The sequence below is a fragment of the Heterocephalus glaber genome, unplaced genomic scaffold, assembly GCF_053883595.1.
Source record: "Heterocephalus glaber isolate CG9 unplaced genomic scaffold, H.glaber_assembly_v1.0 deba00001504, whole genome shotgun sequence".
Classification (NCBI taxonomy): Eukaryota; Metazoa; Chordata; class Mammalia; order Rodentia; family Bathyergidae; genus Heterocephalus; species Heterocephalus glaber.
The window spans coordinates 22,987,026-23,275,383 of NW_028258324.1; the positions used below are offsets into that span (position 1 = coordinate 22,987,026).

Sequence of the window (288,358 nt, forward strand, 5' to 3'; positions counted from 1 at the left end):
GTTCTCAAGATTATCTAAAATATCCATCAAGCCTAATACTGCAGTGAGAGATGAATTTTTTTAGCCATCTCAACAAAAATAAAAAGTACAACAAAGATCATTTCAGAAAAATAGGTTTTAATTTTTATTTTCCATAATGTATAGTATTTTTCTTTTGAGTTCTTTGAATTGTTAACAAGGCAAAAATATTTTATTACATGCTTGTTACATAAACGTTTTATTTAGAATTTTAAGAGAAAAAGTGAGAATATTATATTTGATATTATTTAAGCCTATGTACACATGTATGTTATGAAATGTATATTAGGGGATATGAATATGTTATTACAATGAACTAACAATTTTATTATCTATTAATTAGTATGCCTTCAATAGTCCTACTCTATTGAAACACTGAAAAGAAAACTATACTGGCTGAAATATATTTATGCAATATATTTACTTATAAGTAAATGTTTACTAATAAGTAAATATATTTACTAATAAGTAAACATATTATTCAATATATTTATTAATAAGCTTAATATTTAGGTTTTCTTAGGCTTTCTTATTATTAATGAAAAATTAATACCAAAAGATTTATGTTCATCTTCTCTATAGTTTAAACACTTAACTAAGCATTGGATTCTAGAGCATAAATACCACAAAGAAAACTATATAATTTTGGGAACTGAATGAAACATAGTGACAAATAACAAGTAACAGATTTCACATCATGGAAAGGTAGAAAAGCAAATGTTTAAATTCTTTTGTGATTTAAATAGTTCTCAAAAATAAGAGCTGATCTTAGCAAATGTCAATGAATTTATAGATTAAATGTGAGTCTTGAAACAGGGTATTCTAGAAGTATAAAGTCACACTCAGGAATAGTCCTTCTTATTTATCTAGTCTAGCTTTACACAGTCATTTAAACCCTTTGGACTAGAATTCATAAACTAATACTATGCCTCATGTCAGTTACATATTAAGTATCTAGTGTTGTAAGGTTCAAGATCCTGCCTAATGAAGACCGAAAAGACACATAGTATTCACTTTTCCTGGAGTTAGAGATCAATCCTTCCTCAGAAGGAGTCTTATCCAGGTAAACTAAACACTTTACAGGTGTGTTCATTGTTCATAGTTGCTCGCTCTTTTCTTCTTGCCTGGTTACATTACTTTGAATTTTAAAATATAAGTTAGTGAGGATAAGCTCATACTGGCAATACTATTTCAGAATAAAAGCTAGGAGGCCCTTACTGTACAGAAAGTTTTATGTGCAACAATAGCATAGTATCTCAAGGACTAAAAAGGGTATGTTCTATTATTATATTAATTCCATTCTCTTTTTACCTTTCCCCAACCTCTCCCAGTTCCCCTTCCTGTTTGGACCTTTTCTTCCTATTTCACATTATCTATTATGCCTTTTGATCCTTATAAATGGAAACAAAGCCTTTGTAAATAGGGAGGGGTGGAGGGGATGAAGGAAGGGCAGGGGAATGGGGAAAAAATAAGAACCAAGAAAGATTATGTAAAGGTACAAATTTCCAATGATGAATGTCATTATATTGTATACCTAAAATGTACCAATAAAATTAATTTAAAAATGGTGTGTTCTAAATTCTGGTGCAAAACATTAAGTGGCCCTTGCACCAGTTTAAGCAAATTGCTATGGATCTAATGAGTAAAGTTATCTAACATGCGGATGCCTGCTTTCTTATTTGCTGTTATAATGGTCTTTTGATTTAATCAACCTTAATGTACCTATTCCAAGACATGTCGCTCAGTTTTCGAAATACCTGAGTGTGTCACTTGTTGAATTAATTAGTTAATAAATTTAACATGATAACAAAATTAACATGGTAACCTTTAAATAATGTACTCTAATAATGTCATTAGAAAAAGTTTCAGAAAGATGTCAGGAAAAGTAGAAATTATATGTATGGAGCATCCAAAGGAAAAAGTCTATAATAAAGTCTATGTTGTGCACCAGAGCAATCCTAACTCCTGCAAGAACAAACAAAAATTCAAAATAAAATCTGATTCCTATATCTTTTTTTCTAATTATGTTTCTCTCTTTCGTTTTTTGTTTTTTTCCCCCCTGGAACGGGATCGAACTCAGGCCCTTGTGCTTTCGAGGCAGGCAGCAGCACCACTAAGCTAAATCCCAGGCCCTGCTAATTATGTTATATGAGAATGTTGGAAGGATTGAGACATCGTACAGTACAAAAGTACATCTCTGTTAGTCTTTCTTTGATCCATTTTAATTTTAGTTGAGTACATGGTGAGAGATATTGGTCTAGATTCAGTCTTCTGGGTGTGAATGGACAACCACCTTTCCCAACACCTTAATTTTTTTTTTGGTATCAGGAATTGAACTCAGTACCTTGTGCTTGCCAGACAGGTGTGGCACCACTGAGCTACATCCCTGGCCCCACCCCCATTTATTAAAGGGGCTATCTTTCCTTCAGTGTATGTTTTATGTTTTTTGGCCTTTTTGTCAAAGATTGAATAGTTGAATGTGCTTGGAGCAGTGTCTATTCTGATCCATCAATCCTCATATCTGTTTTTTGTTTTTGTTTTTGTTTTTGTACCGGGGATTGAACTCCTGTCCTTGCACTTGCAGGGCAGGCGGCAGAACCACTGAGCTAAATCCCTGGCCCATCTCATATCTGTTTTTATGCCAGTATCATGCTGTTTTTAATCACTATATGTTTGTAATATAATTTCAAGTCTGGGATTGTGATACCTCTGGCTTTGCTCTTGTTACCGAGGATTGCTTTTGCTATTCAGAGTTTCTTCTAATTTCATATGATTTTTAGGATTGATTTCTCCAGCTCTGTGAAGAATGCTGCTGATATTTTGATTGGAATTGCATGAAATCTCTATATCAGTTTTGGAATTATGGCCATTTTGACTATTGTGGTTCTGCCTATCTGATAAAATGAGTAAAACTCTTGAAGTCCTAGGCATAGGCAAGAACTTTCTGATCAGAACTCTGCTGCACAGGAAATAGAATCAACAAGTGGGATCATATGAAATGAAAAAGCTTCCCCATAGCAAAAGAAACAACCAAGAGTGAAAAGAAAACCTATAGGACAGGAAAAAAATTGCCAGCTATCCTTTAGACAGAGCACTAATATCTAGACTATACAAAGGATTCAAAAACAATCAGATCTCTTAAAATTAAAAAACAATAAAAAATAGGCAAATTATAATACTAGACACTTTACCAAAGAAGAAATACAAATGGCCGATAAATACATGAAGAAATGCTCAACATTGCTGGTCATTAAAGAAATGCAAATAAAACAACACTGAAATTTCATCTTCAGAAAGAATGGCTATCATTAAGAAATCAAATAATAACAAATGCTGGTGAGGCTGCAGGGAAAAGTGGACCTTCTACATTGTTGATGGGCATGTAAACTACCATGGAAATCAGCACGGAAAATTTTCACCATGGAAATCAGTATGGATATTTGTCAAAAAACTAATACTGAAATTCCATTTTACCCAGCTATTCCCATTTTAGATATCTTCTCAAAACTACTAAAGAGATCAGATTACAGTGATATATGCACATTCATGTTTATAATAGCACAATTCATAATAGCTAAGTCTTAGAAGCAGACCATATGTCCATCAAGAGATGAAGGCATAAAGAAAAAATGATATTTACAGACAATGGAGTAATACTGTACCATAAAGAAAGGTAAACTGGAGTCATTTGTAGGAAAATAGATGCACCTTGAGACCATAATGTTAAGGTAATAAATCAAACACTCAAGCATAAATATCATATGATTTGTTATACGAGAAACCTAAATTATAAATAATGAGCAAAATGAAAGATAGATAATATAAGTAGGAAGATAGATTTTTCTCAGGTATGAAGAGGATCAAGTGGTGGAGGGATGAGAGGGAGGAAGGGGAGAAAAAGGGGATGAAAAAAGGAATTAAAATTTATTATGTTCACGCACTAACTCCACACAAAAATGTAAACATTATGTACCGCAAATATGTATTAATAAAAAAATAAAATCATTCTGCCAAAAATATTAAATTCCTGCTGTGGGTTATTTTGTAATTGCAAGACACTCCATCAAAGAGAAAGAAAAGCACTGTGGAAACTTTCAGTTCTGTCTTCACAGCTCACTCTACATTAAAACCTTATCATTCCATCTTTTGAGATCTTGAAATGTCTCTTATTGCTTTCAAAAAATATTTCTGATAAATCATAAGCATAGGATTTATTCATCAGAATCTACTAATTACCTAAGAACAAAAGGCTCCCCACATTTACTCTCTCAAGACATAATATAAACCAAGTCACATTCTTCTCAAGCATCAAGATGTCAATATATGTTCTCCAATACTTCAGCTATTCATTAATGCTTTAAAAACAATCACTAGAATGTTAGGTGTCTAACTTCTTCCAATAAGTGAGATTGAAAAGGGGAGTTGGGAATAGGCCAAGAGGAGAAGGTAACATTTATTGAGATAAGTCACAAATCTAATAATTTCCTTGTACTTCTAATTATCTTTTAGATAAATTGTGTGCATTTAAAGAAGATAGTAAACATTAAAAAAACCTCATGTCCTGATTATGGTTTATGTAATGTCTAAGCAAAACAAAAATGTTTGCATTTATGGAAATGGATGAAGCAAGTAATGTGTGAGCATTGGAGCAGACCCACGGGCAAATCTGTAATGTGAGAGTCAGAAGCACTCTGAGGCTGAATGTAAGGTCAACACACCTTGTAACACGAAGTCTTCTGTGTCGTTCATTTCTATATTTTAGGCTCAAGAAAACAAAACAATTATGCCAAAAACCAACCTGGAAGAGGGTCTTATTTTATACGGCACCTTGAATAAAAATACAGATCATACATCAATTAAAACAAATGATAGAAGTGATCAGGTGTTCCATGAACTAACAATTAAACCAAATAGACAAAAGAAACAAAATTGCTTTTAAAACCATTGCCATTTGATTGTGTCATATTTCTGAAAAGCCTTTCTGGGCAACCCAGTGCTCCTTCACTAATTTGAGTTATTTCATTTTCTCCTTAGAAGTGAGGAAAGTATTTATGGAGGAAAAAAAATGGATTTTGAATGCTGTACAGCTCACTAACTAGCTGAGTTAAGATAATTCATGATTTATATCCTTTTCACTAATGTTCATATTTCACTGGAAAAAACAAAATAAACGACAACTTTGAGTAAAATTGGTTAGAGACAATGTTTATGGTATCCTGCCCTTTACATAAATAGAAAAGTGTTGAATTTCAATTTAATCTTGTGACCACATATTTTTACTATGCCATGTAAGAGTTTTTTCTAAGCATGTATTAAAACTAAATTTGGGGGCTGGGGATTTAGCTCAGTGGTGCTACCACCTGTCTTGCAAGTGCAAGGTCCTCAGTTGAATCCCCGGTACCAAAACCCTCCCCCCCCAAAACCCCAACCCCCCCAAAAGCCCCCTAAATTTGGAAAAAGAAAAACAACAATTGTTAGTACTTATTACGTAAAGTGCTGGCTTTTAAGTTGAGAATTATGTAATGTAGTGCTATTCTACATGTGCATGAACATGTATATACACTAATATAGATATTTTCTATATAAATATTAACTTAATATATTATTTATATAGTTTTCAAGGAGTATTTATTAAAGATACAGAGCATGTAAGGTCAATACCACACTTTGGAGCACTGTGCCAAGGCACTCAGGGAGATAGTTAAAACAATTAAATTGTTTATATAAAATATTCAAGTACTATAAGTCAAAGTCATGATGCTATAAGAAAGGTTATAACGGTAGCAGCATTGTTGAGAAAGTCAGACATGAATCGAAAATGTGTGAAATCAACACCACCACAGAGGACTTGTTATAAGTGCATGTGTGGGGGGAGGTGACATGGGATACAATAGACAAGGGGAACCTCACAGGTAGAAGTCCTGAGGCTGAAAACACTTTTGCTCATTCAAGGAAATAAAAAACCTTTGAGGTTGCAGGGCACAGGAAGGAGGTGAGATGAGAATGGAGAACTGCACATGGGCCAGTTCATACAGCTTTAATGTCTCTTCACCTCTAAGCTAAGCTCTTTTAGAGATGTTCTACTTCTCGCCTATATTATATACCACTTTTCTATCCAACTTTAGAAACTCATTCATCTTTCAATCGTTATTTAATTTCCTTATGTTTTTCAATGGTTCAAAACCCCACAACTGTTGAGAACGGCAGCGTGACATTAAGAGGAAATTCAGGGCCGAGGATTTAGCTCAGTGGTTCCGCCGCCTGCCTCGCAAGCGCAACGATCCGAGTTCGATCTCCGGTACCACCCCCCCCCCCCCAAAAAAAAACCTCCAGAAAATTCAGCTGTTATGAAGATTCAAGGTGGAAAGAGAAGGCCCTAATTTGCTCTACATTTGTCACCTAAATTGCTAAACCAGAAGAAAGGACTGTTCCTGGAACCGGACAGTGGTCACGCCCAGACTGACAAGAATAACAGTTCCTATAAGACCGCAAGGTAAGATAGTGAGCTAGATGCAGCAAACACTTCATTAAACATTTGAAATAATAAAATATAGCTTTCATTAAGTTCTTCTTGTAGTGCTAGGTACTGCTGTAACAACTTAATTAGTACGCTTAAGTCTTAAGTCTTGTATCTCTTGTGTTATACAATTTTAGAGATAAGGCAAGCTGAAGAAAGTAATAGAGGCAAGATTCAAACTCCAGCAGCCTGACTCTGGAACGCATAGTCACTATGCCATCTAGCCACTCTGCCTTTCCTACACCTCTGGTATTCTAGAATGTCAAGCATAGTTTGTGTTCCAGTCATAATTCCAGTTAATATGTAACATTCAATGACAGTTATCAGGGTTTACTAATATTTCCTTCTAATCACCTACTATGCTGGCAGGAACTGGGGGCCCATGATTTGAGGCTGCTCTTTGAGCTTTGAAGCAGTGTAGCTACATGAAAGCAGGACCCTGCATTGGCTCTTCAGGCAGGACACACGTTGTCATTAGAGGGCATATGGGGCCAGGTATTCTGCTAGAGTTCCTTCCTGAGTCCCTACTCCACTTTGGGGATTATTCTCCAGCTCTTAGACCTCTTTCTCAAACCTGCACCACAAATTCTCCACTCCAAGAGAAAACACAATTCACAGACCCTTTCTTACCAGCTGCCAGGATCACCTGGCCTCATCTGGGCAGCCTTGCTGGTCCCACTCCCTTGCCTGGAGAGGAGAACAGAACACTGCTCACCTGTTCCTACTCCTGTTCATGCACAGCCATAGACCTGAGTTCCAGGAATCCTGTCACCTAATGGTAATTGTCCTACCCTGGAACCTGTGGCTAAGGGCAAACTGCCTCAGAAGTTAGAGGAAAGTGATCTTGGGTGACTGGTGCCAAACATCAAGTTTACAATAAGAATAATTCTAAATGAGACAGATTTTAAATTCCCAATTTTTCAGGTCCCATGGTAAAAGAAAAATGGGCATTCGAAAGTCATAACATATTGAACTGAGTCTATCAAGATTGTCTAAGCACTTGTTAAAAGAGAATAATGTACATTACCTAGAGATATTATTAATCCAAAAGAAGAATTCAGTCATCCCTTTTTCTAGTAAAAGATTGCTCAGGTAAATTTTGGGGTAAAAACTAGACATAAATATTTTAGCAGACAACAGCAATATATTTATAAAAAGGCAGCGAGGTACAGGTATATCTCAGTAATACAAATGGATTTTGTTTCACTAAGTGCAAAAGAGCAATGTACGGACTTGACAGAGACTTCTGATCTTGCAATAATTGTCCAAAGTATGTATTCCTCCTACTAATCAACTGATATTTTTTTCTTTTATTCAATTTAGATGGAAATATTCAAAATTGCCATATCACTAGACAGAGGATATGGGTACCCCAAATTGCCCTCCAACCCCCACAAAATAGATTTGTTCACTTTTGTGATAGAAAAGGAATTTCTGGAAACATCAGTAAGAGACATAAACAGATTTATTAGGCAGAGTTAGAAAGTAAGAGAAAATAAGAAAAGGAAATCTATTTATGAATATCTTGAGGAGCTAAAGGAAGAACAACTTTGAAGTAGAGGATCAGACAGGCCTATTAACAACAACAACAACAACAACAAAAGGACTAATTGTGACCTCTTCAAGGTAGGCCAAGGGTAAGTAACTTTCCACTGGGTCATGAGTAGGGCTTTGTGTTTAGGCAAATTCCTCCATATGGGATGCGGATTACTGGCCATTCTCACCCTTGGTGACATATGGACATCCCCTTACCCTGCAGTTACAGTGCATCTGGGTCTTGACATAAAGTAAGGGAATGGATTTGGGCACATTCCATAAATTGTTAGCAAGGAAGAACACAGAAAAAGATATGTTTCCATCTGGAGTGGGTAAGAAGTCATGGGCTATGACTTGAGAATGTGTATCTCTTGGCCCATGAGAACATTTGTTCTATTTCATTCCTTCTTCCATGGAATAGAATTATTGCTCAGAAATGGCTCTCTAGCCAACGTGCATTTTCTTGCAGCTAGATGTGGCCATCTGTCTGAACTACTGCCAGTGTAATTTAAGAAGAAACAAATTTGTTATTTCTAAGCCCAGAGCTTTAAAAAGAATGTGCCTTCACAGTACTATTACCCTCTTGTTACCTTAATGCAGGAGATGAAGAGACTATAAGGGATGGCATCCCTAAAAAATCAGAGGGGTTGGGCCAGGGATTTAGCTCAGTGGTTATGCCCTCTGCCTCACAAGTGCAAGGTCCCAAGTTTGATCCCTGGGACCAAAACAAACAAACAGAATCGGAGGGGTCTCCCCAACCTGAAATACCACACAGGTAAAAGCTGCCAGCAAATCAGAACCCCCCACTGATACACGAAGTGAAAATGGAGCTTTAAAAATTAGGATTTTTCTTGCCTTTTCTTTTACATCTACTGATAGTTATCTCTTTAGGTAGTCATTTTGAAACAGAAACATTGAAAGAGAGCTTTAAAAATAGGATTTTAAAAATTAATCTATTCCTTCAGCTTCTTTATGCTGAAAGTAAAAACTGTCACCCCCATCAGTTCTGGTACCAGAAAAATTTCAAGAATACCAAACTCTCTGGGTCAACAATTCTCTGGGCCTGTTAGTGGGTTCACAGCTTGTTGAATCAATGTATGCGTATTTCCTGGGTTTTGTTCTATCCCCTCCATTAGTTGAAGCTTTTGTGTGTGTCTACCAGCTGCTCTATCAGTTTGGCCAAATTGTGAATAAACCCATTTTTCCTTTTGTTTTATTCATTTCTTCTTACTCTTGACGGTTGGCAGGCACACAAATCCAATGAATTATGTACTCCAGTTATGGAAGCTGAGAAGGGCATAATTTGTTTTCTGCAAGCAGGAGGCCCCCCAAACTTGGTTTCAATCCAAGCCTGGAGCCCAGGCAACCAACAGAGTCAGTGTTCTAGTCCCCAATTGAAGTCTAAATGCCTGAAACCCACAATAACTAATGTAGCATGTGACGGATGCTCAAGCTCAAGCAGAAAGTGACTAGAATGGCCATAATTAAAACAAACAAAAGCAAGTAATAACAAATGCTAGCATAGATGGGAAGAAAAAGTACCCTTCTATATTTACGTGGGAATATAAATTAGCATATCCACTATGGAATAAAGTATAGGGGTTTCACAAAAAACTGAAAAAAGGACTACCATATGAGTCAGTGATCTCATGCCCTGGGTATTTATATAAAGGAAGTAAAGTTAGTATACAAAAGAAATACCTGCACACCCATGTTTGTGTGTGTGTGTGTGTGTGTGTGTGTGAATTTACAAAGTAGGAGAGTTGGAGGACTCATTCAAAAGTCATAGACCTGAAACTCACTGGAAAGTCTTGTGTGTGTTCGTATCAGGAAGCCAAAAGGTCTGCTCTAGAAGGCTAAAAAATCTGTACTGAGAGCCTGGAGATGCATGTCCAAAGGTTATGGCAAAGACTGGAGGTCCTACAAATGAGACTTCCTTCTTCTTTCCCTTTTTATTCTGTCCAAGCTACAAGCCTATTGTTTGGTGCCACCCACATGCTGGTGGGATCTTCATCTTCAGTAAGTCAATCATCTAGACACCCCTAGAACTGTGCTAAACCAATGAGCTAAGTGTTATTCAAGTTGATATCACAATTAGCTATCACACAAAGCATGATGTGTGTATTAATGAAAAGTTCACAGTGAAATCCATTTGTATATTAATATGTGCAATTAATATTGCTCTAGTTAGGCCATCAGTGGATTGGAGAATGCCCAACTGTCTGGTGAGGGACACTGATTCTAATGCCCATGTCTTCTGGAAATACCATTATAATCTGGAGGACTTGAGAAAAGGCAAATTGTTTTTCTTATTCTCACAAACCTCCCTCTACTCACTTTAGAACATTGATAGCAACTGTTGGGTGGTTTTTTCCTTGCATATAACAAGCAATTTTCCATTGTGCACAACTAGGTGTCTTATAACTTAATTCAATTCTGATATTATTTACTTGGAGTTAGTGTTAGATCTTACAAGTTGTAAGCACAGTCCCAGAAGAGTGTGTTCACCTCAGGAGCTATTTACAAGTACGAACTGGTTGTCTACATCATCAACCCAATGTTTCTACTGGTTCCAAATCCACTGAATCAACCAGCAACAGATGAAACATTTGGGAAAACTACATAGTCTTCATGTTGTGCAGGAATCACACCATAGTTTCTATGCTTATGTTTTTGAAATGCTGTATTAAATAAACAGGTTAGATAATTCATTTTATAAACCATACTTAAGTCTTAAATTTTGCACCATGTTGGGACAAAGTCATTGAGAGAGCTTACTTCCAGTGCACATATATGAAAAGGGAAGGAGTGGAAATGGAAGGTAAATTAGAACATCATTTGGGGCCCAGAGAGTCCTTGTTTAGCTCAGCAATAGTTGCTGGAAGTGGAGATAAGTATTAGAGAAGGGGAGAACAAGCCTGAGGACCAGGGCTTCAACTCACAGATGACACAGACCATGGGTGTGCTGTGAGAGCTCTGCACTTTCCAAGGAGCTCATCTGCTTACGGAGGAAACTGATATCTTCCCAATGGAATCCTGGGTTAATTCACACATTGGAACCTCTCCTGTTTGAGAGCCAGGAAGGAACAAGTAGTGGTGGGACTGGTCCACAGAAGGATGTCAGATACAGGCAACCCTCACAAATCCTGTCAGTGCAGACTCCCTTAAATGTCTTTGCTGGAATTAAAACAGGCAATACATAGACTTTTAAGGACTATGCTTGATCTCAGAATCTACCACAGTCAAATGATTGTGAAAAAGTTAAAATACTAATTTAAAAAATTAAATAGATTCCCAATTAGTGATTTAATTAATACTATTTAATTACTATTATCCAAATAGTGATTTAATTAAATAGCTTAATTTCAAACTTCTTTATCTGTAAAAAAGAGATCAATGAGTTTACACAACATCAAAATTTTCTTTCAATAACTTGAAAAATCAAAACAAATCGTAAAAACCTACAGTTATAATCATTAGTATCTGTTAAATGTCAGGGAAAAATAAGTGTTGTCATAGCCTCAGATGCTAAAAGCAAACTGAAACAACTTTATCTTTTTATACTATTCATAATGTAAAAAAATAATACAGACTTTCAGTTTGAAAAGAGAAAAGGAGAAAATATTAAAGACATCTTTTTAAAATAAAAGATAAAAATTAGTGATGTGGAACTTTATATTTCACAATTAAACATATATTACAAAAATACATACACTTTCAGATCTAATAGTATAACTAAAGTGCTATGTAATGTATAGTTTCTGGTCTTTTGAATTACATGATCTCAATAATATAAATCATAAAATATTTTAAAAACTCAGAATATAACTTGTTAAAAAACAAAGTGCTCCTTTCCAGAGAAAACCTAGTTTACAGAAATGTAATTAAACCAAGACAATGTATTTATCTGATAATGTACATTATAAGCATTTAAGTTGAATATGTGAAAGTAGTATAATTTAATAAAAATAAATTTCTCTGCTTGTATAATTTATTTTTTATTCAGTGGAAAAGAACTCTCCAACCAGGTGAAGATGGATTTAACCAATACAGTGTACAAACCAGCAAAGCGTCACTATTCCCTCACATCTAAAAGAAAGATCCTATAGCTCATAAGTCTGCGAAGGGTCATATTCCCCTCACAGCTTTCCTGAAGGAGACATCTACTTGCACCAGGCCCAGAGAAGAAGTGCTCTTGTAGAAAGCTGGACTCTGGGCTGCTGGTCAGCATCTGCAGTGATATGGGACCCCTGATTCTGAACTGGTGATCTTAAGGCTGTATAACACGTAATTTATAGAGGTAATCTAACTCCCAAGGGAAAGTGAGGGCACAGGTAGAATTTTCCATATTATCTTTTTTTTTTTTTTTTTTGGTACCAGGAATAGAACTTGGGACCTTTTGCTTGCAAGGGAGGCGTGACGTCACTGAGCTACATCCCCAGCCCTTTTCCATATTATCTTCATCCAAATGTAAAATGATCGCTTTCTTTGGAAATGCTCTACTGTAACTGAACTATTTCATGTAGTTTTGTGTCATTTTCAAGCTGAAATTGAGTACAAAATATCTGAAGGGTTAAAAGTCAGTGAAAGTGATTAAAAACTATAAAATTGATCTGCAGAGAAGAGCAAAATTAAGTTTTGATTGGTTGCTTCTAAGTTAATGTCTATATCATGAGAACAGACACCCAGCATAACAAGTATTTTAGTATTTGACTGCTGACAATGTTCACATTTTCATTATTCTGAAGAGATACATTTGTAAGCAGCCTGGTTAACTGTCCCACATGAGTGAGAGTGCTATATTTGTGTGGTTATTGTTATGCCTTTATCTATATAAACCTCTTTCTAGAAATATGATGACTATTGAATATATAATGCAGCAGTTTGCTTATAAATTCATATCAGATCTTTTATATTAAAAAATTCAGTTGTATCTTAAACTTTTCAGCCACTTAAATATTCCTGTTTTATTTTTTAGTACTACCTATTTTCAAGTATCAACATTATCAAAATTTCATTATAGTTTACACTAATTTTAATAAAATTAAACTTAGCATATTTTTAATTGAAAAATATATCCATTGAGAATATTTATTATTTAAGGAAGACAAGTTTCTTTTTTTGTATTTTCTTCTGCAAAATGGTTTATTATTCTAGGAGGAGACTCCCCTCTTGGGGCTCACATCCCAACAAATAAAAGCTTGTCAATTAATAAGAGTGGTCCATAAATAATACCCCCTAGCTGAGGGCTAAGGCTTAGGCTTATCTAGAAGGGGTAAGAAACAGCAACAATTGAAGCCACTCCCAATTCCAGTAAAGCTAGTCCTGATTTCCTGAAAGATTCAGCCCGGATCTCCCAGTGAGCAGCAAAGGGTCAGGGAGGGCTTTTTTTCTTTTTGTGGGGGCAGACATGGAGTACAACTTACTTGAGGATTAGCTGCATTCTAACATGCACCCATAGTTCATTCCATTGCTAGCAATGAACACCTAGGCTGTTTCCACATCTTGAATATTGTGAGTGGATTATCAATAAACATAGGTATACAGGTATCCCTATAATATGGTGACTTTAATTGCTTCAGATATACACCAAGGAGTGGTATAGTTGGATCAAATGTAGCTCTGATTTTAGTTTTTTTGAGGAACTTGCATAGTAATTTCTATAGTGACTGTATTAATTTACATTTTCACTTGCAGTATAGAATTGTTTTCCCACCCACCCCCATTCTAGCCAGCATTTATTGTTTTGTACTCTTCATGGTAGCTGTTCTGAGTAGGGCGAGATGAAATCTCAATGTAGTTTTGATTTGCATTTCCCTATAGGCTATAAGATATCGAACTTTTTTTTTCCATACACTAATTGGTCACTTTACTTCTTTTGCGAAGTATCTGTTCAATTCACTTACCTATTTATTGACTCTTAGTGTTAACTTTATTGTTTTCTTTATATATTCTAAATAATAATCATCTGTCACATGGGTAGCTGACAAAGACATTTTTTCCATTCTGTAGGCTTTCTCTTCATTCTGTCGGTTATTTCTCTTGCTGTGCACAAACTTTTTCATTTGATGTAGTCCTATTTGTTAATTCTTACTATTATTGCCTGTGCTATTAGAGTATTATTCAGGAAGTCCTTGTCTGTATCTATGGCTTCAAACTTTTCTCTCTGCTTTATTCTAGCAATATCAAACATTCAGGTCTTATATCCAGATCTTTGATCCAGTTTAAATCAATTTTTTTATATAGGATGAAAGGTAGGGATCTAGTTTCAATCTTCTACAGATAGAGATCTAGTTTTCCTAACACCATTTACAAAAGAGGCTGTCTTATCTAACATATGTTTTTAGCCCCTTTGTCAAAAAATCAGATAGTTGTAGTGTGGGCTTTTGTTTCTGGGTCCTCTATTCTATTCTACTGGTCTGTGTGTCTATTTTTGTTCTAGTATTATGCTCTTTTTGTTATTGTGCCTGTGTAGCATAATTGTGATTCCTCCAGCCTTTCTTTTCTTGCTTAATTTTGCTTTTGTTCTTCTGGATCTTTTGTGTTTCCATAATATTTTAGGATTTTTTTTTTTTTTACTTTTGGAAGAATGTCATTGAATGTTTAATGATGATTACATTGAAAATGTAGATTGCTCTTGGTAATATGACCATTTTAATAATATTAATTTTGCTGATATATGAACATAGATCTTCTACTATATTCTTCAATTTTTTTTTACTGTTCTGTAATTTTCTCTCTCTCTCTCTTTTTTTTTTTTTTTGGTACCGGGAATCAAACTCAGGATCTTATGCTTGTGAGGCAGGCGGCAGAACCACTGAGCTAAATCTCTGGCACTTGTAATTTTCACTGTAGAGGTTTTTCTCCCCTTTGGTTAGGTTGGTTTCTACATTGTTTATATTTTGAAGCTATTTTTAATGGGATTGCATTCCTGATTTTCTACTTAGCTAATTCATTATTGGTATTTAGAAAAACTAGTGATTCTTAATGTTAATTTTGTATATGTCTATTTGCTGAGTTTATCAGCTGTAAATGTCTTTGATGGAGACTGCAGGGTTTTCTAAGTACAGGATCTGACCATCTGCAAAAATGGTTATTTGACTTTTGTTTCCTATTTTATCGTATTTCTTTTTTCTTTTGTCAAATTTCTCTGGCCCAAAATTTCAAGAACTACTTTGAATAGGAATAGTGAGAGTAGATATCCTTGTTCAGTCTTAATTTTAGAGAAAATGCTTCCACTTTTCCCCCATTCATTATGATATTTGCAGTGGGTTTGTCATTTATTTGATTATATGGAGTTATAATCCTTTTATACCTAATTTCTTCAGGGTTATTATCATGAAAGGATGTTGAATTTTGTCTGAAGCTTTTTAAAAATCAATTAAGATAGTTATATTTTTAATCCTTGATTATACTTATGTGGTGTATTATGCTTATCTGTTTTCATATGTCATACACTTGCTTGCCTGGAATGAAATCAACTTGATCATGGTGTATGATTTTTTAATGTGTTGTTAAATTTGGCTTGCAATACTTTATTAAGGATTTTTGCATCTATGTTCCTCAAGGGCTGGTCTTCTACTATTTTCTTTTTTTGTTGTGTCCATGTCTTAGTTTTGTATTAGGGTGAAATTAAGCTTGGAAGCATTCCTTCCTTTTCTATTTCATATTATAGTTTGAGGAGAATTGTTGCTGTTTCTTCTTTAAAGATCTGATAGAATTTAGTAGTGAAAATATCTGGGCCTTGGCTTTTCTTTGTAGAAAGACTTTATTAATGCTTCAGTCTCATTATTGTTTTCGGTACCCAAAATTGAACTCAGGACCTTGCTCTTGCCGGGCAGGTGCAGTGCCACTGGGCTAAATCCCCAGCCCAATCTCATTATTTTTTATTAATCTGTTTATGTTTCTAATATAATCTTGGTTCCATTTTGTGGTTAGTCATGAATTTCTTCAGTTCATGTTTATCTTGAAAGGTTTTTATTTCTCCTTCAGTTTTGAAGGCTTTGATGGATATAGTGATCTATGTTTACATTTATTTTCTTTCAGGATTTAAAATACATTACTGCATGGTCTCCTGGTCCTTAAGATTTCTTCAGAGAAGTCTGTGGGTAAGCAGGTGGGTTTGCCACTGTAGGTGACCTGGCATTTCTCTTTTGCAGCTTTCACTATCTTTTCTTTATTCTGTGCTCTTGAAATTTTAGCTATAATATGATGTGGGGAGGTTCTATTCTAGTGATGCTTATTTGGGGTTCTAAATCTGTTTACCCACAAGTCCATATATGTCCTAAGATTTGGTATATTTTCTGTTATTATTTCACTGAATAGATATTCTAAGCCTGACAGTGTTCACTATTAATGTGAGTAAAATAAAGCCAAATAAATTTTACTTTTTCTGAAATTACTAAAAAATGTACAAAACAATGTATAGGCAATATTAAAGACATTTCTATCCATTTGAAGAACTGTATCTTACAAATCTCAAAATTTTAAGTGCACTGGTTGGTATCATCATTTGTAGTAAGTAACAACTTCTACATATACTGTGACCTTGATTTTTAAACCATGATTCAGAATATTTCTTGGAAAAATATGAATGAGTCAACATTTTTCTACACTGCCCAATTGCATTGTGAGAAATTAATACTGAGACTATCAGAGGGTCAGTTCATTTACTGGCCACTGGTTAGCTATTATGAAATATTTGATTATGTGCTTATAGACATATAAAACATCACATTCCTATTATTCAAGTTCTAACAGAGAACATATGCTAAACTTCACATTGCTGAGGGAAACTATCACTTAGTACTGAAAATTCAGGAAGTTTTTTGTTTCTTGGTAGCACTTGAAAAACTGAATCTTTCAAAGAACAAAGGCAGCATGATAAACATATTTAATTATAAGAAAATTGTTATACACAAAACATGAACTTGATTTTGGTATAAACTACTGAAGCTGAACTGCAAGATTTCTAAATGCTTCATTCAAATATCAAGGAAGTTATTCACTATTGGGAGTAAAGAACAAAGGACTCAGGATCAAGATAGCAAGATTAAAAAGTCAACCTCATTTCCTTAGGGTTTTAACCCTTTTCTGGACCTCAATTTCCTCTTGTGTAAAATAATGATGTTTATGATACCTATACATCACACAGATTTTAAAAAGATAAAGTTAAAATATGTATTATACTTAGAAAAATGCCTAGCTGGGGATTTAGCTCAGTGGTGCCACACCTGCCTCACAAGCACAAGGTCCTGAGTTCCATCTCTGGTACTGAAACAAACAAACAAACAAAAACAAAAGCAAAAAAAAAGCCTAGAAAACAGTACTTAATAAATATTTGTTTTTGACTAGTATAATATATTACATTCAAGATAATCAAAGACACAATTACCTTAGACATTCTTAGTTTGCTTCAAAAAAAATTGAACTGGCTCAGAATTAAGAGTAATTCATTTACAGAACATGTTACTCATCATTTTCAACTTTAATTAATTAAAAAGTTTGCCTAATCACAATTAATCTGATAAGTAAGCTTGAAGAACTGTTTTTCTTATATGTATATTTTATGTATTTGAAATCACCTGACCGAAAGACTCCAACCCAGTGGGCAGTCCAAAGGAGCCCATGCTGGCATCACCTGCAGTGAAGCCTGATGATGGCATGCAGGCTGGTTATGGACAGGATGGCGCCTGCATGAGCAACTGAACAGCTAGAGTCTGGGACTGGGGATCCTGCTTGGAATCCTAGATAAATGCTCTGCTTCTTGGGATAGATAGCCTTGAACCTGGAATAGCTAGATGGGGGCTCTTCTGGCCCCTCAGTTCAATTTTGGTCATTAGATAGTCAGACATTAGGTCGGAGGCCCCAAAACAGGAAGAAGTGAAATAATTTTCAACCTCACAGAAAAATAGAGTGATAATTCCTTTTAGGGTTACCCTACCTATGTATAAACTAACTTTTAAATTCAGTAATCCTTTATCTTTCAAGGTTAAAGCGTGATTTTATTTTTCAGAGACTATTTAATGAAATATTCATGGTCACATCCACTTTCATTTTGAAGGTAAATAGAGGTACCTCACAGGTTTTTCTCTTACAATTCAAATCTCAGATGGAATATGCTCTTTTTTAATACTTGAGAATGTGAAAGAAAGTCAATAAAACTGTCTGGAGTTACCTACATAAAAAATTCTGACATGCCTTCATGACAGATAGACTAGGAAAATAAAAAATAAAGGCTTTGAGGTAGTATTACTAGAGTGTAAACATTTAAAAAAATACTTCCGGAAATATAGCAAATGACATATATATATATATGGGTTTTGTACCTGCAGACGTATTTGACAAAGTCTGGAGTTGTTTATGATTTCTCATTATTTATTTGAAAGAAAGATGATGCCAACATTTGGCAGATAGAAGAGAGGGATGCTGCTATACATCCTAAAATGCCCAAAATAGTTCCCTGAAGACAAAGAATTGTCCAACCCAAAACATTACTGTGCCACCATTGAAAAACCCTCTTTTAGAGGTAAAGGCCTGTCTTTCTTTATAACACATCCCAAATACATGTCTGCATTAGTAGTTTCCTGGGGTTTTGCTCCATAATGTATTCCCTTCCAAAGTTCTTCTCAACATTTTAAAGAAATATCAATTATAATATTTTGGTTAGTAATTTAAATTTCCTAATTTAACACTTTCAATGTTTTGAAATATATTTATTCAAAACAAAGAAGGAAGGAAAAATGTTCTAACAGAAAAAATTCTCAAGTATATATTAAAGTTCTTATTCCATGTAAATCTGTGATTGCAGTGAAGCTTGACAAATGCATCTGGACAGTCCACAGAGTAGCAACTCCACAGGAATGAAATATAATTTCAAGGGACTATGATCTATAGTATTATAGCACTAACAGCCATGTAAAACTTCACACTCAGAATAGGTAATACATTTACATGAAATATGACCATGAAATTCATATATCTTTAAAAATTAAGGCTTAAACAGATTAAAGATCATATCAATGCCTTGTAAATAAAGCTTTTATAATTCATTCTTCTGAAAAAGTGAATATTTACAGATAATCTGTGATGTGGCTCTGTTGTAGAATAAAAGGAACTAGCCCTTGAGATCTAAAAGATGACAAAGGAAAAACATAATTCTGATGAGAAATGTTTGAGGAGGAAGGAAAAGCACAGGTGAAAACTTTGACTTTGTAAATGGACTTGGCATGTTTAGAAATAAACATAAGAGAAGAACAATAAACATAGCTGTCAGGAAAGCAACAGGAAAGAGTTCATCTCAGGAAGCCCTTAGTAACAAGTTTGTATTTTATTACAAGCATGACTTACAGGTATTGGAGGATTTTAAGCAGAAGAGTGAGTTCTAAGATGTCATTTGTATCTTACACAGTTTTTAAAGTCCTAAGCATTACCTAACGGAAAACATAGATACAAATGATATCCTTTCAAAAACTTAAAGAAATGTACATGAAAATGGACAAGTTAACACTAGACAACAAAGAAAATATTTAAGTCAATAATTTTCTGTCATTGTTCATGATATAAATAGTTCTAAAAGAGAAGAACTGATATAAACCTATAACTATAGATTTTTTTTGTTTTTTTTGGCACTGGGGATCGAACTAGGGTCCTTGTGCTTGCGCAGCAGGCGGCGAAACCACTGAGCTAAATCCCCAGCCTGTAACTATAGTTTTACAGGTCCGAACACTTTATGCAGTCACAGTAATAAGATAGCCCTCTTTATTTGTCTAGTGTAGCCTAATCCAGGCATTTAAGCCTTTCAGACTTTGTTCCAAGTGTTATGCTACATTTCTGAGTATTTAAAAGTTCTTGGATGGTCCACGATGGTGGACAATTTATAGTCTTTGGGGAGAGGCCCAATGATGCAGAAATTTGTGAACACTGTGATACTCAGATCTAAATGGCAGCCAAACTAAAATGTTAAGTTCAGCCTTTATTACTTACACATCTAAAGGAATCATGTGGTCCAGTTCCTAGGCTTTGAATTGGAATCTGAGAATGACCCAGTAAGATAGAAAGGTAGAGTAACTCTCACTTCACATCACTGTGGTTATTTCTGCAAATTCTAGGTCCTATGGATTGTTCTGTGCAATGTGAACCCCAAATTAAGAAGGACTGATATAGTCATGCATCCACATCCTTGCCTAATGAGTTCAAACTGAGAATACACCAAGTATTTACTTGTCCTGTGTTCAGAAAGTATTATTCCTTTGTTGCACAGAAATTTGAGGAAAAAAAATTAAACAGACTCTGAGACTGTGATAAATTCTTCATGTTTGCTCTCTTTCATCTTAGTTGGTTATCTTAAGTCTTTAACTACAGTTTGGTGAGGAAGTGTACCTGTTGGCAATCTATTGTAAAATAAAATTTCAGTCCTCATTTTCTTGCAGTTTTTAGCAATTACATAGTATTTCAAGCATTACAAATGGTTTATCATAAGCACTGGTAAAAAATGTTAACTCACCTTTGTATCATACAAGGTGCTTGGCTAAGGAAAAGGGAATGCAGAATAGTGGAAGATAATTACAGATACCAGTTACGATTATGCAGTTAATTGCCAATATAAGTATTCTAGTGTTATGATTATTGTTTCCTTAGTTTTGTATGTATGTTGCATGTGTGTTTTCCTTTTACTCTTAATTTCTTCTTTTGTAACATAAATGTAAGACATAAATTATATGTTTATACAAATATACATATATCTGTTATTTACTTCCTCTAAAGAATTCTAAGTAATAATGCATCTACTCCAAAACAAACAACATAACCCAAGTGGGAAAAAATTGGGCTGTACTGTGCCAGGCATGGGCAACCTTGTGACTTGCCTGGGTCACAATGAGTGGAAGGAAATAATCTTGGGTCACATGTAAACTATATAATATAGTTAATGTTTAAAGTAACAGAAATATCTTTTTGTTACTATAACTTTTTGAAAAGAAGGCAAGTGTCCTACTAAAATTTGCTAATAAATTTAACATGATAGCTAAATGAATGCTTCCAGGGTTCAAACTAAAAATCAAATGCCAGAAAGACTCCAGGGAAAAAGAGCATCATATTGATGCTGCACCAAAAGAGAAAAAGTTTGTAATAAAATCATATTTTGTTGTAGCACTGGAATTACAATTACTCTAACACAAATACAAAAGTTCAAAATCACAAGCTGATTACTATACACATCTTCTTAACTCTCTTTTAAGTGAGCTCCTTGGTGGAAATTGAATCATAAAAGCTTATAAATGTATAAGAACTTCTTTGGTAAAAATCATTCTATCAGAAATTCTAAATTCCCATTGCTGCTCTAGGGTCTTTGATCATAATAAAACTGCCACCAAAGAGAAGGAAAAACAGTGCATGTGACATCCATTTCTGGCTTCGCGATTCATATTACATTTGTTTAGTTAACATCCAAAGAGAAAAACATTTCAACTTTTGAACCCAGTTTGGGTAACTAAGCAGAGTAAGAATATATGTGTCTATGTTAAGGGACAGGGAAAAGAATTGGTGAGGATTAGCATTCACAAACACAGTTACCTATAAAAGGAGAACTGGAAATTCTTGAATGAGGTAGAAGTAACAGGAAATTTTCCTCTAAAAACACACATCTGTATTTTAGACTTAAGAAAACAACAACCAGAAAAAAATATGAATTAGAATCAATTTGGGATAATATCTTACCGTATTTTCTATTTAACCTTGAATTAAAATGTAGATAATACATCAACAAGGACAAGCTGAGACAGTGGTCAAGAGTTCTACAAAACTAAGAAGTAGGACAAAGGCACAAGAGAAACAAAAACTGATCTACAAAGTCAGTTATTCTCATTTGATTGGTTATTCCTAGAAAGATTTTCTGGAAAACACAGTGCTCTCTCACAAAATTGAGTTGTTCCCATCCTTCTTTGTAAATATGTGAATAAGCCTATAAAGATAATATGGTTGATTAATTTTACACTGCTTACTAATTAAATCAACTAAAATGATTCATGATTCTAGAATACTTTCAATTTCCAACATTTGATAAGATTTATTAAAGATTGTCTTAAAGGGATCTTTCCCATGTAAGACTAAAAAGACTTAACTTTCAATTTATTCTTGGAACCATATAGTTTTTTCATGGGAAGACAAACCATTTCTCTAAGGACTTTATAAAAACAAAATTTTGAAAATGAAAAAAATGTGTTATTGCTCATTAACTGAAGCTAATGAAACCCAATAGAGTGTATCTGCACAGTTGGATGTATACACATATATGCACCATACATATTTATATATAAAAATAATTGTACCTCATAAGCTCTGCTTTGGATAAAAATCACACATAGAGAGGTGATCCAGTGAACCTCCTGGATAATTTTAAGATGCTTCAAGCTTATTACCTGATAATCCTCAGATTATCTAAGCAATATTTTAAGAGTTTTTCAATGTAAATATTTATTAAAATTATATATGGAGACGTATTCTCTATAATCTTCAAACTAAATAAAAGAAATGCAGTTATAACTGGTCATTCAAGAGATGCAAATGAGAGGAAGGTCTGTGCATGCCCTACCAAGGTCCTGAGTCACGCGGAAGACACCGAATCACCCCGCTACAGACAGGCAGCCACCTGGTTCCACACTACAAAGACGCAGAGGACACCAGACCACCAGACCAAGGTACTGAGTCCTGATGTTCCCGGCCCAGAGGTAGGGGCTTCTGAGCCGTTGTCCCATTGCTCCTGGTCCAGAGAACGGGGCTTCCCGGTCACCATCCCTCCCGCGGCTCCCAGCCCAGAGGAAAAGGCTTTTGGGCCACCTTCTGTCCCGCTGCTCCTGGCCCAGAGGAAGGGGCTTCTGGGAACCATCCCTCCCACTACTACCGGCCCAGAGGGAGGGGCTTCTGTGCTCCCATCCCACTGCTCCTGGTCCAGAGGAAGGGGCTTCACGGCCACCATCACTCTAGCTGCTCCCAGCCCACAGGAAAGGGCTTTTGGGTCACCAACCCTACCGCTGCTCATGGCCCCTGGCCCACCTCACCCAGCTCAGAGGAGGTAATCCGTGCAGGCACTAACAGCCCCCTGGCCCAGTCGAAATGAGAAAACATGTAAATAATACTCAAAACCAGACTTCCAGATCACCTACAGCAACCCCAAAAGGAAATGAGATGGAACACTCTGATACTCAATCACCTGGACCCACTGAACTGGCAACAAAAGGGGATCTGGAAAAAATGAAATCAGAAATAATTTCTCAGATAACAGGAGAAATTGTGCCCCTAGTGCAAGACATGATTAATAAATCTAGAGAGGAGCTGAGGAACATGATGGAATCCCAACAGAAGAAACAAATGGAATCCATAAAACAGATGCAAATAGATTTCCAGGACATGAAAAACTCCATTGAAAGTCGACACAGCAGAATGAGCCAATGTGAGGACAGAATTTCAGATATAGAAGATAAGATTGCAATTAGTGACCAGGAAAAGAAAAATTGCTTCAAAATTATAAGGGAACATGAGAAATCAATCCAGCAGCTGCTAGATGATGCAAAGAAGAATAACATAAGACTGATTGGGCTCAATGAAGAAACAGGAGAGAGTGGAGATGACATAAAAAAATCTCTTCACAGAAATAATGGCAGAAAACTTCCCAAGCAGGGGAAAACAGCTTGAAATACAGATAAGTGAGGCATATAGGACTCCAAATAGCCTTGATCAAAAAAAATCTACACATAGGCGTATAATTGTTAAGATTCCAGAAACACAACAGAAGATCAAAGTTCTCCAAGCAGTCAGAGAAAAGAAACAAATCACATACAAAGGAAAGCCCATCAGAATCACAGCAGACTTCTCAACACAAACCCTCAAGGCAAGAAGAGCTTGGAGTGACATATTCCAAGCCCTAAAAGAAAACAGCCTCCAGCCCAGATTGATGTACCCTGCAAAACTATCTTTCAAAATGGATGGAGAAATAAGATACTTTCATGACAAAGAGCACCTTAGGAACTTCGTGAATACCAAACCAGCACTCCAAAGAATTTTACACAATATCCTAGGAACAGACAATGAGGACCACAACCCCAGGAAGCAAAGCAGAATGAACCCATCTGGCATGACAAGAAATTAAATGTAAAGGGGGAGAACCCAACAAAAAGAAAAAGTCATGGCAATGACAAGTCAATACGTTTCAGTTATAACCATCAATGTTAATGGTCTCAATTCACCAATCAAAAGAAATAGACTGGCAGAATGGGTCAAGAAGCAAAATCCAACAATATGCTGCATAAAAGAAACGCACTTAATTCAAAAGGAAACTCATAGACTGAAAGTTAAAGGGTGCAAAACAACACTCCATATGACAGGAACCTGAAAAAAAAGCAGGAGTAGCTATCCTCTTTGCAGATCAAGTAGATTTCAAACCAACACTGATTAAGAGAGACGAAGAAGGACACTACATCCTTGTAAAGGGAAGAATCCAAGAGGAAGAGATGACAATCATAAATATCTATGCACCAAACACTAGTGCACCCAACTATATAAAACAAATACTAACGGACATGAAAAGCCATATATGCACTAATACAATTGTAGTGGGGGACCTCAACACCCCACTGTCACAAATAGATAGATCAACTAGACTAACAATAAGTAATGAAATACTAGAACTCAATCAAACTTTTGAACAAATGAACTTAACAGATATTTACAGAGCCTTCCACCCCACAAAATCAGAATACACATTCTTCTCAGCTGCACATGGGTCATTCTCCAAAATAGACCACATACTCACACATAGAACATGTTTAAGTAAGTGCAAAGGAATTGAAGTTATCCCCTGTACATTATCAGACCATAGTGCGATGAAATTGGAGATCCATAGCAAAAGAAACTCAAAAAATTTCATAAACAGATGGAAATTGAACAACACACTTCTGAATAACCAATGAGTCACAGAGGAAATTAAAGAAGAAATCAGACAGTTCCTTCAATTAAATGACCATGACAATACAACATATCAGAATCTATGGGACACAATGAAAGCAGTCTTACGAGGGAAATTCATAGCAGTGAATATGCATATTAAGAAAACTGAATGAGCCCAATTAAACAACCTGATGCTGAACCTCAAGCTTCTAGAAAAGAAGAGCAGGACAACCCCAAAGCTCATACAAGGGAGGAAATTATAAAGATCAGAGGAGAAATCAATGCAATGGAGACTAAGAGAATGATACAAAAAATCAATGAACCCGAGTTGGTTCTTCAAAAGAATCAAAATTGACAAACCTTTATCCAATCTTGTCAGAAAAAGGAAAGAAAAGGCCCAAATCCATGCAATTAGGAATGAAAAGGGTGAAATTACAACAGACCCAGCAGAAATCCAGAGGATCATCAATACCTACTTCCAGAACCTATACACCAATACGATGGACAACACAGAAGAAATGGACAGATTCCTAGACACATATGAATTACCAAAGTTGAATGAAGAAGACCTAAAAATTCTGAACAACCCAATATCAACCAGTGAAATTGAAAATGTAATTAAAAACTTATCAACTAAGAAAAGTCCCGGCCCTGATGGCTTCACTGCTGAATTCTACAAGACATTTAGAGAGGAACTACTGCCACTACTGTTTAAACTCTTCAATGAAATGGAAAGGGAAGCAATACTCCCAAATTCATTCCTGGAAGCAAGCATCACCTTGATCCCCAAAGCAGAGAAAGACCCAACTGAAAAAGAGAACTATAGGCCAATCTCACTAATGAACATAGATGCAAAAATCCTTAATAAGATACTGGCAAACAGAATGCAGAAGATCATCAAGAAGATCATACACCCTGATCAAGTGGGATTCATCCCAGGGATGCAGGGATGGTTCAATATATGAAAATCAATCCATGTAATACACTATATCAATAGAGCCAAGGACAAAAACCATATGATTATCTCCATAGTTGCAGAAAAAGCATTTGACAAAATCCAACATGCATTTATGATAAAAACCCTACAAAAAATTGGAATAGATGGTCTCTACCTCAAACTGATAGAAGCCATCTATGAAAAACCAACAGCCAATATCATACTACATGATCAAAAACTGAAATCCTTCACCCTCAAATCAGGAACAAGACAAGGCTGTCCACTATCACCACTCTTGTTCAATATAGTTCTGGAAACATCACCGCAATTAGACAAGAGAAAGAAAAAAAAGGAATAAAGATAGGTAATGAAGAAGTCTAATTGTCATTATTTGCAGATGACATGATACTCTATATAGAAGACCCCAAGAACTCCACCAAAAGTCTTCTAGACTTAATAACCAAATTCAGTCAAGTAGCTGGTTACAAGGTCAACACACAAAAATCAATAACTTTCCTCTACACAAATGACAGACTCACTGAGAGAGAAATAGGGCAAATAATTCCTTTCACAATAGCATCCAAAAACCTGAAATTCCTAGGAATCAACCTAACGAAAGAAATCAAAGACCTCCTCTCTGGAAACTATGGCACTCTGAAAAGGGAGATTGAAGATGATAACAGAAAATGCACAGACATCCCCTGCTCCTGGGTAGGAAGGATTAATATAGTGAAAATGGCCATACTTCCAAAACTGCTATATAGATTTAATGCAATTCCAATTGAGATCCCAGCAGCATACTTCATAGACCTGGAGAAAACAATCCAAAAATTCATTTGGATCAAGAAGACACCCAGAATAGCAAAAGCAATTCTAGGTAACACAGACATGGCAGGGGGTATCACAATCCCCAACCTGGAACTATATTACAAAGCTACTGTGATAAAAACAGCATGGTACTGGTAAAGAAACAGACCTGAGGACCAGTGGAACAGATTAGATGATGCAGAAACAATGCCAGACACACTTAGCCATCTCATCTTTGACAAAGGAGCCAAACACCCTCACTGCAGGAAAGATAGCCTCTTTAATAAATGGTGCTGGAAAAATTGGGCTTCAACTTGCCAAAGATTAAAACTAGACCTCTATCTCTCACCATGCACTAAACTAAAAGCAAAATGGATTAAAGATCTAAATATTAAAATAGAAACTCGGAACCAGTTGGAACAGAGGTTAGGTAGAACCCTTGAAGACATTGGTGTAGGAAAAGATTTTATGAACAAAACCTCAGTTGCCCATGAACTAGCACAAACAATCAACAAATGGGATCTCTTCTTATTAAAAGGCTTCTGCACAGCAAGAGAAACCACCAGTAGTGTGAAGAGACAACCCACAATGTGGGAAAACATCTTCACCTGCTCTTCCTCAGACAAAGGTCTACTATCTCAAATCTATAAAGAACTTAAAAAGATCAGACCTCCCAAATTTAAAGACTCAATCCAAAAATGGGCAGCTGAAATGAACAGTCATTTCTCAGATAAAGAAGTAGAAATAGCAAATAAATACATGAAAAAATGTTCAACGTCATTGGTCATTCGAGAGATGCAAATGCAAACAATGCTGAGATTCCACTTCACTCCAGAAAGAATGACTGCTATCATGAAATCAACCAATAACAATTGCTGGTGGGGCTGTGGGGAAAGAGGAACCCTGCTCCACTGCTGGTGGGAGTGTAGACTGGTGCAACCACTGTGGAAATCAGTAAGGAGATACCTCAAAGAACTAGGACTAGAAGTCCCATTTGACCCCGCTATTCTACTGCTGGGGATCTTCCCCAAAGAATTAAAAGAATCATACCACAGTGATATATGTGCACCCATGTTCATAGCAGCACAGTTTGTAATAGCTAAAACTTGGAAACAGCCCAAATGCCCATCAACTGGAGACTGGATAAAGAAAATGTGTTTTTTTTATAAAATGGAGTACTACTCAGCCATAAAAAGTGAGAAATTAGAGACATTTATAGCTGAGTGGATGCACATTGAGGCCATACTCTTAAGTGAAATAAATAGGACACACGTGTAAATACCGAATAGTTTCTCTGCTGTGAGAAACTTAAAGTGTAAATAAGGACTAAATGTATAATAGGTAATGTGAAATAGGAAGAAAAGAGGCAAAGGGGAAGGAAGTGGGAGGGCTAGGGGAAAGGATAGAAGACAATGGGATTAATATGAGAAAATGGAAAAATAGGAAAAAAATCTTTGTAAATAGGGAGGAATGGAGGGGTTGAAGGGAGGGCTGGGCAAGGGTGAAAAATAAGAACCAAGAGAGACTATGTAAAGGTGCAAATTTCCAATGAAGAATGCCATTATATTGTATACCTAAAATGTACCAATGATTAGAATGAATAATCGTTAATGTAAAATAGGAGGAAAAGGTCCAAAGGGGTAGGGGTAGTGGGAGGGTCATGGGAAAGGAAAGAAGGGAAAGGAAAAATGATGAGAAATGGAAAAAATGGAAATAAAGCCCTTCAAAATAGGGAAGGGTGGAGGGGGTGAAGGGAGGGCTAGGAATGGGGAAAAAATAAGAACCAAGATGCATTATGTAAAGGTACAATTCCCAATGAGAAATGTAATTGTGTTGTATACCTACAATGTACCAATAAAAGAATTTCATACAAAAAAAAAAAAGAGACATGCAAATAAAAACAATGCTGAGATTCCACTTCACCCCAGTAAGAATGGCTGCTATCATGAAATCAACCAATAACAAATGCTGGCCGGGCTGTGGGGAAAGAGGAACCCTGGTTCACTGCTGGTGGGAGTGTAGACTGGTGCAACCACTGTGGAAATTGGTTTGAAGATAACTCAAAGAACTAGGACTGGAAGTCCCATTTGACCCAGCTATTCCCCTGTTGCGTATCTTCCCTGAAGAATTAAAAAGAATCATACCACAGTGATATATGTTCACCCATGTTCATAGCAGCAAAGTTTGTAATAGCTAAAACTTGGAAACAGCCCAATTGCCCATCAACTGGAGACTGGATAAGAAAATGCAGGGTTTTTAAAAAATAAAATGAAGTACCATGCAGCCATAAAGAATGAGAAATTAGAGACAGTTACAGCTAAATGGATGCACATTGAGGTGATACTCTTTTTTTTTTGTACCGGGGATTGAACTGGGGTCCTTGAGCTTGCGCAGCAGGCGGCGAAACCACTGAGCTAAATCCCTGGCCCAAGGTGATACTCTTAAGTGGAATAAATAGGACACACATGTGTAAATTCAGAATAGTTTCTCTAGTGTGAGAACCTGAAAGTGGAAATAAGGATCAAAAGGTATGATAGATAGTAAGAAGAAGGGGGGCAAAGGGGAAGGGGAAGTGGGAGGGGTAGGGGAAAGGAAAGAAGGGAATGGAGTTAATATGAGAAAGTGGAAAAAAAGGAAACAAAGTCTTTGTAAATAGGGGTGGAGGGTTTGAAGGGAAGGCAGGGGAATGGGGAAAAAAATAAGAACCATGATATGTTATGTAAAGGTACAAATTTCCAGTGATGAATGTCATTATATTGTATACCTAAAATGTACCCATAAAATTTAAACAGAAATGCAATTAAATTGATTGAGTAGGAAAGTATCTGTTAATCTTGTGTAAATCCTAGATATCAAACTAACTGAACTTAGAGAATGATTTTTAGTGTTTGCAACTTATTTACTCTCCAATAAATGTGAAATGTGAAATACACATTCATATTATTCTACTAATATTTCACTCTTATAAATCTCTAGACATAGTAGGTTATAGTAGACATGGTAGGTTATGCCTGAGCATTTCATTCACTCCCGTATCTGTGGGGTCAGCTTTTGGGAAGTTATAAATTTGGGGATGTGTCTTGTTATCTTATGAATCTTGTGTTATTATGCTGAAGTTTGTACATTAGTTTCGACAAAAATCTTAGCCACTATTTTGGAAGTCTCTTTAATGGGTGACTTTCTTCCTTTGATGTGATTATGACTTTCAGTATGTCTCAGCCTGAAAGCTTCCCCTCAACATAGTCAAAGTATGAGATTCAATCTTGAGCACTGCATTGTGAGAACAACTACCAAGTATCAACATCCAAAGAACCACCTTTAAAGTTTTTCTCTACTTTTTTACTTACCCAAGATAAAGCAATAGTAATAATGTAAGTCTAGGAAAACACGGAAAAAAGAAAGAAATTAAGATAAGAAGGAGAAAATGAAACAACAACTGACTCCAGTATGAATACCATCACAAGAAATAATATCATACCTGTACTTTTTTGGTGTTTCTTTTATATCTGTTATATGTATGGGGGTAATGTGTATGTGAATGTTTAGGTGTGCTGATTTTTTCTTTGTTAGTGTCTTAACATGCCAAGTTGTGTTCTTGCACCCTAGGGATTGTTTCATAGGGTTTGCTAAATTTGCTAAATAGTTCATTAACTGGATTCAATCTCCCTATATTTTCCATTGCTTTCCAATTATATTCCTTCCCATCTCTTTTTCTCCTTCTCCTCTCACACCCTCTTGTTTCCCATATCTCCATCTCTTCATCCTTCATTTATTATCATTAAAACTTATTTTTACCTTTCCCTTCTAATGTGTATGTTATGGGCACAGTGTCTCTTTTTATGTATGTTAACTCGAGTTAGTTCTTAAGAACTTTATTGGACACAGTAAGACAATTTGAAAATTTTCTAGGCTTTTAGCTTGGTTTGATTAAAACAGTACCTTTTCTATCCACTGATTTCTAAGCCACAAACAACAAATTACAAAAGAATAAATAAAAGAGAAGAAATATACCATAAAATTGTAAGATTTAATGATCTCACTAATGAAATCTCAGAAGAAATAGACAGTATCTAAACAGGAATAGATTACTATGAAAGACAAAGGTGGCTTCACAAATGAATTTCTCAAATCTTTTAGTGTTTTGCTTATTAGTGTACATTTGTAGTACAAAATAGTGTGTTTGTTTCAGGGAATTAGTGCACAGATATGTCTTGATCATTTTCAATCCCTATACATTACCCCCTCCTCCTTATTCTGGTCCCCATTCTTGTCTCTGGGAGTCTATTTTCTAGTTTTTCTATCACCTCTCATTATCAATTAATTAATTTATTTATATTTTAGGTTTCTCATATAAGACAAACTGGTATTTAATTTAATTTATTTTGCTTAGCACGAGGGTCACAAGTTCCACCTATTTTCTTGAAAATAACATGAATTAATCTTTCTTAATTGACAAATAATATTATATATGTATATATGCATCACATTTTCTTTATCCATTCACTTGTTCATGGGAATCTTGGTTGTCTCCAGAGCTTAGCTATCGTGAATTGTGCTGCTATAAACATAGGTATGCACGTACCGGCATACTGTGATGTCCTTAGATGTTTTGAGAATACTCAGGAGAGTTTTAGCTAGGTCAATTTTTTTTTCTATATTTATGTTTTAGTCTTTTGAGGAATAGTTGTACTGATCTTCATAGTGATTTCACTAGTTTTCATTTCCACCAGTTATGTAGAAGGCATCTTTTTCCCTGCATCCTCACCAGCATTCATTGTCTTGTGTTCTTGATGAAAGCTATTCTGACTTCAGTAAGATGGACTCTCCTTGCTATATACTCATCTCCTCTAGTTCTGGGGGCTTATTTCACAGTCATCCATCCAGCTTAAATTGAGATTATGAGGCAACTACTACCCATGACTCCATGGAGTCCTCAAAATTAGATAATGAAGGGGGTCCTGACACCTAGCAAACCCAAATTCACATGATAGCTCACATCTCAAGATGGTCCCTAGTGGCACCACACAGGAGTTGTAATGATACAAGATCTTTCTCCAAAACAAGGCTACAGTACAGATTTCAAGTTATTTATGTAAGTGACTTGCATGCAGCCTGTGAGGACTGTGAAACTGTCCAGTAGCTAGGATTGCCAGCATCGTGGCTGATAGAGCTGTTGGGACTGTCTTTCACCTTTACCCCTGCGAAGGGCAGGCTCCCCATCCCTGAGGAGTGGAACTAGGGTAGCAGATTCTCTTCGTGTGCCATTATCCCAGGTCTCTTTAATTTTGCAAGATGCCACTGCCTCTTGATTTTGCAGTGTTCTTCAATTGTCACTCCAAAATGCAACTGTACACCTGTTACTTTGTTCTTCTTTGGGGAAGAGAAGTTTGAATGCTGGCCACTTCATTTCAGCCACTCTAAGTTTCCAGAGGATTTATCTATTTTTTAAATTTAGCTCATGTGCATTTGGTCATTTCCAAGATATGTTTCAACATTTTTGATGAATTTTGATTGAATCATTTGGTATAAACTTTTAAATCAGTTATTGATGTTATATATACTTTATATATTTATAAAAATAATATTTAATTATGTATTATATATCTTATCTTGTATTTCAGCTGATTAGTGTCTTCTATAAATAAAGTATTTGAAATTGCAACAGTTTTGTCTGTCCTTCCAAATATCCATGTTTATTAATTTGTTCTTACTTTATTCATTAAAATTTTGAAATTTTTATTGAACAGCATCAGCATTTAGAGATATAGTTCATCCATATTTCATTTTTAACTGTAAAACACTTACATGATTCCAATGTTTTATTAATATGCATAATGCCTTCCTATATTTTTATCATATTTCAAAATTACTTTCTTAGAAATATGATTTAGAAGAGAGGTACTAAATTACCGAATTACAGTTCTGTGAAATAACATGTTTTGATTAGTTTAGATTAAGAGTGGAAAATTCAAGTTATTTCCAGGTCTGAAAACCCCAATTTTTGTCATACTAAAATTTGACTTCAGCAGATATTTATGTGTAGTAAGGAAATTAGGTCCTGAAAAATGAAATTTTACTTATACTCATAAAATTTCTTGGCACTTATTCTTTTTTTTTTGGTACTGGGGATCGAACTTGGGACCTTATGCTTGCGAGGCAGGCAGTGGAACCACTGAGCTAAATCTCTGGTCCTTGGCACTTATTCTTAAAGATAAGCTATTTCCCTTTTCTAATAAAGGATTTCTTTCTCCATATAATTAAGTACATTAATTAAAAGATATTTAAATTAAACCATAAGTAATTAATTATTTCTAATATTATTTGGAAAGAATCTTTAGTTGTGTCTTGTTAAAAAGAATTTAGGACTATTGTCAGAGAACAGTGAATGTCAACTAAGACATTTTTTGATGAAAACATACAGAAACTTGGGAAATTAATTCTATCCACAAAGCAAATTGTGTTTTGATTTACATAGCTTATGTAGGAATTTGAAAAAAGCCAAGAAATATTAATATTAGTTTGTTTGCCTTTGGTTTTATGTAGGAATAGATAATTAGCTCTGTGTCTTCACTTTTTGTTTCATCCATAATGTTACTGCAATTACTTAACTTAGTCCTTAAGGCCTCAAATCCCATACTTTGTGAGCACTTGTTCACATATTAGTTTGTCAGTCTCTCACTTATAATGATGAGAACAATGATATCATCTCTGCGTACCTTGTATCATTTTAGTTCCCAAAATTTGTAACTATAATCCAAACAAATGTGTCCACAGCCATCTCTAATTTTTTCTGGATGTACCTGAAACCCAGAGTTTTCAGATACTGTTACAAGTTTAGCTGCATTGGCATTCTTGGAGATGTATCATCTCTCTTTACATTATACCTGCATGGTTTATGTTTACATTTTATTTTCAACATGATTATTGTCAAAGGCACCAAATCTACCAGTTTATTTTGAACATAAAATATATGAAAGGAGAAAAGTAAAATGAGTTTTAATTTTTCTCACATTGGTACTTCATATTACTTACTCTCTAACAACTTGGTTACATTTGTCATTACTTTCTACCTCCTTCCTTCCTACCTTTTTCCTTCTTCCCAATTCCAGGCATGTGCTGCATTTTGGAAAGCTACTAAAACATTTTAGACATTGTTTCTTACTTCATGGCCAAAAATTTAGACTTTCTGGCCATCTCCAAATCTGCTACTTACCCAAAACCCTGCAGTACATTTATTGTGTGCTTCAATGAAGAATTATGTTACATGGCTCATTATAGAGAATGTAAGTAGATAGATTTCAAACAAATAGTTAGATCAACATATAATGTCTGAAAATCAGGTACTCCATAAATTATATAAATTATGTTGTAATAACCATTTGTTTTAAAAGTTACAGAATTTGATAAGGGGGCAATGGAAGAAAACTAGAGGAGGCCGGGGATTTAGCTCAGTGGTTCCACTGCTTGCCTTGCAAGCACAAGGACCCGGGTTCGATCTCCGGTACCAAAAAAGAAAAAAGGAAAGAAAACTAGAGGAACATTTTCCCATATGCAATCAACCAATTCATTTGAGGAAGCTCACTTTAGAGTAATTTACACAGGATTAAAGTTTGTAGTATAATTACATTATGTAGTATAAATAGTCCTTGGAGCCTCTGGGAAGAAGTATTTCCTTTATCAATAATTATTTGTTCTCACTTTCTCAGTGCTGTGTAGAATCTTGGCATGCCTCATACCATTCCTTATAATATTGAGTAAGTAAATTAATGTAGAAAATGAAGATGTTGTCTAACTCTAATTACTAATCCAAATACACACATGCAACACTATGAAGTACAGTAGCACATTGTCCTACTTGTAGAGGTGATTAGAATGTTTATGGTAGATTAAGAAAGTTGTATTTTTAATGCTCTTACTGCCTTTGTTTAGCCTCTACAAATTAGGAACAATGTGTACAAATTTCGTTAAGGCCTGACTTTTTTCTGTGGTCTTTTCCAGGGTCAGTGACTACATTGTTATTTTTTCTAAAGAATCATAATTTCAACTTACTATACATGTATGTCATAAATATCACCATGCACATGTACTCAACAACACGAAGACATTAATGACTGTGAAGCCTGACTAATTCTAGCCCACAGCTATGGGAAGGGAATTGAGAATGTTCCTTTCTATTTTGCAAACACACGCGGAATATTCATGAATGTGTTTCCAGAGCAGTTTGTCATTTACAGTTCCTACTTTATGTAGATCATCAGTATTCCTATGTAAGAGTCTGGGAAGTCATGCAGCTGGACTTTTTAAGATTGGAATATTTGATCTTACTTTCTGAGTAGAGGCATCTAAGCTGAAAGTTGAATTTAAGAAGCTGAAAATTCTCAAGTTATCATGAAAATTTTCTTACACAGAGAACAACTTATGTCTATTGTTGGTTCTTGTTCAACACCTGAAAGCAATAACAGTAGTGGTAGTTCACATTCATATAGTGTTCATTACTATGTTCCAGGAGCTAAAGTTTTAATATGCAGTGACTTACTTGAACCTTACAATAACCCTATGAAAATATTTAATTATTAAACCAGCTTTATTAGTGACAGAGACTTTAGAGTGATTCAGACTAAGCATATTTCTGCTTCCATATTTCAACACCTAGTTTATCTTCTTGATCCTATGTACTACAGTTTTAGTGAAGGCAGCCTGCCTTCTTTTGTCCTTTTATATTCCATCCAGGCTATAAGCCTTTTGGGGCATCCTTAATCCCAGCATCACACCCTTAATTCCAGCATCATACCTTTAATCCACATTCACACACCCTAATCCAGCCAAACTTCTAAACTCTCCACCTATGATCACATGAGGCTTTGGAGGGACTTCTAGATACAAGGCATAAAAACCACCATACTTTTTTTCACAGAGCACGGTTATTATACTCTTCATCCTTTTAGTTACTAGTTTCCTGATGTCCTCACTTTCTACTATCCTTTAAATTTGAAGTCTATTATCATATTATAGTAACATTTAGGATGAAGGATTATTGACATATTCAGAGGCATAGCTATTACTCCTTATATTTTTTCTATTTATCTTAGACTTAACTTTTTGCATAGTTACTTGAACTTGTAATTAAATAATACTCATGTTTTTCTTTGATATGTAATGTTGACAGACCTCTAGTTTGAAATTTCAAAGGCCATTTATTTTCATTTATTTATGACATGTTATATGTACCTGCTTAAAACTTTCATTTGTCCCATACAAGAAATACTTACAGAAGACAACTATGTGCAAGGCTCAATGCTCTTGGCATCATGTGTGATGGATACAATATCATTCAGAGTTACAGTCTGTTCAGAGTAAGTGCACACTTTAATGAAAAAGATGAATCAGAAACTGAAAGTAAATAGCTGTTAAAGTACAATGGAACACATTGGTTATAGTACATTTATATTTATATTAAATTGAAATGAATAAAATGAAAAAAATCTATTCCACACTTAATGAAAATTACAAAAGAATTTTGAGGGAGAATAAGTTTTGCATTAAAAGATAAAGATAATTTTGAAAGGCAGAAAAAAATGCTTTTGCTGTCTTTTTAAATTAATTATATTGGTATATTTAAGGTATACAATATAATGACATTGATCATGGGAAATTTGAACCTTTACGTGATCCATCTTGGTCCTTATTTTTTCTCCATTCCCCTGCCCTCCCTTCAACCCCTCCACCCTTTTCTATCTACAAAGACTTTGTTTCCAATTTTGTTTTTCTCATATTAATTCCATTCCCTTCTTTCCTTTCCCCTACCCCTCCCACTTCCCCTTTTTCTTTGCCCCTTTTCTTCCTATTTCACATTATCTATTATACCTTTTAGTCCTTATTGACACTTCCAATTTCTCACACTAGAGAAACTATTTGGTATTTACACATGTGTGTCCTATTTATTTCACTTAAGAGTATCACCTCAATGCACATCTATTTAGCTTTAAATGTCTCTAGTTTCCCATTCTTTATGGCTGAGAAATATTCCATTTTATTAAAAAAACATATTTTCTTTATCCAGTCTCCACCTGATGGGCAATTTGTTTGCTTCCAAGTTTTAGCTATCACAAATTGTGCTGCTATGAACATGGGTGCACATATATCACTGTGGTATGATTCTTTTAATTCTTTGGGGAAGATACCCAGCAGGGAAATAGCTGGGTTGAATGGGGCCTCTAGTCCTAGTTCTTTGAGGTATCTCCATACTATTTTCCACAGCAGTTGGACCAGTCTACATTCCCACCAGCAGTAGAGTAGGGCTGCTTTTTCCTCACATCCCCACCAGCTTGTGTTATTGGTGGGATTTCATGATGGCAGCCATTCTTTCTGGGGGTGAGGTGGAATATCAGTGGTGTTGTCTTTTTTATCTCTGTTGAACATTTTTTCATTTCTACTTCTTTGAGAAATGTCTGTTGATTTCAGATGCCCATTTTTGGATTGGGTCTTTAAATTTGGAAGGTCTATTTTTTTAAGTTCTTTATAGATTCTAGATAGTAGACCTTTGTCTGAGGGACAGCTGGTGAAAATTTTTTCCCACATTATGGGTTGTCGCTTCACAATGTTCATTGTTTCTCTTGCTGTGCAGAAACTTTTTAGTAAGAAGAGATCCCACATGTTGATTGTTTGTGCTAATTCACAGGCAACTGAGGTTTTGTTTATAAAATCTTTTCCTACACCAATGTCTTCAAGGTTCTTCCTAACCTCTCTTCCAGCTTGCTCACCATTTCTGTTTTAAAATTTCGATGTTTAATCCATTTCAATTTTACTTTAGTGCATGGTGAGAGATATAGGTCTAATTTTAATCTTTGGCAAGTTGAAACCCAATTTTTCCAGCACTATTTATTAAAGAGGCTATGTTTCCTCCAGTGAGGGTGCTTGGCTCCTTTGTTGAAGATGAGGTGGCTGAGTGCATCTGGAGTTGTTTCTGCATCTTCTATTCTGTTCCACTGGTCCTCAAGTCTGTTTCTTTGCCAGTACCATGCTGTTTTTATCACAGTAGCTTTGAAGTATAGTTTCAAGTTGGAGATTGTGATACCCCCTACCTTGTCTTTATTGCCTGGTGTTGCTTTTGCTATTTGAGGTCTCTTCTTGTTCCAAATGAATTTTTGGATTGTTTTCTCCAGGTCTATGAAGTATGCTGCTGGGATTTCAATTGGGATTGCACTGAATCTATATAGTAGTTTTAGAAGCATGACCATTTTCACTATGTTGATTCTTCCTATCCAGGAGCAAGGGATGTTTTTCCATTTTCTGATATCCTCTTTAATCTCTTTTTTCAGAGTGCTATACTTTTCAGAGAATAGGTCTTTTATTTCTTTTGTTAGGTTGAGTCCTAGATATTTCAATTTTTTGGATGCTATTGTGAAAGGAATTGATTGGCCCATTTCTCTCTCAGTGAGTCTGTTTTTCGTGTACAGAAATGCTATTGATTTTTGCATGTTGACCTTGTATCCAGCAACTTTATTGAATTTGGTTATTAAGTCTAGAAGAGTTTTGGTGGAGGTCTTCGGGTCTTCTTTATAGAGTATCATGTCATCTGCAAATAATGACAATTTGAGTTCTTCATTTCCTACCTTTATTGCTTTTATTTCTTTCTCTTGTCTAATTACCATGGCTAATGTTTCCAAAACTGTATTGAACAGGAGTGGTGATAGTAGACATCCTTGTCTTGTTCCTGATTTTAGTGTGAAGGATTTCAATTTTTGTAGGGTTTTTTAATCATAAATGCATGTTGGATTTTTGTCAAATGCTTTTTCTCCATCTATTGAAATGATGAGATGGTTTTTGTCCTTGGTTCTATTAATGTAGTGTATTACATTGATTGATTTGCATATGTTGAACCATGCCTGCATCCCTGGAATGAATCCCACTGGGTCAGGTAGTATGATCTTCTTGATGATCTTCTGCATTCTATTTGCCAGTATCTTATTAAGGATTTTTGCATCTATGTTCATTAATGAGATTGGCCTATAGTTTTTTTTGGTTTGATCTTTCTCTGCTTTGCGGATCAAGGTGATGGTTGCTTCCAGGAGTGAATTGGGGAATATTGCTTCCCTTTTAATTTCATTGAAGAGTTTAAACAGTAATGGCAGTAGTTCCTCTCTAAATGTCTTACAGAATTCAGCAGTGAAGCCATCAGGGCCTGGCTTTTTTTAGTTGATAAGATTTTAATCACATTTTCAATTTCATTGATTGATATGGGATCATTTAGAATTTTTAGGTCATATTCGTTCAACTTTGGTAATTCACACGTATCTGGGAATGTGCCCATTTCTTCTGTATTTTCCATGTTATTGGAAAATAGGTTTTCAAGGTAGGTATTCACGATCCTCTGGAGTTCTGCTGGGTTTGTTGTAATTTCACCCTTTTCATTCCTAATTGCATGGATTTGGACCTTTTATTGCCTTTTTTAAATAAGATTAACTAAGGATTTGTCAATTTTATTTATTATTTTGAAGAACCAACTCTTGGCTTCATTGATTTTTTTGGTATTGTTCTCTTAGTCTCCATTGCATTGATTTCTATCCTGATCTTTATAATTTCCTCCCATCTATGAGATTTGGGTTTGTCTTGCTCTTCTTTTTCTAGAAGCTTGAGGTTCAACATCAGGTTGTGTAATTGAGATCGCTTTGTTTTTCTAATGTGAGTATTCGCTGCTATGAATTTACTTAGTAAGATTTGTTTCATTGTGTCTGATTGATTCTGATATGTTGTACTGGCATTGTCATTTAATTGTAGGAACTGTCTGATTTCTTCCTTAATTTCCTCTGTGACCCATTCATTATTCAGAAGTGTGTTGTGCAGTTTCCATGTGTTTATGAAATTCTTCCAGTTTCTTTTGCTATTGATCTCCAATTTCATTGCACTGTGGTCTGACAATATACAGGGGATAACTTCAATTCCTTTCCACTTACTTAAACACTTCTATGAGCAAGTACATGGTTTATTTTAGAGAATAACCCATGTGCAGCTGAAAAAATATGTATTCTGATTTTCTGGGGTGAAATACTCTGTTAACATCTGTTAAGTTTATTTGTTCATGTGTTTGATTGAGTTTTAGTATTTCATTGTTTATTTTTTCTCTAGTTGATCTATTTGTGAGAGTGGGGTATTAAGGTCCCCCACTACTATTGTATTAGTGTTTAGTTGATTTTTTATGTCCATTAATATTTGTTTTATATACTGGGGCACAGTAGTGTTTGGTGCATATGTATTAATATTGTCATCTCTTCCTGTTGGATTCTTCCCTTTACAAGGATGTAGTATCCTTCTTTGTCTCTCTTAATCAGTGTTTGTTTGAAATCCACTTGATCTGCAAAGAGGATAGCTACTCCTGCTTTTTTTTTTTTTTTGTTCCTGTTGCATGGAGTATTGTTTTCAACCCTTTAACTTTCAGTCTATGAGTTTCTTTTTGAATTAAGTGTGTTTCTTGTATGCAGCATATTGTTGGATCTCGGTTCTTAACTCATTCTGCCAGTGTATTTCTTTTGATTGGTGAACTGACACCATTAACATTGATGGTTACAATTGATATGGATTGAATTATCTTTGTCATGACTTTTTCTTTTTGTTGGATTCTCCCCCTTTGCATTTAATTTCTTGTTGTGCCTGATGGATTCATTCTGCAGGGCTTCCTGGGGTTGTGATCCTTGTTGTCTTTTCCTAGGACTTTGTTTAAAATTTTTGGTATGCTGGTTTGGTATTCATGAAGTTCCTAAGGTGTTCTTTGTCATGAAAGTATCTTATTTCTCCATCAATTTTGAAAGATAGTTTTGCAGGGTACATCAGTCTGGGTTGGAGGCTGTTTTCCTTTAGGGCTTGAAATATTTTGCTCCATGATCTTCTTGCCTTGTGGGTTTGTTTTGAGAAGTCTGGTGTGATTCTGGTGAGCTTTCTATTGTATGTGATTTGTTTCTTTTCTCTAACCGCTTGTAGAATTTTGTTCTTCTGTTGGGTTTCTGAAATCTTAACTATTATATGCCTATGTGTAGATTTATTTTTTGATCAAGGCTAGTTGGAATCCCATATGCCTCACTTATCTCTATGTCAAGTTCTCTCCCCCTATTTGGAAAGTTTTCTGCCATTACTTCTGTGAACAGTTTTTTTTTTATGTCATCTGCACTCTCTCCTGTTTCTTCCTTGACTCCAATCACTCTGATGTTATTCTTCTTTACATGGTCTAGCAGCTGTTAGATTGATTTCTTGTGATTCCTTACGATTTTTAAGAAATTTTTCTTTTGCTGGTCACTAATTGCAATCCTATCTTCTATATCTGAAATTCTATCCTTGCATTGGCTCATTCTGCTGCATAAACTTTTAGTGAAGTTTTTAATCTCCTGGAAATCTGTTTGCATCTGTTTTATGGATTCAATTTGTTTCCTATGTTGGGATTTAATCATATTCCTCAGCTCCTTTATTTTTTTTATCTGTGTCTGCTCTAGATTTATTAATCAGGTCTTGTGCTATGGGCACAATCTCTGCTGTTACCTGAGAAATATTTTCTGATATCATTTTTTCCAGGTCCCCTTTCATTGCCAGTTCAGGGAGTCCAGGTGGTTGAGTATCAGATTGTTCTATCTTGTTGCTCTTTGGCGTTCCCTTTGGTGATCTGGAAGTCTGGTTTTGGGACTTATTTACATGTCTTCTCATTTCAACAGATGCAGCCTGCAGTGTCTTTGTTGTGTTGATTTTTTTGCTCACCCAGTGGTCTTGATTCTCAGTAAGCCACTGAGCAGCCTTTACTCTGCTGTTCACTAGTACACTAATTTCTGGGTTCAGAGTGTTGGCCTTCTAGATACCTGAGCTGATCTGTTGTCTGGGTGGGCTTCTGGCTGTGGCCTGAGCACACTTGGGATGGTATCTTGGCATGCCTCTTGCTGCGGTCCCTATGTAGCTATTGTCTAGGAGAGCCTTTGGTTGAGGGTTGTGCATCCCAGTTTCTGTTGTCTGCACAGGCTTTGGCCAGGGTCTCCTTGCATTTATCAATGGTACTGAGGCAAGCCTCTGGGTATTGCTTCTGTGCCTGTACAGCTCTTCTCCAGGTGGGTCCATGGTATGGTGAGCCTGTGGCTGAAGCCCTTGTGCCTGTGCAGCCCCTTTTTGAGTGCGTCTTTGGCTTGATCGGGTTTGACCCAGCTTCTGGGGTCGGGGAGGAGCCCCAGCTGGGATCCTCCTACAGCTGCACTGGTCTGGGCCACACAGCTGCTCCCTGGGATCTACACACACTCACCAATAGAATGGTGGGCCTCCAGTGGGAGCCTGCATCTCCATGCCATCCTTTTACTTTCTATAAAGTGCATGTTAGTATCCCTTGTTTTACTAATGATTTTAGTTTTTCTGATGTTTTTTAATGAAAAACTTTTGGTTTTATTAATCTGTCACGACTTTCTCCATTGATTTCTGTCTCTAATCTTTATTAACATTTTCTTCCTTCTGCATGCTTTAGGTTTAGTTCTCTCTTATCTAATATATTAAGATGGAAGAGTGTCTTGATGATTGAAGATTTGCTTCCCCTTTTGAATTTTTTCCATTCTTTTAAAATATTTTTCTATCAAGGAATAAAAGCTGTGCATATTTATGTAGTAGAACATGATAACTCAATATAGGTATACAGTGTATAATAAACCAGTAAATGGTCCATTTCCTCACACATTGTATTCATTTCAGTGTTGACAATTTTTATATTCTTCCTTTTCTGGTTATAGTTAAATATATTATAGATTATTATAGATAATAGCTTCCCTATTGTGCTATAAAAAACATGAATGAGTTCTTTCTATTATCCAACCATTTTGGAGCCACTTATTATTAACCTTTGTCTGTCCTCTTCTTTGAACTTCTCAGGCTCTTTTGACTATTGTTCCACTCAATTCTCCTATGAGATTAACTTTTAGTTTCAACCTATGAGTGAGAACATGTGACATTTGTCTTTCTATGCCTGATTTATTTCACTTAACACATTGGCCTTTATTTATATCCATGTTGATGCAAATGACAGAATTTCATTCTTTTTATCTTGAGTAATATACCAGTATGCATACATTTTATTTTATTTATCTATTTCATCCATCATTAGACATCTGATTTGATCCCATCTCTTGGATATTGTGAATAGTGCAGCAAAAAACATGGAAGTGGAGTTATTTCTTATTCTAATGATTTAATATCTTATTGATATATATCCAGTAATGGGATTTGGGTGTCATATGGTAGATCTGATTTTAATTTTTAAGGAATTTTAAAATTGTTTTCTATAATGGTTATACTAGTTTACATTTCTATGTTTCCCTTTCTCTATATCTTTGCCAGAATTTGTTTTATGTTAGCCACTGAAATTTAAATGGGATGATATGTCATTGTAATTTTGATATGCATTTCCTTGATTGTAACTGATACTGACAATTTTTTCATGTTGGTCACTTGTATGTTTTCTGTTGAGAAATATCTTCTTGAAATATCTACTACTGAGAAACATAGAGGCTGTATTTTATGGATTTATTGTTCTTTTGATTTTTGAATTCTTTATATATTCTAGATCTTAATCTTTATTTTGTGAATAAATTTTTTGATTTATATAATCCCACTTAATTATTCTTACTTTTTCCTGTCTGTATTTTGAGGTCCTATCCAACTATATTTGCCTACACCAATGTCTTAAAATATTTCCCCTTCATTTTCTCACAATAATTTTATAATTTTAGATGTTACACTTAGATCTTTGATCCATTCTCATTTGATTTTGAGTGAGGTGGGAGGTACAGATCTAGCTTCATACTTTTGCGTATGCATATTCAGTTTTGTTAGAATCACTTGTACAAACTGTACTTTCTAGTTTTTCTGTTTTTGGCATGTTTGTCTAAAATCAGATGGCCACACAAAGGTTTTGTATAATTCAGCTTAAAGCCATCAGGTCCTTGACTTTTCTTGATAGAAAACTTTTAACTGCTCTTCAGTCTTATTACTCATTATTGATTTGTGTGGATTTCCTATTTCTTTTTTATTCAGTCTTCATAGGTTGTAAATGTCCAGGAATTCATCCATTTCTTTTCGGTTTTCCAATTTATTATTGCTTTAGTTGCTTTCCTCATCACTGAAGCACAACATTCCACATCCACAATTTAAAGGAGGAAAGGAAAGGTTTATTTTGGTTCATGTGTCTGTCCACTGTAGGCTGTCCCGGAGGCAGGAGAGCACAGCTGAATATTGCTGATCACGACATGGGAGAAAAGAAGCAGAGAGTCAAGGGGGGAGCTGGAGAGGTAGATATACTCTTTCAGGTCATGTCCACAGCAAGTCACCTCTTCAGAACCCAGCTTCAAACTGCAAGTCAGCTATATTGCCACATAATCCCCTACCCAAATCCCTGTCTCAGAGAGCAAGAGGCTCTTGGGGATATCTAGCTATAAACCAGATCACTTTTCAAACAACTGTTTTTTCATAGTAGTTACTTATGATCTTTTGTACTTTTGTGATATAAGTTTTTATGTCTCCTTTGTCTTCATTCATTTTATGTATTTGGATCTTCTGTATTTTTTACTGATTAGCTTAAAATGTATCAATTTTATTTTCAAAAAGAAACCTCATTTTAGTTGTCTAAAACAACACAATATAGCATCTACTCAAGTCCAAAATCTCATATAAATTTTATCAGCAAAATATTCTCAAATCTTTGTATCTAAATCATGCATTGGAAAAAATTCTAGTATGATCAATCCTTCTTTGAAATCTGTCTCATATTGTGGGACAATTGAAAGTAGAAAATAGGGGCCGGGGATTTAGCTCAGTGGCACTGCACCTGCCTTGCAAGCTCAAGGTCCTGAGTTCGATCCCTGGTACAGCAAAAAGGAAAAAAGGAAAAAAACAAATTAGTACACCCAAAACACGGTTGTAGGAGTGGAATAAGTAACTAAACATTCCTTTCCAGAAAGAGAGAAAATAGAAGAAACAAAGACATCAGCATTGCAGCAAATTCTGAAATCCACCAAGACAAACTCCAAGTTTAGAGGCCCTGTAATGTTCTTCTGTGGCTAACAATTCCTCCCTCTGGGCTCAGGCTTCTGCTTTCTGAGAGTGCATCTCTGATTTCATAATCATTTCCCTATTTTTTAAAGGTGAGGAAAAGAGTTTAGTAGTTTTGTTATACAGTTTTCTATTGAAGAATTTTGTGAATTGAGAAAATATCGTTCATTTCATCCTCTCTTTATCTCTTTCCGTTGAGGGTGACTTTGTTTCAGCTGGAATAATATCCTTGAGAAACTTACGATTCAGCCATATATGTTACTGGACTCATTCCATCAAACAGTACATTGTCATGAATAATGGCATGAAAGAGCATATTCACAGATTGGAGAAACAGGATATGCATATCTTTAGGTACAAATCATTCAGCAGCCACATGGTGTTTACTGCAATTGGAAGGTTGTTTGAAAATCATCTGTGGAGCTCAGGACAGTTAGTATTGAATGAACTGAGCTGAAATGCTACAGTTCTTTCTTTTTGAGATTTTCCCATTTTCTTAAGTAAATATTTCTTAGATTGTTAGTAGTGTTTAATTTTCAGATTCTGAAAAGTTTCATTTTGACAATTTTCCATTGTTATAACTGCTATTTTCAAGGCACAGATTTTTTTTACTTGGGATTTTGCGGGTTTTTTTTTTTTTTGCTGTGAAATAATTCTCTCTCTTTCTCAGAAAAGGGATATAAATCAGAGAAGAGAGTTGGATATATTTCATATCTATGGTTATTTATATGTCAGTAGTAAGACAACGTTAAAGGCATTGTTATATCCCAACTATATCTATTTATTCTTTTTTCTCCAGAGAGAAGCATAAATGCCTGCTTCCTACATTGGATAATGTTAATCTAAATAGAAGAATAGAGATTTGTCCTAAATTCAGATTCTTAGATATTATCACCAAATACAAACAAAGTTTTGCTTAGGCCAGTAGTAATGAAACATCAGCAAAGTTATGGAGTTCTTTGCCTGAGGACAATAGTTTCCTAATGCAATGGTCTGAATATTTGTCTCCCTGTACCACACCAAATTTCCTATGCTAAAATCCTACCCCTAAATGTGATAATTACAGAAAGTGAGTTTTTCAGGGATGATTAGTTCATGAGAAAATGGAATTAGTAATGGAATGGAATGGAATTAGTAAGTGCACTTAGAAAATAGACCCCAGTGAGGTCCTTGTACCTTCTGCCATGGGAAGTTACAGAGAAGTCAGAAGTATATGAAGAAGAGGTCACTTTTAGATACCAAATGTATTGGCACCTTGATCTTAGGCCTCCCAGCCTCCAGTCTGTAAGAAAAATTTCTGTTGTTAATGCCATTTATTATGTCAGCTCAAGTCATCTAATATACCTTGTGTGATTTATAAAATCTTCATTAGATAGGCCATTAATAGGATCCTGGGTATAAACAAAGGGGATTAGTCAATTATGAACAACAAACAACATTTGCAGTAAACGGTCTCTAAAAACTACAAGAGGTCACCTCAGAGACCAATTTGAAGAGGTTTGTTCCTCTCTCTAGGTTACAGTTCACAAAACTCTTAGTGTTAAAATTTGGAAGAGTCTAAGCTAGGCAGATCCAAGCAGCCACAATCAATATTTCACTTTGAACATAGAATCTAAGTTGTTCCACAAACACCTGCGGGACATGTAGAGATATGCTGATGATTCTTGTATGGTCTTGGAATGGCAGCAGAAGCACAAGAAAGTTTTCAAGCACAACACAGCCCTTAATCACACAGTTGTCCAAGGTGGAACCTCATCATTATGGAGTTTCTTAAGTCTAAAGGCATTATTTAATGGATAGTAATGAACCTGGAAATGATAAACAATAAAATAATTACAGCTCACAAAATAGTAGAAACACACTTCATGTTGTCCTCTGTTGCACTGGTTTCCTTTTCTTTACTTTGTGTGAAGGGATATTATTGACAAGTCTCCCTCCCAGTCCTTAATGAAGGAGAGACAGACTAACTAGAATATTATTAGAATATAATATTTGGCAAGAGGGTTTGGATAAGAGCAAAGGTAAAAAGAAAATACTTTGGTATCTCAAAAACAAAGAAAAATCTTCAAACAGAAGATGGAGCAATTTCAGTATATTTGGATCAGAGTGTCTGGAAGTAGAATATCTTGTGGAGAGACTCTAGGGAGTTACATTCTTATGTCTACCCTTTTGCCAACTTCAACTACAGACAGTGGGGCAATCTTGAACATTTGTAATCCCTCCTGAACCAAGGAAAAGGATTTGGACTCCTGTGAAAGAATGTAGACATGAAAAGTAATCTCCATTCTGCTCATGTTGTCAATGGAGCTCCCTTGGGGGCATTTCCTGTGAAAGGGGCAGAGGTTTCACACCTCACAGCACCAGCTGCACAAGAGAGGAAAGGTCCAGTGTCATTAGTGAGGGAAAGAGTACAGGATAAAGGCTGCCACTTAGGGAAAATTGAGCTCAATCTATCTGAAAGAAACTATACCTTTCAGGTACTTAATTTCTCTATTGGGAGACAGGTCACAGGCAAAGAGCAATTTCATGAGCCCATCAGTTAAACTAGTATGTTTCCTGTATTACCAGAAATGAGCAAATGAATCTCAGAACTGTGCTCACTTGACCCTCAGTAACCCGAATAATAGTTTCCATGAAACTGACATAGATGTGATTAAAAGGAATACTGAGACAATATGTCTGACTCCTAAGTATGTTTTCCACATTTTTGAGAGGCATATTATCTCATAGGCACCTTCATATAGGAAAGTCTTTTTTATTTCCTTCCTTTCTAGTCACTGAAAGGAGTATGTAGTAGTGCCTCTTTTTACCAGAACAGCGAGTTTATAGAGAAATCATAAAAAATATAATCGTTAAGGACTAATAGTTATACTGTGATCTTTATCATCAACTAATTTAGTGACATTGTGATAGCCTCAGTTTTTCAAATTTTAAATTGCTGTTCTATTTCTGATTATGCTTAGTTTGAAAAATCAACCCACCATATTGTTGTTAGTGGACCTAAAATATAAAAACTGATATTAAACTCTGCCACAATTTAAATGATTTTATTATCAGAGAACTATAAAGAATAATAGTGATGCACAATTATTTTAATTGGAACATTGTCCTGAATTCTTACACAGAATATACATCTTGTGTCATGCTTTAACCACATATAGGGGAAGTTATAATATTTTGGTACACAGATATTAAGTAGAATTAAAATTATGAGTTCATAGTGTAGGACAAACATAAGTAAAATAAAAATTTGCAAATTAAAACTGGAAAACACAAGTGGGGAATATGGATGGTTAAGTAAATAAATATATATATATAATTATTATTTGCATCAAATATCAAAACCTGAAATCAACTCACAAGTATATAGCAGTAAATGAGGGTACTAACTTTCTCAATGGAGAGGATGGTAAGTTAGATGTGTCCAAAATCAACCACTGTGATTCTAAATATTAACCTCCCTGTTAGCACATTGCTTACATCACCTGGAATTCATGAAAAGATGTTCCTAGTGTAAAATAATCTAAGTAAAGCTGAGAAGGGCAGTGCATTAATAATAAAAATAAAAAGAATTATGAAATATGATTATTTCATCTTTAAAAATTCCTACAGAGAGGGAATTACTATCCTAAATTTAGAGATAAGAAAAATCACAGCATTATAAAGGTTTGTTTAAATACCCGATGAAGCCATAATGATTAAGATCAAATCTTAGTCATATTGGAACTTCAGAAGCAAAAATGATATACTATTATTTATTTCTCATATTTAACATTATTTTTGTCCTCAATTATCTACCATTTATCCTTAATTCCCTATGGATAGATGAAATCAAAGCATCGTTAAGGATCATTTGGCTAATCATTACCAGATACTATTTAGATGCATGGAAATGAATTTGGTATTTATTTATTTTGGCATTTATTTCTTTAGTTGAAAAAGCTAGATCAGTTTTAAACTTCATATGTGAAGGTTTGTAACCTATACAAGAAACTAGGTCAGTGCTACAAACCAAGAAGGAACCAAATAATGGCCAATCTTTAAATAAATACAATTTAACAGGTCTAAATGTCTTTAAACCTGAGAAACTGTAGTACTGAGTGGTACCACGTGACCTGGGAAAACGGACAGAATTTCAGAGTATTTTCTTTCACAATTTGATCACCTAAAGTCTATATTACTTAATGTTATGGGACACATAAAACATTAATACAGAGTGATAAAAATCATTTCATTCTCTGAAGAGGAGGATTGTTTCAATAGTATGCATCTATATTTTCAATAAGATAGGGAGATGTAATCAAAACTGTATTTGTATAAATGTGTTTCTATTTCTTGATATATTGCAAGGCCCTCCATATTTATAAAAGAAATGAATATTGGTTTCAAAAACACAATGTATAGTGAAGTTAGAAAATTGTTACCCTGGGTATGAATACCTACCTAGGAAATTCACAGTTGAAGCAAGGTCAAATAAATTTTTCCATGTTATCTTGTATTACTTTTAACTTATATACAACTGTATGTAAGAAATTTATTTACAACATGTAAACCCCTTACTGCTTTCATTACTCTTCTTATGTCTTAAAGGCTTTATTACCAATGCAAATAATACTTATTAAAAATTCAATAACGCAAACCTTAACATGTATACATTGATAAAATGAATACCACATATACATAAAAGAAACCTCTCAGAAGAATCTCATCCACATGCACGTAAGTCACATGTCTGGAAGCAGTAGGGTTTGTATTTACTTTTTAGTTGTATTTATTCTTTTATTTTATCATGAAAGTGATATTGAGCACCAAGTAATCCAAATAAGCAAAATAGTCCAAATGAGGAAAATATAACTTCCAACCCACTAGATATCTAAAACTTGAGATCCTATTCTCTAAAATCAAAGATTGAATTCTAGGAACAATGGAGGTTAAGAGTAGGAAGAACTTATTGAAAGATAGCTCCTGTCTAAGAGAGACAGAGGGGGGACTGGAAAGTGGGTTGCCTGCCCATCTCATTTCCCAAAAGTGTTTTATTGAGCAAAACCATGAGGTGAGGTGGGTATAAGGTGGGAAAAAACTATGGTCAACTAATAAGATCCAAAAGAAAATTACAAGGTGGGCATAATGGGGGGACAGAACTATGATTAACTGATAAGATTACAAGCATAGTCAGCCAGGTAATATTGATTAAATTGAGAACAAGTGGGAAAAAAAATCATGTAGCAAGCGTACACAGAATGAACAAGGAATTTCCAGAAAGGAAATGGACTAGGGAGATTTGGGTCCCCATTAAAGGTGATTGATGTCTATTTAGAATATCAGTCACCACTATTCATCTCTAGGGGAAGTATATGGGTGTAGTAGTTTCTCTCTTTTTATAATGCTGACTTTTAGTGAAGTCTTTTGAGCAATTGACCTACTCATTTTTTGTTTTTTTGGTACTGGAGATTGAACTTGGGTCCTTGTGTTTGCGCAGCAGGTGGCGAAACCACTGAGCTAAATCCCCGGCCCCTTGACCTGCTCATTGAAGGAAGTCTTGGCCAGGGCTGCTCAGTGGCAAATCAATTTCTGGCTCTTTGAGGAATGGAACACTTGGTATTTCTCTAGATGAGACAGTTAATGAAAAAGATCCAGATGACTTGCTGTGGATCTTTGTCTGTGAGTCATCCACAGAGCTTGTGGCCAAAATCACAGGAGAGGAGTGCAGAGATATTCCAGGGTTGACATTCAAGAGAATTAGCCTGTTCCGCACTCATCAGGTGTTCAATGGCTATCACTCAGAAACATTGTCCAGTATATGAAGAAACTAGAAAAAAAGACATTTCCCTTGTTCACAGCATGATTTCACTGGGATCTTGCACCATGAAATGCAATAGCTCATCTGAACTCATACCCATCACATAGAAAGAATTTGCAAACATTCACCCCTTTGTGCCTTTGGACCAAGCTCAAGAATACCAGCAGCTCTTCGAAGAGTTCGAGAAGGATATGTGTGAACTCACAGGTTATGATCAAGTCTCTTTCCAGACCAACAGCGGAGCCCAGGGAGTATGCTGGCCTGGCCACCATTCGAGCCTACTTAGACCATAAAGGAAAAAGGCACAGAATGGTTTGCCTCATTCCAAAATCAGCACATGGGATCAATCCAGCAAGTGCCCACATGGCAGACACGAAGATTCAGCCTAAGGAGGTAGATAAATAATGGAAATATCGATGCAGCTCATCTCAAGGCCATGGTATTCACCTTGCCTTAACAGATGGGAGAGGTCTGGGTTGAGAAGAGGTGATGAGGAACCAGGGACCAGATGGGCTGTGTAAATGTTATCTTCATTCTAATGAAGAGACTACAGTTCTTCCTTTGAGTAGGTCTGCGGAAAAAAATGGTACAAGATTGGAAAACCTAACAAACTATAAGAAAAAAATAAAAAACAACAGTCATATTTTGGTAGCAATAAAACTGACCATGCCTACTCTAAAAAAAAATTGAGCAATTGTCTTTTGTATTGACTCTTCCAAGGCCAGCCCTATCTGCCTATGAGATATCTAATTAACTTAGCTGTCTACAACAGAAGTAGGGACAAAGAATGGGTATAGAGCAAATATTCAGGAAGCTGTCCTACCCTAAATGAACAATGATCTTGTATAGATCTCTTATATAAGTATTATAGACTGCTAAGTTAGATAGAAATTAATATATAGGCAGAGAAGGATTAGGCCCTCAAGGAAGTCAGCACAAAAAAATAAAGACATCAGAATCATGGCTGGAGCAAATCTGAAGAGAGCCAGGCCTTAGGATAGAGATGCAATAGCCAGGCCTGCAAGATAAACAGCAATTTGAGATTATACTGTAATTAGCATCACCTGGTCCAAGGGGCAAAGCTAAGCCTCAGATAAATAAGTGGATGACCAGGACATCCAGACCTACACTTCCCTCCTTTTCCAAACATGCCTTCAATCTTTCCATGTACCCTTGCTACATTACTCCTGACTTGTTTGCCCATTGAGTCAAATATTAGCTAAGTAACTATACTTGTTATCCTATAGGTTGATTGTAGTCTGATCCACGTTGTATTCACCTCGTGATTTTTCTGTAAAAATTACCCCTGACAAAGGATCTTGGTGGTCATGCATTTGGGACCCCTCCTGGAAATCCAGGAGGTATTTTTCTTCCCCTTATTTCCAATAAAACTTCTAACTTTCACCTTTGGTTAGAGACTTCATTCCTCAATATTGTGAGACCATAAACTCAGCACATTTGACATCCACAGATTAGGAGTTACATTGTTCCAATATCATAAGGAAAGGAGGGTCACTAGTAGTTTTGAGAAAGTAGAAATTCCATGTTTATAAGGTGAAATAAGGCAATATAAGCTGAAATATGACTTGAATGTTAAAATCATAAATAAATATGCTACAGATTCCTTAATAAGTCTTATCTTTTAAATTTAGTAACAGTAATTTTAATACATATTAAATTATATATGTGTATGTGAGTGCATACATGTATATGATACAGAGAAAGGGATGTATCTTTATCATTTTAAGACTTCTTTCTCCAACAAACATTAGATCCCATTTGGTAAAACAGTGATTCTTTCCTCTGGTCTCCATAATGGTAGCATCCATATCGTATTATTGTTACAGCAAAATGCAACAGCTCACTATTACAGCCAAGTGCTACAGCTCTGTGTTATGGCTAAGTGTTATGGCTATCTGAAGCTCTCTGTTTGTAAAGAAGTTGAGCAGCACTCAGAGAGATAGATGGATTCTTTATTATACCAGTGGACCCAGAGGAGTTTGTACTCCAAAGCCTGAGCCCTGAATAGCAATGCAAGCAGCTTTAAAGATCTTTGTGTGTGGGGGGGGCTACCTACCGATCAAGCATGATCATTGAGGTGGATGGGTGGAGTTAACAGAACATTTTTCAAACCTTAAGAATAAACATCCTGCAGTACAAAGAGTTACATTGCTTGAACAGAAAATTTTGACAAATTGGGCAGGCACATTGTGCAGTACAGTTACAATGTTTGAACAGAACATCCTAGGGCAAAAAACATGGAGGGGGTCTTGGCAACAGACAAAGCCCTGCCCTGTTGTGCATTATTTTTTTTTATCATTACAAAGTGTCAAAATGCCATTATTCAGGAAGCATGTTAGATTTATTGAGTCAGAAATTGTATGGATGAGCTCAGCAACCTATATCTTTCGAAGCTCTCAAGACTGTTTTAATATATATGTTAAAGTTTAATCACAATCACTGAGCTAAAAATCCTTAGTGAATTAGGGGTAGTGGTTATATCTACCCTGACATTGAACTAGAAATTACATTTCAAAACATTTTTAAGATAAATGATTTAATTTCAGGAAAACTGAATTTTGCAAGTATCTTAGTCAATCACATAGAGCAAGTTACAAACAGATTATCATTTAAAAGAGAAAAAGTCAATAGGTTAAAATATGTAACAATATTGGGGTGTTTTCTATCAACATGGCAGGCATAGTTCTAAGAATGTTTTGTTTTATAAAATATCTTACTTAATTTTCATAAATGTCTATCTAGATGCATTGAGAGTATTTAAATGCATAGCCACATGTGGACAGTTTACCTCTGGTAATATGCTCATTTTATAGATGGGGACACAGAAGCAGAGAAAAGTTAAATAACTTATCCAAAGGACAGACCTGCTGAAAAGAAATAAGCACAGAGCTGAACAGTGGAAGAGCTGGGACAATAACTTGGCCTACAAATTTCTACATCTCCACCTTCATTAGGAAATTCTGATAAGAAATCCTTGTAATTATGTAAATTTTACTCATAAATCATTTGCTTCTGAAAAGTAGCTCATGCCTGTGACATCACACTTTGTAGGTGAGTGTAAATGAGAATCTCTGGCTCTGATTAGGCCAGCTTATGGGTTGAAGGTTTGAAAAACAAGGTAATTTGCTTGCTTTTGACTGGAGAGACATGGCCTGAGGCTACACTGTGAGAAACGCCCCTGCCCCATTCCCCTGCTTTCTGGAGCACCTGCCTCATTATGCATTCATCTTCTTTGCCAGGCCCTAGCACCAGCTGAGTCATGAGCTCTGGTTAGCTGCTTCAGTCCACTGGTCAAAATGAGTTTTGCAACAAAGCTCTCAAGACACAGAAGCACACAGATGGGAAATTTCTCTTGTGTTCTTTCTCAAGGTTCCTTTGTTCAGGCCTGGCTCCTACCCACATGGATTCTTCTCTCTGTGGAAACTACACCTTTCTTCTTAGGAGTTAAATGTGTAATGTGGCTTGAATAGCAGCTAACATGAAAAGAAACAGGTATTAACAGAAGTTGCTTGGGAACTTGGGTCTCAATGGGGAACGTTCCTTTCTATTTAAATCACAGACTAAAGAATGAGTCAGTGAAAATAGCTGACGCAAATCTCATGCAAGATGTTTTTAGCTTTCTTTCATATTTAATGACCTAATTGATCTGTGACACCTGACACTCCCTGTTATGCACTTAATCCACCCTACATGTGGCCATAAACTCCTGGTAAATAGAAAGGACAGGAAACATGGTTTAATAGAAGCCTGATGTGACTACTGTTATTGTGGGCCTACTTACACATATTATCAGGAAATAACCTTCCACAGTTCCCATCCTGGTTTTCCTGTCCAGTGGAGCAGGTTACATGCTTTATGAACCACATTGATTCTGACTTGAGTCAGCAGAGTAAATAAAAGGCCTGAGATACTTAGAAACTCTGTTGAGAGTGAAGGTACAAGTACTTGATACATCTCAAATTCAATCTTTCAAGTGAGGAATTGTGATGCCCTGCCTTGCCTTTGTTTTCTAGAATTATTTTACTATTCTAGGTTTCTTCTGGTTCCAAATAAATTTTAGGAATATTTTCTCTAGTTCTGTGAGGTATGATAATGGAATTTTGATTGGGATTGCATTAAATCTGTATAACAGTTTTGTGGGTATGGCCATTTTCAGTATGTTGGCTTTTCCTACTGAAGAGCAAGGAGTATCTTTCCATTTTTTGATAACTGCTTCAATCTCCTTTTTCAGAGTACTGTAATTTTCAATATTTAGGTCCTTTTTTCCTTTGTTAGATTGATTCTTAAGTATTTCACTTTTTTGACATTATTTTGTGAAAGTTGTTTGTATATGGAATGCTATTAATTTTTGAGTGTTGACTTTGTATCCAGTTACACTATTGCATTTGGTTATTAAATCTAGTTTTTGAGGTCTTCTATGTTGAGAATCATGTCATCTGCAAATGCTGATAATTTAACTTCTTTCTTTCCTACCTTTACTTCTTTTATTTCTTTTCCTTATCTAATTGCTCTGGCTAATGTTTCCAGAACTATGTTGAATAGGAGTGGTGACAGTGGAATCCTTGTCTTGTTCTTAATTTTAGAGTGAAAACTTTTGATTTTTGACCATTTAGTATTATGTTGGCTATTAATTTGTCATAGATGGCTTTTATTGGACAGAGGCAAAGACCATCTATTCCAGTTTTCTGTAGGTTTTTTTCTTTATCATGAATTGGTGTTGAAAAATGCTTTGTCTCTGTCTATTGAGATGATTATGGATTTTTGTCTTTGACTCTGTTGATATGGTGTATTACATTTATTAATTTGCATGTATTGAACCATCTCTACATTCCTAGGATGAATCCTACTTGGTCATGATGTATAATCTTCTTGATGATTTGCTGTATTCTGTTTGCCAGTATCTTGTTGAGGAATTTTGCATCTATGTTCATTAGGGAGATTGGGCTATAGTTTTCTTTTTTGATTGGGTCCTTCTCTGGGTTTGGTATCAGGGTAATACTTCTGGGAATGATTCTGGGAGTATTGCTTCCCTTTCTATTTCATTAAAGAAGTGGCAATAGATATCTAAATTTCTTGTAGAATTTACTAGTAAAGCCATTAGAACCTGGGCTTTTCTTTGTTGGTTAGTTTTAAATTACATTTTCAATTTCATTGGCTAATACTGGGTTGTTAGAATTTTTATATCTTCTTGATTCAGCTTTAGTAACTCATATGTATCTAGGAATCTGTCCATTTCTTCTGTGTTTTCCATTTTATTAGAGTATAAGTTCTTGAAGTAGGTACTGATGATCTTCTGGATTTCCAAAGGATCTGTTGTGATTTCACCCTTTTCATTCCTAATTGCATGAATTTGAGTCTTTTATTTCCTTGTTTTTTAAAGGTTGGCTAAGGGTTTATCAACTTTATTTAATCTTTCAAAGAACCAACTCCTTAATTCATTGTTTTTTGTATTGTTTTCTTAGTCTCAATTGCATTAATTTCTGCTCTGATCTTTAAATTTCCTCCCTGTGCAAGCTTTGGGCTTGACTTCTTCTTTTTCTAGAAATTTGAGATTCAACATTAGGTCCTTTATTTGAACTCACTCTGTGTTCCTGATGTGAGAGTTCATTGCTATAAATTTTCCTCTTAGTACTGCTTTCATTGCATCCCATAGGTTGCAGTATGTTGTGTTGGCATTATCTTTTAATTGCAGATACTGTTTAATTTCTTCTTTAATTTCATCTGTGAACCATTGGTTGTTCAGCAGGGTGTTATTTAATTTCCATATATTTATGGAGTGTTTGTGGTTTCTTTTGCCATTGATTTCCATTTTCATTGCACTATAGTCAGATTAAATGCATGGGATAATTTCAATTCCTTTGCATTTGCTTAAGTATGTTCTAAAGGGTAGTATGTGGTCTATTTTGGAGAATGTCCCATGTGCAGCTAAGAAAAATGTGTGTTATGATGTTTTGGGGTGGAAAACTCTGTAGACATCTATTAAGTCCATTTGTTCACAAGTTTGCTTCAGTTCTGATATTTCCTTGTTGATATTTTTGTTTATATTATCTATTTGTGACAATGAGGTATTAAGTTCCCCCATTACAACTGTGCTCATGCTTATTAGATTTCTCTTGTCTGTTAATATTTACTTTATATAGTTGGTTGCACCAATATTTGGTGCATAAATATTTATAATTATTATCTCTTCTTCTTGTAGTTTTCCCTTAAGAAGTATGTAGTGACCTTCTTTATTTCTTTTGTTCAGTCTTGGGCTAAAGTTCACAATGTCTGCAAATAGAATAGCTACCTCTGCTTTTTTCTGGGTTCCTGCTGCAAAGAATTTGAAGCATCATACCACCGTATATGGGCACCCATGTTTATAGTGACACAGTTTGTAATAGCTAAATCGTGGAAACAACCCAAATGCCCATCAACCAATGAGTGGATAAAAAAGATGTGTTTTCTTATGCAACGGAGTACTACTCAGCCAAAGAAAGCCAAACTTTAGACATTTATAGCTAACTGGATGCACCCTGAGACTATACTTTTAAATGAAATAAATTAGACATGCATGTGTAAATATCATATTGTCTCTCTGGTGTGAGAAACTGAAAAGGTAAATAAGGACCAAAATGTAAGATAGATAATGTGAAATAGGAACAAATTGTTCAAAAAGAAAGGGAAACTGTGAAGAGGGGATGGGAGAAAAAGGAAGAGAAAAGAAAAAATGAGAAAAGAAGGAAAAAAATGGAAACAAAGCTTTTGTAAATAAGTGAGGGAGGGGGTGGAAATGAGGGGAGGGATTGGGAGAAAAAGAGGAATCAAGATATACCATATAGGGGCAGGGATTTAGCTCAGTGGTTCCACCGCCTGCGTCGAAAGCACAAGGACCTGAGTTCAATCCCTGGTACCAAAAAAATAAATAAATAAAATAAGATACACCATATACAGGTACAAATTCCCTTTGGTGCATATACTTGTTATGAATATTTAAATTGTACCACTAAAATTAATTTAAAAATTCAGTCTTTTCTCTATCCCTTGATTTTTGTCACACATTTGTCCCAAACCCTTCCCCAGTGGTACATCAAAACGTGCACAAGTGTCCGTACCTCTAAATTCTTTGATACACATAGTTTTTTTCTTATTAAAATGCCAGGACTGGGGAAGTGGGTGTCCCATTTCCAGGGGCTGTAGGAGTGGGGCTTGCATAGATTCAGCGTGTCTGAGGCTTACACAGAGAAGGGTGAGGATCCCACTGCATTTTACCTTCCTGCACTGTGACAGGTGCAAGAAGTCAAACTTTGAAGTTCTATTTACTTTCTCTTTGTCTACATTCTTTTAAATAATTTACTTAGTAGGAACTTGATCTTAATCTTCATTTAATTAAACTTAGTTGAATTTACTTGGAAATACAACTTGCCCTACTTTTACATAATAGGATCTTTTCTACTTACATCAATTTTATCTATAAATTAACCATAACCTTTTAAAGCTCCACTCATATTATGTTTCTGTAAAAAAAATTTATCTATGCCTCATATAAATGTATATATTATACTATATAAAATATAAAATGATGATTCACATTAAAGGAAAGATGAACATCTAAGAAGCAAAAATATGATAAACCTCAGTAGAAATCTCAGAAATGGAAATAAAAATGAAAATAAGATTCTTTATTAAAATGTCAGGGACAAAACCTGACAACACCAAAATTTGATGGAGATGGACAGCAGTAGGATTATTGAGATGAAATGAATTTATTTTACATGCAAGAAGGGTATGAATGGAGGGGAGGAGAAGAATAAAAGGTTATGGTCTGAAGGGTTATTTTCTACTAAAAATGTATAGGTTGGAGCCCTAACTCCAAAGTGAAGGCCTTGTATGTGAGGCCTTTGGAAGTTAAGCATGCTTCTGTAGGTGGATGAATATCCTTTTAAGAAGACAAAAAGAGACAAGAACTCATTGTTCTTCTGCTAAGTGATGACATGGCGATAACATGGCCTTCTATAATATAGGAAGAAGGTCCTTATAAGGAATCAAACAGCTGGCCCCCTGATCTTAAACATCTCAGCTTCCAGAACTATACAAATTAAATGTTGTTTAAGACAGTTTATGATATTTCATTATAGTAGCCCACGCTGACTAAGAGAAGACTATATGAAGAAATGTGATGTTGATGTCAAGGATTCTGCTGATGAGTAATTAAAAGGAAGGAAGGAGGAGCATGGTAGAGAAAATAGGTAACATATTAGAGAATATCTATGTTATTGTGAAGAGATCAATGGCAGAAATGTAGAGTAAAAGGCACTGCAGAAGTCTCAAAAGAATAGGAAGAAAATGTTACTGGAAACTGCAACAAAGGGTGTATTTTTCATATACCATTAGATAACTGAATTTTGTCCTACAATAACTGAGGTGTATCTATTTTATTCTCTTTATATTAGTAAGTATCATATGGTGAGCTACTTTGGAACTTGTAGCCATAGTCTTCAAAATTTCAATCACTATTTTTATAACCATTAGTGTTTCCTTCCTGGAATCACATTATGCAATGATGATTAGCAAAGGATGATTTTGTGATTCCATCATTTTTTTCTAAATGTTTACTTGATTTCTTCAAATGAAAACATCTTTTCTCCTTCCCTTCCTCTTTTTTATGTCATATTTCTGCATATTTGATTGATGGTCCACTATCATTTTTGTAATCAGAGCATAATTATTTTAAAATGTAAGGATAGATGCTTATTTCCACTTACTGAACTCACTGGGTTTACATTCCCTATTCTTTCTGTAAATCTTAATCACATACATGTCACCAGCATATTAAGAGATTATTTACTGATAGTGGTACATCAGTGTGTCCATCAGCTTTTTTAGTTCTCTGGATAAAATACCATATGCTTGTAATTTAACACAGAATAGGATTAATTTGACGCATGAATTCAGAGGGTGCAGCCTATGATTAGCTGGTTTCATGGCAGAAGCATCATGGCTGACAGGCATTGTGGGGCAAAGCTGCTCATTTCAGATTGGCTAGGAAGCAGAGCAGGGGAACTGTGATACAGGGGAAGAAGCTGAGGAACAGGTATAGTACCCCAAATCATGCCTCCATGAACCACTCAGACACACCTGGATACATGTTTTACTAATATCCTAGGTGGCCCTAAAGTCAATAAAGTTAACAGTGCAGCTTAACTGCCACATTCCAACCCTTGTCAAATCAAAACTCAAATAAATCTTCTTAAACCTCATTTAATCTCCAAATAAGCAAAAGATCGTGATTAATTTTAACATGACATAGCTATTCTACAAATAATGAAAAGTGCACCACTGCCATCCCAAAGTCTGGATAGTTACAGGGTATTTCAAAAGTCCAAGTAAAATTTCCTCTGAGAAACTAGGCAAGTTCTTAGCCATGAATCCCTGTAAAATTCAAAAAGCAAGTTATTTAATCTCATGATGTAATGACACAGGATAAACATTCCCATTCCAAAAGGGAGGAACATGACTATAGAAAGGAGATGGACAAAAGTTAGATCAAATCCAGTAGGGTGAATATTAAGTCCTGGAGCTACATCTCTGGCTTTGGGGGCATATGGAGTGAAGTTTGCGTTCTGAAGGGTTTGGGAAGCCCTACAGCCATATATATTTACTGTTTGCAGCCCACATGGCCTCTCTATTGGACTGTTCCACTAGCTGCCTACAGCTCTTCTTTGCAGAACAGTCACATATCTGGCATCTCTGACTTCCTGGGGTCTCCCCTACTCCTTCAGCTTCATTCACACAGCTTCATACATGCCCAGAGACACATACATTCTCAGAGACACTTTGCTTGGCCTCCCAGGCCTTCCTTTGAAATCTGCATGGAAATCTCCATGATACCATAGATCTTGTATTCTGCATGCTAGTAAAACCAGCATTGTATGGATGACATCAAGATATTCCACCATTATGAGTGGTAGACAAGTTCCCTTAGGGTGTGGCTGCAGCTGTCTCTGAATGCCTGGTTGGCTAAGCATACTGAAATGAATCTCTGGGAACCAATCCCCTAGGTGGTTCTTCTTCAGTCAGAGGCCTACAGGCTCTATCTCAAATCAAAGGTTTATACATTTGCACATTTCTGCTTGAGAAAAGGAGTGTCTTACTGACTCCTGGAATGCCCTCAAAGTATTCGTATTCTTCAAAGTACTTGTTATTATTTTAGTGGTAAACTCTTCAGCAATCATGCTCTCCTTGACCCAAAGTTTATACATGCTTCTTTTCTGTCCAAACTGCAAATTTTCAAGTCCTTTGGCTGTTCCTTTTGTTCCTGATTCTCTGTAGATCTGGCTGAAAACAGCCAGTAGAACACATGCAATAACTTAAATGCTGAGCTGGCTTGAAATTTCTTGCAGTTTACTTAGTCTAATACCTGTAAATTCATCATCGTATAAAGTCTTAGTACATGGGAAAATATAGACAACTTCTTTGCTAAAGTATAACTAAATGATATCTAGTCTAATTCCCAATAGATTTCTGGTTCCCATATGAAACCTCATGAGCTGGCCTTCATTGTCCCATTTTGGTCTTTTGATCTCCAACCAGATTTCCCTACTAAATTCCATTTACAGCATTCTGGGACTTCTCCAGTACCCATCATTCCAAACTCCTCCCACAAACCAGTTCCAAATGCTTCTGAATTACATTGTCAGATATAGTCATAGTGATTGTCCCACTTTTCAGTATTAATGTTCTTGTACTAGTCAGCTTTCTCATTGTTGGTACTAAATGTTTAATCCCTGCAACTTAAATGAAGAGAGGTTCAATTTGGCTCATGGGTTTAGAGGGTTCAGTCTATGATCAGCTGACTCCAGGGAAGAAGCATCATGGAGGAAGGATGTGATAGAGTAAAGCTGCTCACTTCTTGGTGTCAGGGAAGCAGATCAGGAAAACAGCACCAGAGAGGAAGGTGCTAGGGACCATATATAGTTCTCATGGTCATGCCTCTGTGACCTAAAGACACACATCCAGTATGCTTTACTAATCCTCTAGGTGGGTTTCAAACCAATGAATTTGACAATCTAACTTAACTGTCATAATTAGTGCTCACAATTTCTCTACCAAATAAAAATAACCTTTATTCTCAATATATTATAAACAATGTATACATCTTTTTTTAAAAGAAGAGTCATAAGTCATTAGGTGATCTATGGGTCATTGGGTGATACTTAGACAATACAAAAGCTTCTGCTCTAAATATTGCAACTGCAATCCTGATTTATGAGACATTTGGCCGTAACAACAAGTGATATTCCATTCCTGTTCTTAAAATCCTCTACTATTGCTCTCATAATACAACCTGAACTTCTGAATGAGACTACCAAGACACAGCATAACCTATTATTCTTTCATTGAACTCACTCTTCGCTGTCCTTCACTCACATGAACACAAAGGAACTGGCATGGGAACTAGATGGTAGCCATCTAAAAAACATGGAAAGACTTTGGAACTGGATAATAAGTACAGGCTAGAGTGCAGTATTGTTTCAGTTGTGGAATGCTGTAGGGAAATTTTAATTTTGTTGACTACTTAAGTGTTTATGATCACTATAGTGGAATATGGATGGTAAAGGTAATTTTTGATGAGATCAAAGACAAAAATGAGAAATAGGAAAGTAGAAGAAAGGTCTTCTCTTTGTTGCAAAGTGATAAAGAAATTGGCTGAATTGTGTTTGTGTCATGTGTATGGAAGAAAGAATTTAAGAATGAACTAAGAAACCAAGAGAGACTATGTAAAGGTGCAAATTTCCAATGATGAATGTCATTATATTGTATACCTAAAATGTATGAATGATTAGAATGAATAATCGATAATGTAAAATAGGAATAAAAGGTTCAAAGGGGTAGGGGTAGTGGGAGGCACAGGGGAAAGAAAGAAGGGAAAGGAAAAAATGATGAGAAATGGAAAAAATGGAAATAAAGTCTTTGTAAATAGGGAAGGGTGGAGGGGGTGAAGGGAGGGCTGGGAATGGGGAAAAAATAAGAACCAAGATGCATTATATAAAGGTACAATTCCCAATGAGAAATGTAATTGTGTTGTATACCTACAATGTACCAATAAAAGAATTTAATAGGAAAAAAAAAACTATTCAAGTATTTTAGAAATAAAGTATTTTTTTTGGACATAAAAAAAAAATGAACTAAGACATTTAGTGGATAAAAAATCTAAGCAGTGCTTCCTCTGGCTAGCTCCACCAGCTTGCCACCAGGACAGGGTAAGGAGGACTCCCCCCAGGCATGCCCACCAGCTGATGGCTTGGCCTCATGGGCACCTCCAACAACAGCCCCACCCCCACCCGGGCCTCTGGCCTTTTGGCTGTGCAACTACTTGGTTACACACTGCACAGGCACAGGGGGACATAAAAGCCATTGTCCTGAGCAGCAGAAGTGAACAACAGAGAGAGGGCCTGCCTCAGGCTCCCTGATGAAAACAAGCCCACCGGAAAAGTGAAGGGAATCTCTGCATTAAAGGCACACCAGACCACCATGATTGGTAAGCTGGAGGAACAGGGAGCTCAACTTATCACCAGCCTCCATCAGAACCTGGAATCTGCCTTAATCTCACAGGTCTGGGACTAGCTTACTAAGGCTCATTGACTTATAACTGCACACTGCTGCCCACATTGTCTACTGTGGCAGCAGAGACATACCCTGAAGGAGACCCTTCATTTTTAAAGGTGATAGATTAATAACTGCCACAAATTGTCATTCTCTAAGATGCATTTGATGCTATGGTGTTGCTGATTGTATCACTTGGGCTAAGGTATTGTGATTGATCTAAACAGTTGTCATTCCTAGTATAATGAAAATGAGATAGCCTCAGAGTCATTAGAGACTCAAAACCTAAAGACCAGCTATATCTAGAAGACACCTCTGAGAAGCAATCATTCCATAAGGGTTTTAAATACATCAACAAAGATACTTACAATAAACAACTTCAAAATATCAACCCAGGAACTAAACCAAGGACAGTACCAAAAACAAAAATGAGAAGACATCTAAGCAAGTCACAAACCCAGACTTCCACCCCACAAAAGGCAAATTCTGGGGGAAATGAGGCAGAAAAGTCTGATAATAATCAACCACCTGGACACCCTGAACTGATAGCACAGGAAGTAACAAAACAGATGAATGAGGCTCTAGAAAAATTCAAAGCAGAAATAATCTCCCAGATAACTGCAGAGATGGTGAGCAGAGTGAGAGACATGATTAGAGGTTCTAGAACAGAAACTGATAAAAAAAAAATAGATGAGCTCAGAATCATGCTGGAAGCCATGAATGCCCAGCATAAGAAAGAAATGGAAAACATGATCATCCAACATAAGAAAGAAATGGAATCCATGAAACAGATTCAAACAGATATTCAGGACATTAAAAACTCCATTGAAAGCATGCAGAGCAGATTAAGAGAATCTGAAGATAAAATATCAGATATAGAAGACAGGATTGCGGTGAAGGACCATGAAAACAGATTTCTTAAAAATAGTAAGGGACCATGAGAAATCAATTCAGCAGCTGCTAGATGATGCAAAGAAGAATAACATAAGACTGATAGGAGTCCATGAAAAAACAGGAGAAAGTACAATTGACATAAAAAACTGTTCACAGAAGTAATAGTAGAAAATTTCCCAGACAGAGGTGGAGAATTGGACATACAGATAAGTGAGGCATATAGAACTCCACTGAGCCACGATAAAAAAAATCTATACCTAGACGTATAATAGTCAAAATCCCAGAAACCCAACAGAAGAACAAAATCCTACAGGCAGTTAGAGAAAAGAAACAAATCAGCTATAAAGGAAAGCCCATCAGAATCATGGCAGACTTTTCAACACAAACCCTCAAATCAAGGAGAGCCTGGAGTGAAATATTTCAAGCCCCAAAAGAAAATAATTTCCAACCTAGACTGTTGTATCTGGCAAAACTATCTTTCAAAATTGATGGGGAAATTAAATACTTCCATGACAAAGAACACCTGAGAAATTTCATGAACACCAGACCAGCACTCCAAACAATCCCAAACAATATCCTAGAAAAAGACAATGAAGGTCACAACTCCATGAGGCTTAACAGAGGGAAGCCACCAGGCAAGGTAAGAAATTAAAGGGAAAGGGGGAAAAAGAAATAAGAGCCAACAACAGTAAAACATCATGACAAGGATGAGTCAATATCTCTCAATTATAACTATCAACGTTAATGGCCTCAATTTACCAATCAAAAGAAGTAGACTGAAAGAATGGATTAAGAAGCAAAATCCAGCAATATTCTGTGTACAAGAAACACACCTAACTCAAAAAAAATTCATAGACTGAAAGTAAAAGGATGGAAAATGGCTCTCCACGTGACAGGAACCCAGAAAAAAGCAGGGGGAGCAATCTTATTTGCAGACAAAGTAGATTTCAAACCAAAACTAATTAAGAGAGACAAAGATGATCACTACATCCTTGTGAAGGGAACAATCCAAGAGGAAGAGATGACAATCCTAAATATATATGCACCAAATATGAATGCCCCCAACTATACAAAACAAATATTAATGGACACGAAAAACCAAACAAGCACTAATACAATTGTAGTGGGGGACCTCAAGAACCCACTATCACAGATAGATCATCGACACATAAAATTAACAACAAAATTCAAGAACTGAACCAAGCTACTGAACAAATGGACTTAATAGATATCTACAGAGTGTTCCACCCCACAAAATCAGAATATACATTCTTTTCAGCTGCACATGGGTCATTCTCCAAAATAGACCACATGCTAGCTCACAGGACATGTCTAAGTCAGTGTAAAAGAATTGAAATTACCCCCTGTATATTGTCAGGCCATAGTGCAATAAAATTGGAGATCAGTAACATGAGAAACTGCAAAACTCCCACAAACACCTGGAAATTGAATAACACCCTTCTGAACAACCAATGGGTCACAGAGAAAATTAAAGAAGAAATTAGACAGTTTCTACAAGTAAATGATAATGCCAGTACAACATATAGGAATCTATGGGACACAATGAAAGCAGTTCTACATGGGAAATTCATAGCAGTGAATGCCCATATTGGGAAAACAGAGAGAACTCAGATAAATAACCTAACACAAAACCTCAAACTCCTAGAAAAAGAAGAGAATAATAAACCAAAAGCTCACACAAGAGAGGAAATTATAAAGATCAGAGCAGAAATCAATGCAATGGAGACTAAGAGAATGATACAAAAAAATTAATGAATCAAAGAGTTGGTTGTTCTTTTTTTGATACCAGGGATTGAACTCGGGTCCCTGGACTTGCGCAGTAGGTGATGAAACCACTGAGCCAAATTCCCAGCCTGAGAGTTGATTTTTTGAAAGAATAAATAAAATCAATAAAACTTTAGCCAACCTTATCAAAAAAGGAAAGAAAAGGCTCAAATCCATGCAATTAAGAATGAAAAAGGGGACGTCACAACAGAACCAGCAGAAATTCAGAGGATTATCAATACCTACTTCGAGAAACTGTACTCTAATAAAATGGAAAACACAGAAGAAATGGACAGATTCCTAGATACATATGAATTGCCAAAGTTAAATGAAGAAGATATAGAAATTCTAAACACCCCGAAAATGTAATAAAATATTTACCAACAAAGAAAAGCCCAGGTCCTGATGGCTTCACAGCTGAATTCTACAAGATATTTAAAGAAGAACTAATGCCATTACTCTTTAAACTCATCAAGGAAATTGAAAGAGAGGCAAGGCTTCCAAACTCATTCCTGGAAGCAAGTGTTACTTTGATTCCAAAACCAGGGAAAGACCGAACCCAAAAAGAGAACTACAGACCAATCTCCCTAATGAACATAGATGCAAAAATCCCCAACAAGATACTGATAAACAGAATATAGAGTGTCATCAAGAAGATCATACACCCTGACCAAGATTGGTTTTTTCCCAGGGATGCAAAGATGGTTCAACATTCGTAAATCAATAAATGTAATACACCATATTAACAGAGTCAAGGACAAAAGCCATATGATCATCTCAATAGATGCAGAAAAGGCATTTGACAAAATCCAGCACCCATTCATGATAAAAATGCTACTGAAAATTGAAATAGAATGTCTTTATCTCAACCTGATTAAGGCTATCTATGAAAAACCAACAGCCAATATCATACTAAATGGTCAAAAACTGAAAACTTTCATGCTAAAATCAAGAACAAGACAAGGATGCTCACTATCACCACTCTTGTTCAATATAGTTCTGGAAACATTAGCCACAGGAATTAGAAAAGAGAAAGAAATAAAAGGAATAAAGATAGGAAAGGAAGAAGTGAAACTGTCATTATTTGCTAATGATATGATACTTTACATAGAAGGCCCAAAAAACTCAGCCAAAAGACATCTAGACTTAATTGACAGATTCAATAGAGTAGCTGGATATAAGGTCAACATTCAAAAAACAATAGCCTTCTTATACGCAAATAGCAGACTCACTGAGAGAGAAATTAGGGAAATAATTCCTTTTACAATAGCATCCAAAAAAATGAAATATCGAGGAATCAATCTAACAAAGGAAGCAAAAGACCTCTACACTGAAAACTACAACACCCTGAAAAAGGAGATTGAGGAGGATATAAGAAAATGGAAAGACATTCCTTGTTCCTGGGTAGGAAGGATCAACATAGTGAAAACGGCCATACTTCCAAAACTGCTATATAGATTTAATGCAATGCTGATTGAAATTCCAACAACATAATTCACAGAACTAGACAAAGCAATCCAAAACTTCATTTGGAACCAGAAGAGGCCTAGAATAGCAAAAGCAATTCTGGGCAACAGAGACATGGCTGGGGGTATCACAATACCCAACTTGAAGCTATACTTCAAAGCTACTGTGATTAAAAACAGCATGGTACTGGGAAAGAAACAGAGCTGAGGATCAATGGAATAGATTAGAAGATGCAGAAACAACTTCAGACATACTCAGCCACCTCATCTTTGACAAAGGAACCAACCACCATCATTGGAAGAAAGATAGCCTATTTAATAAATGGTATTGGAAAAAGTGGATTTCAACCTGCCAAAGATTAAAACTAGACCCATACCTATCACCATACACTAAACTGAGATAGAAGTGGATTAAAGATCTAAATATTAAGACAGAAACACTAAACTTGCTGGAAGATAAGTTAGATAGAACTCCTGAAGATATTGGCATAGGAAAAGACTTTATGAACAAAACCTCAGTAGCTCACGAACTAGCAGAAAGAACAACTGGGATTTCATCTTATTAAAAAGCTTCTGCACTGCAAGAGAAACCACCAACAGAGCTAACAGACAACCTACATTGTCAGAAAAAAATTTTAGCAGCTGTAACTCAGACAAAGGGCTACTATCTAGAATATATAAAGAACTGAAAAAAATCTGACCTTCCAAATTCAAAGACCCAATTCAAAAATGGGCATCTGAAATGAACAGATATTTCTCAGACAAAGAAGTAAAAGTAGCAAAGAAACATGTGAAAAAATGTTCAACATCACTGGTCATTCGAGAGATGTGGATGAAAACAAAACTGAGATTCCACCTCACCTCAGAAAGAGTGGCTCCTATCAAGAGATCAACCAATAACAGATGCTGGCGGGTGTGTGGAGAAAAAGGAACCCTTCTCCATTGTTGGTGGGAGTGCAGACTGGTGCAACCACAATGGAAATCAGTGTGGAGATACCTCAAAGAACTAGGGCTGGAGGTCCCATTTGACCCAGCTATTCCCCTACTGGGTATCTTCCCCAAAGAATTAAAAGAATCATACCATAGCAATATATATGTACCCATGTTTATAGCGGCACGGATTGTAATAGCTAAAACTTGGAAACAGCCCAAATGCCCATCAACTGGAAACTGGATAAAGAAGATGTGGTATTTTTTATAAAATGGAGTACTACTCAGCCATAAAGAATGAGAAAGAAGTCATTTATAGCTAAATGGATGCGTATTGAGGCCATACTCTTAAGTGAAATAAATAAGACACACATGTAAATACCGAATAGTTTCTCTAGTTTGCGAAACTGAGAGTGTAAATAAGGATTGAACGGACTAACAACTAACAATTGATACTTTGAAATAGGAAAAGGTACAAAGAGGTAGGGGTGGTGGGAGAAGATGGGGAAAGGGAAGAATGGAAAGGAAAAATTATGAGAAAAGAAAAAAAATGGAAATGAAATATGTAAATAGGGAAGCGTGGAGGGGTGAAGGGCGCACAGGTAATGGGGGAAAAATAAGAAACAAGTTACATCATGTACAGGTACAAGCACCCAATGATAAATGTAAACATATTGTATACCTAAAATGTACTAATAAAAGAATTTAAGCAAAAAAAAAAAAATCTAAGCACAGCTTTGAGGTTGCAGCATGGCTTCTCTATACTGATTATAGTAAAAATACGTGAAGAGAGAAACAAATCAAAGCTGGGATTTATAAGCAAAAAGGAGGCAACACTTTAGAGTTGGAATATTTGCAGCATGAAAAAAATGTGAAATTGTATAATTTAAAAGAACACTAAGTCAAAAGAATGTTTAATAAAATTAGTATGAATAGAAGGAAGCAGATGCCATTCACAAAGACATTGTGACCTAAATAGTCATTTCAGAGAGCTCTGTGGCTTTCACTTCCATAACAGGCCCAGAGTGCCAAGTCTTTTAGGGTAAAACATTTTCAAGAAAAAGGCCCACAATGCCTATGGTAACATGGAGCTTTTTGCCTAGCAGTACTCCCTGGCTGCCCCATCTCTGGTTTATGTGGGCTCATGTGAGACTTGGGCTTTTCCTCCTAAAGGTATAGCCATAAACTATGCTAACTCCACAGGTGTGCACAGTCCATAGCTGTGGAGTTATGGCTAATACTTCTATTTAGATTTTTAAGGGGGCTTGGCAAACCTCAGGGCCCAGGAAGTCAACTGCAACTGGGAATGGATCACCCAGACTCCCAATTGTGAAAATGCTGAGGATCTAGGGAGTTGGGACTACCACAGAGAAATACATCCCTGAGATATGGGCTACTTCTAAGATTTCCAGTGTAGAGCCACTAGCATGGATCTCTCAGTAGGGACAACCACAGGAAAAAAAATGGAAATCTGTGTGAATGGTAATATGGCCTACTCCCAGGAAATTGTGTGTACAGGTTTGCCTGGATCCTTGGAGGCCCATCGCCTGCTCATGTGTCCAACAGACAGGATATGAAGCCAAAGAAGATTATTCTCAAATCTCAATATTTAATGTTTGCTTTGCTGGAATTTGGACTAATGTATAACCTGTTACTCCCTCTATTGTTTCTTATTTCTCCCTTTTAAAATAGAAATGCATATCTTCTCTTATGACTGTATGTTTGAAACACTTAACTGGTATGATTTCACAGGGTTACATTTGGAGGGGAAATTATCACAGCACGAATCATACCTCAAGTCTTATCATATCTAATTTAGATGATATGTAGATGAGACTTTGCACTTAGATTTTAAAGTTGATGCTGGAGTGAGTTGAGATGTTCATAACTATAGGGATGCAATTAATATATTTTCTATGTGAGAAAGACATAAATTTTGAGAAGCCTGGGCAACTTGCTACAATATAAATAACTGTGCCCTATATTTACATATTGAAATCTAAAATCCATTACCAAATTATGAAGAGGTAGAAGCTCATGAATGGAATTAGTGCTTTCGTAAGTATCCCAGGGAACTAATTAGACCCCTTTAGACTTCTATCCTCTCTACCATGGGATGATAGAGTACCAATCATGATAGTGGAGACTAGGACATCATCAGACACTGAACTTATCAGTGCCTTGATTTTAGACTTCAGGGCTCAAATTGTAAGAACTAGTTTTCTGTTCTTTTTAAATTACTAGTTTAAGGAAATTTTTATAGATGTAGAAACTGAAACAATTGGTACACAGTAGACTAAGAATGAATTTACTTTATATAGTCACCTAAGAGAGACGTTCTCTGGGTTATTTCTAGCTGGTGACAGTCTACTGACAATACTTGATTAAAATTGAAATATATTGTAGCAACACATTCTCAAAGAAACTTCTAATGCCAAAAGAAAGAGATCATTATTTGCTTTCTGTCCCTGTGAGACAGAAGAAATTCAGTGTCCTAATGCTAGAAAACTAGAATCCAGTCAGAAACAAATTTCCATTTTTAGGCAAGTTGGCTTAACTTTAAGCATGTTTTCTAAATCTAGACAGGTTCCAAAGTAGGTAGAATTTTAAGCTACAGTTTAGCACTACTAAGACATTTATGACCATATAAACATTAAAAGTAGATTGAAAATTAACCTTAATCTGTATTGGAGAGGAGGTAACTTCAGAGCTTTCTGGCCAGTGAGCTCTGTGGATGACTATCCTATGGCTCTCTCTGAATAAAACTTGAGATTGAATTCAAGCCCCATATTATTTAGTCTAATTTCATGGTCCAGATTTTTGCTGCCCTTCTTCTGTGCCTTGTTGCAATTTGAACATAGAAGGCTAAAAACAGAAAATCACTGTTACTGTACCCAGATGTATTCCAAACTTCTGTAAGATTAGAATGAACTCCCAGTTTGCCGGTTTGATTTCCTTATCCCTAAGGGAGAATCAGTCCTCATTTAAGAGTTGAGAAGGAATTTTATATACCATGCAAAATCACAGTACAGAAATCTAAGGTTGCCAAATTTTCTACTTTGTTGTGAGCCACTTCCCTGAATTTGGGAACCACCAATCATTTTCCATCCACGGTTGTTGTTTTTTCCTACTATGATTCTACTGAAGGAAATGGCTCATGTCCATTGGCCTGGATTAGATCACAAACTTCACGACAATCTTGCAAGTTTTGTGCTATTCTCAACTGGAACTATTACTACCAACAAATGAGGAAATTAAAGTACATATAAGGGTAGGACCTGAAAGAGACAAGGTCAAGTACAAGAATGTACTCCTAGGAAAGTCAAGCAGTCAGGTCATCGTGTGCAGGGCAAGGACAGTAGTTGAGTAGGATGTTGAGACAATATCTGTGGATCCTTTCAGCACTTTGGAGCATCAGAAATACTTAACTGTGCCCTGAAGCATTTTCAATCATATTTTCCCAATTTATGATAAGATTTATTAATTTTGTTTGTTATTTTTGTTTTTGTGGGCACATCCAGTTAAAACCTTAATATCTTGGTGTCAGTTATTTTTCTTGTTGCTGAGAAAAAAATATCCAATACCCAGTTAAAGGAGGAAAGGTTTATTTAGCTCACAGTTTGAAGGCGTTTTAGTCCACAATCAGCTGGCTCCAAGGCAGGCTGGCATGCAGACAAGCATTGCAAAGGTGAAAGAGTTCATGGTGGTCAGCAGGTAGCAAAACAAACAAGGGACTACCACAGTTCTTTCTATTCCTTATATCTTATCCAGGCTACTTAGGGCAGGTAACACTCACACCCTTCATTCTAGTGCCCTTGAGTCTAGCAGTGCACCAATTTCACACTCCAAATCCAGCCATCTCTAAAAAAGCCCTGCCTATGCCTGCATGAGGCTTTGGGGGGACATCTAGACACAAGCCATAACACTTGGTTGCAGAGAGCAGCTAACTAACTGGATGCCAGAAACCAGAAAATGATTTTCTGGCCAATTTAACTTCTTGTGTGTGTGTGTTTTTTTCTTTCCTCTGCCAACCTTGTCTCCATTTCCACTAATCCTTCCCCCATATCATAGCCTCTTCTCAGAGGTTCTAATGACAAGCACTAGCTTCTTGGTACTCTATGTCTCTTTGCTCCTTGTTTGTACCCTTAACTATAGATAACCTGCACTTAACTTCTTCCTCAAAGGTTAAAAAATGGTTCAGATAAGCATGGTGGTATACTTTGTATTCAAATCTCTCTTGCTAAGCTGAAGAAGGAGAGAAGGAAAGGTATAGATCTGTGACAACTTTACTTTGTTTAACAGAGTTCCACAATTCTATGTAGAGGAGAGAGAAGAAATGAAAAGTAATACAACAAACAAGCTGTTTTCACAAAATATGGCAAATATATAAATTTTTTTATAGCAAAAGATACATGGGCATTAATTTCACTCAAAATATTTCCTGTAGTTCCAAACACACTTAGCTTTTAATTTGTGCCACTTTTTTGAAGCAGATCTGGAAGTCTTTTTTTATATCTTTGTGAAGACTGACCAAAAATGCTGATGTTGATTGCCATCAAACTGAAAGACAAGCTCTGAAAACATTACGGTGTGTCCTCATCCAATCTATTTACATCTTGCCCCATGAATCACCTGGCTCTTCTCCAAAGCCAAGCACCACAAAAAAAGTAAATATTTTGAGTTGATTCAGGACATTGAGGCACCCGCAACAATGCAACTTGACACAGAACAGGACTTCCAGAACTGATTCAGAAAACGGGAAGACTGATGGAATAAATGTGTTCTAATCAAGAGGAAGTATTCTGATAAGGATTAGTGACAATGTGTCTTTTACTGTAATATTTTTTAAACTTAATCATTCACCATATTTTTTAGCCACACCTTGTGGTTATCACAGAGATGTCCTTGCTTTAAGTGTTTGGGGTTGGTTTTGCCACCTAACAGCCATCTTGGAAAGCCTCTCCTTCTGTAGCTGGCATCAGAATGACCTGGGATCCAGTTATTTATGAGGCTGTGCTTTACTTGGCATGCTGCCTATATAAGCTAGAGGCCAGTGCCATGGTTCCATTACATCTTTACAATTAGGCATCTGGGAAGTTGTTCAGGCTGTTGAGAGGTCACTGCACTGCCAGAGTTCTCAATTTCCTTTTGGAGACACTGGGGTTGTAGAATGCTGCTGGCATTCACAGGTTTTGTGTGGAGAGCAGCCCTCGGTGCAGTTTTGCTGAGGATGAAAGGGCATCTCCCATGGTTTATTTCCTAAACTTATTTCGCCTTAGAATGAGGGAGAATATGGACTGTCCATCTCCTTTCTCATTCCCATCTTCCCTACAAAACAGATTATAAATTTCTTTAATTTCTGACACAGAGAAATCCCAGTCTCTTGCACTGGTAGGGATTTTACTTGAAGGCATCTTATGCCTGCAGTCTTGCTAAAGGTGGTATTGAATGGAAAGAGTAGTAAAATGGTCCTCATTTAACTGAATCAGGGTTCAGAGGTCCACAAAATTGACCACATTTTGATTGCAAAGCAAATGTGCAAATAATATATCAATAAGCTTTTATTTCAGATATTTGCTTATTGCTATAACCTGATTAACAAATGTTGAAATTCATAGTCTGAACAAATATATTTCTTTGACACAAAACTGACATCTGAGAATTTCATCATTACCATGTTCTAGGATTATTAGAATACAGGAGCTAAATATTTCATGTGTAAATAAAAACTTCAAAGATTATATCAATAATATGGTCTTAGAGAAAATGAGTCATTTTAAAATTTATTAGTACATGTTTGCAGCACATATGATTACATTTATCATGGGGAGTTGGTACGTGTACACAATACATCTTTAAAAAACAATCTCCTGCCTGTCTCCTCCATCCCTGCTTGGTTCCCTTCACATTTTCAAAGCCTCTATTTTCATCATCACTTTTTCCCTTCAATCTTTTCCACCTCTTTTCCCTCCATTCCCTCCCCCTCCCTCCAGCTCTTGCCTACATCATCCATTTGAAAACAATCTCCCTACTTCAAGAGAAAATGAGTCTTCAAAGTGTTTCTTTGACAGTGAATCATGTCTTTGTTCACTGAAAATTGCTTAAAATAAGGTATTTATTGTTTTTCTTTAGGAAAATTATACTTGCAGTTGTAGATTAGTTAATAGGAATATTTAAATGTACTGTGATTTTTCTAAAGAGAAAAACACGTTTTACTTTTCCTTAATAATATCCATATTGAATCATATTAGACAATAATAGCAAGGACATAGAAATTGGTTTTGTGCAACTTTTTGAATAGATACTATTGTTTAATATAACATTTTATCTTTTGCATGAAATAAATTTTAACCAATAAAATCAGTCATTTACTTTTTTATTAAAGTTTAATAAACATTTGATTGTGATGTAAAATAAAAAAATAAGACAGTGATCTCCTATACCCTTTATCCCAGATTCACAGTGAATATTTAAAAATGTATAAATATATAATATTTATATGACAGATACAGAAAGCAGACTGTAATTGGAAAGTGAAATCATACAACTAGATCAATAGATATCACACCCTAAGTCTTACAGATAACAGTGATACCAATACAGAAAAAAAAAATTTTACTTTTAGAGCCTCACTCAACATGCACACTTCAGATTTTCTAAGGACACTTTCATGAATCCACTACCATACTCCTGATTTTTGTTGCTGGTTGTCAGTACTTTCAAAAAACATGAAGTCCTGGATAAAAACAAAAGTACAGAAATACGTTTTAACATTAAAATAGAGAACAATTCTCAGATGCAGAAAGGAAAGAACAGATGACACAAAGTTACACACACAAAATAAATATAATATGTAAATCTGGGAAAAGTTTATATCTATGTAAGCTCTGCTTTGCCTTTTCATTTTAATAAATTAAATTCTAAAATTCTTTAATTTTATGAATTTAATCAATTACCTGGCAATTTCTCTAATAACACTTTTTGATATACCTTGAAATCTTTCTCTTTCATTCTTTTTTCCTCAAATTTTTGTGGTCCCTCTCTAGTCATACAACTTCTTTAGTGACAGGAGTTCCATGTACAGCTTTGGGTTATTTTTCAGGATAATGACACCCAGAGAACTTTTTGGTTCAGGATCATCCCTTCTTTTACAAACCTATCAACTGTATCCTTGTGTGTTTCACTTTATCACTATGCAACTAGACTCTGTCTTCCCTCTGTGACATCAGGAAAATCCTATGGATTTTATTTCTTTCACATTTATTATGTTATCATATCTCTTCAACAATAATAATTTAATGCCTTTTGCCAATCACTTGGATTATACTATTGTAATTAAACCTTTCTCCAATATATTTCCCACATTCTCACCAGATTTAGCTTACTAAAATTTGGATTTACACTTATTTTATTTTACCTAGTTTTAAATCAACCAATTAAATGTTTTTCAATGAGTTAATGTGTCTAAAAAACATGTATAATATTTAAACATTCTTTAAAAATTTTTACCTTAACTGACACATGAAAATTATATGCATTTATGCATTGCCATGTGATGTTTTCATACATACACACATTGTGCAATGTTTGAATCAGTTTAAACCTATTTATTACCTCAAATATTTATCTTTTCTTTAAGGTAAATTTGTGGGTAAATACGTATAAACTTTTTTCTGGTTTTTTAATAATGCACACTACATTATCAGTATATACAGTTACTCCACTGTGCAATAGCACATCAGAACCCAGTTTTCCCCACTATTTATTTTGTATAATTGTATTCATTTATATATTTCTCCTCTAACTGTATCTTTATTCTTTAAAGAAGACCATAACCATAGCCTCTTTTTCTTTCACCTGCATTTTTCATCGATCTATACATTCCAGATGGCTTTCTTCCCTTAAGCATACAGTATCTTTTACATACCTAGACTTTGTTCAAACAGTTTCCTAATGTTTATGGTTAAATTTACTCTTTAGGTAAAAATAATACTTACCAAAGGTCCAATTTTAACCTACAATTCTGGATATATTTAAACTTATAGACAGCATTAACCATACACCAATTTAAAATAATAGCATAAAAACCCAGTTTCTTTTCATGCAGCTTCAGTTATTATTAATGTAACCAACCTTACTTCTATTACTTCTTTCACTAGATCCCGCTGCCTTCATCCTCATTATTTACAAGTAAATCCCTAAAATCATCATATAGTGAAACACCTCAGTATGTGTCTCTAATATAGATTCTCTTTTTTTTTATAATATGATCAGTATACCATTAATCATTCCTTTATCTCATTAAACAGCCAAAATTCAAATTTCTCTGAATGTCATAAATATCTTTGCAAATACCCTTGTTTGACTGGTATATAAACATGATTTATGAACTGTGGTATCTCTTAAGACTTTCATTTTATCTTTGCTTTTTATTTTCTTTGCCACTTAGTGAAGGAACAAGGGTGGGTCCTTATTTCCTGTGTACTCTTACTTTTTCTGACTATATACACAAATCAATATTTAACATATTTCTCTAGTGTTTCAGACCTTGGCTGAACAATGTAAGCAATCATCTATGATTTCTGCATGGATTTAAGGTTGGGTCCCCAAAGTAGAGATTCTGATGTAATTGATTTGCGTGCAAAGCAGACAGGGAAAGCATGAAGAGTTCTGCAGGTATTTCTATTGTGCAGCTAATGTCAAAGACCACTGCTGTTCCTATTCTCAAATGTTGCTGAATAATACCAGCTCAGGTGACATACAAATTTCCAGTTGAGTTTCCGGCTTAGTTAAACTGGGGAATGGGTTGGTACTCAGGGTTTTATTTTTCTTATTAGTGCATCTTAATTATAAAAACTTGTAGGTTTCATTTTGGTATATTTGCACACTCATAAAACATTCTTTGGTCATTTTTTGTTTCACTATCTCTTCTATCTCTTGTCCCTTTCCTTCTCCCTCTCCCATTTCCTTCCTTTTCTGCAAGTCTCCCTTCTGTTTTGTTATCTCTATCACCCATACTTCTTTCCCTCTCCCTACTCCTATATTCTTCATGAGAGGAAATATGTGATATTTGACATTCTGAGTCTACCCTATTTCACTTAATATTATGGTCTCCAACGTTTTTTCCATTTTTCTGCAAATTATATGATTTTGTTCTTCTTTGGTACTTGGAATTTTAAGAGTGTAGAATCCCTGCTCTCTTTTACTATTTCCTATAAACTGATAGACCCAAAGGCTTGATAGATGTATTACAGTTTTAATCCTACACTAGATGATTTAATAGTAGAACAAAATTTCCTTCTTTCACTGACATTTTTTCCACTTACACTCAGATTCGACATCTTACCCAAAGCACTAATTCTGTGTTTTAAAATAAATATTCCAAGATAAACATGATATATAAAGTCCTTTTCCTGTGAAAATAAATATTCTTCAGAGAGAAACTGGTCACCTGTATATCTAATGTCAGAATCAAATGGAATTTCAGAATTAGGATCAAAAGGGAATGTTTCTAGAAAATCTATGAAGAAGGTCATTTTGCAATACACAATCTGTTGAATCATTTCAGAATGGTAAGATAGACACAATATATAACCAATATAAGTAAGAAAGGACTTACAACGAGGAAACATGCACCAAGCATCACAGTTTTTATTTTCACATCCAGGTCTAAAGGAAACTGGATCCCGAAGTTGTCGGCATCTGTGAATGCCTCTCTTACAAGCCCAGACCACTGTTTGGAAATCTTGCCAACCACAGATTGTTCATCAAGAGATTTAATCTACATTCCAAAAATAATCATAAAGGTTTGTAGAAAACATACAGCAAAGCTACTTTCAAAGTTGATGTGAAACAAACATTGTATTCAATTATGCCCATATGTATCTATGACAAATAATCCTCTCTCTGTATATGTATATAGATCCAAAACTGCTTCATTGGATACATAAGTGATAGAAATTAGTTTTGCTGAGATATTTAACATTTTCTATTTTTCAGTGACAGTAATAAATTATTTGAATTGATTCAAAACAAAATTTAAGAAGAGGTAGAAATTACTTTCTGCTTAAAGAGCAGTACAGATAGTTTATACAGGTTACAGGTTTAAACATGGTGGAAGGCACATATCCACCCACTGAGGGAAGGGAAACAGGAAATCCTAACAGCCTGGAAAAGAAAATTGTCAGTATTGAGTGAAGGAAGTGACCAAGAAGGAACTATTGAAAGCAATTTTTTTTAACTTCTCTGAATCTATGATAGGAATACCATTCTCTACATGAAAAATTACTATGCATACCCTCATATAAAGTGTAGGTATGCATACATCTCTACATCACATGTATTTTTACAAGATTTCCAATTTCTGTCATTAGAATATGAGTTCTATAAGAAGAGGATTCATGTTCATACTAGAACCTACATAGAATTTGAAACCCATATGACAGGAAAGCAGGTAAATAATCTAACAGAATGAAGCTAAATAGCTGTTAACATGGCCATAACATGGCTATAAGGGGTAGCCCTTTTTGGCTGTAGGATACTCTTGTCCTGTGGAAAGGTGGACCCGGTTTACCATATTTTCTGATTTTACAGGAGAAATCAAGAATTAAAGATTAATTTGTAGCCGGGGATTTAGCTCAGTGGTTCCGCCACCTGCCTCGCAAGACCAAGGTCCTGTGTTTGATCCCTGGTACACCCCTCCAAAAAAAGATTAATTTGTAAAATTTCTCCATCTTTAAATATTTGTGACTAAAGAAATTGGGTTATGTGTTGAGGCTAGTGATAGTGAACCTTTTAGAGAAGAATGTCCAAACTGCAACCCCAAACCCACTTATTTATCGCAACGTGCCAATACTGCAATTAAACCTGAATACTGAGGTTTTAGTTTAAAAAAAAAAACCCTCATACACTAACATCTTAAAATAACACACGTGCCATAGGTTAGCCACCATTGGTCTGGCATCTATTGTAATGAAATTATCCCATGTATTAAATACACAGATATATTACAGCTTCGAGTGACTTAATTTAATACAAGGATGAAACAGAGATGACAGAGATGCATAATTGAGCATTATGTGTTATATAGTAGTCCCTTAGTCTGTGGGGAGTCCAGGGGGGTTTGAAGCCAAAGACACTACTGAATTGTAAGCTTTTTCCCTCTATATCCATGCCTATGATAAAGTGTAATCTATAAATTAAGGACAGGAAGAGATTAGCAACAATTAGTAACCATTAAATAGAAAAAAATCAATAAACTATAATAAAAGTTGTGTGAATGTGGAATTTCTTCCCTCTCTCAAAATATCCTATTTTACTATATATATCCATTTTGAGACAATGTGAGATGACACACTGGTAGCCTGTGTGATGAGGTGAAGAAAGGTAACTGATGTAGGCAAGGGAACATAGGGTAAGTTTGCTATATATGGGTTACTTGAACACTAGCAGTAAAATATCAAGACAATCCATCTACAAACTGACTACTATTAAGGATGCTACTAAGTGATTAAACTAATGGGCAGGTATTTTATACAGTGACAATACTTTTTTTTCCTGGTACTTGGGATTGAACTTGGGACCTTGTGCTTGCGAGGCAGACCACTGAGTTAAATTCCAGGCCCCACAATGACAATACTGTAGAAAGAGGGATGACTCACATTTAGGCTGTATGGAGTAGGGTGGGTTACTCAGAATGGCATGAAAATTAAACTTATAAATTGTTTAATGCTGAAAAAATCCATTTAATATTTTCAGGAATATGAATATGGTTAATTAAAGCTATGAAAAGTGAAGTTGTGGAACAGAAAGTACTTTTATATTAACCTTATTAAAACTATCTTTGTGTAATTTTCTCTTTGTGGGAATTAAAGCAACCAGGCCTTCTGAACATGGTCTAGACCACTGCCTATGATGCAGATTTAGGAAGGATCCATGAGATTGGGCAATCAGATTTAGATGACAAAGCTAGCATTCTATGTTGTTTGTTTGTTTTAAAATTATTATTATTATTAGACTCTTGGTTGTAGCCCAGGCCAGCCTTTTACTTGTGATCCTCCGGCTTCAATGTCCTGAATGCTGACAATATGTAGTGTCAGTAGAAGTCACTAGGTTTAAATTCTAGATACTTTGTATTTTTATCTGTGACTATATATCATTTAGCATAATCAACACTAAACTTTAATCATATTAGTGAGCACAAAATTGACTAAAGTTAAATACTTGAACACACTATCTTTCTTTGAGATATTAATGAAAAGTACTTAGTATATTTGTAACACCCTATAATGTTATATTGGACAATAAGAAAGCAAATCTTATAAACATTATGACATTTCTTACCTCAAAATCAATGTCTGAACAACAACTGCACACAATACATGGACCAATTATTTTTAGTACATCCTCTCTCCTCTCATTTTGAACAGTAAACTTAGGCAGACATGGGTGCCACTTCTGAGTAACATAACCAATTGGAACACCAGGAGGAGCCTGGATTTCTATCTACAATAGCAAAAGAATATAAGAAATTTAACAATAATTACAATGTTTACGTTCAACAAAGGGTGAAAGTTCTTCCTGAACTTCTTTACAAAGAGCCATGGTAATTGCACACTGACCTCCTGAAGGCAGCAAGGGAAACAGCAGCTGGTACATCTCAGTGGTCTCTCCATAGTTATGACTTCTCGGCCCAAATTATCAAGAATCTTCAATGTAAAAGGCCTAGATGCTCCACAGCAATTTCGAGTGCAGCAATCATTATCTTCCACTGCAAAGTAAACCCTCTGTCCAAGGCTGTTCTTAATTTCATATTTATTATTAGTTTCAAAGCCTGTTAAGACTAAAAACATAAAAAGGGAATCTATCATCACCTTTTTGTTCCATTTTGTTAAGAATAATGAATCTCTATGATATCATAACATCTAGCTATACCAGCTTTGGATGGTACTCCAAACATCACAAGCAAGAGGAAAATAGAAAATCTGTTTTAGGAAGTGATAGAGATTGGGAAAAAAGTCAAAAGGAAATAAGGAGAGGATATTCTGGTAAAAATAAGTTATGTCTCTTAATTCCACAGACTGCTGCAAAGGGGAACATTTCTGCACAGGACTGTATAATGGTGTAGGTGGACAGAGTGGTGCCTAGTGAATGGATAAAATTTCCATTTTTCTGGTACAATTTTCATATGTTATAAAGGAGTTATGGGGTATAGCAATATTGTATTAAATAAATTGCCTTGAGACATTTTAGAAATTCCACTTAGTCTTATTTTTGGCACCATGTTTGAGCAAAGGTAATGAGGGTTTACTCCGAATGTATACATGTGAAGGAAGAGAGTGAAAATGGAAGGGTAATTGATTTAGAGCATCATATTGTTCCCAGGGCACTCATTTTTAGCTCATCACTAGTTGAAAGTGGGAGATGGGTATTAGACAAGGTGGGAACAAACATTTGGTAATCATGGTTTTAACTCATAGGCTGCACAGACCATGAGAATACAAAGAGATTTCTTCACCTTCTAGGGGCTCATCTCTTCATGAAGAAAATGGAGTGATGTTAAGTGCTGACATATAAATGGTGTATTACTAAGGGCCTTCCATAGGAATCAACACCTTAGAAAAGTCTCCATCCTTAGAGGCAGAAAGGAGCAATTAAGGCTCTCATTTATCCATAGCCTTCAGATACTGGGGTCATAGTATGTTTAAAAGAAATATATGGAGAGAAGCATGCCATTCCATCTGTAATTGCATGCAGATCCTGGGGAGCAGCTGTGTGGCCCAGACTGGCTCAGCTGCAGCTGGATCTCAGCCAGGGCTCCGCCCTGACCCCAGAAGATCCTGCATACCCGCCCAGGCCAAAGACTCACCCAGAAAAGAGCTGCACAGGCACACAAGCAATATCCAGAGGCTCACTGTGCTACCTTTGATAAGTGTGAGGAGACCCTAGTCAAAGCCTGTGCAGACAACAGGAACTGGGGTACACAGTCCCCAGCCAAAGGCCCTCCAGAACAACAGCTACAGAGGGACCCCAGCAAGAGGCATGCCTAGATACCATCCCAAGTGTGCACAGGCCCCAGCCAGAAGCCTGCCCAGACAACAGGTCAGCTCAGGGTTCCAGAAGGCTACCACTCTGAACCCAGGAATTGGTGTGCTGGTGAGTAGCAGAGTAAAGGCTGCTTGGTGGCTTGCTGAGAATTCAAGACCACTGGGTGAGCAAAAAGTTGCCTCAAAAACAGCACAGCAGGGTGCAACTGTTGAAATGAGAAGACACATAAATACATTTCAAAACCAGACTTCCAGATCACCTAAGGCAACCCCAAAAGGCAACGACATGGAACTGATACTCAACCACCTGGACTCCCTGAACTGGCAATGAAAGAGGATCTGGAAAAAACAAAATCAGAAATAATTTCTCAGATAACAGCAGAGATTGTGCCCATAGTACAAGACATGATTAATAAATCTAGAGAGAACACAGATAAAAAAATAGAAGAGCTGAGGAACATGATGGAATCCCAACATAGGAAACAAATGGAATCCATAAAACAGATGCAAACAGATTTCCAGGAGATTAAAAACTCCACTGAAATTTTATGCAGCAGAATGAGCCAATGCAAGGATAGAATTTCAGATATAGAAGATAGGATTGCAATTAATGACCAGGAAAAGAAAAATTTCTTAAAAATAGTAAAAGACCACAAGAAATCAATCCAGCAGCTGCTAGATGATGTAAAGAAGAATAACACCAGAGTGATTGGAGTCAAGGAAGAAACAAGAGAGAGTGCAGATGATATAAAACAAATGTTCACAGAAGTAATGCCGAAAACTTCCCAAATAGGGGAAGAGAATTTAATATAGAGATAAGGGAGGCATATAAGACTCCAACTAGCTATGATTAAAAAGAAAATTTACACATAGGCATATAATAGTTAAGATTCCAGAAACCCAAAAGAAAAACAAAATTCTACAAGCAGTTAGAGAAAAGAAACAAATTACATACAATAGAAAGCCCACCAGAATCACAGCAGACTTCTTGAAACAAACCTACAAGGCAAGAAGAGCATGGAGCAAAGCCCTAAAGGGAAACAACCTCCAACCAAGATTGATGTGCCCTGCAAAACTATCTTTCAAAATTGATGGAGAAATAAGATACTTTCATGACAAAGAGCACCTTAGGAACTTCATGAATACCAAACCAGCATGCCAAAATTTTTAAACAATATCCTAGGAAAAGACAACAAAGATCACAACCCAGGAAGCCTTGCAGAATGAATCCATCAGGCACAACAAGAAATTAAATGCAAAGGGGGAGAATCCAGCAAAAAGAAAAAGTCATGACAAGGGTAAGTCAATACGTATCAGTTATAACTATCAATGTTAATGGTCTCAGTTCACCAATCAAAAGAAATAGACTGGAAGAATGAGTCAAGAAGCAAGATCCAAAACTATGCTGCATAGAAGAAACACACTTAAGTCAAAAAGAAACTTATGGACTGAAAGTTAAAGGGTGGAAACAATACTCCATGGTACAGGAACCCAAAAAAAAGCAGGAGCAGCTATCCTCTTTGCAGATCAAGAGGATTTCAAACTAACACTGATTAAAAGAGACAAAGAAGGACACTACATCCTTGTAAAGGGAAAAATCCAAGAGGAAGAGATGACAATCATTAATATATATGCACCAAACACTACTGTGTCCAAGTATATAAAACAAATACTAATGGACATGAAAAATCATATAAGCACTAATACAATAGTAGGGGGGATCTTAATACCCTACTGTCACAAATAGATAGATCAACCAGACAAAAAATAAACAATGAAATAGTAGAACTCAATCAAACTATTGAAAAAATGAATTTAACAGATGTTTAAAGAGTGTTCCACCTCAACAAATCAGAATACATAATGTTTTCAGCTACACCTGGGTTGTTCTCTAAAATAGACCACATACTTGCTCATAGAACATATTTAAGTAAGTGGAAAGGAATTGAAGTTATACCCTGTATATTATCAGACCACAGTGCAATGAAATGGGAGATCAATAGCAAAAGAAACTGCAAGAATTTCATAAACACATGGAAACTGCGCAACACACTTCTGAATAACCAATGTGTCACAGAGGAAATTGAAGAAATCAGACAGTTCTTACAACTAAATGACAATGCCAATATAACATATTGGAATCTATGGCACACAATGAAAGCAGTCTTATGCAGTAAATTTGTAGCAGTGAATACACACATTAGAAAAAAAGAGTGAGCTCAATTACACAACCTGCTGCTGAACTTCAAGCTTCTAGCAAGACAAACCCAAAGCTCATAGAAGGGAGGAAATTATGAAGATCAGGGCAGAAATCAATGCAATGGAGACTAAGAGAACAATACAAAAAAACAATGAAGCCAAGAGATCTTCGAAAGAATAAACAAAATTGACAAAGCCTTAGCCAACCTTATCAAAACAAGGCAAAAAAAAGGCCCAAATCCATGCAATTAGGAATGAAAAGGGTGAAATTACAAGACCCAGAAGAAATCCAGAGGATCATCAAAACCTACTTCCAGAACCTATACACCAATAAGATGGAAAATACAGAAGAAATGGGCACATTTCCAGATACATGTGAATTACCAAAGTTGAATAAAGGTGACCCCCAAAATTCTAAATGACCCAATATCAATCAATGAAATTGAAAACATAATTAAAAACTTACCAACCAAGAAAAGCCTGGGCCCTGATGGCTTCACTGCTGAATTCTACAAGACATTTAGAGAGGAACTGCTGCCACTCCTGTTTCAACTCTTCAGTGAAACTGAAAGGGAAGCAATACTCCCAAATTCATTCCTGGAAGCAAGCATCACCTTGATCCCCAAAGCAGAGAAAGACTCAACTGAAAAAGAGAACTATAGGCCAATCTCACTAATGAACATAGATGCAAAAATACTTAATAAGATACTGGCAAATAGAATGCAGAAGATCATTAAGAAGATCATCCACCCTGACCAAGTGGGATTCATTCCAGGGATGCAGGCATGGTTCAACATATGCAAATCAATAAATGGAATATGCTATGTTAATAGAGCCAAGGAAAAAAACCATATGATCATCTCAATAGATGCAGAAAAAGCATTTTGACAAAACCAACATGCATTTGTGATAAAAACTCTCCCAAAAATTGGAATAGATGGTCTCTACCTCTATCTGATAAAAGCCACTTATGAAAAACCAAGAGCTAATATCATACTAAATGGTCAAAAACTGAAATCCTTTACACTAAAATCAGGAACAAGACAAGGATGTCCACTATCACCACTCCTGTTCAATACAGATTTGCAAACAGCCACAGCAATTAGACAAGAGAAAGAAATAAAAGGAATAAAGATAGGAAACAAAGAATTCAACTTGTCATTATTTGCAGATGACATGGTACTCTATATAGAAGATCCTAAGAATGCCACAAAAAGTTTTCTAGACTTAATAACCAAATTCAGTAAAGCAGCTGTATACAAAGTCAACACACAAAATCAATAGCTTTTCTGTACATGAAAAACAGACTCACTGAGAGAGAAATTGGACAATCAATTCCTTTCACAATAGCATCCAAAAAATTAAAATATCTAGGAATCAACCTAACAAAAGAAATCAAAGACCTCTTCTCTGAAAATTATAGCACTCTGAAAAAAGAGACTGACGATGATATCAGAAAATGGAAAAACATCCCTTGCTCCTGGGTAGGAAGAATCAACATAGTGAAAATGGCCATACTTCTGAAGTTGCTATGTAGATTCAATGCAATTCCAATTGAAATCCCAGCAGTATATTTCACAGACCTAGAGAAAACAATCCAAAAATTCATTTGGAACAAGAAGAGACCTCAAATAGCAAAAGCAATACTAGGCAATAAAGACAAGGTAAGGGGTATCACAATCCCCAATTTGAAACGATACTACAAAACGACTGTGATAAAAACAGCATGGTACTGGCAAAGAAACAGACCTGAAGACCAGTAGAACAGATTAGAAGATGCAGAAACAACTCCAGACACACTCAGCCATCTCATCTTTGATAAAGGAGCCAAACACCCTCACTGCAGGAAACATAGCTTCTTTAATAAATAGTGTTGGAAAAATTGGGTTTCAACTTGCCAAAGATTAAAACTAGACCTATATCTCTCACCATGCACTAAAGTAAAATTGAAATGGATTAAACATCTAAATATTAAAATAGAATCGCTGAGCCAGCTGGAAGAGAGGTTAGGAAGAACCCTTGAAGACATTGGTGTAGGAAAAGATTTTATGAACAAAACCTCAGTTGCCTGTGAACTAGCACAAATAATCAACAAGTGGGATCTCTTCTTAATAAAAAGCTTCTGCACAGCAAGAGAAACCACCAACAGTGTAAAGAGACAACCCAGAATATGGGAAAAAATTTTCACCAGCTGTCCCTCAGACAAAGGTCCACTATCTAGAATATATAAAGAACTTAAAAAAATCAGACCTCCCAAATTTAAAGACCCAATCCAAAAATGGGCATCTGAAGTGAACAGACATTTTTCAGACAAAGAAGTAGAAATAGCAAATGAACATATGAAAAAATGTTCAAAATCACTGGTCATTGGAGAGATGCAAATGAAAATAACAGTGAGATTCCCCCTCACCCCAGAAAGAATGGCTGCTATCATGAAATCAACTAATAACAAATGCTGACAGGGCTGTGGGGAACAAAGAACCCTAATCCACTCTGGTGGGTGTGTTTACTGGTCCAACCACTGTGGAAATCATTATGCAGATACCTCAAAGAACTAGGACTGGAAGTCCCATTTAACCTAGCTATTTCCCTGCTGGCTATCTTCCCCAAAGAATTAAAAGAATCATACCACAGGGATATATGTGCACCCATGTTCATAGCAGCACAATTCATGATAGCTTAAACTTGGAAACAACCCAATTGCCCATCAACTGGAGACTGGATAAAGAAAATGTGTTTTTTTTTTTTTTAATAAAATGGAGTATTACTCAGCCATAATGAGAAACTAGAGACATTTAAAGCTAAATGGATGCACATTGAGGTGATACTCTTAAGTGAAATAAATAGGACATACATGTGTAAATACCAAATAGTTTCTCTAGTGTGAGAAACTGAAAGTGTAAACAAGGACTAAAAGGTATAATAGATAATGTGAATTAGGAAGAAAAGGTGCAAAAGGGAAGGGGAAGTAGGAGGGAAAGAAGGGAATGGAAGTAATATGACAAAAAGAAAAACTGGAAACAAAGTCTTTGTAGCTAGGGAGGGGTGGAGAGTTTGAAGGGAGGGCAGGGGAATGGGGAAAAAATAAAAACCAAGATGGATTATGTAAAGGTGCAAATTTCCAATGATGAATGTCATTATATTGTATAACTTAAATATACCAATAAAATTAATTAAAAAAAAAGAAATATATGGAGGCTCAAATTACTCACTAATGTGTGTTTGTGGGAGGAATTTTAGAGTGGTATAATTGTCTTTCAGGAGTCTTATCAACATGTATTCCCTTCAGCGTCTTTGGTAGGATTCAGATAGACCCTCTGCATAGATGGAGGATGACCCTTGACCTTAACATCTGTTACTGTCAAAAGTTTAGTGAGAAAAAATTTAAACTGGTGCTGAGAGTGTATTTATTATCCAACAAATTGTTTCATTAAGTATCATAATCTCAGAAAATTTCACCTGTTTAATTTAAAAACAATATGGCTTTATATAAGCTGTTTCTGGTTACTTGAAAAGATGCAAATAAAACAAGAGTCTCATGTTTAAGTTTTTAGGACTGTTAAGCTTTGAATTGAGAAAAATGTCAGTGCTTGCTATTGCATAGATAGTGTAAGAACTGAGTAATCTTCATCTTCCTTATACTGTTCATAACATGAAATAATAATATAGGCTTTCAATTTGAGGAAAAAAGGACATTTAGGACATCTTTTTTAAAAACTTCAAAATTAAATAGTATTAAATTTGAAAATTACTAGATATTTCACAATCAAGTTATATATTTCACAAATAGTTGTAATTCTATGTATCTAAATATATTTCTCTATAAATCTACAAAGATACACAATATGTTACAATATATTGCATCTGGCTATTTGGATTTTATAAAATAAATAGCATATACCACAGAATAAACTATATTTAAAAATGCAGAATGCAAATAACCATGCAATGAGCTGTATTCCAGAAAAATGTTAGTTTAGAGACACTGAACAAAATCAACACTATATATATATAATATATATAAAACAATTTGCATTACAAATAATTTAAATGTAAAAGTTGACAATTATATAATTTAATAAAATTCAATTTCTACACTTACAAATTCATGTTCTAATTTGTACCAGTTGAAAGGATTTTTGCAAATACGTAAAGATGGATTCAACATATGTAGTCTACAAGCCAGCAGAGTTTTCACTGCACTCTTACATTAAAAAGGAAGACACTATGGTTCATAAGTCTACCTAGGTTTCACTCCCTAGCAGCTTCCTGAAGCATCTACTGGTTTCCTAAATCTGTTCTTGCACCTGGGAAGCACTGACCCTAGGGAGACATCTGGTCTCATTAGGGCCACGCAGAGGCGCAGGAGTGCTCTTGTAGGAAGGAAGCCTCCAGCCTGCTGGTCAGCATCCTGCAACACTACAGGGCCTGTGCATCTGATACAGGGTTCATCTGAGGTCCCAGGGGAAACTAGGCAAAAACAATAATTTTCCAGTGCATTCATTCAAATTAAGAAAGATCCATTTCAATAGAAATTTACTAAGATGGCTAAAATTTTTCATGCAGTTCTGTGCTATTTCCAAGGTGATGACAAATGACAAGTCCACATCTAAAGTGGTAAGAATCAGTTATAATATAACTTGATTTGTAGAGTGAGAGGAAATGAGAAGTTTTTATTGTCTTCCTTCTAATCTAATGTTGGTATCATGAATATAGATGCTCAGTAAAATAAGTATTTCAGCATTTGACTCCTAATTTTCAAAAATAAATTGCTGATAAGGTTTACATTTTTATTCTTGTGAAGACAGACATTTTTAAGTAACCCGGTTAACTGTTCCAAATAAGTTACAGTGCTATATTTGTGGTGACTGATGCCTTTGTTTGCATAAACCTCTTCTCACTCTAGATATACAGTCAATACAGTGAATACATACCTTCCAGAAGTTCAATTTGCTGGTGAACCAGAATCTGATCTATCTATTAAAAGAAAAAGAAAATTAAGCACTTATAATTAATCATCAATATTTAATGTTATTAATATTTAATATATATTGTAGCGTACAACTAAGTTTAATGTTTTTAATAGGTAAAATATTTGTTGACATTTTCCACTTATATAAAAAAAACCTTACACTAGAATTGCTAAAACAAAGTTCTTTCTAGAAGAGACTAGAATTGCTCACAACAACTTTTTTTATTCAAATTTAAGATTTCTATCTTATACAAGTTTTAAATTTTAAGTGTACTTGGCATCAGCAGTTGTAGTAGGTGATAATTTCCTCTAAATATTTTACGAGATCTAGATCTTGAAAATGTGTATTTCAGAGTATTTCTAGAATTACTTATTTATGACTAAAATTTGTATGATATGTCCTGCTTGAGTGCATTGCGGAAAAATAAGTTAGTAGACTGCCACAGACACACCTAATATGCTGGTTGGATACGGTAAGGACTTTTGTTTACAGAACTTCATACTCCTATTTTACCTATCTGATTTTTTCACACCAAGTAAATGTTAAACCTTATATGCCAAAATTCATTATCCCATAGTAGAGCAAATTACTGCTCTCTTTTTCCTTTCTCTTATAACTATACTTATAAAACTGGATCTTCTAAGGGACAAAAACAACATCATAAATAGTTTTATTGGTATAAAAAGGTGAGTCATTATACACAATATATTAACACTTTATTTGGTTCCTATTATTGAAACTAAGGAATAAACTTTATTCAAAGTTCTTTTCCAGTTCCCAAGAAACTGTTCAGTGTTGGGATAAAAGGGTACTGAATTCAGTACAAAGGTCCAGATTAAAAAGGAACTCTTATTGTCTTAGGATTCTAATTCTGACCAAGGTAGGTAACTTCTCCTGACCTCAGTTTCCTCTTTTGAAAAATGATAATTGTACAAAGAGTATATCATTGATTTTTTGGTAAAGATTAAGTGAGATAATACATATATTATGCTCACAACAAAGACTGGAAAATAGTGCTTAATGAATATTTCCTATGAATAGTGCTATGAATATTTGGTTATTAACTCAAGTTTTAGTCATGATCACAGAAAACATAATTATCACGTACATTTGCATTTTGCTTAAAAAGTGAAACTGATCTAGAAGAATTAGAGTAATCTATTAGCAGAAAACACTGTCTTATCATTTCAGACTTTCTTAAATTATTTCTTTGTTTAAGTAAACTGGGAGCCCAGCTGTACCTTTTATAAATTTGTATGTATTTGAAATTACCTGACTTAAGTATTCCAGTCCAGGTGGGCAGTTCAATGGAGGTGGTGGTGCTGGCATCCATGGTGCCCCTGCAGGTCCCCCCGGCTGACTATATCCTGGCTGACTCTGAACAGGAAACCCAGGTTGGCCAGCACCTGCAAAGCTGCCTGGTGGGATTGGGGAGCCAACTGGGGGACCTTGATAAGCACTGTAGGGCCCAGGATAGCCAGCCTTGGGACCTAAATAGGTACCCTGGGGCCCAGAGTAGCCAGTTTGTCCTGGAGGTCCTGAAATAGGAACAAGTGAAATAACATAACTGCACAAGGTATGAATCATCAACCCATCTAGAATTACCACAGCCAACCTCAAACTGACCTCTTTATTTAGAAAACCTGTACCTGTGACATTTAATGTACCTTTTATTTTTCAGATTTTAATGCAGCATCCGTTCACAAACACTTCTATTTTGAGGGTGATAGCTGTGAATAGAGATAGCACACAGCCCTCTTTTTTTTCACAACTCAGAGGGAAAATATATGGTTTCATAACTAAGAAAGTTCACCTGGCATCAGTAATATAAACACTTGGCCATGACTTCATTAAAAAAAAAAGAAGAGACATGGCATTGTGTAGAAGATCCAAAATAAAGGCTTTGAGCCAGTATTTCAAAGACCAAAACATCCCACTCATGATGATTTGGGGATTGTAACAAATGACACTCCCTATGTATGTAGACTTGGAAGTGGTTTTTTCCTTCTCTCCCCAAGGGATATTTAGAGAGATCTGGAGATGGTTTTTATTCATCAGAACTGTGAAAATGGATGGTACTGGAATTTAGTAGGTGGAAGCCAGGGATACTGCTAAACATCCTAGAATGCCCAAAATAGTAACCTGAAAAGAAGGAATTTTCAAGCCTCAAATATTACAGTGTTACTGTTGAGAAAACCTGACATAGAAGTAAAGACATGTCATTTCTTCTTGAACATTTCAAGTACTTATCTGGATTAATAATTTGCCTGGACCTTTTTTCTTTTCTGTTCTCTTCTTTTCATAGTATTGAGAATTGAACCTAGGAATACTCTATCACTGAGCTTTACCCTCAGTACTTTTCATTTTTTATTTTGAGATAGGGTCTTATTGTTTCCCAGGCTGACTTTGAACTCTGATCTTTCTGCCTCAGTTTCCTGAGTAGTTGGTATTACATGTGTAAACCACTGCACCAGGCTTGCCTAGAGTTTTAATCCATGCTGTGTTACTCTTCTACACCGCTAATCCATTAAAAAACAAACTGATATTTAGGTTAGAAATTTAAACTTCACAGCTGGGTGTTGTGGTGCACACCTGTAATACCAGCACTCAGGAAGCTGAGGTAGGAGGATTACAGTAAGTTCGAGCCCAGCCTGGGCTACATAGTGAGTTCAAGGCGAGCCTGAACTACATAGTGAAGCCCTGTCTCAGAAAAACAAAAAACAAAGAAACAAAGAAACAAACAAACAAACAATTTAAACTTCACAATGGAGCACCCTATACTCTCTGTAAAACACAGTTTGAGGAACAAGGAAAGCAAAAGTTGAAAGAAGTTAACTAGTTAATAAGCAGAGTAAAGGATAAATTTAATAAATGGGTAGTGTATATTCTCTGTGAGTGTGTGATTAAAATAACACTTTATAAGTTTACCGAATAGTAACTCCATATGACTGAAATATATTTAAAGGACTACATTCAAAAATATTTCAACATTAAAAACCATGAAATACTTACATTTATAATAGGCTATTTAGAAATACTTTGAAAGGTAACATTTCTGACAAAATTCATAACCACTGAAAAATAAGGCTAACAGCAGACTAAACTTCATAAAAAGGCTTTTAAATATAGTTTTTACACTTTATTCCTTGCACAATGAATACATATTTATAGGTCATAAATATGTCTGTGGCTCTTCTGTAGAATCAGGGGGTACAGCTTTCACTGAGGAACCTGCTCTCAGTGGCTTAGGATCAACTGGGAAATAAAAAAACAAAAGATTTTATATTAATGCAATGAAGAAAATGCATGGGGGAGATGACAGGATACACAGCAGTCATTTTGGATAGATATAACTGAAACTGAATTCTAAAAGATGACAAGGAAAAACTTCATGTTAAATCTAGTGAGAAGTGCTGCAGAAAGAAGGAAGAGAAAATGTGAAAACCCTGACTTTAGGAATTAACTGGCATGTTAAGAAACGGGACCATCACAAGCGAGGAAGAACAGGAATGGCTGTTAGCAAAGCAAGGAGAAACAGTTCATCTCTGTAGGTCCCTAGTAAGGAGTTTGCATTTTATGGAGAGGGGAAAGTGTTGGAGTATCCTGAGCAGAAGAGTGAGGTCTGTGATGTCACTTATATCTCACAAAGTTTTTAGAAGTTCTGAGCATTGGGATTTACAATGAGAAACACAGAGGCAATCCCAGTGCTCATTACCTAGCAGGAGAGAGAACTTTATGTTCATCTTTATTCTAGGGAGGTACATATCAATCAGTGAGATTTATTAAGTACATTGAGAGACAAATGCTTTGAAGTAAGGGACCAAAGTTTTATGAAGGGATGTTGCCAAAGGTAGCTACTGACATGGGGAGAGGGAAAGTATCACAGTTGGATAGAAAATGTCCCCCAGGAGGCTCCGATGCTCATGGGGAGGTGATCAGATCATGAAGGTACTAACCACATCAATGAATTAAGCCATTCATTCATTCACAGCTGAATGGGTGGTTATAAGTTGGGGCCTAGTTGTAGGAAGTAGGTCATTGGAGATGTAACTTGACAGGACATGCTTTGTCCTGTGCCCTTGACTTTCTTTACTTCCTGGCTACTGTGATGTGCATGACTCTCTGCCATGGTTCTGCTGCTGTGATGTTTTAGCCTCCTTCAGGCCTGAAGTAATGGAGCCAGTAACCAAAGTCTAAAATTGTGAGCCAAAATAAATATTTCCTACTGTAAGTTGACCTTCTTAGGTTTTTCATCACAGGGACTGAATGCTGACTAACATATGAAGGGAAAAGGAAGTAGGAAGAGCTTCCCGGAGGTATTACCTTTCATCTAAGATTCATAAGAATTAAACAGGGTAAGGGAAAAGAACATTTAAGGAAAAGTTCTGGGTTAATAACAAACTGCAGTGTTTACATATCTTAAAAATAGCCAGTGGAGATTAATGGTAGAGAGCCAGCCTTAAGAAGCACCACACAACTATTAAGAACAGAATGGAGGCTTCACAAGCACAAGATCCTGAGTTTGATTCCTGATACCCCCCCCCCCCCAAAAAGAACAGAAGGGAGAACTGGAAACCACATCCAAATTCTCTATGCCTCAGTTTTCCCAGATGAACAAGAGGGTAATTAATAGTATAATGGTTCTCCACACCTATGGAGGGTTGGTTCACAACCTGTATACATATCTTCCCTGTATACTTTTAATCATTTCTAGATGACGTATAATAACTGATACAATGTAAATGCTATGTAAATAGCTGAATAATGGCAAGGAAATTATCCATATGCATTCATTATAGATGCAATTTAATATTTGAATATTTTCCTTATACAGTTGGTTGATTACAAGTACAGATATATGGAGGACTGACAATATTTACTTCCTAAGAAGGGTCTGAGATTAATTAAGCTAACCTACATGAACTTCACATTTAGAATAATGCCTATGGCACAGTAAGCTCTCATTTTTCAGCTGTAATTATTTTTATCATTGTCATCTCAAGATTTGTAATATATATAGCCTTGGTCTTGAGAATTAAAACAAAGCTATTGTTCTAACAAACTCTCAAGTTCGGTTATATCTGAATTTGTTTATTTATACCTAATTTTAGCTAGGTATGTGGTGGATTAAATCATTCTGTGAATGCCTTGGATAAATATCTTAAGTCTTGTTAATAATTCTCCAAACATAAAGCCTGTAAAAATTTATGGCTGAAGTTCTTAATCTTGGCTTCACATTACAATCACTTGAGATATTAAAAATTATCAGTCCTTGAGTTCAGAGGTCTGGTTTAATTTTCCTGGGATGGTGCTCTGGTATTAGTATTTTCAAGTGTCTCTGAATGATACTTAAGAGAAACCATGGTTGAGAACTACTACCTTAGAGCCCTAGTGCTTATCTAGCTCATACCTTTTTATTTGCAAACATCTGGATAAGATCTAGGACCCACTTGGAGATTTTTAAGGATGATGAAACAGGTCATTCATCTACCAAGAAAATTTGTTTGCTCAAAGAAGAGAATAAAATGGGTACATCTATGCAAACTAGATCACCTTTGATTCTAAGACTGCTGGATGTCGTTCAAGATGTGGGTATTCTGTATACTTGTAAATCTGCATACACTATGAACTTTGCCATTTCTAAATTAGTAGTGGTAACTGCATCCATCTAAATGATAATCTCTGAATTCTTTTATGCATTTGTTCAAAAGAAAATATGTACTCCCTACTATGTAGTGATGTAACTCAATTATTTTTCTTAAAAATGCAAAACATGAATCAACAAGTAGAAATAAAGTTTTCATATTTGTTACAAAACAAAAATGTGAATTATTCCAAGGTAGCTAACATTTTTCTCTCTCTCCTTACCCCTCCCCTTCCTCTTCCCCTCCCCCTGCTCCTCTCTCTCTCCTTTTTTTTGAAACAGTGTCTGGCTCTGTAGTTCAGATTGGCCTGGAACTCATGGCTATACTACTGCCTCAGCCTCCCGAGGGCTGGGATCAGAAGCATGTGCCACCGCACCCAGCATGGCTAACATTTCTTCTGATTGCATTGTAGCTTCTAGTTTTAAGTAGTCTGATCATCGTACTTTTACACTAATTAAACAAAACAAATCCCAAATACTGCATGATTCAAAAACACACAGGGATAAATCTCCTAAATGTCATTACATGATCAGGATTTTCAGAAAAGAGAAATGATCGCTAACGGTATTTTATTTATTTTCTGTATTTTAGGCTTTAATTTATTTGTAGCCTTGTATTTCATTTGCTAATATAAATTCACTATTGATTTTACTAGTTCTCCTTTACACTTTTTCCTGTCTTCCTTGAATAAAAAATTACCTCTATGGAAAATACATACTCCAAAAGAAAACTAGGAATAGCTAGACTGCCAAAATTTCTTTAATGAAACATTAAGAAAAGAAACTACCAACATGAAGGTACATATTCCCTTCCTCTTCATTTCCTTCTCTCCCTTGAGAATATCAACTGATCAATATTATTTCTACTTTTTAATCATATTTTACCTTGGAATGCTGCTGGTGGAAACTGTGGGTTATATGCAGGTGGAAAATTTGCTCCTCGGTGAGGAGGATCCATTTGGCAGTCTGTCAATAAAGGAAAGGTAAATTTATGTCTGCTTAAATAAAATATACATTAGAATGAAAAATGTAAATTATTTTCACTTGGTCTTATGCTGTACTGAAACAGGAAAGTAAATTCATTCAATGTAAGTTTTGCCTATTATCAGAGCCAATTTTCATTAGAATCCTGTTTCAAATAATCATGTTTCCCTTTTAGATAACATATTGCAGCCTCAGAAGTTACTGAGGCTGAATTTCTAATTTTTCAAATACACTTATGTGTGGTCAATTACAGCTTCGATTTTATGATATTCAAATAAGATACCATTAAAAACACATATAGCTGGGTTTGCTGGTGCATACCTGCAATCCCAGCACTCAGCAGGCTGAGAGAGGAGGATCGTCATGAGTTTGATGGGCTATATAGTGAGTTCAAGGCCAGCCTGAACTATATAGCAAGACCCTGTCTCAAAAAACAAACAAACAAACAAACAGACAATATACATATAGACCTTGAAGAAAGCAATAAATTAAGTTTAGATGTGGTGATGGCCACAGAAGGATTATCGATGATTTTAAAGACATCGACAATGATTGGTGTAAGCATTATTATTATTATTATTATTATTATTATTATTATTATTGTACTGGGGATCAAACTCAGGAATTTGTGCTTTTAACATTTAAAATAATACATGTACTTCAGTATTCATCTTTCAATCTGACATTTTTGGTATGTGTCTCTGGTACAAACTTTCAAAGACCATTCAATCCATTTAATCAGGTGGGTTTATTAGAAAAGCTGGTTTGCAGCCCCCCTCTCTTCCACCAATCAGTTTTATAGTAACATCATCAGAATGTAGTCCACACAAACTGTAGAAATTCAGGCAACAAAGAATTCCTCTTTCTAAAATATGAGATCTTTTCCTTGGACAGACACTACAAAATAGCCCAAATTATTACAAATCTCTGAAATTCCAAAGGTTACTCCATCCAAATCATTCTGATCTATTTCTCAGCTTCAGATGAGCAGCCTAGCTTGCTCTAGATGTCTAGATGTTAACGTCTCTCCTGAGGTCAAATTCCCAAGCAGAGCTGCAAAAAATAGGATTAGACTCAGAAGAGATTCAAGGAAACATATTTCAAGTGTGACTTAAAGCTCTACCCTTAACTGACATGTGAGCACTGGCAGCACAATTGGGGCTGGGAGACTACTCCTTCTCCATCCAACTGAATTTAGGTCAATTTTCATTCTATTGCTCTAAGAAAAGCAAAACTAAAATAACAAACTTAGGAAATCTCTAAAGTTTTAGGCCAGAGCACATGTGTGTTAGATCTTGTGGTGTTCAGTAACCTTTTCCCCACTTAAACCTTGTTCAGGACTGCATCTCATGGATATAACTTAATCAGAGTGGATTCTGGAACAGGCACAGTGTGTTAAAGACACTGAGATGACTCAATACCCTGTCAAACATTCTTCTCAATCTTATCCAGAGTCTCATTGAGAGTTACCCAGGAAGGGGTACACATAGTTTAAAATCTGAAAGCCTGATTTATCTGTGTGCTTTTTATTTTCCTGTCATCCTGATACCACTTTTCTGTTTGTGCCACATTCTTGTTTCTGTTGACATGGACCTTCCCTGAGCACATCTTCCCATTATCTTCAATAAATGTAGCTGGTTTTTCTTTTACCACTGGATGTGCACTTGCAATTCTTTGCTCATCATACACAAGGGGCTAGAATCTATCAGTTGGATCCACCATGTTGTGTCAACATCACTTTCTGGCACATCTTAACAGGTACCAACATTTCACTAATTTAAAACACATATATATTTAGGGACAGATCCAAGAAATTGGCATCTCATAATCTAGGTTTGGGTATCAGAGCAATGATCCTACTTTCAGGAATTATAGGGGGAATTCATGCAAAGAAGAAATAAATGAACAAAGAACATACTAATTTATTATTCAATCTCTATTTTTAAAATGCAAATTACAATAGCTTAGAAAAAGCACAGCACTATCACTAATGTTAAATATACACAATTTTTACTTTTTTATATACATGAATAAAACTAAGTATATCTTATGTATATTTATTTACATATATACACACATTTTATTAATGTATATGCACACATATATACACATATAATTATATATCTATGAAACTGAAAAGTTAAAAGGTGAATATGAACATGACCACATAAATCCTACTAAATTGAGTTGAAGTGTCTGAAAGATTCTAGCACATAAAACAGCTTACTTCTACATAAATTTACCATTGAAAAGCTTTGAGCTTTAAAATAAAATCAAGTCAATGCAGTGTTCATTAAGGTCACAAAACAATGTGTAGAAAGTAAGTGGGATACACAAGCTTAAATATTGCATGATTTTTCTTATATGAGAAATCCAAAGCATAAATAATTTAAAGACCAAAATAAAAGATGAAAAATAAAAAAACAGGGAAATAGATGTCTTGCAAATGTGGCGGGGACCAAAAGATGGGTGGAGGTGAGAGTGAGAGGTGGGACAGGAGAAGTACAAAGAATTCGGTTATGTTATGTGCCTGTATGTACCATCTCCCCACAATGAATGTAGTCATTTTGTACAGCAAAATATACACTAACAAAAATTAAATTTCAAAAAAAAAAAGAAAAGCAGGGGTCTAGTCCTGGAAATTATCCAAGATAGTGGCCAAGGCTGACACTTTAATGAGAGATGAATTGTTTTAGGAGTATTGCCACAAAGATAAAAGATTTATTCAGAAATACAGTATTTGGTTTTTGGTATTTTCCTTGACATTTATTATTCTTCTCTTTGGAGCCTTAAATGTTTAATAAGGCAAAATCTTTTATTACATGTTTGATAAATACCCACGTTATTTATAACTTTCAAAGAAAAAGTGAGAATATTTTGATTGCCTATGCACACACGTGTGTGGTATAGAATATGTGTTAGGTAATATAGCTGAAGAATTTATTTCAATGAATTGGCATATTTAATTTATTGTGTGTTAATTAATGTGACTTGAATAGCCCTTATTATATATTATGCACAATGAAATCAGAAAAATGCTCTGGCTGAAATATAGTAAACACTATATGATATATTTGCCAGTAAGCCTAATGCTTAGCTTTCCCTACACGTTTTTTATTATTAATTTAAAAAATTAGTGCAATGGATATTTGTGTACATATTCTCTATATATTTGAATCACTGAATTTGGCATTGGATTCTGGAGCATAAACAACACAAAATAAACTACTTAATTTCACTGAGTGAATAAAATATTGCAGCAAATAACAAACATATTCAACGTTTTAGGGAAGAAAATTAAATTTGTTTTTTCTGGAATCCACTCTCAAGGTTGTCATGGCTGTGGCAACTTTGACAATCTAAGTGCACTTTTGCATTTCACTATTTCTACAGAAACATGAATAGCAACAAAACATCCTATTCAGTACCTTTGCCTTCTGGTACTTTGATCCTATCTAAGTTTCAGTCACTACACTTTTCCTACTATAAATCTCAATCCATTTTGTGTATATATATATATTTTTTGGTACCGGGGATTGAACTCAAATTTTGTGTATATTAATTACAATTGATGCTGCCCAACAGTTTTATCTTGGGTCCACAGACAACTCAATCAGCCCCACCCTAATGTTGAGAGCCCTTTTACTAACTCCTTCTACTTAATCCTAAGTGCAAGGACACATATAACCAAAATATAGTTTCCAAGAAGAAAGCAGTTCCTTCTTCTCAATTTCAAAATTATTATTTATCATTATCAATTTTGCACATAAAGTTTCATACATAATCTAGTAAAAGGAAGGTTTTCACAATCTTAGTTGATCTATCCAAAGGAATATAAGACTCAGTTTTGGAAATAACTGAATACATCCCTTGTTGTACCAATTAGTTAATAATTTTTTTTTTTTTTTGGTACTGGGGATCAAACTCAGGGCCTTGCGGTTGTGTGTCAGGCATCAGAACCACTGAGCTAAATCCCCGGGCCCTATTAGTTAATAAATTTAACGTGATAACTTTTTTAAAAGTTCCAGAAAGACTTCACTTGGAAAACAGGAAATCACAGATATCATGACCCAAAGAAAAAGAAAATGTCTATAATATACTCATACTATATATTGTACCATGGGACTCATGAAACTGGAAAATATGATCTCATTCATACATCTTTCTTCCTGTGTTACATAAGAACTTTGGAGAAAATTGAAGCATTGTATATTATAAAAGTACATCTCTGTTACAGTTACTCTGAAAAAACCCTAAATTGCCAACATGGGCTATTTAATAATTCCAAAATACTCTTATTAGGTGAAAAATAGTGTGACAATTTCATGCTACATCTTTAATATTCAAACTATAGTAAAAACTTTTTGATCCATCTCTCAACATAATGAAATTTCACTTATTGCTTTCAAAAGGTATTTTTTGAAACTTACTATGCTATATGTAAAAGAAGCATTACCTATATCTGTGTTATTTATGAGAATTTATTTAGTAATTTCCTAAGAACAAATCTCTCCCCCTTACTTACTAATCCAAAACAAAAGACCAGTTCACATTCTTCACAAGCCCCAAAATGGAAATATATGTTCTGAACTATTTTAGCAACACACTGCTTTAGAAACAATCTCCAGAATGCCAGGTCTCTAACTTCCTACCAGTAAGTAAAATGAGACACTATGGAAGAGAAAGAGAATTTTGAATAAGTCAGGAGGTGAAGACATGTGTTAAGTCACAAACCAAATAATTTTCATGTATTTCCAATTATCTTTTTAGGTAAATTGTGTACACTTAAAAAGATTTATTTATTATCTAAAAAAAGAATATTTCATCTTTGATTGTGGTTTCTGTAACAATCAAGCCCAGCAAAAATATTTGCATTTATACAAATGGATGCAGCAAAGAGTGGGTGAGCATTTGAGCCGACCAGCGTGCACACCTGTAATATGAGTCCCAAGTGCTCTGAGGCTGAATAGAAGGGCAATGTATCTTTTAACAGGAAGTCTTCTTTTATCACAGACTTCTTTCTGTATTTTAGGCTCAAGAAAACAAAACAAATGTGCTTAGATCCAACTTGGGATGGGATAGTGAACCTTGAATAAAAGTAAAGATCATACATCAACTAGAATAAACTGAAATAGTAGTGCTTAAGTGTTCCACAAAACTAATAATAAACCAAAAAGCCTAAAGTAGGAAAACTGATCTTTGAATTTAGTTGTTATTTGATTGATGTCCCATACCAGAAAAGCCTTTATGGACAACCCAATGCTCCTTCACCACTTTGAGCTGTTTCATTTTCTGCTAATAAATGAGGAAAGTACTGATAGACATAAAATGGCTATTTAATACTACAAAAGGTCACTAACTAGCTGAATTAAGATGATTCACAATTTCTATCTTTTATATTCATGTCCCTATTTCACTGGAAAAGATACTAAAAACTTTCAGAAAAATTTACTAGAGGCAATCTTTATGGTATCTGCCTTATGTAAAACAGAAAAGCGTTTAATTTCAATTTATTCTCTGACCACGTAAGTTTTTACTAAGACAGGTAGGACTTTTCTAAGCGTTTATTAAGACAAAACTTGGAAAATTAAAAGAACAACTGTTACTACAGATATCTCTCATTTAACGACCCACCTGTTTAATGACTGTTTGGACTTAGGACCCACTGCTCAGACTTACCACCGCTCATTTTTTGGTACAATTCCGTACGTCTTCTTTATAAAGCCTCAATCTTTTTTTTGTACGGTAATCTTGTTTGTATAGTACAGTAGTGGAGTTTCATGTTTATACATTAATGTTTATACATTACAGTACTTCATGTAAGGAACTACACAAATAAAAGTCATCAAGTTGGACTGTCCTTGGACCATGTCTTTGTTCTGAATATTTTAATGTACATACTATGTACAATTCTTCATTTAGTGACCAATTCACTTAATGACCGCATCAGCAAATAGAACTCAGCAGTTAAATGAGAAATGTCTGTACTTAGCTAAAGTGCTGCCTTTTAATTTGAGAACTATTCAGCATAGAACTAGAGTGTAAGTGTGTGTGCACATTTATGTAAATATTTCATGTGTAAATATTTACTTAGTATAACACATGTGGCTTTTAAGAAGTGAAGATAGGGTGCACACAAGGCTTTACATCACACACTGCAGCATTATACTGTACAAGATACTCCAGGAGACCAACAACACAATGAAATATGTTATTGAAAATATGCTTAAGCGGTATGAATAAAAATAATTATATAATAAGAAAGGGCTTTGTGAACACTGATTTAGACTGTACGGGCAGTGGTATTGTCATGATATTGATATCTGAATTGAAAAATGTGTAAAGTCAGCAAGACCAAAGTTCTTGGTGTACATAATGTGGGGCCTGTGAAGAGCAATGTGAAGGGGAAACTCACAGGTAGAAGTCCTGAGGCTAGAAATACCTTGATTCAGTCAGGAAAATGAAAGATCTGGAGATGACAGAGCACAGGTAGGAGATCCTTAGAGATAAAGATGGAAAGATGTATGCAGCCAGTTCACACATCTTAATGTCTCTCCACATCTAAGTTAAGCTCCTTTACAGTGTCTTTTACAACCCATCCATTTTACATGCCCCTTTTCTATGAAATCCACTCAATTTGTTGTTCAGTAATTTTTAAACTTCCTTGTGATCTTTCTTTGTTCAAATCCTACAACTATTTGAATACCAGGGGTGGCATGAAGAGAATGCTGTGCTGTTAGGGAAGTTCAGGAAAGACAAATAGCACCCCAAGAGGCCTAACCCTTCTCACAGTGTAAGTGTCACCTGTGCTCAGCAAGGATCTCCACCTGCTAAACCAGAAGCAAAACCCGACTGCTTGTCCTGAAACTGGGAGATTCCTTGTCCACAGTATCAGGAACAACAGTACAGATAAAACCACACAATAACCAAATAGTGGGCTAGAAGCAGCAAGGAAGCCCTCAGATATTTGAAAAAATAAAATTTAACTTTAAATAAGTAATTTTTTTCTTGTCATGTTACTACTATAGCAACTTATATTAATATATACAAGCCTTAACTTCTGTATCTCTTGTAATAATTATAATATAGGGTGTATAAGACTTCCAAATAATCCAAATAATGTAAGGGAAATATTATAACGCCTAACCTGCTAGATACATGAAATGCCAAGTTCATGTTCTCTAAAATCAAAGAATGAAATCTAGGAACAACAGAGGTTTAAGAACAGGAAAAAGTTATTGAGAAAAAGATGACCTCTGTCCAAGAGAGACAGAAGAGGGACTGGAAAGTGGGTTGCCCACCCAGCCTGCTTCTTAAAAGTGTTTTTATTGAGCAAAGCCACAAGATTAGGCAGGTTCCAGAAGAGACAAAACTATGATCAACCAATAAGATTACAAGTACAGTTGCCCAGGTAATATTGATTAAATGGGGATCAAATGGGGAGGGTAGTCAAATAACATGCATACATAAAATGAGTAAGGATTTTCCAGAAAGGAAACGGGGCTGGTAGAGTATTGGCCCTCAATTAAGGTGATGGATAGCTATTTAAAATATCAGTTCATCCCAGGGGAAGTATGTGGGTGTGGTTGTTTCTCTTTTTTCTTGAAGCCTAGCCTTCAGTGAAAGATCTTCAGACCACAATTGTCTTCTGTGCTCCGGGCCTGGCCTTGCCTAATTGCCTTATAATATTTTCTAACTTGGTTAGCTGACTACAATAATTACACAATTTCTGAGACAAGGCAAGCTGAAGAAACAGAAAGACACTAGGTCAGAGTCCAGGGAAGGGAAGTAGTGGAGGCAGAGCTCAAATTCAGGCAGCCTGACTCCGGAGCTAATCAATCACTACGCCATCGCCCCCCTCTGCCTGTCCTGTAACCCTGGTATTCTAGAATATCAAGCGTAGTTTGCATTCCAGTCACAATTCCAATTAATATTTAACATTCAAAGACGTCTAGCAGTCTTTATTACTTGTTCCTCCTAATACCTTACTATGCTGGCAGAAAGTGGAGAGCTCAGCTTCCGTCCATCATTTGGGGCTGTTCTTTGAGCTGAGAAGCAGTGCAGCTAAGTAGAAGCAGAGTTCTGCCAGATCTCTCCAGGCAGCACACACCTTATCCCTAGAATGGTTTCCAGGTGGGCCAGGTGTCCCGCTCAAGAGTCAGGTAAGGCCTCGCTGAGTCCACGCTTCACACCCGGATTTCCCCAGGTCTCTAGGACTTCAGTCCCAATCTCCACCACACATCACACCCCCAAAGCAAACATGACCCCCAGGCTCCCGCTCGGAAGCTGCCCGCACACCCAGCTTCCTTCTGGGGAGCCAGGAAGGCTTAAGTTTTTTCTGGGAGAGGAGAGAACGCAGCTCGCTCACCTGCTGCTGCCGCTGTTCCTGCGCTGCCCCCCGGGACTTGAGGTCGGGGAATCCAATCGCCCGGCGGTGGCTCTGCTCCTGGATCCCCTGGGGGAGGCGCAGAGATTCCAGAATCCCGCCCTCAAGCTAGCGGGAAGGCGCCTCGGAGGGACTGGAGCCAACACCAAAGGCTTAGGTTTTTGTTTCCTGGATCCCGCGTGTACAACACAACTTCCTTCCCTGCCCCCGCGCTGGGGCCTGGGGCCTCCGTCGCCGTCGCCGTTGATTGTGGCCAAGCTGGCGAGGAGCTGCTGCCCTGCCTACTTTCCTGCTCCTTGAGAGGCCTGAAAACGTTTGTCCTGTGGTGAGATGGATTGAGATGCCCGTGTCTCCACCTGGACCTGGGAAGTCATAAACTAGGGAGTGTCCCTTTAAGGAATTCTAACTCTGACTTTGACCTCCATCCCTCAGACTCATGTGACGTAGATAATAAATGACTAAGTTTCGAGGTAGTTTTTTTTTTTTTTTTTTTTTTTTTAACAAAAGTAACAGATGATCTGCCAGGCAATACATCCATGTACGCTGAAAAGAAGTGAAATCTACTCTTTCCACTTCCTGGTTTTCTCCCCATTGCCCTGTTCACCAAGGTAAACAGACATGTAAAAGTGTACTGAGACAGTTGAAGGATGGGGATACAGATTAAAGGGAGTGGGAAAGGACTGAGGTGGAAAGAGAAATGGAGTAAATAAAGAATAAACAGACCAAAATCAAGCCTGCTAGTTTTGAATCCTTTCTCTTTAATACACCATCTCTGTGACCTCTGAAAGTAACACAACGATCTCTGTAGGTCTTTTCTTTTCTTTTCTTACTTTAAATGAAAGTGGTAATAGTATCCACTCGTGTGGTTTTTATAAAGTTTAAGGAAATGGAAATGAATCATGGGTTTAGTATGTGCTTGCCTAACCATGAACTTTTGCTTCAGGTTTTGACTTCCTCTGTGTCGTCTGTGTCAGAAGAAGCAGAAGACTAGAAATCCAGTAGCCTTCTTTTTCAATTGTCAAAGTTGTTTTACAACCTCCCCTTCCTGAATGTTGTTTTTGTTTTTTTTTAATCCAAAAACTTTTCTGGTAATTTTTACATAGAAGAAATCTCCCATCCCTTTCTTAGGGTGGTTCTGAGACAGAGAGCTAGGTTACAGGTAGGAATATTATAGGCTGTCAGACAGGGCTGGGCCCTCAAGGGAGTCAGTGCAGAGGATGAGAACACATGAACCTATGGGTGGAGGTGGATCTAAAGGGGGTTAAAGTTACAATGGCCAGATTTGCATACTTCCCTAAGGGATGAACAGAAGCTTGAGATTATTTGTATCACCCTTTAGGGATTTCCCCTGTAGATGGACCACTGTCTCATTTAGGGTGGGCCATCTTCTCCCACCTACTAAGACCAAGACCACTAAAACTAAGAAGACTAAGACCATAGATTATCCACCAAGGTTGATGATATCATCCATATACTCTTGTTACTATTGGATCAATATTACTTAAGCAACCATACTTGTCATCTTATTGGCTGATTGTTGTTTTTACCCATGTTGTACCCAACTCTCTTGAGTTTGCTCTATAAAACTACCTTTGAGAAATGGTTCCTTTGTAACCCATTCGGGACCCCTCCTGTCTCTCAGGAGCTATTCTTATTCCCTATTCCTATTCCCCATTCCTGTTCCCCAATACATTTTCCTACTCTTAACTTGTTGTTCCTTAGAATTCATTGTTCAACTTCAAGGAACACAAACTTGGCATATCTGACATCTCTCATGTTGGGAGTTACATTTTTTTCCCTTATATTATCCCTATATCAGTTCCACATCCTCCCCATGGAGGTAGTGACTGAAGGTGAGTGCATTGGCTTCTGCGTGTGGATCTTCAATTATTCTACATTTTAACACCTATATTTGACATGACAAAATTCCTATTCTCCTTGAAGTTTCTGGAACATATGTTGGATTCCTTAATGTGATATTCCACTTTACACACTTCCTGTGTGTTGCAAAATCAGTTCACATCTGCCTCTTCTTCCATTTTCTCAAATTTGTTGAAATCTTATTTCGTGCACAGTACATTCTCATCTTTGCCTTGTCTTTGAGATTTTTTTACAGCTTTTATTTGTTATTATCTTACTTGTTTACACTTTAATTTTATTATGTTCTGGAAAAAGTACTATCTGTACTTAGAAAATATCTAGGTGTGGTATAAACCCTTGCTTGCCTACCACAAACTCAGGATCTGCTTTTATATAGTCAAGTAGTAGCTCTCAAATTCCAGTATGCTCAACAAGCACTTAGTGTCTTAGTTGCTTTTCTCATTGCTGAGCCAAAATATCAGGCTCCCAAAGTTAAAGGAAGAAAGGTTTATTTGGCTCATAGTTTATAGAGGTTTCAATCCACAGTCAACTGGCTCTAAGGCAGGGTGGCATGGCAGAGGGGTATGGCAGAGGAGAAACGGTCCATGGCAAGCAGGCAGATGATAGCACATCAGCCCTCTTTCTGTCCTTTATATTTTTATGCAGGCTACCTGCCCTAGGGCACTCACACCCTTAATCCTAGCCAGAATTATGTCAAACCAATCAGTGGACTGATTTAGTAATCATACAGCCCTTGATCCCAGCACCACACACTGTAGATCCAGCCACCTCTGAACTCCCTCTCCCCATGTCATGACTACATGAGGCATTGAGGGGACATCTAGAAAAAGCCATGGCACCTAGAAATCCAGCTAAAACTGAATTTGCAGAGCTCAGCTTTCAAAGTTTCTGCTTTAGTGTGTCTTCTAATGTAACACATGATGTTTTGCCTGCATATATTGTATATGTTATCTATTATATATGTGTGTATATGTGCTTCCTTCTCTTTTGTATAAGGCAGTGGTAAATGAAATTAGGAAAGCTATCTTGAGATCATGAAACAAATCTCGAGGATACTAGAGTCTAAATGCGAGAAGAACCCAAGAATATGATGCAGAACTCTAGAACATGAGGCACTACACTGAACCTTACTGATGTTATGGCTTGTATCTAGATGTCTCCCTCAAAGTCTCATGTGATCATAGGTGGGACTTTTAAGAAGTGGCTGAGTCTAGGACTTTTGATGCTGGGACAAAGTGTGTGATGCTGGGACAAAGTGTGTGATGCTGGAATTAAGGATGCCCCACATTGGGTATGGGCAGCAGCAATAAAAAGACATATAACCTGAATGGGATAAAAGGAAGGGGTGGGCCAGTGATTTAGCTCAGTGGTTCTGCTGCTTGCCTCAAAAGCACAAGGTCCCAAGTTTGAGCCCAGTGCCAAAAAAAAAAAAAAGGAAGAGGCAAGTATGCTGCTGCTGCTTCTTCTACTTCCCTACTTTGCTACCTTCTGTCTGCCAAGAACTGTTTCTCCTTTGCAGTGCCTCTCTGCCATGTTACTGTCTTAGAGCCAGCCAACTATGAATTGAAACCTTTCCAAACTGTGAGCTACAGTAAACCTCCTTTAACTTTGGGCATGGGGTATTTTGTCTCAGCAATGAGAAAATTAAACAACACAACCAAATTCCAGATGATTTGTTGCCTGAAGATTGGTTTTTTGTTGTAAATTCTAAAGATATTTACATTGATCCTCACATGATCTTATAGTCAGTGAATGGAAACTTAATGGTTGCTGTCCTTTGTTGGGTGGTTGGGTTCGTTTCTTTTTAACTCATACTATGGTAATAGCTATTTGCAATTCTGGCTTTTTGTTTAAATTCTTGAAGATTATTTGTAGTTAAAAGCTTTACACCTCTGAGGATATTCAATATGCTCCTTCTCAGATTTTCCTTACTGCTCGTATCTCTCTTTTCTTGTCTAAGCTAACTGCTGTAACCAATAGGTCAGAGACACTCAGAGTATCAAGGGGAAATGCAGATAACAGATTCATTGGAAGCAGCAGTAGAAGGATGATTTATTTCACTTTACATTATTGAAACAGAAATCTCAGTATCTGTGGTTCACTTAACTTAGGGTAAAGTTTTCTATTTTGAAAACTTGTTAGCAAAAGATTTTAATTTTCTGGGGATGGTGAAAATGATCATAGTATATTCCATGTATGTGCAAATATGCCAAAATGAAACCTACTAATCTGTGTAACTAATATACACTAATAATAATAATAATGATAATAGAGAAATCTTCATACTATTTTTGGAGACTCCTTTTGAAGATAAAAACAAAACAAAAACAAGTTGTATAATCATAACTATAAAATCTTAATTCCTCTTTGTCAATAAAAATATTTCCAGAAGTTTGTAATAAGGGTCATTCTGAGACAGATTTTTTTTTTTTTTTTTTTTTGGTGGTGCTGGGAATCAAACTCAGGACTTTGCGCTTTGGAGGCAGGCGCAGTGTCACTGAGCTAAATCCTCAGCCCTCAGACAGATTTTTAATACCCAGGATTTTCATGTCCCATTGCAAAAAAGAAAATAGACATTTTTAAGAAATAATGCATAGATCTGAGCCTACCAAGATTTTCTAGAGATGGTATTAATCTAAAAAGAAGAGTTTAGTGATATATTTCCACAGAAAATATTGCAGTCTAGCTTTGAAAGTAGAGTAGAAGTTACACGTGAACAGGAGACAGCAACATATGCAAAGGGAGGTAGTGGTACAACTCACCAATATAAATATTTAGGTGCAAGAGTGAACGAGGGATGGAATTGAGAGATTCCCGATCCTGACTTAGAGATAATTAATTCTAACCAAAATTTGAGTTCCCTCTTTCATATTGTCTTAGTTACTTTTCTCATTGCTGAAGCAAAATACCCAATACTCACAAGTTAAGGGAGGACAAGTTTATTTATCTCACAGTTTGTAGAGGTTTCAATCCATAATTGACCTGCTCCAAGGTAGGGTGGCATGGTAGACAAGCATAGAAGATGAGAAATAGTTCATGGCGGGCAAAAGGTACTAAAGCAACCAAACAAGGAAGTTTAACTGCATCTTTCTGCCCCTTTTATATTGTATCTAGGCTACCAGGATTAGGGGCATGCCAAACCAATTAGTGGACTGATTTAATAATCACACACCCTTAATCCCAGCATCACACACTCTAGATCCAGGGGCCTCTGAAAAAAACCCCACCAATGACTGCATGAGACTTTTCAGGGAATATCTAAACATAAGCCATAACATTCTATGCCTGCTCCCCAAAGACTCATACATATTCCTTTATGCAAAAATGATTTAGTCCATCTCCAAGGGTTGCAAAAGTCCTAACAGTTTGAGCATTGGTGAAAAGTCCAAGTCCAAGGTCTCCTCTGAGATTTAAAGCAAACTTTTAGCTGGGAGCCCCTGTACAAATAAAAAGAAAGTCAAACACTTCCAACATATACTGGCACAAGATTCCAAAAAGATACAAGTAGGGAGAAACAATGGAATAGGACCAAAGCAAGGACAAAATCCAGCAGGGCAATTTTAATTCTTGTAATTCCATGTGCAGCATCTGAGGCCATCTGTGGCAAGATGTGAACTCCAAAAGGCCTGGGTTGCTCCATGCCTATGGCACTTCAAGTAGTGGCAGCTCCCATAGGTCCTCTGTTGCGTGGGCTCTGCTCATTCCTTGCAGTTTTCCTCAGATGATCCATGTCCCTGGCATCTCCAAACTTCTGGGGTCTCCACTGCACATTCAGCTTCACACACTGCCCTCTCAGGGGCACATTGCTTAGGCTCCCAGGCCTTCTTCTTAAACCTGGGTGGAAGTCTTTCTGATCCTACAAGCTTTGCGTTGCGCATGTACCTAAAACCAGGACAATGTGGATGATGCCAAGGTCTACTGCCAGATAGGGCAGTAACCAGCCTTCCTTCTCTCTTAGCTGTAGGGGTTGAGCGCCTGAATTACTGAGCACTCTGAATTCAATTCCAAGGAATAAATTCCCTGGGCTGCTGTCATTCTGGAACATGGTGCTCTGGGGCTTTCTTCTCAAAGAAAAATCTTTTGCCTTTGCAACTCTTAGTCTGCAAAGGCTGGAGACCTGCTGGTTCTTGTGCTTTCCTCAGGCCATCTTTTCTGTTGTCTTCTGAAAATCTCGGCCTTTTCTTGCTAGTCATTTCAGTGACCAATTTTTCCTCTGTTCCACCTTTTTAAGTCACAACTTTACTGGAGCTTCCTTCCTGGCCAAATTCACAATGTTTTGAAGCATTCTGCATGGCACTTTGCTCTTGACTCTCAACATATGTCCAGCTAAAATTCCCCAATAGTAGCCATGCCACTGCCTCAACCTTAAACTGCCTTGAAATTTCTTCTGCAAGATCAGTCTGCCTCCCTTAATCTCAGTCTCAGGCAAAATCTCTGGACACAAGCAAAATTCAGACAAACTCTCTGCCATGCCATCACACATATTGCCTGGAGTCCAACAGTCAAGCAATTCTCCCAAGCAGAAACCTCTTAAGACTGGTCTTTACCAGCAGGATTTCTATCAGCCTTCTTGTCTTCTGAGCTCTGACCAGAATCTCCCATCAAGTACAGCCTAAGGTGTTCCAGTTCTACTTTTTCTGCTGGCATCTCCAAACCTTTCCTAACTCTTCCCCTTCCCACAAGCCAGTTCCAAAGTCTCCTAAACCCCATTGTCAGGTATAGTCACAGAAATGACCCCACTGCTCTTGTACCAAATTCTTAGTTATTTTTCTCATTGCTGAGACAAAATACCCAATACCCACAAGTTAAGGGTTGAAAGGTTTATTTAGCTTACAGTTTGTAGAGGTTTCAGTCCATAATCAACTGGCTCCAAGATAGGGTAGCATGGCAGAGGGGCATCACAGAGGAGATATAGTTCATGGCAGGGAGAAAGTAGCAAAGTAAGCAAACAAGGGACCCTAACAGCATCTTTCTGCCCCCTTTATTTTGTATCTAGGCTCCTGGGATTAGGATGGTGCCAAACTAATCAGTGGACTGATTCAATAATTACACACCCTTCATCCCAGCATGACACACTCTTGATCCAGCCACCTCTGAAAAAGCCCCACCTATGCCTTCATGAAGCTTTGGGCAGACATTTAGACACAAGCCATAGCACATGTTGACAAGTAGCTCTATGGTCTAGAACTACATTTCCTTGTATCAAAGTGTAGCCATGTGATTGAATTATAGTCATTGGAATTTAAGAAGAAACAAATAAGTTCCTTCCAAGCCAAGGTTTCTGAAAAAGTAGGTGAGCCTTCACTGTGCTATTTTCCTCCCATTGGTTTTGTGCAGATGAAGAGACTTTAATGGATGACAGAGATAAAGACAGAAGCATCTGTCCACTTTGAAATACCACATGGATAAAAGTTGTCTGGGCTGGGAATTTTGCTCAGCAGCACAGCACCTGCCTGGAAAGTGCAAGGTCCAGAGTTCTATCCCCAGTGCGAAAAAAAAAAAAGTTGTCTACTAATCAGAAGTGGACAACTGAAACAGAATTTGAAATGGTATTCTATGAATTAGGATTTGTAAAGTTAACTATTTATCTAGCTTCCTAATGCTGAGAGCAAAATTCCCACCTTTAGCCCTGGTAACAAAAAAACTTCAACAATTTTCCTGGGGTTGATATAGGCCCACAGTGTGCACAGTCTGGCTTGATTTACGTACACTTACAATAAAATCTTGGATTGTGAATATCTTGTTCTGTGAATGTTCTCCAATACAAGTAAATATTTCTAATAAATTTTAACTTGGTGAATGAGCAGTGTCATGCAGTACAAGTAGTATGTGATGCTGAATGTTGCATGATCATAACTGAGCCAACGGTTCTCTTTCCCTCCCTCTATCACCTCTTTCTTTCACTTTCAGACTGTGGGTGATTGTCTCCCAACAGCAACAGGTTATGGAGATCTCCTCTGCAAATGAGAAGGAAAAGACAGAGGAATCCTTCACTTCAAATGAGATTATGGAGGTATGTAAAATGTGAGAAACAGTGCAAAATTTTGTAGAAATCACCATCTGGATAAGGCTGTAGTAGTGCAAACAATGAATATGTTTAATGACAAAGCAATGTCACTTTTCTGGAAAATCCTCAAGTGTCATTGGAGAGGTTCCTTGTTAAAAGTTTCAGATAAATAAAAAGATTCCACTGAGCTAATAGGTAGCAGTTATTCCATTAATGATAGTGAAAATTGTTCAATACTGCCAGGTTTGGGCCAGCAAACCTGAACAGAAGAATGAATGAAAATGTGAGAGACAGAGAACTCTGTGAAGGGTCAGGGACTTCATAGATATGAAGTGTCAAACTGACTCAAACCCCTGAGGAACGCAAAGCCAGAGCGTTCTGCTGAGCACAGAAGTTAGCAAGGCACGGTGACAGTTTGGCTGAATCATTCTTTTATCTGATTGTCCTTCAGGGAGCTTCCTTGTTTTTCCCATAAGGTTTATCTCTTTTTGAGCTGGAAAAACATCCTGTCTTCAAAATGTTTCATCTCCTCAGAGTTAGCAGTCTTTTGCTCCCCCCCCAAGACAATCTGAGCACACATTGAGTGTCGCAAGGAACTCCACACTGTACAATAACCCTGCTGTTTCTTGTCTCCCTCATAGCAGCCATGAAGGTTTTCAATGGTAAGTGCAGGTTAATTTGTTTATTTTTCTTTGTTTTATGTGTTTTCTTTATTATTTTATATTACAGCATTATAATCATTTTTATATGAATATTTTTGTGTTGTAGAATAAATCATCTTTGTTTTTTTAATGGGGAAATTCACTTTGATATACAAGTTCTTTTGATTACAAGCATATTTCTGGAATGAATTATGCTTGCAAACCAAAGTTTTACTGTATTCTTGCTTTTGTTGTACCTCTCCTATAAATTAAAGTGCTTCTGTGCATTGGAGAGGGATACACTATATACTCTCCTTATTTGGCCAAGTTTTTAATACACTTATTTTCCTATTTTTATGGGCTTTTCTCCTCCTCATGATAGGCAAGTAAAGAAATACAGATAGACAAGGCCCAGATTCAGGCCTCTGGTCAGGTCCCTAGCAACACCACCTAGAGAATCAATATAAGGCAAACATAATGCTCTATTGGGAAATATGTTACAGGAACTAGTATTACCCAACCTGATCACCTAGAATGATTGAAAAACAGTTATTGGTACAAGGCCATACACCATGAAAGAGACATTGGTTTTATAATGGAGGATGAAATAATGTAAGATATAATGTGAAGTATGTGAAAAACACTATGAGGTTCTCATTTTAGAGAGACTAAATTAGTGATAATATAAAAAGTGAGTTGTAGGATTGGAGAAACAGGCAAAGAAATTATTTTAGTGACAATTCAAGATTGAAATAATGTAATCTTCAAGTAACATACTGTGATAATGTTTAGTAAAATTAGAGAGGAGTTTTTTCCAAAGATTTTAAACAAATGTGTTAGGCAGTGTTTGATGACTAAATAGACTCTAGAGGGAAGAAAAGAATGGGATTATTTTAATAATATTTCTGCTTTGGGCTATTGATAGTTGAATTAAGCACTTTCCCTGTTGCTGAGACAAAATAGCCAATACCCACAACTTAAAGGAGGAAGGGTCCATTTAGGTCATGGTTTCTGTGGGTTCAGGCCATGGCTGGCTGGATGCAACATGATGGAAGACATCTGCTCACCTCCTTGCAGCTAGAAAGTAGAAAGAAAAGGAAGGAACAGGGGATAAGACTATATCCTTCCAGGTCACATCCCCAGTGACCTACTTCTAACCAGACCCAACCTCCTAACTGTACATTCAGCTATGAACTCACCAATGGATTAATCCACTGCTAAGTATAGTGCTCTCATGATCCAGTTAACTTCAAAAAGCCCCACCTCTGAACACAGCTAAGCAAGGAGATAGGGGGAATTAGGTAGACAGGGCCAAGTCCTGAATAAAAAAGTAAAAGTGAAAGTAAACTAAGTTGGGACTTACATGAGTTAACATACAAGAGGGCCCAAATAGTTAAGCAAACTCACTATTAGGACCTAAAGGAATACAACGGACAAAGAAAGGTCCCTACAGAGAAATAGGAGAGACATTGGAAAAAGTGAAATGCAAATGAAGCACCTTGCATTCAGACATCAAAAGCCTACCTATAACCAGGAGTATCCCTGCATTCTGTCAGGTACATGGATATCAAAAACTGTATAAAAAGCCTTTGGCCTTAAATATCTATGGTATCTGCCTGATGGAACGCCTCCCTGCAAAGTGGGAAGCTCTTCCTTTTGTTTTTTCTTTTAAACATGCACTCAGTCATTCCCCACCGCTTGTTCTGTGCTGTTTTGTTGGCTTCAATCTTTGTTGCCGCAAAACAAGAACCAGAAAGCTAGATGGAAGTTTTTACAACAGGAGACTTGGGGGGGGGGGGTTAAGTCTAAGTCATAACAATAGTGCATGCCTTTGGAAGGAAATTTGGGATGCGGTTACATTAATTGAGTTTGAGATACTGTCAGACTTCAAAGTGGGAACAACTAATGAGATTCTTAAGATTGTCCTGCCCACATCTTAAAAGTAAACCAGCAATATGCATAGTATGTACTTGAACCCATAGTGACAGGTCTGCACTATTGAAATGTCACAGTATGAGGTCTAGGTTAAATATGGAAACTTGAGCACACCCATGTTTAAAGAGCATGGATTCTTTATCTTTTGCTTAAAGTACACAGAAAAGGAGGACAAAGAGGTGTACAAAACAACCCCACAATTTTTTGGTGGCAACTAAAGTGTGAGAGATTTTTAATGAGGAAGTGGTCAGTGAGGTTTCAAGCTACAGGGAAGTTCAAGGGTTTGTGACTGATAACCATATGCTGCTTTTCAGGTCACGGTGTCACAGGCTTTTGCTTGTACCTAATAATGAAAGAGGCCTCATGGTACCCTACTGTTAGACACACTGTTCAATTTACTGTGCTCTCCCCTTTTAGTTCTATGAAGGGAAAGTGGTTAATCAGAAGACGTACTGCACAATTTGAAGCATAGTGGGTTGGATGATATTGAATGGAAAGAAGTTAGAATCCCATTGTGTGGTTTCAGGTCCCACTAACATAGTTCTCATTTTTTCCTCAGGCAGGAGAAGAATGAGAGGATTTGTTTCAATAGCAGATGAAGGTGGGATTCTGCTCCATGAGGTTACTCTAGAAGGCACAGAGCAGAATCTTTTTAGGCCAACTAGATGTAGCTCTAGTCTTATCAGGTGCCATTAGAACAGTTAGAAACAATGGAGCTGTTTACATTTGAACAGCACTCTAGGGTCATTCTGCCTTCTACTGTCCTAAGGTGGGTAGAAAATAAAGTAACAAAAGCTCTGGAGATCACTGTTACTCTCTAGGTAAGAGCAAGCGCACTTTGGATCTCCTGGCCTAACCTTCAGTGACCTTCACCCCACTCCATCTTCATTACAAGTTCATAAATATACACTACATTAAGAGCAGAGTGAATCCTGGGATGAGTATACATGTTGAGAGCCCCTAAGATAACAACAGTAACCTCTCAATTATTTCCCTCAATCACACTTAGAGATGCAAGAAGAGGTACCTAAGCTGGGGTGCCTGTCTTTTCAATTCCAAAAGCCTGATCTATTCATGTGTTGCGGCTGTTTCTGCCATATGCTGAGCCTTTTCTGTTACTCTGGAAACTTTTCTGTCTGTGCCATATCTTTTATTGCCATGGGCTTGCCCTGAGTACAACTTTCCATGATCTGCAGTAAATGTAGCTGCTGTTTGCTTACCATTTGGACTGTATGCTTAAAATTCTTTGCTTGTCATACAGAAGAACATGGATTGCATTGGCCTATTCCATATCAACATCATCTGATGAGCTTGGCTATTTTAGTTCTTCACTTTACACAAGTCAAACAATTTAGGTTATTCCAAATTCAAATGAACAGAGCCAAACACAATGGATAGATTTAAGGTGTAATGGTTTGATTTATTTGAAGAATTGTCAAATTGTTACCAGAGGCCTTAATGGTGGCTCCAACTAATTATATTCATTTGTATTCATACCATCAAGAAGAGAAGAACAAAACAAAACAAAATGGAAGAGTAAGTTTGTTTACAATTTGGCCAACTTGAGAAGAAAACCAGTCTACCTCCAGAAACACACAGAAATGTTTAACTTAATAACAGAGATAGGAAAAAAAAGCCAGAAAATGTTCACATTCACCACCAAGCCCAGAAAAAATGTTGAGAATCTGATTCTGTTGAAATATTCTGGCTGCAAGGCTTGAAGAACCATTTAAGTTTCCTTCTCACTAAGCTTGAGGAAGATGGAGAAATAGCTGACTTTTAAAATGTAAAGCTCCTGTTCAATTTCCCTGTTTCAAAATGACTACCTAAAGAGATAATTATCAGTAGGTTTAAGAGAAAAAGCCAGAAAATTTAAGCATGGAAAAGATTAAATGATTCTTTCCATTCAATAATTAAAAATTTTTTTTTGCTGTACTGATGCTAGGCAAGAACTCTAATGCAGATCTGCACCCTCTGTGCTTTTAAACATATTATCTTGAGACAGGGGCTTGATAAGACCTCAAACTTGAAATCCTCTTTGCTCAAAATCCAATGTAACTGGGATTAAATTGTGTGCACTGTGCTGGACTTCTATTCAAAATATTAAAGTTTTCATGGACTCTAAAAGTTATAAGGCCTTTATTAATCTTAGGAAGGATAATTTTATTAGAATGGAAAGGGGATTTATATTTCAGTGGTTTGCAGGGTAAAGGGGATGAAATGAAATAAGGCAATGAGTGCAGAATTTGTTTTTAAAAAATGTTAGGGCTTGTGTCTAGATGTCTGACCAAAGCCTCATGCAGTCATAGGTGGGGCTTTTTCAGAGGTGGCTGAATCTAGAGTGTGTGATGCTAGGATGAAGGTTGTGTGATTACTAAATCAGTCCACTGATTGGTTTGGCACCACTCTCATACTGGTAGCCTAGTTACAATATAAAAGGGGCTGAAAGATGCTGATTTCGTCCCTTTCTTGTTCACTTTTGCCATCTTTGCCTACCATAAACTGTTTCTCCTCTGTAATGCCCTTCTAACAAGCCACCATGCTTTGGATACAGCCAATTGTGGACTGAAACTTCTATAAACTGTGAGCTAAATAGACCTTTCCCCTTTTAACTTTGGGTGTTGAGTATTTTGTCTTAGCAATGAGAAAAGTAACAAGAATTTGGTACCAGAGAAATGGGGTCATTGCTGAGACTGTACCTGACCATGTGGTCAGGAACCTTAGGTACTATTTTGTGGGAAAAGTTTAGAAAGGTTCAGAGATGTAGCTGAAAGAGTAGAGCTGGAATGCCCCAGGTTATACTTGATGGGAGATTCTGGTCAGAGCTCAGAAGATAAGAAGGCTGATAGAAATCCTGCTGGTAAAGACCAGGTTCAAGAGGTTTCTGCTCAGAAGAAGGACTACATTGGCTGTTGGACTCCAGGCAATATGTGTGATGGCATGGCATAGAGTTTGTCTGAGTTTTACTTGTGTCCAGAAACTTTGCCTGGGACTGAGATGAAGGGTGGCAGACAAATTGATCTTGCAGAAAAAATTTCAAGGCAGTCTAAGGTTGAGGCAGTGGCATGGCTATTATTGGGGGCTTTTAGCCAGATTTATGTTGAGAATCAAGAGCAAAGTGTCCTGCAGAATGATTCGAAACATTGTGAATTTGGCCAGGAAGGGAGCTCCAGTAAAGTTGTGGCTTGAAAAGATGGAACAGAGGAGAAATTGGTCACTGAAAAGACTAGCAAGAAAAAGCCAAGATTTCCAGAAAAATACAACAGAAAAGATGGCCTGAGGACAGTACAAAACCCAGCAGATATCCAGCCTTTACAGCCTCAGACTCCAAGACTTTTCTTTGAGGAGGGAGCCTCTGTGCACCATGTTCCTGAATGACAATGGTCTAGGGAAGTTATTCCTCTGATTTGGTTTATAGGCACTCAACTCCTACAGCCAAGAGACAAGGAAGCCTGGCTGGTGCTCCAGCTGGCAGCAGACCTTGGCATCATCCACATGGTCCTGATTTTAGGTGCATGCAGAATGCAAGACTTGTGGAGTCAGAAAGATTTCCACTCAGATTTCAGAAGAAGGCCTGGGAGGTCAGGTAATCTGCCCCTGATGGGCAGTGTATGAAGATGTGAATGTAAAGTTGAAGGCTCTTAATGACCCCAGAAGTTTGGAGAAGCCAGGAGTGTGGATTTTTCTGGGGAAAACTGCAAGAAATGAGCAGAGCCTGCCCAAGAGAAGACCAGTGGGAGCTACCACCACCTGAAGTGCTATAGGGGTGGAGCCACCCAAGCTCTTTGGAATTCAAATTTTGCCACAGATTGCTTTGGATGCTGCACATGGAACTACAGGACTTAATATTTGGCCTCCTGGATTTTAGCTTTGCTTTGGTTCCATTCCTTTGTATCCTTCTATTTATATCTTTTGGAATGATAATGTCTATCTTGTGCCATTGAATGTTGAAAATGTTTAACTTTTTAAAATTTGTACAGGGCCTCCCAGCTAAGAGTTTGCCTTAAGTCTCAAAGGAGATTTTGGACTTGGGCTTTTCAGCAATGCTGAAATTGTTAGGATTTTGACAACTCTTAGAGATGGACTGAACGTCTTTTCTATAAAGGGTTGTGCATGAGTCTTTTGAGGTGCCAGGGGTGGAATATTATGGCTTGTGTTTAGACATCCCCCCAAAGCCTCATGCAGTTATAGGTGGGGCTTTTTCAGAGGTGGTTGGATCTAGAGAGTGATGCTGGGATTAAGGGTGTGTGATTACTAAATCAGTCCACTCATTCATTTTTCATTGCCCTAATCCTGGTAGCCTAGATGCAGTATTAAAGAGGAGAAATATTGTTTTAAGGCCCTTTGCTTGCTTGCTGTTACTGTCTTCTGCCTGCCATGATCTGTTCTCCTTTGGAGTGCCTTTCTGCAAAGCACCCTGCCTTGGAACCAGCCGATTATGGACTGAAACTTCTACAAAGTGTGAGCTAAATAAATCTTTCCCCTTTTAACTTTGGGTGTTGAATATTTTGTCTTAGCAATGAGAAAAGTATCAAAGACAAAAACTAATCACAATTACTGCTAACCAAGCTTATTTAAAATAATTATAACTAAATATTAAGATCATTAGCCATGAAGATATAATGAAAACCCAAAAAGTATTATAACTTTATCACAAATTCTTTTAATTAAACATTTGTTAATTGGAAATATAAACTTTTCTAGAAATATCACTGTGAAAACGAGAAAATATATCACGTTAAGCAAAACAAGTCAGACACAATTGGGTGGGTCATGGAGGTATGACCACGGTGTCTATATCTGTCCCTAACCCTTTTCCTGATCTCTGCCTGTGCTTCCTGAGCTCCATGAACTGAGCAGCTTTGCTGCACCATATCATCTTCTGTGATGTTCCTGCATTGGAGCTAGCCAATCATGGACTGAAACTTCTAAAAACATGAACCAAATAAAGCTTTCTCTTTTGAAGTTGTGCATGGCAGGTACTCTGCCCTAGCCAAAGCAATACTGATCATTTCAGTAGCTATGTGACTGGGGTGTGATCAAATCTCAATAAAATTTTGATTTGCCTTTGTCTGATAGTTAAAGATATTGAGCCCTTTTTCTTACATTTGTTGGCTATGTTTTTCTCTTACAAGATTTATCTGTTCAGATCACTTACCTATTTATTAATTGGATTGTATAAGTTTTTTGAGTTCTTTATATATTCTGGATATCAGTCCTGTATCAGATGAATGACTATCAAATTCTTTCATTCCATAGGATGGTTGTTCTGTTGATTTTTATGTAATTCAACATTTCTTTGTGATGAAAGCCCTGAAGCAACTAGCTACATAAGAGTAATGCCTCATTATAATAAAGACTATATAGGACAAACCCACAGGAAATATACCAAATGTAGAAAAACTAAAAATATTTTCTCTAAAATCAGAAACAAGACAAAGGTGTCCACTCTCCACTATTGTTTAATATAGTAGTTAGAGCAAACAGGCAAGATAAAGAAATAAAAGGAATACAAATAGAAAGGAAGAAGGCAAATTATCCCTATTTACTCCTGTAGAAAATAGTTTACTTAGCTTATGAGTAAGATAGATAGGGGTAAGGGCAAGATAGAGTTGGTTAGTCAGCCATGCTAATGGAAATTTAAATATATAGAGAGAACTAGGACTTTAGGCCAAGAATAAACATTTCTCAGGCAACATGGACTATAGTCCCTCCCTCCTAAAAGGGATATTATGGCCACCCATAAGTTTATGAGTTCTGAGAAAATTATAATGAAAAATAACTAGTTGTTTCTAAGGTCTCAGTTTACTGGGAAGAACAGAAATAGTGAGCCTAAGTTCCAGTTGGTCATATCTTTAACTTCACAGGGTCACACATAAAAGGTGACTACAAAACTTTTAAGCAATTCCTGGGCCCTACTATACCTATAGGTGTTTCCAGAATGCTTGCCAATGCAGCCACCCCATTCAGGATTCTTCCTAAAAATCCAGGAACTATTCTTCTCCTTATTTCCAGTAAAAACTCTCTTAGCTTGCTTCTTTGTTTTGAGAAACCATGAGCCTAGTACTAGTGATATCACTTAGAATATGTTTTTACACTTAGAGAACTCTAAAGACTGCACAAGTGACTCCTTGAAAAGTTAAACAAATTTGTCAAAATAGCATAGTAAGAAATTAACATAGAAAAGTCAAATCTTATACACTAATAATGAACTCTGAGGCAAAAAAGTCACCAGAGATTTCATTCATAATACCTTCAAACAAGCAAACAAAAACACAAAAAATAGGAATAAACTTATTCATAAAGTTGAAAGCGTTCTTCAATGGAAATTATAAAGCACTCAAGAAAGAAATAAAATACAATAGCAAATGAAAAAATCACCAACATTCATGGATAAGGAGAATAAATACTGTTAAAAAGGGTTGCACGGAAGACCCCAAGTCGCTCAGAAGACGCCGAGTCAGCAGGCTGCAGACAGGCAGGTCTGTGTACGCCTTACGGAGATTCCGAGTCAACCGGAAGACGCAAAATCACCCCGCTGCAGACAGGCAGCCACCTGGTTCCACACTACAAAGACGCAGAGGACACCAGACCACCAGACCATGGTACTGAGTCCCGCTGCTCCTGGTCCAGAGGAAGGGGCTTCTTGGTCACCATCCCTCCTGCTGCTCCCAGCCCAGAGGAAAGGGCTTTTGGGCCACCTTCTGTCCCACTGCTCCTGGCCAAGAGGAAGGGGCTTCTGGGCCACCATCCCTCCCACTGCTCCAGGCCAAGAGGTAGGGGCTTCTGAGCCGCCATCCTACTGCTCCTGGTTCAGAGGAAGGGGCTTCCCAGCCACCATCCCTCCCGCTGCTCCCAGCCCATAGGAAAGAGCTTTTGGGCCACCATCCCTACCGCTGCTCCTGGCCCCTGTCTCACCTCTCCCAGCTCAGAGGAGGTAATCCGTGCAGGCACTAACAGCTCCCCGCCCCAGTCAAAATGAGAAAACACGTAAGTAAGTCTCAAAACTAGACTTCTAGATCACCTACAGCAACCCCAAAGGGAAATGAGATGGAACACTCTGATACTCAACCACCTGGACCCACTGAACTGCCAACAAAAGGGGATCTGGAAAAAATGAAATCAGAAATAATTTCTCAGTTAACAGGAGAAATTGTGCCCCTAGTGTAAGACATGATTAATAAATCTAGAGAGGAGCTGAGGAACAGATGGAATACCAACATAGGAAACAAATGGAATCCATAAAACAGATGCAAATAGATTTCCAGGACATGAAAAACTCGATTGAAAGTCGACACAGCAGAATGAGCCAATGTGAGGACAGAATTTCAGATATAGAAGATAAGATTGCAATTAGTGACCAGGAAAAGAAAAATTGCTTCAAAATTATAAGGGAACATGAGAAATCAATCCAGCAGCTGCTAGATGATGTAAAGAAGAATAACATAAGACTGATTGGGCTCAATGAAGAAATAGGAGAGAGTGGAGATGACATAACAAATCTCTTCACAGAAATAATGGCAGAAAACTTCCCAAGCAGGGGAAAAGAGCTTGACATACAGATAAGTGAGGCATATAGGACTCCAAATAGCCTTGATAAAAAAAAAATCTGCACATAGGCATATAATTGTTAAGATTCCAGAAACACAACAGAAGATCAAAGTTCTACAAGCAGTTAGAGAAAAGAAACAAATCACATACAAAGGAAAGCCCATCAGAATCACAGCAGATTTCTCAACACAAACCATCAAGGCAAGAAGAGCTTGGAGTGACATATTCCAAGCCCTAAAAGAAAACGGTTTCCAACCCAGATTGATGTACCCTGAAAAACTATCTTGCAAAATTGATGGAGAAATAAGATACTTTCATGACAAAGAGCACCTTAGGAACTTCGTGAATACCAAACCAGCACTCCAAAGAATTTTACACAATATCCTAGGAACAGACATTGAGGATCACAACCCCAGGAGGCAAAGCAGAATGAACCCATCTGGCATGACAAGAAATTAAATGGAAAGTGGGAGAACCCAGCAAAAAGAAAAAGTCATGGCAATGACAAGTCGATACATTTCAGTTATAACCATCAATGTTAATGGTCTCAATTCACCAATCAAAAGAAATAGACTGGCAGAATGGGTCAAGAAGCAAAATCCAACAATATACTGCATACAAAAAACACACTTAATTCAAAAGGAAACTCATAGACTGAAAGTTAAAAGGTGGAAAACAATACTCGATGCAACAGGAACCTGAAAAAAAGCAGGAGTAGCTATCCTCTTTGCAGACCAAGTAGATTTCAAATCAAGACTGATTAAGAGAGATAAAGAAGGACACTGCATCCTTGTAAAGGGAAGAATCCAAGAGAAAGAGATGACAATTATAAATATCTATGCACCAAACACTAATGCACCCAACTATATAAAACAAATACTAACAGACATGAAAAGTCATATATGCACTAACACAATAGTAGTGGGGGACCTCAACACCCCACTGTCACAAATAGATAGATCAACTAGACTAACAATAAGTAATGAAATACTAGAACTCAATTGAAGTCTTGAACAAATGAACTTAACAGATGTTCACAGAGTCTTCCACCCCAAAATATCAGAATACACATTCTTCTCAGCTGCACATGGGTCATTCTCCAAAATAGACCACATACTCACACATAGAACATGTTTAAGTAAGTGCAAAGGAATTGAAGTTATCCCCTGTATATTATCAGACCATAGTGCGATGAAATTGGAGATCCATAGCAAAAGAAACTCAAAAAATTTCATAAACACGTGGAAATTGTACAACACACTTCTGAATAACCAATGGGTCACAGAGGAAATTGAAGAAATCAGACAGTTCCTTCAATTAAATGACAATGACAATACAACATATCGAATCTATGGGACACAATGAAAGCAGGCTTATGAGGGAAATTCATAGCAGTGAATACGCATATTAGGAAAACAGAATGAGCCCAATTAAACAACCTGATGCTGAACCTCAAGCTTCTAGAAAAAGAAGAGCAGGACAACCCCAAAGCTCATACAAGGGAGGAAATTATAAAGATCAGAGGAGAAATCAATGCAATGGAGACTAAGAGAACAATACCAAAAAAATCAATGAAGCCAAGACTTTGTTCTTCTAAAGAATCAACAAAATTGACAAACCCTTAGCCAGCCTTGTCAGAAAAAGGAAAGAAAAGGCCCAAATCCATGCAATTGGGAATGAAAAGGGTGAAATTACAACAGACCCAGCAGAAACCCAGATGATCATCAATACCTACTTCCAGAACCTATATGCCAATAAGATGGACAACACAGAAGAAATGGACAGATTCCTAGATACATATGAATTAACAAAGTTGAATGAAGAAGACCTAAAAATTCTGAACAACCCAATATCAACCAATGAAATTGAAAATGTAATTAAAAACTTATCAACTAAGGAAAGCCCAGGCCCTGATGGCTTCACTGCTGAATTCTACAAGACATTTAGAGAGGAACTACTGCCACTACTGTTTAAACTCTTCAGTGAAATTGAAAGGGAAGCGATACTCCCAAATTCCTTCCTGGAAGCAAGCATCACCTTGATCTCCAAAGCAGAGAAAGACCCAACTGAAAAAGAGAACTATAGGCCAATCTCACTAATGAACATAGATGCAAAAATCCTTAATAAGATAATGGCAAACAGAATGCAGAAGATCATCAAGAAGATCATACACCCTGATCAAGTGGGATTCATCCCAGGGATGCAGGGATGGTTCAATATATGAAAATCAATCCATGTAATACACTATATCAATAGAGCCAAGGACAAAAAACATATGATTATCTCCATAGTTGCAGAAAAAGCATTTGACAAAATCCAACATGCATTTATGATAAAAACCCTACAAAAAATTGGAATAGATGGTCTCTACCTCAAACTGATAGAAGCCATCTATGAAAAATCAACAGCCAATATCATACTAAATGGTCAAAACCTGAAATCCTTCACACTCAAATCAGGAACAAGACAAGGATATCCACTATCACCACTCTTGTTCAATACAGTTCTGGAAACATTAGCCACGGCAATTGGACAAGAGAAAGAAAAAAAAGGAATAAAGATAGGAAATGAAGAAGTCAAATTGTCATTATTTGCAGATGGCATGATACTCTACATAGAAGACCCCAAGAACTCCACCAAAAGTCTTCTAGACTTAATAACCAAATTCAGTCAAGTAGCTGGTTACAAGGTCAACACACAAAAATCAATAACTTTCCTCTACATGAATGACAGACTCACTGAGAGAGAAATAGGGCAAATAATTCCTTTCACAATAGCATCCAAAAAACTGAAATACCTAGAAAGCATCCTAACTAAGGAAATCAAAGACCTCTTCTCTGAAAACTATGGCACTCTGAAAAGAGAGATTGAAGATGATATCAGAAAATGGACAGACATCCCCTGCTCCTGGGTAGGAAGGATTAATAGAGTGAAAATGGCCATACTTCCAAAACTGCTATATAGATTTAATGCAATTGCAATTGAGATCCCAGCAGCATACTTCATGGACCTTGAGAAAACAATCCAAAAATTCATTTGGAACAAGAAGAGACCCAGAATAGCAAAAGGCATTCTAGGTAACAGAGACATGGCAGGGGGTATCACAATCCCCAACCTGCAACTCTACTACAAAGCTACTGTGATAAAAACAGCATGGTACTGGTAAAGAAACAGACCTGAGAACCAGTTGAACAGATTAGTACATGCAGAAACAATGCCAGATACACTCAGCTATCTCATCTTCAATAAAGGAGCCAAACACCCTCACTGGAGGAAAGATAGCCTCTTTAATAAATGGTGCTGGAAAAATTGGGCTTCAACTTGCCAAAGATTAAAACTAGACCTCTATCTCTCACCATGCACTAAACTAAAAGCAAAATGGATTAAAGATCTACATATTAAAATAGAAAGTCTGAACCAGTTGGAACGGAGATTAGGTAGAACCCTTGAAGACATCGGTGTAGGAAAAGATTGTATGAACAAAACCTCAGTTGCCCGTGAACTAGCACAAACAGTCAACAAGTGGGATCTCTTCTTATTAAAAGGCTTCTGCACAGCAAGAGAAACCACCAGCAGTGTGAAGAGACAACCCACAATGTGGGAAAACATCTTCACCTGCTCTTCCTCAGACAAAGGTCTACTATCTCAAATCTATAAAGAACTTAAAAAGATCAGACCTCCCAAATTTAAAGACCAAATCCAAAAACGGGCATCTGAAATGAACAGACATTTCTCAGACAAAGAAGTAGAAATAGCAAATAAATACATGAAAAAGTGTTCAACATCACTGGTCATTGGAGAGATGCAAAGGAAAACAACGCTAAGATTCCACTTCACTCCAGAAAGAATGGCTGTTATCATGAAATCAACCAATAACAAATGCTGGTGGGGCTGTGGGGAAAGAGGAACCCTGCTCCACTGCTGGTGGGAGTGTAGACTGGTGCAAGCACTGTGGAAATCAGTATGGAGATACCTCAAAGAACTAGGACTGGAAGTCCCATTTGACCCCGCTATTCCACTGCTGGGGATCTTCCCCAAAGAATTAAAAGAATCATACCACAGTGATATATGTGCACCCATGTTCATAGCAGTGCAGTTTGTAATAGCTAAAACTTGGAAACAGCCCAAATGCCCATTAACTGGAGACTGGATAAAGAAAATGTGTTTTTTAAAAAATAAAACGGAGTACTACTCAGCCATAAAAAATCAGAAATTAGAGATATTTATAGCTAAGTGGATGCACATTGAGGTGATACTCTTAAGTGAAATAAATAGGACACACATGTATGAATACCAAATAGTTTCTCTGGTGTGAGAAACTGAAAGTGTAAGTAAGGACTAAATGTATAATAGGTAATGTGAAATAGGAAGAAAAGAGGCAAAGGGGAAGGAAGTGGGAAGGCTAGGGGAAAGGATAGAAGGGAATGGGATTAATATGAGAAAATGGAAAAATAGGAACAAAATCTTTGTAAATAGGGAGGACTGGAGGGGTTGAAGGAAAGGCTGGGCAAGGGTGAAAAATAAGAACCAAGAGAAACTATGTAAAGGTGTAAATTTCCATTGATGAATGTCATTATATTGTATACCTAAAATGTACCAAAGATTATGATGAATAATCAATAATGCAAAATAGGAAGAAAAGTTCCAAAGGCGTAGGGGTAGTGGGAGGGGCAGGGGATAGGAAAGAAGGGAAAGGAAAAATGATGAGAAATGGAAAAAATGGAAATAAAGTCTCTGTAAATAGGGAAGGGTGGAGGGCATGTAGGGTTGGCTAGGAATGGGTAAAAAACAAGAACCAAGATGCATTATGTAAAAGTACAATTCCCAATGAGAAATGTAATTGTGTTGTATACCTACAATGTACCAATAATACAATTTAATAAAAAAAAGTTATTGAATTTGGTTATTAAAAAAATACTGTTAAAATGGCCATACTAATACAGGAATTCCCCGAGTTACAAACATGTGAGTTGAGAACCCTCGCAGGTATGAATGGACCTCCCATTACAAGGAACATTTGTGGATGTGAACAAATCATGGAAGTAGCTCACGTGTCTGGTGTACATTGTTACAGTTGCGCTTCTGTGTGCTTACTGTACAGTGTGATAGTATACAGTAGTACAGTGCTCAGAGCTCAGGATATCCAGAAGCAAGAGGAAAAGCAGTGAAGGAGACAAATATATACTGAATATTTTGTCAAAGGTCACTCTGTTGGACTGATGAATGAATCCGACTTACAAACTTTCTCCTAGAACAGAACTCATTTGTAAGTCAGAGACTTATTGTACAGAGTGGATATTGAGGGCTGAGGAATTCACTCCCCTCCACCCACTTGAGCTTGGACACCACCTCAGAAGCATTCCGAATAACCTCACACCAAACCATTCACTTATTTTCTCCTTTTCCCTCTCTTGTTCTTGAGCCCAAGAGATTGCTTTATTTGCATGCCATGCAGTGTGGCTTTTTGTCATCCCAGCACCATTTCTCTGTTCATGGCCTTCAACAAATGTAGCTGCTTTTCTCTCACCATTGAGTGTATGCTTTGCAATTCTTTGCTTGCTGTACACAAGAACTTGGAATCTGATAGATCTAAAACATAATGACAGTACTATAAAAATTGAGCTACAGATTCAATGCAATCTGCATCAAAATACCAGTGACATTTTTCACAGAACCAGAAAGATTTTTATATTGACCTGAAACATATGTAAAACTTCACATTATGTTAAGATGAATGCTGAGTTGCTTGCATAATTTTGAGTTAAGTAGATTATAATTCATTTTATAGCTGAATGACATTATACCATAGACTGAATGATTTTATAGGTGTCAGTAATTTTAAAATTCCCATACCACCTTCTGGGGATATTTTTGAAATATTTATAAAGACCTCATAACATATATGGGAAGGCAAAGATCAAGGAGAAAATCTGCAATCTCTTATCTCTCTAATACCATATTGCCCTCTAGACAGAAATTGATCCAGTGAAATCTCTTTGAGAACATGTGAAAGACATATATGCCAAACAAATCGATAATACTTGCTAGTAAAAAAGTCATTATCTATGCTATGCTTACAAGAGGGTAGAATAACTTATTTAGTATTTGTAATGTAAAGCAAGAAGCTATGAATTTATGTGGCTTAGCTCCTTGGAAAATGTTCATAAGGCCATTCTGTTCTCTGGGTATAAAATAGAAGTGTTTCATGAGCATATAAACACATTTCCTCCATAATCTTGGGTTGTGTAGCCACATACTCCTACATTAGTTTGCAACTTCTATTTTCAATTTGGGCCACAATGTGTCTCAAAGTGAAAAGAAAGATCTGCTGAGATTTTCTTCTTTTACCTTTATGTTGAAACTAGACTACTTGCATCTTGAAAAGTATTAGTAAAGTTTGACACTTGTACTATCTCCCATTTGTGTGAATCTAGTTTTACAAGATACTTTGTGTTATCTGATTTGAATATCATCAGTAAATACAGTCACCCCTCTGTACTGACAAGTTCTGCATTTGTGGATTCAACCAACTATGGATTTGTGGATTAAAAGAAAAGTGTTTTAAAAAAATTGCAACTGTACTGATTATGTAAACACCTTGTTCTTTGATATTATTTTGTTAAACACTACAATGTAACAACTACTGTGTAGTATTTGCATTTTATTAGGTATTACAAGAAATCTACAGATGGTTTAAAACATATAAAAAGATGTATACTATTTTGTAGAAGGACTAGAGGATCTGCAGATTTTGGTACCTATGGGATCCTGGAGCCAATCCCCCACAGCTTCCTACTTTTGACTGTATAATTTATTGGGTAGGCTTACAGGTTCATATGCAGGAGACTTCACAATGGTAGTCTGCACAGTGGAGGGCCAAAGGATCCAGTAGCTGCTCACTCCAAGAAGCTAGAGGCTTCAGAAAAAGAGTGAAGTCCTGGAAGATGCCTGGAGTGTCTCTGGTTATAAATCTGTGTTGAGGGGCACAGTGATGTTCTCAGGTAACAGGAGAAGGGATGTACCCGCTCAAGCATACTGGTGCTTTCCAACAAAGCAGCAAGCTTCCACTTTCTTTCCCTTTCATTCTACTTCTCCACAACTCACCTTATGATGCTACCCACAATCAGGGTGGGTCTTCTCCTCTCAGTTAGCCAGGCTTCATGCCAGTCTTCTCTAGGAACACCTCACAGACACTCCCAGAAGTGTGCTTTACTAATCTACTAGGCCTTTCTTTCTCTCTCTCTCTCTCTTTCTCTTTCTCCTTCTTTCTTTCTTTCTTTCTTTCTTTCTTTCTTTCTTTCTTTCTTTCTTTCTTTCTTTCTTTCTTTCTTTCTTTCTTTCCTTCCTTCCTTCCTTCCTTTCTTTTTCTTTCTTTCTTTTTTCTTTCTCTCTTTTTGGTAATGGGCATGGCACTCAGGACCTTGTGCTTGCGAGGCAGGCGGCAGCACCACTGAGCTAAATCCCTGGCCCTACTAGACATTTCTTAACTCAGGGAAGTTGGCATATCATGATTAATGGTCACATTCATATTCTTTTTTTTATTAAATTCTTTTATTGGTACATTGTAGGTATACAACACAATTACATTTCTCATTGGGAATTGTACCTTTACATAATGCAACTTGGTTCTTGTTTTTTCCCCATTCCTAGCCCTCCCTTCACCCCCTCCACCCTTCCCTATTTACAAAGACTTTATTTCCATTTTTTCCATTTCTCATCATTTTTCCTTTCCCTTCTTTCCTTTCCCCTGACCCTCCCACTACCCCTACCGCTTTGGACATTTTCTTCCTATTTTACATTATCAATTATTCATTCTAATCAATGGTACATTTTAGATATACAGTATAATGACATTCATCATTGGAAATTTGCACCTTTACATAGTCTCTCTTGGTTCTTATTTTTCACCCTTACCCAGCCCTCCCTTCAACCCCTCCATTCTTCCCTATTTACAAAGATATTGTAAAGCCAAGTTTTGACAAATTATCAGCATACATACAACAGCAAAAATCACATTAATTGTGTAAAAGCACACCAAATGGAAACTTTTACCTTTCAACAAAAACTGTTTTTATAAGCTCTGTGTCATGGCTTGTGTCTAGATGTTTCCCCAAAGCCTCATGTAGTCATAAGTGGGGCTATTTGAAGGTGGCTGGATCTAGAATGTGTGATGGTGGGATCAAGGGTGTGTGATTACTAAATTAGTTCACTGATTGGGTTGGCATAGTTCTGGGAGTGGATGTTGGAAAGGCCCTCCTGGATAGAATATAAGGGACAGAAAGAGGGCAGCTATGGTCCCTTGTGGTTACTGCTTTGTTTGTTGTGTCACTTGCTGCTTTCTACTTTACTGCTTTGCTGCCTTCCTGCCTTCTGCCCACCGTGAATTCTTTCTCTTCTCTGATGCCCCTCTGCCATGCCACTCTGCCTTGGAGCCAGCCAACCATGGACTGAAATCTCTACAAAATGTGAGCCAAACTAAACCTTTCCTCTTTTAACTTTGGGTGTTACAGTATTTTGTCTAAGCAATGAGAAAAGTAACTAAGACACTTTGTTACTGTATTTTACTTTTAAGACAAAAGATGTTAATATATGAGTTGTCTATTCTAGACTAAAACCTCAGTATTCAGGTTTAATTGCAGTGTTGTCACTTTGCAATAAATAAGTGGGTTTTGTGTTGCAGTTTGAGTACTCAATATTTAAAAGGTTTGCCATCTTTGCCCTAAAGTGCAGGGTGGGCTATTGGGAAGGGACATGATACTACATGTTTAATGATGACTTTCATTTCCCACCCCAACCTCACATCCAGGCCATCCTATAAAAAACCTGCTCCAGTTCTCATGACAAGTCCATGTTCAGGGCTTTGAGAACCTTTCCTCCTGCCTCAAACTCCCAAATGCTGGACTCATTTATTTTTAAAATTAGATTTTTACACATAAATTGTGAACTTTGTATAAAAAAAACCAAACCAAACTTGATAATTTAATAAAATCATCATATGCTGAGAATTTTGAATAATGAATTAATTTCCTTAGGCATTTGGAGATATAATTCAGAGATAGATTGCTTGGCCAGCCTATGTGGAGCCTTGGGTTTGATCCCAAGCACTGCAAATAAATAAATCTTTAGCAGTAATGTCAAATTTGTATGTATATAGATAAATAAAACATGGAAGAAAACAGGTGGTAGAAAAGTGAAACTGTTAAGATTTTCAGAATGTGACTGAGTCCAGGCTTTTCTCTAAAAGCACAGCAGTAAATGTCTATTATCATAATTACAGGAAAGATCTGAAAGAAGGGAATGGTACAAGTCTGTCCTATCTCAGTCTGTTTTTCAGAAATGGAAGGGTTAGGCAATAGGAATATATTTTCTATAAACTAGCCCACTACGGTCTAGATGAGGGAAACCTCACTCCTTCCACTACTGATTTCAGTTTTCATGAGGGAAGTACAAATTAGACCAAGATCAGAGTTTCTTCTTCCAATTTTAGGACTCTATATTTGCCAAGGATTGTCTTTTGCAAGTCTGAATTGGAGTGAGAAGCAGTAAGGGACAGTTCTGTGCTTATGAGGCAAACATTTGACAGCGCATTAGCTAGAGTGGTCAAAAGAAGGTCAGAATTGCTTTTGCTAAATGGAGTGATGAACAACAATCTGGTGGTTTTGCCAAGGATGGAAATGGCTGTGAGTCAGAGAGCTGAAACTAGTTGGCCAGGAAGGGTTGGGATTTATTGCTGAAACATCCCAGATATGAAGGATCACTATAAAGTCATTCCACTTCCTCATTGATTGCATGAAGGAAATATACTGAGTTTGCTGAAAACTTCAACAATTAGATTACAAGAATATTGGATGGCCCAGAACAAATTGAGGGTTATAAATTGAGGAACATTGTGTTGCTGATGGGATTTCACAAGCCAGACCTATTTGAGTCATCAGTTGTCAACAGGAATATATGATAGGCTGACATTCTAGGAAAAGTCTGTTTGAGGAAGCTTTACCAAAGCTATTTCCATCTGGCCTGCTGTAACCAGTCCTGATTGCAACCAAAAGCAGGGTTGCCATTCTTTTGTTTGGTACCAGGGATCAAACTCAGGACCTTGCACTTACGAGGCAGGTGGCGGCACCACTAAACTAAATCCCCAGCCCAGGGTTGCCATTCTTGCTGGCAGTGAGGATGCTTTTGCTGATTTTGTGTTTGCTCCCATTTGACTTCTTTTTAGGGCCGCCGCTGGAGCTGCAGATGATGCTGTTGTAGCATTTTCCTGGGAGTCTGGCAAGGAGCGGAGGGGTGAAAGGGGAGGGGAGAGGTGGACAGGTAGATATTGATGAGATCTGGCCCTGTCTTAAGAAAATATCTTCATTGAGGTTCTACAGAGAACATTTATAAAGACTGTCAGTAGAGCTTTCAGGTTTTTGAAGTGACACAGAAATCCAGTTGGAGTCTTTTTTACCCTCTCAGCTTTTTGTGTTGTCTACTTCAGTGATGGGGAAACTTTTAGAGCTTTCAATGATACAAATAGCCCACTGCAGCACTCATGCCATAGGGTCAACACCACTGGCCCTAGTTCTTGACTATTTGAGAGGAATTTGTTCTAGGGCAACTAGTAATTAATTTATTTGTACCTTTACTTCTCTGGGACTTTCATGATTTGGATCCACTTGTCAATGAAATTTGAAAGAGAAATTGTGGTTGGTAAGTTTCTACATTATGTATTTTCCAATGTGGGAGAGTACATGGTACTTCTAAAGAACTGGATTTTAAATCTGTTAGGATTTCTGTCTTAACATTTGAAAGTTTTGTTTTGTTTTTTTTGGCTTTACTTGAGCCTGAAATAAATGTGAAAGTTGTCATAATCAAAATGGGTTCACCAACTGAATAAAGCCAGAAAGTTATGAAGAAAGGGTTCACAGGCATGCTTATCACAAAAGACTCTGACAAAATCACAAACTGGTATGGAGGTTGCCATAAACTTTTATAAGGTATTTTCAAAAGTATTCCTGCAAGCACATCTGCCCAACTCTTCAGCCTTGGACTGATGCAACTCTGGCTATTAATCTCTAGGGCCAAGAATCACTGTTGCAAAATATCTACTTTATTCCTCCTTCATTTTGTCCTTAACTTCTGTTGGGCTCAACTTCTTTGACTACATGCATAGTTTGCTATAGCATGCTTATTCCCAATGCAGTGCCCTACTCTTCAGATCACAATGCTCTTCACAGATAAATGTCAGTGTTCCTTGGAGACTCTTGCTCTGTTTTTAAAATTTGGATTGACCAGACACTTTATTTTCATGCTCTTCAGGGATGGCTTGTTTTTCCTTATGCTCCTCTGTATCCTCTTTGCACAATATTTCTGTGTAAGGTCTTAGGTGGAGTTCTTGCTGTCAGGCATAGTATTTTAGCCCAGCTACCTGGGCTTTCTTTTTCCTTTCTTTTTTACCTCTTATTTCTTAGGTGTTTTAACATTGCAGCCAGGAGCTTTTCCTTTTCACTTCTGGAGGTTTCAAGGTCATTCAGGCCAGTTTCTGCAGCCTGGTGAAGGCCTCCATGGCAGATAGCATCGAAGTGACCAAATTAACTGCAAGAGAGATCACTTGGTGTGGCAGGGAGCTAGACTGTAAATTGAAAATTTTTTCTAGTGTATTTATTGATTAAAATTTTCCATTTGTTTCAGAAATAGTAACATTAATATGTTAGGAAAGAATGAGCAGTTTGTCAGTTGTTTAGCATAGATTTGTGGAACATTTATGTGGATTACACATTTGTGGTTTTCTTTTATTGTATATACAAATTTGGCTCCCACTTCGTGCCCAAAGTGCAAAGTGCACGGTAAAGTTACTAAGCTTATGTCTGCAAAACAGTCACCAAGTGTTTATGTAATTTGTTTTTGTCTAATTTACAAGGATTTTCTCACTTTTTTCTTATTTTTTGATAGTGATATCTCTATTACAAATATTTGCCTCCATCTAAGAATTGAAAGTTAATATTTAAAATTTGTTAACTATTCTACTTATTATTAAATTATTTTCTAGAAAGGAAGATAAAGAATTAAAGAAGATAAAGAAGATAATGATTCTGAGCTCAAATAAAAAATCAAATTTTCTCTTGGTTATGACACCAAACCATTGTTGTTCCAGAAGTGTAGTCTGTTTTGTCTTTCTTCTTCATAGCTTCCTTTTTTTCCTTAAAGTTTACATTAATTTTTCAGTTTTCTTAATTCTACAGTGGAATTTGTTCATAATGTTATCTTCTGTTCCCTAGCTTGCATTTGTTTCTTCTTTGGTCAGCTACTTTTTGGTGGCTTTTTTTTTTCTTCTCTTCGTATATGTAGTGTTCCTTAGTTTACACATATGTAAGAGTGGTAGACTGGTGAAGTTGTCAGCTTTCTCTGCTGTGTATGTCCATCTGTTTCTTAGGTCTCTCCTAATAATAGGACCGGGAGCAGAAGATCAAGTATGAAGTTTGTCACCTTTCCAGTGAGCAGATGGGGAAACTATTTTCCAAGGTGGAGCGTTTTTATTTTGCTTTTGTTTGTTTGTTTGAAACAGAGTCTTGCTCTATAGCTCAGGCTGGCCTTAAATTCACTATGTAGCCCAGGCTGGCCTCAAGCTCACAGAGATTCTCCTGCCTCAGCATCTAGAGTGCTGACATTACAGATGTGCACTATCATACCTGGCTGGTAAGGTAGAGCTTTATTCAGTTTATACAGGAAGAATTCCACAATGTCACTTAATTCTCCTCACGTAATTAATTAAAACTGTTTAAGAATTTAATTGTCAATATTTATATCTACTTCTATATTAATTAAATAGACTTATTGTTCAAATAAAAATATAAAAATTAAAAAATACAGAATATAGAAAATAGTTTATATATACATATCTATTTGTGTATCTATCAAGTATATTTATTGTTTAAATTTTGAAAATAGGCACATAAAGTAGTAAAAATGTATACAGTATTACAAAATAGTGTCCTACATTATGACTGATCCTACTTTGGAATAGTCACTATTCAAATTTTCATGTGTAGTCTTCCAGATTTTTAAATTAAGAATAGCCTTTTTACTGTATATGTAATTATTTTTGTTTTCTAAAGAATCATCATAGTTTGCATGCTTTAAAAAAGTACCTTGCTTTTCATTTATGTATAATATAAATATAATATATAATTTTGTCAATTTTTGTATTTGCTTTTTCCTTCTTGACCCTCAATTATTTGGCTATCTTAACTTAAAAAGAGAGAATTCCATTCTTTTAAAAAAATTTATGTCAGGATGGTTTTATTTTTTAATTCTAATGTTATTGCTGCATTTTAGATATACATAATGATCATATTCATTATAGGGAATTTGTACCTATACATGATATATCTTGAGTCCTCTTTTTTTTTTTTTCCTATTTTCCCCCTGCCTTCAACCCCTATTCCTCTCCCTATTTATAAAAGCTCTGTTTCTATTTGGGAGGGATAAAGGAAGGCAGAGAGAAAAAAAATAAGAAAAGGAGAATTCCATTCTTTATATGAACAATTATCAATAATTCACAATTGATGAACATTTTGATTCTCCATATATTTTACTGTGAATATTAAAACAATGGTGCAACAAGCACCCTGAACATACATCTTTGGAAGCTTTAGCTTGTGTCTACAGGATAAATTCCAAGAAACAAAATTGTTTGCTCGACATTTACATATAATAGATTTTCTTTTACACTTAAAGACAATTTCTTTCCTGGTTAATTATAGGAATTTATCCTTCTTCCAAGAGTTTATAGACAGCATTGCTTTCTTAAAGCTTCTGATGAAAATAATTCAGGCTTTTGAAACTTTTCTATTGTATTACTTTAGTAACTTTAACATATTTTATTTTTACTGCCTATTCACTCTTTATTTTTAGTGAAATTTTTGTTCATGTATGCTGTATGTTTTCTTTTAAAAGAGTTATCCTGTATATTTGTGAAAGGTCTTTCCTCATTATGCATAATCCCAGTGTCTTATTTCATGTTCCATCATTTTTTGCCCAATTGTCTTAGTTCATGTTATGTTTTGAATAAGAAAAAATGTTGATTTTCTTGAGTATTATGGTCTTATTTATATATTTTGTGTCTATTTGTGGTTTGAAATCATTTTAATTTTAAAAATGATTTTATTAAGTAGCAATATTTTCTCATGTTACTATTTTCACCCGATCACTGGCATTTTAAGAAGTAAAATAATTAATGATCACAGTAAAGAATACTGGAGATAGATAGCTCACAGCTGGTAAAACTTCTCCATCATGTCATCACAGGCCCATTTTCCTTTTCCTATTTGTGAGTTGCCATTTTCAGTCTATTGGCTTGTTGTTAAATCATTGCTATTTTTCCATGTAGCAAATTATATTGCCAGGAAGAAGTGGGCAGAAAGAAAGATCCAGCAACATTTTCATTTTTTTTCAGATAAGTAAATGTTTTATGGGATGCCCCGGTAGATTAAAGGTTATGTTTTATTGACAAGACATGACTTACTTGGGGCCCTGTAAATGCAACATAGTTGTGAAAGCAGTTAGTTTTAGAATAGACTTAGGCCTATTGAGTAGACCTATATTCTAGCTGTCAATCTTATAAATATGTATCTAAAAATGTTTTATATAGCTAGTAGATGACTGGTTTCCTGTTTCTGCTATCACAAATGGGAAATTTAAACTTTTCATATTTTTCTCTTTTGTTTTTCCTCTCTGTAACATAGAGACTACACATTTAGCCCATGTGTGGATAATATTGGCAGCGGGTGGTTTGGAAATGTAAGTGCCAAATAAAAGTAACTTGCCCATATTGCCTAACATTTTCCTTATCAGAGTTTATTAAATTAACTACTCAATCAATAAATATTTACTTATTCATTAACATGTTGCTTTGAAAATGCCCTTTTATCAAAAACTAACTTTCCATACGTAATAAGCATCACTGTATCTCTGGACTTTACCCTCCAGAGTTTGTTTCTTTTAATTGCTATTGAGAACTAAAATGTATTAGTTCTTCCAGTTCTTTTATATGCATTCTGAGAAGCTATGAAGCCAATAGTTCACCTGTGGTACTGGAACTTGGTTGCTAAGAATCATGAAGAAACATATCCTTATACTTCATTGTATGTCTATCTTTTCACTGTGTTTTGTAGACTAGACTCCCTGGCTATATTGTAGGGCCACCTGATTAAGAAATTCAGGAAGTGCCCCAGGGAAGAGGTTTTTTTCCCTCAGAAGAAATATGTAAATTCTACCCCAAATTGGTGTCAGTCATATGGTTTCCTCAGAGTTAGATTTAGAAACTTCATATCTCTCAAATATTTTAAATTCCACTGTGAAGCACATACATTAACACCTGCTTGTGAAAGTATACTTTATGTATTTAAAATAGTTTAAAGTTGACCCATAACCTGCTGTCATACTTCTAAATGGATATCCAAATAAAACTAATATGACTTCTAGGTGATTTGCATACTTGTGCTTCTGCTATAGCAAATGAGAAGTTAGCCTTTTCTAGTTGTCTCACTTTCTCTCTGTCTCTCTGTCTCTCTCTCACATACACACATGTGGCATGTAATTTTTGATTTACAAGTGGATCATAGTTCTGAACACTTATGCAAATTCATTTGGTTTTCTTTTACAGGTATTAAATCTTTTAACTTGTCTGTTTTTCTATTCTATATGCTGTCTGACTGACCATCTTATTTTAAGAAAAGAGAATTCTATTTTCTAGGTGAACCATAATTTATTAGACAATTTGCCATTGCCAAACATTTTATATACATATATAAAGTCTTTTTATAGAAACTCTTGTAGAGTACAAAAACTCTGTGGAGATAGAGTAAATCATGTAATTTGTATATTTCTTATTTTCTAACCCTTCAGTACATGGGGGCTGTACCTAATCATCTCCAATGTTAGGGATAACTGAAACCCTCTTTTCTTATGAGGGCTAACTTAGCTTATTAGAGTTTATGTAAATGTTTTGATGTACTCTGAAGAATTCTAAAAATAGAAGACAATGTCACTATTATCATTGTCTATTTGCAATCATTTAGTTCATTTGAAACATAGGCTAAAGATAATAAATTAGAGATATACACACAGATCTCAGAGTGACATAAAACTACTATAAAAAGCTCAGGGTATTGGAAAGATTACACAAATAAGAGCTCAATTATTGAAGGTTTAGAATGCAAAATTTGGGATGTAAACTTAATAATAAAATATATGTCATTTTGCCAACATTAGAAAAGAAGTTGTTAATGACATTGCTTGTACATTAGAATTATTAGGCAAATTTTTTATAGGCAATTTTTAAATAAAGTATACAGGAGCCCAAGAACCAGGTCTAAAGATTTTGAGTTATTTGGTTTGGAATGAATCTTGGAAATTCATATTAAAAATATTTACCCATAGGGCCGAGAATTTAGCTCAGTGGTTCCACCACCTGCCTCTCAAGCTCAAGGTCCCGAGTTCAATCCCCGGTATAAAAAAAAAAAAAAAAAAAAAAAAAATTAATCTATATTGAGAATCACCTACTCAGGAAAAAGTTGATTTCTCTGCTTTTATACTGCTAATCCTTTTCTCTCACCCTGTACCATAATTCTGTACATCATTTAAAAATTATTTTTGGTACCAGGGATCAAACTCGGGACTTTGCGGTTGCAAGGCAGGCTGCAGAACCACTGAGCTAAATACCCGGCCCATAATTCTGCATAGACTAGTCATCGTGATTTTGTGTTCTTAAAATATTATTATCTTGAAAGCCTATTTAAAAATGGTGAGGGATTTATATTCATGGTCAGACCTGCTCAGCCTTGCTTGACGACCTTAAATCACCAAAACGAGAAGAGATCTGATGTTAATCTGAACATCAGCTTAGTGATCAAGATCTGACACACTAACGAACAAAGTGAAGAGATTTTCTGCATAGTTTTAAATAACTTTTGATTTTATGTGAAGATTGTTTAGTTCTTAAGTGAGAAATAGAAAATCAGTTTTGGGAATCGGTTTTCAGTGATATTCTTGATTTTTAAAATTGCTTTCGTTTTGCTAACGGTTAAGCCAGTGTTACTTGGCTTTCATGGAAAAATAATATATGCATGCAGTAAATTGATTGAAATTACGTTATATCTACTCATTAAAAAGTAATTACTAAACTTTTTCTGGTGTGCAGCGATAAAAATAGTCTGTTTCTTGATTGATAAGAAGAATGACACAAATATTTCCTATGCATAAAATTAGTATATTTTCTTTCCTAAATTACAGAGAGGACAAAGTGAATACTCAATAGAAATTTTATTTTCGTGTATCGCTTGGTATGAATATGCAGTGCTGGTCATAATGTGAAGTGTTGCTGCCATCTGCAGCATGGAAAGCTTATTAAAAGCACATATGACAGATACAACACTGGATTTTAAACAACTCCCTTATGTAAAAAAGTAAGAACTGTTTAATATTTTCTATGTAGTTGCTAATGCTATCCTTCAACATACGTATATGATATATTTTAAAACATTCAAAAAACTTGGAAATATGATCTAAATGCTGAAATCCTGATATTATATTTATTGACTATTTGGTTATGCTAAAATTAATTTTTGAAAAGACAATAAAATGGTAGACTAAAATTGCCTTTATTACTTCCAGAGTCAGGAAATATTTTCCAAATTTCTTTTGTTTGACTACATTTTAAAAAGTTTATCCTTATATAACTTAAGCTTTTTCAAAGAGAATTTTTCAGGTTTACATATTACCTGGCAAAGCCCAACCGACCTCCAAGGCTGCTTGACAAAGTTCCAGCTGGGGGAAAAGAAGGGTGGAACACATCGTACCCTCATGTTTTATTTTTTTCACGCCATAATGTTTAAAATTGTTACTCTGGTCACAGGAGTCATTGTGTTTGTGACTATCAACAAACTCTCCATGAGGCAAATTGGCAATGATGTATTGAAATCTGATCTGGCTCAAAAGTCCCCAAATTCCAGTTTCTCTTACTTCTATTGCCACATCCACTCCTAAAGAAACCTCTCCTGAAACTCCCTCTGTTTTCCCACTACTATAACTCCCCCCTCTTATTGCTGACCTTCTTATTACTAAAGGGGTCTTATGAAGAGGTTGAAAGGACAGACTTTTGATGTAAGAAATAGTGGGAAATAAGAAATAGAGAGAAAGTTGGGACAGGTAAATGCATTAAGGAGGCGAGTTATTCAATATTTCTCACAGTGCTGAAAATATCTCCTGCTCATGAACTAGGAAACCAAATGACACTTAGGTAAGATAAATAGAGGTATAGGAAAGTAGAGAGCTAATAGCAAACTATATTAACTGTTGTGCAGTTTCTCAAGGGCCAGCTGGTGACCACAAGTTTGACATTTAATTAGTTAAATCTTGCTTGTACCCCCGCTGCTATAGAGATTCTAATTAAGTTACCCTCTGGAGATTTTGATTAAGTTACATTTTGTTCTACCTAGGTATGGGAAAATAAGGGGACAATTGTGATTTTTAAGAAATGTATTCATGATGTTCAATGATATGAATCAGCTTAGAAAAATATATTGTTTAGTAAAAATAACCTTACCTCACTAGATGTTGCTAAGGCAACCTAAAATGTAAACATATTCTGCCCAATGCCTCTTAGTTATTGCTTAAAGATATAAAAATAAATCAAACCCTGAGACTTCTCAGAGGGAACCTGCACATTGCTTGCGAAGGTTCTTTTCTCACTTGCCGGCCTGAGACCTCTCCCCTTCCTACCCTGCATCGACTGCAGCTGGTCTGCGGCAATTACCTGCTACTTGAATAATTGCAAAGACCTTCATAGAAATAATACTATAGATAAACACTGTCCGAAGAAAGATTTTAAATTGTTGGATACGTGTTGCTTTTGGAATAGTACGTAATATTGATGAGAAGGCTAACCTCTTCAGGTCTCAAAGTTGTGAAGACAAGACATCTCTTGCCTAGGTCTTCATATTCTCATTCTACGGATTTTAAAGTTCTTGTCTCTCTTCCATTGCCTGCCCAGTCATATTCTTATGCTTGAAGGTAGACAAAAAAACCCTAACAATCTCTTGCAAAACCAGGCAGATTGCATGGTCTTTTTGAGCTCTAATTTTTTGCTCCATGCTTTGGGCCTTATAAAAATTATTTTGAGTGTTACTGTCTCAGTTACTTTCTTCTCGCTGAGACACAGTACCCAACATCCACAACTGAAAGGAGCAAATTTTTATTATGGCTTACAGTTCATAGAGGTTTCAGTCCATAGTTGGCTGGCTTCAACTCAGGGCAGCATGGAAGAGGGGCAGAGCAGAGGAGGCTTGCTCATGGCACGGTAGGCAAGATGCAGAGAGAGTGATCAAGGGAAGAGGAAAAGAGATGGACCCTTCCAGGTCACACCCCCGGTGACCCACCTGCTCCAACCAGGATTCACCTCCCAAATCACATTTAGCTATAAACTCAAGTGGACTAATCCGCTGATAAGTGTCACACTCCCATAATCCAATAACCTCACCAATGAGCACATGAGGCTTTTGAAAGATATCCAAGTATGGACTGTAACAGTTACATTAAAATTAGATGAGAAATGTGCAAAACAAGCCTAGCCTGGAGTCTCATGATATTCATTAATGCTAGCTTTTGTATACTCATAAAACAAATAATTTCATTATGTTTTAGTTTTGCTTCAAGAAAAACATCAATTTTTAATAGTCATCATCTTTTATAGTTCCATTGTAATTGATGTTTAAAATCCAGGTATCTGCAATTAGATGGAAAATTCTGAGAAAATACATTTTAATGTTATTATGATGATGATACTAGTACGTGGAAGCTAGTCATACAATAGTGTCTCCATCGGGAAACCCAAATTTATCTTTTTCCTTTAACAAGATGTTAATTGATTTATTTTTTCTTTAAAAATATGTAGACTGTGTAAATATTTCAATTTTAGTTATTTAAATCTGTAACTTCTATGTCTAATCTAGTCAGGAGAAATCCCAATACATGTCATTACATACACTCTTCACTTGGTTTTAATGATAAAAACATTATAGAATATAAAATATACTAAGATTCCATTTGAATTTGTCTGAGAATTTTTATTAAAAGGGATTTTTTCAGAATTAAGCCACAGATTCCAAAGCAAGATATAGTGAGAAAGGATAAAAGTCAAAATTTATGGAAAAGAAAAAATTGTTTAGCATGAGAAGTAAAAATATAGTGAAGATATTTTCATTCCCACTTACTTTTATCAAAGACATTATGGCTTAGAAGTACAAAAAAGGAACAAATTTAAGTTGTGAAGATAATCAAAGATTATGTGATTTTTTATTCTCATTTTGATAATGAAATATAACAAACCTAAAAATGTATGCACGTAAATCGTGAGTCAGAGTTTGAGTGAACTGCTATATATTCTGTGTGGGCTATCATTTGATTCTTCTGACCTCCTATAAAAATCTATATAGGAAATATTGGTGATTTAACTAATATAGTTTAGCTTCTTTCAAGATATTATAGATTGGGAAGGACATTTAATTTCACCTCCCCCAATACTTGTTGGTACACTCACATTCACTTTCTAATTTTTAAGCCAGTTTCTAAATTTCCGAAGACTCCAGAGGATGTTTGGTGAGGTACAGACAAAGCACATAAATCCAGAAGATTATTATTTGATTCAAGAGGTGACACTGTTAAATTTAGCATACTGGAAACACAGCTGAGTGGGAAGGTATATTCTCCAATTGTATGGTTTCCTTGGTCAAGAAGAGAGCCTAATCTCTAAGTATTTTTTAATGTCATGGAGCCTCCATATTTTTGGTGCTAACTACTGTTTTTCTTACTTCCTTGCCTTTATTTCTGCTGTGCTCTTGAGGTGGAATATTTCCCCAGACACATTTTTCACAGCTTTGATCCTACCTGCCCTAAAAGACACATTCAACTCATATGCTGTTGACCTACTCCATAAGGCTTCTAAAATCTCATTCTACATGGCATTGAATGCTTCCTCTTTTGTGCTTTTGTGTTATATTTTTAAGTATAGTACCTGTAATAAAGACCTGTTTTGCATCTGACACTGCAATCTATCAATGCACCTCTTTGGTGAGTGGCATGGCTACAACTTCAGTTTCCCACAACACATACTAGGACTGGATAGAAACTGGGCTTTATCTTTGAATTTTTAGTATCCCTTATGTACCACTCTCAACCAAGTGCCAGATTTTGCATCTTTTTCCTTAATTTCCCTTGGAGGACTATGTGATCTGGCTCCTGATGCCTTTCTTACTGTAGTGTTTCTCTCTCCCTCTTGTTTTGTTTTGGTTTTTTGGTACTGGGGATCTAACTCGTGTCCTTGCTCTTGCAGGGCAGGCAGTGGAACCACTGAGCTAAATCCCCAGCCTCCCTCTCTCCCTCTTGTTTACTATATTACAGTCACACAAGCTTCCTGTGTTTCTGATGTTTCTCAAACTTGTCCAGCATGCTCTTTACTCAGACTTTGACCTTGCTTTTCCAATTGCCTAGAATACTTTTTTCCCAAATATTTTTTATGTCTTGCTTACTTCTCTTTTTCGGTTTATGCTTAAATGTAACAACAACTCTGTTTTTCTCTGTTTCTTTATCCTGCATGATTTTTCTTCATGTGTTGGGGAATATAAAATTCTTATCCTCCTAGAAGAGACCTAATTGTTAACTCATTGTAATAATTAAACTTCTCTAATTAATGATTGTTTACATGAACACATACATTTTTGAAAGATAACCAGCAACATCTTTTTCACAATTATTTTTTCTGAAAATTGGATAATCTGCAACAGCTTCAGTGCAATGAACAGATTTCTGAGAGTTGGCCAACCAGCAACAGTCTTACTCTGTAAAACATGTTTACATAGCTGAAGTCTGCCAAAGTCTACACTCTGGCTTATAAATTTCACATTTTTCCAAAACACTCTGTATGTTCTCACAAGCCCAGCTCTCGTTTGCTTGAGAAAGCAATAGATTCAGCTCAAGTGTGAGATGCTTTATCAGCATTTATGCTCATATATGATTACATTATATTGGTCTGTTGTTTTATTTTCTATCTTTATCAGATAGATATAAATTCCATAAAGTCAAGTGTCTGTTGTTTTTGTTTACTAATGTGACCTAATGTTCACATTGGTAAGTGGCACATTGCTTGCTTTCCACAAATGTTTGTTGAATCATTAGAAATTAACATCATTAAAATGTTTGCAGATGGCAGTGTCTCAGACTGGAATATCCTTCCCTCCATTCCTACTTATTCTAAATATATTAAGCCCAACAGCATTCCCTCCTTTCATGAATAGGTCAACTCTACATACCTTGTCCATCTCCTTTAAGTACATCTCATGCTTGAAATTTAACCTTTGTTTGTGTCATTGGATTACAAGCTATCTTTTTTTTTGTACCGAGGATCAAACTCATGACCTTGCACTTGAGAGGCAGGTGCCACTGAGCTCAATTCCTGGCCCTACAAGCTATCGTTTCAGTTAGACTATTCACACCATAAGAGGAAGAATCATATTTTTGGCATATAGGAACTAGCCAACAAGTATTTATCAAATAAATGAAAGAATGCATAAATGAAAGAGAAGTGTTTGGATCTTGTTGATCTTTCCCAGTATATCTCACATTAAACAGTGCTAGAGCCTGTGTTCTAAGAGCATCATGGGCCAAGGAATGGTAACAAACCAGGAAAGAGTGATGCATACAGAATGTACTTTATTCTACATCTGCATGCTTTTCACTGAAAATCAGAGGTCATACTAGTGTCTCATGGACTTGTGTTTGATGGAAAAGATAAAAGAGGAACACAGAAGAAACAAAGATTAATTTCATCTTTAGTAAGAAGGGAAAGAAAGGATGGGACTCATTGTATTGTAAATACTATAATTTTTAGGAAGTTTTATTTATTTTTTTTAAATTTTATTTTACTGGTACATTTTAGGTATACAATATAATGACATTAATCATTGGAAATTTGCACCTTTACATAGTCTCTCTTGGTTCTTATTTTTCACCCTTGCCCAGCCTTCCCTTCAACCCCTCCATCCTTCCCTATTTACAAAGACTTTGTTTCAGTTTTTTCATTTTCTCATATTGATTCCATTCCCTTCTTTCTTTTTCCCTATGCCTCCCACTTCCCCCTCCCCTTTGCCCCTTTTCTTCCTATTTCACATTATCTATTATACCTTTTAGTTCTTATTGACACTTTTAGTTTCTCATTCTAGAGAAACTATTCGGTATTTACACATACATCCTATTTATTTCACTTAAGAATATCACCTCAACGTGCATCTATTTAGCTATAAATGTCTCTAATTTTTCATTTTTTATGGCTGAGTAGTACTTCATTTTGTAAAAAAACCACATTTTTTTTATCCAGTCTCCAGTTAATGGGCATTTGGGCTGTTTCCAAGTTTTAGCTATTACAAACTTTGCTGCTATGAACATGGGTGCATAAATATCACTGTGGTATGATTCTTGTCATTCTTTGGGGAAGATACCCAGCAGGGGAATAGCTGGGTCAAATGTAACTTCCAGTCCTACTTCTATGAGATATCTCCATACTGATTTCCACAGTTGTTGCACCAGTCTACACTCCCACCAGCAGTGGAACAATCTTCCTCTTTCCCCACAGACTCGCCAGCATTTGTTATTGGTTGATTTCATGACAGCAGCCATTCTTTCTGGGGTGAGGTGGAATCTCAGTGTTGTTTTCATTTGCATCTCTCAAATGACCAGTGATATTGAACATTTTTTCATATGTTTATTTGTTATTTCTATTTCTTTGAGAAATGTCTGTTCATTTCAGATGCCCATTTTTGGATTGGTCATTAAATTTTGGAGGTCTGATTTTTAAAAATTCTTTATATATTCTAGATAGTATACCTTTGTCTGAAGAATAGCAGGTGAAAATTTTTTCCCGCATTGTGGGTTGTCTCTTCACTCTTGGTGGTTTCTCTTGCTGTGCAGAAGCTTTATATTAAGAAGAGATCCCACTTGTTGATTGTTTGTGCTAGTTCACAGGTAACTGAATTTTTGTTTATAAAATCTTTTCCTACACCAATGTCTTCAAGAGTTCTACCTAACCTCTCTTCCAGCTAGTTCAGTGTTTCTGTTTTAATATTTAGATCTTTGATCCATTTTGATTTTAGTTTAGTGCATGGCGAGAGATATAGGTGTAGTTTTAATCTTTGGCAAGTTGAAATCCAATTTTTCCAGCACCATTTATTAAAGAGGCTATGTTTCCTCCAGTGAGGGTGTTAGGCTCCTTAATTGAAGATGAGGTGGCTGAGTGCATCTGGAGTTGTTTCTGCATCTTCTAATCTGTTCCTCTGGTTCTCAGGTCTGTTTCTTTGACAGTACCATACTGTTTTTATCACAATAGTTTTGTAGTATAGGTTCAAGTTGGGGGTTGTAATACCCCCTGCAAAATCTCTGTTACCTAGAATAGCGTTTGCTATTCTCGGTCTCTTGTTACAAATGAAATTTTGAATTGTTTTCTCCAGGTCTGTGGAGTATGCTGCTGGGATTTCAATTGGGATTGCATTGAATCTATATAGCAGTTTTGGAAGTTTGGCCATTTTCACTATGTTGATCCTTCCTACCTGGGAGCAGGGGATGTTTTTCCATTTTCTGATATCATCTTCAATCTCTCTTTTTGGAGTACTATAGTTTTCAGAGAAGAGGTCTTTGATTACTTAAGTTAGGTTGATTCCTAGGTATTTCAGTTTTTTGGATGCTGTTGTGAAAGGAATTGTTTGCTCTATTTCTCTCTCAGTGAATCTGTTTGTTGTTCATGTAGAGGAAAACTATTGATTTTTGTGTGTTGACCTTGTAGCCAGCTACTTTACTGAATTTGATTTTTTTTATTAAATTCTTTTATTGGTACATTGTAGGTATACAACACAATTACATTTCTCATTGGGAATTGTACCTTTACATAATGCATCTTGGTTCTTATTTTTTCCCCATTCCTAGCCCTCCCTTCACCCTCTCCACCCTTTCCTATTTACAAAGACTTTATTTCCATTTTTTCCATTTCTCATCATTTTTTTCTTTCCCTTCTTTCCTTTCCCCTGTGCCTCCCACTACCCCTACCCCTTTGGACCTTTTCTTCCTATTTTGCTTTACCGATTATTCATTCTAATCAATGGTACATTTTAGGTATACAATATAATGACATTCATCATTGGAGATTTACACCTTTACATAGTCTCTCTTGGTTCTTATTTTTCACCCTTGCCCAGCCCTCCCTTCTACCCCTCCAGTCCTCCCTATTTACAAAGATTTTGTTCCTATTTTTCCATTTTCTCATATTAATCCTATTCCCTTCTATCCTTTCCCCTAGCCCTCCCACTTCCTTCCCCTTTGCCCCTTTTCTTCCTATTTCACGTTACCTGTTATACAATTAGTTCTTATTTACACTTTCAGTTTCTCACACCAGAGAAACTATTTGTTATTTATTCACGTGTGTCCTATTTATTTCAGTTAAGAGTATGGCCTCAATGTGCATCCACTCAGCTATAAATGTCTCTAATTTCTGATTTTTTATGGCTGAGTAGTACTCCATTTTATAAAAAAAACACATTTTCTTTATCCAGTCTCCAGTTGATGGGCATTTGGGCTGTTTGCAAGTTTTAGCTATTACAAACTGTGCTGCTATGAACATGGGCACACATATATTGCTGTGGTATGATTGTTTTAATTCTTTGGGGAAGATCCCCAGCAATGGAATAGTGGAGTCAAATGGGACTTCCAGTCCTAGTTCTTTGAGGTATCTCCATACTGATTTCCACGTTGCTTGCACCAGTCTACACTCCCACCAGCAGTGGAGCAGGATTCCTCCTTCCCCACAGCCCCGCCAGCATTTGTTATTGGTTGATTTCATGATAGCAACCATTCTTTCTGGAGTGAAGTGGAATCTTAGCATTGTTTTCCTTTGTATCTCTCGAATGACCAGTGATGTTGAACATTTTTTCATGTATTTATTTGCTATTTCTACTTCTTTGTCTGAGAAATGTCTGTTCATTTCAGATGCCCATTTTTGGATTGGGTCTTTAAATTTGGGAGGTCTGATCTTTTTAAGTTCTTTATAGATTCAAGATAGTAGACCTTTGTCTGAGGAAGAGCAGGTGAAGATTTTTTCCCACATTGTGGGTTGTCTGTACACACTGCTGGTCGTTTCTCTTGCTGTGCAGAAGCCTTTTAATAAGAAGAGATCCCACTTATTGACTGTTTGTGCTAGTTTATGGGCAACTGAGGTTTTCTTCATAAAATCTTTTCCTACACCAATGTCTTCAAGGGTTCTACCTAACCTCTGTTCCAACTGGTTCTGAGTTTCTATTTTAATATTTAGCTCTTTAATCCATTTTGCTTTTAGTTTAGTGCATGGTGAGAGATAGAGGTCTAGTTTTAATCTTTGGCAAGTTGAAGCCCAATTTTTCCAGCACCATTTATTAAAGAGGCTATCTTTCCTCCAGTGAGGGTGTTTGGCTCCTTTATCAAAGATGAGATGGCTGAGTGTGTCTGGCATTGTTTCTGCATCTTCTAATTTGTTCCTCTGGCCCTCAAGTCTATTTCTTTGCCAGTACCATGCTGTTTTTAAGCACAGTAGCTTTGTAGTATAGTAGCAGGTTGAGGATTGTGATACCCCCTGCCATGCCTCTGTTACCTAGAATTGCTTTTGCTATTCTGGGTCTCTTCTTATTCCAAATGAATTTTTGGATTGTTTTCTCAAGGTCTATGAAGTATGCTGCTGGGATCTCACTTGGAATTGCACTAAATCTATATAGCAGTTTTGGAAGTATGGCCATTTTCACTATATTGATCCTTCCTACCCAGGAGCAGGGGATGTCTGTCCATTTTCTGGTATCATCTTCAATCTCTCTTTTCAGAGTGCCATAGTTTTCAGAGAAGAGGTCTTTGATTTCCTTAGTTAGGATGCTTCCTAGGTATTTCAGTTTTTTGGATGCTATTGTGAAAGGAATTATTTGCCCTGTTTCCTCTCTCAGTGAGTCTGTCATTCGTGTAGAGGAAAGCTATTGATTTTTGTGTGTTGACCTTGTAACCAGCTACTTGACTGAATTTGGTTATTAAGTCTAGAAGACTTTTGGTGGAGTTCTTGGGGTCTTCTATATAGAATATCATGTCATCTGCAAATAATGACAATTTGACTTCGTCCTTTCCTATATTTATTCCTTTTATTTCTTTCTCTTGTCTGCTTGCCGTGGCTAATGTTTCTAGAACTATATTGAACAAGAGTGGTGATAGTGGACATCCTTGTCTTGTTCCTGATTTGAGTGTGAAGGATTTCAGTTTTTGACCATTTAGTATGATATTGGCTGTTGATTTTTCATAGATGGCTTCTATCAGTTTGAGGTAGAGACCATCTATTCCAATTTTTTGTAGGGTTTTTATCATAAATGCATGTTGGATTTTGTCAAATGCTTTTTCTGCGTCTATGGAGATAATCACATGGTTTTTGTCCTTGGCTCTATTGATATAGTGTATTACATTGATTGATTTGTGTATATTGAACCATCCCTGCATCCCTGGGATGAATCCCACTTGATCAGGGTGTATCATTTTCTTGATGATCTTCTGCATTCTGTTTGCCATTATCTTATTAAGGATTTTTGCATCTATGTTCATTAGCGAGATTGGCCTATAGTTCTCTTTTTCAGTTGGGTCTTTCTCTGCTTTGGGGATCAAGGTGATGCTTGCTTCCAGGAATGAATTTGGGAGTATTGCTTCTCTTTCAATTTCACTGAAGAGTTTAAACAGTGGCGTCAGCAGTTCCTCTCTAAATGTCTTGTAGAATTCAGCAGTGAAGCCATCAGGGCCCGGGCTTTTCTTAGTTGATAAGTTTTAACTACATTTTCAATTTCATTGGTTGATATTGGGTTGTTCAGAATTTTTAGGTCTTCTTCATTCAACTTTGGTAATTCATATGTATCTAGGAATCTGTCCATTTCTTCTGTGTTGTCCATCTTATTGGTGTATAGATTCTGGAAGTAGGTATTGATGAACCTCTGGATTTCTGCTGGGTCTGTTGTAATTTCACCCTTTTCATTCCCAATTGCATGGATTTGGGCCTTTTCTTTCCTTCATCTGATAAGGTTGGCTCAAGGTTTGTCAAATGTGTTGATTCTTTCGAAGAACCAACCCTTGACTTCATTGATTTTTTTGTATCATTCTCTTAGTCTCCGTTGCATTGATTTCTCCTCTGATCTTCATAATTTCCTCCCTTGTATGAGCTTTGGGGTTGTCCTGTTCTTCTTTTTCTAGAAGCTTGAGGTTCAGCATCAGGTTGTTTAATTGAGCTCATTCTGTTTTCCTAATATGCGTATTCACTGCTATGAATTTCCCTCATAAGACTGCTTTCATTGTGTCCCATAGATTCGATATGTTGTATTGTCATTGTCATTTAATTGAAGGAACTGTCTGATTTCTTCAATTTCCTCTGTGACCCATTGGTTATTCAGAAGTGTGTTGTACAATTTCCACTTGTTTATGAAATTTTTTGAGTTTCTTTTGCTATGGATCTCCAATTTCATCGCACTATGGTCTGATAATATACAGGGGATAACTTCAATTACTTTGCACTTACTTAAACATGTTCTATGTGTGAGTATGTGGTCTATTTTGGAGAATGACCCATGTGCAGCTGAGAAGAATGTGTATTCTGATTTTGTGGGGTGGAAGACTCTGTAAACATCTGTTAAGTTCATTTGTTCAAGACTTCGATTGTGTTCTAGTATTTCATTACTTATTGTTAGTCTAGTTGATCTATCTATTTGTGAGAGTGGGGTGTTGAGGTCCCCCACTACAATTGTGTTAGTGCATATATGACTTTTCATGTCCGTTAGTATTTGTTTTATATAGTTGGGTGCATTAGTGTTTGGTGCATAGATATTTATGATTGTCATCTCTTCCTCTTGGATTCTTCCCTTTACAAGGATGTAGTGTCCTTCTTCATCTCTCTTAATCAGTGTTGGTTTGAAATCTACTTGATCTGCAAAAAGGATAGCTACTCCTCCTTTTTTTTGTGTTCCTGTCACATGGAGTGTTGTTTTCCACTCTTTAACTTTCAGTCTATGAGTTTCCTTTTGAATTAAGTGTGTTTTTTGTATGCAGCGTATTGTTGGATTTTGCTTCTTGACCCATTCTGCCAGTCTATTTCTTTTGATTGGTGAATTGAGACCATTAGCATTGATGGTTATAACTGAAATGTATTGACTTGTCATTGCCATGAATTTTTCTTTTTGTTAGGTTCTCCCCCTTTACATTTAATTTCTTGTCATGCCAGATGGGTTCATTCTGCTTTGCTTCCTGAGGTTGTGATCCTCAATGTCTGTTCCTAGGCTATTGTGTAAAATTCTTTGGAGTGCTGGTTTGGTTTTCATGAAGTTCCTAAGGTGCTCTTTGTCATGAAAGTATCTTATTTCTCCATCCATTTTGAAAGATAGTTTTGCAGGCTACATCTATCTGGATTGGAGGCTGTTTTCTTTTAGGGCTTGGAATATGTCACTCCAAGCTCTTCTTGCCTTGATGGTTTGTGTTGAGAAGTCTGCTGTGATTCTGATGGGCTTTCCTTTGTATGTGATTTGTTTCTTTTCTCTGACTGCTTGGAGAACTTTGTTCTTCTATTGTGTTTCTGGAATCTTAACAGTTATATGCCTATGTGTAGATTTTTTTTGATCAAGGCTATTTGGAGTCCTCTATGCCTCACTTATCTGTATGTCAAGCTCTTTTCCCCTGCTTGGGAAGTTTTCTGCCATTATTTCTGTGAAGAGATTTTTTATGTCATCTCCACTCTCTCCTATTTCTTCATTGAGTCCAATCAGTCTTATGTTATTCTTCTTTGCATCATCTAGCAGCTGCTGGATTGATTTCTCATGTTCCCTTATAATTTTGAAGCAGTTTTTCTTTTCCTGGTCACTAAATGCAATCTTATCTTCTATATCTGAAATTCTGTCCTCACATTGGCTCATTCTGCTGTGTCGACTTTCAATCGAGTTTTTCATGTCCTGGAAATCTATTTGTATCTGTTTTATGGATTCCATTTGTTTCTTCTGTTGGGATTCCATCATGTTCCTCAGCTCCTCTCTAGATTTATTAATCATGTCTTGCACTAGGGGCACAATTTCTCCTGTTATCTGAGAAATTATTTCTGATTTCATTTTTTCCAGATCCCCTTTTGTTGGCAGTTCAGTGGGTCCAGGTGGTTGAGTATCAGAGTGTTCCATCCCATTTCCGTTTGGGGTTGCTGTAGGTGATCTGGAAGTCTGGTTTTGAGACTTATTTACATGTTTTCTCATTTTGACTGGGGCAGGGAGCTGTTAGTGCCTGCACGGATTACCTCCTCTGAGCTGGGAGAGGTGAGACAGGGGCCAGGAGCAGTGGTAGGGATGGTGGCCCAAAAGCCCTTTCCTGTTCGTTGGGAGCAGTGGGAGGGATGATGGCCGGGAAGCCCCGTCTTCTGGACCAGGAGCAGTGGGATGGCAGCTCAGAAGCTCCTACCTCTGGGCTCGGAGTGGTGGGAGGGATGGTGGCCCAGAAGCCCCTTCCTCTGGGCCAGGAGCAGTGGGACAGAAGATGGCCCAAAAGCCCTTTCCTCTGGGCTGGGAGCAGTGGGAGGGATGGTGACTGGGACGCCCCTTCCTCTGGACCAGGAACAGTGGGACAGCGGCTCAGAAGCCCCTACCTGTGGGCCATGAGCAGCAGGACTCAGTACCTTGGTCTGGTGGTCTGGTGTCCTCTGCGTCTTTGTAGTGTGGAACTAGGTGGCTGCCTGTCTGCAGCGGGCTGATTCAGCATCTTCTGTGTGACTTGGGACCTCGGTAGGGTGTGCACAGACCTGCCTGTCTGCAGCAGGCTGACTCGGCATGTTCCATGTGACTCAGGACCTTGGTAGGGCCCTGAATTTGATTATTAAGTCTAGAAGACTTTTGGTGGAGTTCTTGGGGTCTTCTATATACGGTATCATGTCATCTGCAAATAATGACAATTTGACTTCTTCATTTTCTATCTTTATTCCTTTTATTTCTTTCTCTTGTCTAATTGCTGTGGGTAATATTTCCAAAACTATACTGAACAGGAGTGGTGATAGTGGACATCCTTGTCTTGTTCCTGATTTTAGTGTGAAGGATTTCTGTTTTTGACCATTTAGTGTGATATTGGCTGTTGGTTTTTCATAGATAGAACCAACATATTTGCACAGGAGTCTTATAAGAAGGACTGGTATCTTTAATGATTCTCCACTAGATGTATGTATTGAATAGTCCTTTCTGATAGCTCATTTCAATATTTTTAAAAGCTCCAAAGTCATTGTCATGTTAAAATGAACATTTATAAATGGTGTGTTGTTTTTCTTATTCTTGCTCAACGGTGAATGTTCAAACTAATTTGGGGGAGGTGAGACAAGGTCTCAGAATGTAGTCCAGGCTGGCCTTGAACTCACTTATGTAACCTAGGCTGGCCTTGAACTCATGGCAATCCTCCTGCCTCAGCCTCCCGAATCCTGGTATTATAGGTGTGCACTACCATGCCTGGATGTTCAAGCTAATCTTAATAGTCAACTCAACTATATTAAAAGATTCCTGGAGAAGTGATAGGATCATGGGTTGTTACACTCACTGTGACTTAATCCATTGATGTTCCTATCTAAATGTGTCATTGAGAGAAGGGCTCAGGTGGAGGTGGGTCTCAAGGTTCTTGTCTTTGGCAGGTACGTCTCACACTGACCCTCCTATGCTCTGTTTCCTAGCTGCCATGAGATGAGCAGCTTTGCTCTACAATGCCTATCCATCACAGTGTTTCTGCCTTGGAACAAGCCAACCATAAACTGAAAGCTCTGAAAGTATGAGCCAAATCAAGCCACTCCTCCTTTAAGTTGTGACTGTCAAGTATTTTGTGCCAGCAATGGGAAAACTTAGTTAATACAAAACACTTGTACCAGAGAAGCGGGGTCATTTCCATGACTGCATTTAACCAAATTGTTTAGAAGCAAGTGGAACTGGTTCTACAAGGGTAACCTGAAAACCTCTGGGAAAATTTTCTGGAAAAAGCCTAGGAAGCTGTAAGCAGAGCTTGTTGGGTGACTCTGGTAGGAGCTCAGAAGATCAGAAAGTTGATAGGAATGAGAATAGTTAAAACTGTTCTCATGAGATTTCTGGGAACAAAGACTCTTTTGGGAATTGGACTAGAGGTGTGAATGTAACACTCTGGAAAAAGTTATCTAAATGTTTTCCATGTCCTAAAACTTTGTGTGAGGCTGAATTTAAAAGTAGTAGACTAATCTAGTGGAGGAAATTTCAAGACTTAATATTCTGGGCATGGGCATTGCTGTCTGCTTTCAGTTAGATTTATAGTGAGAATCATGTACAAAAAAAAGTGGATCAGAAGGTTTTGAAAAAAGTTTTAGTTAGAATAGAAGCATGTGAAGTATTTGAGCAAAAAGAGATGAGGTTGCTAAAGAGATTAACTACATTAAAAAGTGTTATAGTTTGGGTGTAGATGTCCTCCCAAAGCCTCATGTGGTCATAGGCTTGATCTACAGTGTGTGAAGCTGGAATTGATTCATGATGCAATGCTAAGCTCAAGGGCACTAGGATTAAGGATGTGAATACTATCTTCCCTAAATAGTCTGAATAAGATGAAAAAGGCTGAAAGGCGCTGTTAAACTCCCTTGTTATCTTTGCTGCTTTGTGCGTGCTCTGACATGCCTGCTTGTTATCCCTGCCTTGGAGTCAGCCAATTATGGACTGAAACTTTTATGAACTGTGAGCCAAATAAACCCCTTCCCCTCCAACTTTGGGTGTCCAGTATTTTGTTTCAGCAATGAGAGAAAAGTAACACAGAAATTTGATATTGGGAGTGGGGCATGTAGACATCCCTTCTAAAGTAAAAGATAAGTTGTTTCATCTGGCTCCCCCTACAACCAAAAAAGAGGCACAACACTTAGTGGGCCTATTTGGATTTTGGAGGCAACATATTCCTCATTTAGGTGCCTTACTTGTGCCCACTTACCGAGTGACTCAGAAAGCTATTAGTTTTGAATGAGGTCCAGAACAAGAAAAAGATTTGCAGCAGGTCCAGGCTGCTGTTCAGGCTGCTCTGCCACTGGGGCCATATGATCCAACAGATCCAATGATACTTGAAGTGTCAGCAACAGGTAGAGGTGCTGTTTGGAGTCTCTGGCAGGCCCCCATAGGTGAATTGCAGTGGATGCCTTCAGGATTTTGGAGCAACGCCCTGTCATCATCTGCAGATAATTACTCTCCCTTTGAAAAACAACTCTTGGCTTGCTCCTGGGCCCTAGTGGAAACTGAGTGCTTGACTATGGGACACCAGGTTATCATGCAACCTGAACTGCCTATCATGACCTGGGTATTAGCTGATCCACCAAGTCATAAATTTGGATGTGCACAGTAACAGTCTATCATTAAATGGAAATGGTATATACGTGATAGAGCCAGGGAAATTCCAGGGGGTACAAGTAAATTACATGAGGATGCTCAGATGCCTATGGCCCCTATGCCTGCTATATTACCTTCTGTTTCCCAGCATGTACCTGTCCTCATGGGGTGTACCATATGATCAGCTGTCAGAGGAAGAGAAGGTTTATGGATGGCTTTATATGTTATACAGGTACTACTCTAAGGTGGACAGCTGCAGCATTACAGCCCCTTTCTGGGACATCCCTGAAGGACAGTGGTGAAGGGAAATCATCACAGTGCTCAGAACTTCGGGCAGTGCACCTGGTATTACATTTTGCCTGGAAGGAGAAACGGCCAGATGTGCAATTGTATACTGATTCATGGGCTGCAGCCGATGATCTGGCCAGATGGTCAGGAACTTGAAAGGAACATAACTGGAAAATTGGTGACAAGGATATTTGGGGTAGAGGCATGTGGATAGACCTCTCCATATGGGCAAAGGATGTAAAAATATTTGTTTCCTATGTGAATGCTCACCAAAAGGTGACCTCAGCAGAAGAAGACTTTAACAGTCAAGTGGATAAGGAGACTTATTCTGTGGATAGTGGCCAACCTCCTTCTTCAGCCACCCCTGTTATTGCCCAATGGGTCCATGAATAGAGTGGCCATGGAGGCAGAGATGGAGGTTATGCGTGGGTTCAGCAACATGGATTCCCACTTACCAAGGCTGATCTGGCTAGAGCTGCTACTAAATGCCCAATATGCCAACAGCAGAGACTTACACTGAGTCCTCAATATGGCACCACTCCCTGGGGTGATCAACCTGTGACCCAGTGAAATGTTGATTATACTGGACCACTTTCATCATGGAAAGGACTGTTCTTTGTTCTCACTGGCATAGACATGTATTCTGGATATGGATTTTCCTTCCCTGCATGTAATGCTTTTGCCAAAACAACCATCTGTGGACTCACAGAATGCCTTATCCACCATCATGGAATTCCACATAGCATTGCTTCTGATCAAGGAATGAATTTGACAGTCAAAGAAGTGAGGCAATGGGCTCATGCTCGTGGAATTCACTGGTCTTACCATGTTTCTCACCATCAGGAAGTGGCTGGATTAATAGAAAGGTGGAATGGTCTTTTTAAGACACAGTTACTATGCTAGTTAGGTGGAAATAGCTTGCAGGGATGGGGAAAGGTTCTTCAAAAGGCTCTATATGTTTTGAATCAGCATCCACTATATGGTACTCTGTCTTCCATAACCAGGATTCATGGGTCCTGGAATCAAGAGGTGGAAATGGGAATGGTACCACTTACTATTACCCCCAGTGAACTATTAGCAAAATTTTTGCTTTCTGTTCCCAAAATGTTCCAGAAGGGGGAAAGCTTGTACCAGGAAGCACAACAATGATACCATTGAACTGGAAACTAAGACTTCCCTCTGATCATTTTGGTCTCCTCATGTCTCTGAGGTAACAAGCTAAAAAGGGAGTCACAGTGTTGTCAGAGATGATTGACCGAGACTATCAAGGTGAAATTGGACTCCACAAAGAAGGAAAGGAAGAATATACTTGGAATGTAGGAGACTCCTTAGGGTGCCTCTTAGTATTACCATGTCCTGTTGTTAAAGTCAATGGAAAACTATAACAATCTAATCCAGGAAAAATGATAAATGTTTCAGACCCTTCAGGAATGAAGGTATGGGTCACTCCACCAGGGAAAGAACCAAGACTTGCAGAGGTGCTTGCTGAAGGCCAAGGGAATACAGAATGGGTAGTAGAAGAAGGTAGTTCTAAATACCAGCTATGACCCCGTGATCAACTACAGAAGTAAGGCCTGTAATTGTACTATTTTTCTTCTAATATTCATTCTTAAGGATTGTTAAACCTGTTATAATGTTGAAGTTATGAAATGTTAGGAGTAAGCATTACCCAAAGAAATGTACCTTCCATTCTGGGGAGGGAATTAGTGTATTTCCATTTGTACACAGGATATTTATAGCATATTAGGCATAATTGTATCTGGAGACTGTTTTAAAGAAATATATCTGGTTGCAAAATTGGCAAGGGGTGGATTGTGATGGTTGAGCAATTGTGTCAACTTGAGAAGTTTGGCTAAGGGAAGCTAAGCTAAATTGGTTCAGCATTTCCACACCTTAGGGCATGGGAGATGCACCCTAGGGCTGCTCCTTGCCTGATTCTTAAAAAGGGGAAATAAGGAAAGAGGCAGCCGCTTCGGTTCCTTTGGAGGAACTCCAGTCTTTGCCTTGGATATCATCTCCTTCTGCTGCAGACTCTTCAGCCTTCCATCATAGATTCTTTAGCCTTCCAGTACAGACTCTTCAGCTATACATTGCAGACCCATTGGCCTCCTGTACAGACCCCCATAGGACACTGCAGTGAGCTCTAGACCTGAATCCTTTGGTCTCTAGTATGCAGACAGACCCTCTGGACTCTTCCTCATCTGACCCTATGGGTGGCTATTATAAGCCAATCGTGTAAATTCTCATATATATCTATATATCTTGTATTATATCTATTTCTCTAGTAAATACTGACTGATACAAAAAGTAACCAACACTTTAAACTGAGACAAAAAGAAAGATGCCTTGAGGGCATCTCAGGAATCAGTAAACTCCCACTATCATAGGCCTCAAGGGAGCAAATGTGTCAACACTTCATTTGAGAAGAGAGAGCTTTAACCCCTTTGCTTAAGGAGGACCACCTAGAAATTGGTTCACTGGGATTCATTTCACCACACTTAGACATCCAAGAATTCAAAGGCCACTGGAGCCATAGCCCTTGTGAGCCTGGCTTCTGCTCATGATGGTAGCAGGACTTGGCATTGTTCACATCCTAGTTACGCATGCAGGAAGAATGCAAGAGTTGCAGAGTCAGCTGGGTGAGTTGGTGCATGACTATAGTCTCAGCATTCTCAGAGGCTGAGGCTGTAGGATTATAAGTTCAAGCCCAGCCTGGGCAAATAAGCAACTTAGCAAGAGCCTGTCTTAATGTAAAGTAAAATGAAATAATAAAATAAAGTGGATCGTAATTGTAGCTTAGTACAAATGGCCTGGCTTCAATCCCCAGTAGCACGGGTGCACACACACACACAAACACACACACACGCGCGCGCACACACACACACAAGAAATAAGGTCAAAGGAAGGGCAGTGTTCCCCAAGAGGAAAATGCATGAAGGTACGGTAATGAAGCCAAAGGTACAATGGAGACCCGAGGAATTCAGAGGTCCCTGGAACCTGGAACATGTGCATGGCTGCAGGCTATGAGCAGAGCCAGCCCCAAGAGAGGCTGCTTGAATCACTACTGGCAACGCCATAGGGATGAGGTAGTCCAAGCCCTCTGGAATTCACACCTTATGAACATGTGCCCTGATGCTGGATATGGAGCTACAGGACTTAATGTTCTGCCCTGCTGGGTTTTTGTCTCCTATTGGTTTGATTCTTTTTTTAATCCCCCTATTTCTCTCTTTTGAAATAGAGATGTTTATATTGTGCTATTATATCTGGGAAATTTGTAACAAGTTTTGATTTTTATAGGTCATGGAGCTTAGAGTTTGTCACTAGTCTCAGGGCAGACTTTGATTTAGAATTCTGAGCAATGCTTAACTGTTGAGACTTTTGGGAAGGTATCATCATATTTTTTGGTTGTATTCAGGATAGTGATGCTATTTTAGGTGGAATTATGACCTAGTTATTGTGTTTATTTCATAGTCTAGTATGGTTTAACAAGATATGATTAGGTGTCAAGTTGTCAAGGGATGAACTTGTGTCAATTAATCTTAATTGCCAACTTGATAGGAATAAGAGACCCTAGAAAAATGATTTGACTATGGGGCACTATACATATCAGTGGATTAATGTGATATTAAGAAGTAAGGCCTAACTGGAGGTGGGTCACTGGGGATGTGCATCTCTCACAGGCACTATTTTCTTGTGCTCTGCTTTCTTGCTGCCATAAAGTGAATTTGCTCCAGCCTGCCTTTCCATCATGATATTCCTGCCATGGAGTCAAACCTCTGAACCTGTCAGCCAAATTAAACCTCTTCTTTAAATTACGGATGTCAAGATTTTTTTTTTCCAGTAATGGGAAAGCTGACTATAGTGAAAGTCTAAGCTGCAGCTGTTGTGACCTTGGTTACATGAATCTTTCATGTTAGAAATCAAAAATAAAACACAATCAGAAGATATGAAAGCAGAATCAACTTTAGGAAGAAAATTTGGAACATGGAGCAGGGGTAGAGTGAATAGAGGAAAATATAGGTTCCCAGGTAGTCTTCAATTGAGTGCCTAATTTTCCTTTATCATTTCATTTTTCTATTCTACCAGGAGTTTCTATAAAGCATGGTGTCTGGAATGTACTAAGTTCTCAGGAAAAGTTAGTTATTGTCTCAATTTGTTTTTGCTTATACAGCAAAACACCCAAGAATGGGAAATTCATAAAGAATAGAAATTTATTTCTCACTGTTTTGCAGGCTAGGAAGTCCAAGAGCAAGGCGCAGCAGTATTGGTACCTGATAAGGAGCAGATCTCCACTTCCAAGATGGTGCTTTAGGTACTGATACTCTTTTTTTATTTTTTTTTTGGTACTAGGGATTGAACACAAGACCTTGCACTTGCGAGGGAGGCAGTGGGACCACTGAGCTAAATTCCCAGCCCCAGTACTGCATACTCTTGAGAGGAGAATTGTAGAAAAGTGGAAAGGGTGAGAAATATTATTTAAGGTTTTAAATCTGCTCCCAAGAGGAGCTCAATGATCAAATCATTTGTAAAATTTCTACCTCTTAATACTGTTGCTTTGGTTATTAAGTTTAGCATGAGTTTTGAAAGGAACCACAACTCAAAATATAGTGACTTTTTCTCCATCTTATTAGTCAATAAGCATCAGCTTTAAAATGTCATTTCCTTAAATAGTTGCAAATGAGTTTAAACCATACACCCTTTCTTTGAAATAAACTAAAGGAAAAGGGAAAAAATGCTGAGCTCCCCTACAACAGATAGAATGGGAATCCTGAGCAGATTCTGAAAGACTGTAAGTTTAAGGTTGCAGTATCTCAAGGGGGTATCTATTGCACACAGGGCTTATGTTCCTTATTGCTCCCTGATTGCTCTCAGCATGCAGATCACTGGGGGGATCATAATATGACTTGGAGATAACTTGTGTGTTATGTGTAACATTATTTTTCGTGGCTAGTACCTAAACAGTTTTGCCTAAGTAAAAGTTCTTTTATGGTTGACTGAGGTCACTCATATTTTCTACATGTCAGTGAATGAGGTTATCAGAAAATGTGAAGGCATAAAGTATAAACAAAGAATGTTTAAGAAAGTGAACCAGAAAATAGGAAAGAGGCTCTGTTCTGTTTCACCTTATACAACATAAGGCCCTTACATAAGAACCCAGAAGTAAGCTGATTTTGTGGACTACTTGAGGTAAGATAACTACCACATGTAATATTTCCAGGATATGATTAGTTCCTAATTTCAAACAATTGACTTGCAGAGCCTAAATGACTACAGGGTGCCTTGCTTAAAAGAAATAGTTTACCTAATTTTGAAAAAGGAAAGAATTATTTTCATTATGAAAAAGAATCTTCATCTTGTGTGAACTTTGGAAACATGTAGACATCTAGGGTATAGTAACTGGGAGCACTCCAAAAACAGTAAGAAGTAGAAAGAATTAATTTAATTTATTGTGCTTTTTTATTTCCACACTTGTCTCAGATTCAGGTTTTTGATTGGTTCTTTTTAAGGCCTAGAATTTTTCAGTTTTTCATCTTCAGAGTCTTAGATACCTTACTGAGCTAAAATTTCATTATGACTAGATAAATTTCTTGGTAAATAACACTGATTTTATTAATTTAGAAGTCTGTATGTTTATTGAAATATCTGGCATAAGTGGATATTTAAGTGCACTTTTCTTTGTAAATATTAATTAACTCGTAGACTATAACTCTGCTTCCTGCCACTGAAATGAATTGAAAACATCAATCGTTACTCTCCTAAACATACTATTTACTCTATATTTAACTTTTCTAATATAAAGTAAAACATCTCACTACAATAAGAAAATTAATAAACAAATTCAGAAGGGATTGCTTTTGAAAAAATATTTTAGAAATTCAGTCCTCTTGATTAGTAACCACCCTTATTACCAGAAAAATTTCAAAGTCTTCTATAAACATTGAATTTTCATTAGTGATACTGTAAGCCTTAGTTCTCATCTTTCATCCTTACCATTGCAATAACTTCAAAAGGATAAAATGAAAGATGGTAATCTCTCAAAGAAACCTTGTGTTCAGGCTGGTAATTGTGTATTTAGCTATCATGCATTCACAACTAGATAATTGCCTCATTAGATTATGGTTTAATAAATATTATAATTAACATTTATAACAAAAAACAAATACTCAAACCATTCAGAAATGAAATCCACAGCCCAAGGGATGTCTAGAAGAAAATGAAAAGGAATTAGACAGTGTCAAATGTAGACATCTTCAAAGGGAAAGAGATCATTTAAACTTGCCTTTTACTTACTGAAATATGTTCTGCATATTTTATTGTTTTGTCATCTTGCTTGTTATAATCCAGCTAGTGAATGTTCAAAGAATATAAAATCCTACAAATAAATAAACTGAATATGAGTGAATTTACAAAAAGGGAGCAATTAGGATCAAGAGTCTGACATGTAAGCTTTGATTATATAAAGTAATTAAATTTCCCAGTGGTGTTCCAGCAACATCTCATCAGTAGAAGAAAAAGTGAAAAATTTCAAGATTTATGACACTTATGTGTTAAATTTCTCAGTGTTAGTAACTTAGAAACCTTACCTTAGTCAGGCCATAGTTATTAGTCAAAATCTGGGGTGATCAAAACTGCAGAATTAGATTATAGACATTCAAGATCAGTATATGAAGTTATAATAGAGAATAAATTATGAAATTTATGTATATACATAGCAAGTAAATTTTCTTGAAAATGCATGTGAGAAATTGTTACAAAATTACGTTGGAAAAAAAGTGCAATTTTTTAATATTATGATTTTTAAAGAAAGAAGTGTATGTTTGTCACTAACTACTCTCAGTGTATATGTTTCTCCTTTAGGTCCCGAAGTTTAAAACTCATCTCAAATTTATATGGCATGGAGGAGTCAGTCAGGCCTCTTGTTCACAAACTGGCTGTGATGCATCTAGGCTGGTGTCTGAGGTTTTGCCTTTGAACGAGATTCCAAGCTACTTTACACCACATTCTGAGCAGAATCTAGATCAACATTTATTAAACATACATTTTGTCAATCTTTCAAAAATTATGAATGAAGAGTAGGGAAATAGACTTGTTCAAGAGAATCAGTTTTAGAAATCTTCGATAAAGTCAGTAAATTTAGTAAATCTTAAAACTTACTACAAAAGAAAATAAGTAAGGTTTGAGATAGAGCAAATGTAGTACTATTTTTGAGAGCATATATTTGTGATCTGTTACAAAAAGTAGGTGAATAGATCACATCATACATGATCTGTTTTTAACAATTTTTTTTGAGACAAGATCTCCCTCTGTAGTTCAGACTGGCCTTGAACTCACTCTATAGTCCAGATTGGCTTCAAATTCTCAGTGATCCTCCTTCCCCAGGCTCACAAGTGCTGGGATTACAGGCATGGCCCACTATGCCTGAGTAATTTTTAATATGAAAATTAAATGTGAGCATTAATCAGAAAGGTCTAATTAAGGTCTTGGAAAAGCTGTGTGTGTGTGTGTGTGTGTGTGTGTGTGTGTGTATTTGGAGAGGTTGGTGTTAAAGTGCAGAATGATCAAAAATGAGAAGAGTAAACAGGAAGTGATAAAGGACTTTCATATGGATAGAGAAAATGAGAAAGAGGACAAGTATTTGGTGACAGGTAAGGTGACTGGTTTTATTTATAAATTGGCTTTATTTATAAATGAAAATGGAAATTTAGTTTAAGTGACTAAATAATACGTGTAAAAATACAGCACTTTTTGGATTCACGTATTAATTCTACCTTCTACTAATGATAGGGAATCAGGAAGTTAAATTAATTCCTCTAAAGCACTGAAGAAATAATTATAGTAGATACATATCTCTATTTCTGTACTGAACTCTGAATGTTCGTCAGTGATATGATTAGGGTATTATTTTTAATTAATATATTTTTCCACTGAGTCTTTAGAAGAGACTCAGTCAGCAGGTCTGACTTTGTTCAACAGCAGAACACATCACATAACTGTAAGTCTTAAGACCCTGGAACCCTGAAGAGTAAAATAGGAAGAAGAATGTGCATTTATTTAATAATTACATGAGTTTTTGTGAATATATTTAAAAAAGAAATGTTGTGGGGATTACGAACAGGACGTAGCCAAGTATTTTTACACAAGTTTTTTGTTTTTTGTTTTTACTTTTTTCACCAGTCTCCAGATACCAAAAGATATTTTGAACAAAATTATAAGTTGGAAAGAAAGGAAGGGATGTGTTTTTGTAACAATGGCAACTGGAAGCTATTAACTTATCTGTGACATCTAATGTATCAGTGTTCAGTGTAGAAGGGCAAGAAAGTTGTACTCTCCATATTCTGAATATAACCTGGCTCACTATTAAGCAATGAAATAGTCCTGAACTTTACTCAAGGTGAATCATGTAATATTAATGTTTATATATTTTTTAGGTAAAGTGTCACTATGCCCCAAACCTAAATTGACAATGAAAGGGAAGCAAAACTCAGTTTTTGAGAAAATAATGAGAAGGATGTCATGGGGCCTCAGTCCTTGAAAGGGGCTGCCTATTAGAAATGTAGAGGTTTTTTGGGTTTTGTTTTTTGCTGTGCTTGGGTTGCAACCCGGCTTTTTGAACTCAGCCTAAGCTCTTTTATATTTTTTCTTGAGATAGGGTTGTGCTAATTTACTAAATTGCCCAGCCTGGTCTCAAACGTTCAATCCTACTGCTTCAGCCCCCCAGAGTGATGGCATTAAAGCCTTCTGTCACCTTCCCTGGGAGAGAAATGTAGGTTTCTAAATTCTGATTTCTGAAGAATAGAAACAGAAACAGATTAGTCCTAAACTAGCCTTCTATGCAAAAAAACGTACTTTGTGGGTCAAAAGTCGGATCCATACCGGGACTGGCTCTATAGCAACTGACAAATGAGAAGTAGAAAAGTCACTCATACTCACTAAGACCATACTTACAAAAAGAAAACAAGCACCAATCATCGCTGCTTTAATTGTCACATCGAGATCTGCAGGAATATGGATTCCAAAGTTGTCAGCATTTGTGAAAACATTATTTACAAATCCAGACCAGTACTTTGAAATCTTCCCAACTGTGAGCTTTTCATTAATGGTTTTCACCTTTGAAATGAAAACAAGAGCTATTAAATCCGAAGGTAAAAAGAGATGGTTTTACATTTCTTGGTATGTTTACTTCACAAGAGAAATGAATTATTTTATCAACACTAAGTAACAATTCTATGTTACTCATTCTTTTAAGCATAAGTTTGTAAATTTAACTTTCCAGTCCACTCTCCAAGAATTATGATTTTATGGTAGTTTTCTAATCCACCATAAGCCGCTCTTTTTTCTTTTTTTTTTATGCAGATTGAGAATATAATGACAATAAATAATTCCAAGCAACCACAAGATGGCAGCAGGTACACAGTTCAATTACACAGTCTAAGCAAGAAGGAATTCTTTTACTTGAGATCTAGATTTTAAAGCTGACTTCTCCAGTTATATGTATATATCAACTAACACTATATAATTATTAAATCATTAAACAACATCAGAGATTGTTAAATAGCTTTTTTATGTTATGCTGAAGACATTTGTCAAGTCATTTCTTTTTAAGCTTTAGTCCTATTTTGATGTTAAAAAATGTTCTGAGCTAATGGACACTATAGAAAATTCAGACCAATCTGACATCAAAGTCTGTCAGTCTTTTTCAGGAGTTTTATCAACTATGCATTTTCTTACCCTGTTTCATGATGACAGTTATTTAATATAAATTTTAACTTTTCATGTAGTAGTAAAATATAGAAATTAGAAAAAAGTAATTTAGGATATTTCAATACTATAAACACTAAAACTTTTAAGATTAAGTTTTACTTAATCATACTGCTCTTAAAATATTATGCCATATTCTTTTGGAATAGTTAAAATTAGTACATCTAACACTCCAAAATTTGTAATGTATTCTCTGTAAATTATTTACCTTGAAGTCTCTGGAATGTCCTAGGTGGGATATATATAAGTGAATGAATAAAAACTAAGTGTATGCTTTAAACTAGGCTGCCTCTTCTGCCTAAAATGTATGTCTGAGGAAATCTATTTAGATACTTCGTATTATTACAGACTGAAATTGCAACTATTTATTTTAACATCTAATTATAGAAAACTGAAATGAGACCTGGAGTAGGCTATGTGACCACCAGGTTTACTGGAAATAAAATACATAATTTGAGGACCTAAACTATACAAATACATTTGCTTTTTACAATGTGCATTTATCATTCTACTTAAATCAAACCATCAGAAACCACTATTTTTTGAAAATTTTTTTGGTTATCTGAAAAAGCCAAAATTATATGTATTTGAAAATTTTGGTTTTCAAAGGCTTGGATTTTAAAATAATGAGACATTTGTTATTTTAAGTAAGAAACTATAGTTTTATCCATTGTAGTTAGCTCTCTCTCTCTCTCTCTCTCTCTCTCTATATATATATATATATATATATATACACATTTTTTTTTTGTACAGGGGAATGAACTGAGGACCTTGAACTTGCGAGGAAGGGAGCAGAACCACTAAGCTAAATCCCTTACCCAGCTAAATATATTTTTAAGAAATATTTTTTATAGCCACCATTAATTTTAATTTTTTAAATATTACTTTGAATAAAACTTGTAGTCTACAACAGATATCTTTGCTAATGGTAGTACATTTTTATAGTATATTTTTAAATTCTTAAATTTAACATCTGGAATTACAAATTCATATTAATGGGCACAAAATAATGAGCTTACTAGATTATTTTACTGTTATTTTCTAAATTTATTTCAGGGATATTTTATGATTTGAATTTTGTAAAAATTGAATTATGTTGCAAAAAAACAAAATCTAAATGACAACTTCCTTCATTTTGTCAATCATACCTTAAAATCCACATCGCCAAAACAGCCACATGTTACACAGGGACCAACAATTTTCAAAATATCTTCTTTGTTTGCATTTTGGATTGTGAATTTAGGCTGAAAGGGGTCCCACTTCTGTGCAACATAAGCAACTATAGTACCAGGAGGGGCTTGTATTTCTAACTGCAAGATGAGATAAGAATAAAACAAGATTTTCTAAAGTTATTATATTGTAATTGCTTTATAATGAAAATTTACATCCAAATAGCACTCCGTCAGGTTTGTACAAGTTATTCTAAATATCTACATCTTACAATTATAAAGCAGTGTCTTTTTGACATTTATATAACACCTTTGTCATAGACACCAAAAAAATTCACTGTACAGATATGTTTTACACCATGCATAAGAGTTTATTTTTCACTTCCTTTAAGAGAACTGCCTCATGACTATCATTTGGTCCTGGGACACTACAAGTAGCTTCTTTGCCATTTTATTCCAAGTACAACCCTTGGTCAACCATAGCTATCCCCATGTGGTAACTCATGATACTTCCTCTGAGATGCAGCCACAACATACATTTATCTATTTAGGCCCCTTTTACCAATTATTAAATGTTCCATCTTTTTTTTTCCTCTTCAGATTGTCAACTTTCAGATTCTTTGCATTTAATTTTAAAAAACACTTTTTACAGCGTTGCAGTTATTAAACACCAATTTGATTGTTGGTTCACATCTTTTAAAGTATTAAAACTAGAAGTTTGACTTTTTTTTCATTTTTAGGCACAACTTTAGTATTTGATCCTATTACTTATATATTTATATAATCCAAGTCAAATCATTTAGTAAAGTAATCAGCATGGGTACAAACAAAATATAGTGTTTGCTTTTAAACCTAGACAGCTCCTCATCATCTAAGCTTCTTTTCACTTTTCTTACCAAGTTCACAGTCATATGTTCATGTCTGTAGTGTACTTGGATGAACAGAGGTGAGTTTACTTGACTGCTTAGAGTTATACATATTTGTTCTGAGATGTCTAAAGAAACTGGTTTGATCAAGAGATTAAAAAATTAGTGGCTATTAAGATACATCTTATGTTTTTATTTATATGACACTAAGCTATTTTGTAGATATAAAATATTGATTACCAGAAATTTAAAAATTGATGTATACTTATTATTGTTTACACTAGTTTTGGAGTATATTAATATTACATATATGCTCAGTAGGAGGATGAAAAGTCAGGCTTCATGACTGAGTACTTGAGTCATTTTATCACTTAATCAAGTGCTTACCTATAAATAGAGAACTAACTTCAATAGATATTGTTAGACACTTACTCAAATAGTCACCTTTGATATTAATATTTATTGTCACTGTCCTAAGGACATCACTTATACACAGATCTTCAACAGAGAAGCTTGGGGTTAAATTAGCACATCTAGATCAATGGCATTTTCTGAATGTGATCATAGGCAAGCCACTTCTTCTGGTTGCCTTGATTGCAAGATGTGGAGCATAACACCAGCTCTCTCTACCTCATAGAGATGTCATATCAAAGTAAGCAAAATAAATAAAAGTTGTGTGTCAATTTAACAAGATAATTGCTTATGTTCATGAGAATTATTTAATAGCTTTATTGCATAATGTGAAAATCTATTTTAAATAAGCTAATTTATTATTGCCTCTTGAACCATAACATTGCCTTTGGTAATCTCTACTTAGAATTTGTCATAAATGGGCAAGTGGAGTGTGAAATCCCATGTTAAGTAACACTTGATGAAGAGAACACCTTAGAACACCTTGGACTTTACTACTGTTCAGGAAGCCAAAGGTAGTTTTGCTGAATGGTGGAACTTACAGACATTAAAATTCTGCGGCTAATACAAAGATTAAAGAGGATATGTCTCATTTACATGATGCTTGAGCTGTCTTCATCAATTAGCATCACAGAATCCACCACAGTTTTTGGTCGGAAAGGAATAAATTTTAGTGACTCACCAAATACTCAAGCTGTTCTGATATTAAAACACAACATACAAATTCAAACAATTGAAAAATTAATTGCCTCATAGCTTCAGACAAAAATCTTAAAGAAATAATGTCTAACCTTAAAAAAAATAAATAAAAGACACTGAGAGCCTGTAACTCACCTCTTGTAGGTAACAAGGGCACCAGCAGCTGTTACACCTTAAGGGCCGGTTTACTGTAATCACCTCTCGGCCTGAGTTATCTGTGATCTTCAGGGTGCAGGATCGCAGTGTGGAACAGAACGTTCGATTAAAGCAGATGCTTTCCTCCACTGCAAAGTAGATTCTTTGTCCCAAGCTGTTTTTAATCTCATATTTGTTGGAGGTCTCAGTGCCAAGAATCACTAACAGAGAAAGAACATTTTACAAAACAATGCATTAGCTAGTATCAACACTTAAATAAGTAAAGGGGAGGTGTTAGTCAATGGAAATAGAGTAACAGATCAATTATTAATTTTATTTATTTATTTATTTAATTTATTTTAATTTTATACAAATCTAATTTCATGCTTTAAATTTTGTGGACTTAGCCATAAAAATCTGGTAAACTCTTGAGATAAAGCTATATAATCAATTTATTTTGATTCAGAAATATGATCACAAATATAGTATCATTCTTCAACTAAAGAACTAATACTGTAAAGAAGAATCTACTACTCAAAACTGATTCTATCATGGTTATGCAAGTTATTGGTACAATATATAGTCATGATAATGATTGTATCTAAAATCTCTGGTAATATATTTGTAGCTGTGTACTATCCAAATATATATTTAAGTTTTGACATGTCTTAGAAATAATGTAGATTATTATAAACAGAAAATATCTAAGTAAATTGAAATCAGTCATTCTCATAAATTTGTATATGGATAAATAATATGCCTATTTGGTTAATCACTGATGAAATGATAAGACAGTGGCATTTTGTTTGAATGGGTTTTTGTTATTTAATCTCATCTTTGATTTCTGAAACTATTAAGAAATTTAAATACTAACTTCCATGAGAATGATGAAGTACCTTCAGTTATTTTAGGAACAAATATAATTTTAGAATTTGGCCTGCAATAACACAAAGACTTAGAGAGTTCTGTAGTTTTAGTTTTATTTAAATCATAGTAATTATTTGATTTTCAGTTTTTACTAATAAGTCAAATGCTATTTTTAATCTAATTTTACTCTACACGGTTAATGTTATTGTTTATAATGTATTTAGAAGTTAAGAAACTTCTGAAAACTAAAGCATTTTCAACAATTTTAATAAATGGAGAATATAATATACTTACTTCCAAGAAGCTCCACTTGCTGGTGTATAATTATCAGGTCTAACTGTTAGAGGATGACATAAAGAAGATAAAATGTATTATATCATAATACACCATAAACCCCTGGAGATATTGCCATAAACCTACTTCTGATGCTATATGAAATTAGATGATTTTCATGTTCTGTACTAAACTGTTTGAAAAGGTCTTATATTTCATGATGCAAACAAGGATAAAATGTGTATTACTCAAGTAAAAATGTGCACTAACTCTTGAAAATTCCAAGGTGAAATTACCAAGAATAATGCTTGTGGTTTAATTTTGTGCTTGTGTGTGTGTGAAAATGGGAAAAAAGAGGCCATGGAAACAAGTCTAAGATGTTTTAAATTTCCCACAATTTATTTTAAAAGAAATAAAGAGGGCTAGGAATTTAGCTCAGTGGTACTGATGCCCTGCCTTGAAAGCGCAAGGACCAGAGTTCAATCCCCGGTACCAAAAAAAAAAAAAAAAAAAAAGAAAGAAATTTAATATTGTCTTGAATGAATGTCTAGCCACCTCTCATATTCCCTAACTTAGTGTCAATCTGCAAACCTGTAACTCATTCCCATCAGAGTTCAAACAGTTTTGTTTAAACTGAAAAGGTTTATTTAAAAAAGTATTTCCCAGTCATAGTTTCCTTTGGGCTAGAAAAAAAATCTGTAGATGCCAACAAAATATCAATATAAGCAAAATAAGATTTCTGCTACTGAGTATGTGACATTTATCTTCTGTATTTGAAAATAAGATTGATTTGCAGAGATTGTGTCTATAGATAGTCCAAAATGACTATGAAAATATGCACTGCAAATTGATTTTTAAAAGGAAATATAAAGCATGTGTTCTTAGAATAACTTTGTGTATATTTTGTTTTTTAAAATTAATTGAGTCTATTGGTACAACTTAGATATACAAAATGATCACATTCATCATAGGGAATTTGTATCTGTACATGATTTCTCTTGATTCTTATTTTTTTCCCATTCCCCTCCCCACCCTGCAACCCTTCTTCCCCTCTTTACTTACAAAAAGTTTGTTTCCATTTTATTTATTTTTCTGTTTTTTTTCCTTTTCCCTTCTTTCCTTTACCCCTCTCTCCTCCCTTGTGCCCCTGCCCATTTGAACATTTTTTTTTCTTATTTCACAATATCTAGTATACATTTTTGGTCTTTATTTACACTTTCAGTTTCTCATACCAGAGAAACAATGTGATATTTCTTTGTGTATAATTTGAATTTGATCTTCACTACTTGAAGATTCACTAAAGCAAAACCCTGAACACTGTTACAACTGTTGATATTTCTAATGCTTTACTTTTTATTTCACCTTAAAATTTCATTCACTTTATTCTCTTTATATTAATACACTCATCAGGAATCATTAAACCTAGCAAATCATTACTAAAATTTGACATTGGTTGGATACCACAAACCCATAAAACTTGAAGGTACATTATTTCCCTCATGCTCCTTGAATATATTGATATAAGAGTAAGACTAATATTATTTCCTCTTTTTAAAATGTTGGTATTGGTAAAAGAATACATGTCACCTCTTTTTTTCAGATTCACAATTTTTTTCTTCAAAATTTTCAGATATTTGATCCAAGATATGCTAAATTCATATTAATAATTATGACAAAACACTTTTTAAAAATTAGAATAAGTTTTTTACAATGCATGGCTTTAGTTCTGACCTCTTTTGAGGACATGGGGAGTTGTGGGTAAAGAAGAGCTGAACCTCACAGAGGCTCACGTGATTATTTAGCAGAAGTCTCTATTAGAAGTAACTCAGGAATGGAGAAATAAGGAGTCAAGACTGTGGTATTTGAGTTTAGGAGCTCTGAATATTGGTGTTACAAAACTAATTTTAGTCTTAAAATTTTGAAATTATTAATTGATCTCAATAATGAAAAGAGAAGTTGTGCTTCTCTAATTTTCAAAAATAGCTGTTTATCTAGTGACTACCGTCACTGTGCTGCATATTTTAACACAATGTCTGGTATAATCCTCACAAAAATTCAGAGAGGTGGATATTAATTTTACATGTAAGGAAACTCCTGGAGATTAAGGAATTTATCAAGGTTATAAGGCACGTAAATCACTGCCAATTCTGATATGATTTCTAAATTGTCATGTTACTGATATTATTCAACTTAGAAATTAGACGAAATAATTCTTAAGTGACACTATGAAGCATGAATGCCTTTATTTCCTATTTCCTTTAATCCTTACCTCATACTCTGTAATCAGATTGGATATGATTTCTCCTTGTGGGAAAATCTCCTGGTTTTGGGGGTCTTGATTTTTGTTGTTCTTGTAGTTTCCTTTAAGTAGCCTTGAGCCACTAATAAACCAAGGTCCAAACAGACCCTTTCCATTCTTTTCTATTGGTTGATGGACTACGAATTGATGGAAATTTTAAACAGAATGAATTATATATTCAGATGTCAGGACAAGTAAAGTATTGCTTAAGCATGAAAGCTTTAGAAATGAAAATACAATGACAGCCTTGGATATACAGCTTAAGAATCCTTTTTTAAAAATCTGATTTATGAGTATCATTGATTCCATTAGTACTGTTTACGTATTTCAAAATAATATAAATATTTACATGTGACTTTAACTTCTCATGCCTATAGGTGACTAAATTTTAATGATTCATTATTGCATAATTATCATTAGCTATAGTTATTATAATTCATTTTCTATATTCATATTATAAGATAAAATGTTATTAATTATGAATATGTAAATCCAATCTAAAAAGAATCTATTAACTTTATCGTTAGATTTAACTTATATTACATATGTATATATTTCTTTTCAAATTGTTTATGAAAACAGTTTTCTCAGAAATCATTGGACAGACTTCATAATGTTGTAAAATTTTAAATAATTGCCTGACTTTTTATATAAGAAGATTTTTACTGTATGATTTTATGAGTACTTATTGCAGAATGTACTATTTTCAAATGTTCATAATGTAATTTAAGTTTTAGTTCAAAGTTAATCCTAAAAATTTATTTAAAGACTCATGGTATAACATTTTAGAAATGCTCATGCATCCTTTTATATGTATGTACACTGGTTCAAAGTAAATAAATGTTCTTTTAGTATAAAGTGACTAAGTTATTACCTTCAGAAGTAAAATGTTCAACAATTTGAGGCATAGTTTGTTTTCTGAAGAAGATTCAGGAAAGTATATTTTTGGAAAACGTACTAAATTTGTTCATGTGTTCATATTTCTATTTATTGGATGTTAAAAAAATGTATACATGTCAAGCATCTGGCTCCGGGTGTGTCATCATTCATGGATGGAAGAAGAATATGTGATGACCATATGTGATCATCAAACCTCAGCCCTCTGGCACTGGTATATCACTTTTATACTTGGCAAAACCTTGTCTGACAACATTCCCAAACAGCTTGCAGCAGTTAATCAACTCTAGTCAGCTATTACAGCTGATCCTTCCTGCAGATGGAAGATGGTAAGTTAGCGTTTCCAGCTCTTTTACATATCTCCCTGAGCTTGCCAGTCTCTAAAGTACATTTGTCTGCCAGTGGGTTTCTGTAGAAGGCATCTGCAATTATAAACATTTTCCCAGGAACATATGCTGCATGCAGTTTAAACCCTATCAGGCATAACAGAAATCTCATGTACCTTAAGGGAATTAACACAGAGATTTGATTTTGATAAAGGAGATAGACTTTATAGTTTGAAAGAATGCCAAACAAGCTGAAAATTGCAGCAGATGTGCTGACATCTCAATATTAGTGTAAGCATGTTTCCAATCTTTGTAGAACAAATTACAAAAATAACAATTTTATATATATATGTATAAACACTGCAATTGCTGTATATTTGCGATATAATTCAGATGATGATCTTTGTTAACTGAATTTTCTTTTAGATTAAGAATAGGAAGCGGTTACTGAGAGAAAGAAAGCTTCTAAGAGAGACAGAAGCGGGTCTGGAGAGCGGGTTGCCCTTGTTATCTGAATTATTACAAGGCTTGAGTTACTGCTTACTCTGCAATGACTAGAATAGTGACTGCACCTAGCAGCAATTATCCTTCAGGAAAACTGACCTGAAGATGCACTAGTATCAGAAGACAAAATCTTGCTTTCCCTTGGATTTTCATCTTCCTTCTTGATATGGTTGAACTCTCAGCTCATTGCAAAAGTCTGCCTGAGTGTTTTAGGCTTTAACAACCTTTGTCTCTTTATACCTGCATATGTTAGAATTTGTGTTTACTTGGTTTTTTAGGGGGAAGAGAGGGATCGAACCTTGGGCTTTCACATGCTAGGCAACCACTCTAGCATGTGAGGCTACGTCGTGAGCCATTTTTAAAATTTTAGTTTGAGATAGGGTCTTGCTAGGTTGCCTAGGCTGATATCCGACTTGTGAACTTGTGATCCTCTGGCCTGTGTCTTCCAAGAAGTTGGGATTACAGACATGTTCCACTGCATGTAGCAACCTGGCTTTTGTATGAATACTTTCATCTTTAATCAACAATTTTTATTTTGCCAATTTGGTTGTAAGAAGTTTGGGTGAGAGAGGCTGTTTCATATATTTTATGTCCCTTGAGTATACCAAGTACACAATAAATATTCTTTTAAATAAATAGTTGTAGGTGATTAAGACATATTAGACAATTCCTCAGGATAAGTTTGCCAATGCCTGAACGGCAAACAGAAGGTAGATAAATGTGCTAAATAGCTCTATCAAAAATATTTAGTTTCTTCACTCTGTCAAGTAAATGAGGAAGATATAATTAGCAATAAAAGAAAACAGATTCTTCCTAAATAAAATCAAAAGTTTATATTTCATGATTTTTAAAGTCTATTTTGCTTCAGTAAATTATTGAAGTCTTTCAACATTGACTGAAAAACAAGAAACTAAGCTTGTATTAATTTTAAGGGGAAAACATTTATGGAAATAAAAAGGTATAAACACCTGGCTTAAATACTCTAGACCAGGAGGGACACTGACTGTTGTCAGGAAGCTGCTTGGTGGGTGGGGTCCCGGCTGCCAGACTTGGTTCCCTGGATGGGAAGAAGAGATGATACAACTTCGGCCTGGGTCCGGAACTCCAGGAAGAAAATGAGGTAGCCCTCTACCTTTTTGGTTGTGTGTATCTGCAAGAGAATGAAAATCTCAACACATATTTAAATTCAGGCAATTTCATATAATCCTTCTAAAATATTTGTCAATTCTTAATTTAGATGGTGGATTATCTTCTTCTACCTCTTATTTTAGGGTCTTTTCCTTTATTTGTATACTCATGGCCACCATCATTTGATCCTTAATTCAGAGAAAAATAAATGATGAAGACTACTGTTAGCAATTTGAGAAAAAGTTAAATAATTTGACTGAAGTAATGAGGTGTGTATGGCATGGGATCACCATAATACTTGTGGTACATCATTGTCTACAGTGCTAGTATATGGTGCTTGACTTTAATTTAAGACAAATGAGTGGGAGAGACAAGTAAACTGGATCTAGAGTCACACAATTTATAACAGCTACACAAATATTTGATTAAATACTCTCATTATACATATAGAAAGATTGGAGTGGCACATACATCATTAATAATAGATTACAGCAGTTTCACTTCAACTTTGACACACAGTTCATGAAAGTTTGTGCAAGGGGAATTTTACTGTATCTTTTAAATCTGGGAAAATGTTAATTGACAATACAGTTTCATGGGGTAAAATAATCATAGAATTATAAATTATATCTTTGAATATACTTGAAGAAAACTATCCTAAAAATGTTTTAGATAAATAATGATGATAATTAGACTTGTCTCCTCAAACAAGAGTGCTAATTCCAAAGGTAGCCACATTGTCACTTCAACTTAGTAGCATAGGATCTGTAACAGATACTTTATCCACAGCATATGGTAAGTATTGTGAGTACACCTCAGAAGGAGTGTTAATTTTCCACCTAAAGTTTTTCCTCTAAGTTTAGTCTTAAGTTCTCATCATTACTGAATATCACTGCCTTTTTGGTAGATTAATCATAGTTTGAACATAATATTGCTTTCTAGTCACAAGTTTCTTCAAAGACCCAGACCACCAGATGAAGAAGGAACTCCTTTGAATTTCTATCTGGCTTTGAATTTCTATCTACTCTTTTAAAAATGTATAACTAGCTTATAAATATTTTACACACTCTGCAACTCTTTACCTTACAGGCTACTGTGTTGCTATAACTCTTATTTTATAAAGTGATGAAGCATTTTGGACTAAGTGCTAGTGTCAAATAAATGAAAGAAAATACTTGTCAAGATTTTTGTTTGTTATCAAATATAAAATGTGAACATATTATAATTCATGATTTTCTTACTTCTTGTGTATATCAAATCTGTAAGTTTTCCCAGTGAATCTCAGACTTGGCTACATTAAATGTTGATTAAAAAAAAGATAACCTCATTTGTTTAATAGTAAATAGTGTTTAAAGTGAGGTTTGATAAATAATTCTTTTAGTGGCTCATCAGTTTGATTTAGAATACTGTAAATTTGTGAAATCATCCTCATAATTAGATTAAAAAGTTTCTGCAAATTATACAAATCATAATTTTTATACTAAACTTTTTATTATACTCTAGTGTATAAAGTTTTTTTCTGATAATGGAATAGCAACGTGTAATAATTTCATTTTTATGCAAGTATCACAAGTATTTTTAGTGAGAATGTAACTTTTTATGCTTAAAAAGCACATCTCTTGCCTTTTAAAACTTCTTTAAATTAAGAGCAGTAATGATATTTCTGTAGGGTTAGGTATTTAGGGGAAATTTTATCAAGTCCCTCTCCCTTCAAGTCCCTAATTGATCTGCTTGCTGAAATAGATATTTTTGTTTGAATTCTTATATTTAATTTACTGTCAAAAACTTTTGAAAGATTTTTTATTTATCAGCCAGAAACATTTATTTGTAATCCTTCAAATTTAAGGTCTAACATTAACATATGTTGCATTATTTATAACAGGTTGATGTATAACACAGTTTGAACAATGGATGAGAAATTAAGTCATGTGAATTATTCTAAAATACTTTCAAATATATATGTGAAAAGTGTTCTTTAGATCTCTTTGAATTTGTGATTTTTGTCTTGTCCTTGTGTTTGACATTAAATATTACCATTCTTATTTGGCTATACAGCTTTTATTATTAATGCACTAGGTTCATATCCATTACAACTAAAATATGTTTTTTACATCTGAACTTTTACATTCTCTCAGATAGAGAGAGAGAGAGAGAGAGAGAGAGAGAGAGAGAGAGAGTTTATTAATGCAACATTCTCCTTGGAGTTAAAAATTTTAAATTCCAATGTTCAAAAGAAATAAATGATGGCTTTTAAAGTATTAATGTCACTGATTATAACTCAACAACTGTATACTTTTAGTCATAATTTAAGGTAACATTTATTAGCTGGCCATAGTTTTTCTTACCTTTAGAGGCCATGAAGGTGTCGGAGTCACTTCTTCAAAGGGAACCAGGTTAAAAGAAAAGGCTTTTCTTGCTGCAGCACAGAGAGAAAACAGCATGCATAAAACTTCAGAAGGTGTCTGTTTGCCTCATCTCATGTCAGCTTACAAATAACAGGGGAAAGATGTGCCTCACTGTCTCTGGAGTGCTGGATTTTATCTGTTTGGACAACAGGGGCAGATGAAGTTATCATGAGTGGTAAACACTACTAGGGAACCATCATGTCACTTGGTGGCTGAAGGAACTGTTTAAAAATAACATAAGTCAGAAAGAAAAGCATGTAACACTTATTTTAAGCGTCTTATTTGCACTTGGTTATTTATATGTCTAGGAATATACATGCTTGTATTCACCCTTACATTGGAAATAGTTTGTTTTTGATTTCTAGAAGTCGTCTGTGCCAGAAGCTCGGATTTTAAAAACTACTGTAATATGTAAGATTGTCACAGTTGTAAATACATTTCTTTACTTATTAAAAATGTTTGAACAAAATTATTATTTTTTCTATTGAAAAAGTCCATACTTCACCCCCCCAAAAAAAACCCCAAAAGAGAATGTATTCCCTACCCTTTTCCATATAAATAAATCTTTATTTTCATTTAAAAATGAAATTTGATTAATCAGAGGAATTGGGAAACAAACATTCAGTAACCTCCTGAACATTATCAAAACATAAAGATATCTAACTGCACTGAGGAGTAAAAAAAATCACCATACCCTTGACCAGACCTCTGGGATTTCTAAATGTAGCTGCCAATGGAAATTTTGCTAACTGTCAATTGCCCTGGATGGCTTGTTTTGCAGAAGCTGGTCTTGCAGGTCATATTGTGTTATCAGAAACACTGTTTTCTTGGAAAAATAGTTAAGTGGCCTTAGAAAGTCTAGCAGTGAAAAACTAAATGTCAGCCTCATAGATTATAAATTGTCAAAAACTTGTATTTATTTGCCAAAGAGACTTTTTTAAATTCACGCTGTCATCATATAAGTCGTCATTATGTGAAAAAGATATGACCACACAATTTGTATTTTTAAATTAAATTCTTACTGTTTTCCATAGGCATTTGCAAAAAGTTTAATACAGAGCAATTAAATTACTTATCTATCAAGCAAGATATTTTAGGCTGTCCTCATAATTGACAACTTAGATTTGACAGTTCTGCAGAGTAACAACTAACTTTGAAATGAAAATAAAAAATCTAAGTAAATTAAGCATTTGACCTATATAAGGTAGACAACTATATCTCTAGACATGGCTATGTGACTGACACGTGGGATCTTCAACTATTTTATTTGCGGTGGAGACTTTCCAGGCCACTCTGTAATGACATTGATCAGATGTAGTTATTGCAAATTTCTACTCTTGTGCATTCTTCCTTTCTTCCCTGCTACAGACAGCCCCAACATTGCTTTCTTAATTTTGTCTTTTTAAAGGCTTAGCATTTGCTTACTTGAGGTCTCCCTTCTCTCTATTCCTTTCCATTTTTAGGCTTTCTCAAAAAGAGATTCAGAGACACTTCTTAATGAAGCTCAAAAATGTTTCAGGGCTCCTAACCCTGCACGCCCACACAGACAGGTGATGCTGCTCCGTACTGCACAAGCCTGCCACACCTTCTGTCCTGCTGCTGTCGCCACTGCCATCTCACTTCACCTTCACAATACTCGGCACTCACAGAGTACTACCAGCTGCCTCCACAGAACCATTGATAACAGGAAATGATACTGGAGATAAAATATGAAATATTATGTCTTCCAACCTGTTAGCTGTTGGGTACTCTGAGCTCATGTTCTCTAAAAATCAAAGAATGAATTCTAGGAACAACTGAGATTAAGAGTAGGAAGATATTTATTGATAGGATACTTCTGAGAGGCAAGAGGGGACTCAAATGGGTAGCTAAGGACCACACTTTACAGGGGAGTTTTGTAGAGCTAAACCCATGTGGTACAACTTGGGCCACAACCATGATCAACCAATAAGGTTATGAGTATAGTCATTTAGGTAATAGTGATCCAATTGGGAAACAAGTCATGTAACCAGTGTGAATGGAAAGAACAAAGGCTTCTTCTAGGAAATAGTGGGTCCTGAGGTCTTGGTCACCCACTGAGGTGACTGATGTCTATCTAGTCTTTATTAGGGCCAGTGTTTGTCCTTTGAGGAAGTACACAGGTTTTCCTAGTATCCTTCTTCCATTCCATGAAATCAAGTCAATATAAGGTAGGAATGATATAGTTGGCATAATTCAAAACTTTAAAATCTCACAATGGGATTGCAGTACAAAGACAAGAAACTTGAATGTTAGAAAACTGAGGGTCAATGATCTTGTCTATTTCCAGGAAACTCCTCATTGGCCACTTTTCTCTCCCTAGCCTCTGATCTGCTGCTTTGCTGAGCATGGCCGCAGGATGTTCTCTCTTGTCCTTGGCCAGTGACACAAGCCTGTAATCACAGCACTGACAGGAGGATCACAGAGAGTTCAAGGCCAGCCTGAACTACATAGGGAGACACTGTCTCAAAAAAAAAAAAAAAAAAAAAAGAGCTTCTTGGACACCCTTGTCCTCAGCACTAGCCAAAAGAAATGGAAATAAATTGCAATACAATTCCCTGAACAATTATTCTCTACTGATGGCATTTTTACAGAGCATAACTTAGCTGTTTCTGAAGATCAGTTTTCTCAGCTGTCCATTCATTATTTTACCATTGTGCCAAATTTTACCCATTACTTTATATTTAAGTATTTGAGTTACATTTTCATGGCACAGATGCTCATCAAAATAGATTCTTTCAGTAGTAGGGGAGAGACTGTCAATTTATTTAAATCTACATAGTAATAGAAAAGAGATGGTGCCTTTTTCAAAACAAAATGAAACCAACCCAAAACAAAAAACAGCAGCATGCTCCAGATAACATCCTGGGAAATAGATGGGGTGGAGTAAGATATAAGCCTATAGGCCTGAAGCAGAAGAAGGACTGGAATAGCTGGATTTAGGAACACTTCACAAGGTTTATGGGTTTTGTACCTCTGGTTCTACTATACAAATTATGTGACCATAAAATTATATACATATATACAGATACATTTATGAACATTCATATATATATATATATTTGCAAATATATATGAAGTGAAAGAGAATTATTTTTCTTTATATAATAGTATTTTGGATGAAATTCTAAAACACATCTTATTCACTTAAATTATATTTCTTAAAAATTCATAATAATTCATAAAATCACATTTATTTTCAAACATTGCATGTTGTTCCATTTTATAAAAATAATAAACACAAGCATTGGCCATTTTAATGGGCAGTTATACCATTTTATGTAAGGTAATGTTTCTTATGCACATGTGGAGATGCCCTTTGAAGCTGCATATCCAGACATGAAATTCCTGGTTTATGGAGTATGAAGATCTTCCTCCTTACTAGCTATCACTAAGTTGATTTCCAATACAATTGTACCAATTTACATTCTCCATAATAGTGTATGAAATTTCTCATTTCCACTACATTTGGTCAGTGTATTAGGGAATTAACTAAGGGGCTCTTAAACATAAATTAATGAGGAGGCAGCATTCAGAGATCTTAATTACATAATAATTTGAGTGCTGTATACACCTTGTTGTACATTTATCTTTTAAACTATTCTTATTACACTGTTTCATGCAATAATAATTACAACAAATTTTATGAATAGCCAACTATAAAAGTGACTACTAGAGATCGAAAACTCAAAGTAAATGGACTATCTTTCAGTGATAAAATAGCACCTCTCACTCATGCCTTGATCTTTTAAAATATGAATCCACCTAAGAATCCAATCATGTACCACCTAAGGCATGTATTTCTGTGCATACGCCTTATCCCTTTACTTACAGTTTCTCATATTAAAACTCACTGTAAGACCTAGGATTTAGATTAGTGGCACCATACCTGCCCTCGCAAGCACAAGGTCTAGAGTTTGATCCCCAGTACAATAAAAAAAAAAATCCAAAGTAAAACCAAAAAACAAAAACTTCACTGTGAAATAATACAGGGTGTGTAAATAAATATAGAAAGGAAGGAAAACAAAAATATTTAGAGAAATATAATTATTATTGATTTTTTTAGAGTCAAATCATATGTTACCTTATTAAATATGAAAAATTCAATATTTTAATGTAAATGGAAGTGTTTATTCAATTATTCCATTCACCATTTATTTACACACATGAATAAGCCTTGTATCCAGGTGTGTTTTTTTACTACCTTATTCAAACCTGCTCTTTTCATATGTTGCTTCATTAATTTATAAACAGTTCAATATGTTCATAGCATCAGTGAGCATACTGAGAGGTAATGACATGGCCTCCACTCGTGGAAGCATGTATACTCTAGTGGAGTAACACAACATAAGATTCAATATTCTATTTCTTTTTTTTTAATTGTAAGACCTCCTGAAAATAAAATAAATAAAATGACACAATTTATCTTCTCTTTGAGAAGCAAAACTAATTAGAATCAATAATGTGGCATTCAACTGACTGTTCATTTCTTTCACTTATACAGTACATGTTAAAATTTTCCTCTCTCTGTTACTTTAAAACAGGTAAGTGATGACTTGAGATATCCATTCTTGAGTAATAAGGAGAGTAAATCAGGTTACACTTCTTGGTTGATAGTAAGAAATACATTTGGTATCTCCTCTCTTTTTGTCTAGGCAAAAAAAGGCATCAATTGAAAGGATCAGAAAGGAGATTACTGAATCCACAGTAGAATCCATCTGAAATTGAGAGACATAGACATAGTTCTAGAGCAAATATATCTAGAAGGTCACCATTCGCCAAAATGATATGGAAAAAGACTTAATTTGGAGTTCTATGCACAAATATTTCATGGGACAAAAGGTATTCTATAATCAGAAGATTGTGAAGCCCAAGGTAGAGGCAAAAATTTAGCTGGTATGTATAAATTCTTTTCACATTTTCTTCAAGTAAGGCTAAGTTAAAACAGTATCTGTTTTCAAATAATCTTTGTCTTCTGTGATTTACCTGGTATGCTATGAACAATTAAAACTTTTAATAGTTTCTAATGGTATTTCCCTGTAAAGACTCTAAAAAAAGAGAGAATGAATATTGTGAGTAGTTCTCATTTATGTAAATATTATGTATATTCATTTATATGAATGAGAGCAAGAGAGACATATGGAGGCAGAGAAACAACAAGCAGGAAACTGCACTCTACAGAAAATGACATGTTAAAATTATTTATTTAAATATCTCTTAGGGTGTGTGTTTATGTATGTGTTTGATAGAGATGAAAGGAAGGAAAGAAAAGACATAGAATTAAAATAGAGAGAGATAGAGAGAGAGAGAAGGAGGAAGAATTTGGAACTATTAAGATGAAGGAGAATTAAAAGAAAAACACTAATCTTCAGAGACTACAAAACACCCCCAAAAGAACTTCTTTTACCATTTTACCATTTTGGAAATTTCTTTATTTCTACTGCTATTTAAATAATATTTACCTTGTGCCTTGTTCAGTGTGGTCACCTTTCCCTCCCAACATCTGCCTGCATCTTCAGATCGGTATCACCAAAATACAGCAATGAGCTTTTCAGTAGCTGCAGCCGCCAGCCCAGCAGTGTTCTGCACACAACTGCCTTTCTTAATAGCAGCCATATCGTGCATGGCCAATGCAGCAATTCAGTGTCAGCTAGAGTACACCAATTGTTTTCTGCAGCACTCTTTCCTCACATTTCCAGCTCTGAAAATAAGCTTCCCTGAGCTTCCATTCCCCCAGAGCAAAGTCCTCAAGAAATTGAGATAATTACTATAATAAATATACATTAAATAAAAGTAGGCAAAATGCTTTAGAGTTAATATATACTTACTAGTGCATACTTAGGGTTTACTTCTGATACTATTTACAGGCTAACTCATTGAAAAAAATGTTAGTACAGTTGAAGGAATGGTTTGTTAAATACTGGTTAAAAGAAAGATGAATCCTATGTACCACATAGAATGGTGCTTCACTGAACAAGAGGCTAAAGTTCAGTGGAAAAGCAAAATGCATTTCTGCAGTTTGTGTATATTCCTTTTCTTCTTATTGTTGTTTCCTAAAAAAATAAACAAAACAAAACAGAAAACTAATGCAGCTATTGACCTGTTAATCTGACTTCATGAAATGTTCAGTGAAAGAATGATGAAGCAGCGAACTAAATAGCTATATTCACAAATACTTTTAACATAATTATGATGCAAAGCACGATGTGAAAAAGCCCTTTAATTAAAGTATGCTTACAATAAAGAACATGTTATATAAAGAAGACAGTAATAATTCCCACTGATATTGATGAAACATTGTGCCTTGTTTCTAAAATGCTAAAATTGGTTTGTAAACAATAAACGAAATTACAGGGTAAATGAATAGCATTGCTAAGAAATATGGATTCCTTAAACAACCCTGCGATTCTTATACTTTGGACCTTTCCACTATTCTCTTCCTCTGGAATGCCAGTGTGGAAGTTATTTGTAGTTTAATTCCTTCATCTAAGATTTTTGCCTAAACATCACCATTTAAATGAGGTCTATCCTATCCACTTTATTTAATGCTCACATACAACACTCTCTTAGGCCCTTTTAGGGATTTCCTTGATCCTTCTTATCCTACTCAATTTTTCTTTCTTTTATTATTCTCTATCACCGTGTAACACACTATATTCTTACTTTATTTATATGTTGGGTCTCTTCCTTCTCAAGAATGTCAGATCCTGCAAAGCAGGAATTTTTATTTTTTTTATTCATTGATATATCCTAAGCATCTAAACAGTACCTGACTCTTAGCTAGGAACTCAAATATTTACTGACTGAAAAATATGTGGAATAATATTATTTAATGCGTCACTTAAAGCACATTATAACACAGCTCTAAAGGTTTTTCAAGATAAATATGTATCAAGCATATTAGCCTAAATCAATATATGTGTAAACTTGATGGGTCTGATAGTGTTAAACTAGTTTGTGATGATATCAACTGTCCAAAACTGTTAAAAAATGGACTTGTGTTGGGGAAGCTCTGTGGCGGTGAGTCCTCAGCAGCAGGCAGCGATGGACCTCGCGGCGACAGTGGAACTGGGCGCCAGCAGCCCGCACCTGGAAGTCCGCGATGAGGTGGCCCAGAAATGGTAGAAACTGTTGCTGGACTTCTTGGAGGAGTTCCAGAACAGCGATGGTGAAATCAAGTACTTGCAATTAGCAGAGGAGCTAATTTGTCATGAGAGAAACACATTGGTTGTGAGTTTTGCAGACCTGGAACAATATAACCAGCAACTTTCCACCACCATTCAAGAAGAGTTCTACAAAAAAAAAAAAAAAAAAAAAAAGAGTTCTATAGAGTCTACCCTTACCTGTGTCAGGCCTTGAAGACCTTTGTCAAAGACCGAAAAGAGATCCCTCCTGCCAAAGATTTTTATGTTGCATTCCAAGACTTACACACTAGACACAAGATTCTAGAATTCACATCATCCAGGATTGGTTTGCTCACTTGCATTAGTGTGCAGGTGGTGGACTCACCCAGTTCACCCTGAGCTGGTGAGCGGAACTTTCCTGTGCTTGGACTGTCAGATGCTGATAAAGGATGTAGAGTAGCAGTTCAAATACACACAGCCAAACATCTGCCAAAATCCAGTTTGTGCCAATAGTAGTAGATTCTTGCTGGATACAAATAAATCAAGATTTGTTAATTTTCAAAAGGTTTGTATTCAAGACTCAAGCTGAGCTTCCCCAAGGAAGTATTCCCCGCAGTTTAGAAGTAATCTTGAGGGCTGAAGCTGTGGAGTCAGCTCAAGCTGGTGACAAGTGTGACTTTACAGGGGCACTAATTGTTGTACCTGATGTCTCTAAGCTTAATACCCCAGGAGCACATGAGGAAACTAATTCCCGTGTCAGTGGTATTGATGGATATGAGATAGAAGGCATTTGAGGACTCTGAGCCCTTGGTGTTAGGGATCTTTCTTACAGGCTGGCCTTCTTGCCTGTTATGTTGCACCAACCAACCCACAGTTTGGAGGGACAAAGCTCAGAGATGAAGAACAGAGATAGCCAAGAGCATTAAGAACCAAATGATTGTGAAAGAGTGGGAGAAAGTATTTGAAATGAGTCAAGATAAAAATTTCTACCACAATCTTTGTACCAGCCTGTTTCCTACCATATATGGCAATGATGAAGTAAAACAGTACCCTGCTGATGCTCTTTGGTGGTGTCCCAAAGACAACAGAAGAAGTGACCTCTCTTCGAGGAGATATAAATGTTTGTATTGTTAGTGACCCAAGTATGGTTAAGAGTCAGTTTCTCAAGCACATAGAAGAGTTCAGCCCCAGAGCTGTCTACACCAGTGGCAAAGTATCCAGTGCTGCTGGCTTAACAGCAGCTGTTGTGAGAGATGAAGAATCTCATGAGTTTGTTACTAAGGCTGGAGCTTTGATGCTGGCTGATAACGGTGTGTATTGTATTGATGAATTTGATAAAATGAATGTGTGGGTTCAAGTTGCTATTCATGAAGCTATGGAGCAGCAGACCATTTCTAGTACTAAAGTAGGAGTGAAGGCTACTCTGAATGCCAGGACGTCTATTTTGGCAGCAGCAAACCCAATCAGTGGACACTATGACAGGTAAAAGTCATTGAAACAGAACATAAACTTGACTGGTCCCATTATATCCCGATTTGATCTCTTCTTTATCGTAGTGGATGAACGTAATGAGGTTATAGATTATGCTATTGCCAGGTGAATAGTAGATTTGCATTCAAGAATTGAGGAATCGATTGATCATGTCTATTCCCTTGATGACATCAGGAGGTATCTTCTCTTTGCAAGACAGCTTAAACCCAAGATTTCCAAGGAGTTAGAGGACTTTACTGTGGAACAGTATAAACATCTTTGCCAGAGGGATGGTTCTGGGGTAACCAACTCTTCGTGAAGGATTACAGTGCAACAGCTTGAGAGCATGATCTGTCTCTCAGAAGTCTCTCTGAAGCTATGGCCTGCATGCATTGCTGTGATAAAGTCAGACAAAACATATGAAGGAAGCTTTTCAGTTACTAAATAAGTCAATCATCTGGGTGGAAACTTCTGATGTCAATCTAGATCAAGAGGAGGAGACCCAGATGGAGGGTGATGAGGAGCCAGATGGTATTAATGGTCATGCTGACAGCCCTGACCTTGTGAATGGAATGAGTGACTACAGTGAAGACATAAATAAAGATCCTGTTTTCAAAGCCTCCTTAAGTCTGGGTTTCTCTGAGTACTGCTGAATCTCTAACCTTATTGTGCTTCACCTCAGAAAGATGGAAGAGGAGGATGAGTCAGCATTAAAGAGGAGTGAACTTGTTAACTGGTACTTGAAGGAAGTCAAATCAGAAATAGACTCTGAAGAGGAACTAATAAATAAAAAGAGAATCATAGAGAAAATCATTCATCGACTCACACACTATGATCATGTTCTCATTGAACTCACCCAACCTGGGTTGAAAGGCTCCACAGAAGGAAGTGAGAGCTATGCAGATCTTACCTAGTAGTTAACCCTAACTACTTGCTTGAAGACTGAGATATGGAAAGTAACCGACAAGAGCTAGTGAACTGTGGAAAAGGACCTCATGACTTGGAGTCTGGATGTAATTCTGCCAGAGAAAAGTGTTTATTTTATTTTGTTTTCAATTGCTATTTCGTTTATTCATCAAAATAAAGTAACTTGTTCCAAAAATGTTAAAAAATGAGTATGGCTCATTCTAAATCACCCACTGTGGTTTGGATATAGTTCATGTGCTAGAAGTTTGGTCTGTAGTGTAACAGTGTTAATTGGTGATGGGTTGCAAAGGAAGGTACTTAGGTTACCAAAACCCGTTGGTTCTCATACGAGAGTTGTGATGAAAGAACAAACTTTGGGCCTCTTTGGCTTCTGGTTTAGCAATGAAATCTCTTCCTCTTGCATCAGATCCCAACATTGTGATGCCATAAGCCACAAGGTATTCACTAGAGCTCATCTAATGTCAATGCTATGCCCTTGACATTCTAAAACTGTGAGCTAAATAAACCTCTTTTCTTTTTTTTTTTTGTATTAAATTCTTTTATTGGTACATTGTAGGTATACAACACAATTACCTTTATATAATGCATCTTGGTTCTTATTTTTTCCCCATTCCTAGCCCTCCCTTCACACCCTCCACCCTTTCCTATTTACAAAGACTTTATTTCCATTTTTTCCATTTCTCATCATTTTTTCCTTTCCCTTCTTTCCTTTCCCCTGTGCCTCCCACTACCCCTACCCCTTTGGACCTTTTCTTCCTATTTTACATTATAGATTATTCATTCTAATCATTGGTACATTTTAGGTATACAATATAATGACATTCATCATTGGAAATTTGCACCTTTACATAGGCTCTCTTGGTTCTTATTTTTCACCCTTGCCCAGCCCTCCCTTCAACTCCTCCATTCCTCCCTATTTACAAAGATTTTGGTCCTATTTTTCCATTTTCTCATATTAATCCCATTCCCTTCTATCCCTTCCCTTAGCCCTCCCACTTCCTTCCCTTTCGCCCCTTTTCTTCCTATTTCACATCACCTATTATACATTTTGTCCTTATTTACACTTTCAGTTTCTCACACCAGAGAAACTATTCGATAAACCTCTTTTCTTTATAATGGCCTAGCCTAAGGTATTTCATTAAAGTAACATGAAGTGGACTAATACACAATCTGCTGATAATATCTGTATTTCTCTAAGCTTTTGCTTTATATTAGATTTTCTGTTTATATGAGTTTATTTTTACTATCTTATTTCATGCATCATTTATGATTTTTCTGCTTTTTTACAGTTAATTTTGTCTGTTACTAAATGTATAAAGATTTTCATTTTTTTCTCCTTAATTTCTTTTCCTTTCTTGGCCTAGAACAGACACTATTTCTATTCTTGTGGAGACCAACTATGTATATTGAGCATGCTTATAACTCTGAAGTTATTTTTTTTCTGAAGTTATTTTCTATAACCATGCATATTAACAACATTGCAATACTTAATATTGGCTTTTTAATAAGAACTTCACCATGTCATGGGTTGTAATAATGTTTTGTTTTCCAAAAAGGCTCATCAGCTCATGTTTCTTTAATTCAGGCCCAGCATATCTAAAAGTTTTGTCATCTTCATACTTGCTGGACACATTAGCTGGGTATAATATTCCTGGGTTACATTTCATTTTCTTTCAGATCTCAGTAAACCCTGATTCTCTTGTCTTTGAGTATTAAGTGGATTTCTCAAGAAAACAGGCATTTTCCACTTCATAAAGGTCTTTCTTTCCTTGCTTATATGGTTGAAGAAGTCTTTATCCCTTGTAACTCAAGAAGTTTACTATAATATAAATGATTGATTGTTTGTAAAGGAATTTATGTTTATGTAAAGCAATTTTCCTTTAATATTTTTTCTATTAGTTGTATCCTAGATGCTATTTGTAGGGTTCTTTGTCACATAGTCATGAATTCATCCAGTCTACCTCCCTTTCTTCTAAACTGATTTGTGTTGTTATTTTTTCATTTCTTTATCTTCAATTGCTTTGCCTTTCAGGTGGAAACAGTTAACTGAGAAATTTTTCATTCCTTCCTTTAAGCATCCTTCCTTCTAGAAAAATCTAAATGAAGAGTCATTGGTTTTTCTTTTACTATTTTTTCCCTCTTTTGAGACTTACATTAGGTAGAAGATTACTATCTTGAGTATTTTGCAAATTTTTCTAGCCTGCTTGTACATCTTTTTAGTTTACTTCATATCTGGGAAAAACATTTTAAACTCACAGAATTCAAGACATAAAAAGAGATCCTTAAATTCATGTGTAATAGGTCTTTCTCACTTAGGAAATTTTAAGTTATGATTTTTAACTTATTGATAGGGAGAAAATGATAAGCATCCAATAGATTTAAAAAAATAAGATTCAATATGATTTTTCCTGGGCTTATGATATGTGTATTGTATTCATTTGAGATATTGGGCCATAGCAGCAAACCCACTGCAGCCACTGCATCTCCTATTAGGCTATGTGATCATGAGGATAAACACCTGATTCTCTGCTGTGTTGCTAAGCTATGGCATTTGGTAGGTTTAGTGGGTTAAATTATTTTCAACTTATGCTAGGTTTTATCCATTGTAAGTCAAGGAACATCTAATACCCTATGTAGGTATTCAGATTCTGACCAATAATTTAGGTCAATGGTGGTGAACCTGTGGCACTGTCTGCCACAGCACGCATGCAGACCCCTCTCTACTGGCACACAAGCCAAGTGTATGAGCTGTTCTTTCTAAATTAAAACACCGGTATTCAGCTTTAATTGCAGTGTTGGCACTTTGAAATAAATAATTGTGTTTGGGGTTGTAGTTTGGTCACTTGGTCTCCAAAAGGTTTGTCATCACTGGCTTAGGTAGTTATTCAGATTCTGACCAGTAACTTAGGTAGTTATTAGAAAAGCAAGTAGCAAATAAATGATATTCTTGAGCTAATAGCAGCAACTATGGAGATATCCTGACTCCAGAATTCGTATTGCCCTTCTTACTACATTTTCCACTTTACCATATTTCCCTCTCCTAAAAATCCCACAAAGCAATACAGATGCATCAAAAAAATTTATTTTTGGTTTTTAGTTTCCTCACAATTTAAGACAAATAATGGATTTTTAAGCTAATCTTTAGGAGTACATTATAAATAATTTCATATACTTAGTCTAGTTAATCAGGAGCAGGGATTTTAGTCTGCAGATTCATGCTGTTATAAATTGAGGTATTCTATCTGTTAGACCCAGTGAGAGAGAACCAACCAGAGACCAATATGAAATCCACCCAGGAGTTTATTGCCAGCTGGGACCAGAGCCCAGCATTGGACTTGAGCCCCGACTAGGGGGGAGACAAACATGTTTTATACACCTTTAAGGCCAACAGTTTCTAGGACCCCCTATGGGATAGAACTAGTAAAGCAAGAAAAAGGTACAGAAGCAGAACGTCCTGCTGTTAGAACATTTGTAAAACAATAGTTGATTAATTGTTATTTCTAAAGGGACCTTTTAAGGAGAGGAGGTTTCTAAGCTTCCTCCTTCTGAGTTCATCTAAAGGACAGGCAGGTGGGTCAAGCAGCAATATGGAGTCTGTCTTGCTAACTAGGGTCCTTCACTACCCGATTTTTTTGTGAAGGAAAAAAGGGAGGTTTCAATGAATTTCAAAGGCCTGTCCTGTGTCCAACCATCAATGGGCGATTATTACACTTAATGTCTCATTCCTCATGAGGGAAATCTTTCTCTTTTTTAAAATCTCTTGTCACTTTCCAAATCATCATTTTTGAGAATCTACCAATCAAAGAAAATTGTCATTCTTTGAGCCTCTCAGTTGTACTCTTTATAACCATGGAAACCAAGCCAAACTGTTACCAAGGTTATGTTCTTGAAGCCATCATTTCCGTCTCATTATCAGTTTTTCCTAGGATTAATAAATTCATTGAAATAATAAAAAATAATGTTATATTTATATATAATTTATAGATTCATGTAATTTTAAAACTTCTGTCCCATATAAAATTATGTATAACCACATATACAATTCAAGATGAAGAAAGAAGCACAGTCATGTTATAATATTTTGAATAACTGATTGTCTGACAGGGGAGTTAATTAGATCTTTAATGCATATTTGGTAGCTTACGTTTACTTATTTTCCTTTTGTGTGTATGTGTGTTTTTCCTTTACATTACTTCATTCTTCAATATTGTATGCCATAATATTATAATGGCACTATCAGCCTTCAGTTTTTGTAAACAACCTATGGGTAGAACAAAGAGGACTTGGTTTTAGATGAATAATAGAAGGTAGATTATAGAAGCCATGAAAATATAAAAGCAATTGTATATCTTCATATATTTTAAAGTATGATAAAAGGAAATGTGATTTTATTAAATAGTTAATATAACATTGAGTGTTAAAATATACTGTTTAGAGCAATAAATCAGGAATCTGAAGTATACTTTAGAGTGACTTCAGTATTTTCAGATATTTAGAATATATAAGTACTTTAATGTTTTAAAAATATCTTCTGGTATCCAAAGGAGGAAGATGTAAATTATTAAAAAAGACAATGGAACCAGGGGTAGGAGATTGGGATATAAGATTCATATTTTATAGCTTTGTATGATTTGACATTTATATTTTGAGTACTAAGCTCTTGAAACAAACTTTAAATCAATATTGTTGTTATGTGAAGCAATGTTTTTCACAGAAAGTGAATGTGTAACAATTTCTTTCTCTCCTGGTTGAAGAAAAACATAAGCTCATGTGACAGATTTTCTGAGAGGATTCTATTCCCTATAAATGTTTCTTTTCATATTGTCCTTAGTGTCCTTCTTCCCATTAGGGAGGCACAAACATATCAGTGAGACAGAGGCCCTTAGTGTGGAGCCTGAGCACAGAGAGAGGAGACAGTTACTGTGTGTGAATAAGGTGTGGCCTCGTACCAATAAAAACCAGAAAACACCTTCAAAGAGAAGATAAAGAATGTTATTTGCAAAGGGATTGCTTATAAATTTGTTAGTGTGAGGTCTAAGATGAACACTCTTGGTCTACTGTAGTAGTCAGCCTCACAGAGACAAATATGTGAATTACAATAGGGAACCAGAAGTAGAGAGAGAATGTCACAGAGACTGGCTTCTTTGAGAGGGTAAAACAGAGAAATAGCTTCTATGAGCTCACTCTGCTCCTAACCTCCCATTTTCCAGGTCCTCAGTGGTTAACCTCCATCAGGAAGCCAAAGAAACTGGTTTCTCTTGTAGAAGAAAGAAGTCAGCTACTCTGGGCAGAGAGCAGGGTAAGGATATGTGGGGATGGGAGAACGGTGGATGTTTAGGAACAAAAGGAAGGCTGTTTTATGATTTTGTTAGAACTGTAGTATTTCATCTGCCAGGAAAATTGTAGCTAATACACTAATCTGCCATGTTTACAATGTGAGTGGCCTCCTCCAAGCTGTGGCAAAACTGTGTACTGCACAACCTGCAATGCCATGCCTTATATGTGAGCAAAAAACTCAGAATGAGGAAACTTGCTGGACCCCATATGGCTTGTCTTCTAGTGAAAATGCCATGCTAACTAGGAAGATGAAGTTGCTGTGAATTTAAATTTCCTTGTATCAAAGCGGCACCCTGATAGCATTCAGAAAGGTGGGGAACTAACCACATAAAGGTGCTGCAGGTCTAATTCTACCATTGGAGAATTCCTTTGAATTACTTTTTTTTTTTTTTTTTTGGTACCGAGGATCGAACTCAGAACCTTGTGCTTGTGAGGCAGGAGGCGGAACCACTGAGCTAAATCCCCGGCCCAGTTGTTTTTTTTGTTTTGTTTTGTTTTTTGTTTCTTGTTTTTTGGTACCAGGGATCGAACTTGGGACGGAATTGCTTTTTTTTACAGCGACCTTATTTAGGTTACATAGATCTCTGGCTTGTGCAACACAAAAATCAGGAGTTCTAAATACGAGATTAGTGATTGTTCAAGACTTTTTTCTTTAAAAAAAGAGCTTGAAGGCAGCTGTAGAGGCCTTGTTTCATGTTAGAAAGGAGGTGCTTGAAGAAGAAAAGAAAATTCACAATGTACTTAATATCTTTTCCATCAGATGCTGCATTATATATTAGATATACAGACATTTAATTTAATTTAGTTTATCGATCAGTTAATCAAATTAGTTAGTAAATGGCCAAAATGAGTGACCTTTTCTTTGTTTTATAAATGTGGTGCAGTTTTCGGCAAAATTGGCTTCAATTAAGTTTGTTGATTGCTCCTCAGTTGAAGGTGATTATGAGCCATAAAATAACACAAGTTAGGAGAGAAAAGAAATGTAAGAAAGTAATAGACTTGATCAGTGAATTTGAAAATGTGTTTTGAGAAATCCCGATGTTGCAAGGAAGGCCCCAGAGGCCTCTGTGGGATAACAGGCTGAGCAGGGCTGGCGCCCAAAAGAGCCTGAGTATATGAGACCACGGTAGGGACTCTTCCCTCTCTTTAAACACAGAAACTTTCATTTTATCTGCTTTCAACGTTTTCTTTAAAATAAAAACCAGCATAAAAAGCCTAAAACTCATATGGTTGATTTCTTCATATTCACTTCAAGTTTCCTCTAACGTATCAGTGGCACAAAGCTGTCAAATGATATTAAAGTTAAGTAGAAATGGAGCAATAATCACCTTGCTGCTCACATAAAACCTAGTATTGCCTATTTTGTGCCACAGAGGTTCATTAACTCATGTAAAGCCAGACAGTTCATTAAACAAAGGTGATCTGATACAAACAGTTCTTTTAGAAAGTGAAAGTGAGGAAAAAGTACAATGTGGCCTCCCGGGCTAAAAATTATTTTTATGTTCCTTCTTAAGACCCAGCACTTGTCTATTCTTTTGAAGCTCTCGTGTTGATTGCTCTATTACATTTTTCAAGAGAACAGTGTTGAGAAATTTATTGAATTAATAAGCAACCATAATCTCTCCATGGATTGTATGAGTACTGCATTTTGAAACTGGTGCTGCATTTAGAAGCAATCTATAGTTTTAGCCAAGCAGGTAGAAGCGAGAAACCTGCCTGTCCATTTATACAAAGTGCCTTGTGACTCTGCCACCAAGACACTTTGATGAAGGAGTAAAGGGACAATAATTTGAAACAATTTTATCTTTTGTTTATAATAAAATGTGATTATCAAAGTAGGAGGCCCCAAGATCTCACAGAAGCCAACCATATTCCTCCTTTTATCAGTGCTAGAGATAAAGGAAGTATCAGATAGGTCAGTAAAGTAAACAAAAATCTATACTTGAGAGTTTTTGATTATTAAAATTATATATATTAAATAATTACATATCTATTTAAAATTATATAATTATATATAAAATTATATAAATATATTTAAAATTATATATAATTATATATAGGAAATACCATCATTTAATCTTATTTATTTTGTTGTTTTAATTTATTTGCATATCTTAGTGTACAAGAGAACTCATAGAAAGATATCTTTTTTAATATCAAGTAGAAACAAAACAACAGCAAGGAAAAAAATGTGAAAACTGTAGTTGATATTTGTTGCATGTATTTCTAGATGCAGCAGATGGGATAAAGGTTTGTATATTATCTGTGCTTAGTATTTTCCCACATATTTTATTTTCCCGATGACCAGAAAGAATCTGTAAAATACTGCCCTGGCTTTTTTAAATTGTCCCTCACAAGGCTAATTGAAATAGAAAAAGACCCAAATGACAGTGCTACAGGACTGTAAGGGAGCTCTCCAGTGTCTGTGCTTTATCTCATTACCCTCAAGCCTGTTTAACAAATAATTTGAACAGATGAACCTAGAGAGAAGGTGATTCCACAAACCATTTCTAGTAATCATTATAATATTTAATTGACCTCCTCTTAATGGCAGGACGTTCTTAAATCTGTGTGAAATGCTTTTTTTCAGGAATTTAAATACCATATGAAAGAAAACATGAAGCAATATTTCTTTCACATCCTTGTCAGTTGTAATGCAGACCCTTTGTCTGTTCCATTTGAATAGAAACTGCCTAAAATATGTCAATATTTGCCCCCTCAACTTCCTTTCTCTACTCTCCCCCTCTCCCCCTCACTCCTTAAAACAAATATAATCTGGCTTTCACTCCCTAATTCAAGGGCCTGTCACTTCTCAAAAACTACTGTTTCCAAGGTAACATATGGCTTTTGGTGCCAAAACGATATATACTTTGGAAGCCCCTGACCTCTCTTGGCACTTTACTGATGACAACTCCTTTGTTTCAAAACACTTTGGAAACACTTGTTTTATTTGACCTTATTTCCTCAGGTTTTTCATTAGGATCCCAATGGCTCTCTTGACTTTTAAGTTTGGTGTTACCTATGCTATGACCTTGATGTTTAAAACTTTGACATAATATACAGTAATACTTTGGTTCATGAACACTTCCATGGGTGAAAAATTCAATTGGAGAACAGAAATATTTGGCAAAAGTTTGCTTCCATTTATGAAGGGGTGACGAACAGGATCTCGGCAGTCTTCTCCAGAATCGAGAAACAAATTAAGTTCATGAACTGAGACTCCACTGCATTATCTCCCTGTACAATCTTATCTTTGTATTGGCTCAGAATTTGGTCAACTCCAAAATTCATAATATTAATCTGTTTTTCTTCTGGTCTTCAAATTTGTATAAAAATTTAAAATTAAAATGTATATAATATTCATACTCAACTCAAAAAATTACACATCACTATCAACAAACACAAAAATAATTCCATGATTAATTGTATTTTCAACAACATTAAATTTTGGTTACAATGAAAGGTAACAATACTGCACATGGAACCAAATGAAGTATATGTGTGATCTTCCAGGAGCTTGAAGTCCAGAGGCTCAGCTCTCTTTCAGAACCCCGTCAGGGACTACTATGCCATCTTGTCCTTCTCCATCATTGCTTCACCAAGTTACAGTCTAACTGCCTATTTCCTATGTGCTTCTGTTACACAGAATATTAAAGTAACAAGAACTACTTTTATTCTGTTTATGTCTCATTCTAACTCAATATTCACTTAATGAATGGATTTTCCCCAAGTAACATATAGTCACAGTTTTAGTTTGATTTATTATTAAAAATATCTTAAGCTTGGTAGTTTGTAAACAACAGAAATTTACATATCAAAGTTCTGGATCCTTAGAAGTCCAAGACCAAGCAAGGCCTTGGAAGATCTGATGAGTGGTTAGAGTCTGCTTTCTTGTTCATAGATAGTATTTTCTCTCTGGAGCCGAAAATAGGAACATGGTGGAAAGGGCCAGGGGTCTCTAGGTCCTTTTAGATAAGGGTACTAATTACATTCATGAGGGCTCAATCCTCATGACCTAATTATGGTACACAGTTCCTCTTCATACCATCTCTTTCACTGTTAGGGGTTCAACATATGAATTTTAGCATATGAATTCATAGTATAGCACCCACTTATTAAATACATTTGACGTGAAAGGAAAATTATTTTCTCCCTGAGTTTTATTTTTGCATTTCTGCAATTGTTTTTCTAGAAGATTAAAAACATTTTATGTGGTCATTCAAAGTATGGCTATATAATGGAAGTATGGCTACATGTGGAAGTATTGAAGAACTGGTGTAAAATACAAGTGTCTTTAGTAAATGTATGGCTTATATGATCAAAGACCTAAAAATATGTCTTCTTTGTTAAAAAAAAAAACAACTACCAACTTTGAAAACGCCTGGAATAATTTGTATATATGTGTTGCCATTCCAACTAAAACATGAAAGAAATGACATAGAATTTATTAACTCTTTCATTTTAAGAATTCTTGCCATGAAGGTCCTGAGTTCAATCTCTGGTACTGGGGCGAGGGGAAAGTAAAAGAAAAAGAAAAAGAAGGCTGGGGATTTAGCTCAGTGGTTCTGGCGCCTGCCTCACAAGCACAAGGTCCCAAGTTTGATCCCTGGTACCAAAATAAAAAGAAAAGAAAAAAATTCTTGCCACGTACTTTTATTGGGCAAGTATTACAATGAAAAAACTTGCTTCGTGATATTATCCATCTTTTATTTTACATTTTCACAGTGAAAATATTGATCATATTTCACATCACTTTTACTTATACTAGACTGTTATTCTGTGTAGTGTCTGAAATATGGTGAGGGTATCCAAGTTAATCTTATAGAAGAAGCTCTGTAGCTCATATTAAATTTTGAGAGAGACCTGTTTTCTTCAAGTGTTAGTGACAGTACTATTTGCTCTTATTAGATTTTAAAATATTACTGAAGAAGAAAAATTTTCAAGAAAGATGCCACATAAATACCTTAAGCCTCCCCCCAATTTTTTTTTTTTTTTTGAAATTTATACTACACAGACATGCGAGCTTTCTGGATGCTGACCTCACAAGGGCATTTCTATTTGTATTTGAATAGACTCATTTCCAAATTTGGAGGGCAGCCCATGTTCCATTATCATGTAGCCCACAACATGCTTGATATTGTTAAGTAGGGTGCAAACTGTGGTGGCATTTCTGGTGACCTGGACATGTGTTCAATAGAAACAGAAATGAGCCCCTCAACTCATTTCACATAGGCCAGAAAACATCTGCCAGGTGGCTATAGCTTTCAGTAACTATTAAACTGGATGGCATTTGAACAAATGCCTTAGATATATAGTGTTTAAAGCTTATTGTGGAAATTCTAACACATCCATGGAGATTAGTCTTAATGAAAAGCTACATTAATCTACTTCATGCATTGTGATTAGCCTAAAATGGATAATTCTCTCACACTTTTGCCAAAGTCAAGGTAAAAATGCCTTTATCCACTTAATATAATGGTGACAATACATCTGGGAGATTTATTGATACAAGGGTATCTATTAGAACATCAAAATTAATTTCAATTCCTTGAGGTATCTTATTTTAATTAACAAATCAATGATCCTGTTCTATTAATTAGCATGCTAAAGGAATAAGTTTCAGATGAATTTAATTCTAAAAAAGCATTTATCTCCTACCATAATAAAAAGAGCATTAACAATCACAATCTAATTTATTTTATACATTTAATAAGTCTTGAAATTCCATTCAGAAGAGTAATGTATAATATTCATTATTTTTAATTTAAAGGTCTATTTTAGCTGTGCAGATTTTTTAAAAAGTCTCATTATTAGTAATACTATAGTTTTAACACTGTATCTTTTAAAGATTATTAATGTGAGCATGAGTTCCCTTAGTATATTATGTTATTGAACTGTCTGATGCACTGCTTTGTAAAACTAGGAAGCTTACACAGATAAAATTTGCAAATAAGTCCCTGCTCTGTTCAGATATGTAATTTCTTCATAGCCATATATTTTTTTTGTAGATTGCTATTTTGAAGCTTATATTGAATGTAGCTTAAATATTCTTAGGCAACGACATAATTAATGGACTAGATTAACAGATTAGATACACCGAAAGTACTAGTATAGCAGAAAATAGTGAGCCATTTCAAACAATTTTGTCTTGTATCTAACCACAAATGATGGTTTTAGAGAGTTTACAATTTAGGGGAACTGGGTTATGAAGAACTAAATAGTAGGCCTGAAAGTCCTCTTAGAACTTTTGTACTTGTATATTGATTAGTGTCAGCATGTTTGTATTCAAATGTATCATAAAATTAATCTCAAATAGATCTCTGATATTTAATCAATATAAAATACAAAAAATCAAGATATTGTGTATGGTTTGAGTTTTTAAATCTGTTATAATGATAACTGATGCTGTATATTATTATAGATAAATAATTGGGCAGTAAATATCTTGGCTTTGAGGGTCAAGAGGCAGAATCAAATTTTATGGAGTTCATTATGTTATTAGGTCAGAAAGCAGACTTCTAAAAATATTATTGATATAATATTAAGATATTAATAATTTCAAATTATTTTGATAATACTAATAATGTTAATCTACTAATAAGAATGAAATTCTCATTAGAATTAACATTTACCTAATTGAGGCTCCCTGTCATCAAAATCAATTGTAAGTGTTCATTCTTCAATGCTGACCTGTAATAAGATTTTATCTGTTTTATCTTTGAAGATACAATTTCACAAATAGATACTGCCAATTATTGATATGAACTCATGAACATATGGAAGGCACTTAGAGAATTCTGTTAGTTTTCAGAAGTTTGCCTTTTATTTTAGCATGTCATTGCATTTCAGATTATTTGCTTTTAATTGAAGGTTAAACAAAATTCTTGCTGTTATAAAATTTCAATCTTAGGCCCCCCACCTTAAAAAAATTCTAGATGGTGTCACAGCTAACATTTAGAAGTGCTGTGTATTACAGAAAATCAGAGTGTTTGGCTGATTTTCTAACACAGATTCACAGAACTGATGATGATTTCATCCATAAAAGCCATTGAAGATTACAGTGGAGTAATAATCTTTAGTAGTGATTTATTGAATATAAAGTCATTATTCTTGTTGCACTTAATGACAGTAAGTCATCCAGGTCTTCCAAGAGGCAGACCCCATGATGGAATCAGAAGTGAAAAAATATCTTGGAAATCATCTGAAAGGGACAAAGTGAGAAGGAGCTGGAGGATTGGGAAGAACCTTCAGACTAAAATGCAGTTTCGACCCCTGTGAAAGACAGAAAGAAGGGTCTTGTAATGTCATCTTTTCTTTCCCCCATTACTGAAGATTGGACCCAGATCTTTGTGTATGGTAGGCAAGCCCTGTACCACTGAGCCACACCCCTACCCTTTTTATTTTATTTTTGAGTCAGGCCTATTCAGTTGCCCAGGATGGCATCAAACTTGTGATCCTCCTTCCTCAGTCTCCTGAGTAGCTGAGATTATAGTCCTGTGCTACCAATCAAGCACAAATGGAATGAAGTATTACTTTTTATTTTTTATTGATGCAGGAAAACTTGTGCATCTGATATCTTAATACAGCTTGAAGAAAGTTTCAGTCAAATCAATTGGGAGGTCTTAAACCAGTCACCCATTAGAGAAGTCCCTGCTGTCCTCAAATGTGGCTGCAGCACTATCATGCTAGTAGGTTTGTGTGCAAAAGCTTGGCTCATCCATCAATTATACACTCCTCAGCAAGATATATGAATGGGTTTTTTCATGGTTGCTACAGTTTACCACTTCCTCCAAATACTTATTTATCCACCTTGGATTGGGGAGAAGCTTCTCCATAGTTCTTATAGGCCTTTTTACTTGAGAGGAAATTCAGAAAAGAAAAATATATGGAATGAACTATAACCCCAGGCACTGCAGTTGACCTCAGGCTGCTATGAGTATTCATCATTTTCCTCCTACACAACCCATCTGAAACACCTTATGTTCACCTGTCACCTTAGAACACCCCTCTATTGTTACCTGACAGTGTGACACAATCTTTTTTTCTGGGGATCTGATTGCTTGATGATAACACACTTCTGAGGCCTGAGTTGCTGCAAATAATTGTTCAACAAGGCAAGGGAGTATGGGGTGGGGTGGGGGGCGAGGGGGGCGGGGAGTGTCCACTTGGGTTATTTGTGAAAGCATCCCTACCTTCTCTTGCTTCACAGTATAAATTATCCCTGTTGCCATGGTGGTTCATATTCCTTTCTCCTGGTCCCTGGACACAGAGAGCCCTGATAGACAAGGTGCTCTGATGGCAGCTATATTTTATAATTGAATAGAGTCATTGTTGTTCTGCTTGGAAAGAGCATACCTTTTTGGGTTTCAGCACCTCCATTCCTGCATAGCCCATACTTGTGCAAGAATCCCCCAGTGGGTCATTTGGAGGAATGGTAAGTATGCTCACTCTTACTTCTGCCCCTTCATTCTAAATTATGCATTTTTACTACTGAGGACACCATGTTATACCGAGGACTCTGATTTAATAGTTGTAATACATACCAAAAATGGTATGTCATCCTTTAACATAATTATCCTGATTCTGAAGCTGTGTAAATCTGTTTCAACACTGCATGAAGTTAGATACTTTTGGACAGTTTGTATGTAATTTAGCTAGTGGATTCTGTGGTCATAAGGCCACTCCCAAACCTTTTACGCTGAAAAAACTGTGACCTTTGTTCAGAGGCTATGTTGCATGAAATTCTTGCTTTGGATTAGGAATTTTATAAACCTTTATAAAGCAGTGCTAATTGAAGCTATGCACTTAAGAATAGCAAAACCATACACCCCAAATAAGCATCTATCCTTTTAAAAATATGTACTGATGGTCTTTCCAGTATGGAAAGGGCCAAAGTTGGCATCCTTCCTCTAAGTGGTCAGGCGATCTTAACTAATATTGCCATATTAATGTCAATAATTGTGAAGGATATAACATTCTACCTTACTTGAAATCTAATAAATTCACCTGTCATTTCCGTATGATTTGGCAGATGATAGGAGGTGCTCAGATTTGCGACAATGAGGATTTATTACTTACTGCAATAGTAGTAGCCAGAATGTCTTCATTTTATCAAAGTTATTTTTAGTAGACAAACCATAATTGTGTTACATTTACGAAGTACAATGTGATATTTTGGGGTATGTATACCTTGGGGAATGGTTAAACCTAGGTAATGAACATATTCTTCATCTCACTTAACACTTATGTGGTGATACATTGAAATTACTCTCTTAGTTACCTTGAAATATACAATATCTTATTGTATTCATCCAGTTGTGTAATGAATTTTGAAACAATCTTCTTGTCTAATTGAAATTGTACATCCTTTGAGCAGTAGTGCCCCCTTCCTTTGCTCCCTTCTGTTTCTTTTCTCACTACAACCATTGTCATCATTGTTCTACTCTCTACTTCTTAGCACATTAATGTTTTTGCTCTGCTTTCCTTATCCTCAATTTTCATTGAGGTTTATGAAAAATACTCAGTAGTTAATTAAGTTACAGGATTATCTTACATTGTAGAACCCAGATATTTAATAATGGGACATAAACTTTTATCATTCCTCTGAGGTTGGTGTCATCATTATTACACTAAACATAAACAAACCTGAGCTTTGTTCCAATAGAAGATAAAATGTTCTAAGAGTTTGCTATTAAACCACCTAAAAACGGGCTGGGGATTCAGCTCAGTGGTTCCACTGTCTGCCCTGCAAAGACAAGGACCCCGAGTTCGATCCCCAGTACCAAAAAAATCCACCTGAAAAAGAAAATCCTAAATAAAAGTGACCAGTGCCTCTGCTAGTGAAATGTTCAGACAGGTGAGAATTCTTTTTCAATTATCAATGCACAGTTGGTTTCTATTGTTGAACAAGTTACATGTTCAGAAGCAAGAGTAGCATCTAGAACTTGCTAAGTGGGAGCCTCTCCTCATGGAGTCATATAGCAGTTTCATCTCTACAAATGTGACTATTCCTTTAGTGTGCTTTCTATGCTAGATCTAGAGTTGCAGATGATGACATTTACTAATAGCAATTGGTCAAATAATTCTTTCTATTGTCCAGTTTTTTTTTCATGATGTATGCTTTCTGATGGATATTAAAATGGATTCAAAAGCATACACAGATTCTCTCCATCCCATATATCCAAATTATGACTATGCAACTTTTTTTTGCCTCAGATCTTTCAATCTCTTCCCTCCTGGCCTTCAGAAGGGAAGACCAGGCAGTTGGCCACTGCCAAGGAATCTGTACATATTGTTACCCTTGGCTACTTCTCCTGAGGCAGGAGATGAAGGTGTGGCAAGACTGACTGGAAAAGTAGGTATGACCTGTTAATTACAAAATTCCAGCATGTATGTGCAGCACAGTTACCAAAGCCTTGCACATGGACTTCTTGTAAAATCTCCAGCAGGCTTTTTATAGGATGGCCTAGAGCTGATGGCAGCCCCATCAAGTCCTTGCTACTGTGTTCTTAGAGCAGCCCACTCACTCCTGTAGAGTGTACTTATTTTCCTGCTTTAAATTGGCCCAAACTCACTCTGCAGAGCTTGCTTATTATGGCTTGTGTCTAGATGTCCCCTCAAAGCCCCATGAAATCGTAGGTGGGGCTTTTTCAGTGGTGGCTGAATCTAGAGTGTGTGATGCTAGAATTGATTTATGGTGCTATGCTAGGCTCAAGGGCACTAGGATTAAGTATTAGTACTACTTGTTCTAAGGACCCTGCATAAGATGTAAGGGATAGACAGAGCTGTGGTTGTCCCTTATTGCTTTGATACCTTCTGCCCAGAATGAACTGTTTTTCCTCTGCGATGCCACCCTGCCTTGGAGCCAGCCAATTATAGACTGAAACCTCTACAAACTGGAGCCAAATAAACTTTTCCTCCTTTAACTTTGAGTGTCAGCAACAAGAAAAGTAACTAAGACACTGCTTCTTTTTCTACCTTTAATAAATGCAAAACTGCTACCATTTGCACTTATCCTGACCAGTTCTTTGTTCAAGACAGAAAGAACCTGGAAACCACCTCTAGAAGAAGAATCTGGTACCCCAAAACCCAGTATACTTCAACACAAAATAGACGGTCAAGTGCATGTTTGTAGCTCAGTCCATTGGAAATATTTTTCTGCTGTAATGTCTTTCAAGGTCACTTACAAATGTGCCTACAATATAGTTACTCTCCATTTTCAATTTACATTGACCTCCTGACCTACACATTATTAAACCAAGTTCCTGTTCTTTCTTCGCTCTTAGGATAATCTGTGGAACCTTTCTTATGAGACATTCACAGGCATCATAGACTATGACACTAGCCACAGTGGCTGCTAAACATTAGTGGAAAGGTAAAATCTCAACTGAATCTTATAGGTCAAAAAGGCAACATGGGGATTTAGCAAGCAGAGTATGACCTAGACTATCTCAGGGCAATCTGTGTTTTTTCTTTTTTTTTATTGGTACATGTTTAGGTATACAATGTAATGACATTCATCATTGGCAATTTGTACCTTTACATAATATATCTTGATTCTTATTTTTTTCCCCATTTCCCTGCCCTCCCTTCAACCCCTCTACCCTCTCAATCTCTGTTTCTACATGCTGCAATATAACGTTTCCTTCAGGTGGATTCAGTAATAGGTAATACCACCAAAGCTTATATCCTTTGGCCTTGATATAATTTTGGAATAGAATTCCTGTAATCTGTCAAATGAAGATCCTTCAGTAATTCAAAATAGTAAAGCTAAAGGAAAAAAAAGGAATAGTTACAACTACCCATGTCTTCTAACTGGTATAAATGAGTACAACAACAATAACAAAGAAACTGCTTATCTTATATTTTCACTCCAGGTGCACATTTGGATATTGACATTGTTCTTGTTATCTTCAAAGAAGGAATGGATGAAAGCACTGGCAGCAGTTTTATGGGTTCACAGACATTAGAATGAAAGCCACAGGTAATAGTGGATAAAGGGGCATAGCAGGGTTGATCAGGGTGAATTAGATGATCAGGGTGAGTATAAGAAAGCAACAGTTGCTGAGTGACTCATGCCTGCAATCACAGGTTTCTGGGAGGGTTAGACTTGATCATAATTTTGAGGCTATTGTGGACAACGTAGTAAGACCCTGTCTCAAAATAGAAGGAAAAAGAAAGGTGCAGGGGAGGGAAGAAAGGAAGGAAGGAAAAAAAAAGAAAGGGAGAAATAAAACAGTGCCCATTGTGATAAACAAAAGCAGTGGATTCGTAATTTCAGTGTTGCAGAGATCAGGAGAGCAGTAAGGAGCACATTCTATACCTCAGCACAGGTCACTCCAAGTGCTTGTGAACACGAGGTAGCATAGCTTAAGTTTATCAATCTTCTGATCTTTAAGAGTGGGTAGAAATAAATTTTAAAATAATAATACCAATCTTTAACTATTAGAAGTTAATTTAATTTATACATATATAACAAAAGAAATTAAACTTGGTTACTACACTCTACTATAGACTGCTAATTTGTATCTTCTTCAGTTAGCCAAACCTGGGTTTGAGCCCTAGTTTGTTAAGTAGCTGTGTGATTCTTGGGCAAGTTTTCAACCTGTTAAAACATATATTTTTATGTCTATAAGATGGCATTAACAAAAAAGTCTTCTCAGAGTTCTTTTAATGATTATGAAAACACCTTTGTACAGTGAAGTTTCTGGCTTATGGTAAGGGTTCAACACAAATAGCTATTAATAGTGGTAGATCTAGTGTAAATTTTTATTTAAGATTATTTATTTGTAGCTAGATTGGCAAAATGTAACTGCTTCAGTTGGAGAAACAGAATGTGTACATTTTTCCAAAGTAAATAAGAAGTAAAACAAATATGAAAAGAATAAATTTTAAAATCATCTGTATTAATAAGGATAATAGTAAAACAACCTGAGTCTTCCACTGAAACACCACAGATAGGTATTTTCTTTTAAAATAATAGATCTTTTTATGAAATTTAGAATTTCCTTCTTTGATTATCAATCTTGTAATTACTAAAACAGAGGACTTGGATTTATTGCTAATTGGATGCTGCAATGTGAGCTCATCTGATTGCAAATATATTAGTTGACTATATACATCCTAAAAGAAGACAGTCTAGGAGATGACACACTGTTTACCTCTAAGTCATAATTAAGTTATCTCTAACGTGAAGTTGAGTTACACATTTAGAGAGCTAATGATGTGGTTTTGAAAAACTTTGCAGATTCTGAAAAACTAAATGATTTTCAGGATTCTCGTTAATCACAAGACCATTATACTATTCTGTCTTTTTAAATATATAAAAATCATTACATTTTCCTAAGTAACTTATAATTTGGATGTTTTGATACCTTCTAAAGATATTAAATATGTGCATTTGGACTGGCACTGTACTGTGGAAATCTATTTTCAGCTTTTATTCATAGAAACCCATTCTGGAGTATCTTGCTAACTCTAATTGACTGTATCAGTCTGTTCTAGGAAATTACTTTAAATTTTAGTCTTCAGAGGAAGCAAAAGACATACTTCATAAGTACAAATGATCTTCCTAAGTACAAAAGATATGGTGGTACCATGGTTCATGAACGTAATTTGTTCCATGATTCTGGGGAAGATGGATGTGGTCATATTCATCACCAGACGCAAAGTTCAGGAAAGTAAGTAAAATTTTGTGGAACACTTCTGTTCATGAACCGAACTTTTTGCAAACAGAAGTGTTCATGAGCTGAGATATTACTGCACCTGCTTTTGCAATTCATGCAATAACCACCTCTCTAGACCTTTCTTCTTTAGTTTTCCCAGTCTTAGATAAATCCAAATTTACATTGTGTCAATTTTCTGCTTGAAACTCTTTAATGGTTTATGAATGCCCTTACAAAAAATGTTCAAGCTCCTTACTCTGGCCTTCAAAGCCTTACAGGTTTTATTCACTGCCTAGCTCCCAGACTCAACTCATACCCTTCTCTTCATCTCCATCTAAAGTCTTGTCACCGTTTGTCAAGTCAGAAAGCTGGATATAACCAAGTATTTATTAAAGGAATTGTCTGGATAAATAACTTGTCTGTACAGTGTGTACCTACACACACATTGAACACATATACATATTGTAGTTTATATCTAGATGTACCTGCAAAACCTCATGGGCTCATAGGCTGAACTTTTGAGAGTAGATTGGATCAAGGGGGACCAGTGGATTATTCCACTCATGAGTTTATAGAAAAATGTGATGTTAGGAGGTGGGACCTGGTTAGAAGAGATGTGTCACTGTGGCTGTGGCCTGGAAGGATATATCTTCCTCCACAGCTCCTCCCTTTACTCTGCTTCTTGTCTGTCAAGAAGTGAATAGTTTCCTCTGCTCAGTCCCTTCCACTGAACAGTTTGACTTTCATTCTGTTGGATCCTTATTGCAAACAACTTCAGTTGGGGAACCTCCTGTGTCAACGTGGCCTACAGGAAACACATTAAATGCTTGCTCACACCCCCATCATTCATATAACAAGATGATTTCTGCTGGATTTTTAACTTTCACACACTTCCAATTAAGAATCAGACATAGGCTCCAGAACTCTGTGAACTCCAGAAATCCTAGGTCAAGTTTTTCACATGTCAGGTTGGATCCCTCCCACTTGTTTTTATGTGAGTGGGAAGAAATTTTCTTTGGCCCAAAGTTTGGGAGTTCGTGTGGCTCTCTGACTTGTTTTTATGTGAGTGGGCAGAAATTTTCTTTGGCCCAAAGTTTGGGAGTTCGTGTGGCTCTCTGACAATTCTCTCCAAAAATCTGTTTTCTCAGTCATTCTTGAATCATTCACTTCATTGCCCCTTAACACCTTTTGGTGGGTGGTGGATTAAGGCAGCTGCTCCCAAGCTTTCTGGCATTATGGTCTGGTTTAGTGGAAATAGTTTCTTATGGGCTGGGGGTGGGGGAAGAGGTGGGGGTGAGTGGGTAATGCTTTCAGGATTAGATTTTCATTAGAGACACACAGCCTAGATCTCTGGACAGTTTCAGCAAGGTTCATGCTCCTGTGGGACTCTAATACCACAGCGGATCTGACAGGAGGTGGATTCCAGGTGGTGATGTAGCAATGAGGAGTGGCTAGGAATGGAGATGGAAGTTAACTTGCTGGCCAAGTGCTCATCTCCCCCAGTGAGGCCCAGTACCTAAAAGGGCAGGACTTGTGGGCTTGGGGACCCCTGAGCTAAGGCATCTGACTATTTTTGTCTCATCATTTAGCAAGTTTAGCTCAGCTTTTGATTTCTTTTTTAAAGACAGGAATACTTTTTTTTTTTATGTTCTCAGATTTGGAGATTTGATTGAAAGTAAATGTTACATGTGCAATAATTGAGTGACCCCGGACAAATTTCTTTCACTCATAGCAGACTAGATTATAGACCTATGCCAAACTTCCAGATGGCCAGCATTGGGCTACTCAGACACATGTAAGGCATACATGAAAAAGAACTTCTAGAACTGCTTCAGAAAGTGGCAAAATCAATGGGATAAGTATATTTGAAGAGAGGGGGAGTTTTTAAAGGAGATTAATGGCAAAGTATCTTTTACTGTAATAGAGTTTTAAAAAATTTAAATATTCAACTTATTTTTCTGTTATACCTCATAAAAGTGTGTTTCATAAATCCTATTTATACAGTGAAATAACTATAAATATTTATAATTTAAAAATTAAGAAGAGAAATTTTTATAGCAGAGCTACCTAGTGAGGATAAAGTGCTATGGAAACAAAAATTTATTGTTTTCGTATGTAAGATATTTATGAAAGAATATTTAAGACTCAAGTGATAATTATTAACTTTGAATGATTTCATCTACTCTCATTAAATAAAAGATGAAAAATATAAATACATTATTATTTGAATATGTATATATTGTAGAAGTAAGTGATGTGACTACTAATGTTTATGTGTGCATGCTTTTTACTGCTAAGGAATAAAATTTCCCTGTACAAATTTTGCTGTACAAAATTTCCTTTACAATGATACTTCTTCTCTCTTCTCTCTGAAATGGAACACAAGAGCAAAATTTAATCCTTAGGTTTTCAAACCTCAGTTGTCCAAAATAAAAATTTTCTGATATTTCAACAGATCCTTGATCTATGAAACAGCACTGGGCCAGCATCCTAAAAGTTCTGTGTTGGTGATAAATTAAAATGAAATTATTAACCCAAATTTTCCTTATGAAATAAATTTTTAAAGAAATATTCTGCTACAAAATTGGGTCAAAATAATAACTTTATTTCATAAATATACTCAGTGGCCTTTTAATATGATTGAATTCCTGCACTATTTTTTCCATCTGCCTTTAGGGCATAGCAGGTTCCAGGATTTTGAGTACAAACAGAAATGTTTAAGAATAATTCACTATGTTTTCTTTCATCTTTGCTCTGTAATTTCAACTATGCATATGTAGACACGTGCACATGAACAAAAACATTCTTGAATTCACAGTAACTTAGAGTCATAAATATTTTATGTAGAGTTGATTTCTTTGAAGAGTTTATTATTGCTATCTTTTTGAGCCATTACTAACCTGTCATGCAAATGGTTTTATATATATATATAATCACTTATATTATATATAATATCACTTGTGTTTGAGTAATATGACATGCGTGTTTGAACTAAAATGTTGCTATTGCTCAATTTTTGAAATGCAGCATTTGGATTATTCTTTCAGTAGTGCTGGGTTTGTACAGACATTAGTATTTTTCTTGCTTGACTCTTTCTCACAAACCCACTTGTTAGAGGCTAGGGACCCTGTCCTCTGATCATGGAATGCCTTAGCAATGTTAGGTAATTTCTAAGGCAATAGCATGTTTGATCTCATCTATGTGATAATGAATACAGAGGTTCCACCAGCATCACTTTATAAATATGTGAACGAATTATTAATACATGTATTAGGAAACTTCAGTAAACTTCATTGGAGGTCTTTTAGCCTCCAATACAGGTACAGTTAAAGATCTGACATTTGTATCTACTCTGCAGAAAAGCATTTTGCTTATTTTTATCTTCATCACAGTAAATGGTCAAATTTAACTCTTGATTAGTATAAATGGTGTGGATTTAATTGTTTCATTGTCAACAATACCATAAATAATTGAAGATTTTCTTAGGAAAGCACTTTGGGTCCAGCTGTCAGGAGAACCTGGAATGTCTTATTTCCCTACTTCAGGCACATCTACAAGAGCATAATCAGATTTTCTCCAACCCTTCAACCTCTAGCTATCTGCAATTTTGATGCCAGGAACAGCTGTGGAATCCAGAAAGTGTTCAGGATTTTCCCACCAGGAAGGGGATTCAGGGAGTGGTACAGTGGGGAGTCGGGTGGAGTGGGGGGCAACGGTTTGGAATATGTTTGAGAGAGAGCACAGCTCTACAACACAGTGCTCAATAATTCCTAAGTGTTCAAGGAGTCAGCAAATCCCTCATCCACTGAAGTTTAAATTTAATAGACTACTATAAAAGATTAAAATAAGATATTGCACAAAACTACAGCATATATGGAAATTGACATTCTTGGCCACAAAATAAAATTGAAAACGAGAGTATATTTTTTCATACTAAAGTGTTGGAATTTAGGCCATATTTTCTTTACTGTAGAAAGTAGGTCTTTATTTCATATGTTAAGCACTGTCTTGGGACTTCCATTCTAAATACTGGGTTATTTGCATTTCTGTGGTGAAATGTTGCCATCATGTGGCCATTTATTCTATCACAACTTCTCATTTTCTCTGGGAGAGACTATTTTTGCCTGTTTTTAGATGGGTTGAGTGTTTAGAGCAGGTCTGGTGTCCATTGGGGGGGTCATTATTTAATGAAATGACAAGTATTTAAGCATATTAATTAAAAATAGATATGAAAATAAATTTACCACTATTGTACTGACTGGATTTTAATCTTTATCTTCTGGAGCTCTTAGAATTTCTCCTTTTTATGGTCAAATTATTCAAGTTACAAATCTTAAAACTTTTTTGAAATGTTCTCTTTAAGAGACTAAGACTTAAAAATGTTTAAATCTGTTCTGAATGTCACAGTAAATTACCAAATTTCCTTTTATTTATATGCAATTTGGAAATTATTTTAATGCATACCTTGTTTTAAACAATAGGGGGCATTGTGATGTCATGTTTTGGGTTTTCTCTGAAGAGTTATTTCATAGTAAAAACTTAATTTTTGTTCTTGATAAAAATACTTCTCTGAGAATACTTATCTAAAGCGTAAGTGTTATATTTAGCAGCACTGGCAATATATATAAACCTCTTTGTATAATCTTGGTAGATTTAATTTCTTAGGAGAAAAACAATGTTTACAGCTATTTTAAAATGTGTACATATTCCTAATTTGATAAAAAATCCAAAAAACTATAATTAATTCTGAGATATTATTTTCAAATTATAACTTGACTTGTGTCCTCACTAAACTGAGGAATTTTTTCCCATTCCCAAGTATTTTTAAATCAATCTCAATCTTTTTATTATATATTACCATGAATACCAAGTACTTAACCTTTAAGATAAAAAGTCACAAAATTATATGCTTAGTGTAATGAGAGTATAAAATCTTTAGATAACTATGGTACAAATTTTTAAATCAAATGTGTTTTCATATTTACTTGATTTTCTGAATATAGTGTTCTTTCATGTATGGTGTACAAATATTTTATATGAAATTTAAAATTCAGATAAATTATAGGGTGAAACAATTTAATAAATTAAATACTTGAGTTAAAAATTAAAAGTTTTAAATGACAATAGACTATATTACAATGGGACACATCTTTTTTGTAGTTCTTCAAGCAGATACAAGGAACTAGAGATTAAGCCAATTCTGAGTTTAAAAACATGGTCTCTCTTCCCATATACAATAGTGCAAAAATTGTTAGTGCATTCAAGTTTTTTTGAAATGATTTTCATCCACCCATCCCTATGGGGAAGTATTGCATTACTAAACCAACCCTTTGTAAAAATTTAAATATTAAAAAATAATCTAAAGTCAACTTTTAATTTGCTTTCCAAATCTCAGTCCCCTCTTGTCAGATATTGTACATTTAGAACTTTTTAGGATTTATGTAAAGTTGACTGATTATCACATGTCTTTTAAGCATATTTCTAGTCAATAAGATCTACATTTAGCAGGTAATTTTTATATCTATATTTTAAAAAAATCAGCTTGGTAGCTTGAAATTAGCCATGATAGGAGCATTTTCATCACAGAAATTGGCAAACTCTATAAATCTGAGCAGTATTTTCTTATTCCAGAAATAAGTAACATACTTATCACCACTTTATTGGTGTTTCTTTCTTGACACAACACTACTGATGTTTTCTCTGGGAAAAGTTTTCTTATGCAAGGTTTTCCCATGCATTACAAGATGTGTAGCATCCCTGGAACCTGACCATTAAAGACCAATAGGAAACCCTCATTGCAAAATCCAATAAGGACTGGCCCACAGATACACAATTTGCCTAGGCAGATATTTGCGAACGATATCTACTCCTACACAGGTGACAAAGCAATATGTAGCTGCGTAGTAATTCTAACTTCTAGGTTGTGTCAGACCTTGGAGACAGAAATATTATGATGAGTTAGTTTTAAAAGATCAATGAGACAAATCAATAAACGGATTTAAATTATTGTCTACATTCTAAAACTTATTTGTCATATTGTTGGCCTGTTTATTGATATGGCTAGAGTATTGAAAGACAAAAACAGCAACCCAATTAGGACTGTGTCTGCTATTTGTCAACCAATAGCATTTATGTTCTGAATGATAACATTACATTTCAGGTGCCCTCTGTACTCCAGAGTTGTGCCACCCAGTATGAAATCCACTAGGCACATATGACACTGAACAGTTGAATTAAGGCCAGTACAATTGAGGAACTGGATTTTTAAATAAATTAGGAGATGCTGGAAAAGTAAAACATGCACTAGACCTCCAAATTTAAAGAAAAATAAAGAATATCAACAATGATCTATTTTAATATAATATTGAAATTAAAATATTTAGATAAATTGGGTTACATAAAATATATGACAATATATTAATTTCCATATGTTTGTTATTTAGGTCAGCTAGTAAAATAATTAAAATTACACATTCAGCTCACATTATAGTTCCACTAGACAGTGTTTTCTATTAAAAAAATCTCTTTTTTTAATTCCAAGCCCTTGAAGTTCTAGTATTCTTGATGCCATTGCAGGTCTTAGGTAGTCAGTGATTGGAACATGGTTAATTGGGAGACTGTGTCATCATTTCAGTGAAGGTACATGACCCAGTTTCAATGGAAGAGAGTGAGACAGAGGATTTTAGTTTAAATACTTGGGAAAGAATATCTCTCTCTTTTGTTGGCTTTTAAATTGTAAATTAGATACCTATAATTCGTAGCAGTCATGTTACAGCTTTGAAGATACTACCAGTCTGAAAATGAAGCCAACAAAAGAATTCAGAGCCAAGAGGTAAAGAGAAATGGACTCATAAAGTCAGATCTATGTTTAGGTGCTTTACTTACCTTGGGAGGTAGAGACTTTGGAGGCTCAGACATGTTGGAGTTAGATTTTCTTCTACTTAGCCAGGTATGGTACTGTGCCTGTCATCCCAGCAACTCAGGAGGCCGAGGCAGGAAGAGTGCAAGTTCAAGGTTAGCCTGATCAGTTTAGCAAGAATCTGTTTGAAACTACAAAATAAAAAGAGCTGGGGAAGTACCTTAGTGGTAGAAAATCCCTGGGTTCAATTCCTGGTACTGCAAGAAAGAAAGGAAGGAAGGAAGCAAGGAATGGGGCAGAAAAGGGGAAAATTTTCCACTATTTAAAAGTAAAAACACTTTTTTTGGGACAGGGGCTATGATATTAAAAAAGGCATGAGATAATTGAAGTTTAGGGCTAAGGGAGTGACATTGGAACTTAAGAATATGAAACTCTAAGGCCATATCCCAATGAATATGGCCCTGCTTGAACTTGAAGAATGTAAGTAAAAACACAAAAGGTTAATTTTTACCTAAAATTTATGAATGATTTCTTATTAACAAATAATAGTTATTAATATTTATATAAGTACCATTAAGCCTTGATTGAGCAAGTCTGAAGGAGTTTGGAGCAGGTTGGTAGACTTTTAAATTATATTGTACAATGTAAATGATAATGAAAGTCAGACAGACATTGATGGAAATTCCATCTTGTCCAATAATTATTTATTTGATTGGTGGTCATTACTTAGGGTCCCTGAACCACAGTGTCTTCCTCTGAAAAGTAAGGGTACAAAATATTCATATTATTTGGTTATTATGGAAATTAAGCTACTGAGGAAGAGAATTTTAAAATTACTGTAATGATTCAATCATATTTTAAAAGAAAGGTACTATTAAATTCTGAGAAGAATTTTAAAGTTCCCAGTCCTAAATCTACAGCATTCTTCTCTGAAATACGAGTGACTTATAATAAAGAAGCATCATTTTGAAGTATATTTTCATAGGGTTTATTATTTTTCCAGATTAAGAAATTAAAAGTTTGAGATTTTCAATGTTTTTGAAATTATTTTTCTATCAATATATGTAAAAATCAATGTAGTAATTTCAATGAAAATGTTATCATGAAGAGAGAAACCTATTGCAATGGAAAAATTTATTTTTAAACTTTTGTATGCCAGTTTTAATTTTATGTTTCCTTCCTATGTTCTAAGAACTGTAGGAAGCATTAATGATGTTGTCTAACTGATGTCATCTGATCATAACTGAATATATGGATGATGAACACAAGTTTTATAATCATGTGATAATGAACATGTTTTGAAATTTACTTTTTCTAATAATATATTAAATACAAATTCCTCAAAACCTAGTCAGCATTTCAAAATGACTCTTCCTAGTTTTTTATGTGACACTTGAATAGTCTTTACCTAGCATTGGTGAGTACATTCTATGTATAATTAGTGAAATTAGGAATTACATATGTATTTTAGGATCTAAACTGGAAATATATTGAGAGCAGTTAAAACATGTGCCAGTGTTGCTGAAGTCTGCTTTCTATAAACAACCAGCTACGCAACTCTCCTCCTCTTATAAAGAGGCTCATTTATGGCTCAGTCTCTATGTGGAACTCTTATCAAGTCACTTTGAGCCAAAAAGTATGTATCTTTTCAGTTAAGTGCCTTTATATATAGGTAAATGTTTACTAGTTCTTAAGTTTTTATTTTTGAAAATTCATAGCTTAGTTTGGATAATCTAAGTCTCTATTAAATATCCATTCCTCAGTATTCTTGAAATACTTCCATTTTTAATGGTTTATGAACCCCTAGATTTTAAAAATCTATTTTTAAATTGTAAAAGTAACACAGAAAAAATATTTAGGGATAGTGCTTTAGTATTTTCTTCTGTCCTCTGATCTACTTATGATATTGAAAGTTTTCCGAAATGTTTGGTCGTCTCCCTCTCCCATATTGATAGCGTCCAACAGCATCCATTACTATGAAGGAGACAGAAGTTGAATTTCCTTTTATAAGAGTTAACTGGAATAAGACCAGCTTTCTCACTATGATAAAAATTTCTCACAGGACACAAAAACTGATGTTGAAAAAAATGAGTTCTCTGTAACGTACTAGCTGTGTTCAAGGCAGACACAAGTGATTGAACAAGTAGAGATAGTTCCGTGCTCTTGACACCAACAAAAACATTATCTAGTGGAAAAAAGAAAGATAGGCCCTTCTAATTGTATAATAGTGGAAGGATACTTGCATAATTACAGGGCTACAGTGACAGCTGCGTACAATGTCCGCTATCGTGCACTGCAGGCGGTAATTTACCCATGTGCCTCCCATTCATTTGAATGGAAAACAGTGGGGGGTGGCCCTTCCAAGTCCTATATAATTGCAGACATTTTAAGCAACTATCATTGAAGATTTCTCATTTTAATATTGTGTAAAAATATGGCTTTTTTAATACTGGACTTTCCTATCCAACAGAGCTTTTAAGTACTAAGCTTATATTACTTGTCTTTTTACTTTTCTTCTGAAAATATTCCTTTATTGTTTTCATATTACAAGGCATATGTCAGGGGTAACAACCACAAAATCTCCTTGGATATTTTGGCTAATAAAAATATTGGTTAAAATCTTGTTTTTTTTGTTAATATTCCCAAATTTAGTAAATACAGTTGCATCAAAAAGCTAAATGTTAAATATAATTTGAGCTTAATCATGATGTTGTAATACTGATGTTGGTATTCATTTTATTTAAAAACATTTTCCAAATGCTTTTGGCACTTGTTTGCTTACCTGGAAGTCCCTGGCTCTTTAGTTTCAGCCTGAGGACTGAGGAGAGGACAGGGGAGTTGATGAAGTGGCCCCTACACCACAGTAGCTGCTGGCTGCCCATCTCTAGGTCAAGTTTGCACAGTCTTCAGGATAAGGCCTAGTTTGTGATCAGAGGTGCACTTGTCTTATTTAGTTCACCATTCTTAAAGACAAACATAAAATAGCAACTTTATTTCTTAATGTAGAGGCAATTCAAAACATCAAAGATAAAAGGACTATGCAAGAGGAAGTGTTTATTTTTGTCATGTAACAACTCAACCCGTATTTCAACTGCTTTCTACAGGCTACCCAAATTTTCAGAGTTGGAATTCACCTCATCTTCTGGTGGCCCAGAACATATTTTACAAATGAATGCACATGATGATCAGTACTGAGATTAGAAATATTTAATAACTGCCACTCCTGTTAGTGAAGGGCAGGAGCAAAGGCTTGGAGCTCCTCACCTGTGGTTCCACTGACTATATAGTTGCTGGATTTGGGGGAAATTTTGGGCATTCCAGTTTCTTGGCTGCTGGGGTGACTGGGAAATGCTCAGAGAACAAGGACAGAACTTGTTTCATTGCATAATCTCAACAACCAGTAAGGCTGTATGATGTTAAGGCTAAATGGGCTTAGTTTTAATTCACCTTAGCATCAGTACCAGGCAAGTTGTTGGAAACTCAGTAAGTAGTCTTTGGATTTAGTGTATTTTTTTAAGCAGAGAACTTTGCAATGATTTAAATTCATATCAGTGTATATTTTACTTAAAGTTCTGAGTCTATAAATTTCAGAAAGTTGGAGAAAAAGGGCAATTCCAAAATAGACAAGGTGGAGAGGAGAACATTATAACCAGAGGGCTTGGTTTGGCTAAACAACTGGATTACCTTCTGTTTCTTAGGCAAAGTAGAAGTGAACTGATAAGGGTAAAATCCATTATTTTAACAGATGTGATGTCCTGTTATGAATTCAATAAAACAAGGACACTTTAGAATGTTTTAGGGTCATGTTTTCTTTGAATCACAATCAGTTTTCTTTTCATTTACCCCTTGTCTCCTTGCCAGTGGGTGTCCTATTTAATTGGAGAAATGAATGAAAGTTTGTGGAAGAATTTAAGAGCTGAGTGAGGAAAAAAATTCAATTATAATAAAGTCTACAGAATATTAAAAGTTTTTGCTTATTTTTATTTGTAATTTATAATCCATTCAGTTAATAATTTCCAAATAAGACAGGCTATTTATAATATCATACAATAGGAATTATTGGGTATAGTTTTTCAAGAAACTGAATTATACCATGAGGTATTATTTGTATTTTAGAGTTGAAAGTGAGGAATATATGGAAAATTATTTGAATTGCAATTGTGGTAGGTAAGATTCTTTTCTTTTTTTATTGGTATGTGTTTTAGTATATAATGATTATATTCATCATGGGGAGTTGGTACATGTACGTGCATTCTCTTTTATTTTTTATTTATTAATTTTTCCTTAAATTCTTTTATTGGTACATTTTAGGTAAACAATACGTTTACATTTATCATTGAGTGCTTGTACCTGTACATGATGTATCTTGGTTCTTCTTTTTTTCCCCCATTACCTGTGCGCCCTTCACCCCCTCCACCCTTCCCGTTAATTCTCTTTTAAATCCCTTTCCTCCCCCCTCTCCCTTTCTCTGAATCTCTTAGACCCCTCACAGGGACTTGTTGCATGTGCACAACATTTCAAATTCCCCCCTTTTAAAATTTAGTTTTTATTTTTTAAGCTAATGAAGTTGGTGGGGAGAGCTCAAATCATCAGATACTTTCCAATTCATTAAAAAATGCTGAGTTCATTGAGGTGAATTTCTACTGAACTTTCCTTAAAGCACAAACACAGCTTATTTCTATCAACCCCATTTTCTGTCTGCCATGTAAATGATTATGTCAACACAGAAGGAGCCTGAAGCAGAAGTATCACAAGTTTGAGTCCCACTTGGGCAACTTACCAAGACCCTGACTAAAAAAAAATAAATAAAAATAAAAAGGACTGGAATGCTGCTTAGTGAGAAGACCTTGAGTTCAATCCCCAGTACCACAAAAAGGAAAATGAAGAATTACAGTGAGTAAAGTAATTTGGAATTTTGTTATTTTTATTCCTAATCTAATTCAGAGTTGATTGCCTTTTAGAAAATTATGAAATTTTCCTTCAATCCTTCTACACTTCCTTTCTGTATCTCTTATTTCCTTTTATTAATTTCTTCTTCCATTCTTTCTTTCCATAGCTTTCTCAAGGCCTAACTGACATACACAAGATAATACATAATTATTGTTTAACATATATATAAAATGAACATATCCGTCACTCCAAAAAGTTTCCTGGTGTCCTTGTATGATTTCTCACTCACACCTTTCCCAAATCCCATCTCAATTAATCACTGGTCTATGAAATTTTACATATTTTGAAAAGTCAGTATTGTACAGCCTGACTTTTATGAAAAGATTTGAATATTTGAAGTTTAATTTTCATATATTTAGTGTGCAGGTAGGTTGCCTTTGCACAGTACACAGCATAAATATAGTTCTACCAAATATATAAGCTAAAAAGGCAAAATAAAATAAAATAAAAATATTCCTCTCACTTTATAATCATGGTGACTGATGGTTTATCTTGCATTTCTTTAGTCAGAAACGTAGAGTTTGGCACATTTCATTTTTCCAATTAAATAGGCTATTAATAAAACCAGAATTATTAGTCTTACATTAAGGTATTTATTTGTAGACCATGGCACAATGATTAGAAAAGCTAAAGGAAGTATTAATCTTCTGAAATTTGAATGTGAATTTGTTGCTGTTAAATAAATATTAAAGTATTCCAATGGGTGGTTTAGATTATCTGTGTTTTTTTGCATTCTTTTGTTTTCTCTCTTTTTCATTTGTGGTGTGCGTGTGTGTGTCTGTGTGTGTGTGTGTGTGTGTGTGTGTGATTTACTAGGGATTGCACCAAACCCTCTTTAATTTTTTATTTTGAAACAGTGTCTCACTAAATTGCTGAATTGTGCAGGCTGGGTTTGAACTTGTGATTATCCTACCTCTGTCTCCCAGAGCTCTGGGATTACAGGGCTGCATCACCAAACATGGCTTACTTTGTGATGTGGGCCAAATGTGAAAACTGTACATTAATTTATGGTGTGTGTTTCAGTTATTGCACTACATGTTGCATACTTCCCGTGAAGAGCGAGAAAGTAGAGCAGTTTCTGTTCCAGGCATGGGAGTGTGAAAACCAGGATTTGTTTATGCTTCTGTGTGCATGTGTTTCTGAGGAAATATAATCAAAATAGGAATAAAATTTCACTGCTTGACATCTTCTGTTTTTATATCTATAAAATTAAAATAATAATTACATATTTATATTAATGAGAACAAGAGTAAAGGGACTTGGCCTAGAAAATGAGACACTTAGAATGCTGGTTATTATTATTAGTATAAAACATTTGTATTTTAATGATTTTTGAATAGAAATGTACAGATATCTCCCGCCCCAATTCTACTTGTCCTTTAGAAAATAGATATTGATTTTTTGAACTCTGGAAACTAGAGCTGTATCTGGTCAAGAAAATCTCCAGGATCGGCAGGTTATTGAGTTAGCTGCCTGGAAGCAGCCCGGAGAGGGTCACTTCTGATTAGAACTGACATCTAATACTTTTGAAAATGAGTTTCTTCTCAGTCTGCTCATGTACTCCACTTTATTGTTTATAGAATTGCAAACCCTGTTACTTAAAATAGCACAGACACTACATTCACTTTCTGCTGACAATCAATGCAATTAAGAATAATTAAAAGTTCAAGCCCTACTAATTTCCTTGTGAAGCACCCTGGAAGCTGATGGAATTAAAAGGATTTAAAATAATGCTAATTTCATATGGTCTGGTACTGGTGCACCCCATCCTTGATGTGACTTCCATGAGAAGATAAGAACAGATTAGGCATCATGACATGAGAGTGCGTGAGCTCATCTTTAACAAGGGTATTGCTCTGGTGGGGACAGAAAGGGAGACCGTCTGTTCATGACTGATTTCTGAAGCACTAATTTCACAAGTAGTCTTTGCGCATAAGCAGGTGGCGGTTTATATGGGTTCTGATTTCTTGAGACCCTAATTCCTCCCATATCTGTCCCCAAGCACCTGTCCTAAAATCTGATCTTATCATTACGATTTCATTCCTTAGGGTTTTAGGCTTCAAAAGGATCAAAATTTAAGATTTTTTACAGTAGTGTGAATATTTCCAATAAGGAAGTAATTAGGTAACATTTGTTGAACAACCAGTATCTGATTCTTTACATTTATTGTTGCATTTATTTTATAATTTTGCAACATGTTAGCTTGACGCCTCTAAAGATTTTAGTTACCCTGAAGGCCACTTAGAGGTGGAGTGAGCAAATGTTAGCAGAGAATACATAGGTCCTGAGTGAGTGTGTGTGTGTGTGTGTGTGTGTGTGTGTGTGTTTTGGGTGGGGGTTAGTTAGAGAATTCCAAATCAAAACTGAAGTAGCTTCCTGGGTTTGTCCTGCGTGTAACTCCCCAGAGGTTCTGTCTATTTGAGCACATTGAGTTCCCTTGGGACAGTGATATATAATTTCTGTATCTTTTTGCAGGTTCCCTAGTCCACAAACCTGATGGGAGAAGCCCAAGTGATTCTAATCCAGCACCTCTGTGGAGGGAGGTGAGCGTCTCCTCACTGATCCTCACCGGTTGTTCACGGGGTAAAGCTTTGCATCATGGTTTACTTGGGGATATTTTCATTTCCTGCATGTTTTAGTCAGCGAATTCTATGTGGAAATGTACTGAACTCACAGAATAGCAAAGGAAGTAATGTATTCTAACGAGCTATTTTTGTTCAAATATTACATTACTTCCTATTTTCTCTTGAGAATGTTTTCTTGATGTTTGAAGCAGAATTTTGAGATGAACAGAGAAAACAAACACAACCTCATGATTCTCTAAATAGGGATTTCTTTCAGTAGAATTTTAATTTAAAATTTCTTTTTCATGAATATAGACTGCACAGCTAGATCAGAGCATTCTTTTAAATTTTATTTCTCACTGATTTTTAATTATAGTACTGTTGGGTTGACTTTGCTAGGAATATTTTAATAACTTAATAATAAGTGGAAACTGTGGTACAAGGTTCGAGTCATCTGACTCAGGATCAGAATGAAAGTTACCTGATTGCAGATATTGATGTCCATGTTCTGTGAAGTTTCATGTATTGCATGAGCTGCTGAGGTCTTCACTGACTAGCATAGACCAGGTGGCATGTTCTCAATACATGGATTTATTGCTGTTTATTCTCTCCGATAAAGAGTTAAAATTGTATTTTACACATCTACTGGGGAATGTGCCTTTAACTGAAGTTTTTCTTTGGAAGAAAAATGTTAAGACCCCAAGCTACTGGATTGAGTAAAGCATTCAGCTTTTGAAAAATAGCCTTTCATGAAGGTAATTTGTATCCAGTCCTGATACTTGTGCTGGTGCATCCTGAACTCATTCAAATTTGGAAGTAAAGAAACAAGCTCTCTTTGGGATACAGGACCTTTGGTCATGGAGTCATAGACTCTTCTGAATCTGTATGAAACTTCTAAAGTACAGAGATAAAACTGTATGCATTAAGTTGAAATTGAATTTTCTCTAGTTAAAATTGTAATAAGTTTAATGAGTGAGAGTACCTTAACAAAGAAAAACTTTAAAGCACTCATAATTTAAAGTGATTATTTAAAAATTTTTTATAAATATTAAAGTCCCTTAATTATTTTTACTTTAATTTTTTTTGTTGTGCAGTACTGGGAATTGAACCCAGGACCATTGCACCAGGTTTTATCTCCATCCCTTTGTCCCTTTTTATCTTTTATTTTTTAGTCAGGATCTACTAAGTTGTTAAGCTTCCAGGAGGGGCTCAAACTTGGGATCCTCCTGCCCCAGTCTTCTGGAGTTGTGGCACAACAAGCAGGCACCATCATGCCCAGATGCTTTAAATTCTTGAACATAGGCATTATTTTATATACTTCTCCTTTCTTTCGTTCTGATCCTTTTAAAAAAGGAGATTTGTGTATAAAATTTGTGGACCATTTACGAATGCAGATGCTAGGCTAAGCTGAAATATTATGATTTCTTAGCCCTCACAATATTGGTGCAAGGAAAAGAAGCTTCTCTTCTTGAGGTACTGGCTGAAGAATTTTAAACATATTGTATTTACCTCTATGAATTAGCTAATATTTCCTATTGTCCTAACTCAATTTATCATCTACCTATCAACTAACTGCCACTACATTTGGCATCAGATGGGTAAATGCGCTCTGGTGTATACACAGCTGACCCTTATTCCTCAGCTTCCTTACCATTAGGTGTGACCAGATGTCTGAATTCTGGATGAGGGAACAGATACTGTGCTATTTCTGCACAAAGGCTTTTAAAAGTGGACATGACCACTCCTTCACTGTTTGCCAATAAGGTGTAGATTGCAATAAGCCCTTTGGAGATCCTGAAGCTATAGGAAGGAAGATTTTTTACTGAATTCACATATGGAGAAAACCTCTTAGAAATCCAAGAACTACAGTAATGGGGTAAATGCATGGGCTAGAGACATATTTCCATTGTGTTCGAAATGTATCATTTTATGTTTGTGTCTAGTATGACACAAATGTATACTTATTTTCAACCTTTTCTTTCCCCAAATGCTATAACATATTCTATTAATGGCACATCATTCTCTTCTTACTGGTATAACTTACAAGTCATAGGTTTTTATTTGCTGTAATAGTAGACATTAAGAGGTTGATCACATTATTTTCCTCCCACTAACCTTTACGTAATTTCTGGAACACACTCATACTGACTACGAAATAGTGGTAATTTTGTGTTTGTCAACATGTTGTAAAAAGAGACTAATAGTTATACTTTTTAAAAGTTATATGAAAATGGTAAAGTTGCTATTAGTCTTTTCAGAGCATGTCATTAAAAATGCTAAATAAAGATTAAGACTAACATATATTATAAAAATACTGAGTATCTATATGGTTAATCTAGTATTTGATGTTTTAGACAAAATGTAATGACTTTTACAGGCTTCAAAGATGTGGAAAACACATCACACATCAGCGAGGAAACTGAGGGTTTGTGACACTAGCTATGTGCACTTGACAAAACCACTTCATTTCTGTGGGACTTGCTTTCAAATACATGAAGACAACTAGCAAGATTTACTTAGTGTTTCCTCTGCATCAAGAAATTGGCTAAGATTTTCTCTACATATTAATTAATTCTCACAGTGCTATGAAATAATAGATGTCTTGCTCCATTTTCAAGAAGAACAATGTTAATGTGACTTGACTAATGTCACTCAACTAAGAAAGTTGAATTTTGAGCTGTCAGTCTAGCTCTAGCAAAGCTGTTAACCATTTCCTAGTGACTCTCAAACTAAAGAGTATAACAGAATCACCTCAAAAGATTGTTGACACACAGATTTCAGGCCCCATCCCAGAGTTTCTGATGTGTAAGTTTGAGATGTTGCTTGAGAAGTTGCTGTCTCAGTGCTACTCATACTGCTGGTGCAGGGAGTATATGGTGCAAACCACTGCACTGTTATCTACTGCCTTTTTTTTCTAGGATTTTGATAATCTATGAATTCCTTTAGAAGTGTGTTCATTCAAGTTAATTCAATCACATCACCCCCAAATGTTTCAACATTCAAACTTCTTATTTCAAAAATATAGGTTTAATTCTATTAAAATGAATTTCTGTCTTTTGCTTTAGATTTTATAAATGACGGAATTGTCTTATTGGAGACAAAGATTCAGGAATTATGTGATAATTCATTTTCATACCAATCTGATTTGCATTATTTGATTCACACACTAGCACTTTCATATTTCATGTTTCTCTTTGGAACATTTTAGTTCCCAGTTTATATGCTAATTTATGTGGTCAGATTTTAATATTTTTTATCTTTTTCTATGTTTCAGTTTAATTTCCTTACACAAAAGCAAATGATTTTTTCCCTCACTACAAATTCTGCCCAAGAACTTGATAAGAAGCTCTATTTCTATTGTCAGAATTATATTTTTTGGGGTGTGCTTAATTTTCCTTGACCATCCTTTAAAAATTGAAAGAAATATATTTGGATTGTTAAAAGAGACTTAAACATGGAGATAGTGATCATAAAAACGTGAGAAAATATGAAAATATAAATTGAGAACAAAAGCTATAGAAAATAAAGGGAAAAATTCTAAAAATAAGTACAAATTTACATATTTAAAATTCTTCCTGAATTGGGTGTGTATGTCAATTTAGAGCACAATGTTTCCACATGCTCAGGATTTATAAGTTGTAGATTGTCTTAGAGTATTTTACTTAGATTCCATTATAAATTTCAGCTAATTTGTGAGACATTTTGATCCAGATAGCTTCAAAATATAAGTAAATGGCCCTAAATACAAATGAGAGAAATGGAGAAAATAGTATTTTATTTTAGTTGATGTTAATTTGTTTTTCTGTCTTGAGGATCCAGTAGGAATATTTCCCTCAGATTATTTGGTTTCTAAAGCATCTGGAAATTTGGAATCATGATCAGGAACAGAGATTCTGAAATACAAGAAGGATGTATGTTGGAATGGAATGGTCAAATAAGGAAAAAAGAATTAAAAAGTGAAATACATGAAGAAAAATATCCTAATTAAAACCACTTTTCTGTCTTTAAGAACCCCAAAATGCTCATAGATGAAAGCAGGGTGCTTGTTTTATTAGTTGCCTAACCAATCAATACCATCCTGGAAGCAACAACTGTGTAAACACGAACCCTCCAGCAAACCCTTTGTAGAGCCACCTGCACTCTGATCTAAAGTGAACCAGAGTGACATTTCAAACATTCTCATGAGAAGTTTTCTACTTTCTCAGGACACAGCATTCCACATTGTCTGTAAGATGATTCGAGTATGTTCAGCAGCCTTTCTTTTTCCAGTGTGTGCAGTAGAATGATTTTGAACCATAGTTAGAAAATATGTTCATCCTTGATTTTGAGCAAATAAAGCTCTGATGTAATGCTATTCCTATTTCAAAAGAATACTAAAGGAATTACAATGTATTCCTGATAATTATTATTGTATGTGTTCCTGGTCCATATTATTTTTTTCCTTTCTTTCCAAATTAGAGTTGACTCACAAAGTTGTATTCTGTTACAAAGTTTAGTTTTTGTGTATAACCAGAGCCATGAAAATGGTCACATCTTTATATAAATCCAAGCCAAAATGTGCTTGAAATAATTAGTCCAAATTGGAAGTAGATTTACTCTTTGCAACAAAACAAAGGCATTATCTATTTCTTACTGCCAAGTAGCTTAGCCTGATTGGAATTTTTAATTGGCTATGCTTTATAAGAAGTTTTAAAATAAAAATAACTACCAATTATGAAATACTGTATCCTATTTTGCTATTTGTCTATTGATTTAGATAATGTCCCCTGATCCAATGTGGGGTAATTGCTGTCACAATTTCGTGAGGAAGAGTAAAAATTAGGAAAATTGTGCAACTTTTTCCAAACAATATGTGTCTAAGCATGAACTTGAACCCAATTCTAATTCCAAGGCTTGAGCTCAAAGAATATTTTTTCCAACACACTGTTTTCTTCAATAGCCAATACTAACAATTGAGTAGATTACCTGTTTACTGAATTTTTGTCTTTTTTGCATAAGTTGAATTATGTGGTGGTAATATCTATCTACAGAAGTAAATAACTCCATGGTCATTAACTAAAACAAAATCCACGTGTGAATTATATTGTGGTAATTCAGAACTCTAAGTTATTATCCACATTGGGCCGGGGATCTAGCTCCGTGGTTTCGCCGCCTGCCTCACAAGCGGAAGGACCTGAGTTTGATCCCCAGTACCAAGAAAAAAAGAAAGTTAAGTTATCATCCACATATATAGACTTTCATATGAGATCTCTAAAATTTTATCAAATATAAAATAAATGCCTGAATTACTTTAAAGTTACATTTTATTTAAAATTTTAATTTTTAAGTGTAGTTTTAAATCCATATTAGCGGAGTGGTTGTACTTTAAAATAATAGTTATGTATTTGAACTTACTGGGTGTAGATAGTGATTCATCAGTCCTTTAATAATGAATAAAATATAATAAAGTTTATGTAAGAGTGAGAAGGGATAGAAAAAGAATGGAGACTACACTTGATCTTAGCCAAAAGGCTGAGAAGCAATAGAAATGGAGACTAAAGATTTTTTTTCTTTTTTTTTTTGGTACCAGGGATCGAACTCCAGACCTTGTGCTTGCGAGGCAGGCTGAAGAACCACTGAGTTAAATCCCCACCCCCTAAAGATGGTTTTGAAAAAGGAATTCTGCCAGATGAGCATGACCTAGGGCACCATACATTCTCTGTAACACAGAAATCAACAAATATTTTTATTCTTAACAATTCTTTAGCAATGTAAGGCTAGGAAGAACAGCTATTTTTAACTTATCCTAGAAGAGTAGAGTAGCATTTCATTATACAAATATATCCAATATGTTTTTCAATTCTATTATCACTAATTATAATTTTTAGATTATGACAATTTCATGCTTCTATGATGATTCTTGTACATTTTGTGCACCTAAAATGCCTTACTCATGGATTATATGTACCTATATATGAAATTGCTAACTAGTTGAACTGAATAGTCAAATTTAATAAAAAATGCCCAAAACATTTTAAAAGTGGCTCTACCAATTTGTATTCATACCAGAATGCACAAAAGTTCAAATATTGCTTCATTAAGCATTGTATTTTTAAAATTTATTTTTTATTTTTATTACAGCTTGTTTATAGTACATAATATATACATTCATTGTGAGGAGTTAGTACATGTACGTAACACATTCTTTTTTTTTATAAAATAGAGTACTACTCAGCCATCAAAAATGAGAAATTAGAGACATTTATTGCTAAATGGATGCACATTGACACATATTCTTTTTATGACCCTTTCTTCTCCCTCCACTATTCTTCTCTTCTTCCATCTCTTCATTCCTTTCAAATGCAAAAGGCCTATCTCCCTGTTTCATATTATCTGTATTTTATTTTACTTTTCAGATTACTTACTTAAGAGAAAACATGCAATATTTTAGCTTGTGTGGCTGATTAATTTCACTTAATATTATTGTCTCAAGGTGCATCCATTTTTTTTTTTGGTACCAGGGATCGAACTCAGGACCTTGTGCTTGCCATGTAGGCACGGTGTCACTGAGTTAAATTCCCGGCCCAAGGTGTATCCATTTTCTTATAAGTGACTCAAATTTATCCTTTATGGCAGAGTAGTGCTCCATAGTATATAAATATTACATATTCTTTATTTATTCATCTATTGATAAACATATAGACCACTTCCAAGGGTTAGCTACTATGAGTTCTGGTGCTGTAAACATGGGTATGCTTGTATCAGTACAATGTCTTTAACATCATGTCTTTAACACTTTTGAGAAGATACCTAGCAAAGGGATAGTTGGGTTGAATTTAATTTTTATTTAAAATTTTTGAAGACTGTTTATATTGATTTCACTAGTGGTTGTACTTGTTTACATTTCTACCACAATGTAGAAGTGTTCCTTTTTTTTTTTTTTTTTTTTTTTTTGGTGCTGGGGATCAAACTCGGAACCTTGCAGTTGCAAGGCAGGTGCTGAAACCACTGAGCTAAATCCCCGGCCCGAGAAGTATTCCTTTTCCCCAGCAGTCTCTCCAGCATCTATTATTGATTTCTTGAAGATGGCCATTCTTTCTGGAGTAAGATGGTATTTCAGTGTTATTTTTTTTTCCTGGATTTATGGGCCATTTGTACTTCTTCTAAGAAGTGTCTGTTTCAGTTGCTCATTGTTTTGATTGAGTAGGCTATTTTTGGTGGTCTATGTTTTTGACTTCCTGGTATAATATAGATATAAGTCTTCTGATCAAGGGATAGCTGAAAAAAATTTTTTGCAATTCTGTATGATGTCTCTTCATTCTACTGGTTGTATCCTTTGTTGTGCAGAAGATTTTTAGTTTGGTAAAATCCAATTTATTGATTCTTGATGTTATTTTTTGTGCAAATTGGGATTCTGTTGAGAAAGTCCTTTGCCTATTTCTGTGGTTATATCTTCACAAGTTTTATCTATTTTATCTTCCAGTAGATTAAATGTTTTGATTTGAATATTTAGATGTTTGATCCATTTTTATTTTAATTTAATACATGGTAGAAAATGTGCATCTAGCTTCACTCTTCTGTATGTGCATATCCAGGTTTTCTAGCACTATTTGTTAAAGTCTATCTTTCTTCCAGTGTGTTTTTTGTTTTGTTTTTTTGTTTGTTTGTTTTCTTTCTCCCCCCCCCATTCAAATGCTGAATATGCTGGGCTTGTTGCTGTATCCTCTATTCTGTTCCATTGATCCACATGTATGATTCTGTGCCACTATGTTTCCATGCCACTACCTTACTGTTCTCACTGTAGCTTTATAATATAACTTGACATATAGTATTATGATGCCTTCTCCTTTGCTCTTGTTGCCCAAAATTGCTTTTAGTATTCTGAAACTCTTATGGTTCCATATAATTTTAATACTTTTTTCTGGTTTTGTAAGAAGTGCTGTTGGCATTTTAATTGGAATTGCATTAAAACTAGGTATCAGTCTTGTTAGTATGGATATTTTGATAATATTGGTTCTACCTATTAAGGAACAAGGGATATCTTTCCATTTTCTAATATTTTCTTTGGTCTTTTTCAGAGTACTGTAGTTTTTGTTATAAAGGTCTTTTGTTTCCTTTTTAGGTTAATTTCTATGTATTTAATTTTTTTCAAAACTATTGTGAATGGTATTGTTTTGCTAATTTCTTTCACAGCAATCTCACTATTGGTAGAATGCTATTTATATTTGTGAATTGATTTTGTGTCCTGCTATGTTACTAAAATTGTTTGTTAGTTCTAGGAGTCTGATGTAATTTTTTGGTTTTCTATGTAAGCATCATGTCATCTACAAATAAAGATATTTAGACTTCTTCTTTTTCTATATGTATCCATTTTAATTATTTCTCTTGTCTGATTGCTTTGGTGAAAGATTTGAGTACTACACTGAACAGTAGTAGAGAGAGTGGAATTTTGATCTTGTTCCTGATTATAGAAGAAAACCTTTTAGCTTTTCCCCATTTAGTATGATATTGGCAGTGGGTTTGTCATAAATGGCTTTTATCAGATTGAGATAAGATTCTTTTACACTTACTTTGTTTAATCTTTATAAAGAACAGAATTGGATTTTTTTCAAAGGTTTTGACTATGTCTATTAAAATGACCATGTTTTTGTCCTTGCTACTATTCATGAGGTATATTACATTTATGGTTTTGTGTATGTGAACCATACTTGCATCCCTGGGATCAAGACTATTTGGTCATGATAAGTGATATTTTTAATGATTTGTTATATTCTGTTTGTCAATATCTTCTTGAGGATCTTTGCATCTATGTTTGTTAAAGAGATTATCTGCAGTTTTCTTTTTAAAATTGACTCTTTGTCTGGTTTTAGAATCAAGGTAATATTAGCTTTCAAGAATTAGTTTGAGAATAGCCCTTTCCTTTCAATTTCATTAAAGACTTTCATTAAAGAGATCATTAGATCTTTCATTAGCTCTTTCCTGAAATTTTTGTAGACTTTGGTGATGAATCCACTGAGTCATGGCCTGTTTTTAGTTGGTAGTTGTTGTTGTCATTTTGGTTTTATTTTTAATTTTTTTTTTTTGAGATGGCATCTCACTATGTAGTTCAGGTTGGTTCTGAACTCACTAAGTAGACCAGTCAGGCCTCAAACTCAAGGTCATCCTCCTGCCTTAGCCTCTCATGTGGTGGGATTACAGGCATGCGCCACCACACCCAGCATTTTAAAAAATTACTGCTTCAGTTTCATTGCTTATTATTGCACAATTCAGGGTTTTTATGTCTTATTGGCTTAGTTTTTGTAATTCATAAGTGTCCAGAAATCTATCCATTATTTATAGATTCTCCAATTTATTTCAGTATATGTTTTTGAAGTAATTACTAAAATCTTATGGATTTCAGCAGCATTCTTTGTGATCTTGCTTATTTCACTTCTAATAGCATTGATACGGGTCTTTTCATTCTTTTGGAAAGTTTCCTGGAGGGTTTATCTATTTTGTTTATTCTTTTGAAGAATCACTTTTTGGTTAATCAATTTTGTTTTTGGTCTCAATTTCATTAATTTCTTCTCTAATCTTTATAAGTTCCTTCTTTATATTAGATTTTGATTTGGATTGTTCTTGTTTTTCTAATACCAAGAGGTCTGTCATTAGGTTATTTATTTGGACTCAAGTAATGCTAAGTGAGCATTCATAGCATTCATAGCTATAAACTTCCCTCTTAGGATTGCTTTCACTGTGTCCCTTAGGTTCTGATATGTTCTACTGGCACTTTATTTTGATTCTAGGAACCATCTAATATCTTCCTTGATTTCTTCTGTGATCCACTGATTATTTGAGAGTGTATTGTTTAATTTCCATATTTTTGTATAATTTCTATGGTTTCTTTTGCCATTGATTTCTGGTTTCATTATGCTATGATGTGGTAATTTGTGTGAGATAATTCAATTCTTTTGTATTTTTAAAGTATGCTTTATAGGTTAACATGTGGTCTATTTTGGAGAAACTTCCATGTGCTGTGGAAAAGAATTCATATTCTGTTGTAGATGGAAAACTTTGTAGATATCTGTTAAGTTCATTTGTTGAAACTTTGGTTCAACTTTATATTTCTTTGCTGAGTTTTTTTGTCTAGTAAATCTATTTTTGTATTGGTGTATTGAAATCCCCCAATATAATTTCCTTGGTGTTTATCCAATCTTTTGTGTCCACTAGTGTTTGTTTGTTGAAGTTGTGTGAACTGGTGAACATATATTTATTTTTGCTATTTCTTCCTGTTGAATTGTTCCCTTAGCCAATATGTTGTGACCTTCTTTCCTTCTTCTACTCAGTTTTGGCTTCAAGTGCACTTTCTTTGAAAAGAAGATATGCATTTCTGTTTGCTTTCAGGCTTCTGTTGTATGGAATGTTATTTTCCACCCTTTGAATTTTCTTTGTGAATTTCTTTTTGGATTAAATATATTTTTTTGTATGGAGCATACTGTTGTGTTTTCTTTTTGGATCCATTTTGCCAAACTGTGTCTTTTGTTTGGGGAGTTGAGATCATTTACCTTGAGCATTATTACTGAAAGATATGGATGTGTTTTTGTTATTACATTACGTTACTATTATTCATTCCTTCTTTCCCTTCTTTCACTTAACTGCACACCCTGCATAATATATTCATTCTACTATACTTTTTGGTGCTGTTGACTTCATTTTCTTTCTCTAAGATACTGTTGAGAATGTTTTGGAAAGAAAGGTAAGAGGAATATTAATTTAAGTGGTTCATTTGTATTGTATAAATTAATCATATTTGATAGAATACTCAAAATTATAGTTGAAGAAATAAATAGATATGCCAACATTCAATGTAGCTTTAGTGCAAAAAGTGGGAAACATCACCAATGAGGTTCCCAGTTAATGAGATGAAAATTTTTGTAGATATATCAATTATAGGGATAGTATCAGATATTAGATTTTATTGATCTGAATGATATGTATGCCAACAGACATACAAAGAATTCCATGCAGTACTATCATGGTTTTGTTTGTTTTGACAATTTTGAACTGTTTACATTTCTCTGGCAATACCACATGCCAAAATGAGGATTCCTTGAATAAATCTAGAAGAATCATGGAAGAAATGATTAGTACATTCAAGCAGACAATAAATCCTGAAAAAATGTAATGATAGAAGAAACTATGATTTTATGGTGAGGATGTCTTATTTTTGCCAATAAATCAAAGAAAAATGGTACAAATATGGGCTAAAATTACATAAATTATGTTTGCCTAATTGTTACATCTATGATTTCCATGTCTATGCCAGAAAAAGTGCAAACTCTTCAACCTATGGCATTCTTATGGTGTTATTTTGAAATTCATGAATGGTTTATTATTTGAACAATGCACATTATATGCAGACAGTTACTATTCAAGTATACAACTACCATAAGAAGTTTTACAAGAGAAATTATTTTTGCAGCACAGTAGAGCTAAATAGAAAATTTTTATCAGTACAAGCAAAGACAAAGAAAACCCACAGTGGAATCATAAACTTTAAATATCATTCTGTTGTAAAATTTGTTAAATGTACTGATAAAACAATTGTTTGTATGTTATCAACTTGTAAAATCATACATGTACATTGATCAAAGGAAAACTTGGAAACATAAAACTTGATCTTGTCTTTGATTACAATAATGCAAAGAAAGATGTTGTTTTAGGAAACCAGATGTCATCATATTGCAGTTCCTTAAGGAAAATATTAAAAAGTATAAAATATTCTAGAACAGCCAATTTGAGGTGCAGCAATTATAAACGCATATTACAGTAGTCCCTTGGTTCACAAACACTTCTGTTTGCAAACAATTCAGTTTCCAAACAAAGGTGTCTGGCAAAATTTTGCTTTCATTTGCAAACTGCATTGGGTGACAAAAGATCATGGTCATCTTCCCCACACAAACCAACTGCAGCCATCTACCCTAAAATTGTAAAAAAAAAATGAAGTTCATAAACTGAGGTATCACTGTACATACACCAGCAATGGGGTACTTGTATGATTTCCATGTTAAAATTTGGAGGATTTGTTATTGATAAATTGTTAACCTGTGAACAAATGTCATGGGTGCAAATTACTCAAACAAATATTCACATTATAGAAGCTTATTTAGAATCCACAAGCAATGTATAGAGTGTTACAAAAAATGATCTGAAAAATAGATATTGCTATGGCTGTAAAAAGAAGCCAAACATGTTATGACATTTTGTACAGTCTGCAGAAATCAGCCATCTTTTTGTATAAAATGTTTTAAAGAGGTTCATCAATATAAATAAATTTCTTTTAACATTTTCCCACTGGTTTGTGCATGTCATCAGGCAGCTTGTACTACTAGGGGTACAAATTGATCTAATTACTTTTACTGGTCATTTTACTAATAATGACAAAAAGCTAACTGATGGGGCAATCATGTATATACTACCAGTGACTCAAATCACCTGGCAGCAAGGGATGAACTACAACCACATTGTGAGCATATTACTTTAATGAAATAAACAAATTTGTTTATTATTGAAATTTTTAATTGGTATGAATAGTATTAATATTTATATTTGTGCAGTAATTATTTAAATTCAAGCAACTAACTAGATTTGGTCCATTTATAGACTTTTTATTAATTTTATTAGTAAAAAGAACAATAAAAGTAATTAGGTCAGTTTGTATCACCAGTGGGACAAGCCGCCTCATGGGACAATCATGCATGGACTACTGGTAGTCCAAGCTGAACTTGTTAAAGCACTGGTAAATTCTTATTCTCCTTTGCACATATACTGATACCAGATGAAAGGAATAATAGGAGAAAGAGAAGATAAAGTGATAAGAAAGAATAAGAGAGAAGAAAGAAGAGGAAAAAGGAAAAAGAAAAAAACAGCCCCAAATCAAAAACCCACACAGTTGGTAGAACACAAAATCTAAGTGACCTCACAGTCCCAGTTATGTTTTAGTATGCATTTAACTGCAGGTCTTTGAACTGGTCACCACCCCTATGATTTGTTCAATTACCTGCCAAGGAGCAAGGAAGCTTGTCAGTCCAGATAGTCCTCTGGTCATGCCTCTTGACTGCAAGCCATGCTCTCAGCATGGCTAATTATAGGCCTTTCTCTTTATCCCAAGATCTGACTACTTCAGTTAATATGGGGAGAAGCGAGTACAGTGAAATTGGCCTAGCACCTAGTTCTTGGGAACAAACAACAGCAATAGTGATAACACAAAGACAAACCAGATATTGGCATACAGTAAAAACCAAATAATAATAACTGTGGTATCACTGGAAATGGCAAAAAATCAGTAACAATAATAGAGTTAAATATAAATTGTATATTGACATATAAGAACCAATAAAAACTACCAACTGTACCACTCTTAATAATAGAAAAGAGATTTACTATAATAATATGGACACAAAGACAAACCAAATGTTGATATATAGCAAACATCTACTAAATGCAACAACTGTACCACCATTAACCATAGAAAAGAATTCAACAATAAGACTCTAGAGTCAACTAAATATATAAAAACTAATATAGCTTTATAGTAATCCTAAATGCACGGAGAGGGAACTAAAAAATTAAATAATATTTGAAAAATAAAAGGAAGGAAAATGAGTAGGAGGGGTGAAAAGTGAGATAAACTACCCAATAAAAGAATAAGAGAAAAATAATAGAATTAGATGAAAGCAAGGGAAAAGATCAAAAGAGAAAATAAAAATAATACCAAAAGAGTAAAACAAAGGAAAACAAGAAAAAAAACCCTCAGAACCCTCCAAAACCAACAAAGAAAATGAATCCAAAATATTCCCCTGTGTATTTGAATGAGCAGTTTCTTTCTGGGTCCTGCAGTACTGGAATCCAGCAGACACAGTGGGGGAATAGTGAACTATTCACTTTTAAGTCCTATTTGGTTTCTACATTTACTTTTTTTTTTATTCATTAAGTTTATTGGTACATTTTAGATATACAAGATAATGACATTCATCATTGGGAATTCGTACCTTTACATGACATATCTTGGTTCTTATTTTTTCCCCATTCCCCTGCCCTCCCTTCACCCCCCCTACCCTTCTTTATTTACAAAGACTTGTTTCTGTTTTTTCCTTTTCTCATATTTATTCCTTTTCCTTGTTTCCTTTCCCTACCCCTTTCACTTCCCCTTCCCCTTTGAACCTTTCTTCCTATTTCACCTTATCTATTATACATTTATTTTTTAATATACAAATGGTGAGACCCAATAAATGGTATGGTGTTTGCTTTAGGGTTATATTTACTCCAGCTGCTCCCAGTGTCCATGCTCCTCTGTGCACTCCAAGTCACTGCTGTCTCTGCCAAGCTTTACAACCTGTGGGATTTTGAGGTATCCTTGTACACCTTAGGCTATGGCAATAATTCAAGCTGACGTGTATCCTTCGGCATATTGGCAGATAGGAAAGCAAACAGATCACTGAGCTCTGTGTTAGACATAGGCATCAGGGCAGGGGAGCACTTTCAGACTCAACTGCCTCTAAAAGCCAGCCTGGCTTTTCACTACAAAGAGCAGGATTAGTATGTCCTTGTTGGCCTGAGCTCACCACTGTTTAAACTGCTCAGGACATCTATGACAAAACTTCTCTCATTCCATGAGAGCTCTCTGTGGCCATCCACCTTCCAGTTTCTGTGGTAGACTGTCCCCAGGAATCCTAAAGTCAGTTTCTTTCCTTCTGATTCCTTGAGTAGTTTTGTCTTAAACAACCCCTTCCCCAAATGGCTTCTGATATCATTCTCAGAGTAAAACTTTCAGAGTAAAATTCCATACTGTATAGGCTGTTTATAACCATGGGCTTTTCTCAGCACTGGTGCTGCCAGCCAGGCCCATTTTTCCTCTCTGCGGCTGCAAACTCCGGGTTTATCTTGTGGAACAGGTGCTCCACCCCAGGAGCCAGGGTTAGCTGTACATCCTATTTCCTTGTTTTCCCTTTATATTGTCTTCAGTTTCTCTGTGATTTCTAGTTTTCCAACTAGGTTTGCTTTGTCTTACCCTGATATGGTAGTTGTTTCCTAACTGTTAGTATTCCAAGGAAACAGGCATATACTTACATTTCATGATCTAGCTTCATAAGTCACACAAAATCCTAACTTGTACAGTCATAAATCCACTCAAATTCAAAGGAGGGACTACACTTCTGAATGAAAGGAGTATTTAAATTATATTGGAGGAAGGACATGTGGTATGATTGTGTTTCAGCCATTTAAAAAAAATCTTTCCTTACATCCTTTTACTATTTTTTTCAATTCAAGTAAAATATGCAGTGATTGCTGATTTTTCTCTATAAAAATTTCATATGTTAATGTACCATATAACTACATTTTTGTTTGTTTTTTTCTTTTTTGATCACATTTTCCTAGAAGCTAATTACTTTCATTAGCATTGTCAAAGAAATGGCTTCAAACTTTTTTTGCTACTGACTTCTCTACAAGCTCACTGATGCTTTGTTTAACCACATTAGCTTCCTGGCCATATTTCATACATGCCAGATATATTCCTATTTAGAGGGTATATGGGCTCTTCTATATGCTTTGAGTAATGTTTTCAAGATATTAATATACCTTAACTTTTCACTTCAACTCTTTGCTCAAATGTCACATTCTCAAAGAAAGCTGCACTTACACCACTCTCTGTGAAAGAAAAAAACCTGCTTCTCAGTCCCTGGGTTCTCAATTCTCCTTTCTCTTATTTTTTTATTTTTCTTATAACTCATTATTTTCTATCCTAACATAATTTACTTGAGAATTACATTTATTGCTTTTTGGATGCTGTACTGAGGGTTGAACCCAACACCTTCATATTGAATTATATCCCTAGCCCCGTTTTAATGTTCTATTTTGTTACACGTTCTCACTAAGAAGCTAAATTGCCAAGGATTGGTTCAAATGTGCAAGTCTCCTGACAGTCTCCCAAATTCCTGGGATTATAGATATGCACCATCACACTGTGCTTGTTTATTACTTCTTTTATGATGATTCTTTGCTGCAGCTTAAACTCTGTAAGTGAAAATTTGCATATTATAGCTACTGTGTAGTCCATGTACCTATCTCCAAGTAACTGCTCAATTAGTACTTGTTGAATACCTGATTAAATTCTCTGCATATTCTTTTTTTGGTACTGGGGATCAAACTCGGGACTTTGCACTTGTGAGGCAAGTGGCAGCACCACTGAGCTGAATCCCTGTCCCTCTTTGTATATTCTTGAAACTCATATTTTTACACTTTAAGTCATTGTAAAATTCTCCAAGCTGTTATTGTCAAAGAAGATCTTAGAGCTGATAGGCCAGAGTGATTTACAACATGCTGAATTCCAATGTAACTGCATGATGTAACTTCATATTGACTTCATGGACTACTCAAGGTTGGAATTTTCTGCTTCTCTAAACTTATGCAACATAGTCAAAATCACTCAGTTGAACAAGGGATTTCTTTCTGTTATTTTTTGCATGATGTATTAGTTAGAGTTTAGTGAGGAAAACAGAAGAAATTAGTTTTCAAAAATCCATCGATCAAGTTGCATTTTTAAAGAGTTCAACAAAAGGGAATTATTATCCCAGAGCTCTCTGAGCAGGCGTCTTAGACCATCTTAGCCAACAGGACCAGTGCTGGTGAATCTCAAGAAGCTCATCTAGAAGCTTCTTTGAAACTCACATCATCCTCTTTATTTACCACTGCATCCAAAGACTAATGACTGTTTTCTCCTTCCAAATCTTATCCATGTCTCACTAGAGGCTGCTAACTCTGAACCGTCTGAGGAAAGAGACACTGGATTGTGATACCCCCAGCCATGTCTCTGTTGCCTAGAATTGCTTTTGCTATTCTAGGTTTCTTCTGCTTCCAAATGAATTTTTGGATTGTTTTTTCTAGTTTTGTGAAGTATATTGTTGGAATTTCAATTGGTATTTTATTAAATCTATATAGTAGTTTTGGAAGTATGGCCAGTTTCACTATATTGATTCTTCCTACCCAGGCACAAGGGATATCTTTCCATTTTCTTATATCCTCTTCGATCTCATTTTTCAGAGTGCTGTAGTTTTCAGTGTAGAGTTCTTTTGCTTCCTTTGTTAGGTTGATTCCTAGATATTTCATTTTTTTAGATGTCATTGTAAAAGGAATTATTTCCCTAATTTCTCTCTCAATAGGTCTGCTATTTGCGTATAAGAAGGCTATTGTTTTTTTAGTGTTGATCTTATATCCAGCTACTCTATTGAATCTGTCAATTAGATCTAGAAGACTTTTGACCAAATTTTTTGAGTCTTCTATGTAAAGTATCATATCATCAGCAAATAATGACTGTTTCACTTCTTCCTTTCCTATCTTTATTCCTTTTATTTCTTTTTCTTTTCTAATTGCTATGGCTAATGTTTCCAGAACAATATTGAACGGGAGTGGTGATAGTGGGCATCCTTGTCTTGTTCCTGATTTTAGCATGAAAGTTTTCAGTTTTTGACCATTTAGTATGATGTTGTCTGTTGGTTTTTCATAGATAGCCTTAATCAGGTTGAGGTAAAGACCTTCTATTCTAAATTTCTGTAGCGTTTTTATCATGAATGGGTGCTGGATTTTGTCAAATGCCTTTTCTGCATCTACTGAGATGATCATATGGCTTTTGTCCTTGACTCTGTTAATATAGTGTATTACATTTATTGATTTCCAGATGTTGGACCATCCTTTCATCCCTGGGATAAATCCATCTTGGTCAGGGTGTATGATCTTCTCGATGACACTCTGTATTCTGTTTGCCAGTATCTTGTTGAGGATTTTTGCATCTATGTTCATTAGAGAGATTGGTCTGTAGTTCTCTTTTTGGGTTGGGTCTTTTGCTGGTTTTGGAATCAAAGTAATACTTGTTTCCAGGAAAGAATTTGGAAGTATTGCTTCCCTTTCAATTTCCTTGATGAGTTTAAAGAGTAATGGTGATAGTTCCTCTTTAAACATCTTGTAGAATTCAGCAGTGAAGCCATCAGGACCTGGGCTTTTCTTTGTTGGTAAATTTTTTATTACATTTTCAATTTCACTCATTGTACAATTGGGTTGTTTAGAATTTCTATATCTTCTTCATTTAATTTTGGCAATTCATATGTATCTAGGAATCTGTCCATTTCTTCTATGTTTTCCATTTTATTAGAGTATAGGTTCTCAAAGTAGGTATTGATGATCCTCTGAATTTCTGCTGGATCTGTTGTGGCTTCACCTTTTTCATTCTTAATTGCATGGATTTGAGCCTTTTCTTTCCTTTTTTTGATAAGGTTGGCTAAAGATTTATCGATTTTATTTATTTTTTCAAAAAACCAGCTCTTTGATTTATTGATTTGTTTGTATCATTCTCTTAGTCTCCATTTCATTGATTTCTGCTCAGATCTTTATAATTTCCTTTCTTGTATAAGCTTTAGGTTTGTTATGCTCTTCTTTTTCTAGGAGCTTGAGGTTCTGCATTAGGTTATTCACAATCCCCAACTTGTAACTATACTACAAAGCTACTGTGATAAAAACAGCATGGTCCTGGCAAAGAAACAGACCTGAGGATCAATGGAATAGATTAGAAGATGCAGAAACAACTTCAGATGTACTCAGCCACCTCATCTTTGACAAAGGAGCCAGCCACTCTCATTGGAGAAAAGATAGCCTGTTCAATAAATGGTGTTGGAAAAACTGGATTTCAACTTGCCAAAGATTAAAACTAGACCCATACCTATCACCATGCACTAAACTAAGATCAAAGTGGATTAAAGAGCTAAATATCAAGACAGAAACAGTAAACTTGCTGGAAGATAAGTTAGGTAGAACTCTCAATGACATTGGCATAGGAAAAGACTTTATGAACAAATCTTCAGTAGCATGGGAGCTAACTCAAAGAATCAACAACTGAGATCTCATCATATTAAAAAGCTGCAAGAGAAATTAACCAACAGAGCTAAGAGACAACCTACAATATAGGAAGAAAGTTTTAGCAGCTGTACCTCAGACAAAGGTCTACTATGTAGAATATGTAAAGAATTGAAAAAAATCAGACCCCCCCCAATTCAAAGACCCAATTCAAAAATGGGCATATGAAGTGAACCGACATTTCTCAGACAAAGAAGTAAAACCAGCAAATCAATATATGAAAAAATGTTCAACTTCACTGGTCTTTCCAGAGATGCAGATGAAAACAACACTGAGATTCCACCTCACCCTAGAATGAATGGCTGCTATCAAGAAATCAACGAATAACAAATGCTGGCAGGGGTGTGGAGAGAAAGGAACCCTTCTCCATTGTTGGTGGGAGTGCAGACTGGTGCAACCACTGAGGAAATCAGTATGGAGATATATCAAAGAACTAGGACTAGAGGTCCCATTTGACCCAGCTATTCCCCTACTGGGTATCTTCCCGAAAGAATTAAAAGAATAGTAACATAGCAATATATGTGCACCTATTTTTATAGCGTCACTGTTCGTAATAACTAAAGTTTGGAAACAGCCCAAGTGCCCATCAACTGGAAACTGGATAAAGAAGGTGTGTGTTTTTTTTTTTTTTTTAATAAAATGGAGTACTACTCAGCCATAAAGAATGAGAAACTAGAGTGATTTATAGCTAAATGGATGGATATAGAGGCCATACTCTTAAGTGAAATAAATAGGACACACATGTGTAAATACCGAATAGTATCTCTAGTGTGAGAAACTGAAAGTGTAAATAAGGATGAAAATGATTAAAATGAATAACTGATAATTTGAAATAGGAAAATGTCCAAAAGGGTAGGGGTGGTGGGAGGGGAAGAGGAAAGGGAAGAAGGGAAAGGAAAAATTATGAGAAAGAAAAAAATGGAAACAAAGTCTATGTAAATAGGGAAGGTTGGAGGGGGTGAAGGGCGCACAGGTAATGGGGAAAAAAATAAGAACTAAGATACATCATGTACAGGTACAAACACCCAATGATAAATATAAATGTATTGTATACCTAAAATGTATCAATTAATATATAAATAAAAAAAAGAGACACTGGAAATGTGATTGCTGGCTTCTCCACTGAGGATATTTTCACAAGAAGAGTTAGTCATACTTAGCTGATTATAAAAATCTGGCAAATAATTTTTTCCTTACATACGCATAAAATTTTAAAGGAAAAAGTATATTAAAAAATTAAATATCCACAACATATTAATTCATTGCAAATACAATATAGGTACTAAATGGATAAAAGTTGAATATATACCTAAAATATCACAAAAATGACAAAAATGTTATAAAATTATTTTCTATTAATAGTTTGAATTATTGTATCTAAAAATAGTACACAGGCTTGTTAGGAGAGGACTGAAAATGATTTACAAATGAGGCAAAGAGATTTAATAAATTGGGAAATTTTGTCAAGGGTACTACTGTTGAATAATAAATGACTAATAATGAATACTTAATTTCTGATAATTTTATCAAGTGTTTAAATAATAATAAATTTGTTACTCCTGAAAACTTAAAAATAGTTTGAGAAACTAAATTCCCTTGAAGCAGAACTAATTATATTTAAAGTTTGGCCAGATTTCTGGGAATAACCCTGAAATCACTGGACATTACATCCTATATGATATTGATTGAAGTCAAATTTAAAGTCATATAAGTGTTGTCTACATGTACCATTTTCTTATAATGAATGTGATCATATGAACTGCAACCTGGTAGTCATACAAACAAAAATCTGAAAGAATAAATGAAACTACAGAAGAATGAATTATTTTCTATTTTTAAAAAAACACTTAAATTGTGCCTTTTTTAAAATGTAAAAATTACTTCTAGTTCTCTCATTCTATATAAAAGATCCATGACAGTATTCTTTATATGCCTGTGGTGGTTTAGATTGAAGAGTCCATGAAGGCAAGAGTAACATGTGTTCTGTACCACAATATCCCTCAGAGTGAGAATAATGCTTGACAAGAAGTATAAGATGCTACTTTTTTGAAATATCTGATATGAGATGTGATCCCAATGTACTATAACATAAGCAACACTAGATAGTTTGTCCTCTTATTGTCTGCCTTCTTTCATTTATCATAATTTACTTTGACATGGAGGATATTGTTGTATCACTAATGCATTTCTTTTTATTGCTGAGCAGTATTGTGTAGTGCTGATATACCAAATTATGTTTATGTATTCATTGTTGATGAATTGTCTCCACTTTTTAACTATTACACATAACACTGCTACTGTGAACTTTACATAAAAACTTTTGCGCGCACACAAGATTTCATTTCTTTTGAAATATCTAGAAATGGAGTGACTAGATGATATACTTGCCATACGTTCATCTATTTAAGAAACCACTGAGCTTATTTTCAAAGGTGGTTGTGTCACTTTCTTATTCTTGGAAGAGGCTATGTTAGCATGTCAACAGCAATACTGAGCATGAATTTGGCTTTGAATTCCAGCTCTCTTAGTGACTGCAGAGTGATATCTTTTAAAATCCTCATTTATTCTATTGGTACATTTATGCTGACATTCATTATTCAATACTCATTATTTACAGAATAAATCTTGGTTCTTATTTTTTTCCCCACTCCCCTGCCCTCCCATAAACCCCTCCACTAGTGATTATGTCTTTATTTTACATTTCCATAATGGTTAACAGTGCTAAGTACTTTTTCATGTGCTGACTTTACCTAAATATGCTATCTTTGGTGAAGTGTCTATTATGACTTTTTTGTGTGCATTTTTAAACATTGCCTTGTCTGATTTTTTGGTGTCTGCAGTACTGACCTTTTATAAGTTGAAAAGTATTCATCTTCAAGTTTTTGGATGAATACCTGTAATAATATTAATTCTTCTTTAAATACTTGATAGAATATATCAGTAAAGCCATCTGATCTAGAATGTGCTGAGAGAATGTTTTTAACTAGAAACATAATTAATTTATACAATTGTATGCATGTTATCTATTTTTTTTGATGAACATATTGTCTTTCAAGAAAGTTGTTTTTCATCTCACCTATCAAATTCATTAGCATAAAGTTTTTCGAATTATTTCCATATGATCTTTAAAATATCTGTAAAATCTATAGTGACCTTATTCCTACAACTCCCAATATTGGTAGTTTGTGTTTTTCCTTTTCTGCGTAGAGCAGTGATGGTGAGCTTGGAGCTTTCAATGATACAAATATCTCACTGTGGCATGTGTGCCATAGGTTCACCACCACTGGCATACGGCCTTATTAAATTTATTGATACTCTGAAAGAGCCAGTTTTTAAATTTACCAATTTTTAAATCAGTTTTTTGTTTTCTTTTCAGGTGCTTGTAGTCTTGTTATTTCTTTCTTCTTATGTTGGATTTCATTTCTTTTTCTTTTTCTAGACTGCTAAGATAGGATTTGAGGTTATTGATTTGAAATTTTGTCTTTTCTAATGCAGATATTTAGTACTATAAATTTTCATATAAATACTATTGAGTTCATGGGATAAATTGCACCTCGTCATAATGTACAATCATTGATAATTGCTGAATTTGATTTGCTCATAAAGAGTTTTGCATCTACAGAGCATGATCACAATATATGTTGAATATTTAAATTTTAGAAATTTATTACAGTAAAAGACACATTTTCATTAACACACTTAAAATACTTGAGTCAAACACACATATCCTATCATTCTTGCTTTTTTTCTGAAGCAGCTCTGAAAGTCCTCTTTTGTGAGTGTCATTAGAAGGTGCATACAAAACTATAGTGAATGTTGCTACTGAGTGCCATCAAACAACAAAGTAGGCTCCTAAAAATATTACAGTGTGTCCTCATCTGCCTTATTCACAGGATCTGGCATTGTGTGACTTCTGGCTCTTCACTAAAATCAAAATGACCATGAAAAGTAAATATTCTGTCAATTTAACATATTGAAGCGGCCAGTACACCACAACTAAAGAAATTCAGGAAAGAGGAATTCGAAACTGCTTCAGAAAGTGTCAAAAGGATGGGAAAAATGTTTTTCCAGGGAGGGAGAGTATTTTGAAAGAGATTAATGACAATGTGTCTTTTACTGTAATAAATTATAAAATTTTATTCACTGTATTTTTGATTATACATGATGAATATGCACCATGTATTCATTAATTGTACTTGACTCCAAATTAGTTTAAAAATAAATTTCCTTCTCAGATTTGTCTTCCTTTATGTATTTAGACATATGTACATAATTTTTATGATTATTATTCCCTTACATAATATCTCAAATTGCTTTTCTGCCTTTCTGGTTGCTGATATTTTAAACATATCTTTTTAAATTAAACCAATTAATAATTGGGAAGTTCAAATTGTTTTCTACTTTTCTCAATCCTGGCCATTGTCCAAATTGGGTAATAATATTCATAGTATCAATCCCCTCTGCAATTTCATTGGAAAATGAAATGTTGTTTTCTCTTTTTCTTGTTAAATTATTTTCTTGGGGGTTTCTGGAAGGAAGTAATGATTCTATCATGTATGCAAAGTGACATTTCATTTCTGTGTTTATACAATATAATCCATTCAATGCTGAAAAATGACAACAGCCTCTTTTTGCCAACAAAAAGAAGAATGTAGATTATTTTACTACCATTAGCAGTGCAGATAATCTCAAAGCATCTAAGGCCTAAAAGTGAGAAGCATTTTAGAAAAATGAAAGTATTTGGGTTTGCTTAATAGAAATGGTATTCTCTATCATTTTTTCTTTTCCCATTGAAGATGATAATCTGTTTCTCTGGTAAAGTGTGCTAACTGACATATTTCAGTTTTACTTTTGCTTAATGCTCCATGAGGGAGGCATTAAAGTCACAGTGAGTACTTTTAATCTACTCTCTGTCTTTTTAACATACAACATTGGGAGCTGTATCACGACAGGCAATTACAAAAAATGCTTGTAACTGCCCAATTCTAAAGATATGAATGTCATTTCTGCTACTTTGCCAGGCTAAATGACCCCAATTCAGAAGACGTTGCTAAACTGGGAGAACCTTTAAAGTAAGGTTTATTGAGGTATAATTTACATATAATATAATTCACCCATTTTATTATACAGTTCTAAGAGTTTTGACAAATGCACATAGTTGTGTAATCATCATTAAACAAAAAATAAAGAATAGCTTAATCTCACAAAATAAATATTCCTTGTGCCCTTTGCAGTCAACCTTTTAATTCACCTCCAGCTCCTGCTAACCACAAATCTGAGGGGTTTTTTTAGCCTTTTAGTTAATATCATATAAATAGTATCATATGTTATGTACCACATTAAACCTTGCTTCCTTCATTTAAAAATAATAATTTGATATTCATCTAATGTACTGCATTAGAATAACAGTTCTTTCCATTTAGCCTAGTGTTTATATAATAGAATCAGCAACTATAGCTTGTACTCATTCTTTTCAAGGTGATTTATAAAAACAACATTTATAGATATTTTCAAACCTTTGAGTATATTTGTTTCAATGAGAATTCACTTAGAGGATAAAATTTATGAAAATCATTTAAATAAACTGGGGAAATTCAACTAGAAGATTCTAAATTTATTCATTCTATATTTTTTCAGGTTAAAATAAAGACTTGTACATTTGGACTAATGATAACAATGCATAAAAAGTTACAGGAATGTACTCTTTACATTTAATGTATAAAAAGCCTGTCAGTAATTGCTATGTGCTCTGTATACCTTCAAGAAAAGTTTAGGTTAGTTGACTAAAAATTAAACATTTATCAGAATGATTATTGCTAAATATCAAAGATAGTTGTTATTCACCATTCTTTATGAAATATTACCCAATTTTCATTTCTTAATTTCATCCCATCTGGTTATAGGAGGATACAACTCAGTCATATAATAATATTTAAGTAAACTTAAATTTTACCATATCTTGTGAGGGTAGAATTTTAATTATAACAGTACACATATATAATTTTTCCAGGGGTTTTAAAAATGATTTCATCAAGTATGTGATATTTCATCCTTACTAATTTCAATGAGGTTTAACTATATTAAACAGATTTTTTGCACATTATACTTGAACTGAAATTGTGCATTATCTTACATTTTAATAGAATTTTAGAATTTTTCATGCTTTCTGAGTTGTGGGATTAATTATAAGATTATAAAGTGTATCTTTTTTCTGCTTAGAAGCAGACTTACCATTTAAGTGAAAAGCTCACAGAGCTCAAATGGAGAAAGATGGGATGTTTAAAAAGGAAATCTATAAAAGAATTTTCCCACCATGATGAGATAGACAGAAAAACAAAAGCCCTTTGAGTGGTCCCATCCCACTGTAGTATCAAACCATTTTGCAAAAGCATCTTTTGCTTTTTGTCCCCTTGCTGACAACCCTTGTGTATTTTATTTGTATGCAAGTGAATGGCAGTTTATTGTGTCCCAGAGGATAGGGTATTAATGATCATTTGCTTCCTGCTGTGGGGCCTGTCATAATTTTGTAGTCAGAAGAGTGACAGAAGTAGTGGCCAATCAGTATGCAAATATTGCTTGAGAATAAGTAGTTAGTACATTTTAACCAAGGTTTTTCTGCCAAATCCTTAGATAATTTTCATTAAAAAATGCAATTTTTGATAGCATTGCAAATTGCTAGATGGAACCAGTTGAAGAAACCATATATTTCTTTTGTGTGGCAGTCAGACTTCTGTCTCAGCAGGTGTCTCCTAGGAAAAAAAGAAAGACTTCTAATCTGAAAGCCCATTTTGGTCAGCTAGAATCAATCACTAAAACATTCAGCAATTTGTTATATCAATATCTTAACATGGAGAATTCTATGCAGCCTACAAAAATTAAATCTATCATCTGACAAGTAAATAGAAGGCAAGCTCTTTAAAATGATACTTGAAAGTCAAATGTAAAAAAAATCCTGCAGACTTGTATGATGTGATGTCACTCATTTTTCCCTTTGCTGTTCTATTTGTTCTTCATTTTTAATGTATTTTTGAAGAAAAAGATATTCCTAAAACAATAGTTTGCCATGCTAGTAGATAAATGTTTAAATAATTTATTAGTTTTTTGATTACACATAGCCTATAGAGTGCACTCTTGACCAGGAGAAAAATAAGAATTTCTTATAATGATTTCTGAGTGTTTATACAGCATATGAACACACGATTACAGAGGGGATTAGTGGATTAAGGTATCGACAGTTGGTGGCCTTAAGGCTACAGATAAAAAGAATTCCACTTTCTCTCCATAAAATCACATTTTATTCTTACCCACATACAAACAATACCAGCAATGTAAACTCTAAACAGAATTGTTTTTGAGAACACTGTCATCACTTAAATATGTTCATCATAGAAAACAAAACAATAGTAAAACAATAGCAATTTCACATATGTATCTATCTGCGTGAAATACAAGGTAATATAATTTAACATCACAGAGATGTTTGAGGAGCTCTGGTAAACCCCTGAGGCCGAGGAAAGAGTTTTTTCAATATAGTAAGATTTGAGCTTAATTATTTTAAAATGTAAACTTGTTAGACTGTAGTGATGATCAATGTTCTTGTCAGAAAGATATTCCATATATTTTAGTAAAAATTAAGTCAATATTATATCAAATAAAATTATATTTTTGGAAAAACAAGAACAAACCTTGTTTGGTGCCTGCTGTTTTTTTATATATGCAAATCTTTATACATTGCAGAACAACCTAGCTGCCTTTCACAATCCCATAAACATTTTATTGTTTTATGAGATGTTAGTAATAAATGTGATTGATGATTTTTTAAAATTGCCTATTAGAAATACACTATTTTGTGATTAAATACTTAGGAATAACTCAATTCCAAGTCAGGAGATTACAATCTAAGCATTGACATGAATATCGAATGTCTTGTTTAATCTACTACTTGAATTAACTTGTGTCTCTATTTTAGGTAGATTTTTCTCTAGTTTTCAGAGATTTTTGCATTTCAATCAATTGCAAACATATCTAAAATACTGCTGGTGTGGCTTGGGGCAGGGAAATAGCTTGAAGCTGCGCACACACGTATAGTCACAAGGGTGAATAGCTATAATTATATTGGAGTGCATCCAAGAAATCGGCTATTCTGTTTATACTTACTATCTCTTCAAATTTATATGCACCTTAAGCAAACATATTGTAAATTGATTTTAATACTAAAAATTATTGACCTTGATAGTGTACAGTATTGACCATTTTTGTGATGCTCTTATCTTAAAAATTTAAGGTAAACGTTTATAATAGCAAATTAAGTATAATTTTTAATTATAACTTTTTCTTAAAAATTTAGAAGGTCTTAGTATAGTAAAAATAATTCATGAAAATACAAAAAATAAAGTCTTGACTCTAAAATCCTTTAAAACTGGAGTGATCTACCATGGATGACAATAACAGATGGCTGAGGTTTCCTTTAATTTAGCCAGTAAACAGAGTTGGCTTATGTCCAAGAAACCACTCTAAATTCGGTGCAAAAGAGTATGAATGCAGGCAAATTTGATGCTATGCTATTTTTAGGTGGTAACAAAAAGAATGCCATATTTATTTAAAATTTGCTAAGGTCTAATTTTGCCATATAAGCCTATGAGATATCTCAACAATTTCTCTCCTTTCAATTTACCATAAGAGGAGACATGTTCTGGGCTATGATTAAAGCTATCAGCATTATAGGGACAAAAACCTTATGATGTATATATTTGTGTATATACATTGATTTTTAACATGGTATGTGTCATGGTTTCTTGATTTTATCCCTTTAAAATTTTATCTTCTAATTGTATTCTCTTGAAATCATCCTCGTTGGTATCTAACCTTTGGATTTTCTTTCATAAAAAATCATGTCTCCTATTTTTTTTCTTCTAAGGCATGTGTTCCAATTCATACACTAAATTGGAAATTTAAGAAAAGGAAGCATGGGAAGAGAACCAGACCAGGTGATAGTCAGTGCCAAAATATTTCAACAAGTGTGGTTATTGGATTTGAAGTCCAAAGCATCAATATGTTTCATTTCTCAATGCATTTGGCCATTTTGTATAAATGATCTTTTAAGTTACTAACCAAGAAGTTCTACAATAAGAGTAGATATTAGAGATTTCATTTTAAATACTTTTTCATTTCTTTTCCAATATGAGAATATTAAACTCTTTGTTTCTGTATTTGCTAAGAGATGCTATTATGCATTATCATGGAAAAAGAGCAAACAGTGAGTTGATATATCCACTGCCCATCATAATTATTAAAGATAGTGGAATACTATGGGCATTGGTTTTATTTAGAATTTGAATCCTGTTCTATTATTGATTCTCAAAGTAACCTGGAGAGTTACTTAAGCTCTCTAGGTAACAGTGTCTTCATCTTCTATTACAATAGAACTCACTTTATAGGATTGTTTTGACAAGTAAGTAGGAATGGATGTCTACCACTTAAATTACCTTCTACATACTAAGTAATATGTAAACAACTGCCAGTATTAATACTGTGATTCACTTATTTAACACACACCCTGTCACTAAATCTAAACAACTTTCTAACATTTACTTTACCCACTGCACTCTGGCACTGATCTAAGCACTGTGGAGATTTCTGCTATGTAGAGAATAGAAGGTTTATGTCACTGAGAAATCAATTAACTGGCTGGAAAAAGGAGATGCTAATCTGTAACACATAATTAAGAGTGGTTAGTACTTGGATGGGTATAGTGGTGTGCTTCCCCATAATCCCTGCAATTGGGAGGTTGAGGCAGGAGGACTGCTGAAAGTTTGAGGCCAGCCTGAACCATGTAGTGAGTTCAGATTGAATTACATAGCAAGACCCTGTTTCAAAAACAAAGTACTACAATGGTGTGGGTGCTAGAGCAATAAAATAAGCAGAATAGATATAACCTATATCATAATTTTTAATACTATGCTACATATTTTATATTAACTTTCATTAACCAGCTCCTGCCTGAAAAGCAGATAGATTTTGTATAGTAAATATTAAGTGAAATAGGAAATACAGGACTGACTAGATTTCAACTTAAGGGAAAATACAAAATTTCTCTTGGAAAGGACCAGATACATCTAGCATGGTGGCTGGGACAAGGAAAAAAATAACAGAACGGTTTGATGAGAACACAGAGTGCAAGGAAAGGAATAGCTTTTGTGCCATCACCTATAGGATGCGTGTACTAATACAGTGGAAAGACACCCAACTCTGCAGTTTGACTTGTTTAACATAATACAAAATATGAGTTAATAGATATCCAAAGAATTGTAGAGATATTTCAATATAGTGAATTGAATTATGAATATTTCCTGCCAAATCTGGTAGTAGAAAGACAGCTAATAACTTTACCACTTTTATAAAGCATTATTTTATTTTTATTTTTTATTAAGTTTATTGGCACATTTTAGGTATAAAATACAGTTACATTCCTCATTGGGATCCTCTAACTTTACAAGGTGTATCTTAGTTCTTTTTTTTTCTCCGTTTCCCTGCCCTCCAAGAGAAATCACCAAAAGAGCTAAGAGACAACCTAAAATGTGAGAAAAAATTTTTACCAGCTGTTCCTCAGACAAAGGTCTACTATTTAGAATATATAAAGAACTCAAAAAAACCAGACCCCCCAAATATAAAGACCTGATTCAAAAATAGGCATCTGAAATATAAAGCATTATTTAGGAAAAAAATTTGATTCTTTGTGTGACAAGATGTTTTATGATAGTTCACATTTTTTCATGGTCTGCATCTTCTGAGCAAAGTAATAAATAGTAAAGTTTAGTGATGCCCGTTTTCCCAGGGACAGTTCATAACACTAAAAATAGAGATATTCCTTTCCCCTCTGTAGACAATATCTGCTTACACTACATAGCAAATAAGATAGTCTCTCTCTCTAGAGCAGCCCTATGGGAGATCAGCTTCCCAACTTTGGGTTTCCTCATCTGTCATCTTCTCTATTGAATGAGTAAGTACCACCTGGACCCTAACACATCACCCTGGAGACACTGGGTTTGTGGAACAAATACAAAATGTTACTCTGGCTGTTAATTTTTTAAAGTTTTATTTTATTTTAATGGTAAATACTAAATATATATAATATATTTGTTATATATATGGCAAATGTAATGTTTCGGTACATGTACACACAGTGGAATGATCGAATCAGGCTAATTAAGATATCATCTCAATAGTTTCTTTTTGATGAGAACATTTATAGTCCATTTGTTTAGCTATTTTGAAATACACGGTACTTTACTGTTAAGTATAATAGCCATGTTGTACAAAAGATTACTAGAGCCTATTCCTATTGTATAACTGAAATTTGTACCCTTTGACCAGTCTCTCTTCTCCATGTTCCTATAAATAAAAGGCATTAAAATTTTGGTAACAATAACATTAACTTGCATACATTGTTTTGGATATTATAGTCACTTTAACAATGTCGAGTCTTCCAATCCACGAACACAAAACATCTTTCTATTTGTGTCATCTTTACTTTCTTTCATCAATGCTTTAAAGCCGACAGTATATATATTTTCACCTCTTTAGTTAAATTTACTTCTAAGCATTTTATTTTTGAAGTTGTAAATGGGTTTGTCTTCCTCATTTATTTTTTAGAGTGTTGTGTTGTAGTGAAATACTATTTACTTTTGTGATTTGACCAGGTGTCCTGCAACTTTACTGAATTCATTTATTAGCTCTACTAGTATTTTAGTAGGGTCATTTTGTTTCTCTGATTATAAGAGATGTTGAAAATTTTTTCTGTATTTAAGATTATGTTATCGGCAAATAGCAACAATTTCACTTCTTCTTTTCCTATATAAATTAACTGTATTTCTTTTTATTATTTATTTTCTAATTTCTTTGGTTAAGTCTGCCAGTGCTGTATAAACAGAAGTGAAGAGAGTGAACACGGTTTTGTTGTTCCTCCTATTAGAGTAAAACCTTCCAAACTCTTCATCTCTGAGTATGATGTTGGCTGCACTCTTAATGTATATAGGCTCTTTTTTGTTGAATAGCAGTCTTTATATACCTAATTTATTCACAGTTTTTCTCAAGGAACAATGTTGAATTTTACTTAATGCTTTTTCTCTACTATTGTGATGATCATATGGATTTTCCCCTTTATTCTGTTAGTATAATGAATTATATTTATTGATTTGCATGTTGAACTGCTGCTGCATATCAGAGATAAATCAAAGTTGATTACGATGAATTATCTTTTTACAGTACTGTTGAAGTTTCTTTTTATTATTTTGTTGAGGATTTTCTGCATTCATACCCATCAGTGATATTGGACTGTGATTTTATTTTCTGTTAGAATCCTTGTAATACAAATTCGATATTTAACCTAAGAGCTGTCATGAAAGAGACGAAAGAGAATTAAGCAAAGGAAACATTCAAAAAGCTAATGATGAAGAATTATTGAAAATTATCAATCCATCCAGTAAATAAATATAAAATTTCCTAAGCAGGATTCACACAAGACAGTCATAATTAAGCTCATTACAAAACCATTCCTAAACATTGTGAAAAATTTTAAAGCAGAAAGGAAAGTTTCAATTCCTCAAAAGAGCAACAGTAAAGCTTGTGGCTTGGTCTTTGTCAGAAATTAGGCAGATAGGAGAAAATGAAATGGTTTTGAAGAGCAAAATAAAAAATTGTTTTGAAGATCAAAACGACAAAAATAAAAATATATTTCAAAATAAAGGTAAAATAGCGTCATGAATGCTATGGACATATGTTGTCAGCATTTGTTGCCTAAAAGACCTACACTAAATAGACCTTTCAGAAAGTTATTCAGGCCAACAGAATATTATCCCAGTTTGAATTGTAGAGATAGAAAATGGAATGATGAGCTTCTGGAAAAATAAACATATGTGAATGTTTACGATCTAGAAGTAAATGAATTCAACCTCTTCTGAAGTTTAAAATACATGTTAAGTAAACATGCCCAACTCCAAAGATGGAAAAAGAAAAAACATGTTTAAAAGTTTTTTAGACTCCAGCTGTATTGGCAAATAATATTAGTATCAATTTGGCTTATTTTTTCATGAGTCAGAGACACATATATTAAAACAGGGTAAAAACTGAAAGAGTAGAAAGAAGTTATGTAACCGACAATTGATAGAAGGCAAAAAATAAAATGACTTTAAACATTAAATATATAGGCCAAAATAATCAGACTTTCAGCTATTAGAGATGAATTATCCCAACTACATATAATTAAATTAAATATAAATAATTCAAGTAAAAGACTAAGGTTAATTAAAATATAAAAATAACTACATATGATTACAAGCAATACACTAAATATAAGGATACTAAATGTTTAAAAATAAAAAGATAAAGATAGATCACATGCAAAGATATAATGATCGTAATTCATGTACATCTATAAACATAGCGATTATAATCTCAAAGTAGACTATAAGATTAGCTATTAGTCTTATTGCAGTTATAAAGTATAAAGAATGTATTAGAGATAAAGAAAGACAATTTTTAACAACCTAACAGTTCAACCCAATAAAATATATAAAGATTCCGAATTCTTTTGCAATTCAATAATTAATAAAATTATGCTAAGAAGCAATAAAAATATATAGATGAAATATATCAAGTCCACAAAGATGTAAAATAAATAAATAATGAAGGTATGCATTAAAGAAAAAATCAAAAAGAAAATTAGAAATATTTTGAACCGAATTATACTATTATATTTTGAACTGAATTATACTTGTGTACTTTGTGGTACAGTGCCTAGAAGGAAATTTATAAGCTTTAATGCATACATTTAAAAAATGTAGAAATATCAATGATATATATTTTCATCTCAAGATATAAAAATAATAGTAATACAATAGAGAAAATTAACAAAACCAAAAGTTGGCTCTTAAAAGTTATGAGTAAAATTGATACCCAATGGAAAGATGGACCAAGAACATAAGACAAAACACACGAGTGTACACACACACACACACACACACTCATTAAAGATCCTTGTATTATATATATATATATTTATAAGAATATTATGGACAATTTTACTTTCATATAATCAATAATTTAAAAATACAAGTTATTAATGATTACAGAAGAAAAAATGAAGACTAGAAATTGCCTGTATTATGTTACAAACAATTACAAAATAAAAATCTCTATCAGAAAAAGTTTCATGTAACTTCTTGGGTGATACTTTCAAATTATTATAGGAATAATTAACAACAACATTATATAAAAAGTCTAAAAGATTTAGGAAATGGAACTCTTCTGATTACATCTTACAAAATTAACATGATGTCAAACCTTCAAAGTGGATACCAGAAATTAAAATAAAAGATTCATTTCTCCAATGAATATATCTGTAACAATCTTCAACATTTAAAAAATATTAGAAAACTTTATCCCTCATAAATAAATAGGATAATGTCATGCTGTAGTAGGATTTATGGCAGAATTATTTGATTTAAAGTCAATAATTTTTTTCACAAAATTAGAAGAAAAAATATAGCAAAATATATTATTATCTCTAGAAATTGCAGGTAAAAATGAACATTCAGAACCCATTTTGTTAAGAAAACTTCTTAGTAAATGAGAAAATGAATAGAGTAGTTACAAAATATCAGACCAAACACTGGATGTTTCTCATGATGTTGGGGAAGGGTGCTACATCAAAAGTATTGGATGGTCTACACAGTTGATGGAAGAAAGAAAGAGGAAAGGAAAAGAGACAGGAAAGAAACAAGAGGGAGAAAAAGGAGTGGGAGAAAGAAGAAAGGAGTGTCAATAATGCAGAAGAAAAAATAAAACTGTTATTATTAGTAAATTATACCAGTAGATAGAAAAATATTTTAAAATCCACTTGAACTTACAATTTACAAATATATTAAACATTGTTACTGCACATAGGGCCAAAAATTTTAAAACACATATACAGCATATACATAATTATACATAATATAGTGTACTTATGCACTAGTGTACATAATATAGTGCACATATGCATAAACAAAAAAATTTTAAATAGATCATTTAAAAGTACATAAAAATATCAAATATCTGAAAATTAAAAATGCAAAAATTTAATGGATCAAATATATGTTCATGTATTAAAAAATATAAAGATGCCATACCTCACTGAAAATTAATCTATTAATTCAATTTAAAGGCAATAAAATTCTATTAAATTTGAAATTGTTATTATAGAAATTGACAAATTGATTACAATTTTATATGAAAATATGACAGACCTTAAAACTTCATAAAATAGCTATGAAATTATCAAAGAGGATGAACAAAGCTGGAGAAAACACATAAATGCACATAGATATATACATCCATAATAAAGCTCATATAAATTAGGCACCCTGTTTGTCAACCCAAACAATTAAAATCTGATCAATGGAAGATAATAGAGCTCTTGAACAGATTCACATATATGAATTAATTTATTATAATGGATCAATTTCAATTGTGTGAAGAAATGGATAATCTTTTAAATAAAAGTGGTGCTTAGTCATATAAGTCAGGTACTTATATGAAAGTAAAATTATCCATAATATTCTTATAAATATATATAATATCAGGATCTGTAATGAGTGTGTGTGTGTGTGTGTGTGTGTCCAAGCACGTGTTTTGTCTTCTGTTCTTGGTCCATCTTTCCAATGGGTATCAATTTTACTCATAATTTTTTGTTTTGTTTTGTTTCTTTTGGTACTGGGGATCGAACTCGGGTCTTTGTGGTTGCGCAGCAGGCAGCGAAACCACTGAGCTAAATCCCCGGCCCTTTACTCATAATTTTTAAGAGCCAACTTTTGGTTTTGTTAATTTTCTTTTTTGTATTACTATTATCTTTATATCTTGAGATGAAAATATATACCATTAATATTTCTACATTTTAAAATATATATGGATGTGTATATCCATATACATAAATATTTTGACCCCTTACCTCACATTGTAACACAAAATTGATATGAAAGTCAAATGATACCATTTTAGAGAGTATGACACAGCTCTTTGAGGAAGGTAAAGATTTTTTAAACCTAAACCCAGAACTATTAACCATAAATTTAAAAAATGAGAAAGTAGACAATGTTAATATGTTCTGCTTGTCAAAAGAAACCTCAAAGACTGGCATAGGAAATGTAAATGGATAAACGATATTCCCAGAACAAATATCCAATAAATATTTAGAGCCCAATATTAAAAAAACACTCATACAAGTCAATATGAAAAAGAAAGTCCTATTAAAAATTGTCAAAATAGGGCCAGGGATGTAGCTGCGCCTGCCTGGCAAGCACAAGGCCCTGAGTTCAATCCCTGGTATTGGAAAAACAAATTGTCAAAATAGTTGAACAGTTACTTCATAAAGAAAATATATTCAAATGACCAATAAATAAATGCAAATGTAGTTGCTTTCTTTAGTTATAAAAGGAACTGTTCTAGCCCAAATGCCCATCAACTGGAGACTGGATAAAGAAAATGTGGTTTTTTTATAAAATGGAGTACTACTCAGCCATCAAAAATGAGAAATTAGAGACATTTATAGCTAAGTAGATACACATTGAAGCAATACTCTTAAGTGAAATAAATAGGACACACAAGTGTAAATACTGAATAGTTTCTCTGGTGTGAGAAACTGAAAGTGTAAATAAGGACGAAATGTATAATAGGTAATGTGAAATAGGAAGAAAAGGGGCAAAGAGGAAGGAAGTGGGAGGGCTAGGGGAAAGGATAGAAGGGAATGGGATTAATATGAGAAAATGGAAAAATAGGAACAAAATCTTTGTAAATAGGGAGGAATGGAGGGGTTGAAGGGAGGGCTGGGCAAGGGTGAAAAATAAGAACCAAGAGAGACTATGTAAAGGTGCAAATTTCCAATGATGAATGTCATTATATTGTATACCTAAAATGTACCAATGATTAGAATGAATAATCGATAATGTAAAATAGGAATAAAAGGTCCAAAGGGGTAGGGGTAGTGGGAGGCACAGGGGAAAGGAAAGAAGGGAAAGGAAAAAATGATGAGAAATGGAAAAAATGGAAATAAAGTCTTTGTAAATAGGGAAGGGGGGAGGGCATGAAGGGAGGGCTAGGAATGGGGAAAAAATAAGAACCAAGATGCATTATATAAAGGTACAATTCCCAATGAGAAATGTAATTGTATTGTATACCTACAATGTACCAATAAAAGAATTTAATACAAAAATAAAAAAAATAAAAAAATAAAAAGCAATAGATAAAAAGAAAAAAGGAACTGTTCTTAAAGGGTCAGTGAATTATCACCACTCACATCCAGAATACTGTTAAGGTTGTGGATTAAATAGAAATTTCATATACTGCTTATGAGAATGTAAAATGGTTCAAATATTTCTGAAAACTATTCAAAATTAGCAAAAACTTATCCTAGGAGTGATCAAATATATTCCTAGCTATATCAAGAGGTAAGACCTTAACAACATTGTGTGGGGAAGTATCAGTCACGTCAGCATGGAGCATATCAATTTTTTTTTTTTTGGTACTGGGGATCGAACTCAGGATCTTGTGCTTGCAAGGCAGGCATGGTGCCACTGAGCTAAATTCCCGGACTAAGGAGCATATCAATTTCGAACAGCTCTGGAGTAGTCAAAAATTAAACTTTATTAGGCAAAGAAAATAATGTAGATGTTTATTCTTATTTCTTATTTGGGATGAAAACAATAGAAGAATTCTATTGATGATAACTTAGCAGACTGAAAAATCTTTGGAAGTTGCTTCAGAATTTTAAGCCTTCTACTGCATTAGGGACTGATAGAGGAGTAAATGAAGTTAGAATAATTTCTGCCAAGGCATTAATTAGTGTGGTTGCTGTTATGATGGGGATATAGTGATCATGAAAATACACCACTCAAATCTCTGGTGCAGAGACACAGTTGACTTTCAGGACCATCTGGGTACCCTGTTTGCCCCTACATTTGCAGAAGTGATGCTTCTCACAGGCTGCTTCTAGCTTATGTGAACACAGCAGGATAATTAGTGGTGCTCCATTACTATCAAATGCAAACTTGGTGACTTTGGTTATCAGCATGAATAAACCTTTCTTGGAATTTCACTGCAGTCTACCACTCTTCTTACCAAATCCCACTTATTTCCTCCTGTGTTCATAGGTATCAGTCAAAAGGAAATATAGAAAATAACAAATTGTGTAAATAAAGACCAAATATTTTGCATTATATACTTAAATGGTAAGAATCTAATGGTCAAAGGCCACATATCAAGTTTGCATATTTATTCCCAGCAATAGAGGAATGGAATGGCTATGTCAAAAAAAATTAAAAATTAAAAAAATATGAGTCTTGGACAAGACTAGGTTTTATACATGTTTCAGAATTTTATTGCTGTACCAAAAGATTCAGCAGAGGAAGTCCACTTGAGATGTGTGATTTGTTAAATGTAAAACAATAGCCTTAGGTATGCAAATTTTGGTGGGACTTCCTGTGAAATGTATGAAACAGTAACTCAAAGACATTTAGCTATAGTACAGCAATAACTTTTATCTGACAGAAATCTGTCCTATGTGCATTGTCTTTCTTAACAAAAAAGGGATGTGTTTATAAAAGAAAGAAATCAAAGACAGTATGTAGACTAGTATGTTTTGGAGGGAGGGGCGTGGAACAAGATGCTTAAGGAAGACAACCTAGTGGTCATATCCCCACAGAAAAATCAATTTGAACAACTACACATGCATAAAGTACTTTCTCAGATAAGGGAAATAGATGAAAGATCATAGTACCTGGTTTTAGCAAAATAATGACAGACATATTGGAGAAGGCAGGAAGAAAAGAATTGTTTATGCCACCAGACCTCCAACTCTAAGCAATGTAGCAAAAAGAAAAATGCTTCCTGGTTGGGGATCGGGATAAGGAGATGAATTAATAGCAGACATTAGACTTGGAACCCAGTTTCAAGCTTATGAAAGTGAAGCCCAGTGTTAGAGCCCCACACCCCCTTCATAAAGGCGAGTGACCATGGAGGGAGCCTTGGACCCATGTTAGGCTTGGAAGCTAAGAAACAGCTTTGATTCTTGTTCTCCAACTGTAAGCAGCACAACACAGAGAAAGACTCCATCTGCTGAGGGGTAAGAAAGCGAAGTAAGCATAGCTTTTGCTTTAAAACTCAGTTTCTCTGTCTCCATGTTAGTATCTGTGGATGGCTCATGTGGACCCACTCCAGCACCAGATGAAAACCAATGGCTCCAGTGGAAAGGACTGGAGCTGACATTACCTCTGCTACCTGGAATAGTTTCAGGCTATGAATAGATCACAGCAACAGGAAAGCCATAGTAGCATGGGCCTTGGCCCTGTTCCTCTGCTGTATTGGTTGTGGCAAGCTGTGCGCTCCAGGTGCAAAGAGCATTACTGCTGTTTTTGTGGTCATGGGGTTACCTACCCATCCTGTCCCTGTCCTAACTCCAGGCAGCACAGTACAAAAAAAGTTGTTGTCTCCTTAGGGGAAATAGGTGGAAGTAGGTGCAAGTCATTACTTTGAAGTCCAAGGGTGGACCTTCCACACTGAGGGCCAGTGCCAGGCAGAATTCCAGGGAAACTAACCAGAAGCCAGTGACTATGGTGAGGCATCTAGGCCTCAGGCAGCTACAGGGGCTACAGGTAGAAGTTTACCAGATACAATACCTTTTTTTAGGCATTCCACTCCATTCTTTTTTTCCCCCCATTAAGTTTATTGGTCCATTTTAGGTATAAAATACAGTTACATTCATCATTGGGATCTTGTACCATTACATGAGTATTTTGGTTCTTATTTTTTTCCCCTTCCCTTGCCCGCCCTGCACCCCCTCCACTCTTTCCTATTTGCAGACTTTGTTTCCATTTTTTTCCTTTTCTCATATTTTTTCTTTCCCCTTTTTTCCTTTCCCCTACTCCTCCCAGTTCCCCTGCTTCTTTAGACCTTTTCTTCCTGTTATACAATATCAATTATACATTTTTAAATTACAATATCAAGATCTAGGAGACATTACCATAGATTTTACAGAATTTAAAAGGATATAGAAAGCATATTACAAAAATCTTTTTTGAAATAAATTTGACAACTTCTAAGAAGTACCTTGGAAGACAAATTAATGAAACTAACTCTGGAGGAAATATAAAATTTGAATAGCACCTATTAAAGAAAGTATATTCCTAGCTTGAAAACCTACCTATATGACAACAGCAGGCTCATATACATCTTAACTGATAATTTATATCAAAAAATTAAAGCAGAAAAAAGAAGGAACACTTCTCCCCTCATTTTAGGAAATCAACATTGTGCTAATCCTAAAACTGGATAAAGCATTGTATCTTCTCCATTCATATAAGGCATTTTTGCTGGAAGTATGGAGTACATGTCTTTAATCTGTTGAGAAGGTTCTGTTCTACTTCTAGCCTCCTGATGGCTTTTACCATGAACAGCTGTAGAATTTAGTCCAATACTTTTTCTTCAACTAGTGACAGGATCATATGGCTTTTTCCTTTCCTCTGTTAAAATGATGACTTTTGGGGGTGGATCTTCCAATGCTGAACCAACACTGCCATCCCTATAACAAAACCACTTTCTATATCCTGCCAGATCTGACTTCTAATAGTTTGTTTTGTTAAACAAATTTCTATCTATGTTCATACTTTTTTCTTCTATTATCTTTATCCACTCCATTCTGAACATAGGGATTGCGGATTGATGACAAATCTGGGTTTTGTGGCCCTCTAGTGGTGAAACAATGAAAAACTACAGACCAGACAAACCTGGATTGAAGTGGTACAGTGCTTGAAAGAGTAGCAGGAAAAACAGACTTGGATAAAAAAATAAACAGTTGGTTTAGAGAATGTGGGAGGATGAGTAAAAATAAATCCAGATTATGAAGATTAGAATAAATATCTAATACTTCAGTACACAGATATCACTCACTAATAAGCATCAAGAACTGACAGAGAACTATGACTTCGTCTAATAGACAAAATACAGTGCCAGAAACCAAATCTACAGTGAATATGTGCAAAATCTTAGATAGAGAATTCAAAAAAGCTATTCTAAATAAAATATGAAGTAATAATTCAATAATATATCACAGATAATGAACAGAAAGATTGAAATAATTATCTCAAAAATCAAAATCCTGGAGCTGAAAAGTACACTAAAATAAATAAGAAATATTATGAAGGTATCACATCTGCATGTCCACAATGAAATTCATTATTCCATATGCTTATATGCACTAAGAAAAATAGAGATTTATATTTTACAAAAAAAGTGATAGAAAGTACTGTGTTTAGATAAGTATCTGCCAAAGACCCACATGTTAAAGGCTTTGTTCCCACTATATGCAGCATTTAAAGGCTGTGGCATAGTTGAAAATAATCTGGTCAAATGGGGGCATGACCTTAAAGCAGATACTGAGGCCATTCCCCCTTTGCTTCCTCTCTTTCACTTCTCGTCACCATGGGGTTAACAGCTTTCCTCTATACTCAATACATTCCATAATATGCTGGTTCCTAAGGTGTGCAAATTTTGATTAAACCTTCTACAAAAAGTATGAACAGCTCAGACATTTAGCTGTAGTATAGCTAGTGGAGAAAATTGATTATGGACTGGAACAACCAAAACTCTAAGGCAAATAAATATTTTCATTAAAAATTTAATTATCTTAAGTTTTTTTATAGTAATGAAAAACTAAGATAAAAGATGTCAATAGAATAGACAAAGCAGAAGAAAGTATCAATGAGTTCAAAGATTCAAGGACAGGCAATTTAAAAACTCATTCAAAGGAGAAAAATTTTTTAAAAAGCATGAAGATGAATGAAGAAAGCTTATAGACATTATGAAAGAGCATTAAAATAGAAAGTATTGGGGTTAATGTGGTTCAAAATGGAGTTGAGAATGCCAGAAGATTAGGAAACCCATTCAAAAGATGATAAAAAAGTAAATTTCCCAAGAGTAAAGATACAAATACCCAGGAATAAGAATGTCAAAAGTCATCAAGTTAATTCATCCCAACCAAGTCTTTCTCAAGGGACATTATAATCAAGTTTTCAGGTTAAAGACAAAGGATTCTGAAAGTAACGGAGAGAGAGAAGAGAACTGAAAGGAGGAGAGTTGGGAAACCCTGTGAACCAAAGATACTGTACCCTAAAAAGCTAATCTGTAGAAATTAAGGAGATATAAAGACACTTCCAAATGAACAAAAGCACAAAGAAGGTATAACTTCCAGAATTATCTTGCAGAAAATGCTCAAGGAAGTTCTTCAAACTGAAAGAAGGACACATTAAGAAAAAAGAAGAAAATACTGGAAGACATAAAATCACTGATAACAGTAACTATGCAGACAAATTGAGAAAACTCCAATATTTTAACATCATGCACATATAAGCCATTCGTATCTTTAGCATGAATGCTAAAAGCAAAACAATTAAAAATAACATTAGTATGTTAATAGATAATAAATATAAAAAGTTGTAAAATGGGACGTCAAAATTTTAAATATGGTGGCAAAATGTTTTTAAATTAGTATTTTTTCTTGTTTATTATCTTTATGATCAAAGTTAAGTTGTTATCATTAAAATAGCTTGTTATAATCAAAATATGCTTTTGTATCTTTCATAGTAACCACAAAGCAAAATACCTTAAATGGCACACCAAAAATAATGGGCAAGGAATCAAAACACAGAATAGAATAAATCACCTAGCCACAAAGAAAGACTATAAAATGAGAGAGGAACCAAAAAAGAACCAGTAAAGAAGTTTTAAAATGTAGCAGTAAAACCATACCTATCACAAGCTACCTTAAGTGAGCAGCCCCACCCTACTCCTCCAGCCAACCCTGGATCCTTATGAGTTCTGTAGGTGAGAAGAATGACCCTGCCCCACTCCCCTGTTCCACACCCCACCACTCCCTGGTCAACAATGGAGACTGATGTACCCTGCAGGAGAGGAGAGAAAACTTGGCCTCTGCCACCACGGACACCAGAGCATCATAGAGCCTGTGGGTGTGAAGAGAGGCCCCCCACCCCTCCCATCAGCACTGGAGCCTCATGTATCCCACAGAAGAGGAGAGAGGCCCCACTCTGCCCCCTCACCAACACCACCAACTTGTGGGCCCCCTGGGAAAAAAGAGAGGCCCTGCTCTGTTGTTGCTGGTGATACTGTCTTCCACACCCTATGATACAGGGAAATAGAGGTGACAGTCTAAAGATTGACATAACTGAGGATGAAAATAAGCCCCAGGAAGAGAATTTTGCTCTAGAATTGAAGTGTTACTCTACCGCAAAAATTGGGAGAGAGATAGCCTTGAGAAACAGACTTGGAGAGGTTGAGAGCTAGACATAGTTATCCTGAGATTCTCAGAGAAGCTCAAGCTCAGCCAAGGAAGATCACAGAGGGCCTATATTTTCTGGTGGGAAGCCAGATTTGGTGGGTGTGACATAGAGAAGGGCTGGATCTGAAGGAGATAGAATTTAGTCTACTGATCTAGTTGAAATTTTCAACTGCTGACTACATTCAATAGAAAAAAGTGCCTATATGTCAATATCCAGGTTGCTTAAGTGTCTACACTAAAATCATAGACCTTTTTGCTATGATTAAGAGTGGTTCATGAGCAGTTCTTAGAGTTTGTTAGGATCCAGTCCATATTAGATGCCACTGTTGTCACTGACTTTACTACTCTATTCAAGGTAACATAGTTGGTTACTATGTTACTATAGTTGGCTATCAATTGGTTTTTTCTGTATGCCAATATCTGGATTCTCTGGTAGTCATAAACACTACTGAAGTTCATTCCTGAAGAACCAAGCACTGGGTCAAGGAAATTGCAAATCTCAGCACAGAAAATGAGCAAACAAAAAATATACAAAATATAATATAATAATATAAATATACAAAATATAATAAAACTAAGAAGCAGATGTTTCCAAAAACTCCCAACTCCCCCAAGGGCAGACCAGGAAGCATCAAACTGGAGGAAGCCATAAGTCACAAAGCAAAAATATCTGAACATATATCAGTAGAGGTTATAAAACAGTTCAATAAAGTGTTTGGCAAATTCCAAGAAGATAGAAGCAAACAGATAATGATCTAAATAAGACAAATGATCAGGAGTCTATAGAAGGCACTAATAAAACTCCACCGGAGCTAAAGAAAGAGGTGCAAAACATGAATGACCAGATAGAATGACCAGGTAGAAAATAATAGCAGTCCATAAAAAATTTCTCAATAAAAAATCCAGGAGATTAAAAATACAACTGAAAATCTTAACAGCAGAAGTGACTGATGTGAGGACAGAGTGTCAGATCCAAAAGACAGGGCTGTAGTTAGAGATCAGTTAATCATAGATAACTTAATAACAGCAGGAAAACATGAAAAATGGATCCAGTAGCTGCTAATTGACTCAAAGAAAAATAATTCATGAGTAACTGGAATTAATGAAAAATGTGAAGACAGCACAAAGAGTATAAATAACTTGGTTAGAGAAGTAATAGCAGAAAACTTTCCAGGCATAGAAAACGAATTTAACATACAGTTAAATGAGGCATATAGAACCCCAAATAGCCATGATCAGAAAAAAATTTCATACCAAATAACAATTAAAATATCAGAAATCTAATGTAATAACAGAATCTTGAAAGCTGTTAGAGAAAAGCAACTAATCATCTATAAAAGGGAAATCTAAAATACATAGAAAAACCACCAATATCAATGAAACAAAAAATTGATTTTTTTCAAAAAGATAAAAAATTTGACAAATCATTAGCTAGACTTATGAAGACAAAGAATATTAGAATAAATAAAACCATAGACTAAAAGTTACTACACCGACATCACTGAGATGCAAAGGATCATTAGACACCATTATAAACATCTGTATGTCAACAAGTATGATAACTTAGAGGAAATGAACAAATTCCTTGACATATACACCTTAAAAAGATTGAATCATGAAGAAATACAAAACTTGAATAGACAAGTTCAAATAATAATTAATGAATTTCAATCACCAATGAAAGTGGCTTTCATGCTAAATTTAAGAACTTGTAGCTATTTTCCTCAAATATTCCAAAGTACTGAAAGAGAAGTGAACCTTCATTCTGAGGCCAGCATTACCCTAATACCAAATTCAGATGAGAACACACACACACACACACACACACACACACACAATAGCCCAATATTACCAATTAACACAGATACAAATATTCTTTAACAAAATGCTAACAAATGAAATCCAACAACACATTAAAAAGTTGATTAAAAAAAGGTTGATTAAACATAAACAAATGAGTTAATTCCAGGTATGCAAGAATGGTTCAGTAAGTAAGTACATATTCACCCATCAATAGAATGAAAATCCATTGATAATCTCAATAGATTTCAACATTTATATTTTGGGAGAACATAAACTGATCATAACAGGTCCAAACAAGAAAATATTGGAGAGCTAATATACAAAAGATGTGTTTGATGTGATATGGAAGATGTATTTGAATTTGCAAAATTTAAACACTGAGATCTATGATAGACTCCTGTTGCATCCTCATGAATCATTTCATTAGTCAAAAGAAAAACCTATGACACAGTGGCACCTCAGTTCACAAATTTAATTCATTCATTCCATGATTATGGGGAAGATGGCTGTAGTCAAGTTTGTGTGGTGAAGATGGCCACGGTAGTGTTGTTCACCCCTGTCAGAGTTCATGAATGGAAACAAAATTTTGCAGAACAATTTTGTTTACAAACTGAATTGTTCTGGAATAGAAGTGTTTGTGAACTGAGGTATTACAATGTGGCTAGGTTTTTCTACCATTTAAAGAAACAATGTCTTCATGTAGGGCCAGGGATTTAGCTCAGTGGTTCCGCTGCCTGCCTCGCAAGCACAAGGTCCTGAGTTTGATCACCAGTACCCAAAAAAACAAAACAAAACAAAACAATATCTTCCTGTCTATGATTGAGCAAAAAATAAGAGATTGTTCATTGTTAAATACATACTTAGCATACTTGTATTCATACAGAGAGAGGAGGCAGAATAAACAAAATGCAAAGAGGTGATAGATGGGCATACATCTGTAAAGATTTCTTACAGTCCATGAGGAAGAGTTTGATGATATGTAAGGAAATTATTGCAGTGAAGGTAGTACTGTTTCAAAATCTCAACAAAATTAATCTTTTATTTTTAAAGGACAAATATAATAGTTCTGTTAGTGATTCCTTACTATATCCCTGTTCCACTAAACTTTACAAAGCTGAAGAGAACAATGATTAAAACTTATTTTATAGATGAGATAACTGAATTGGGGAGAGAAATGATAAATCTGAATTCATACAACTACTAAATAATGAACCTTTAATCTAAACTCAGGTCTTCATCCAGAATTGTGGTTTTCTCAGTATTTTACATTTCTTAAAACATTGGACATAGTCTTACTGTTTTAATAGTGACTGTGTGTATATAAGTGTTTCACAAGAGGCCACATGTGTATATATTACAACTAAAATCAGATACCAGGCATGTTCTAGAATTCCCTTTAATAACTGCCAGGAACAAGGTAACATGGATACATATTTAAGCATTGTATTGTTCTCCTATTGCACAAAATTTTCACTGAATAAAATATATTATTCTACAAGGAAACTACAATGCACATAACCCCAACTCCCTCTTCTATGCACATACACTCCTTTGTGACCACCAAGGGTTGCAGATGGCCAGTCTCACTGCAGTCTTGGACATCTATCAAAATGGGAAGAAAAGACAAGGTTGCACATTCACAATCTACACTTGCATTGAAATCGAACATTCTTCACTTATTCTTAGTTATTTGCCTTCAAAATCTGACCATGTTTAATCACATGTCAAAAAAGGGTAATTACTAGACAGGAATTTAAAAAGAAGGTACTGTAAAGTATTGCCATTCAACTTTCTATATTCAATTCTGAAAGGATTTGTCATTCTATTTCATTCACGTGGAGTTCATTTCTTAGACTTTCTACACCAGTTCACTCCACTATATTTTATGGCTTTTGTCTAAATAGTGAATGATGAAAAAATAATTATCAGATTCCCTCTGAAGCCACAAAATATAAGAGTACAGGCAGATATCTGAAAACACTCATGACTAACTATATTGCTTGTTATTTTGAGGTACAATTGCACTTAGCAGTTTTAAATTATGTAGGCCATTGGACACATGTATAAGAAATTCATTGCTGTTTTAAAAATTGTGTTTTCTTCAGACAGATTGTCATTTGACATACATTGACTTAGTCATTATATATTTTAAAAATCCATATTTAGTAGGTGGTTTAACTTAACTATTTTACATAGTGGCAATGGCTAATCAAGGAAAGAATAAAAAGATTTAATAGCTGAGAAAAATCAAAACAACTGCTATTTATGGAAGCTAGGATATCATATGAGACATATGATTCCACAGTCTAGTCCATAAGTCCTCATAAAAGAAATGTCAATTGAAAAAGCTGAAAATTAGATTCTTGTGGCTGAGTCTTTTATGGTTTATATCTGAATGTCCCTGCAAAGTCTCATGTGCTTATAGGTAGGGCTTTTATAAAATGATTGGATCGTGATGGCATCATTCTTTTCAGTGGATTAGTCCACTGAGGAGTTTATAGCTAAACATGATTTTGGATGTGAAGCCTGGTGGGAGCAGGTGGGCCACTGGGGGTGTGGTCTGGAAGGGTCCACCTCTTTTCCACCTCCTTTGGTCCCTCTCTCTGTCTTCCCTCTCTGCTATGATACCCTGTGGTGAAGTTGGCCAACTATGGACTGAGAGCTCTACAAACTGTAAGTCAAAATAAACCCTTTCTCTTTTGAGTTGTGAGTGTGAGGTATCGTGTTTGAGTGATGAGAAAGTAACTAAGGCAGAATTCTATTGTCTATTGGTGTCTTTTATTTTTTATAACAGTGCCTTTATAACTTCTTTACCCATGTCTCTATTTTTTATATGAAATTCTCCTTTGCATGTTACTTTACTATACTCTTTGTGTTACATCATCATACATCAAAATGTGCCTAGAAATTATAACATAAAGAACAACAACATCTGCATTAATTGTCTCTGGCACAACATCCAGAAAACTAAAGAAAAACTTTCCCAAATACTGTGTATTCTTATATGAAAATTCAAAATAATGCAAGTATTTGTATCTTTGGGATAATCAATCAAGATCTAACAAATCAAGACATGGCTGATGAATTAGGAATGATAATGATAGACTGAGAATTCTATAACCTTGAAGGTACAGAGGATTCATGCTCAGTGGAGCCCTTGTTTTTAAAAATTTTGGATTATAATCACTTAATAAATCTACAAGTAAAACTACTTAAGAAGAGTTGCTTATTCTGATCTCTAATGTCAATATGTATGATAAATAAGAACATATTTGATAGGCTGCTAAATATTACTCTTGAAACCTATTACTAGAAATTCAGATTTCTGAAATTTAATTCACTAAGCTTAATGAACCTAGTAAATTTATATGATGTTTTCCCAAGTTAATATGTTAAATCCAATTTGACTTATTCTTTATAGAGACAAATTTTCTCACATTTAAATTAATCTCGAGGAAAATATGTATCACAATACAAATATGTTATTTGTAATTCTCATATATGAGGGTCTTTATTTGATTTCAGTCATTCAATGATTTAAAAAGAAAAGAAATAATTAGCTCAATATGTAATGCTTGTATAGCAAATGCTAATTTCCTGCAAACAATTTTTGAGATTAGACATTCAACTCATTATGTATGACTGACTGTTCTCGAAATGGATGGCCCAATCCTAGGTGTTTAAAATACAGAGCCACAGTTACTGTCTTAGTCCATTTTGTGTTGTTATGACAGAGTACTGGGTACTTTACAGAGGAAAGAGATTTACAAAGGAAAGATGTCTAAGAGTATAGTCCTGGTATTGGTTTCTGGTTAGAGTCTCATGGCAGATAGCACATGATGAGAGATGTCACATAGCAAAAGAAGAAACAAGAAAGTGAACTGAGATCAAATATGCCTTCTAAATCATCACAAGCCTCTTAGAGACTTAACCTCACCTTCATTTCTTTTCCCTTATTATGAAAATTATTCCTTTATTTTTAATACTATTAATAATATATTTAGTAGACATGTGACAGTATACATACAATCCTATGGATATAGCAATATCAGTTCCATTTTTTTTCGGGGGATGACATGTTTTTATTCTCTTTTTTTTCAGAAAAATATTGCAATAGACATGTTTATAAAAGAAATAACTTTATATTTGTGCTTTAATTTATTTTATACAGTCTCAGATATATTGCTTAGGACAAAGATCTGTTTATTTTTCAATACATCTGTAACAATTTATGTTTCCATCAGGTTTAAGAATTCTACATCGTTGTGAGCAGCAGGTATTATCACTTGATGTAATTTTCCCATATCAAGTGCATAAAGTGATACAATTTTATTACCCTAATTTAGATATTCTTGCTATTAAACAGGTAACGAATCTTTGATATTATTCTCAAATATCTTCCAAATTATTTTTAAACATATTTATTTTATTTATGTGTTTACATTTTATTCTATGTAAATTGGTTTTTCATTCAAAATTGATAGTAAGTTGTATAACTGCCATTTAGCAAAAAAATCTGCATTCCACTAAATTAAAATATACTTTTTCATATATCAAGTTTCCATGTATATTGTCATCTAAATATAATATTAGCAATGATTAATACATTATTGTTATATTGTATGTAGTAAAATTTCCAAAACTGTAAAATAAAGGAGAAAATAACACTCATACTCTCTTCTTGTTTTTAAGAGAAATAGCTCTAAGTTTTACTATTTAGAATCATGCTTGTTGAGTGATTTTGTCAGTTTCTGTGATATGTATATTTATAAATTACTAGCACTTGTTATTTGAAATGGGCTCCAAATTGATCTATATATCTATCTTATCTATCTGATTTTTTTCTACTATTGGATTATATTACAGGTTAAGTTGATGGATTTTTCTTATAATTAAAGATTCCTGCTTTTATTTATGGAGAAATTAGTTGTGGCAGTTCTTTTTTTTTTTTTTTTTTTTACCAGTTTAAGTCTTGGTTTTTTAATAGACTACTTAAAAATTTTGTACCTACAATACTGATATTTGAATACAGTTCTTTTTTTTCTTTCTTATTTACCAGCACAAAAAACCCAAGGAATTTATTAAATAAACTGAAATTGTTCTGGGTTGTATCTAGATGTTCCCCCCAAAGCCGCATGTGCTCATAGGTGGAGCTTTTGAGAGGTGGCTGGATCTAGGGTATGTATGTGGATTAAGGGTAGGTGAATATGAATTAAAATGGAAAAATACTCAGCCATAAAGAACGAGAAACTAGAGACATTTATAGCTAAATGGATGCATATTGAGGCCATACTCTTAAGTGAAATAAATAGGACACACATATAAATACTGAATAGTTTCTCTAGTGCAAGAAACTGAAAGTGTAAATAAGGACTAAAATGAATAATTGATAATTTGAAATAGGAAGAAAAGGTCTAAAGGGATAGAGGTGGGAGGGGAAGGGGAAAGGAAAGAAAGGAAAGAAAAAATTATGAGAAAAGGAAAAAATGGAAATAAAGTCTTTGTAAATAGGGAAGGGTGGAGGGGGTGAAGGGAGCACAGGGAATGGGGAAAATATAAGAACCAAGATACACCATGTACAGGTACAAGTACCCAATGATAAATGTAAATGTATTGTATACCTTAAATGTACCAATAAAAGAATTTAAGCAATAAAATAAAATAAAATAAACAGATTTTCAATAGGGCAGGAAAACAGAACACAAATCATCTAAATAATTTTTAAATTGGTTATATATTGAAGTGATATTTTTGTTTGTACTGAGTTGAATAAAATACATTAAAATAAAAAATGTGATAACAATATTAGACCACTAATTGGTTTAGCATAATAATGGGATAAAGGAACTGTCTACCCTGGATGGGGGTGGGACCACCCAAAAGGCTTGTAGCCTGGGTGGGATAAAAGGAAAAGGATGGCTTGCTGCTGCTTGATGTTGTGCAGCCTCACTGCTTCCTGCCTGCCTTGTCATGAACTCTTTCTCCTCTGCCATGTCCTGTGCTATCCTACCCTGAAACCACATATTGAAACCTGTACAAACTATAAGCTGAAATAAACCTTTCCTTCTTCAACTTATGGGTACTGAGTATTTTTTTCCTCAGCAACAAGAAAGTAACTAAGACAGAAAGCTTTCCATTGTATTTGATAGTTTCTGATCTTGGTAGTTTTTATTATTTGAATTGGGAATCTCAGTCACATTTATAAAATTTTCACATTTTTATAATAAGTTATTTTTTCTTTTCAGGTTAGTTTTAATTATGTATGTTTTTCTTTGATTTTTTTTTTTGGTATATCCTTTTATCGGTACATTTTAGGTGTACAACATAATGACATTCATCATTGGAGATATGCACCTTTACATACTCTCTTGGTTCTTATTTCCCCCCTTCCCCTACCCTCCCTTCAACCCCTCCATCCTTCTATATTTACAAAGACTTTGTTTCCATTTTTTCATTTTCTCATATTGATTCCATTGAAATATTTTATAACCTTGAGATTCTAAAGTATAACACAATAGGGTTGCATGTATCATTATCTTATTTTTTTACATATTCCTTTTTAAATTCTCATATATAATTTTAGTATTTGTAGTTATTGCTCCAATCTCATTTTGTATATTGTATACTTAGGTGGTTTTCATTTCCTTAGTCAGTCCTTTGAGAGGTGTATTATTTTATTTATTCTGCCAAAGTTATATTTTGACATTAATTTTATTTTATTCTCATTAATTCTCTATTCTCCATTTCTCGTCAATTATTTTGCTGTTCCATTTATTTCTATAAGCCAAATACATAGATTCTTCATTTTCATTCACTTTCTTTAATATTTAACAAAGTGACAGATGATGTCAACAAGATGATGGAATAGGAGAAGCAAGCCTTTTTCTTCCCTTAAAAAATCACAAATAAACACTTATCCTTGAATGATAATAGCCTTAGGCAGGTTTCAAATACCTATTTCAAAAGCCACAGTGGCACAATGGAGCAAAAAATGAAGAATAGTTACACAGAAAGTATTTCAGGGGAATTCAGAGTACCTGAGACATCTGGAGAAGAGTGAGAACAAAGAAAAATGATGGGCCCTAGCAGTAAAACCACAGTTTGGGTAACACTGTGGTTTCCAGTGGCCTGTTGTACAAAGGACTCTCGAATTTTCCATCACTTAGGGAACTGACATCCAAGTCTGGAGCAAATTCCACAGACCCAAGGTAGAGCTGCTCTTGTGTCACCTTTAAACTTGAACTGCCACTCATCCTAATCCCATGTATGCCCCTGACCTCAGTCACAGTTACTTTGCCTAGGCCCATACCTCAAACTCCAGCTGCCTCAGACACAATAGCTACCTGTAATGGCTTATATCTAGATATCTCCCCAAAGCCACATGGATTCATAGGTGAGGCTTTTGGGAGGTGACTGGATCATAGGTGTATGATACTGGATTACACAGGTTCAGAGTTGGATGGGTGAAGCCTAGTAGGAAGAGTTGGGTCACTATAGGCCTGGATATGTCCTTCTGCTTGATTGCATGCAGCTTCCCTCTGTCATGGCAAAAGCAAGCCTTCTCTGCCATGGTGTCCTACCTTGGAGTCAGCTGACTATGGATTGAAACCTCTGTAAACTATGAGCTAAGCAAACCTTTTCTTCTTTAATTTATGAGTATGTAGTATTTTGCCCCAGCAATGAGAAAGTAACTAAGACACTGCCACTGCTGAAAGTTAGAATGTCCCAGGTCAAGAAACCTGCTTACTCTCCATGGGCCCATGCTACAGGCCCCAGCTCTGTAGCCTCTCTGTAATCTGTTCCACTAACATCTAAACTGCCAGCACAGTAAGCTGGTTCAGTTCTTGGACTCCAGAATTACTACAGCTCCTTGTGTGCTGTGCTCCAGATCCCGATTCCATGATTGCACTACATATGCCCACATTTCAGGGACTGGAGCCCCTGTCATGGGCTGATCTCCACCCCTCAGATAGGAGTCTCATCAGACTCAAAGTGGACATCCAAAATAAAACATAAAGAATCTTGAAAAGAAGAGAAAAATGGTTCTAACTTCCTAACTTTTAAGGGAAAAACTCTTTCCATAAAACTATCAGTGGATTTCTCAGCAGAAATTTTTCAGGTTTTCAGGTCAGGTAAACGTGGAAAGGTACACTCAGTGTGGTGAAATAAGAAAAAAAAATGCCAACAAAGCTTTAGCCAATAAAGCTGTCCTTCAAAAATGAAGGAGCTATAAAACGCTTTTCATAAAATCTAGACCATTACATCTTCCTTAGAAGAACTGCTAAGGAAGTAAATTCAGAATTCTCTAGTACAGTAATGGTGATGTGCAAATTACTTCCATCTGTAGAGAAAAGGAAATAATAAAAACTAGAACATAAAGTATAGAGTAGAAAAACAACAGAAAAGATAAAAGAAACTATGCATTGGTTTTCTTTAAATAATAAAATTGGCATCCTTAGCTAGACTAAGAACAAAAAAGCAAGAGAAATGAATGAATTTCAATCATAAATGAAAAAAGAAACACTACAAATGAAACCACAGAAATATAAAGAATCCTGAGATTACTATCAAAAACTATATGACAAATGCTGACTATCCTGAAAAAAATAAATTCCTAGAAGTATATAAGTGATTAATACTAAATCGTGAAGAAATAGAAGTCTGAAAAAACTAATAGTGAATATAGATTGAAGCATAATAAAAATTCCCATCAAAAAAGTCAAGGTTTTATAACTGATTCAAATAAAATATAACTGATTCTAACTGATTCTATCAAATAGGTAAAGAGCTAATACTAATCCTTCTCAAACTCTTTCAGTTTCAGTGTAACAGGTAACTTCTTTCTCCTTAAAACTGAATCCCATCTACATTGTTTTATTTTAAAGAAAACATGGCTTTAGTATTGAGTTCACTTTCTATTCTAATGTTTTAGACAGTCAACAACTATCTTCTAATACAGTACTTATTCTTATAGCCTGCAACAGTAAGGCCATAGGGGCAAATTTGCCCATGCCCTACATCTTCATTACTTTCTCCTTTCTGAGACAAAATAGCCAGCACCCATATCCCCCTAAGAAGGAGAGGTTTTAGCTTACAATTTGTAGATATTTCAATCTATAGTCAATTGGCTACATGGTAGAGGAGCATTGCAGAGGAGAAACAGTCCATGGCATGACAGGCAGAAAGCCCCTATCCTTCCATATTCTTTCCCTTTTTATTCCATCCATGGCACAAGCCTATTGGTTGGAGCCACCCACATCCAGAATGAGTTCTCCCTCTTCAGTAAATCCATCGTCCACACCCAGAACTATGCTAAATCAATCCATGGAATAATCCAACATCACACACCCGTGATCCACAAGTCCCACCCAAGAGTCCATGAGGCTTTGGTGGGACATCTAGATACAATACATAATATTCTGCCGCTGGTCTCCAGAAGACTCAAGAATATCCATTTATGAAAAATGAATTTAGTCTATCTCTAAGATTTGCCAAAGACTTAACAGTTTCAGCATTGCTGAAAATTTCAAGTCCAAAATCTCTGAAATTTAATTCTTACCTACAAGCCCCTACAAAAATGAAAAGAACGTTAAGCACATTGAGCACACAATGGAACAAGATAAACCTTCCCATTCCAAAAGGTAAAAATAAGGGGATGGAAAAAAATTGGACCAAAGCAAGATCAAAATCCAGAAAGTCAAATATTAAATCCCTTAGGTGTCTAGGACTTGGGGGAATCTGGAAAAATATGAACTCTGAAGGGCTTGGGTGAGCCCACCATTATGACATTGCCATTGGTTGTAGCCCTTATAACCTTTATCTTGGGCCTGGCTTTGCTCATTCCTTGTGGCTTACTTCAGACAATCCATGTGACTGGCTTATCTAAATTTCTGGGGTCTCTACTAAATCTTTGGCTTTACATTCACAATTTCACACACTGACTTCTCAGGGGCACACTCCATCATCTCCCAAGGCTTCTTCTGAAACTTGGGTGGAAGCCTTCCTTCCTCCATGACTCTTGCATTCTTCATGCACGTAAAACCAGTACCAGGTAGATGATGTTACTGTGCTGCCAGCTGTAGCAGCAGTCAGGATTTCTTCTCTGTTGGCTTTAAAGGGCAAGTGCCTGGATGGTTGAGCCATACCCTTAGGAAGTAATTCCTTAGGCTTCCACTATTCTGGAACATGGTGTCCTGGGGCTTTCTTCTCAGAACAAACTCTTTCACTTTTGAAATTTTGAGGGTGCAAAGTGTGGAGTCCTGTTGGTTCTTGTGATGCCCTCAAACCATTTTTCTAATGTCCTGTTCCAAAGTATTTGGCTTTTTAATGCTAATCATTTTAGTAATCAATTTCTCCTCTGTTTCTTCTTTGCAGGCTTCAACTTTACTCTATCTTTCTTTCTGACTAAACTCAAAACATTTTACATCATTCTTCTGGGTCATTTGCTCTTGATTCTCAAAGTACAGCTGGATAAAAGCCCTCAACAGAACCCATGCCACAGCCTCAATACTAGACTGCCTTGAAATTTCTTCTTCCAGGTTAATTAGTCAACTTCCCTTAATCTCAGTCTCCTGCAGAGTCTCTAGACATCAGCAAGATGCAGACAAATTTTCTACCAATGCATAACACACATGCCAGTTGCAAATGGAGTCCTTTTTCTCAACTGAAACCTCCCAAGCCTTGTTGTTTACTAGCTACATTTCTATCAGCATCCTGATCTTCTGAGATTTGACTGGAATCCCCCTTCAAGCTTGGCTTACAACATTCAAGTTGCTACTTAAAACAATATCTCCAAACCTTTCCAATCTCTGCCCACAAGCCAATGCCAAAGACCACATGATCAGGTAACATCACAGCAATATCCCCCCTCCTGGTACCAAAATCACTTAGTTACTTCCTCATTACTGGGACAAAATACCCAACACTCACAAGTTAAAGAAGGAGAGGATTATTTTATCTCACAATTTGCAGAGGTTTCAGTCCATAGTCAAATGATTTTAAGTCAAAGTAGCATGGCAGAGGAACACTGCTCAATGACATGGCAGGCAGGATGCAGCATTCTTTTCTTCTTTTCTTTTTTATTCTGTCCCATTTACAATCCTATTGTTGGTGCCCCCCACACCCAGAACTATGCTAAACAAATCGGTGAACTAGTCCAGTATCACATACCCATTATCCAATATCACACACTCATGATTTAGTCACTCCAAAAAGCCTCACCCATGAGGACATGAGGCTTTAGGGGGATATCTAGATATAAGCCATAACACCCTATATAATTCATATCTCATCAAAACCTGACCCAGGTGCATCTTATAGAACTACTAGGTTTAATGTTTGTCTTGCTAGTTTTTGGTTCTGCTTTAGTCCACTTCTTTTATTTGTATTAATCAGTTTTCCTGAGACACAATACCTGCCACCCACAACTTAAAGAAGAAAATGTTTAATTTGCTCATGGTTTCAGTTCATGATTGAATGACTGCAAGACAGAGATATCATGGTGCAAGGGCCTGTTGAGACACAGCTGCTTAATTCATGGTGGCCTGGAAGCAGGTCAGAGGATGAGTGCCAGAAAGGAATGAGTAAGGGGCCATATATAGTATTCAAGGCCATATGCACATGATCCACCCAGACCCAGGATCATACTCTAATAATCTGCTTGGCTTCTCTTATTACAATGAAGTTGACATTTCAAAACCAATCTTTACATTCCACTTCTGTCTACTTCATACTCAAACACCTAGGTCTTAAAATTCACTTCTTATCCAATAAAGACAAAGCAATATATTAGTTTACCTAAGAGAACTATTCTGAGTACAATTGAAAATACAATTACGCCTTTCCTGAAGTTTAAACAGTTCCAATATCTCTTTTTTTCTCCCATAAATTTTATTGGTACATTTTAGGTATAAAATACATTTACATACATCATTGGAATCTTGTCCAATTACATGAATATCTTGGTTTTTATTTTTTTCTCCTTTCCATGCCCTCCCTTCACCCGCTCCACCCTTCCCTATTTGCAAAGACTTTGTTTCCATTTTTTTCCTTTTCTCATATTTTATCTTTTCCCTTCCTTCCTTTCCCCTACTCCTCCCACTTCCCCTGCTTCTTTAGACCTTTACTTCCTATTACACAATATCAATTATACATTTTTAAAATTAAAATATCAAGACCTAGGAGAAATTGCCACAGATTTTACAGAATTTAAAAGGATGTAGAAAACATATTTTCAAAAATCTGTTTTGAAATAAATTTGACAACTTCTAAGAAGTACCTTGGAAGACAAATTAATGAAACTAACTCTGGAGTAAATATAAAATTTGAATAGCACCTATTAAAGAAAGTATGTTCCTAGCTTGAAAACCTACATATATGACAACAATAGGTTCATATACATTTTAACTGATAAATTATATCAATTAAAGCAGAAAAAAGAAGGAACACTTCTCCCCTCATTTTAGGAAATCAACATTGTGCTAATCCTAAAACTGGATAAAGATAATAGAAGCAAAAAGTATGAACATAGATAGAAATTTGTTTAACAAAAAAAACTAATAGAAGTCAGATCTGGCAGTATGTAGAAAGTGATTTTATTATAGGGATGGCAGTGTTGGTTCAGCATTGGAAGATCCATACCCAGAAGTCATCATTTTAAAAGAGGAAAGGAAAAAGCCATATGATCCTATCACTAGTTGGAGAAAAAGTATTGGACTAAATTCTACAGCTGTTCATGGTAAAAGCTATCAGGAGACTAGAAGAAGAACAACCTTCTCAACAGATTAAAGACATGTACTCCATATTTCCAGCGAGAACCCCTTATATGAATGGAGAAGATACAATGTTTTCTCCTTAAGGTGGGGAACAGGGCAGATATGCTTACTCTTCATCTGTCCATTAAACTTTGAAACATAGGCCCAAACCAAAATAGTCTGGCAATAAAATGACACAACTAGGATAGGATTGGCAAGGTAGAAGCAAAATCTTTATATGTAGATGAAATGATCATCTACAGAGAAAATACTAAGAAATCTCTAGGAGCCCCTAGAACTTGTATTTGAATTTAGTAGGATTAGAAAACACAAGGTATATATAAAAATTCAGGTCTATGTATACTTGCTATAAATGAAGAATTGGATATTGAAATTTAAAAGTTATGTAGGAGTACAAAGGACCTAGAAAAGTAAAATGAAAAAGAAAAAAAAACCTGTAAGAATATTGTTAGTACCTAATTTTAAGACTTCTTCTAAAGCTACAGTAATCAAGGCAGCATTGTAAGGAAAGACATATAGATCATTGGAATAAAACAGAAAATCTAGAAATAGAACCACACTTATATGGTCCACTGACTTTTGAAAGATTGTTTAACATTAACATTTTATAGAATATAAACTCAATTCAAGAGTCGAGGAAAAGGTAGTGTTTTCAGCAAATGGCACTAGAACACCTGGTATCCACATATAAAAAAATTAACCTCAACACTTTATTTCTATACATAAAAATAACTTGAAAGGATATATGAACCTAAATATGAAATCCTAAAAGTATAAAACTTTAAGAAGAAATTATAAGGGAAAATGTTTATAAATTTAGGGTAGGCAAGAACTACCTAGGTAGGATACAAAAAACATGATTTATAAAAAAAAATTGATAAATGAGAGTCCATCAAAATTTAGAACTTTAAATGAGATCATTAAAATGAAAAGTAGTCCTTAAACAGACCATACTTACAATGCATATAACCTATGATCAGAATATATAAAGAACTCTTACAGCTCAATAATGAAAAACCCAATTAAAAAGTAGACACAAGAAGATGATAAATAGCCAGTACAGCACAAGGAAAGGTATGCAATACTAGAATCAGAAAAATACTAATTAGTACAATAACAAGATTGAATTATACACTCATTAGGGAGATGAAGTTAAAAGTTTTAAAAGCCTTGTCATGACTTTTTCTTTTTGTTTGAATCTCCCCCTTTGCATTTAATTTGACATGCCCAATGAATTCATTCTGCTGGGCTTTCTGGGGTTGTGATCCTCATTGTCTTTTGCTAGAATTTTGTCTAAAATTTTTTGGAGTGTTGGTTTGGTATTCATGAAGTTCCTAAAGTTCTCTTTATCATGAAAGTATCTTATTACTCGATCAATTTTGAAAGATAGTTTTGCAGGGTACATCAATCTGGGTTGGAGTCCTTTTTCCCTTAGGGCTTGAAATATATCACTCCAAGCTCTTCTTGCCTTAAGGGTTTGCATTGAGAAGTCTGCTGTGATTCTAATGGGCTTTCCTTTGTATGTAACTTGTTTCTTTTCTCTTACTGCTTGTAGAATTTTGTTCTTCTGTTGGGTTTCTGGAATCCTAACTATTATATGCCTATGTGTACATTTTTTGATCAAGGCTAGTTGGAGTCCTATATGTCTAACTTATCTGTATATCAAGTTCTTTTCTCCTGCTTGGGAAGTATTCTGCTGTCACTTCTGTGAACAGTTTTTTATGTCATCTGCACTCTCTCCTCTTTCTTCATTGACTCCAATCAGTCTTATGTTATTCTTTGCATTGTCTAGCAGCTGCTGTATTGATTTCTCATGGCCCCTTACAATTTTAAAGCAATTTTTCTTTTCCTCGTCACTAATTGCAATCTTATCTTCTGTATCTGAAATTCTGTCCTCACCTTGGTTCATTCTGCTGTGTAGACTTTTGGTGGAGCTTTTCATCTCCTGGAAATCTGTTTGCATCTGTTTTATGGACTCCATTTGTTTCCTATGTTGGGATACCATCATGTTCCTCAGATCCTCTATATTTTATCTGTGTCCTCTCTAGATTTATTAATCATGTCTTGCACTATGAGCACAATCTTTGCTGTTATCTGAGAAATTATTTCTGATTTCATTTTTCCCAGATCCTCTTTTGTTGCCAGTTCAGGGAGTCCAGGTAGTTGTGTATCAGATTGTTCCATGTCATTTCCCTTTGGGGTTGGTGTAGGTGATCTGGAAGTCTGTTTTTGAGGCTTGTTTACGTGTCTTCTCATTTCCATGGGTGTGTGTGTGTGTGCTCACCTTCTCTGCCCTAGGAGCATGGAATAGCAGCAGGGGAGCCTCCTCCAGGGCGCTGGGACTGACTCACTTTCTCTGCCCTAGGAGCATGGAATGGCGGCAGGGGAGCCTCCTCATATGTCTCATGTGTTCAAAGTGGGAACTGGTTGGAAGAGGTGGGTGATCTGAAAGGGTATATACTTGTGCCTGGCTTCTCTTCTCTCTCTCATTACTTCCTGGCTGCCATAATTTGATCAACTTTCCTCTGCCACGTTCTTCTACCAGTGTTTCTGGCATGGAGTCAGAAACCTCTGAAACCTTAACCCAAAGCAAATCTCTCCCCCTTTAAGTTGCACACGTTTGGTATTTTGTCCAACAGATGGGTTAGTAACTAATACAATCTCTACCTACATCTATTTAAGTCCATATTTGCATTTGGATCCATATCTATATCTATCTCTACCTTTGTATATGTATCTATATCAGTTTATAAAGAATATATATATAATTGATATAAATCCAATATTATTATTGGAATTCTAATATTCATATTGTATTGATGGTTTTATATCCATTTCTTTTTTTATTTTAAAAGCAGTCATTTGGGGTTGGAGTGTGGCTCAATTGTAGAGTACTTGCCTAGCATGTGATCCCAGCACAACAAACAACAAATAAATTTCCGTATCATTTTTATGCAGCCAATGAAGAATAACTAGTCCAACTCTAGATGTACTAATTTCCTAAGAAGTAGGAAATGTGACAGGAAAGGTTATAATATTTAGCAGCATTTAGGAAGTTATATTTAATTTATTATTTACTTCAATATTCTGAAAATTTAAAACAAAATTTCAAACAAAAACTCCTCTCTGTGTACCTGGAAAATACAAACCCATGCATCTCTAAGGCTTTTGCCTTTGGTCCAAGCTTTCTCTTTTCCCATTCTAGATAGTCTGTGAACAGCCTATTTCTCTCTTTTCTCACATTGCTTACTTTTTAGTTATGTTTTTATAGAATCAATCACTTTATTATATAGCAGTATTTACAGGTCTTTCTCTTCTGCCAGACTGAACACCTCAGTGATTGATGTCATTTTCACTTTCTCATTGCAGCTCCTCATACAGAGCCTGGTACATGGTAAAAACTTAGGTAAGATTGTTAAATCAGTATGAAATTAAAACTTTGGCAAAATAAGTACCATTTCAAGGCAGTGGGTTTATTCTTTTTTCAGTCAAGGCCTGTGAAAGTGGTATTTATTTTCTCATTTTTTCTTTGGCCCTTAAATTACATTCCTACTTCTGGAAGAAAACTCTAGCTTTCACTGATGTGTATCTCATTCTTCTTTAAAGGAATTAGCTCAAGTTCTGTAAAAATTTCATTTCCCTGTATAAATGTTACAGAGATTTAGAAACAAAAAGATCCAGGCCTATGAAAATTGTAATGAGTCCCAATATAGCCATTTGTGATGCAGATTTAACTGCTTTGTTTGTGAGTTTCAGCTAAGGAAACAGATTACCTTCTTCATGTGCTAATACCCCAGTGTCAATCTAAATTCTACTATGCTATGGAAACTTATCATGGGGAGGCCATCAAACACTCTAAAGATGAATTCTGTAAACCTGTCAGTTGAAGAACAAATATATATATATATTTCTTGGTGTCAAATTTCCAGCTAAGGAATCCTTTTTTATACAAGACTGAACATTAATTTATAAATTATCATCAATGCATTTCAAAATTGAAACCCTATTTCAATAGTGATTGAAATATTTACCTAGAAAGCCTTACCTACTAATGTGTAAGTATCTAGGGAATAGCAAAGATATAAAGAGAATATTTCTAAAATATATAAATTTTTGGTTTAAACTATTGTGAAAAATGTCAAATGATTAATTAATGTTATTTTATCACTAAAAATTTCAGTGTATCTTTGTATTTCTCACAAACTTTCACTTTGCTTAATCACAGGTTTTTGTGTCACTGTTATGCATTCTTTCCACCACAAGCTTTAACAAAGCACTGAAAGCACTGTTAAATACTTAGTAAATATACTCCTCTCCTCATGTACATCACAACACACAAAACTATGACATTAAGAAGACAGTTGTCAGTGTATTACAAATTTTAAAAATTGCATATAATTGTTATATATAAAAACACTAACCAAATATCAAATATGTAAGAAGATATTTTTAAAAATGCTTTTATGTTTATTCAACAAATGTTTGCTTAAAGATTTTTCTTGAAGCAAAGCAATTTAATTTTTCTTTTCATACTATTCTCAGTGATTATAAACTTAATTAGCTTTGTATGCTTCACATCTATTTGCATTCATGTTAAATTTAATCTTTTCTTAGCACAACTTATCAAAATCAAAATATGAATTACAAAGGTATAAGTTTGATTAGTGGAACAAGAACAATAAGTAATCATAGTGATGAGATATTAATTGGTGCCTCAGTGTTTTTATCAATAGTAACATTAGAACCTAATATCTTTGTGTCCTTTACAGTTCAAGAATATTTGCCAGATCATTTATTATAATGCCAATTATATTATACTTGAAATTCATAGGTATTTAAACTGCACAAAAGAACAGGGAGTGGTTAAAAAGCTTGTGTCTTCTAACAAGAAAGCAGTGTTTAAAATTAAGGTAGTCCATTTTGCCATGCTTTATTGTCTCAAATTTCAGTGTCCCAAATAGGAAAGTTCTGAGGCTTTCACTTTCTCAAAAATCGTGGCTAAGATATATTTGCATTTTGAGATTAACCAATTTTATGAACAGATTATTCCCTTCCCAAATGCATACAAGGAACACATTAATTTAACTGTACCTGGAAGGTAAATTTTCTTTTCATGGGAATTATCTTAAATATGTTTAACATGCAGCAATATTTTAAATACAAGTGTTGAGAGGGAATCTTGAATGCTTGGTGGATTAATATAACTAGTGAACACTTTTGACTACATAAATTCATACAGAAGTAAAACAAAGTTGTGTGTTATCTTGTGCACTATATTTCATATAGGCAATTTCAGGGATTGGGAGGATGAAAATATTCACAGAATTAGTCAATTTAGATATCAATATAATCTCAACTCACCAGGTAATAGTCAGTCATTATACAGTTAAAAATATAATTTTGTAAACTTTCCCGTAAGTTTCTTCCTAATATACAGAGAAAACTCTTTAGAAATAAACCTAGTGAAGAAATTATTCACTAAAAGGAGTTACTTATTTTGTTAAAATATTATTTGCAATTATAATTTGAATCCTTTTGTTTCTGTATCATTGGACTTGCTTATAACAACATGTAAAATAATGCTAACTTTAGATTTTATGATGGCATTATTGCACTCCTATACTAACAACTATATTTTACTGAATGTTTTCTAGGTTTTAGGAATTCTAGATGTAGCCACAGTTAATATTTTATTATTCATCTTTACATATATAAATACATGTAAACATTTCTAGTAAAATGGATCATGGGATACTTTTGCTTTATTTCTACTTAGGAATATGTTTTGATTATTTTTGTTGAAAGTTCATATAAGATTATCTTTTTCTACTTTTTAAGAACCTAATAAAGTCTTACATTGATACATCTAATAAATAATTTATGTTTCTTGGGTTGCTTTTAGGTTTTATCTTCTACAAATAATAGTTTGTGTGTGTGTAATTATTTGAATGTATCTGTCAAAAATATTTACAAATGATATAGCTGAGTCAAAGGTTATACATGTATTTAAAAATGTGACAAACACCTTCATGTTTCATTCCAAAATGGTTAACCAAACTAACATACTCTAAAATTGCTTTAAAAAAATAGCTAGGCTTGGCTGGGGATTTAGCTCAGTGGTTTCGCTGCCTGCTGCATAAGCGCAAGGACCTGAGTTTGATCCCCGGTACCAAAAAATAAATAAATAAAAATAAAAAAGAGTAGGCCTCCACATACTTTTCTAGTATTGCTTTTCCTAAGTTTTTGTCATGGTAATTAGATTATAATTAGTTGAAGTCTAATATTATAAATTATCAGTAATTTTCAGAAGTCACTATTACTCATTTTAATTTCTCCACCTTCTTTTCATTTTTTTAAAACCAAATTATTTATATTTACAATTGACTGATTTTAATTCACAAAATTATTTCTATTTCTACCTTAGTCCTCTGCCTTTCAAGTGCTTTTCAAACATTGAATTTATTGCCAATTGTCATCTCTCTTTGGTTGTTATACTTTTTTGGGGTATTATGTAGAAATTTTAGGTAGTCAAATTTCTTAATATTTTATTCTGCATTTTGTGATAAATATAGAATAAAATTAGACTAAAAGTTATTTCCCCAATCCTATAGAATCCATCTATTCACTCTATTTAAAAATGTTACCTTTATAATTTAAAAAAGCCCCATTAAAGAATCCCTTTATTTTTTACTTGAAGATGTATTGATTTGTCTGTATGTCTCTTTGTAAAGATAACTTTAAAATAAAAATATTTTGGTACAGGTATTGACCACTTGGTTTGTGCACTGACCAGCTAGAAAAGATGACAGCTATCTCTAACTGCTAAAGATTTATAGATACATCCTGGCCAAGTCACTTGCTTATTCAACAATATACTCTATTTAATAATAATTAGTTCCAAACACAATACTGAATAAGCATATCATTACTAAAATAGAATTTAAATATAGTAATGCTTGCATTTTGTTAACATGTGACATAGATATGGTTCTCACTGAAGATGAGGAAGAAGCTCACAGGTTTTGATGTCCCCTTAGTCCCGAGTCTTCCTCCCCTCAAGGAGCTCTGTATCATTACTGAGTGCATGCTTAAGTTTGAAAATCATCTTTGTATTAACAGATTATGTTTGTTAATATGCCATATACATTGAAATCATTTATGAATAGTCAGACCTAAAGATTTGGTTTTGAAATCAATCAGGGCAATTAAGTTGGTTTATTTTTCAGATTTTACTGAACTAATGGTTTTCTGTTAAGCAAACTAGTTATTTTAACCTCCCAATCAGAATTAAAAGTAATTTTATTTTTGAAAATTATGTTTGCAATGATTTTGGTGCTAATTTGTAAAAAGTCTAAGTAACATTAACTTCAAATGTAGTTTCTAAAAGAAACTTGAATTTAAAAAATTGATAATTTCTGATTTTTAATTAAAACCCCTTCCTCACTAAGAAGCAGAATCATTCCTTAACCAAAAGTTTGCAAGGTAAACATATATATTACAGGGCCGGGGATTTAGCTCAGTGGTTTCACCACCTGCTGCGCAAGTGCAAGGACCTGAGTTCAATCCCCGGTACAAAAAAAAAAAAAATATATATATATATATATATATATATATATATATTTTACATTCTGCCAGCTCACAGGGCTCTCTAGGATCTTCACTTTCTCAGTGAATCAGTTTTTTACTTCATACTTACAGAAGCACTGAATTTTCACATAAACAGGCAAAAGTAAAGAAGTCTTTTTTTAAGGGTGCATATTAACGGATTTGTCTACCCTTGCCTTTAATAGTCACCATGTGGTTAAGTTATAGCATGAGCTTCTGGGAAAAGGCACCAGTGGCTTGCAATAGGCCCAGGATTGATAACCCAAGAGAAAGGAATCTTTGCTGCCCACTTAATGCATAAGTCACCAAGACTCATGAGATGTGAGGCCAATGCTCATGGGTAATGATATGTAGCATTTGTCTGGCATTTTCTTTCATATAAGTTTTCCACAATCAGTGGAGGACAGATGGACCCAATGAAGGGCTTTGGGCTATTGTGACCCCAATTATTTTTATCTATGTAATATATTTCCTCTTCTTTTGATAATAGTATCCATTTTTAATTTTCCTAGGGAACCTTTCCTTGTCCTGATCAACCTTTGTACTTGGGGTGAACTTGACTTCATCCCTCATTGTAGGCTAAAGCATATGGCTTAAGTCCATTAATCAGAACACTACATTTCCCTTATTTAATAATTGATTCATTTATAAGACAGTAAACTTTACCTACCCTGAAAATCAAATTAAATTTTTTAAGGACATATTTTGCAAAGAGACTCATCTTGTATTTTGATACACAAAAATCTACTAGGAGTGTGTGATGCATGAATTTGGAATTATCAAAAGCAATTTCATGGAGTTTTGTGTGAAGCTAACTCAAACGAAGAATAAACAAAGAAATCAAAACCAATGATGCCCTGGTAGTTTAATGGATATCCCGAATCAATCCATATTTAAGACCACTAGTGTTAATGTTTAAAAATTTTAAACATTAACACTAAATAATCCTAATGAAAACAGAAGGTATAAAATCATTGTCAAATTCTGTATACTATCATTTCAATATTGTTAAAAGATCCACTTTCTTCTCTTGTTAACCTAGTATTTTTAAGACAATTACTTGATCTGTGCTATTATTAAATGAATTCAATATGTTTGGAGATAGAGTCTCTAAGATTTTTCTTATGGATTTCATATTTTAACAGACCAAAATGCTGACCATTTCATTTAAACATTTCTAAGTCAAGAGATATAATATTTGTAATTTCCTACAAATGCCGTATCAATCCTTGATCTATGATAGTTGTTCTCTTCTCTTTATAGCCACAGACTCTACTCTTTCTGTTTTTAATTTTGTGTACAATAACTGTGTATTTGTTTCTATAGCAGGAGGAGGATGATAGCTCTTATAGGATGTCTTACTAAACTTCATTCTAGAAATTATGGAAAGTTCCTTCCCTCTAATTTAGAGGGCTACATGAAAATTAGAGTCTGGTCATAACTTCATATGAGAGTTGGAGGATGGGAATAAAGTGGAGATTACACTTCTGGCAGTTGATAAGCATGGCACTGAAGATATGAGTATTCAGATGCTGTGGTGGGGCCCCAATTTTGAGCTCAACATCTGATCACTAGTTCTGTATGCATAAAAGGAAATTTAGCTTGGTCCTTTCTAGGCATAATAGCAGCTTTCTGGCTACAGATATGGCTCAATATCCTGAGTTTTGATCCCCTAGTTCCTTCAGAAACATCATGGTAAAAAGGATGGTAGAAGATATCTGTTTACCTTATGGCAACCAGCAAGCAGAATGAGAAAGGAGGTACCAGGGAGGCATATATATATATCTTCTATAGACATGACCCTAGTCAGTGACACTCCTCATCTAAAAAGGCTCTATTTCTTTATGTCACTCATCAATGGACAAATTCTCCGATGAATATAGCATTCACATAAACATATCATCCTCTAAAAGCCCCACTAACTGAATACATAAGACTTGTGGAAGACATTCTAGATCTAAATCATAATATTACATCCCTTACAACCCAAAAGGCTCATGTCCATCTCATTACATAAAATATATTTATTCCATCTATAGGAGTTGCCAATATCTTAACAGTTTCAGCATTTTTGAAAATATAAGCCCTAAGTTTTTCTCTGAGACTCAAGGCAAACTTTTAGCTCTGAGTCCTTAAAATAAAAAACAAATTACATATTATCAGTGTACAATTTCACAGAATAAATGTTCTCATTCACTGAAAGAAGTAGAGAATAGAAAAGAATTTGACCGCAGTAAGAGCTAAACCCAGTAGGATGTACTTTTAGGTCTTGAAGCTCCTTATCTTGTATTTTGAGCTGTTGGTGGTAGATGTGAGTTCTAGAGTGATTGGGTGGCCCCATCCCTCTGGCCTTGGATGCACTGCGCACAAACTCCCTCTTCAATTGGCTCCACTCACTTCCTGCAGCTTACTTTGGCTGACATTCTTGGCATCTTCCACATTCTAGGGTCACCAGTGTACTTTGACTTCATTCCCACAGAATCATTAATTACTGTCTCAGGGCCTCATTGCCTGGTCTCTTTAGCCTTCCTTACTCTATAACTCATTCATTTTGCATACTTTTAAAACCCCTAGCATTATAAGGATGACCCCAAAGTTAGCTCCTTACTTCAACAGTAGCTGGGCATCCTTGGACAATGGTTGCAAAGACTCTGAGTGCCTGGATGACTGAGGACAATGAAATGAACCCAAGGTAATCAATTACCTAGGAGGCTCTTCTGTAGCAAGTGTCCTAGGGACTCCTTTCTCAAATAAAAAGTTGACACTTTGTACCTTTGAACCTGTGACTGGTAGGGTCTTGCTAATTACTGATATGCTCTCAAGTCATCTTTTTTCTTGTCCCTGTACATATCTCTTTGTTTTTTTTCTAATGGTGCTAATCTTTTTAGCAACAACACCTACTTTTGCCCCAACATTACTTGTGATTCCTTTTAAGGAAAAATTTAAAA

General features: G+C 35.2%; 3 protein-coding genes and 2 pseudogenes across 6 annotated transcripts; 2 read left to right on the forward strand and 3 right to left on the reverse strand.

Moving 5' to 3' along the window:
• Nucleotides 1-74,064: 74,064 nt before the first annotated feature.
• Plscr1 (phospholipid scramblase 1) lies at nucleotides 74,065-104,694 on the reverse strand. 4 transcript variants are annotated; one of them, XM_087186302.1, is made up of 9 exons: nucleotides 104,508-104,644; nucleotides 96,461-96,560; nucleotides 96,041-96,121; nucleotides 90,784-91,049; nucleotides 89,473-89,515; nucleotides 80,915-81,135; nucleotides 80,637-80,798; nucleotides 77,914-78,075; nucleotides 74,065-75,030 (listed from the first exon to the last, which is right to left on the reverse strand). In XM_087186302.1, exons 3-9 carry the CDS (start codon nucleotides 96,111-96,113, stop codon nucleotides 74,974-74,976), a joined length of 984 nt encoding a protein of 327 aa, XP_087042428.1. In that variant the 5' UTR covers nucleotides 96,114-96,121; nucleotides 96,461-96,560; nucleotides 104,508-104,644; the 3' UTR covers nucleotides 74,065-74,973. The 4 variants fall into 4 exon arrangements, with proteins under 4 accessions (XP_087042428.1, XP_004834457.1, XP_004834458.1 ...); XM_004834400.4 differs by lacking the exon at nucleotides 96,461-96,560 and having other exon boundaries at nucleotides 104,508-104,694; XM_004834401.4 differs by lacking the exons at nucleotides 96,461-96,560; nucleotides 104,508-104,644 and adding an exon at nucleotides 104,124-104,224.
• A 344-nt stretch (nucleotides 104,695-105,038) lies between these two features.
• On the forward strand, nucleotides 105,039-227,863 carry LOC147825275 (uncharacterized). Its single transcript, XM_087186304.1, has 9 exons — nucleotides 105,039-105,133; nucleotides 112,317-112,419; nucleotides 160,510-160,589; nucleotides 182,689-182,929; nucleotides 192,765-192,853; nucleotides 204,768-206,570; nucleotides 218,142-218,307; nucleotides 220,840-220,907; nucleotides 226,498-227,863. Exons 1-4 carry the CDS (start codon nucleotides 105,039-105,041, stop codon nucleotides 182,753-182,755), a joined length of 345 nt encoding a protein of 114 aa, XP_087042430.1. The 3' UTR covers nucleotides 182,756-182,929; nucleotides 192,765-192,853; nucleotides 204,768-206,570; nucleotides 218,142-218,307; nucleotides 220,840-220,907; nucleotides 226,498-227,863.
• Plscr5 (phospholipid scramblase family member 5) lies at nucleotides 164,178-177,968 on the reverse strand. Its single transcript, XM_087185957.1, has 6 exons — nucleotides 177,956-177,968; nucleotides 175,451-175,632; nucleotides 170,478-170,520; nucleotides 169,317-169,537; nucleotides 167,185-167,346; nucleotides 164,178-165,385 (listed from the first exon to the last, which is right to left on the reverse strand). The coding sequence occupies exons 1-6, from the start codon at nucleotides 177,966-177,968 to the stop codon at nucleotides 165,107-165,109; spliced, it is 900 nt and encodes a 299-aa protein (XP_087042083.1). The 3' UTR covers nucleotides 164,178-165,106.
• LOC101711328 (DNA replication licensing factor MCM6-like) lies at nucleotides 182,945-189,658 on the forward strand (annotated as a pseudogene).
• Nucleotides 226,333-226,451, reverse strand: LOC147825276 (U2 spliceosomal RNA; annotated as a pseudogene).
• Nucleotides 227,864-288,358: the final 60,495 nt, after the last annotated feature.

Bases quoted from the DNA above. Each gene is read 5' to 3' on its own strand.
- Plscr1 (XM_004834400.4), bottom strand. From the start codon at position 96,113: ATGGATCCTCCTCACCGAGGAGCAAATTTTCCACCTGCATATAACCCA. The intron at 91,050-96,040 runs GTAAAATATGAT...TTCCTATTTCAG, and splicing joins TCCACCAGCAGCATTCCAAG to GACCTCCAGGACAAACTGGC. The intron at 89,516-90,783 runs GTAATTTCAAAT...TTCTTTTAATAG, and splicing joins GACTGGAATACTTAAGTCAG to ATAGATCAGATTCTGGTTCA.
- LOC147825275 (XM_087186304.1), top strand. From the start codon at position 105,039: ATGATCTGCCAGGCAATACATCCATGTACGCTGAAAAGAAGTGAAATC. The intron at 105,134-112,316 runs GTAAACAGACAT...TTTCACTTTCAG, and splicing joins CCATTGCCCTGTTCACCAAG to ACTGTGGGTGATTGTCTCCC. The intron at 160,590-182,688 runs GTACTGATACTC...CTTTTTGTCTAG, and splicing joins CTTCCAAGATGGTGCTTTAG to GCAAAAAAAGGCATCAATTG.
- Plscr5 (XM_087185957.1), bottom strand. The intron at 170,521-175,450 runs GTGTTTATACCT...ATCCTCTAACAG, and splicing joins GTCTAGAGTATTTAAGCCAG to TTAGACCTGATAATTATACA. The intron at 165,386-167,184 runs GTATGATTGACA...TTCATTTCAAAG, and splicing joins TTGGCGATGTGGATTTTAAG to GTGAAAACCATTAATGAAAA.